At 43.3% G+C, this 236,260-nt stretch overlaps 6 protein-coding genes and 3 long non-coding RNA genes across 31 annotated transcripts in view; 3 read left to right on the plus strand and 6 right to left on the minus strand.

Moving 5' to 3' along the window:
- GASK1A (golgi associated kinase 1A) overlaps window positions 1–21,543 on the minus strand; it is a 23,295-nt gene extending 1,752 nt beyond the window's left edge. The window contains exons 1-5 of one of the 2 annotated variants that reach the window (XM_064415808.1): window positions 21,385–21,543; window positions 10,634–11,458; window positions 7,047–7,169; window positions 6,660–6,763; window positions 1–6,094 (exon numbers count right to left, since the gene is read on the minus strand). The exon at window positions 1–6,094 is cut by the window's left edge and continues 1,752 nt beyond it. In XM_064415808.1, the coding sequence (XP_064271878.1) occupies window positions 5,884–6,094; window positions 6,660–6,763; window positions 7,047–7,169; window positions 10,634–11,458; window positions 21,385–21,387 (1,266 nt within the window). In that variant the 5' untranslated portion in view covers window positions 21,388–21,543 and the 3' untranslated portion in view covers window positions 1–5,883. Of the gene's footprint in view, window positions 6,095–6,659; window positions 6,764–7,046; window positions 7,170–10,633; window positions 11,666–21,384 lie in introns of those variants that run through there. The other variant, XM_064415815.1, reaches the window with a different exon arrangement.
- An 11,821-nt stretch (window positions 21,544–33,364) lies between these two features.
- Window positions 33,365–37,569, minus strand: RPL14 (ribosomal protein L14). The gene is made up of 6 exons (XM_064415816.1): window positions 37,463–37,569; window positions 36,703–36,804; window positions 36,048–36,142; window positions 34,574–34,673; window positions 34,159–34,212; window positions 33,365–33,623 (listed from the first exon to the last, which is right to left on the minus strand). Exons 1-6 carry the CDS (start codon window positions 37,463–37,465, stop codon window positions 33,441–33,443), a joined length of 537 nt encoding a protein of 178 aa, XP_064271886.1. The 5' UTR covers window positions 37,466–37,569; the 3' UTR covers window positions 33,365–33,440.
- Window positions 37,570–39,153: 1,584 nt separating this feature from the next.
- On the minus strand, window positions 39,154–77,702 carry ENTPD3 (ectonucleoside triphosphate diphosphohydrolase 3). Of its 17 annotated transcripts, none has more exons than XM_064415834.1 (12): window positions 77,588–77,702; window positions 63,012–63,101; window positions 60,103–60,216; window positions 59,546–59,594; window positions 51,581–51,698; window positions 48,665–48,815; window positions 47,728–47,887; window positions 45,416–45,646; window positions 44,708–44,980; window positions 44,504–44,614; window positions 43,864–44,001; window positions 39,154–41,698 (listed from the first exon to the last, which is right to left on the minus strand). In XM_064415834.1, the coding sequence occupies exons 2-12, from the start codon at window positions 63,029–63,031 to the stop codon at window positions 41,465–41,467; spliced, it is 1,599 nt and encodes a 532-aa protein (XP_064271904.1). In that variant the 5' UTR covers window positions 63,032–63,101; window positions 77,588–77,702; the 3' UTR covers window positions 39,154–41,464. The 17 variants fall into 17 exon arrangements, with proteins under 17 accessions (XP_064271904.1, XP_064271905.1, XP_064271899.1 ...); XM_064415835.1 differs by lacking the exon at window positions 77,588–77,702 and adding an exon at window positions 72,091–72,186; XM_064415829.1 differs by lacking the exons at window positions 63,012–63,101; window positions 77,588–77,702 and adding exons at window positions 56,431–56,551; window positions 60,328–60,641.
- Window positions 77,703–85,505: 7,803 nt separating this feature from the next.
- GGCT (gamma-glutamylcyclotransferase) lies at window positions 85,506–95,654 on the plus strand. The gene is made up of 4 exons (XM_064415841.1): window positions 85,506–85,877; window positions 88,999–89,144; window positions 92,130–92,265; window positions 94,152–95,654. The coding sequence occupies exons 1-4, from the start codon at window positions 85,521–85,523 to the stop codon at window positions 94,299–94,301; spliced, it is 789 nt and encodes a 262-aa protein (XP_064271911.1). The 5' UTR covers window positions 85,506–85,520; the 3' UTR covers window positions 94,302–95,654.
- A 589-nt stretch (window positions 95,655–96,243) lies between these two features.
- Window positions 96,244–121,910, plus strand: NOD1 (nucleotide binding oligomerization domain containing 1). 4 transcript variants are annotated; one of them, XM_064415837.1, is made up of 12 exons: window positions 96,244–96,319; window positions 103,086–103,424; window positions 105,263–105,437; window positions 106,632–108,435; window positions 110,470–110,553; window positions 111,557–111,640; window positions 113,197–113,280; window positions 114,883–114,966; window positions 117,028–117,111; window positions 117,724–117,807; window positions 119,855–119,938; window positions 121,352–121,910. In XM_064415837.1, the coding sequence occupies exons 2-12, from the start codon at window positions 103,209–103,211 to the stop codon at window positions 121,422–121,424; spliced, it is 2,856 nt and encodes a 951-aa protein (XP_064271907.1). In that variant the 5' UTR covers window positions 96,244–96,319; window positions 103,086–103,208; the 3' UTR covers window positions 121,425–121,910. The 4 variants fall into 4 exon arrangements, 2 of the variants coding, with proteins under 2 accessions (XP_064271907.1, XP_064271908.1); XM_064415838.1 differs by lacking the exon at window positions 96,244–96,319 and adding an exon at window positions 96,329–96,417; XR_010360039.1 differs by lacking the exon at window positions 121,352–121,910 and having other exon boundaries at window positions 117,559–117,807; window positions 119,855–119,920.
- LOC135298146 (uncharacterized) lies at window positions 96,380–126,228 on the minus strand. Its single transcript, XR_010360140.1, has 3 exons — window positions 123,636–126,228; window positions 113,368–113,540; window positions 96,380–96,936 (listed from the first exon to the last, which is right to left on the minus strand). It is a non-coding gene; the product is annotated as an uncharacterized LOC135298146 (long non-coding RNA).
- Window positions 126,229–126,439: 211 nt separating this feature from the next.
- On the plus strand, window positions 126,440–135,556 carry LOC135298131 (uncharacterized). Of its 2 annotated transcripts, XR_010360130.1 has the most exons (3): window positions 126,475–128,997; window positions 129,323–129,426; window positions 129,570–135,556. It is a non-coding gene; the product is annotated as an uncharacterized LOC135298131 (long non-coding RNA). The 2 variants fall into 2 exon arrangements; XR_010360124.1 differs by having other exon boundaries at window positions 126,440–129,426.
- On the minus strand, window positions 135,072–188,602 carry ZNRF2 (zinc and ring finger 2). Of its 2 annotated transcripts, XM_064415843.1 has the most exons (5): window positions 187,681–188,580; window positions 157,182–157,277; window positions 137,469–137,574; window positions 136,674–136,751; window positions 135,072–135,554 (listed from the first exon to the last, which is right to left on the minus strand). In XM_064415843.1, exons 1-4 carry the CDS (start codon window positions 188,159–188,161, stop codon window positions 136,694–136,696), a joined length of 741 nt encoding a protein of 246 aa, XP_064271913.1. In that variant the 5' UTR covers window positions 188,162–188,580; the 3' UTR covers window positions 135,072–135,554; window positions 136,674–136,693. The 2 variants fall into 2 exon arrangements, 1 of the variants encoding a protein (XP_064271913.1); XR_010360078.1 differs by lacking the exon at window positions 135,072–135,554 and having other exon boundaries at window positions 157,171–157,277; window positions 187,681–188,602.
- A 756-nt stretch (window positions 188,603–189,358) lies between these two features.
- Window positions 189,359–197,269, minus strand: LOC135298153 (uncharacterized). Its single transcript, XR_010360153.1, has 3 exons — window positions 194,336–197,269; window positions 191,738–191,840; window positions 189,359–191,226 (listed from the first exon to the last, which is right to left on the minus strand). It is a non-coding gene; the product is annotated as an uncharacterized LOC135298153 (long non-coding RNA).
- Window positions 197,270–236,260: the final 38,991 nt, after the last annotated feature.

Consider the following 236,260-nt stretch of genomic DNA (forward strand, 5'->3'; position numbering starts at 1 on the left):
TATAATCACCAATTCCCTGCTCCCGGACTATTTACTGTTGGCAAGGAGCAGAGCTGGCAGACCCTGGTGAACTGAACAAAAGCCATTAAAAAAGATTTGTCCCAGTTGTGGCAAATCTCAGCCTCCTGGTATCTTGTTGGCACCTAGATGTGCTTCCTAGAAGCCAAATCTGCAGCTCAGCTTATTAGATCCCTTCCCCCCCCCAAGATTTAACTCAGAGGAGCCAGAACTTGTTTCAGGGAAAGTCAAGGCAATAAACCTCCAATTGTTTATGTACATAAAGAGCCCTGGGATATAACACCCTTTGCTTATTCCAAGCTTTCCCAGATGCCCAAAATGGGAAATTAAAAACAAATACATGAAAAATACAGCAATATTTACAGTGTAGCCTGCACCACTCTATCCACTCACCTCATCCTCAATAAAAACTACATCCCTGCTTAGACATGGCCAAAAATTAAATCCAAGGGAGCAAAATTCACTCAAAAAGCAGGACTGGAAGAGGTGGTACCATACCTACTCAAGCAGAGAGCCTGCCCAGCAATGCCATGGAGTCAGCATCTCTAGTGATGCTGGATGTGGCCCCTGGGAATAAAAACTGGCTCATCTCAGAAGAGGAGGAAATGTGAGGCAGGTCTTGCAGTCAGGAGTGAAGTGAAAACCCAGAGAAATTCCCAAGAACCCCATGGTGATAATCTGGCGGTGGAAAACTACTCCTCTTTGGGAGAGGCTGTTCCCATCTGTGGCTTGCCTTGCTTACAAACCAGAGGATTTCAAAGCATGGTTGGATTTGTGTTATCTGCCACTTGGATGCACACAGCTCTAGGAGATGTATCCTTTTAAAATCCATCCCAGAGAGAGCTGGCCCATTCAAAATGTCCTGAACTTTATGAGTTCTCTGGAACAGAGACAATCCTACCAAAGCAGCAGCTATCCAAAACAGCTCTAGGGAAAAACTCCTGGACTTGACCACCATTTGAGATCTTCAATCCAAAAATCCTGTGGCTGCTGTGCACCTGGGTCCACATTTAGGTCCACAGTAGGGTGGGAAGAGCCCTGGTGCTGTGGCATTTCCTTCTTCAAGCAGCTGCTTGCTCTGTCTTGCTCTCAACATGGAGCAACACTCTGCTTCCATAAATCTAGATTTTTGTGGGAAAGAGAGAAATGGGAAGGGGGGGTGGGGAAAGTGATGCTGGTGAAGAGATATAAAGAACAGCTGGGCAGATTAGGCTGCAAAGGAATTAGGGACTTAATGATGCTTTAGCAGCTTGAAATCTGCCAGTCCAGGGATGAGACTTTTAAGACGCTCTTGGCAAGCCCTGGGAAAAGACAGCCTGTGGAGCCAATGCCACCTGCTGGAGACAGCCCTCGGACACCACGACTCATGGCACCAGTTAAACTCATGGTTTTTAGCTGTCACTGTACCCAAAATCCCCCTTCTGAAGCTTGAAAACCTGAGCCCATGTCTGGCAGGGCAGAGACCTCAGGAACCCACAAACACAGCCCCTCTTCCATCCCCAGGAATGTTTAGTTTCTCCCAGGTTCCCTGTCTCCTTTCTTCCATTTGCCTTATCTGGCAGGTAATTATCCTTTCAGCAGTAATTGCTGCAGGAGCCATATGGGATCCATAAGCTGCTAATGCTGGGGGATTTTTTGCAAATAATCATAAGACCTGTACATCATTGTTGCTGATATTGGCATGATTATCCCTGGTGTAAAAAGCAGCCAAAATAAGTTGCAGAAATGGTTGCATCGGCACAGACGTGAAGAAAAAGTTATCGTTTCTGAAATCTTAAGGGGTTTTAATTGAGAGGAAATTGTATGAGTTACAGAATAAACCCAAACCTAAAGGGAGGGGAGGAGGAGGGAGGTGAAGCTTCAGTGTGGACACCATCCCACTGGGATTTGGGAAGCAGCTGCCGACAATGCGGCAGATCCGGGGGGGCTCAGCACTTCCCTGTGTGTGTACATGGTGCTTATCTAATAAGCCATTTCTTGAGCTCCAGTGATACTGCTACTTATATAATAAATTTAATGATCTTCACTTTACTGGCCATTAATCTGCTTCTTTTCCTGACAATTTTATACTCTTTTGATAAACTGTTTGTCTAACCGCATGGAAGAAACAATGTCAAGAGCTGTACCTTAGGCGTTCGCCCAGCTAATGAAGAAAATCCATCACAAGGAGAGTTTATCTATTGCTTTTCTGGATGTAAATAAAACATCAGGCTAATTTACTTCCATTAATCTCAAAGACCGTTGCTACAACAATAATCCTATGTCAGAGCAGGCTTTTTCCCCCCTTTTTCACATAAATATTTAAGTAAGTACTGAAAGAATAAATAAATTGCTTTCTAAAAGCCAGATTATTTTTATATACAGAGATTTAACAATGAATTTGGATTTACTTGCTAGCTCGTGCCTTTCAGGCAGCAGTGAGCCCACGCTTCCCCCGTGCAGCACGGGGATGCTCGGGTGGGTTTAGCAGAGCACCCTGTGGGGTCTCTGGGTGCCACCTGTGACAACCCACCCTTAAGGGGAAGGAAGCACAAGGGTGGCTCATCACCTCACCCCCAAGTGCCACCCCACTGGTGTCACCCTGGCCGCTGGGTGGGTTCAGTGAGTGCTGGGGCTGCTCTGCGAGGTCCATATGGGGCTGCAGAAAAGGCTACTTAGTGTCCTGTGTCCAGCTCAAGAAATGGCCCTTAAGTGCAGCAAACGGGCATTTAGTTTACAGAGGGTGAGGCCAGCAAAGCCCTGGATCAGGCTGCTGGGGGGGTCAGGGATCACCAGCTCTGGGGGCCAAGATCAGGCTGAAGAGGAGCAGCGACACGATGCGTGTTTGCGCGTGTGGGTGCGTGTGCTCGGCGGGCTGGAGCCAATGTGGTCCTGCCTGCCCACCCCCAGCCCTATTTTCTGCCAGCTGAGAGGTTGTGCACAGCCAGAGAGCTGTGAAACACGGATTGTGTCACTTGGATCACTGTGGAATGAAGCAGTTCCCTCTCGCTGGAGCTCTGTGGAGGTCCGTGCCCGTGCTCCCAAATGCTGTTCTTGGAGCACATTCCAAGGTGCCACGGGTGAGCAGCAGGGTGCCACAGGGATCCCCCCTGCTCTTGTCTCTCCACTGGCTTTTCCCTTAGCTGCTGCTGCCTTCTTAAAGACAAAGCCATCCTGCATCCACCTTTTTTTGTGACCCCCACCCCAACACGATCTGTGATGACGTGCAGTAAAATTCAGTAAAACAGCGTCCCTGCTCAGATGAAATCTAGTTTGTCAAGCATGGCCCCACAGGAATATTTCCATCTATAAAGTAGTCACAACCATAACAGTAAGTTTGTCATAGGAAATATGACACGCTGATAGCTAGAGCAAACTGAACCCAACACGACAGGGTAAAGGCTGATGCAAGCAGGACACAGGATCCCTCTGAACAACCATGGCTGCAGTTCAGAGCCTGTGCTGGTTACATAGGCAAGCCCATGGAAAAAATGGACTAATTAAAGAAGATTAATGATCAGTCTCAGCAAGATCTTGGCTTTTGCTGCTCTCATTTATCCATACATGGCTCTTTGCTAAATCACGAGGGATTTTTATTCACATGTATAACTGCTTACAGATGTTCCCACATGTGTTTAGCCAGCAAACTCACATTACAGCTAAAGAAATGCAAAAAAACCCCACTGCCTTGGGCAATGTTAAGGTAGAGCAGATGCAACCAGAGGCAAGGCAAAAGCTCTGGTCCAGCTCAGCAATGTCCACAGCTTTGGCCACTGTGCAGAGCCCCACCTGTCTCTTCATTCTCGCTGAGAACTTGGCTCACATGGGATGAAAACCTCTCCTTTGAAGAAATTTCTCACTTCAGTGAGATAAAGCAAGACTCTGACTTATGCTGTACATCATAACTAATGCTCATGGTTTCTCTCAGAATATTTTTTGGATTTAATTTTGTTGCATTTAGTATCCTTTACTCCTACACAGCCATGCCTGGGTATGGCTTTTCATAGAACCCAGGATGAGTTATTTCGTTCTCTTTCAAGCTCACAAGCTAAGCTCACCTCCCAGTAATAAATCCTCATGATTCAGGCTTTAGCAGGGTTTCCATGACCGTCATCCATCTCATGGCACAGCAAATAGGGTGATAATTCATGGGGTGGAGAGAGTGCTGGGGGAAAGGCCCTCCCTGGCTAATTGGAGGGCAGGACTCCAGGAACAAGCTGATGGCACTTTGGATGCTGCTGTGCCTGTGATGCTGAGTGCTGATGCTTCCTGAGAGCACTTGTGCCTGCTTGTTGATTCATGTCACCCACGTCTCGCTTCACCCTCTCCTCAGCAAGAGGGAAAAGGGGAGAAAAAGTAATTGTCTGTGCTTATCAGCATGGATGTTAGAGCAGCCCCTTGCAGGCTCTCAAACAGACATAGTGCTGAGCAGGATGGAGCAGGAAGGTATCCATACCCAGCTTTTCCTCTCCCACTGCATGGGTGGCTGTGCTCTCCAAAGCTATTGCAATGGGGCAGCTGTACCGTGGTGCAGCTGGGTGCCAATGCCAGTCTCACTAAGACTTTCCAAAGGCTTGAACTGGAGTTGGAGTGCCTGAAGCAATGGATGCTCTGCCTGTAACACTGGAGAAATGGAGGCCTTTAAAAAGTCTTCTGGTGGCAAATCATAAACCCACAGGCCAGGAACTGACTGCTCCAAGCAAACACGGACTGCATGCCTCAGCTGGGAAGCACACTGCAGGCAATGATTGAGCCCATCCCTGCATCTCTTCCTCCTGTTCATTCTGATTTTGAATTATCTCTCTGCCCAGACACTTGAGGACCTGCCTAGCTGGGATGCTGCTGTGCTTCATCAGCATGGGCTGCTGGGAAAGAGCCTGAGGGGTGACAGGAACAGGATGGGCTCCGCCGGAGGTGCCAGCATGCTCAGGAAGCATTTTACACTCGACTACCTTCTGCTAAAATAGCTTGGCATTTTTGTTAAAACATATTTCTGCAAGCCTGGGGAAGAGTTACATGCAGTCATACCCAGGAGAGCAGCCAGGAGTGCTTTTCAGAAGTGGGGTAGTTTTGCCTTTAATCCCCTGACAGTGAAGGCAAAGAGCAAACGAGAAATTTAAATCTTCAAATCTGACATTGAGAGCATTGTCAGAGCCCAGACCCACCAAGGCACATGCATGGACCATGGCACATGGCACACAGCACCTGGTTCTCACTGGGGATGGTACCATGGGCTTTGTGAGGGCAGCTGCTGCCCCGTGCTGCTGAGCTTCAAGGTCCTGCCTAGTCTCAGCTTCAGGCAGTGGCTCACGCTCACTCGCAGGCACACATCACCTCTTCTGCAGGGGGAAAGGCAGAGCTCAGCTCTAGTGTCTTGTCTTTGTTTAGTCCACATAGAAAGCTCCCCACTGCTTTCCCCCTGCCTCTCTGTCTGGCATGTTTTGGAAATAGTGAAGGCATCATCAAAAAGCTATGGAAAGGCTGCCAGTGACTTCTTCCACTGTTTCTTTAACTCTTTCCAGAGTCCCTGTGAGCTGTTCAACTGTCCAGTTGAACTCCAGTTTCTACAGTTGCTCTGCGTGTGTTTGTGTGCGTGTGATTAAAGGCACCCAAAAAACCTCACGGATGTGCCCTCCCTTTGAAAATCCGTGCTGAGACCATAACTTGATGACTGTTGCTTTTCTCAAGCAGCTGTGGCTTGTCTTAGGAGACATCTCCTCCCCGTCCTTCCTACTCCCTGTGGTTCCATCTGCTACTCCAGGTCATCCTACAAGGTGAGGGGGAAACACCTTGTGGAGAGCCCAGCACCAGCACGGAGCCTCACAAGGTCCATGAGGTACATCCACGGCTGCTGGGATGTGCACTTTGATGCAGCCGGAGGTCGGTTCAGCGTGGCGAGTCCCCAAACACCGTCAGGTTGTGCTCCTGGATGTGGCGGAGCAGGATTTGTGCCCTCCTGTCAATGGTCTGGAGCAGGGGTCTCAGCCCCTCGGCGCCCCCCTGGCTCTCCCAGAGCTCCCGGTCCAGGCGCAGGGATTGCAGCAGCAGGCTCTGCAATCTGCCTGAGCGCAGCGTGGCCACCGCCGCCGCTGGGAAGCTGCAGGGGGGAGCAGAAGAGACAGGGAGGGAAGGGGTTATCCAGGGAAGGCTGAGCAGGGAGGGAGAGAGCAGCAGAGCCACTATGCTTCAAGAGGAAATGCTCCTCTACCCAGAGGAATGCAGGACAAGGAGCCTTCTGCTTAAAACTCTACCCATGGTGAGCATGCAGGATAGCTCCATCAGACACTGACCCAAACAAATTCCAAATCAAGAGGCCTCTAGCATGCCAAAATGCCTCATGGGCAATGGCGCAAGAAATGCTGAAATACCTGATTATTCATTATTTTTGTGCAGCTGCCAATTAGAGAGGGGAAATAGGCTTTGGAGCCTGCCATCAGCCACCCAGAGCAGAATAAAGAGTTACTTTCAGGGCAGGGGGACGTGGGATGTTTTTGAGAGCCTAGCCACCCACCCTGTTCTGGGGACATCCAGAACATCCATCTCCATCCAGAGGGATGCCCCATCAGGGAGGCCAGAAGCAGCAAGAAGGTGAGCACACACAGGGCTGCTGGACATCCCCTGAGCACCAGCTCAGCCCTTGCTCAGCACGTGCACATTCCTACCTGTCTATGCCTTGCAGGAGCCTGAAGTTGAGCTTCTCCTCAGGGTGCTGTGGCCTGCCCGCGTTGTCGATGAACACCAGGCGGGACGGCGCGCTCCTCCGGACCTGCCAGCAGGATGGCAAGGAGAAGTTCACTCACTGCAGAGACACCAGCGTGGGGCTTAGGCTGCTTTTTAATGCAGTGAGAAAGCCTGAGAGTCTTTGGGGGAACGCAGATGCCAACGTCTTTGTCCCTCCATGCCTGAGCATACCTCCCAGGTATGGGATGCAGGGACCCAGCATCACCATGGGACCTACATTCCCTTTGCTACCATCTCAGCCCTGCAAGTGCCTCCCGGGCACCTCCATGTTATCCCCAGAGCAGCCCGTGGACAGCAGGGAGCCATACCAGGATGTGGACCAGGACCAGCTCTGCTGGATTCCGGCACTTCTCGTGGAGCATCTCCTCCACGCAGGGCTCAGAGGGATCAGGCTGAAACCCACAGCAGTAGCGGTCCAGGCGGTCATGAACCTGCAGGAGACATTTGGGGACCTTAACAGGGACATGTGCCTGGGATGGGGAGGTCCTGTTGTGAGCTGTTCTTGTACAGAGGAAAATGAAACGTTTCTAGGGATCCTCAGGAGACGTGCAATGGAAAAGCTGCGCACACTGGTGAGTGAGAGGAAATGGAAGCACACGTGCAGAACCCCTTTGGCATGAACAAGGTGATGAGAAAGGTGATGGTGACAGGCTTTTCTGATGGAGTTCAGACACCTGGTACCTACACATTCTGTATCTGCACAAACTGAAGGGGTTGTGCTTCCAACTGAAATGAAGGGAAGACGTACACAATGATGAATGAATTTAAAAAACCAACAAAGCAACCAAGGAAACCTAGAGTCTGAAACCTCAAAAATAATTTATTTTTCCAAGTTCTGGTGCTCTGTATGATGGTTTCATCTGGTTCCTGTCACATATGTAACCTTTCCTCCATCTCTACGGTAACCTGAGCAGCTCTCAATGGAAAGATGAATGGAAAAGTATTGGCAAGGGAAAAAGCAGCCTGTGCATACACAGAGCATGCCTGACATTTAAGTTGGGCCACGGTAACTTGTTTCAGTTACATTTGTGTTTAATCATTTGCAGGTGCTGCTAAGGCTTCATGGTGTCCAGGCTGTCAAACCTCCTACTTCCCATCCCAGTTCCCTGCAGAAATCCTGGAGCTGCTTGACAACTTCGTGCTTCAACCACACCCTTGGAGGAATGAAGGGCTTTTAAAAGATATAAATCTCTGCCAGACCTGGCCTCAGTATTTATGGAGCTTCCTCAGCTGTGTCAGAAGCAGCTGGTACATCCTCCGGGGTGATTTGTAGAGCAGACAGGACCTTGGCTGTCAACAGACCTCCCCATGGCTGTGTGCTGACATGACCCTGTAGGGGAGCTGCCTCACCTCCTCCCAATCTCAAAGCCTGTTTATAAAAAACCATCACGTATGTTCCTTTAAATATATATGAATATATATAAAAATATATATAAAATACAAAATAAATATGTTTTCTCTGGTTGCAGCATGAAAATGCCTGACTCGCAGATTTGCTCTGCATTGCTGGTGCCAGCCCAGGAGTCAGGGCTCGGGGTACAGAGAGGCTCCTGGAGCACTGGGAGGGCTGGAGCAGGACTCCGGTGATCCAGAAGGGATCTACATGTGACAAGAAGACAGCAGCCGAGTGACCCACAGAGGCTGCCTATTCCCCTTGCCCTGGTAATTAGCACCAGTTACCAATTACAGGCTGTGCTTTGACACAGAGCTCACTCTGAAGCCAAACACTGACCAAGCACTGGAGAAGATGCTGCAGGGAAACACAAATTGTGATCTCCATGGCCATTCCATTCATAACCCTTTGAGAAGATGGATTAGTCCCACACCAGAGCCTCTTAAACCTCTCTGTTTTCTGAGGTTTAATGAAGAACTCAGGTCAGTATTTCTCCACTGGGAGACACTCCAGTGAAAAAATGCTCTAGCATCTTGTCACAAAACACATGGAAACAGGAGAAAATATCACATTTCCTCCTCGCATCTCCTCGGCCTGCCTACAGGAGAGCTCAGCAGGCCAGTTTCTCTCACCTGCTATGTTGTTTTGCAGGCTGCACAGAAGGTGAAGACAACCTGAGAGAACTTACAGAGACATTAAATAGGCTCAGCGCTCCGCTCGCCCACCCACGAGCACCTGTGAAACCAAGGTGGATCGGTGCTGAACGCGCAGAGGTGTGAGGTGAAGGCAGATCTGGTGTCCAAGTGGAGCCCCAGGAGAGGGACCAGATGGCTGTGGAGATGCTGAGAGTGCCCTGACATGCTGACAGGCCCTTCCTCCCCTGGCCCTCCCCTGATTTTTTGGTATTCATTTCTTCTTTCCAGAGCCTAAACAGCTGTAATTCATGGGAATTTTGGTGTTATTGCTGGAACACAAATACATGAGTCACACTTTCTCCCATTGAAGCTCAAACATTACTGGAAGCTCACCTTCAGCCCCTCTTATGCCCATCCTGGGGCATCCCCTTGCATCTGATAGATTTTTCCAGTTATGATTCAGCCTGGAATGGCTTCCCCTAGGGAAATTTTCCTTGCTCTCCCCCTGGCTGGGAAGAGGGTGTCCCAGGGCAGGGATGTGGCTCAGAGCTGATTTGGTTTTGGCCGTCTTTAAGTGCAGGACAAAGCCATCAGCAGCTGTCCCTTTTCCACCAGGCTTGGCATTTTGCCCCCACTAAAACTTTGCACATAGTGGGGGGTTTCCCTTATGGCAAATACCAAGAGAAATTAACACAGAAGCCAAATTTTAAGGGAAATTGAAGAAGACTACCAAGATTTCAATGCCAAGGTACAACAGGGCTCAAATCTCACCAACTTCTCCTTCCCCAGCAAGGGTGGGAGATGCTAAAGCCATTTCTGAAATATGCTACTCCACTTCTATAATATCCTCTTTACCTTTATGTGACTTGTTCTGCATGGGGGGGATTCCATTATAATTACTGAGGAGAACCTGTGGATTGCCCTTGAATTTATCATTGCACTGCTTCAGCCCTTGAGGAGGAACTCTCCTTAGAACTAGATACTTTCTCCTGCAGTCTCAGCCTTTCCACTGCACTCAGCGGTATTTTGGCCTGGGGAAGGGAAGGGGATTGGTTAATCTTCTCATTTCTCTGGTTGTTTCAGCTAAAATATTTTCAAGCCCAGCCAGAACAGCTCCACCTCTGCCAGCCATACTTGTAAAAAAAGAGAAATAATAAGGAAAACCTTTTTTTTTAGTAGTTTGGGGTTTTTTTCTTTCCTCCCTTTTCCTTTTTTTTTTTTGGTATTAATACTTGTCCTTTCAGGCAGTTTTCTCTTGTCTGACAACCAGCCCCAAGCTGCCTAAACAGGCTTTCTTTTTCTCCACAGAAATCACTTTTGCCTCCTCACAGCTGCCCTCCAAGACCTGATAACTCTCTGGGATACTGTTGTAATCCCTTGTAGCAGCAGGGTGTGATTTTCCAGACAGAAGATTAAGTGCTATTAACGCCGAGGAGGAGGAGGAAGGCAGCACTGTCCAAGGCACAGCTCCTTATTTCCAATGCTAGCAGCACATCCCCGAGTTTGGATGTGATGGGGCTGCTGCAAGACATGCTGCTTATCCCTAGGGATGCCCTTAAGGATGTCTCTAGGGATGTCCCAAGCCTCTGCCAGCACAAAATGAACAGCAGAAAGCTTGCCCACGCGAGGATAGACTCACCACAACCAGCCTGTGAGTCCCACACATGGACCATACTCAGGCCAAAGTGCTTCTGCATGAAGTTCTGCTGCTCCGCATCATCTGAAGAGTGAAAAGACATCCCAAGGAACCACACCTGATTTGACCCCCCAGAGCAGGAGACCATGGTCAGACAATACATGTGCAGGTACAGGGGAACCCAGGTGCCACAGCTGATGGGACAGGTGGCCTCAATCACCACAGCCCTACCTGGAGAAGAAAGTCAAAGAGGGCCAGGCGGCTCCACTCGCTGTGTGGGATGCTGGAGCAGGGAGCATCCCTGGCCACCTGCATCGGTCTGTGGGGCTGCAGCATCTCCTGGTACTGCAGCCACCCGAGGGCACAGGAGTTCTGGTCATTGTTGGCATCCTCCAGGTGCTGGAGGTCAGGAGCCCACCAGATGACGGGGCGCAGGGCGCCGTCAGTGTAGCTGTAGGGCAGGAGGCGGCTGCTGAAGCGCCGGGCCACGGCGGGCAGGCTGCGGTTCAGCCCCAGCACCCTGTCCAGGTGGAAGGCCAGCACCTCGTACAGGTCCCCAGGGCGCTTGATGAGCCCACAGCGCCCATCCTGGCAGTCTCCTTCCGGGCTGGCTGCCAAGACATCCTCCTTGGCGTCTCCCTTGGCGTCCCCCACGGCACGCAGCCTCACCCGCAGGATTTGCCCGTGGGCAGGGACACGGCTTTTGGAGACCACCTGCCCGCTGGACAGCAGCCACATCTTCTGGAGGTCGTCAGCAGAGAGCCAAGGGGGAGTGTCCCTCTCCAGCCCCCTGTGCCTCCTGCCCCGGCCAGGGGCCTGCTCCTGCTGCGGGTGAGCGCGGGGCATGGGGAGCCTTCTCCTGTGGGCTTGTCCTGCAGACACAGGGGCAGCCGCCTCCCTCGGGGGCCCTGGGGGGGACGAGGCCGGCAGCGGGAGCAGGGAGTGCTCCGGGGCTGGGGGCAGGTGGAGGAGAGCCAGCAGGGCCAGGGCCAGCAGCACCCCGACAGCTGCTGGGGCTGGGGGCTTCATGCCCATCCTTCGCCATGGGCGCTGGGCCTGTGGGGACAGAAAGGAGGAATGACGATGGAGTGTCACTGCAGGCAGGGCTTACTTCAGGGAAGCAGCCCCTCTGCTTGTGTGATCCCTGCAAGAGGTGTTCCACTGTGGCAGCAGGGCCATGGATTTGTGCCAGGATTTGTGCCAGAAATTGGCTGCAGTCCCTTCAGAAGCAAATCAGAGCCAGAGCCCACTCCCCACTCAGAGGCTGCCATATCTGCAGCACTGAGGTACAGGATGACCTTATGGGCAATGAATTTTTCATGGTCAAATATTTCGCTTTAAAGACCCAAGAAATGGGGAAAAAAAAAAAAAAAAAAAAAAAAACACCAGAGCAAATTCCTGTCTAGATGTGGACACTTTCCAGTTCCTAAGAGGTTTTAATTTTCAGACCCTACTCTGGGTAACATCACTGGTTCCTCTTCTGGTAGCACACTGAACCCATAATTTGGATATCTCAATGTGTGCTGAGACAAGACCTCTGGAGTTCTGGGGAGAACTTACAGCACCTTCCTGTCCCTAAAGGGGCCCACATGAGAGCTGGAGAGGAATTTTTTACAAGGATGTGGAGTGACAGGACAAGGGAAAAGGACTTTAAACTGAAAGAGAGGTTCAGATTAGACATTAGGAAAAAATTCTTAACTGTGAGAGTGTTGAGGCACTGGAACAGGTTGCTCAGATAAGCTGTGGAGGCCCCATCCCTGGCAGATGGCAGACATTCTCCAAGCCAATCCAGTCCCTGGACCATGCTGCACCCATGCCTCATTCACTCGGGTTTGGGCAGCCTCACACACTTCAGGAGGCAGGAGCCACAAAAAGCACCTTGGCACCATTTCTCTGCTTTCAACAGGCATTTCCAAGCAGCTCAAACCCACATTGGAGTCAAGGCAATGGTCAAGTGGATACATTTTTTTCCAATTATTTATTTTGGAAGCACAAGCATATCCATGGCAGACACAGCAGGACAATATATTGCCAAAGAAGGGATAAGAGACTGTTTATAAGAGGAAAAGCTTGAAAAAAAAAAAAGAGCTAAAAAGCTGGGGAGGTGAGAGCCAGCAGCCAGAATTACTTCCAGAAAACAGCTGGGCAAGCAAAAGCATTTCAGCTGTGGGGCTTTTAGGACCACAGGCTCCCACTGACCACAGGGACCCACCACCAGCACAACTCCTGCCCCATGAGCAGCTGCCCCAGGCAACCCCAGTGCATGAGCTTATGAGCTGACACAGCAACATCCTAAAATCCATCAGGCTTCATGTCCTCAGCTTGGGGGGACTGCTTCAGACAGCCCCCTGGTGAGGAGCCACATCCCTTGAAAGATACTGCATCAGCTGAGGGGGGCAAGAGCAGGCACCAAATCGCTGGCCCCAACCACTGCTTCCTGCCATGGCTCCCTTTCAAGGACTGAGCAGATTTAATGCAGTTTATAAGAGCTATTGATGGTGCACTTGGAGTGATTCAGCTTTATAGCTCTCACTTAATTGCTTCTCTCCCAGAAACACAATGTAGCGCAGCAAAATATAAATGCTCTTTTTCAGACAGGGTTTACAGCAGTCTCTGCCAGGAACCAGGGGCTGCCTGGTACAGGTCTTTGGGACCTGCCAGGGGACCTCTGCTTTATCCCAGAGTGGAAAGGACCTAGGCTAGGGTGAGACTGTCCAGAGAGGGATGTCCTGTCCTAGATCACCAGCAGGGTTATTCAAGGCTTGGCATTAACTGTCCCAGGCACCAAACTACATGGCTAAATCATTGTCTTAGGTGCCTCTCTGGGGAGGAGATGAGTGTGAGCACCCCTAAGCACCCTGAGGGGCAGCAGGACTTCTGTCAAGAGGCTGGTTGTGATCCCAGCTCTATCCCAGCTGAATGGGATAATGATTTGCTGTGGAATCACAGCCAATGCCAAGTGAGACAAGCAACACCCAAGCTCAGCTTCTCAAAACCTTCATGTCCCAGATTTCAAGCAAATTCTGCAGAGTGCAGACACACTTTCTTTCCCAAACACCTGCAATCCATGTCTGGCCTCCCAAACAAGAGTTTAGGGGAGGTGCAAGTCTAAATCCTAGTTTAACCATAGTAAAATAACTCTGTGGCATACAAAGGGCTGATCCTGGTATCCTGATATCCACACTCCTTTCTAATCATCACTGGAAGTGCCTCACAGTCTGTTCCTCTGGCCTCAAAGTATGCTGAATTAACAGCAGTGATATCTATGGCATCGATCCCAAAGGACAGGGCTAACTGTAAATCTCAGTATTCCCTTCTGCATCGAGCCAAGTCGTCCCTTCCCAATCTGTGCTTTCTTGGGCATGTTTTTCCAGCACCTCCCCTGTCCCACCCTTCTTGAGAGACACAGCCCATCCCACTCTCACCAAAAACCCTGTAACCCTTTTCTTCAGCACGGAGGATTTTCAGGGTGATTGTTTTTGTTATCAGCTGATAATAACCCTCTGGTTGCTTATACCATCTCTGGGTATCTAAAAAGCCTGTCTGCCAAAACTTCCAGTATCCTGGGGGGAGAATTCATGTGGGAGCCACATGGAGAACCTTCAAAGCACTGCAGGAAAAATCCATTTTAACCCACAGCCAGAGAACAGAGTATGCCAAATGGATGGCAATGATTGCTGGGTTTTTAATGTCAAGTCAGTTTAGAGTCCAAGTGGTTAAGGAATCATTATTGTCCGAACCCACTTTGTCTTCCTTGTCAGTGAGCTCGGGTTTGGGCACCACAAGTTGGAGCCCCACTGCTCTCCCACCCTGAACTCAAAACCCTGGGCTGTGAAGTTGGGCAAGGGCCAGCACAGGCTCCCTCCCCCAGCACCACTCAGGATTTCCCTGCCACATCAACAACAAAAAGAAACAAAAAAGGCGCAAGTGCAGTCTCTCTATTATTTCTGGTGGTTGATATTGCAAATTTAATAATAACCTGGGTGATAAAACATTGCAGAAATAATACTGTATTTACAAGCCCTGGGTAAATAGTTTTCCAAAGAGCCTTTCTCTGAGCCCATGCTGTAAAAAAATGCTGCAGTTTAAGCTGTGGCTTCGATTCAACCCGAAATGCAAACCATACGTACAGCTCTGCTTTGCCAGGCTGACATACTGACAGTACAGCATGTCTTTGCCAGAAATTAGGTCCTTTTCCCAGCAGGCAAAATCCATAAAAAGGCTTAAGAGAGGTACTACTTGTTCCAGGATGCCAATAAGTAAATAGTATATATTCTCACTTATCAGAGAGACATACAGCACAGCCCAGGCTCTAAAGGCACAGTGGAGAGCTGTGCAGCTTAGATGCTAGGAGATAAAACTTTCTAAGTCTAGTTGGGGCTGAGGTGGGGGAGGGTTATCCTTGACATTGTATTCCCAGGACACTTGAACCTTGGCAGAATTTGAAGCAGAGAAGCCTGTTTCCAATTTCTTTTCAAAGTGCATCAAATTGGCTTTGTTGAGCTTGAAAGAAAAGAAAAACAAACCCCAAACTTCATTATCCAAGAATGTAAGAAACAGCCCTGAGACTAGAAAGACGACACGGAAATACGTGGCTGTTGAAAACTGGATTGATTCCTGCTTTCCTCTGGCATTCAAAAGAGTCCTCCTGCCCCTGCACAGGCACTGCAAGATGCCTTCAGCAGTAAATCCCAGTGTCCCAAAGAGGTGCCCGAAGGAGCCAGGGTGGCTCAGCCATGGCCATGTCACTCTTGGCCACCTGCCTGCCCTAGATTCCCAAGCTCAGAGGACTTTGCCAAAGGTGACCTGCGGATGAGCAGGTTGAAGGCAGGCCCGTGCATTTATCTGGGTGCACACTGGGTGTGCTCTACACAGGGGGTGCAGCACGCAGGGCTCTGCTCGCCCTCCCGGCCCCGCGCTCGCTGCCCGCCCAGTGAACCGCAAAACCGCCTGGGCAGCAGGAGGTGCAGCCTGCCGTGACCAGTTTTAACAAAGGCTGCTTGAAAAACAAGTGGGAAAGCTCGTCTGCCTGCCCCCCACCTCTGGGAATGCCTCCAGAGCCTTGCACCCACACATGGTGCTTGCGGCAGCTCCCGGTGCAATGGGAGAGCGGGCACGTCAATCTGACCTGGGATTGGAGCAGCCTCTTCCTCTTCATATTGTGCAGGAGGTTTTCTTGTTTGTTAAGGGCATGGCATGTGGGCTGGAGACCTGTAACCATGCAGAGGAAGGACATGGAAGCAAGACAAAACCTCTTCATCCCTGGAGTGACTCCGGGCAAGTCTGAGCAGAAGGAAATGCTTGGCAGGGTCCGTGGCCCATCATTCAAGTGCACAATTGCCTTCCTATATTATCCTGCCCAGGGAAGACAGATGGCTGGCAGAGTGGGAATTTAAAGACAGCTATTAAATGATGATTGCCAGTCCCAAAGGTAGCTCTGGCTTAGAGTGGCTCCCCAGGAGGGCAGGTCTGCCGTGCTCCTCTAGCACATGGGGACAGCTCCACCAACACTCACCTGCACCCACATCCCCACGGGGCATGAAGAATAAGAGCCCTTCATTTGGCCTCATGATCCATCACTGTGGCTGCAATTCCTAGCAGACCCACACCAGCTTTGTGTCTGGGCTTTTTCCCCCAGAGATGAAGGTGTTTTTTCCATCAGAAATGCCTTTCCAGAGGGGAGAACCATGACCTCACTACAATTTGGCACTCTGCAGACACCCTGAAGATCATCTGGCTTGGCTCCAGGACAGGGATGTGGCAGGTAGGCCATGCCTGTCTGCTCAAGGTGCTCTTCCAGCCCCTCTTCCACACAAGTGGCTTGGGAAGCTCAAGCCAGGCACTGGGAAGGTGGGAGAGGGGACTGCTCCCATAAAGCCTGTGAAACAGAGTCACAGCAAACATTGGGTCAGCTGAAGCTGGGGAGATGGAAATGTGACACATCACCACATGGTGCTGGGTCCTTCCCTGCAGAGTCAGCAAAGTCCTCAGAGCTGACACACAAACCTCCCCACCAACATGTCCAAAACCAAACCAGAAAATGACCGAGTTAAATTGCCTGGGATGAAACCTTAAAACATGCTGTCCTTGCTAAATTTTGGACAGTCTGCAAAGCTTCTGGGATCATTTATAGCCTAAGTGCAAGACAAGCGTGCTTTGCACTAGCAGAGGGCAGCACTCTGGCAGCAGCATAACTGGATCAGACAGTGTTGGCCCTGTTCAGGCTGGGCACTGACTTCAAAGGGATGGTGCCAACACACCACCTTTAACTTCCCAAATAATGTTGCTTTCACAGTTATCACTATGGCCTTGGGGCAGCAAATTACAAAAACCTGGAAACCTTCAAGCTCCACAGCCTCTCTCTAGTAATAACCTGGCGTGTCCTTGGCTCCAGGCCCTGCACCAGCTCCTCGAGCTTTTTGCTTCCCAGGGATGAAATGTCCTCTTTCTTGCTCTAAACCTCCCACCCAGAGTGACTATTTCCAATTTTTGGGAGGCTCCTTGACCTGGAGGTTCTTCTCTGCACAGCCATAGGCTAAGCACAGCCCCTTCTCACACATCCATCATCCACAGGACCATTTTGAACAAAATCTTCAGCCACAGCTGCAAACTGCTCTGTTTAACGGTGCTATTCCCCTTGCACCTTCTGCTCCCAGTTGAGTTATGCACCAAAGAAGTACAGCAGAAACACAGGCTTGTAAACTCCTCGCCCTCTCCAGGAGCAGCTTACAAGAGTGGCAAGGCTCCCAGCATCCCAAATTTCCTGCTCAGTATCTCTGAAAAAGGAAGACCTGGAGCAGGAGACAGAGGACACCACACCATGGGGTGCAGCTGAGGTCAGGACTGCTGCCTGGGGGGACTCAGAGGGGACACACACCTTGTCCTGTACCTGGTGTGGACTAAAGCTCTGCAGGGTACCAGCAGGGACTTGCTTGTCCTGTGATGACATTTTCCTTACCCCAAAATCATGTGATTTTCACTGAGCAAAAGGAAAGATTCATAATTCTCCTCACTCCCACTGTGTAAATCTCAGCTTGCAGACAGTTAAGACTCAGCTCTGTGTGGGATGGACAGGGAGTTTGTCATCCTGGTGAAATGTACAGTGAAGTGCAGGTCCACTCTGGTTTAATCCCAGAAGTCACCACAAAGCACCACAAAAATAAACAGTCTCCAGGATGCCACACTTCTTCTGCTTAAAGTAAGCAAACTAAAAGCTTTCACATGCCTTATCTTTCTCCTGTTTAAGTTCAGAGTCAGGGCTTTTACTGCAGACTCTTGCACTTAGTTGGATCTTCTACTTCTTGGAGACACATCTCCCAGGAGATTGATGGAAATCTTTCAGAGCCTGTCACTGAGATGCACACGTCTGCTGTCATTTGCATGTGCAAACATCTCCCTTACTTTTCACCATTAAAGGTGATATCAACCTGCACCCAAATCATCCAGATCACCGAGGACCTGAAACAGCATCCCGTGCTCACAGGGGACAGTGAGGACTTGGGCAGCCCTGAATGCACGACTGTCCTACTATCCTCAGGGGACAAGGGAGGTCCTCTTCACCTTCCCTCCTCTCCCTCTGCTCATTGCCCTAGCCCTCACACTTACATGAGAGCAGCACAACCTAGAAATTCCTGGCAGGGACGTCAAGGAGGGAAAGCAGCAGTTTTGGGAGGCTGTTGCTCCCTCACTCCACCACTGCTGTGCAAGCTCCTGCCAGGTTTCCCTTTTCCCCCTCCCCTCGTCCCAGTTTCCCGGCCAGCCTGTTGCACTCAGCTCTGTAAGTTTTCAGAGCAGCTTTCCCATCTGCCTGCTGAAGCAGTGAGCAGGGGGCCCCTTCCCCAGTGAAACAGATGTGGCTTGCCTTTGTGCAACATCTGTGCCTCATGCCCTGCTCCTCTGGAACAGTCTTGCCTTTGTTTCTGAGGGCTTGTACGGGGGATGCTTTGGAGGAGGGCAGCAGCCCCGGGCCCGTGGGCTGGACTCCTTCCCTTCAAGTCCCACACACAAATAGCCTCCAACCCTGAGTTTCTTCTGGAGAAGAAGAACGTGCTTTGTTCCTGTGGCATTCTGGAGCTGACAGTCCTGCTCCTCAGCAGGTTCCAGCCACAGACCATAGCTTAGCAGCTGACTCCTTTGGGATGTCCAAACCCAGGGACGTAAGAACTGCAATCTGGGAGCCATGGACCCTCTTCTTCACAACTCCCCTCAGCCCAGTAACTTCTCTTGCTGCATCTCTGGGCTGCTCACCAGCTCTGGTTTGGCATCCCCAGAGGGGCTGTGCTGCTGCAGCTCCTCTGCACATAACAGAGGCAAAGAGCAGAGGTGCTGGAAAGCCACGTCCCTCTTGCAATGTGTTCTGGGCTGTATTTAATATGGGGAGGAATACATTACAATAAAATCACATTTTATTTCCTCCTCCTCTTGATGAGTTTGTCAATCCTGCTTGTGAATGCCTGGAATGCTGCTAAAACTCTCACACATTTTGGCATTCGGTTTGGTTTTATTTATTTTATCGGGGTCATGTTTTTTCTATATTTTGAGGAGGAGGGATTTTGATAAATTTATTTTCAGTTCTCTTTTCTATCTGGTGGACAGCACCAGGGAACAAGAATGCCTGCTTGGTGCCCAGTGGGGGCTCACAAAAGCCTCCTTGGGGTGTTGGCAAGGAGTAGCACTGGATTCCCTTGTTGGAGTTTCAGTGGAAGTTGCCCAAGTCAGACAGTTGGGTTTCCCTGAGTTCACTGTCAGCTTTTTCCCCTTCCTGGAGAGCAGGAAAGTGCATTCGTGGGATTCCAAAGGGGAGGGAGAAGGAGGAGGACAGCGGGGCCTTTCAGCCCTGTGGGCTTTCTTCAAAACAGTATTGTTCATACCAGCCCTGGCCTCAGCTGCAGAAAGGCAACTCTATTTTCCTCCTGTTAAACCATTACATCTAAAAGAGAAAAAAAGGGGAAGAAAACTGCTTGCCATTTGGCTCTGAGTGCTGCCTGTGTCCCGCAGACCCCATCCTGACCAAAGCCTGCTGGCAGCCACTCCCAGCCTGCTTCTTCTCCTAGCAAAACCCATGGGGTGAGCAAGCAGAGCAAACCAGGTATGAGCATTGGTGCAGCCAGGCTCACAGGAAAGGGGCTTTTCCTTCAGGGCAAGGCAAGTAGCTGCAGGTGGAGTGGAGTTACTGAGCATTGGAAAAGAAGGAGTAATTGAGGCTTTTGGAATCTATGCCAGAGGATTAACAGTGTAATCAGCCCCTCATATTTAGAGTGCCTCATCCTAGGCAAACAACAGCAACTGGAAACTACTCTCTGGCAGATTCTGAAGCCAGAAGAAAGAAGATGTTTCTGTGACGCAGTCACCCCCAGCCCTCTCTGCTGTGGCAGGTCGGGCTGCAAGCATGTTCTCCATACCAACACAGGAGCTCACAGCTGGCATCCCCCTGCCTTTCTGCAAGTGGGGCACCCTCCTGGCGATTTTGAAAGGAGTCAAAAACCATCTCGAGCATTTTGTTTGGGGTTTTGCTGCACATGAAGCAACAAGATGATCAGCTGGGGCATAGCCTGGATTTATTCCTCATGACCACCACTGCCCTGCCTACAGGTGCTCAGAGCAAACCCAGATTACAGGTAAAATCAAAGCAGTCAATGCAGGAGCTCACAAAGGGGAAGGACTGCAGAAGCAGACCTTCCTTTGCCAAGGCAAAATGGAAATCCTGGCAAAAAGTGAATATCCCATTCTCACATGAGAGACCACACCAGGTACCTGGCTTTGAAAGGCTGTACAGGCTTTGAAAGCCTTCATAGTGAAGGCTTGTGCAGAAAAATGTTAGTGCAGACAAAAGGCTGGGGAGAGTTGCCTTGCTTTTCCCTTTGACAGGGAGGAGTTATCTCCAAACCCAAATGGGTGACATGAGCCCCAGCCTTGTAATTTTTTTCCTGCTGCTGAAGTTCATTAATTAAGAAACCCAAAGCACCCTATGCAAACTGAAGGATGGAAAGCCTAAAGCATGGCAGTAGCGTTCCCTGGACACAGACACACACACTCCAGTGAAGGCTGGCACAGCAGCACTGCCCCCAGAGATGCTCTGAGTCATCAGCACACTCCTGAGCACATAAAAATGCCTCAGTGACACAAATGACCAGTTTCTGGCAGCAGCACCAGGCCTCTCCTCAGCTCATCCATCACAGGTTTGCAATCCCTGCCCAACACAAGCTTGGCAAGGGCTGAGGTGGTGAAGCAGGGACAGAGCCCCCGGCACATGCAAACTCCCTGCATGACACCCCCGTGTCCCTGGTGGGGCAGGGGTCATGGGGCACGGGGGATCATCCCAGCTCAGCTGACGTGTGCTTGCTCAGATGGGTCTGCCAAGGGAGGCTCCAAACTGGAGCACTACAACTAGATGACATGAAACACCACCCTAAGGTTTGGAACAAGCTACAGATGTGGATAAACCTTCTGACGCTGGGGAAGCACAACATTTCTTGGGAGGGAGGTGAAGTTTCCCCATGCCAAACTGGCGGATTTTGTGGCTTTTTGATGAAAGTGCTGTGCTTTGTCAGGACCCAGCAGAAAGCACAAGCGGCTCGCCGTGATCCCTGCCTGCGCTTGGCTGCCTGCAGCAGTGCCACCTGGCCACTAAAAGAGGAGGCTTTTGGCTGAGGGAGTGTCCTCACCTCCGTGGCTGACAGCAGGGCTTTACCCACGGCAGCCCCAGGCACTGCCCTCGGGGGCATCCCGACAATCTGCTCGGTCCATCCCCAGAGCATTCCTGCAATCTGCTCGCTCCATCCTAGCGCTTTTAAGGGCAGAGCAGAGCTGTAGCGCTCCCCGCCCCGCTTGGCTCACCCTGCTCTGACCCTGCGAGCGGCCCGGCACAAGCTGCCCCCAGGATGGAGACACCCGGGATGTACCTCGCTGTACCTCGCATCCCAAGGGGCAAACCCAGCGCTGCTCCCCACCATCAGCTCAGCAAGGAAACCCCTAAATCCTACCATGTCTCACAGCAGCAGCTCCTCATGTGCTTCTCTGGGCGGCACGGCACACGGTCACCTCCTCAGCCGGGTGCCGGCCGCCTGTAGCACTTCCACACGACACCAGGAACCCACACAGAACACACAAAAAAAATTAAAAATAGCAGTAAAAAAAATTTAAAAATTAAAAAAAATATCCAGCAACTAATGAGCCCGCTTCCCGTCCCCAGGCCATCGATGACAGCCGGGGGCTGTCACCCAGGGGTGCCCTCAGGGGTCCCCGCTGCCAGCCCGCCTTGCAGGGGCTGCGGGGCTCTGTCACCGCACGCCGCCGCTTCCCCCCGGGCAGCAGGACACCCTTCAAACTTCGGCTGTGAGTTTTCAAACTCTGCCTCATCCCGGACCCACCTCCCTGTGAGGAGGGGAGTGGAGAGGCTGGGAAGGGGGGAACGGGCATTTGAAAGTCTCTTTTTCACAATAAAAGCCCTTCTTGCTGCTTTTTTGCTGCCTTTTTTTTTCTTTTTTTTCCAATACCAAGGGCAAATTTGAGCCAGAAGGAGATGAAGACACACGTGCTCCTCCCAAGCCCGTTGGCTCCCAGTGACCCCAGTGCCAGCCAAGCACAGGGACCAGTAGAGCTCCAGGGGCCACACAGACCCCAGAGCCAGGAAAGCAAACAGAGGTCTGCACGTGAATGCCCAAAAACCTGCTCTTTGCAGGTCTTTTTTTAGCATTTCTTTGCCTTTCAGTAATGGTCCAGCAAAAAGCTGTGCCACATCAGTGCCCGGAGTGGACACAGACCTGGGAGAAGATTTATTTTCTGCCTAAAAGGAGCCAGGAGAGGGGCACAGGGGCAGAGGATGCTCCCACACCCACCAGTGCAGACTGCAGCTTGCTGAGTGCCACCAGCACCTGCTGTGGGGTGAATCCCAGGTGCCTTTCCTCAGGCCTCTGGGAGAAGAGGCTCTGGAGGAATTGCTTTGGGAAGCAGTGTGTTTCAAGAGCCCTCCATGACCAGGCAGGATACATAGGCAGCTGCCAGTCTGCAAAGCATTTCTTTTTCATAAAACCACAACAATCCCCAAACAGCCCAGCTTGGAGACAGGAGGACACCCTCTGTCTCAGCTGTGGGGGCTTTCCAGCTCCCCGACATGTGCAACTACCTCCTCCAGGAAACCATAAAACAAACCAGATTGATCAGCATTGTTCTTTACTGATATTTGTGTTTTTAAAAAAATCTGATAAAGGCACAGTACAGGCTGTTGTGAGCTACAATGAAGATATGGTGGGAGAGGAGAGGAGAGGAGAGGAGAGGAGAGGAGAGGAGAGGAGAGGAGAGGAGAGGAGAGGAGAGGAGAGGAGAGGAGAGGAGAGGAGAGGAGAGGAGAGGAGAGGAGAGGAGAGGAGAGGAGAGGAGAGGAGAGGAGAGGAGAGGAGAGGAGAGGAGAGGAGAGGAGAGGAGAGGAGAGGAGAGGAGAGGAGAGGAGAGGAGAGGAGAGGAGAGGAGAGGAGAGGAGAGGAGAGGAGAGGAGAGGAGAGGAGAGGAGAGGAGAGGAGAGGCCCCACTCCATGCCATCCTTGGGCATGAGGAAGGGGTGCAGAAACCAAGCCCTGCATCCCCTCCTTGCTGCCACCACCAAGGTCATTGACCCCTTCTGTCCCGGACACTGCAGCGTTGAACATCCTGAAACACATCCCTTGAGGTCTGTTGCCTGGGGGCAGATAATAACCTAATCCTTCTGATACAATTAGCAATATGAAATAATTAGCAATAACCTACTGTTGGCCTTGGCACAAAGATGGCCTGTCCGAAGACAGAGCGAGTGCCAGGGAAGGGATCTGCAGGGCCCCAGAGGCTGAACCCTGTGCATCACACCTCATTTCGGAAGCGTTTGCTTTCATCTCCCTTTCTTCATTTTGAAATGATTCCATTTATATGCAATTTTCTGTCAAAATGATTCCTGTCGGTGCGGCGGCACCGCAAACCTTGAGTGACAGGCCGAGCGCTCCGGCTGCTCCCTCTGGATTGCCTCTCCCCACAAATAACCCCTTAAAATGCACGCCTGACAGCTGAGGAGTTTGACATCAGAAACAGGCTTGGGTGGCTGCTGTGGCAGACTGGCTTAAGTGATCGGTGGCCAAACCAGTAAGGTAAATCTAGTGGGCCTTGAAACAAATATCATGATATTTCAAAAAATTTATTTCCCCCTTCCTTCCCCTGCTTTTTAATGACATTCTCTGTGCAAAAATCAGATTTAGAAAGCAGACTAAGAAGCAAGTGCATTGTAAACCAGTTTCCTGAGGACTCCCCAAATGCATAGAACTGTCACTACCCTGTACCTGAGCCAGGTAGTCCTAAGTCCCCCAGCACATCCCCAGATCCCGTAAGTAGCATCCCTGCTACTGCATTCTGGAAAATTAGTGAGTATGTGAACAGTGGAAGTTGCTTTTCTTCTCTTCTTTTTCTTTTCTATCCCCTGACCACCTCTCCTCACATTGTCACAGACATTCCTACTCACCCACACGGAGATTTCCCTGACGTTTCCCTGACTTTAGCTGAAGCCAATCTTTCAATCAGACAGACACCACCTCTGCAGGATGAGAGACAATCCCCACTCCAAGAAACTCCCAAGAGATGTGGGCAGCAAAGGGAGTCAGAGGAGAGCAGGGAGGTGGGACTGCACCCAGCTTGCAAGCAAAATGTGAGTCCCCAAAACAACCACGTCTCTCACCAGGTGCTCAGGCCAGGGGACCTGCGATTTCCAGTACCAAAGGTCTCCCGAGCCTGATCCTTCTGACCTTGTTCTTAGGCAGGAGGAAAAGCTGCTCTGTCCCCATTGCAAGGCACAGGACAGCAGTGTGGGGGGCTCTGTTTGCTGGTAACTCCTGTCAGATCCAGCTTAGCCAGGAGCAAGTTACAGGAAACAGGAGAGCTGAGACCTTTCCCTAGGGTTCTCTGAGCAGGCCAAAATCCAAGGAAACCGATGGAGAGCAAAGAAGGCCATGGGTGCTATTGCACCCAGAGCAGCACCTCTGTGTTCCCCCAAATGACTCCACTGTAGGCACTTGCAAAACCTTCTGGTATAGCCCTGACTCCATTTCATAGACCCTGACTTGCCTTTCTGCTTGCTTGTCCTCATAAAGAAATGCCTGCTGCAGAAGGATGAAAATAGGCTGATTATTTTTCTTCTTTCCCAGAAACACTTTTTTCTTTCCCTTTCTGTCCCAGTGGACCTGCATTCATTTCTCCCTTGGGAACTAAAGACAGGCAGTGGAAAGGGGACAGATTTCAAGAGCTGTCAAGGAACAGACAGCTATTCTGCCTCTCAGAAAGTAAAGCTGAAGGGTTTTTTCTTCCTTTTAGAAAAGTGTGAGGCTCTAATGGGTTTGAGGGGCTATGAATGTGACTTTTCACATCTGCCAAGATAATTATAAGCTTGAATGAATTTCTGAGACCCAAACCCTGCCCAGATAAATCATACCTATCAAGCACTGATTAAAAACAAGCTATTCAGAAAGCCTTCAAATGTGTCTTCCCTTCCCACCCCACTATCTCCTGTATCTGTGGAAATGGTTCTCAATGCTTTACTAAGGAACTGTAGAGGAAACCCTGGTACTTCACCCTTTCTTTGCAGGAGGTGTGAAAGAGATGGGAAATGAAGGCAATAAGGATCAAGCAGAATGGAGAGAAATTTGGGCTCAGACTGGGTCTGGCACTGGGACACAGAAGATGCTGAGAAGCAGGTAAGGTGCAAAACTGAGTTTTGCATCTGGTTTCAAAGCGTGACATGCACCTGTGACCCACTTCCCAGATCAGTATCCCTACAGGGGACAAGCAAGAGTCCTTGACTCAGAGAAAAACCTGGATGTGGGTGATTTCTTTCAGTTCACTGTGTGTGGGAACGACTCGTGCATCTCAGGCTTTCCTCATTGTTCGTATGGAAATAAGCCCACCCAAGTCGTTTATGGAATGCACTGAATTTTCATAAATATGCTGAAGAAGCTGCACACCCCCAATGCAGTAATTAGAGTAAATTAATACTGCTGGGATGCCTTTGTCACCGTTTGTCTGACTCAAGACAAAAGGCAGAGAGGTCACATCCTGAAGGGAGAGTAATCCTTTATAAGCAGTGTTTAAGATGCCAGAGGAAACAATAACATCTGCAGAGGAGCCACACGTTCCCTGAGTACACAGGCTTTATACTTCCCACAAATACCTATTGTATCCTCCTTGTTGTCATGACTCAAACACAAGCATATGGAGGAAGGGACAAAGAGTTATTAAGTCCTTCAGAGGTAATTACTCATTCCTCCAATTTAACGTTTTAGATAAACACTACAAACTCTGAATTGCTTGTCAGAACACAATATTGTTTTTACAGAACATGAGCTGAGTCAAATGAGTTAGGGTTCTTTTTTCATTTTTTAATTTCTAAGGACTATTTTTAAAGCTCTCTGTGTTCAGCCAGAAAAAAAGTCTTACCACCCATGTTCTGTGTCCAAGATATTTGCTGTGTTATTAGACAATGAACTGTTTCCTAGCCTGCTCCTCCAAGAAAATCTGACCCCTTTGCATCACCAAGGGTCTCAGCCTCCATCCCCCACCAGCTTTTGGAAACAATTGAACTTCAGCCCCATGTGAAAGCAGTCACTGACAGTCCAGTGTTGTGGCACCCCAAGTCTACGGGAGATGGTGAACCTTCCAGGTGGCATAACATGGGTGCCCCAAGAGGGCTCCATCCCACTGGGTTCCATTGCTCCCAGCAGCTGGTATAACAACTTGAACTTCAACACTGGCTTTCCATTTGTATTTCACCCCAGACACCTCTGTCCCCTTCAGTCAGTCCTTCCCAAAGAAGGGATACCCCATTTTTTAAGCCTTATCTTTTCTTCCTCTCTTTTTCTCTTTCTACCCCAGCATTCCAATGAGTCTGAAACACCTTTTTTTTTTGGACTGTCACCATGTAAATCAGGAGGTTCAGATCTCTATTATTTAGCATCCCACTAATCCTGCACCATCTGCAATCTTCACTAGCAAATTAATGCGTGTGTGTCTGTGTATCCTTAACTTGATCACTGTTTGAAAATACAGGATGTTGGATGAAGAACAATTCCACCCCACTGCATATAAAAGCTTCAGCACTGATGTCTCATTTTGAGATCTGTTGTTGAGACAGTTTTTCATGGAATATGCAAAGCAGGCCCTGTAAATGATACTGTTTGCAAAATAAAAAGGGCATTTGGTGCTGTGTCCATCGCTTTGGAGGTGCCCAGATGTGCCCTGCCAGCACAGATGCCATGCCCTCCTTGGGAAGGTGATGGGTTTGACTGATGTTAGCTGGCAATTGTTACATTCACAGCTCCTCACTTCTTCTTAACAAAGGCTTGTGCTGATGCCTTGAGAGGCTACCTAGAACAGAGACTAGACAGTGTAAAAGGAATAAAGTAGGCATTTATTAAAAAGGCTTTCAAAGGATACACCTTGGGCAGTACAAGAGCCCAGCCGAGGCTACACCCAAGATGGACAACGGGTCACGAGTTTTTACACTTTTATAAGCTTTCATCCATTTACATATTGGGGTTAATTGTCCAATTACTGGTTCAGGTTATGAAGTCACACCCTCCCAGTTTGCTCTCCTCAATTTGCCCTTGTGGTTCTCAGGTTGGAAAAGGAATGTTTTGTCTAACTAAACTGTGAGGAGGAGTTGCTAACACTTTATATGAAATTCAGAGTTATACTAATGCAGTACAAGATCTGGATAATATGGAAGCTAAAACTTAAGCATCAGTGGCCTTATGGAAGGTGGCCAGGAAAAGTCACTGGAAACTCTGTACCATGACAGAAAAAAATTCCAGAAGAGATGGAAAGTTAGTGCACAAACTACTTGGGCTTGGAGGGGCTAAGAGCTAGTATTGGGGGCTCAGAGAGCTTCATGGCTGATTCCCTTGGCCTCCTGAGCAGGAGTTGTCCAAGCTCATCTTCCTGTGGAGGTGCTTGGGGAGAGAAAAGAAGGCGTGGTGGCAGGCTCATCCCTGCCTGCTCTTGCACCTCACAGACAGGGCCAGGGTGAACACAGGTTCTCCTGCACCATCCAGAGCTCCCTGCATGGCTTAAAACCACAGGCAGCTTCCAGGAAGCCTGAAAGGGAGCACAGACAATGCCAGGTGGGAGCACAGAGCATTGCTGCCTGAGATTCACGTTAGGGGCTACTGGTGCTGCATGCCCTGCCTCCCCACCGAGTGTGACTGTGGCTCCCCCAGACCTTGCCAGAGGTCCATTCCTACTTCTGCATGTGAACAGGCCAGATCCTGGGGGCAGAGACTGCCCTCCTGGGTTTGCTGTGTGCCAGCGTCAGGAGCCCAGGGGACATCAAGCTTAGCATCTGACTTCACTTTCCTCAGAGCATCTCAGCAAACCTCCAGCTCTAACCTGCAGGATCACACAGAAACAAGGGGAAAATGAACACAGACTGATGCATGGAACATTTCCACCCACCACCCCCCCCAAAAACAAGAAGAAAGAGAGAGAGAAAGCAAGACAGAAGCAATCTGTTTCTTTTTCTGGAAGGAGTTATTGGCATATGCCTGGGACCACAAAGACACTCTATTGGCTGTGTACATACCTTTGCAGCAGGGAAAGTCCTCTGTCACTGTGATGCCAGGATGGGGAAAGCGTATGCATTAACACATGGAGCAATCAGGCAGTATTTAATCTGAGAGCTTTGAGCTGTGGCTGCTGAAAATAGGGTCTGACCAACATATGGGCTCATGAATCTTTCCTGACAGCCCTGCAGTTACAGAAGCAAGAAGTGGAGCCTCCTGGTTATAAATTGGTCATGAATAAATTTAGGTTGACAATTAGAAGGTTTCTAATAATCAGAGGATTAGGTTCTGGGAACCTTCAGACAGGAGTGGGCTATGAACCTCTGTCACTCCCAGTAGAGCAGCATAGGAGAAGAGAGACCTGCCCCGCAAAGAGATGGCTTTGTATCACCTGTTAATGGTACAAAGCAATAGTCCTGGAGCTGAATTTCTCGAAAGTTTTGAGTAGAGTGGTCAGAAAGAAAGGTCAGATTGTCAGGGTCCAACTTGTCAGACGTGTTCTCCTTCCAATGACCATGAAGACACCAAATTTCCTGTCTGAGCAGTGACCACCCACGGTTGTTGGCAGTGCCTGTGACCCTGAGCCCTCTCATCCTGTGGCATGACACTGGGACTTCCTTCAGCCCACAATCCCAAATTTTCTATACGATCCTAGAAATTATTTTGCAGCATGGATTGCGTGGATGCTTTCAAGTCTCCTGTTGGAATCATTGTCCTGTGGCACAATTGCCTGCACTGACATTTAAATGCAACTCTCCCTCCCACTCTAGACCTGCTGTACTGCCAGCAGAGACCCGGCATATCCAGTATGAACATCCTTCCTTCCAAGGTCACAGTCAGGTGTCTGGGAGTTGAGGAAGGCTGCTCACATCTGGGATGAGGATCTGCATGCATCACCAACAGCAGCAGCTTGTCAGCCTCTCCCTGGACCTTGAAAAATGCTTCAAGCAACCGGAGCAAAAATGATGCCACTTTCAGCTAGTCAGACTTCATTTATTTCATTATGCCGTGAACTCTGATTTTTTTTTTGCATTATCCACAGAGATTTCTAGGATGAGCTAAGACTCACATGTGCAATGTGAATGAGACAAGCAGTAGAAATAAAATATAAACAAGGAAGAAACCCCTCCCTGTAAAATTATTCAGGGATTCCAGGGAGGAAGAGAAGGAAGAAGGAAAAAGCCCTCAAGCCTATTTTCCATCTCTTCTTTTGAACATTTTTACATAGCACCTGACCGTGACCATAACACAGCTAGCAATGTCCCCTTCTTTTGTAAACAGAAGGCTCAAACAGTGGCAATAAGAAGTCTTGGCTGGTGAGTTATTGTGAAAAGTATTCAGATGTTTTGTTCTCCCACTGTGTGTTTAAGGTAAAGCTCCAGCAGATCTCAAAGATAATATTCTTTCATGCTATTTAAATATGCACACCACTACTTTTGTGAAGTATCTCTCATTTTCATTAGAGCAGAGCTTCCTGGTAAGATCCTGCCACATGAACCTTTACAGGGCTCTGAAACACCACCTGCACTGCAGCCCAAGGCAGATGAGAGGGAAGAGCTCAGCTCTGCTGAGGGCCATGATGAGCAGGTCAGGGCCTCTCCTCACTACGTGTGAGGAACAATTACAGAACTAAATAATCCTGAAAAATACCCTCCAACCAGGGATCACCAGGGAAATGTTATAAACTACTTCTCCTACAACAAGAACTGGGTCAATGCACTTTTGGAAGGAGGGAGTGGCTCTGTGCTGGTGGCAACGACATAATTTTTATGTAGGTGACCAGCACAAATAGTAGGTGACTGCAGGGGGAAGACTTCTCTAATTTGGATGCATATAGTGGTCTGAAAGCTTATGGGGGAGGTGGAGAGTTTGCCAGAAAGACTTTCCTGGAGTCCACTCAGTTTTGTCATCACTGAAAGGAGATGAGGAAAGGATGAACAACTCTTTGTTTATCTACAACAAGAATATAATACAGGGTCAGCTGCACAAAGTGAAGTTTGGGCCACATTCCCACTTAAAGACACCATGAACTGAAAGTTGCACAGTCCCCAGGAATGAAGCTTGTGCAGAGAAAAGGGTGTGGGTACATCACCAGTACCACAGGGCCTGTGTCAAGGTAGGGACAAGGACTGCAGGACAACCAGGGGTGTCATGTTTAAACTGGTAAAAGCTGATCTTTCTGCTTCAGTGAAGGAAATCCCAGTACAAACTCAAAAGTACCTGAGTGTGACAACAGTACATGCAAGTTCAAACTCAAAACAACATTAAAAATTCCCAAATTAAACCCCCAAACAAATCAACCCCCCTCCGTCCCCCCAGAATTATAGAATGGAATAACCAAAAGCTGAAGACCTGAAATCAGTAGACCACACAGTCATCCCTGTAATTTGCTCCACTTACCACTTCCTTGCAAGCTGTATTTACTCATATACCAATAATGCTGTGAATAGAAATTAGCACCCCTTCATGGTGATAAAAGGCAGGCACGTGGAGCTTTCAGAGGCGCTTTAGCAGTGTGCACAGGAGAAAAGCAAAGAAACATTACAGGGCTGGAAACATTTCAGAGGCACTATAATTGAAGCAAGGCAAAATAAATAGAGCTGTAAATTAGACCAGATTTGTCACAAGTCAATCAGTAAATGCAGAGATTTCTCTTTCAGGTCTATTACATCTCAATGAAAAAAACTGAAACACATTCAGATGCCAAACACAGTAACAGACATGCTAGTCAAGAAACAAAAGCATGCATACACAGCATTTTTCAAGGAGAAATATGCATCACCAGCAAATCAGCTGGCACAGAACTGTGGCTGGTTCATGGTAATGACAGATTTTACACCTTCCAACTACACATCATGCCAAGGGGTCCATTCCTGCTCCAGGAATTGCTCACGTCTCCCAGACTTTGCAGCACAGAGATTAGAACTGGGCTTGCCAAGGGCTGGTATTGGTTCAGGAAATACAGCAATTACCTGCTGATCTCAGGGATGGGGTAGATGCCCTGCTCTGCCCCCAGCAAGCCCACCACACATTCTGCATGAAATGATACAAGAAAGCAAACACAGGGACTTCCCTTCAAGCTCTTTCTAAACAGCAGACCCCATTTCTCCATGCTCAGCTCCACTAGGTAAAATAAGAAGCATATCCACAGTCCAGCAAAGTACACCTTAGTCAACTATAAAGGCAAAATGAATTGGCTAAGCACGTCCAGTGCTCTCAAGTGTTTGTGCCATCCGGTGTTTTTGGCACCATTCCTTGCACGGGAAGGCAGCACAATTGCCTGGCCTTAGAGCAACCTTATGAAGAGCTAACGTTGCCATCGTGTGGTAACCTTCAGAAATAAACTGCACTCCTGTAGCTCTTCTCTCCCTTAGCTTCACAAAAAGAAAGAACAATGGACAATGCTCGTGAACTGAAAGGAGGGTGTCTTGCCCACAATACAGATTTCAGAGAGGTTTCATGCGTTGGTGAAAGGAGCACCAGATGCTGCTCACACAGAACACCCAGCCAGAAATGCACAGTGCAGGTACCAAAACCTGATACATTCTCATTGCTCTTTCCTCCTTTTGGCCAAATTGTAAAAAACAGCAGTTTGACAGAAATACTGCCTGTTAGGTGTGGTGTTACAGAGCCCAGCTTTAAGGCACAGAACACACTCTTCCCCAGCAGTGCCTAAATCTTTAATGCCCCACTCTCGTGCCACAGTGCTAGGGCAGACTCAACCCTCTACATGTGTTTTATACCACGACCAGGTCGCTCTCCAGGACAATCCCAGCTCCCAAGGATTACTGCACACCTTGTATCCTGGAAATGTTTCAGCTGCCTCACTAGCTGCCAAGTGTTTGGAATGAAAACACTGGATAAATTGCAATCATAGGCAAAGGTGTTCTGGGGAAGGTAATACCTTTAAAAATGAGTAAATGCTGTAGAAAAAGCATTTCTGAGCTCCTTATGATTGAAGGCACATCTATTTTCTGTACAGGCACTTTGACAATTTTTTCCCCTCAGTCTTATATAACCAAGCTTAACAGTAGTACATAAAAAAATCAAGAACCCTAAGGGACAAATCTTTCACCTTAAAGGACCTCCAGGTAGATAGAATTTTGAAGTTACTTTCAAGTTAAAGAGTTTCAGAGTAGGTGGATTTAATCACTTCAAAATCCAATTTAAAATAAAGGTCTCCAGACACTTGAAAATGGCTTTTAGTCCCAATTTGCATAATTTCTGATTTTTTTCCCTTAGCAGTTCTAGCCCCTTCTATCAACCAAGTGCTTGAACTCTGTATTTCCAAGAGTATATAAATAGCTCGACAACACTGTATACTTCCAAATGTTTGGGTATGCCTAATGCTGGCTGAAATAATGCAGCACTAACCATGTAAACAGTTAAAGCACACATTTTTAGCAATATATGCTCATCAGTGTATTTGACAACACATATTTGAGTATGTATATGAAAATATAAAGGTCTCACAACCTTCATTGTTTAAAATAGATACTTCCTCCTTCAATCTATATTTGACTGAAAAAGTAAATTGCTTTTAAATTACCAGATACCTCAGCCTTTACAAGATTTCTCCAATCAATGTGAACAAAATGTATCTCCTGCCAAGAAACTACAGGAGGAAACACAGGAAATTACATGGATGCTGACTTTGAGATTTGTAAACATTATTTTCCAATGCAGACTAAACTGAGCAGCTCAGTGTTTCAGATGAACTAATTTTTAGGTCATGCTCCCTTTTACTTGACAGTTTTGATTAAATAATGGAAATTATATGCTGCATAGTTTAAGGAATTGGAGTTAATCTCTGGTCTTGACACAAAATCTTACCCTTAAACATTCCAAAAAGCAAACATACTGAAATACATGCCGACAATTTCAGTCTTGTTATTGCATGACAAATTGCTGTAACTGTGCTTACAGGGCAACTATGGTGTTTGACACCTGAAGCATCCAAGTATTCCAGGTCACTGCTTAAAAAGTTGTGAAAGTTTTTTATAAAATAATTTAGTGTCTGAACAGCAGTTCATCAAATCTTTTGAACCCCGACACTGTTGTGGTCTAACCAGAACACATTCTTTCAGCATATGCCTGAATTTATACAGAACTATTAGTGTGATTATTTTCATGTGTTCTGCACTCAAGACTTTGCAAGTAATATTGTACATTCCCAACCAATTCCAAGATCAGACTGCTTTTAAATGTCAGGATCTGACCTACTTCAAATAACTGGAAATGCAATTACCTCAACTGGCATTCCCTACAGAGTACTGGGCACAGCATGGTTTTCAAAAGCATTTCTGCATGTTCCTGGGGAATACTAGAATCCAACACTTGGACATTAAAAAATGAGACAGACAACCACTCTTAGTCAGAAATAAAAACAAATCTATGATTAAAATTGAAATCAAATGTTTGTAATTTTAAAATTAGAACAAGGACACAGAATTATACATAATGAGAAGTTAATTTTATTTCTGTGCCTTCTGTGCCTTGGGTGCTGGTGCCTTCTCTGGCTTCTTAGCCTTGGGTGCCTTCTCTGGCTTTTTGCCCTTTGGTGCCTTCTCTGGCTTCCCTGCCTTCCCAGGCTTCTTGCCTTTTTTAGCAGCCAACCTCTGGAGCTTCTTCATTTCATGCTTGATGATTCTGTTTCTCTGTTAAAAAAAAGAAAATATTTACACCTCATCAGCATGCAAAGAGCAAGAGTTCAAATACTCTGCCTTAATTCAAATTCTAAGCTTTCAGATCCTGCCTCTTTTCATTATCACCTTTCACCATGCATTGTATCTGAAATGTCAAATTCCACCTAAAACTGTCCCAATTTCAAGTGGACATGATCACTCTGGCTGGTAGCTCAGGCATCTCAATATTTCACGTGTAATGATTTTCATTAGAGGGTGAAATACTAACAGCAACCCATCTAGAATATTTGATTTTATCAGCAGGCAATTCCTTCCTCAGCTGTAACCTGGGAGGACGGACACACAGATTATACAAGTTCAAGTCTGACCAACTAGAGAAGAGAAAGTGGTGACATAAAAAAAGCATGGAAAATTCAGGGCATTCACACCCACGGTGTCATCCCATAACCCAAGCCAGCTGGGAAAGTAAACTCCTAACACTGGAGGTGACTCTGAAGTGAAAGCTACAAGCATTAACCCCACGAAGAAGCAGCACTCAGACACTTACCATTTTCTTCGCTTTCATCACCTTGTAGCGATCAAAGTCAGTCATTTTGGCTTTCTGTGTGAAAAGAATCAGTCATGAAACTGATATAAGCAAGTAGTACAACTCAGCATTTCAAAGCATTCCTGAAGTAACTGAGCATCTCCAAATGAGGCTTAGCTGCATTTCTGGAACTAGCTCACAATTTAAGGCCTTTGCACCATCCGTCTTTTCCTGCATCCCATCCATGCAGGAAAAGAGACTGCTATAGAAATAACTGAACAAAACCACATGCACGGTTCAAATACAAGAAGTTTAAACTGGTAATTTAAAAACCTATGCCTTGTCTAGCTTTAATCCTAGCTTGCTATTGGAAATGTGCAGCCTTTAGACTGTACCTACAAAGCATGTACTCCCCCATCCAGTGAAACACTGTTACCTTTTCTCGGGCTTCAATCTTCTTTGCCCATCTTGTTGCTGACCATTTTTCATTTATATTTTCCTTCTCCCAGGCAAGTCGCACACACTTCTGACGAGCGCTGCATTGGAACAGTCACAAAACCATATTCACAGTCTTTATTAATAAAAAGGTTCTTCCTGATGCTGGCCTCCCAAATTTCATTCAAGGGAAGATGACTGCACTACACTTCAGGACAGCTTATTCAAGTCAATGTCACATGGATCTCTGTGGCCTAATTAATGTTCTGTTGAGTAAGTGCTGTGCTAGAACTGACAGAATCACAGAATGGGTCAGGCTGGAAGGAACCACGGGGGTCACCAACTCCAACCTCCCTGCTCAAGCAGGGCCCTCCCCGAGTACATGGCACAGGATTGTGTCCAGGGGGTTCCTGAGTATCTCCAGTGAGGGAGACTGCACCATCTCCCTCTGGGAATCCTGTTCCAGTGCTCAGTCACCTGAGCTCCAGGAGATCCACACCTCTCTTGTGCTGAGGAACCCCAAACTGGATGCAACACTCAGGTGTGGCCTCACCAGAGCAGGATCACCTCCCTCACCCTGCTGGCTGCACTCTTCCCATGGCCCCAGGAGACCACTGGCCCTCCTGGCCACAAGGACGCTGCTGGCTCAGGGACAGCTTGCTGTCCCCCAGGACCCTCAGTCCTTCTCTGCAGAGCTGGTTTCCAGCCAGTCGGCCTCAAGCCTGTACAGGTGCTCGGGATTGTTGTTCCCCACCTGCCCTTGCTGAACTTCCAAAGTTTTCTGTCTCTCCAACCTGCTGAGATCCTTTTGAATGGCAGCACAGCACTCTGGGAAACAGCCACTCCTCCCAGCCTTGTGTCATCAGGGAGCTTGCTGAGGAGGCATCTGTCCCTTCATCCAAGTCACTGACGAGTAAGTTAAACAATACTGAACCCTGGGGGACACCACAGGTGACAAGCCACCAACCAGACCCCGTGCCACTGACCACGGACCTCTGGGATCTGCTCCCAATCCACCTCACTGCTCAAATGAGCAGCTGCTCCTAGCACTGCTTCAGGATCAGAAGCAGCCTTTTCTGATTCTAAATTACAGAAATTCATACATCAACTGAGCTAAAAGAACAGTGAGTTCAGCCTCCTGCAATTCCAGTGTAGTTCTGTAGGCATGGAGCCTATTTAATGCCTGAAGGTGACTTAAGCAGTAGCAAAAGCAAAGTTGCAGCATCATTTACACATTGCTTTTCCCCACACCATCCACCACAGAACTACCTGGGAGATGCCTCAACTGCTGTGAGACTCCTGAACAGCAGCTAGAAGCCAACACTGGCTATGAAAACCTAAACATATTCAACTATGATATCACAGTGTGCCAAATTTTTACTATTTGAACCTTCTACACTTAGCAAGGAACAGTCATCACAGTGACACATCACAGTGGAGGCTTTTTACACAGGTGAAGAAAGATGCCAGCTCACCTGTGTGGGAACTTCAGGACGAAGTCAGTCAGCTGCATGCACTTGAAGGGCATGGCCTGCCTCCTGACACCGCTGCAGGGGCCATCCACCAGTGCCTGCAAAAGGGAAACAAATGTGGGGGGTTTGCAGCAGATACAATAATGTATGAACAGTATCTTGACAACACTCATCCCAAATTGGAACACATATTATGTAGGCAGAAGTGGAGATTGTTAAATCTTGCCTGTAAAATCCAGGCTTTACAGAAAAAAAAATTTTGAAGGCCTGCCTTCAACAAAAAAAAACACTCAAAAAAACAACCTGAATTAAAAAAAAGAAGACAGACAAAACCAAGACATGCACAGGAAGAGACCCCTAGCCCAAATATTCACTTTACACATACATTAATGCTTTTAATTAACAAGTTTAGACTCCAACTGCCATCCCTTGTCCACTCCTACACCAAGGAAACACAGCAGAGCAGGGGATGTATCACTTGCTGACAGGCAAAAGCGTGCTCCTAAAGGTACCAAATACAACAGCTGTTAAATCCTATCCTTCTAAAATTGCTTATTTGAAAACAGAATTACTATTGAAGTCAATACACACAGCCTTAGCACAGAAGCCTGTGTTAAGGCAGAAAGGAGGAAATACAGGGGCAGCACCCACAACTTACCCTATTTTGGTCAATAACATCCACGATGGCCACCAGCTTGCCAGCATGTGGCCCGAAGGAGATGAAGGCAACCCTGCCGATCTCCACGAAGCGCTTGAACACCTGCGAGGGCAGCAATGGACAGAGTCAGGCGAGAACACACCCAAGGCCATTTACAGATTCAAGCCTCTGAGAGCCTTTAAAAGAGCTCCCCCAGAACAGAATGGTTTGGTTGGACAAAGACCTTAAAGATCACCTAGTCCCAGGGCAGGGACATCTTCCACTTCACCAGGTTGCTCAGAGCTCCACCCAGCCAAGTCTTTAAAGCTTCCAGGGATGGGGCATCCATAATTTCTCTGGGCAACCTGTTCCAGTGCTTCAACACCCCCACAGCAAAGAATTTTCTCCTACTATCTGACCTAAACCCAATCTCTTTCGGTTCGAAGCCATTCCCCCCCGCCCCATCACCACACGCTCCCGTAATCAGCCCTACCCCCTCCTCCCTCTAAGTCCCCTCCAGCTCCTGGAAAGCTTTCGAGCAGCACGAAGCCCCCGCGCCCGAGCAGAGCGGCCGCGCTCCGAGCCCGGCCCTGCCCGAGCCCGCGCAGCACGCGGAGCGCGGCCCCGGCCCAGCGCGGGGAGGCGGCCGCGGGCTCCCCGCCGCCGGCGCGGGCGGGAGCGCCGGGGCGGCAGCCGGGGCAGCAGCCGGGAGGCGGCGGGAGCGGGCCGGGCGCGGGCCGGGCGCGGCGGGGCCGGCGGAGCGCGGCATGGCCGCACGTACCATGATGGCGCCGGCAGCAGAGAGGGCGGGGCGGCCCCGCCGGCGCCCGGAAGCCGCCGCGGCGCCGCCGCTGCGCGTGCGCGGGGCGGGGCGGCCGCGGGGACGCGCGCCGTGGCCGCGGCTCCACAGCCGCGGGGACGCGTGCGCATGCGCTGTGGCGGCCGGCGGTGCCCGTGCCCGGTGTGGGAACGCGCGGCCGCCCGAGCTGCTCCCAGAGGGATCAGTCCTTCCCTGACCTCCTGCAGGTCCCGCCCTCCTCCACGGGCGCTGCAGTGAACTGTGCCTCTGCGGGGGCTCCGGCGCCGGCCGTGCTGCGCGGTGTGGGGGACACCGGGAGTGTCTCCAGTCAATGCGCCCGGTGTGAGGGGCGGCACACTTGGTGCCGCTTTCGGCTGCAAGAGTTACATTTCTTCCCAGTGGCCCGTGCTGAACACAGGGCTGACAGTACGGAATGTGTTTGTTGTTGCCGAGCAGGGCTCGCACAGAGCCAAGGCCTTTCCTGCTCTCCGTACTGCCACACGGGCTGGGAATTTGGGAGTGCGTGGGAGGCTGGGAGGAGACACAGCTGGGACAGGTGACCCAGGCTGACCAAAGGGATATTCTGGAGCTTAGGAAATAGCTACTCACTTTTCATAGTTTAGGAAGGTTTATTAGGCCTTATAAAAACAACAGAGGACTGAATAAAGAAAAAAGGTTACAGCACGGGGAGCAAAAGATTTTCCCCGCCATGTGCTCAGCCCCCTCACAATGGAGGTTTTTCCCTTTTTAACCCTTTAACCCCTCCCAAAGTTGTGTCCATCCACCCCTTCTTCACTGTCCAGTGGTGGAAATCTCTTCCTCAAATCCTGACTGGAGGTCAGATGTCGCCATAGTGCCAAGCCAGCTCTCCCAGATGTGCCAGCTCCCATTGTCCCTTAATAACCACGAGAGGGGGTACAACAAAACTATAAATCTATAAACTTTTCTTAACCTATATACGTGATATTTGTCCATTAATTGTGAGAGTCAATCATTGCATTACTCATCTATCACACTCAGTTTATAAAGCAGGGGAAGAAGGAGTAAGCAGGAGAGGTTTGGAGTGGTGGCATTTGTGTCCCCCAGTCACCATGATGTATGATGGAGCCCTGCTCTCCTGGAGGTGGCTGAACAGCAGCCTGCCCATGAGGAACAATGAATTAATTGTTTGGTTTTATTTATTTCTCTGTGTGGGTTTTACTTTCTTAAACTGTCTTTATCTCAGCTCATGAGTTTTCCAGCTCTTAGCCTTCCATTCTTACCCTGATCCTGCTGGTGGGGGAGTGAGTGAGCGGCTGCCTGGGGCTTGGTTGCTGGCTGGGGTGAAATAACCACAACTTTCAAGCCTAATCAGCAGGAAAGGAGAACTTACCAGTGAAACAGGCAGCTTTTATATATATATACACATACACGTACATATATATATATACACATATATACATGTAAAAAAGAAGAGTGTCTTTCTTTCAACCATCAGGATTTTCTTGCTGAGAACATGGCATTCAGGAGATAATGAGTCCTGTCCACTTCAGTACCTGGATCAGTTTTGCAGCTTGCAAATTTCCAGCACCTAGAACAGCATTTCTTCCCTCCCTGTTAACAGTAGCTTTTCTACCAGCATGAAAACTCTGATAAGAGGGGGTGCTACCCTCTAAGACATGCTAAAAATAAAAAGTACACTTGCCTTAACTTTTCACAATTTTACTAATCTTCATAAGCAGGCACTGAAGAGTGTAAAAGGATAAATAACCTCTGGTTTGGGAACATTCCAAAGTGTTGCCAACTTCCCTGTCTCTCCCAGAGATCCTCTCAGTTCTAGACAGCAGGACAGGGATCTGGCCTGTTGATCTGGTTCCAGCTCACACTTGGGGGAGGAGTTGGCTGTGCTGGTTGAAGCTGCTTGGCTGGAAGTTCAACACCCTCAGCTTTCCCACCTGAAACTGCCGGAGAGGTACAGTGGAGCAGGTGGGCATCCTGGTGACACCGAGGGAGACTGAATACATAAGGACAAGAGGGAAGTACTAAAAAAACAAAACAGGTGATTCACAAGGGGAATTTGATTCTTTGAACAGATACTGGGCCTATCCAAGTACATCTGGAAGTCCAAATGGTTCTTGAACAAATTTATTTGCTCTTTAGCTGCCAGCTCTGCAGAGACTAACTTCCAAGTGTGTTCCATTTGTGTAAAACCACATCTGAATGGCCCTGCCACTCAAAAGCAAATGTTTTGTAGGGCAAGTAAATATTCCAGAATACAATTTTCCACCGAAATTTGGCAACTAAAGAAAACCTTTTAATGCTCTTATCCAGCTGTCTATGTTTTTTCACCATAACTGCAGTTACAGATCCATCACACAAAATATCTCATGCCAGCCTCTGTAATGTCCATGCACTCTGAAGTAAATTTTACACTTTATCAGATATAGCTTTGGTGCCACAGAGCTCTTCATCATCTTACGATGCCTTTTACCTTATTGCTACTCCAGTAAGACTGACAAGACATAGCAGTATATCAATAGAGAAAGAACAAAGCCCTATTGATCCGCTTGAAAAATCACTTTTTTCTTTTTTTTCATTTAAAAAGATATTTAGCTCGCTTCAAATCATCTGTCAGCCTATTAAAAAAAATCACAAAAGAAAACAAAACCCCAACCCCACAACCAAACAGAAGTAAGAAGGTGATACAGAAACAAAAGACTGAAATTAAAAACATTATTTATGGGTAAATAATGCTAGGAACAGATGAAGCAGAGAGAGTCCTATGATGTAAGTGAGCGTGAGGTTTGGTGAAGAATGGCTGGGCTTTCAAGGAAGCCAGCATTTGTTGCACTTTCTGGAGAGCTCTGGATCAGAATGTTGGACAGCAGCATCTGCCAGGGGGATCAGTGCTGCTGCAAGACAGTGCAGAGGCTGACCAGGGCACCCGTGACTGCAGCTCCAGCAGTACATTCCTGGACCCACTCAGAAAGAGGTGTTTTGCTGGCCTGGAGACTGGCTCCTGTTCCTCTTGGCCTTGAAAGAGGGGCTTAACATGTTAATGGATGGTTCAGGTCTGAGACTCTGTCCAGACAGCTGAAATAATGCATATGTATCAAATCAGTACAGACTGCCACTGCCTGAGACCAACAACGTGTGGGGTGTGCAGGTCAGGGTTTCAGTGTGAAAAACTACAAAAAGCGTTTCTGTGAAAGTTAGAAAAGGACACTGAAAACTCTAGTGTCTTCTGAAGGCAACTATGAGAGATTTAAATTTAGGTTCAGTTACTAAAGTGTGAAAGCATTTCGTTCCACCTCCAAAGCAAGTCTTATGTACCAGACCAGAGGTGTTTTTGGGTCTCTATGGTACCAAAATATCTAGCTCTGTTTAGAGACAGGCTCAAAAGTCCTGAGAGGTGTTGACAGTTTATTACACCTTCTTGTGATGGGGATCAATCCATTTGGAACTGCAATAAAAACAATTCTATCACAGCTCTTCCTTTCACTTCTTGTCATTATCCAGTGCTTGTTCTAGTTTCAGAAATTAGATTACTTCAGGGCTTTTAGTGTCAGCACTGCACACAAGGACAGCTACCGTGTTCCCACCTCCCACAGTTGCTATTGGCTTGTTTAATTTTGTCTTAAACAACTGCCACTGTGATCAAATCCATCACTTCTTGAGCTCAGCAGTTAGCACAGAGTTAATGAACCAAAAAAATAATACATACCTGTCAGGAAAATGCAAGTAATCCCTTATAAAGCAAAGTGACATACATGCCCATGTTTTCTCTGCTGCGCAGTGGACAAATTAGGTTTACAGAAACAATTACCAAAATATTTCAAAAGCACTCCAATTCACCATATCACAGATCCCTTTGTGCCTCTCCTCTATTTATGCTTCTGGTCCAGAAGTCATTTTTGCTCTCTTTATTTTTGAAAAATGGGGGGCAAAACAAAGTTCTGCTGAGTTGCACTGTAACATTTTTGTTTGGTGTCCAGCCAAGCTCATTCATTCTGGAATAAACACGTGTTCAACGCGAGGGACGTCCTTCCGATGGTGCGACACGACGCACAAGTAGACGAGGAAGAGGAGACACAGCAGCGCCGTGGCTGTGAGGAACACCAGGAGCCCAGCAAACAGAGGGGGTTTCAGAGGTAGCTGGATCAGCTTCCCTTCTGCTGGAATCATGTTTGTGAGGCTTAGCATGTAACCGAGTGACCACGCTATGCTGCTGTTACCAACCTGAAATGAAGAGAGAAGAGTCCTATTCCCATGGAATTTTCACTCAAAGAGAACAGACTCCAAGAGCTCAACTGCTGTTAATGGCAACTGTCCTTTAAATTAGCAAGGAGAAACCTTTAGTGGAATATAGAAAGACGATGCAGAACCATTTCAAATTACTCTTTTTCTGTAGCTCCGGACGATGGTAATAAAATTATTCACTGGGCTAAAGAAGCAAGACAGGTATTGGAGGGGTGCAGAGATGTGTGGTGTATATGCCGGCAGCCAGTTATGCAATTTTCTGTGCAAGAAACACATTTTAAACAAACAAATAAAAAAACCCCATGACTACTATGCCAATTCCTAAAATTAGCCCCTCACCTTCACCAAATCCCAGGATGTCATTTGAGTTGACGCAAACAAAAAAACCCACCAGGAGTCTCACCAACATGGACAAAGAGGAAGTCAGGATAAAGTCCCCAAAGCAGGAACTCTATTTATCATCTTTTGTTCCATGTTTGTTTTTGTGCCTGCAAATGAACCAAAACTAGGCTCTTCCATTTAAAAAATAAACATAAATTAAAAACTACTTCAAAATGGATGAAATAACAGCCAAGGGAGTATTTGTGTTTGCTCCACGATCCTCCTGTTTTGCTGCCTTTCCCCACTTCTAGTCTGACCAACAGAGTTTACCAGTTTTCCACTGTCCTTTTCATTAAGTCATCATCCTGGCACTTGATAAGCACAGGGTCAAAAGGTAAAGTGTCCTCTGTCTTCCTTTCTTCATGAGGTTTAAAACTTACAATTTTTGCAAATCATCTAGCTCTGGATCTCACCCAGAAGTTAGCATTAGGTTGTGTTCAGCTTTCATTGGTTGTATTCAGTAATTAAAAGGAAATATACACTCCTAGCAAAAAACCCACCCTCCAGTCATAATAAGATTGTGCTGTTATCTCTAGGGTAGCTTAGCTGATCAGCCAACATTAGATCTTACTATTTTAGTAGGGGCAGATCTAATAAAGAGGATGTAGTTTTGCCTTTTGAAGTTTCATGATTACCCTAGTGTAAAATCCAAGCAACAATTTCAAATAAGCCTTTTGGGGTTTTGTTTTCCTCAGTATTTTTATAGTCTTGGCTAAATACAAGAAAATGTTGCTGTTTCTGGCTGCCCCTATCTGCTGGGGACAATACAATATCTATTTAAATATCAAGACAAATCCACATCCCGTCCCCCTGCCCAGTGGAGATTAAGATCTCAAAGTAAACTCTATGCTGTTTTCCTAGTGGAACAGCTCAACTTTGGACACTCCTCCAGAGCTGCTAATGATTGTCCACCAGAGGTCAAAATAAGGCAAGAAAATGCTACGTGATTCCTCAGTGCATGAGTAATAGGTATGACTGTTCAGAAAACATTACTTTTGATTTCTCATTCACAGCTTGCCAGCATCCCCTGCATCTAAGGGGATTTCAGAATACACCATGAAGATCTACAGCCTATTCTTTTGTTGGCTTTGCATGCAAAGGCTGAAGCATTTCCAAACTATATGGACATTAGGAGACAGCCTGGGATAGGGTTTTAGAGTAAGGCTTTGTGCAGTAGCAAAGAGGAAAATAAATGCATCAATGACACAGATATTATGAGCCTTCTCTCTCTGTCAACTGAAAGGCAATAGCCCATCAAAATACATTCTTATTCCAGAGAGCCAGATTATGGCACAGATGGATGAGCTGGGTGAGGATGAAAACTGTCCTCGTTGCTTCATCACCACTCAGTGACTCCAAATTGCTTTGCCAGTTCCTCCAAGGCTCTGCCAGGAGACAGAAAAGCAGAGTTCTGCTCTCCAGCTCAGCAGGGTTTCCTCAAACTGACCTTGACTGGTGAGGTGTTTTAGGCAGATCACTGCCTGGAGCAAAATACTGTGGAAATGTTTAAAACATGAGTGTTTGATCTTTTCTTAAAGCTCTTTAAAATTTTTGTAGCATCTCCAAATAATGCTGAGCCCCCTGAAAACAGGCTGAGATTTATCCTGAGGTTTGAAAAGTGGCTTTGTTTTATGCCAAACATTTGACAGTCATTTACCAAGGCTGTTTACAACCATTCTGTTTTTGCAGGCTGCTGCATCCTCTGTTTCCTTCTCAAGCTCATTGGATTAAAATGACAGTAATAGAAAATTATTATTACTCACCTCCTTTTGGAAATGTATCTGTGGCCAAGTTTCTGAATTGAAGTTGTAACCATGTACAAGCAAGTAATAAATGAAATTGGCTGAGAAACAGTAGGATCTAGCATATATTTCTTCAAATTTAGGCAGCATAAACTGGAGCTGAAAAGGGTTTTTTTAAAAAAAAAGTTAATTATGGAAAAAGCAAATGCTTTGGGTTTTGTAACTAGAGAATATTTGCATTCTAATTAGAAGTTAGTAACATTTTTCAGAAATACCAAGTAAAGGTGTAGACAACTAGATACAGGGATTCAGAAAGACTCTAAAAGTGCTATAGCTTATGCAGTAAACAATGAAAATAAATATAAACCTGCACATTGAAGATTGATGATGTTATGGTTTCTAAAATTTCCATGTCATCTCTACAGTGTGGTTAGAACTTGAAATGAAATTTTGAAACCTATTCCAAGTGTTAAGCATGACAGAAATACTATCTGGTTTGAAGCACAGTGGAAAAACAAATGCTGGGTTGATACAGACCTTCTAAAAGGTTCTGAACACGTAGCTGGTCCATATTATTTTTATATCCCTCTTTTAGAGGTTTAAAATGGAAAAGAAAAATCCCAACAACACCAAAAACAAACCAACCAACCAACCCATTTACCTGTGTCCAGCTCTGTGAACAGAAAAACCACATACTTGAATTGAAGTCATCTAGGGAAAATTGCCCAGATAAATTCAAAGCATTAATTGTATAGTAGAATCCAGAGAAAGCCTATAGAAAAGAAGTGGATGACAGGTTACATTCAGAACTACAGAAATCAAGAACAAGCAAGCTCAGAAAGAAGGACACTATTTGCAAACCTACCACAAAGTTCCCTTTAGGTTTTGGCTGATGTATTCCACTAAATGGGCAGTCCTCTCTGTCTCTGCAAGCAGTGAAGTTAAACAATAAAGAAACCATCTCCTGGCACAGACCTGGGTCTCCTGTTCCATGGAAATTCACAAGCTGGTTTGGGGAGTAATTTGCTGGTCTCAGAGACTGTGTACAAAGGCTGCCAAAGAAGTCCTTCATCGTTAATGCTGTGTTATAATTTTGAGGGTAACAGGGATTATCCACATTGGCACTGGTGTTTGATTTCTGGGGGAAAAAATAATCAAACAAAAACAAACAAGAAAACCCAAACAATAAATACTAGTCAAAAGCAAGAAACCCCTAATTTGGCATGAGCTACAGGACACTTTTAAACTGCAGATATATGTATTTTTGTTCACTGACATGACTGGTCAACACAACACTATAATTCATAGAAACTCCTTTCTCCAGAAGTCGTTGGCAAGATCAGCAAAATATTTACAAGGCCTTTTTGTCAAATGGCACGGAACTCTCACTAATTTTTAACAATTATGAAGCTCTTTATATGAAATCTAAGTGTGTTTGGCCACACCAAAGCACAGCTGAGCTCTTACTGGGGTCTCCAGACTCCAGCAAAGGGAAGAGATCACAAACCTAGACCCTGCTCAGACAATTACTGAACACTTGCAAGAGCAAGATAGCAAAGGGTCTTAAACAGACCTGGAGCAGCAATGCTAAAAGCCTTTTCTCAGCTTCATCTCTGCCATAGCACTGGTAGCTGTGAGTGTAGACATTGTAGTTGTAACCATACAACTTCACTTGCAAGGTGCTGTTGAGGTGCTCCTCGGGGTCCTCGGGGATAAATGAAATTTGAGTGGAAGCTCCTCCAAGGTCCAGTGCACCCATAGTCTCTTTTCCATAAGGATGGGCCCATGTCCTCCAAAGGTTTCTCTACATGTGAAATTAAAAACAAGGCAAATTAGAAATGTCATCTGCTTGTTCTCCCTGCAAGCTTTTCTATTCTTTACTTCTTGAAACTTCCTCCTCCCCCTTCTTTGTCCTACACTCTTTCAAAAAAAAAAAAACAAAAAAAACCAAAAAAACAAAAAACAAAAACAAACAAAAAAAAAAAACCACCAAACCTATGAGGAAAAGGTGCAGATGTTTTTATGTAAGAGGGATCATTTCTCTCTTCTTCAGAGACTGAAATGATCTTGAAATATGGGAGAATGAATGCAGCACAGTGTTCCACTCAATAGGACAGCACAATGACCAAAGAATAGGACTAGCCAGAGCAGTGTCTATCTTAGAATGTAGGGAACTGAAGTTCAGATACCCAGGAGAACTTGAACAAATCTGGATGGAAATGGTATCAAGATTTGCTTATTTCAAGGCGAGAAGAAACATTAAAGGAATAGAATACTAAGAGATCATAGAGAGTGAAAAGAGAGTGAAAATAGAGTAAAGAATGCAAAATAGTCAGATGAAAGCTCCACCAAAGTCAAAAGAACAAGGACTCTTAATCTGCACATTTCCTCCACTGAAACTGCAGTCTGATCCATTCAGATGGCATTTTTCCCTACTAACCAAAATATTTCCCAAATTCTCTATTTGATCTACAAAGTCACAGTGCCAAATATAGATTTTCCATTATTATCTATGTCAATATTTACCCAATGAGCATGATGAAATGAATGCATACACAAGAAGAGAAACTATGTGGTTTATGGGCTAGCAGATACACTCACAATAAAATTCTACAGTGAAAAATTCCCATAAACAATCCCTCACAGAATTTGACTCAGCCTGTTGCCACAAGAAAGGTCAGAATTTCTCTCTTCTACTAGTGATATTCCACATGTATTTCTTCACAGAACTCTCTAGACTAAACTGGTTTCACAGCATCTTGCATCCATTTTTATTAATTTTCCATATGGAATTTGATGTTTGGATGATTAAAATTCATGTGGTAGAAGACTAACACTGCCTTGAACTTCATGATGTCATTTTTGTTGCATGAAATCCACACAACGAGAAAAACTCATACAGAATGTGTGATTCCAATACTTGTTTTCTTAATGTTGTAAGTCAACAGCATATTCACCAGGAGCTAACAAGAAGTAATTCCTTCTTATTTAATGGCCATGATCTGATAGGAACCATTCAGCTAGCAGTACTCAGCAGTACTGGTTGAAATTAATTTCCTTTCTGGTGAGACAATCTGGCAGAAGTGCTGTCAGTGCTGAGGGCAGCACACTCCTGCCCTGAGTGCAGATGAGTGACTGCGGATCGTCTTGGTACAGCTTTTACTCGGAATGAAATCACACCGAGCACCTGTTCCTAAAAAGGGATCTTCCAACACATCTGACTCCCTCTCTGCTCCGAGGCTCCTGCCTGGCCCTATTCCAAGTTTGAGAACGGTGTGTTTATATTGGTGTCACTTGGTCTGCACGGGACAGTTGGTGTCGCAGCCCGCTGCTCGTAGCCTGCAGCTTTCCAGCAGTCTTGGAAGGAGCTGTGTATGAATGATTGCTGGCTCAGCTGAGGCATGTCTGACCATCTTCCGTGCTTCAAACAGTCTTGTCTGCTTAAGACAAGTGAGCCAACACTGCTAAACAATTTGGAGACCCCTAAGCCAGGTAGGTCCTTCACCAGCAGGGCAGCAGGGACAGCAAATAAGCAGAAGAAAAGATCTTTAGTTGGCACCACTGTCAAGACAATCAGCACCTGTCACATTAAATATACCAATGCATTTAAGAGTGATCTAACCTTTTGGTTTTAGGTAAGACACCCAATGTCATTTAGAGAAGAGCTCTTTTTTGTGGATCAACAATTTTACCTTTGCCATATCCCATTCCCATAACAACATATTCTTTATGTTTGCCCTACGGCTGCCACAAAAAGACTCTGCTACAGACTTCAGGGGGAAACAGGGGCTGCAACTATGACACTTTAACAGGCATGTCCTCTCAAACTTCTCATTTGTAAGAGGGAAACAGTGAAAAGAAAATCATGCAGGTTTTTCCACACACCTCTAAGAAATTGCCCATTAAATAGTTGGCCGTTATCCATCCATACACCCCTTCCTCTGGCCCAGTTATGATCTGCGCACCCCTAAATTCAAAAGGTTGTGCTCTGAAGTAGCTTTGAATGCTTGCAAGGACTTCATTGGCTGCCGATTCATTTTGCAACCTAAGCAATTCACAAAACATGAGACACTGAGCATCTGGAAAGGCAATTTCATGTTTATTGTTCACTGGCTAGCAATTCAAGAAAACTACAATCACCTAATAAATGAAATAGACATTATTTGCCTAAAGGAGAAGCCTATGAGAGGGAACAGCCAGTATCCATCACTGTTTCAGCAGGCAACTCCCTCAGTATGTACCAACTTCACTCTACATCATGCAAGTTCATGGGTGGGTTTTTTTCTCCTTGCATATACACATTTATTTTTTTGTGAACTGAGTTTTTATATGACAGCTTCTGGTTAAAACAGTCCTGGAATCTCTCTTCCAGCTCTGTTTAGCCACAGAACAAATATAATAAAGCCAGTTTGTGCCAGGGCTAAAGCCACAGACAGACCCCAAAAGCTGCATCACATCAGATCACATCCACATTCAGAATGCAGTGGCTAGCTTCCATCTGCCTTTGCTGCCCATGGATGTGCACAAACATTATCTGTTTACATAACACTGTATTTTATGACAGATGTGAAAGAGAAAATGAAAATCTTGCCTTCTCCAAAATAAAGCAGGTTTCTTTTCAATGCACTATAACAGAGTGGTTTTATGCAGACACGCTTTCTCTCTCAGAAAAGTTTATTAAATTAAATTGGCTGGGCTCCATTTCCTTTTGAGATGGCCAATTTCCATTTAGGTAAAAATGCATCCAGTTCATTTTTCACGTTCTGTTTTCACAGACTGCTCTGTTAGTATGCATATAGAGTAGTTCAAGTTTCTGCCATACCTCAGCAGTCTCATGCCAGCTGTAGCCCCCAGATAAACAGAAGTGTTTTTATGCAGATGAACTGGTATTCTCTCCTTCACTTTATTCAGACAGTCATCAAGAGGCTTGGCAAGAGCTCCAGGGCTACTCTCATAGCTGGATATGCCAGGGCCTAAAAGAGAACAAGGAGATAGATTTCATCCTGCTTTGCCAACTACAAATTAGCCCAATTAGCAAACAGGTGTTAAGAGAAAGACATTTCCCCCTTGTCCCCCACTGTAACTGCAAACAGGGGTAGGATGGCTGAAAACCAGGAGTGTTTATGGAATGAACAACATGGTGCCTGTGCATTTCATGATACACAGAAATGGCTCTTGAATTCATAGAGGTACAAGTCTGCTCTGGTGCATGAACCACTAAACAGCTTTCCTAATTTCCAAAGCCTTCAAAGAGCAGGAATGAGAGTTACACCATGCTGCATAAGGCATAGCTATTTGAACAATTAACATCAAAGTCCTGCCTTGCTCAACACTCCAAACACCATCAGGATCTTGACTTGTTCAGGCTCAAGTTTGGTGTAAATAAAACATTCCTTACTGAAATTCCCTAGCTGAGGAAGTTGCATGGAGAACAACTGCCAGAACTCCATCTACCTCTGTAACAGCCATGTCTTGCACAACCTGGTCCCAAGCTAAGCTAAAGGTGGCTCTTAGCCACCTTTCTTAATTCTTAATTTAATTTTTTAATTGAAAGAGAAACCATTTAAGTTCAGTCACATTGCATTGACAGAAACAGAAGAAAAAAAATATGTAAGCCTTTACAGACTCCACACTCCAAAACTCCTGTTTTGACTGTGTGAATTTCAACATAAACACTACCATGTCATCATTAGATGTTCACAGTCCTGGTTTTGAAATAAGACTTTCTGAAAGTCTTAAGTCTAGCTCAAACAGGCCTGAAACTGGAAGGAAAGCTGCTCCCAGAGGAAAACAGAGCAGCGACATCTTCAGCAGCTCCATTGCCTCACACTTCTTTGGCTGCAACTTCCCATCTGCCAGTGTTCGGACAGAGCAGGTCACAAGGCAATGACCATGTTCTTCTGGACAACTGCCTGCTCTGCCAATGCTTAGAGCCTTACCAGGACAGATTAACTGCCCTATAAAGGAATTGATTTGGGGCTATAGGGATTTTTGCCCTATACACAAGGGCAGAGGTACTTAATAAAGGCAGAAATGAAGTCATAAAACCACCACAAAACTCACAGAGCAGTTGATCACTTGACCTTCAAGTTCAGTAGGTATGTGAAAATCTGCCTTTTATTGTGCCCAGAGCTATCCCCCAGCTTAAGTGCTTAAGACTATGGTTGGAGGGTCACTGAAGAAACACTGACAGATGTGTTCACCACTGTCACCCACGGCTCAGCTGGGGGCATCTCCCATGAACCAGCCCTCTGTCTCCTCCAGTGCAGAGTTATCCAAGACTAGAAGACTGATCCCTGGAGAGTTTGTACACTCAGGGATGTGGGAATACTTGGCTGGTCATGGCTAAGGCCATGAACCTAGAGAGTTCACAGCAATTTGGACTCCTCTGTTTTGTAATTTATTTGTATTCCCCAGAGGTAAAACAAAATCTAAACCAATTCAAGAAAATTCACATGGCACTGCTGTTTTGTTTTGGGTGGTTTTTTTTTTTTTTTTTTTTTTTTTTTGGGAAGAAGAATAATGCAGTTTCTCTGTGCATTTTTCCCAAACCAGAATTCCTAAAGGCAAACATTCTTAATGAGTCAAGACATGAGTTAGCAGAGTGTACCCCTCCCCTCGGCAGGCTGGCCACCATTCCAGCAGTTTGTAAGAACATTTCATCATTAGAGACATGACAGTGCATTACTTCGGTTCATGTTACACTTGCTTTCCTTTCCTTGCTCTAGAATTCTGAGAATGTCCACACATATGTTTAACACTGAAGATAGAAATGCTGGTGCTGTAAAGAAACCATTGCCTTCTGCTCCCTGTTACTCATGGGCCTCTGTGGCTACATCTCCAGCATCATTTCCAGACACAAAGAGGGATGTAAGACTTTGCAAGATCATGACTGAGACAGAAGGAAACGATTCTCTTTGAACACTGCAGTTATTATCAGAGAACAGAAAACCTGATTTCCCTCCCCTTCCTGCCCATCTGTCTTCAAAAAATGCGTGGCGTTTCCATAACTTTGAAAGCTGAGTCAGACGTCCCTGAAGCTGACTAAGAGTTTCTATGAAGGAATCCACAACCCCCTAACCATACTGGACCGTGATCAGAAGTCAGCCTAGTCTGTCTGTCTGTTTGTCTGTGAGGAATCAATTCAAAACCTCAGACAAAAGACAGGGCAAGTAGCCAGTGGTACCTGTGGGACATCTTCTAGGTGTGCAGAGACACAGGTCTTCCTGAGACAGAGGCCACAGCTACGTATTTGACAAAACAATGACATCCTGTCAGAAATAGTTATGCCAATTTAGCTATTTTACTCATTAGTTTTATTACTACTTTTTAGTTTTGTAATGTGGAGAAGATTAATTAACAACTAACATCCAACAAGAGCTAGATCCCCATTCTTCCAAAACTCTTTTTATTCCAAGCTATTTTAAAATATATATAAGATTTTTATTCTGAAAGAAACGCAAGCACTGAACATTTACAGGTCCTGACTGTCTTGAGATTGAATTCTGTCTGCACCAATCATGCACTGCCATGGAGTAAATCAAATTTTGCTACAATTTCCTTTCTCTGGTGCAATGATTAGAGCAGCTTACTGTATCAGTAGGAAAAGAACTAATGCTGACAGATACAGACATAGTCTTGACAGTCTTCCAAGGAAAGGACAAGAAAGGAAAGGGAAAGGGAAATAAACAGTACAAGCAAGGCTAAAAACAACTAAGGAACTTTCCTTTGAGCTCACCTTTCACATTGCACTTGAAGGTTTGGCTCACTACTCCCGTGTTGTTTTCTTTTTCTGCCGGCCACTCATAGACATAGACTGTAGTCCGAGAGGATCCAGCATCAAGAACTATTCCATACTGGGGATTAAGAAAGATACACTAGATGAAGAAACAAACAATGACAGCTTAAATGCCCATGTGCAGCTGCACTGCACCACTAGACATTTAGAAAATGCATGCACAGTGTATTATTTACAAGAGAGATTAATTTGAGTGTTAGGCGCTTAGGCATGAATCCAACAGCCAAGCACAGAATGAACCTGGCTGCAAACCAAGGAACATGCTACATATCTTCAATAATTAATTCAGTGGGGATGGAGAATGCTCATCTCCTTTCAGCATCATGTTCAAAACCCACACTGACAAATAGATAACACTGTGTTAAGGCCTGATTTTGGAGCACGTTCATTTCCCGTTTATCCCAGTCCATTCCCTGAACACAGAAGGGTTTGATATCTAAGCACAGGCTTTAGATTCAAGGATGCACAAGGGATCCATAAAGCTATGAGCAAAGAGGTAAAGTACCTAACAGTCGACAGTAAGAATGATGTAACAAGTCTGGTTCTTTCCTAATTGCCCCATAAACCTCTCCCTTGGAGTGGTTTACTCCACCCGAGAGCTTGTCTCTGAGAACAGGCTGTGCCAGAGTATGAGACAACACAGAGGGAAAGAGAATCAATGTTACACCATGATTATTTATAAAATAAATGAGAGCTATTTAAATTACTTGCCCCAGGTCCCTTGGACTCTGGGATTAAAGCACAGGTTTCTCCATCCCACCTCACTGCTCACCAGACCAGTCTTTCCCCCTTTCCCATATTTTTATGGCAGGAGAAAACTGTAGTAACTGGGAAGGCAACCTCATAAAGGGAAGAAAAATGCAATTTTTGTATCCTCTTTATGATCCCTGCAAGTATGTTTAGCTCTTCCAAAGTCACCTAATTGGTAGGAGCCACACAGTAAAGGGTTCATTTTTCTGTCAGCTTTTTTCTTTTGAAACAAGCAGATGCCCAGGAGCCTGACAGTATGGAAAAATGAGAGCCTCCATCTGTCTGCAAAGGAGTAAGAGCCCCTGTAGCAGGCTGATAAATTTCATCCCACTGCCTCCCTGGGGAACCAGAAAGTCGACTGGGAAGGATCACTGCTTCAGGTGGCAAACCATTCAGCTTCCACACCTGATTATTCCCAGCTTCTACTGTAACCCTAAAAACTCCTGGCCCTCAAAAAATACCATCAATACCAGTCTAGTCTGTTTCACAGAGGACTGTTAGATAATGAAAATTTCATTTATAGTTATGCAGAAAATATTTACCCTGATCCACTAAAAGATTAAAGGCTCCACAAATACTATCAAACCACTACATCATCAGATTCTGTTTCAGTAACTACTTTAGCAAAACTAATTTGAGTGTATTTCCTCTCCCTGGAAGACATGAGCACCCTGGAGGTACATAACACAGTAATGTTCAATCTGCTTAAGGACTACTAATTAAATATAGTCTCAGTCAACTTAAAGTGCCAAACATAAGCTTTTAACTTGGCTACTTTTAGAGCTAACTATGCCCAAGGAGAGCTGGAAGATAATGGAAGCATTTTTACCTCAGTTAACTGTCGGCTTTTTGAGCTACTTCCTCCTTCCCCTGCATTTCCCAGGCTCCTTCTGTAAGTAAGAGATTCCCATCCCAAAGAGTGGTGGTATACTGATCTGAATCAATGTGTGACTGACAATTTTTAAAATTTTCTTTCTACCTTTCTTCCTCCTCTGTGTTTCCTACACATCCTTAAAAGAGATGCTGATTTCTGAAAAGGTCTCTTGGGCCCATTTCAAGGTGACTCATGAAGCTCCTCAGGACTTGTGTGAGTTCCCTGTGTGCAAACTGGCTCATGCAGCCTCAAAAAGTGGTGATCAGTGACAACACTGCCACATGTTAGGACCAAGATTAATCTTTAATTAAAAAAACAGAAATGACGCAGGATGCTGCATCTTAGGAAGGTGAGAGAATTCTATAAGCCTTGTCTTAGCAGGTTGCCAAAGAAAAACTGTCTGGATTTAAATTTTCTAGGGATGTTAGATTTCTGTCCAAGTTGCATGTTGGATCACCTTTGGCTGCCCTTTAAGGCCAAGCAATGCCTTCCTGCTTTGAAATGCACTGTGAGAGCATTGACAAACCCTTATTCCAGGCTAGCAGCTATTAAAGAACAGAACTACTTTTTCTCCCTTTTCTTCCTTTTTACTTCAACTGTCTGGCTGAGTATTTTCATCATCTCAAAGGCCTGGTGATTCTATAACATCCAAGAACTGCACCATCTACTCAATGGACTAGATTAGTCAGACAAGACAGGGAGACAACATTAACCCAGAAAAGTTTCAGAGTTCTGTTTTCCAGTCCAGAGGAAAAAAGAAAGAAGAAAGGGGGGAAACAAAGTGACTTGAAGGAAAATATTTATTGGAATATGGCTTTGTAGGTCCATCATGTGTAGTAATCCCAACAGATAACCAAGCACAAGCCCCAGGATCAATCACCTTTTCAGCCTGAGTATCATTTCTATAGGAGGACATAGAGATGCACAAACCCTTAAAGCAGGCACAGTTGTGATGGATCACCTGCCTTCTAATCACTGGAAACTGCCAAGAGAGCTAACAAGCTAAACCAGTTACAGGGAAGATGGAGGTCACAAAAGTGGATCTATGCTAGATGCATGCTTCAGTTCAGCTGCATAGGTTTGAACAATTTTAAATCAAGTACAACAGCCACAAACAATGCAAAACACTTCCTAAGAGCCAAAAGAGACATGAAAAATTTAGGTGTTGAAAACTGTACCACCTGGAGGGGCAAATTAAAGAAATACAATAATGAAGTGGGTTTTTTTATCTCTAGGGCTCACAAAACAGCAATGGACCAACAGATTTGATTTTTTTTTTTTTTTACTGATATAAAGGCTTATTTCGTTCGGTGCTATCATCGTTTACAATTGCAGACTTCTCCAGTGAGGAGGACGTTTGTGTTTCCTTCATCCCTCTTGTCACTTCATGGTGTGTACCAGTGAGTCATGAGTCCTTTCAGTGCCCCAGCCTCATGCAATGGGCAGGCCCTTCCTTCACTAATCACTGCCTCAGTCTTCACATAATCCAGCCATCAAGGATCCAAAATATTTGATTTTGCAACAACAGTTAAAAACACCAGTGGCATAGCATATAATTTATCTCTTGTGCCACAATGGATGCTCTCAACATACATCTTGGGAAAGAGCTTTCATGCCACAGGTAACACAAACAATAGTAATAGAAGAACAAGGCCATTTACAAAAAAAAAAAATCTGCTTTCATCATGTTGTCGCCATAATTAATTTTAATCAACCATTAAGTTCAGGACACTGTCATTTCCAGGCTCCATCATATCAGCCAGGCACTGGAGGACTTCACTGGCTTACCAAGGTCCTCCTTCTACCTGTGAATTTCTTGTGAATGTAAATTACTCACTGAGGACAACCCAGTGTCTCAGGAATCCAACTCAGGGCCCTCCATATCACCTGCATTAGCAGGCTTACAGCCCAAACTCAAATCCAAAGCCAAGGCACACCCACCAGAGGAAACAGCAGCCTTCCTACAGAAGCTGCTGTGAAGCTGCTGTGATTCAGGAAGCAAACCTCCCCACTTAAACCAGCCCCAGGTAGTCCAGGTGGTTCCAATGCTTCCTCAAGGAGGAAGGGAAACAGTTTTATCATTCTGGATGTGAAACTGAATTAATGGCAAACACAAGAGATGTGTAGGCTGTCTTTTAGATAGTGGCTTCAGCCTTGTCCAGACTTCAGTTGGGATACATGTCAGTATTGCCCTGCATGAAAATTGGTGGGATGTGAGGCTGCTGCAAGCAGCATTTGGGGCTCGACAGAGCACATACTTGAGGCACTGTGGCCCCATGCACAAGCCCGGCACACACCCCCTGCCACACCACACAAACACATAAAAGGGGCATCAGAATTACAGTTTTATCCCATTGTCTGACTCACACACCACCAAATGATTCAGACAAAGCCAAAGGTGTTTATAATCCCATGAAGTGCAACGAGGCATTAGCCTGGTTATCAGTGTGTGAACTATCCAGTTAAATACACATGCAGATGGAAAGTAGAAGGGACTTCAAAGAAAAATCTGACAAAAGGATCATGGGGAAATAACCAGAACTCTACATGCCAGGCTTCTCAGAGAAGTATTTTCTACAGCTTTTCCTCAGTTGTGCAATCTCTCATTGAAGAACCTGCACAAATGTTCCATAGCAGAAGGCAAAGCCTGACCTTCAGAGTATTTCAGTTTGTGTTTTGCAGTTTGCTCTGCCCCCCTTAAAGAAGTTCGTTTGCTTCCGTTGGTATCCAGCAAGTCCCAACGTGTGGTAAAGGATCAAGTGCATACTTAGAGCCCAAATGCCTTTGAGATACACAGGAGCAATTTAAACTCTGGGTATTTCCCACTTCAAGATTATTTTAAAATTACTTCCAGTCTCTGGCAAAAAAAAAAAAAAAAAAAAAAGGGGTGAGATTTTCTCCCCATTTGGCCTTTCAGTCCTGAAGAAGACATTGTGTGATAGCCACCACAGAGAGGGAATCAAGAAATACTTTTCCTGCTTTGCTACTGACCCTTGACCAATTTTCTTTTTCTCTCAGCTTCAGCTTTCCCATGATGATATGATTAAACATTAATTTATGGCTGTAAGCTCATTTGAATCACCCCATAAAAATGTGTTTAGAAAGGCACACTATTAAATATCAGTTCAAAACATTGTTCTCCTTCCTGAGGTTGCCTAAGACTTACCTTAAGACCTGGGGAGAGGATCTGTTGCTGATTTATCTGAATCACTGCAATAGCAATAACAAGGACTATGCTTAGAAGAAGGAACACTTGGGCAACAACACTCGGGGTTGTGGTGAGCATCCTGAAATGACAAAGTGGGAAGCACTTAGGGAATTTGAAAGGACTTGGCGAGTCTGTCTTAAAGCCTGAAGCCCTGAATCGGTTGAAACTCATAAAATCTAATTTCATCAACTGGATCACGTAGTGGAAATTCTATCTCCTCCTCAAGAACTGCCTGCTGTTTTGCAACCACTAACTTTTTATTGTCTGGAAGGGCTGTGTCTGCATTGCCATGCTAACGATGCCAGATTTCACCCTCAGCCTGCCCGTTCTCCACGATGGTGCCTGTGTGTAGGTGCCTGCTCCCCACCTCCCACGCCTGAGGAAAGGCAAGGTGTGGGCACACGGGCTGGGGCTGGTGCTCACCCAACGCTGCCCTGGGCTCCTGCAACACAGACACAGCCACGGCCAGGCACAGACTTGAGCGAGGCTGCCCCACTGAGGGCAGCTGGGGGCTTCTGCCACAGATGCAAGGTCGGTGTCTACAAGAGATGCAGGCTTCTTCAGCAAGAAAAAAAAAAATAAAAAAGGAGGTTTTGAGAACATTAAATTAGGCGTCTTTCTACTAACTGCTAATGAAATGTGTGTGTGTGTGTGTATTCCTATTATTATCACTCTGCACCGCACATAAAATATAAAGTATACACTTTAACTCAGAGATTTGGCAATGAAAAGTTTCTAAATCTTAAGTAAATCTAACACGGTTATGTTGGACAAACCCCAAGGTGGCATGGAACATGCGTTCTAACAATAAGGCTATTTATATGTTCATATCCTCTAGAAAAGTTTCCTAGAATTCAAATGTGGTTTAGGTTTCCTGGAATTTCCACTCATCCTTTCCCATGTCCCTGACCAGACATCTCCTAACCCCAAGAGATCATTCAGTACCTCTGAATACTGACAAACCACATATCAAAATCCTTGTGCTCCCCAGGGGTTGAGGAGGAAAGAGGCAACTGCAGGGATAGAGCAAGCTTAGAAGTGTCAGAGGAACACAACAAGGAGAACTTGCCTGTCTTTGTTATTCCAGAAACCATTGGTTTTGGCACAGAAAAATCAACGTAGCCTGGCTCGATCTATCCTCAGTCACATCTCCTTATTTTTCCATAGTGATTTTTAAACATACCAGTGCCTGCTCAGGACTGTCCTGCTATTTCAGCAGTCACCAGTGCCAACCTGTGCTGAGGGCAGGAGCTTGAAGGCGCCCTCCAGTCCATGGCCAGAGCACACTGGCTCAGCCCCATTGTACCTGCAACACATGGTCTTGTCCTTGGCTCCAACCAGAGCCCGAGGGCTGAGGGAGAAGGCACAATGAATGCTTCACACAGCTTCCCTTTTCTAAACCCCATGGGCTCTGCAGCCTGGGCACCAACATCTATCTTCACATTCAAAGGAGAAGAAAGAAATTTAGTTTGTTCTGGGATTAGTTCACACTGAGCTTTGCCTATGGCTACTGCTTTCCTTCTTTTTCTTGCTCTTTCTGTTGTGAAAACTACCTCAGATTGGCTTTTGGAAATTCTTTTGACCCATCTTACTTCCAAAACATAATTTTTTACATCCATTAACTCCCATTTCTAAATCCATATGGGATCCTTGTTTACTGCCTATCTACTCTCCCAATACTTTTTTTCTTAGTTTGGTAATAGCATTATCATCTTAATCATCAGGCAGTTGACAGCTACGTTGCTTTACTATCCTGAGGCATTGAAACATCATGTACACAATGCACAAATGATAAAATGAAATCTTTCTTTTACTATTACAAAATATGTTAACACCTGTACTGTAACCTTCAGGACATACTAATAAGAAGTATTTTAATGTCAGGACATACTAATTAGAAGTATTTATACAGATCAATTCCTTTTTGAATGGAGAGAGCAGATTCTTAACTACACATTTATGAATAACCATCTGGATAAAATACTTCAGGGGGACAAAAAGTCATTAGCTTTCAATTGTACATGGATACATCTATATAATATAAAGTGACTGAAAGAGAACTATCTGCTCACAACTTAATAAATACCAGTCACTCCTGGATCAAAGCACTGATGTTCAGTGTTGGAAAAAAAACAAGTCATCATCAAAGAAAAAATGTGCAGGGCAAATGACACTTAGAAAAATCAAAACATTACTAAAAACCAAGCAATAACGACTATTAGACCCTTAACACTTAAGTCTTGAATGATTAAATATTTTTCTGCTCCCATTTCTGGGAGAAAATGGGAAATCTTGGTTTGTTGAATTTCCCATGTGCTTCCCTGGTACTGGGATTTCTCTTCATCAGAGGTGATTTTTCTCTTTTCAGAAATCTTGTTTGAGAGGGAGCATGTAAGGTAAGAGCAGGTCACTTGAGACATTCCTCATTCAATCCTGGCCCATCGGCAATCAGGACAATTTCATCAGAGATAATCTGCAAATCCTGGTTTACACAATAGCCTCTGTATCAAAAGGGCACCTTACACTCTGTGACCCCTTGAAGTCACCACACAGCTGGGACCTTTGCTGCTTTGCCACATAACTGGTTCAGAAGCACAGGGCTGTGTTTACCTGTGGCTACACTCAGATCCAAGTCTCACACACCAGGCAACACAGTCACATTTGCCCATTCAGTGAAATCTGTAGATATACCAGAAAGGATTTCACTCACCCCACAGTTTAAACAGAGTTGTAAGGTAAGGAACTCTTGCTATCATTGTGCACTTGTTGGCAAAAAGACAAATAAAAGGTGTTAACTGAGTATCAAAACCCATTGCCTTCCATTATTAAAACAACATCATCCTGAAGCAAGAACAGCATAAATACATATTTTCCACACCCAGTTAATTACACTGGGCCACACGTGAGCACACTGGAAGGATCACTTTCTTCACCTTACCTGCAAGCAAAAAGAATTTCTGCCTGCAAAGGAAAACACACTCGACTTCTTTATGCCACCAACATTTTAACTAAGTTAAAACTACCCAACTACCCAACTACCTAACTACCCAACCCACTTCTTTTAGGTACTGACCTGTTTGTTCACAGGGTGGGTAAGCATGCACCTTTCTTTACGCTGTAACCTGAGAGATGCAAACGCGTTACCACTTATTTCACAGGAGGTCCACAGGTGAATGTTTCAAGTGCTGTGGGGGGGAAAAAACAACAACAACAACGAAACAACCAAAAACAATAACAACAAAAAACCATAAAACTCTGAAACAAACAAAAAAACCACCCCATAAAATAAATCCCATAGCACTAAACCCCAACCTCCACAGCACTTCAAACGCCATGGTGAAAACCCGCGAGGAGGTTTCACACGCCTCCCTTCGGAGGAGAAATTAAGTAAAAACAAGCACATGGACACAAAATTGCGGGTGAAGCTTTCCCCCATCTCACTGCCGTCCCGGATGAGAAAGCTTCACACCATGAGCGTGATTTGCGAGAAAACACCGAACTGTCCCCCCCAAAATAACCTCGGAGAGGCAGAGCGACAGCCCCGCCGTGTTGCCGGGGCGGCAGCCGCCCAGCCCCTCACCTCAGCCCGGCTCGGTGCGGGCATGCCGGCCCCACCACACCCCAAGGTACCTCCGCAAGCCGGGCTGGCCCGCCCGCTCCGGGATGCGGAGCGCCGGGAGCCGGCGGCACCCTCGGAGCGCCTCTCTCCCGGCGGGAATTGTGGGGAGGCACCGGGCTCTGCTCCTGTACTTGCAAATAGATGGGAAACAAACAGACGAAAAACCAACTTGCAGGTTAAAAAGAAAATAAATAAATAAATAAATAAATAAATAAATGAAATCCGGGTGGACGGACCGAAGCGGAGGGAGGAGCTCTGCGGCGAGCGGGCGCAGCCGGGGCGTCCCCGCAGCGGGAGATGCGGCGGGGCTGGGAGGGCACGGAGATCGATTCCCCCGGGGCACGGAGATCGATCCCCCCGGGGCACGGCCGTGCCTCCCTGCCGTCCCTCCTGCGGCGGATCCCCGCGGCAGGGTCCCCTAAACCGCGCTCCTCAGTTCCCTCCCAGAGCGAGGGCAGAAAGGGGCTTGTCGAGAGCTGGGTGGAAGAATCCCTGCGTCTTCTAAAAGGAACAGGTGCTTTCTCGGGAGGGCGTTTCTCAGACCCCAGAAATCAGCAGTGCCTCCGCTTTTAGGGCTACCTTTCCATCCAGGCACCACCTATTTTGTAGTTTTGCTGGAGTTCTTGCCAAAGCCAGGCTGCTCGGTGGGCTTAGCACATTCCCAGAAGCAGCGTCACAGATCCTGCCCTGTCCAACCTGTGTGACCAAGTACAGCCAAGGGTCATCCTGCAGCCTGCAGGATGGGTTTGCCAGGGACACGAGTTCTGGAATCACAGTGAGGCTCTTCAGCTGCTTTGCCACCATTTGCTCTTTGTTCTAGGATTCAGAGTCACGTAATGTAAAAACCCAAATGCACCTCTTTGATTCTTTTTCTCACAAAGATCTTGAAGAACTGCAGCATCTTTGATTTTTGGATAAAGGAGAACAAGAAACCAGCTGCAGCCTTGTGAACCATCTGTGAGCATCTTTTTATAATCTACTCATTTTGGGAGTGGAGGCAATTTTCTCTTTTTGATGACAACACATTATTAAAGCTGATTTAATTATGATCTTGGGAGATCAGTTCAGTTATTTCTAGCACATGAAGACAAAGCCCTTCATCCCTCCTGATTGCCTGACTGTTGCATGTAATTTATTTCTTTTGTATTGCTTCATTCATGTGGCACATTTTTCTTCTCCCATCCAAATGTATTTAAGGCCCTTGGTCCAACTGACTGCATTGGTAAGTCACCTGAGTCTGCTCAGGTGACCATTTTTAAAATGACAAGTGAGCTGGATTGCTTACCCCACAGAAAACTTACTATTTTTATACAATCAAAAATGAATTTTGAAATAGAAAGTAAAATGTCAACCAGTCCTACACCAGTGACTAAAATTTAATGTTTGGAAAGACAGCAGACCCTCCCTTCTATGTCATCTACTTCTATAAAAACAGACACACAAGATTTTCTTTCTGCACCATTTCCAAGAGCTGGGCTGTTGCACAAGCTGCTCTTCTTGTGACTATTATAGCCACGCTAAAATCACAATAGCAGCATAAGTGATATGGGCTAAAAAATCCCACAGCAGGGTCCTGGTTCAAAGTCCAGGACCCTGCTCCAAAGTCAGATGGAGCACACACAAGATTCCTCTCCAGGCACGCCCAGTGGCTGTGTTTCATTGGTTCTTCATCTTCAAACCTTAGATCCACAACTTTATCTTTTTGTTTTCCTAAGCCTTCTTTGGCTTTTCTTCAGTTTCTTCCTCAGCCTGGTCCACCCTGATCCTCCATCCCTTCCTCACTCCCGAGGCATAGATTAAGCTGGGTGCCATCTCCCCAGCCTGCAGCACACTCATCTCTCCTCTCCATCATTTTCTTTGCTGCAGCACCTTTTCCTTCTCCCCCTTCAAATATCCTTGTTCAAATGCACTTAGTGTAACTAACTGTATTGATTTGTTTTGCTTGGACAGAATTTACCCCAGGTGTCCATTTAAAAATGACAAATGAGCTGGATTGCCAAGAGTCTCAAGAAAAAATTGATTGCTTTTGCTGCCATTGAGCATGAATATGCGGAGTAAAAATACAATGACTGATATTGGCAGATTCTTATATGAATACCAGTGTCTATGATCAATAGCAAGTCTCTAGAAATTAAAACATTATGGATATGGATAAAGTATTTGTTACAGACACATTTCTGCAATGCATTTTTGGTATATCATGTTTACACAGGACCCACAGCAGATGCTGCCCCATTTCCCTATGGAGTGACAGCAGCAACATCAGGAGAGGGCATGGATGACTACACATCCCAAGACACCATGGAACTGCATCTGTTCCTTGTGTAATGCTGGAATATCAAGAGGCCTCAAAATATCCTTTGATGAGACAGCAAAGGGTGAAATGGGGAGAAATCTTTACGTAAAAAATGGAGGCAAGAATCCATTGGTGGCTGCAAGAAGAGAAGTTTGCTTTCCTGCATGGTAGTTTGCCATTTCATGGGAATAAGACCCATCCCTCATTTCTGTGCATTCTTGGCAAGGTTCAGTAAACAAGGAAGGTTTCTCCTCTTCACCTTATGCTTTTTGCACCATTTGCATTTCTTTTTGTACAGCCTTTTCCACCATTTGCTTTGTCAACAGGTTGGTGTGACGCCCTTCCACTCAGCTCATCACTTCCATCAATCTTCCTGGATACTTTCCTCCTGGGAGTTTTCCTCAGTGTTGACAAAGAGCCTTCATTCACAATTTCTGCTCCCAAAGACTTCCTACCTTCATGTTCACCTCTTCAGCTCAGGATCAACTGTGACAAATGGCAATGCAGGCAGAGCTGTCTAAAGAATTTGGAACCCTCTGGGCCAGCATGAGTCAGGACATTAAAATTAGGCCTTTTTTGTAACTAACATGTAATCCCAAGGCAAAAAGCACTTCTTTTACTTACATATCATGCATCCAAAGCATTGTAACAAAGCTGGTGAAGGGTCTGGAGCAAGTCCTGTGAGGAGCAGCTGAGGGAGCTGGGTTGTTTAGCCTGGAGAAAAAGAGGGCGAGACCTTATCACTCTCTAGAACTACCTGAAAGAAGGGTGTAGCCAGGTGGGGGTTGGTCTCTTCTCCCAGGGAACAAGTGATAGGACAAGAGGAAATGATCTCAAGCTGTGCCAGGGCAGGTTTAGATATGAGAGCAGGAAAAATTCCTTCATTGAAAGGGCTGTCAAGCAGTCGAACAGGCTGCACAGGGAAGTGGTTGAGTCACCATCCCTGGGGGTATTTAAAAAACCTGTAGATGTGGTGCTTAGGGACATGGTTTAGTGGTGGATGTGGCAGTGCTGGGTTAACAGTAGGACTCAATGATATTAAAGGTCTTTCCAACCTGAGTGATTCTATGATTATAGCAGCATACTGTGTGAATTGTCAAATTTAGGAAGATAGCTCTCCAGGCTTTCAAGCAGGGCAGTCACAGACCACATGTGGGCTATACAATTAGAAAAATGTTAGATGTGATTCTTTTCAGAAACCACGAATGCAGGTTTTTGGGTTTTTTTTGTTTTATGCCATTGCAAAACTGATTCTTAATAGTCTTAAAGCATCTGGTGCCCTACAGTTTTCGATCATTACAGACAAACACCACCACCACACTCTCATAAAGACCCACGTAAAGTAAATTCATAACTATGGCATGAAAAATTCAGTTTGTGTAGAGCTCCTACATTCTCATGCATTGCTCATGAGATATTCTCATTGTTTTGAGTAATGGCTGGATACAGACATTGCCTTGTCTCTTTCAGCATTTCACTGATAGCTTCTTTGAAATACCTTAGACAGCTGTTTGTTGGTTTATGCTTTTATTCCTTTACTGGAGCACTAAAGCTAATGATGCATGTTAGATTTAGTTTCTGAATCTTCTGCCTTATACATATGACTCTGTATTGTGGTAACACTTTTCTGGTCCACATCATCTTGGGAGGCCTTGAAACAAATAAAAATTTCATTCTGAGGCTGAAACAAAATATTTTCTAATTTATATATTTCCCTTTCTGAGGGTTTACACCTTTATACCCTTGCCTCTCTTGTCCTAAGAATCAAGAGCTGCTTCAATCAATCAAAAACCCTCAGGAACAGGCTTCATCACATGGTTATGAGCCAGCACAAGTTGTAGGCACGTAATTAGGGCAGCAGATTGCTGGGGCAGCAGAAAAAGGCCTTTTGTCTGGTTTGCTATGCCCGAGTTTCAGCAAGCCAAACGAGATGAGAGAGTGTGTGCCAGCCCTGCTGTGCTGCTGCTGAAAGGATTGGTGCTTTCCAGGAGTAACAGTGGCTGCTCCCATTCCTTTCCTCCCTGCCCCTCAGCTGCAAGCCAAGCTCATGGAGCTTTTCAGCAAACTCGTCCTGTTTCTTTTTAGCCATGCCTGCGAATTGATATGTTGTGTCCCGACTTATATGTCCCATTGTCATAAAACCAGACACAGGAATCTGACCAAGAAACACCATTCTCTTGCAAGAAATTCACTACTGGACTCAAAGACATGCACCACCTCCAGTGAATGGGGATAAATTACAGAAACTACTCCTTAGGATTTAATCCTTTAAAAATTGTTGCGTGAAAAGCTGCTCAAAATCACAGAAGATTTCTGAGCAGTTGACAACTCTAAATGAATGTTTCACTTTCCATGGCTCAGAAGTAATTGCTGACAAATTGCTGGTTCAGGAGAAGAGATTCTCACCCTATATTTTCAAAAAGTATGAAGCAGTCCTTGCAGCAACATTTCTGTCATGTTTTTGTGCTCTTCCAGGAATGGATCAAATCAGCTGAATAATTCTAAAATTCCTACATAAAATCCTTTCCTTTGCAACTCCATACAGGTCAGGTTATCTGTGGATGAAAAGAAGTTCTATTACAGCTCTTTCCAAGTTCAGCTGCCAGTACTGTTATTCATTTGTTGCTTTGTTCCCCCAACTCTGAGCTAATATAACAAGTTATTTTTTCACTTTCTATTCACCAACATTAAACTGAAGTTGTCTGGGACCCTTCACAGGCTCAGGAATGCAACTGTAGCCATTAAAGTCAGGTGTACAGAACAAGAAGCCTGTGTGAGAAAACAATCAGCACACAGAAGAGTAGAATGATCCCTATAATAGTGATTCTAGCAACCATTCCTAATTTGCAGACTCACCCTTGTGTAGTTCCTGCTCGAAAACAGCCTGCACTAAGCAGCTTGTTTGTTCAGCTCACTAGCTGAACAAATATAGAGACACTTAATTAAATGCCTGGTGTGATTCCAACAGATTGAAAAGCTTTTTCTTATCCAGTATGGGGGAAGAGAACATCTTGCTAAATGGAGTGCAAGGCTAGGTTTGGTGGAGGGCATAAAGTGCACCTTGATTGGGATGTTCCTACAGCCTTGACTGTGTTTCAATATTCACTTTTGCAGCCATAAGTACAATATAATCTCTCGAGTTCATGGTAGTAATAGCAAATAATGCACCTGACATGAAAAATGCATCCAGTTTTTTGTATATCTGTGAATTTTCCTTTTTTTTTTCATTCTTTTTCTCTCCATTCTGGTGCCCTGGATGTTTATGACCTGCAGAAGGGCACATCCTACACACCATTTTAGCATTGACTAATGGCTTTGTGAATCTTCCAGGGAGTGCCTCAGGCAGGTTTGTGCCTTGATTCAGCCCTGGGTGAAAGTGAATGCCAGAAACAATCTAACATCTACATGATAGAGGTCCTGCCTGCAACTCCAGTCTGTTAGGGTGGTCCTGAGCAGTCAGCCCTGCCTGCCAGGATTTGTTGTGCATGCACAGTAAAGCCAGACATGTTTAAGGCAGCTGCTGTGTTGGCCAGCCCTTCGTGAGAGTCCTGTCTCTGTCAAACAATGTTACTTGCTTGGCCATATCAGTCCTATAAGCACAAAATAAGGAGGGTGATAATTTCATATGGATGCTTTGAAAGTTGGTGTTAATTTGCTCAGGTGTTTTTTTCTTTGCCTCAGGTTTCCTAATGGTATCCTGTCCCACCATTCTTCCTCCAAAGCCAAATACACTGTTTGGCCCCTCTGCATGGCAGCCATCCTGCACCCTCCTACCTGTCTTGCTTTCCTCCTAGCTCAAACCTCTTCAGCTCTTCCCACTGGTTTTAGTGTTCTGGTTTTCCTCCTCGAACAACTCACACATGTAAACCTCTCTCCAAAGTGTTCCAAAGTGGTAGCAGATTCCTTTAAATAAATTCAGGACCTAAAAAATCCTCCTCTAAAAAAGCATATACATACACTGAATAATCTGTGCCAACAGACAGGGCACCCTTCTCTGTTCTTCCCCTAGTCATGGTCTGTCCAGAGAGGTCTCTGAGGGAGGGATTATCTCTGAAGTGGCAGAGGCATGGTGCCAAGAATTGTGGAGCCCTCATTTGGCCATTGTACAGGATAGAAATGTGACAAAATGCATTAATCACCCTAAACCTGAAAAGGGGCTTCATGAAACCACACATGCCTTTAGTCCAGCGGGCTTTGATTAAGATCCACGAGCACAAAAGCTGACCTCCCTGGGGTCACTTCACATCACTGCAAACAATTATCACCCACAGGAAAACAAATCACTTCTCTACAGTTTCCAATCTATTTAATTTGCCAAGAACAGATTAGCTTCATTATATATACACTTTTTACACAAATCTGTATATGCAAGGTTTTACATGTGAGAGGCTGATGGACAGGCATTTTCATTCTGACTTCTATCTGCTGAGCAAGGTTAGCTGTATTTTGGGAGTGTGTCTCTGCATAGTTTAATACTGTATTTTTCAGTTTGCTTCTCTTTCTTCACACAGTAATTTAACCCCACTTTCCAAGAGTAATACAAAAGAACCAACAGATGTTCAACACCAGACAGAAGGTGGATGTGCCTTCTTTTTAAGCATCAGTAGGAGCAGATGTTGATGAAAAGGCTGTTGAGACTGGGCTACCACAAGTGGATAATCCTCTGAAATACCCTCTCAATTGCTGCTATCTCAGGCCTCAGAGACTCCTTGAGCCAGATGTTATAGCTGGTCTAATAGCACCTCATGGACCTCTCTGCCTTTGAATGTATTTGATGGCTTTTTGAGCAAATGCTCATGCAGCAGGAGAATCCACAAGGTGCCTGTCTGTTTCTTAAAGGTTCAAATGGAGCTTGAATGCCAGAAAGGATCTGGTTTAAACAGCTTGGCTTTCTCAGCAAGCTCTAGACTTGCATGGAGAAACATGTCCAAAAGTTTCTTTTTTTAAATTATCTGAGACTTGCTTAATTCTTTAAAAAATGTAGATGCTTATCCTGTTGTATAACTGTTAGGGCTTTTTTAGGATGTATTTATGTTTGCCTACTGCTTATGATAGGGTTATTACTTTTAGTGCAGAGATGAAAAATTAAACCATGAATTGCTGTAATGTCAGTGCTTTAAATTCTTAAGTTTGTTTGTGAAAGCCCAAGAAAGACTAGAAAAGTCTGTGCACTAATAATTTGATATTGAACTTTAAACCCCCCTCATGGATTATCTGAAGGAGCCTGGTCAGAGAACACTGGACTCCAACAACATCACAGAAAAAGTCTCAGTGTGCTTATGTGGCCTTTGTTGTGCATGAAATGTCTTTTTATGGGGTGTATACAGCAGCAAAAAGAGCTTAATTGGATTGTGATGGGCTACAGAGGATTTTTGCTGGCTCCCTGCACAAGCTGGATTTCATCAGTACTAAACTGTCTCATAATCAGCTTGATTACGTGGATCACTTTTACAGCCATACCTGGGCAGAGCTTTCTCACCCAAACATGAATTTCAAACTTCACATCTTTTTAGGAGTCTGACTGTCAGCACTCACCCTGGGCCTGATCTGTGACCCACATGCAGGTCCCTCTGACCACTCCTTCTAGCAGACTTTAATTCACACGAGGTATAACTTTGTGAGACTTTTGGTCAATAAAACACACGAGAAAACCGTGTGAATTAGGGGCTCCCAGGGTCAGAATCTGACAACCAACAAGAGTTAAAGTCTCAGCCTGAGAAACATAACATAAGCCTGAGAAACACTCTGGGAAACATAAGACTCATGTTTGCATTAAATTATATACATTTGCATGACTCTGCACAGACTTTTAGAACAACCTGATCTTATGAGGAAATTGCATCTGTTCCTGAATACAGTTATAAGAAAAATCTAGCAAGAGAACTAGACTGTTAGTGCCACCTCACCCTAGTAACAAACCAAAAAATAAAGTGAAAGAAAGTTCAAACATTCAAGCAAACCCACAATGTTTCCATTCTGGTCTCCTTCAGAAAAGTGGCTTGCTGCTGTCACCTGGGAAGGGTGAAATATTAAGAAACATGACACTTACTGCTGTCATGTGTGCCCACAGTGATCATCCACTTTTATGCCAGTATTCACCAAAGGTGACAGACTGGAAACTAAGGGGCTGCTCAAATGAGAAGTGCTCTCCTGAACTGCCAGATTCCGACTGAAATACATTGAGTCAGACTCAGAGGCAGCTTGCAGAAATGAGGCCAGTGGCAGCTCTCCATTGCTGACACAATCTGCACGTTTATTGAAGAAGCAAGTGGGAATAGAAGTAGTACAGCATGCCCAGGGCAAAGAAAAGCATGTTTGTGCTCAGCACAGCAGACAGATCACCAAATAATTGTTCTGTGAAGATCTGACCTCTGTACTGCTGCCAAGGGCATGGAAACATGGTATTATGAGAAGCAGCTCTCATTAAGCACCTCATATTTCTATAAGATGAAAATGACAGAAAATGCACAGCAAATTTGTTGCTGTCAGTTATTTCAGCTCTTTTCACTCCACTTCCCAACACCTATCTTATCCCTTTTACCTAGAGACATCCCAACACACTTTCCAAGTCACTAGCAATTTTGCCTCATTTAGATATGGGTAAATGAAACAGAAAACCCTGACATGAAGGAATGTAATATTTTCTAAAACTTCTGTTAGAGTTGTTCACAGTTACCCCTGTTTTCCAGAGCAAATGCAGTCAATTTCTAGGAACTGACAGCCCACTGACAAACTGGTCTGTTGAGTCCATGGGATATTAATTCTTTTGAAGCTGAATTCTCTATTGATTCAACTCCACTGATTTTATTGAATTCTGTAGTCACAGATTTTACAAAGCTCAACTTCACAGACAAAATTCTCCCATTCTTTGCAGATTTTTTTTCATACACAGAAGGTAACAGTGTGAACTAATGAGCTTATGCAACAAATTCATATAACTCTTTTTCTCTACTGATAATTAAAGTTGCTTCTGGATACATTCTGTCCCTAAGGCTGGAAATGAGACACAAAAGAAGAGTCTCATGTATTCGCCTTTTCACTCATAGTAAAATGACATTGGGGTCGCTTCATAAAATGAAAATTTCATTACTGACTACTGACTCTGCTTTCTGCAGAGACTTTTAAAATCCTCATCACTTAAAAGTATTTTTAAAAATCAGTCTGCTGCTAGGACGTGAAAATTTGTCAACAGGATTGGCATTTTTTCATCAAAATTTTAATTCCAAATCAAAAATATCCTTTACAGCAAAAATGACATTAAATCAGCCCACAGACACAACGGTGAAAATGCAAGAATGGGCTGAGTTCAACAGGAAAGACCAAAAGTGCTCCCTCAGCCCTCCCCTCACAATGGTTAATTGCCTGTTGGTCCCAACATTGTTGTGGGAAGTGGAAAGTGTCCATGTCAGTCCTCACTGAAAGAGACAATAACTGGGTCTGGGTCTCTCCTGCCATGGAAGAGAGCTTTTAACAGGCATTATTTTTTGGCAAAAATTATAAAACATCTGCCAGCTGCTTAGCTTCAAAGGGTGAATTTCCTTTGCCTGTTCCTCAAAAATACCTTGATACCCATTTGGGGGAAAGGAGGACAAGCTGTCCATCCTGAGTGGAACAAGGTAGTTCTCAGTGACACAAAGTTAGGCTCTTCCCTCCTGGACACAAACAGGAACTAAGACTTACTCCTCTGTATTTTCCTCCCTGTTTTCTGTGGCTGTCATTTCTGAGGAAGATGTCATGGAGTTGCCTGTTTGGAGGCACTTCTCAGTTTCCATGCACAATCTAGAGAGCCACAGGGACTATCTGATGGCTGTGCTCTTCATCACGAGTTAAATGTGTGGGAGACACCTATTTTCTCTCCTAGGTCTGGACTTCTACCCTTAACCATCGACTGAGTAAGGACAGCAAAGGTTCCACCACAGTATCTTGTCTCTGGATACAGGTAGCAAGGAAATAGCTATGGCAAAACCTCATTTCCTTTCCAGGGTTTGTGGTCAAGGCTCTTGGGTTAGACTGGTTTTGCCAGCTAATCCCACCCTGAAAGGCAATAAAACGTGGTCTGCACAAAGAGGAAAAAACACCTATTTTAAAAAAAGTGAACAAGATTTTGTCTCCCGAAAAATACAAACATTTCTTCCCAGGGTCTCTTTATGAATACATTAGCTTTATATCTAGACCTGCACTATGAGACTACGTGCAGCCAAGACAGAGCTGTGCCTCTGTGAACACCTGGGGGACCAGTAATTTCACAGTCTTCATGATTCAGAAGAAGAGTTTTTAAATGGTAGCTCCAGCTTGCTTAGAATGCAGCCAAGCTATGCACAACACTGCCTGCACAGTGACCTGCCAGGCTGGGGATGGAAATGGGGGGAGAAAAAAGGTTAATGCATCCAAGGGGGGAAGAACAAACACAGGTAGGATGATGAGCTAAGATAAGAAGCACAACGATTTTGCTTTTTTCCAGGTAGTTTCCTTGCTGGCTTTAGAGTGTTATTTAGACTGAGGTGTTTGGATCAGTTTGAAAAAAACCTAAATTTCTTCATTTATTCCCAACAGGTGAAAGATCTGCCACATCTTGCATTGAACCTCTGGTGGGCTCTAATTCACCTGGTGAAACCTGCTCTCAGATGCATGAATACTGAGAAACTCATGAGACCATATTCAGATACAAAAAGGATCCCAGAACATTTTCCCACAGCTCTTGGAAGCTTCTGTTAACTTCATGCCAGTGGCACTTTAAAATATAAAACCTACCCCTTCTAGGAAGAAAGAGAAGATTTGAATCAGAGCAGGGCCTGTTACACAATACAACATTGCATTAGCACAGAGACAACTACTTAAGGTTTGGCAGCTTGTGATTAATGCCAAGCTTAGTCCACCTCCCAGGAAGATATTTTCCAATTGATTTCTATGGGTTTTGACTAAGGCCCATATGCTGTGGATTGTTACTCTCATCCTAGGCTCTCAGAAACAGTAAACAAATAGGAATGAACTTAGAAGGGGAAGAAGGGTCACAGTTTTTCCCTATTTTGCACTGACCGATTCTATGGGACTAGGTAACTTCCTGATATCCTTTAATTTGAGGGGTTTTTTACAGTTTTGAGAGTAGCACTGTGACACATTTGAAACATCCATTCTCTCATACCCAACTGGTTTAATAACCATAATAACCTTGTTCCACTAAGGTGCAGTAAAAATATATAAAAGCTGCAATTTCTCTGATTGCACACCCCTACTGTGAAAATAGCGAAAAGACCAAAGTCTTCTGTAGAAAAAGAAAAAAAAGAAAAGCAACTAAATTTTAAATTTTCTGTATTGCTGCTGCTCACTGAAATTTCCTTCTGACAGCAGTTCAATGGTAACAGAATTGAGCAATATGCTCCACAGGAAAAGATAACAAAGAATCGATGTCTAAACAATTTCAGGGTCATCTCTAAATTTGATGTCCAGCAGATTAGTTTATATCATAATGGTTCCTCGGTCCTATTTTAAGCATCTTAGAGAAGGACACTTTGTAACACAGTTAAAATGTGTTCCTTATCAACAGAAATCAATATCCAACAGGGCAGCAATCACCTTTCCCAAATTTTGTTAATGCTCACTATGGGAGCACTCAAAATGTTAATCCCAGGGAACCTACTGCAAAATTGAGCAAGTTTTAAATAATCCATCATGGTAACAATTCATTGAGAGAAAATAAGATTACCTCTTCCTGGGCAGAGTCTGGTTCTTCCTTCCTTCACACAGGCTAACTAGTTCTGGGTGGCTGTGCCTGTTTGACTTGGTCTTGGGACAAGGCAACTCTCAACACCTCTTGGAAATATAAGAGAATAGTTCATATATATCTCATACATATATGCACACATACACACATATTTATTTTTATATATATACATATGTCTATTCTTCACAGACATGTATAAGTATTCCTGTGTGTATCGGGTATCCTCACTTGTGTTTTTGGAGTAGGGCTCCTTGGACAGTGGTGTGCTTGATTCCACGCACGGCACATAAATCTTCATTGTAGTGGCTGGACATATTGACATATTAACAGTACAGCTACAGACACCTTAAATGATGGCCAGTACTGAGAAGCAGATACTGACAAGTTGAGTATTGCACACAGCTCTCTTGGACTGAATCATCTTTGACTTGATTTCATCCTTCATTATACTAATTCTTCTTAACATTTTGCTAAAGTCCACTTTTGCTTCCTTGTGCTTGAAACTTTCTGATCCTTACATTAGTGACCCTCATCAGCTGGTGGATTTTTTAATTGAGAGCAGCTCCAGCTACCTCTGTTATACTCTGCAAATCTAAATTCTAACTTACTCTATTCTCAGGTCCCTGGAGTTCATTCAGTGCACTCCTCTTGCCCAGATATCCTTAAGGGTAGCTGGACCTACAACACCTTAGTGCAGTTGTGTTCCTGCCTTCCAGGACCTTGAATCCCATACAGCAAAACACAATGTCTTTAGCTATTTGAGAAAACCCTTCCTCTCTCTTCCTAATGCACCTGAGTGGGGCACCAGCTGACTGTCAGACAGTTTCCCAGTCTCAGCAAAAGCTAATACAGGAGAGAAAAATGAAGTAAACTGGAAAAGAGGGATCTGGTCTGAGCCAAGCATAAAGAAGCTCACAACAGCTTGAAGAAGAATGGAAGAAATTATCTGCTTTGTTGATGTAACAGAGCAGACACTATTCATCTTGCATGGCCTTTGCACAGCAAACTGCTCACAAGGGGAATGCCTCTCATCCCTTTCCCTCTCTAAACTAGAATAGATGGGGCATTCTCCTGCAAACATTGCAGGAATAAAAATGGGATTCTCCTGTCCTGATCAGCCAAGTACATTTTTATCTGTGGTGGCAGAAAAAAATTAAGTGCTGGAAAAAGTATTGCACAAACTGCAACTTAGGGGGCTTCATAATCACTCTTGTTTATTGCAGATTGTTTTAAAGGATCCTGTGGATCACTGGAATCACTGATGGAATGGGGAATAAAAGGGATGATTGTATCATATGCTTGAGGGATAAAAGGTATATAGATTTAACTACTTGATGTTGCAGGACAGGCACTGAGAAATTTTGTACTGCCTAATTTAGAAACAGACAGACTCCAGTCTTTTTTCTCAGTTGTAAGCGTGATTAAATTCTGAGCTAATTAAACTGCATAGTAATTACCTTGCTTGTTTTAATGTGTCCTCTAAAAATGTACCATTGTATTTGTCATACTGGTGAGTGCTTCTAAAATGCTTCTCTTTTATTCTGCTGCTGCTCAGAGGGAATTCCTGGAGGTTCCAACACTTGCATCCTTTGCTGCTCAGACCCATTTCTGCTGGGAGCCACACGACCCTGGGCAGCAGAGAAGCTGCAAGTACCAGTCAGGAACAGAGAAACTCCCAGAAAACCTGAAGATAAGGAAGTTAGTGACTAAATAAAATTTTCCTGCTGAGTTGGTGAATCTGGAAACAGCAAGAGAAGAATATTGTGTCTGTGAGGAGACAGCTGTGCGTGTCCTGGTGGAAGGTCAGCTTGTGCCTTCGGCTGCCTGGCCCGTGCAGCTGCAGGGCTCATGTGAGGTGTTTGGATGGCTCCACTGGCTGTGCCTGGAGCAGGGTGTAGGAGCAAGAAGGACCATGGCTTGTCCCTGTCCTCCTCCTTGCCATCTTTGGCCCAGCTGATGACCACAGGGCTGGGAGGGCAGAGGGGAAGAATACCAGCCACTTCCAGTGGTCACCCCCTGTCTCCTCTCACAGGGAAGTGAGTAAGAGTGTTTTCACACTCTCCCCTGCTTATATCTTTGTTTGCATTTCCTTTGCGAGTCATCCCACACCAAACCAGCTCTTCCTCGGGCAACACCACCCTGCCTTCAGTGGGAGTTTGAGAGGAAATGGAGTAACAATCCACATTTGGGTTATAGTTGTGAGTAAACAGCTTCATCCTCACAAGAGTTTGGTTATAACCACATTTTCATATTGGCAAGCTATTTAAAGCATAAAAGAAAATGTCTCTCTTCTGCTCAGCTGTGGTATCTTAGGCTGTGTTCCAGCCAAGCAGTGCCTGATAAAAGACTCTGTATTTTTCCATTAATTAAGATGCTTTAATTAACTGGGACAGCTAATTCGAATTAGCTCTAGGAATAGGTATAGCCCTCAAGAGGGAAAAGAACAATGGCTGCAGTTAATTCAGAATAGATGAGGGAAAGCTCTGCTTTAGGAGAGGCATTCAACCCTATAGACCAAGGCATCACTGGATGCACAGCTGGTCATTTAAATACACCCAGCTGGTTGGTGAGGGGGGTTTTTTGGGTTTTGGTTTGTTTGTTTTTTGGGAGTTTTTTTGGTTGTTGTTTTGTTTGTTTATTTTGGTTTGTTTGTTTGTTTTTGCTATTTGCTTGGGGTTTTTGTTTGGGTTTTTGTTTGTTTTTTTTTTTGTTGTTGTGTTTTTGTTTTTTTTTTTGTTGGTTTGGTTTGGTTTGGTATGGTATGGTTTTTTTACAGGCAGTGCTTGTTTCTCCTTTCAGGAGTTACACTCACTGGACTTTTTTCCCCATGATTTGATCACAGCTAGGTTTTTGCGTGGACAAAAAAGATATTTTTGACAACCCTGTATTGCCTTCGTATGACACAAAAACTAGAAAGAGCACCTGGGCTGGCATACTGCATTTCCCCCAACCCTGAGGCATGAGCAGTTCTTTCCATTAATGCCTTTCTTTCACCACACTGAGGGACCTTGTGTGAAAAACCAACACCCTTTTGGTACATACTGGGCTTACCCAGCTTGTTAAAGCAGGGAGCAGGGGTGGAAGATGAGATCAGAAGCCTCTGATGGAGCAGGAGATCCAGGGTTAATTCCACAGATGATTCCTGATTCAGAATGGGCAAAGAGCCTTTCCAAAGAGGCAAGCTGGACTAGGCATGCAGAAAACAATCAGAGGTATTTGCTTTCTTGCTTGCACAAGCACACTTCTCTTGGGAACAGAGATGAGAGGGGAAAACAGTGCAAATTTTGATCAGCCATTGTGATTATTCGAGCAATAGCTTTGCATTTTAAACCCCCCAGCATGTTTATCATTGCAGGAAGAACTTGTTCTGCAGAACAGGTAGGTCTGTCTGCAGGTGCAGACAAATCTGTAGATGAGTGTTGTCTACAATAAAACATGCCACTAGGCTGGCCTGTAGAAGGATTTTGATGCTAGATACTAAAAAGAAAGTGTTCGCTCTAGAGTGAAATGTTCCAGCTAACCAAAAACTGCCACAGCCAGGACAGAGTCCTTATCAGTGGCACAGATGTGCAGATAACAGTGGCCTCCAAGCCCCATGGAAAAACACTATTTTAGAAATAGCAGCAACTTCTCCTCCTTGCACAAACAGCTGCAGTTGGACTTTGTTTTGAAAACAAAAGGCCGCAGCATACTTGCTTTTTCCCCACCCTGACATAAATCCTTCACATCAGATATGATGCAGGATCTCAAGCCAATGACTTGGATTTCTTGAGACTATGATTCTTTTTTTCCCTAGGAAATACCACTTTGAGCTCAACAAACCCATCACCCTGTCCTAACAGAAGCATAGGTTCTGCAGGACACGCGTGTAAAACATAAGACAGCAGATTAAAATATTTTTTTAGGCTTCTGCAGATCAGTTGATCCAGTTTTCTCCAGGGAGCACATCAGAACAAGAACATGAAAATATGTTTGCAAAAGTCTCCATGAGGATAACCACCCTAGATTCAAATTTTGCATTCCCCACTTTTCACCCTGTTCCTATTGACCCTAAATGAGGTACCTCACTCACTACCTGAAGGACCTTAAAGAGCTGGCCAGCACCAACATGAGACTGACAGTTTTCAACAGATTTTCCAGTTCATCATTTTCCCAGAAAACCTGGATTTGTTTGAATGTTTCTTTGCTGATGGGGGGTGGCATTTTTAGCTCCTTTGTTTAAAAATAGTAATCTATTTAAAAAACGTGATTGCTACTAAATACACCAGGAAGGCTCCTTCAAGTAAACAATTAAACAATTACAATGGAAGATATTAAAATAAGGTTTCTGTGATATGATGGGATTGATTTAAGAGGGTTACAGGAAGCTGGAGCCTGCTGTTCTGTGACAAATGATTTCCCTGAGAAAACTCAGTAAGGGAAACATAATCACATAATGGAATTGATCTTGAAATATCACTAGCTCCTGGGTTGGGAAATCAGCAGCCCCCAATGACCTTGTATTTAACATCTTTATTCATGAACTAGGAAGAGAAAAGGTAAACACATAAAGGATAAACCAGTAGACAAGAAGGGCAATGTCAGGCTTGTTTAGCCCATGGGGAACTCAAATGGAAAGAGATCTGATTAGGGAAGTGAATTGGGATGTTACAGGCTACCTCAGAAAACAAGTCTAATGAGTCATTTAAGGGCAGGACAGAATGGAGACCTACAGAAAGATAGAAGCAAGACAAGCAGAAGGCAAAACAGAACTTATTGAAATGAACTGGTGTTACATCAGAAGTACACTTGGCACCCATCTGACCCTAAGAGTTCTAGAAGCCCTTTGCTTCTCAAACACTGCGGCACTCAAACATCTGCCCTGATCACCAAAACAGAAAAATCAAGAGTGAAAGTGCAAACTGTGTTTCCCCACCCCTTCATCTTGAAAAATGTTGCTGCTTATGGCACACCATCACAGGCTGTCCCCTGAAGGCACTGGTAACACCAGTTAGCCTTTGGAACAACTTTCATGGTGACAAGCAAGTAGGAAAATTTACTTCTCTCCATGAAAACCAGTGTACTTAGGGCCCAAGAGACTGGCTGGGGCTCCAGGAGGGATAGATTTCATTCAGGAGTGAACATGAGGACCAGGAAATGCCAGGACCCTGTTCCCTAGGACACAGAAAATTGTGCCCACAAGATGAGCATAACCAGGAAGTCTACATGGTGGAAACCTCAGGCTTGAAATCCATGGCCAAAACTGAAGGGGCAGCTCTTGCACTTCAAGCAACTACAAAATCTTTTACTCAGTGCTAAATAACACCACAGGGTGTTCATCAGGGTGTGGTGTGGAGGAAGCAACACCTTCTCCCATGTAAGGCAAAATGAGGAGATGGTCAAAGAGGCTGCAGCTTTTCAGCTTTCCATCTACATCCCTGCCTCCCTGTGCAAAAGCGCTGCTGGCAAACAAATGTAGACCAGATATAGTGGTACTCACGGTTTTCCAACATCCTCCTTACTGGAGGATGGAGAGAAGCTGCTGTCCGAGCTACGTACAGCCGGTAGGAAAATCCAGAGGCGAACACAATGAGTGATGGCTGCCCGATTTGGCTTTTCCAGCCAACCGTGCCCAGCCTTACAGCCTCCTCATATTCCCCGTGGAGCGAGAGTGGCACCTGGTGGTCACATCGCCCTCGCACTAGCCAGGCGGATCTATTTTTTTTTTTTTTTTTTTTTTTTTTTGAATGCTTGGTAGAGTTAAAATGACAGAGGAGCACTTGGTATAAAGCAGTCGTGAGTAACTAGATCAGTGATAACCGCTGGCTGCAATTCTGCAATTAGTCCTGCAACTCATTATTTTCCAACACCCCTTGTCATTCAAATAGTGCCAATTCTCAACAGTTTTTGCAACACACCCACTGCACAAGCCTCCCTGCCCATTCATAATGCTCCTGTGAGTGGAAAGGAAGGAATGAGGACCTGTTCTAGCCTGCTGAAAACATGTTTTTCTCTTTTTTTTTCTGGTTAAAAAAATTAAAATCAGGGCTTTCTATGCAGGCAGAAATAAAATAAGTCTGTTTCCAATCAGCTACCAAATGCACATCCCTAGAGATGCTCAGGGCCACATGTGCCTTGGAAGAAAATATTGTTATTCTCCTTCTGTCTGTCATTGAGACATTCTGTGCCTCGGCAGGACATGACTTCTGTATATCCCTGCACTCTGCAAACCCTGTGAATAATAGATGTGCTCTGAGGCAGAACTTCTGCCAAGGCTGCTCCTGACATCGTTAACTTGTCTGGAAAGCGGAATTTTTGGTGCAGAAGAGCTCTTTCTGAGAGATGAACAGAAAAACAAGCCCATACAAAGCACTGAACCTAAGAAAACCGGTTTACATTGAATTCAGATCTTGTGGCTGAGTGATTTTTTTATGACTGAAGGGTGAGTGCTTCATTAGAAATCAGATTCAGATGGATTGTCTGTCTCTTTACTTCTGATAAACAAACTCCTGCTGGAAGTTTTTACGTAGCTGCTCCTCCCTCTCTCTCCTGGGCAGTATCTTTGCTAGGACAAAGTAACAGCAGCTTACTCAAACTGCTGCCTCTCCCTCCTTGAGACTTATTTTTCCCCCAGCTGCACCTTTCCTAGAATTCACAGGAACACATGGTACTGGTCTGCAGGCTTGGTAGGAGTTGCCCAATGTGTTCAGCAGTCACCAGGCTGAGCAGTGAAGGATGCACACACTGGTGAGGGCACACAGTGTGACAGCATGAGCTGCACTTCCTTAGGAAAACAGACTACAAGGCCTGGGACTGCATGAAACAAAATCCATCTCTCCATAGCTGTTGTTCTGCAAAGGAATTATAACAGCAAAGATGAGGCAATTATACAGCAAGTGCCACAGCACGGAAGCTGCCAAGACTGGCTTTCCTTTGTGCCAGGGTCACCTTCCCAAGCACCATAACTACACTCAGACAGGGATGTCCACCTGTCTGGCACTGCTCCAGCACAGGCAGCAACCAGAAAAAGGTGACTTTATGTCAACACTGCTATCCATTTTAATGAAAAGTGGGACCTGCAAGTACAGCCTGAGGATGGCTTTTTTAACATGAAAGACACTCAAGGTAAGAGAAATGGTACATGATATATCTTGGATGTATCCCAGAAGGTTCTTCTGGTGAAGAAAACAACAGAGTGCCAGCACCCTTCCCACCAGCAAGTTTTTTCTCCTATTCTGCTCCAGAGGTTGAATCCCTGATGCAAGGGCAGAGGTTGTGGAAGAAAGAGCAAAATTAGAGGAGAAAGGTGGTAGGCAAAGTGCTCCATCACTGGGAACAAGTGCTAAGAACACAGTCATTAAAAGGCAACAATGTAGAAGTGCAACATGAAAAGAGAAACAGCTTTGAGACATAAAGGATTTACTCTTTCTTGTTTCTCCTTGAGATGTGCCCTTAGATAGCAGAGGAGCATTGATCTTCTTGCCTCAATGTCTCCAGAGATACAGAGCTTGCTGCTCTCTTCCCCTCTTGGTTTTGCATTGTATCATCATCATCAAATCATAGAACGGTTTGGGTTGGACAAGACCTAAAATATCCTCTAGTTCCAATCCCCTGCCATGAGTAGGGACACCTTCCTCCACACCAGGTTGCTCCAAGCCCCATCCAACCTGGCATCGAACAATCCTAGGGATGGGGCATCTACAACTTCTCTAAGCAACCTGCTCCAGTGGCTCACCACCCTGGTGGTAAAAAATTTCTTATGAATTTCTAATCTAAACCTAACTCTAACCAAAATCCCCCTCAAAACTAATCTAAATCTAACTCTAACCAAATCTAATCTAAACCTAACTCTAACCAAAATCCCCCCTTACTACACGGCCTTGGTAAAAAGTTTCTCTCCATCTTTCTTGTCAACTCTCTTCAGGTACTGGCAGACCACAATAAGGTCACCCCAGACTGTTCTCATCTCCAGGCTGAACAATCCCAATTCTTTTAGCATTTTCTCATACAAGAGGTGCTCTGTTCCTCTAATCATTTTAGTGGTCCTTCTCTGGTCTTTATCCAACAAGTAAGGAAGGGAGGAAAATACAGCCAACTCCCTAACCCCAGTCAAGTTCTGTGCAACTGAGCTGGACCAGGTCTTGTCACAAAGATTCAAAGATCTGCTTACACAGAGGAGCAGAGCAATGGCAAGCCACAGCGTGAGCTCAAACTGCTGTTGTCCCACCAATGCAATGCTCAGGGTCAACCTCTTTTTCTGACACACAGGGATTTTTCTGGTTTAGCTCATGTCATGCTAAAATGAGTTCAAAACAAATGAAAAAACAGTGCTGCCTTTATTCCACAACAAAAGCATCCACACAGGCCACCAGCCCAGTGGAAGGACTGAATTGGATTTACCAGTAATTGTTACATTTCTGCCCAGAATCACTCAGTGGGGATCTGTACTGTGTTTTGTGAGGTCTGTGCAGAACTAGGAGGAACAGTACAACCAGGGCCTGTGTTGACATCCATGTCACATGCTCCTGCAACTGTTCTAGCACTGCTCTTACAATCAGGGAAATACTACTGCCTTTCTCCGTCCCAACACCTCATAGCTGCCCTCAGAGTTCAAGAATGTTGCTTCTGGGAAGGGATGCGGCTTCTGGGAAGGGATGTGGCTATGAGACACATTCCTGTGTTGTGTCTGGAGCCATGTGATGTCTTCTGCAGGCTGAAGGTTTGCAGCACAGAAATGGTTGCAGACATGGCAGTACAAAAGCAGAAGTATCAACTTTGTGTGAAATACACTTCAGGGTTCAACTGTAAAGCCATAGAGTTAATGCAGGACTGGAAAACACCATCTGGAACTGGCTTTATTTGATAATTTTTCTGTGTTGGAAGAGAATAAAAGGAGAAATAAACAAGAGTGCCCTCAATCTACAGAAGGTAAAAGGACGAGAATAAAGCAAATAAACATTAACCTATAAATAATACTAAGTATTAAAGATAATTTTAAAAAACCAAAACCAGAAGCACATTGTAAAAATAACACTAAATAGCAAAGCTGCCAAAAGACAGCAGGATACAGCCTTTTCATCTGCTGGTCTGCATTTGATAGTCATAACTTTCATGGGAAAAAAGGCTCAAGTACTTGACAGACTTCAGAGAAAACCTGTTTGATATTTGGTGAGAAACAAGTCCCTGCCAGAAGCAGATGGCAATGTGAACTGCTCCTCTGGAAGGAGCAATCACTTCTGTGGTGGGAGAAGATAATGCACCCTGAGACAACAGGACACAGAAACATCACACTGACAAATCCTCTTGACACAGCAAACTAAAAGATTTAATCATGAAGAGATTGAGAAAATCTCCTGTAACCATTTGTATTGTATCAGTAGAGAACTGCTACCATTCAGTAGAGCTTTACAATGAAGGAAGTTAAACACTAGGTCCTAGGGGAAAAAAGACAGATTTGGAATGTACATCCACAAAGGTGATCAGGGTCAACATCTTTTTCTGACACACAGGGATTTTTCTTTTTCCCACTTCTAAGTTGTTCCTACTGTACATTCATACACAAGATAAAAACACTGCATGCCACGTACGGTCTCTGCAACACAATGCAGCATTTTTCCTTTTGAAACCATGTATTTGGGAAGATTTATTAACCAGTTGCTGAAGTCACACATGCACCAGTTGCTACAGTCTACACCTGTAGACCTCAGATAGCACTGACCACACAGTGACATCTCAGAACCACACAGAGTGTGCAGCAGCCAGGGAGAGCTCAGGGCTGCCCCAGGATGGGCCCAGAACTCACACTGGCATTGGGCAGGCAGATACATGCACAGACTCGGCAATTTTAATGGTTCCTTTCCTAAATGTCTGCATTATTTGTGGAAACATGTGAGAACAGAATTGCAAAATGAATGATGCATATTCCTCCTGGTTGACAGTGGGGCCAAGCCACAAGTGCCTTGGGTTAGTGGCTATTTTGTCAAGCAGGGAAGGGAAAGAGGCTGAGTTTCTGCAGGACAGCACGGTCCCCATATTGTAGGGAAGGAACAAGCACAGCAACATCATGACACCTTGTAAAATCATTTGCATTCATTTGCATGAACATGAAATCTCTGTAGACCCCCAGACCTTGCACACTGTATTAAGAAGCTACCACCAGCTGTAACCATCTCGCAGCAAAAAGCTATCATTTCGATGAAATACTAATTGCAGAGCACATCCTACTAGGGCTCCTCAGAGAGGAGTGAAAAGCTGTGGGGAGGACTGCACACGCAGCTCATTTGCATCAGTTGTCCTTATTATTCCTCCAGGTTCTCTTTTCTTTCTTCAATATCAATTATAGCTCATGCTGTGACAACCATGGGGTGTAAAGGGAGTGATGGGGAGGCATGTTGAGTGACTGGCAGACATTTCAGGAGGTTTAACTTACCCTACTGCATCCCATTTTTTTCCCTAATTCCTTTTTTTTTATCTAATTTCCTTTTTCTCTCCCCTAAAACACAGGGCATGCTCAGGAATATATTGCATCTAGGCAAAAGACCTGATGGAAACAAATTCCTGCTTTCTTTGCATAAACAACCCTGTTGATCTCCTCCACAGACAATGCACAAATAGCTGTGGATATCCAGAGCTTTCGCCCATGTTTGGGAAGGTCCCGAACGGGAGGCGTACTCCTGACTGCTTACTCTGCGCGGGTTTTGTAGCAACATGCAAGGGGAAACAATGCTTCCAAATTGTTTGGGGCTTCAAACAGGTCAACACAGGTCTCACGTCAGCTGCTTAGAGATCACCTAGAACTGACTTAACTCAAAAAAAACCCAAAAAACCCCCAGGATTTCATCTAACACACTCCTCTCATGGAGAGTTAATTTTCACCTGAAAAGATCATGAAGCAGCAGAAGTGTGAAATCTGGTAATACCACCAAAGCCTGTCAGGTTTCTACTCAAATTCCTACAGAAAAGATCCTCCTCCCTGTTTTCTGGTTTCCAAGCAAGGTCTGCACATAGTGCCCAAGTATTTCCCTATGCACATACAGCCATTTGGTCATGATTTGGACATACATCAACAGAAAGACTTGCAAAGCCTTCACTCCAGAGCAAATTCACTTCCCTCCCATGCTGTCTTGCCATCAGACTGGCCAGATGGGAAGAAATGGATTTCAGAAGTGCAAATTGATTGAATCTGTTTCAGAAAAAAATAATCACCATAGATCTAAAGTTTACCTAGGTAGTTCAAATAGCACCTGAGTTAGTATCATGTTATGTCTAGACACCATGCATACCAAAACCACACTCCTGGAAATATTGGCTCATGTTTCTTGGTAAGAGAATAAGCTTGGTATTCAGTACAGACTGCAGAAAATGGAAACCTCAAAAGATTTTAATTTGAAAAGGCCTTTTTGAAGGATGGAATACTTGGAATTGCAAGTGGCAGTGTTTTACACTGATTATCTTTCCATAAATGTCAGGGTAATTTTTCTAGCTGCCTTTGCTAACAGAGGTTTTCCGGTGTACAAACCCAGCCATGAGATCAGGGACTCCATCTCATTTGTCAATCATCTGACTTAGCTCATAACATTGAAGTCTTGATTTGAACAGCATGGAAAAGAACAAAAGCACTAGGTGAAAAGCTTCACCCTGTTCAAAATCTACATGCTTTTTGAATGAAAAATCATCACAATTGTTGTTGAAACTCTGAGAGTTGATAAGAAGAATGGCTTTTTCTGAGCAGAATGTCAAAAGTTTCAGTAACTTTAAAAGAGTTACAAAAGGCTGGTTGGGATTTTTTTTAGAAAGTCATTTTGAGATTAAAGAGTAACAATTGTTACATGCTTCACTGCAACTCCTATGTAAGTTTTTTTCTGCTTAGAAAGAAATGTCCACCTCAGCTCACAAGGGACAGCTCATGTACAGCCCAAATGTGTAGTGCAGCAAGCACCCAGGCTGGAAAACCTGTTCACCAGCAGGCTTAGTCCCTTGGGATTTACAGGCTCCTCTGGAAGCTTCCCTTGTGGGATCCCTGCTGTCTCCCAGCCATCCTCTTGACTCTTTCCTTGAGATCAGCAGAAACTTAGATATCTTTGAAACCCCTTGCTTTCTGGTTGAAATTAGGCAACAGTCCAGAAGCTGATGGAAGATGAGAGAGAAACAATTCTCATGGAGTTTGCATGTCCTTAGGGAAAAGGGACTAAAAGCATATACCAGAAGCAGGTTTTCAAAAGACAGTCTTGGCTACTGGTTGTTGTAAGGAGTGAGAGTGAGGGAGTTTTGCTTTATATTCGTGTGACCTGTGTAATCCCTCTCACTTTACAATACTTGGTTCCTACACAAGAAAAATAATCCCTAAAAATAGAAAGGCGCTAGTCAGGAAGGATCAGAATCACTTTTATCACTTTATGTGCTTCGTGATGGATCTGTCTTTGCCAATGCCTGTGTTGGGAAAACTAAAACAGGGACTTGAATGGAGTACTGAACACATAATTGAAGGAAGGAGCTGCTTTCCTTCTACATTGCAGGATGGGGATGTTCCCAGAGAGGCCAGACACTGTGCTGCCAGGGATCCTGTGCTAAATCCTGCAGTAGCTGCCTCTGCTCAGGAAGCCAACTTGCTCTGAGGGCTACTTTACCTGCATTAATGAGTGGTATCTCACCATTAATGATTACACTATTGCTAATTACAGCTTTCCATGGCTGTGTTATACATATCTATATACTGCTTCAGCAGCCAGCAGAAAAGGGCTCCTCCTGTCCCATTCCAGCATTGCTTTTGTCAGGGAAGGAGAGGAGGTGCCTCCATGCATGGGTGTGCAGCTCTGCCTGCCCACACACCAGCATCTTCTCACCTTTTACCTTTGCACATTCCCATCTTACTCTGCTCTGAGCGCTCCCAGATGGGAAAGCTGCTCTACTTTGCTTCTCATGGAATGTATTCACAAATCGTCACTGTTTTTCTCAGAGGCGGCCAGGATGCTCTTTTCCCTTCCAGGGGCTGCAGGCCGTGCTCGCTGACAGCCCCACAGAGGACGCCCCTCAGGAGGCAGCTGAGATGCTGGAACAGGCAGGTTTTCCAGGCGTTAGTGCTGATCCGGCTTTCTCTGAGCTGCTCCTTGCGAGCTGAGGCGGACGTTTTCTTCTACACAGAAAAATCTTACGTAGGGATTATAATGAAGCACGTAGCGATTTAGTGATACTCTTTTGTATCACAATGACATTCTTCTAAAAGAGAGCCAACCGGCTTTCAATAACACTTCTTAAAAAAAGAGTTTTCTCCTAAAACATTGAGTTCTTTTCCCTGCTGTTCAAACCGAGACTTCCATGTTACGAGCTAAGCCAGACGAACGAGGAGACTGAACGCCCGACCTCACGGCTTGTGCCCCTCAGCCCGGCAGCCCTGAGAGCCGCGGGGGCTCCGGCCCAGCGCCGCTCCCGGCTGGATGGACGGACGGACGGACGGATGGATGCCTGGAGGGGCGGAGCGCTGCCCCCGCGTCACGGCCCCGCCGGGCGCCCGCCTGAGGCCTTGCCGGGCTCTGCCTCCGCCGCTCTGCGTCACGGCCCCGCTCCGCGCCGGCTCCCGGGCGGCGGCGGCGGAAGCAGCGGCGAAGGCGAGGCGGGAGGGCGGCGTTGAAGCGGGGCCGGGCCCTGCTGTGCCGTACCGGGCCGGTCTGATGGAGCCGGGCGGCGAGAGCGGCTGCTGGTTCCTGTACTTCGCGTACGGCAGCAACCTGCTGCGGCAGCGGCTGCTGCTGCGCAACCCCTCGGCCGCGCTCTGCGCCCTGGCGCGCCTGCAGGTGCGTGAGGGGGCGGCTGGCGGGGCCGCGGGGGGCTGAGGGAGCCCGACATTCCTGCAGGGAGCCCCAGCGTGCCCCAGGAACCCCGTGTGGCCGCGGCTGCTGCGGTGCGGTGCTGCAGCGCGTCCGTCCCTCCCACGGGGGCGGCCCCTGGCCGGATCAGGCGGGGGTCCTGATCGAGACAGTGGTGCCGGGCTCTGTACCGTGGTGCCCAGTGACAGAACAGGGAGCGATGGATGTAAACTAAAACAGAAGTTTCACCTCTGCATGAGGAGTAACTGCTTTGCGTTGAGGGAGGCAGAGCACTGAACAGGCTGCCCATGGAGCTTGTGGAGTTTCCCTCTCTGGAGACATTCCAAACCCTCCTGGGCGCGTTCCTGTGCCACCTGCTCCAGGTGACCCTGCCTTGGCAGGAGGGGTTGCACAGATGATCTCGGGAGGTCCCTTCCAACCCTGGCTATCCTTCTTGATCCAGGGCCTGCTGCTGGGGCTGCCCACAGCAGGAGGAATGTTTGTGGTAGTCCCACTGCTGCGGGGTTATCTGACAGGACTTAACCTTCCAGGCTGCCAGCCATGACCCATGGTCTGTGTGTAAAGCACTATGGACTTTGAAATGTAAAGCAGCAGGAAATATTCTTTACTGTGAGGGTGGTGAGGCATTGGATCAGGTGGAAGCCCCATCCCAGGTAATGTTCAAGACCAGGTTGGATGGGGCTTTGAGCAAACCAGTCTAGTGGGAGGTGTCCCTGGTACAGGGAGGAGCTCTGCCTGTGCTGTGTGATGGGCAGATGGGAGCTCTCACCCAGCTCTGCACACCTGCAGCTGACACCTTCAGGGCAGTTCTCTCCGTGTCTGGGTTATTAAATACCATTGTATCACCTTGGCTTTAGTGTAGGCTTGGAAACACAAGCCTGTGGTCATTAAAGCTGTTGATGTACAGATCTGTGCAACTGGAAGGATGCTTGGAGGAGCAGAGCATCAATTGACACCACTTAAATATGACTTGAAGGTTCTCTTGGGGTAACTGGCAGGAAATTATCTACGTTAGAGTGTATGAAGAAGTTCCAAAAACTTGCCATTAATAAACTCCCCATAATCAGATACTTGGTGTCTCTTGGGACTCTCAACCTGGCAGCTGAGGCCTGCTGCTCTAAAGCATGAAGAACTTACAGCTACCCCTCCACTGAACGTGCTGAGAGCCCAGTGCCTTGCAGGATCAGACCTTGAAGGCAAGGAGAAAGGCACTAGTAGTGTGTGCTTATCTTTGAATAAAAGCAAGCTTCTTGAGATCGATTTCCAGGTTAGGCAGTAATCTTGCCCCACTGCAGGTTGGCTGCCTTCTCTAGCTGGCCTTTGACCGATTGCTATGTTCCCTGCCGACACCGGGTGGCTTCACTCCCTTGCTTCCAGCTGGAAAATCACTGATGCGAGGAAGTGAGGGACTGCAGGAAGGTTGGAGCTGATTCCGGTTAATTGCTCTATGTTAGTTCCACTTGGGCTTAAAAAAAAGGAGAAACAGTCTGTAAACAGAGTGCTTGGGATCCTAAATGAAAGTAAAAACTTCAGTTTAACTTTAGCTAAACTTCCTTCTAATTTTAATTTTTAAAGCTTTGTTAATCTTCAGCCAAAAGCTATTAAGGAATGGGATGTGTAACAGAAAGGGTATTACACTGGTACTTAGAAGGACCAGAGACCAATTTCTTGACCCAAAAAAGTAGCTGCTGTGTTTTTTCCCATCTTCCCAGCAGTGCCTGATGCAGCTGGGTGTAACTTAGACGTGACTTACATGATGCACATGGTGTAACTTAGAGTTTCCTGCTCCCAGAACCAGAGCGAGCTGTGCTGTTTCTGTGTGATCTCTGTTACTGTTTTTGGGTGATGCCTGATGATTTTTTAAGCTCCTTGCAGTATCCAGTACAGGTCAGGTCCTGAAAGAAAATATAGCTGGAGGAATAAAGTAAAAATTGGTGCTGTTTTTTTCCCCTTCTCTCTCTTTTTTTTTTTTTTTTTTTTTCAAATGAAACTGCAGTGAGAGTAGTTGATTCTATCCAGGTATTTCCTTGGGGTTGCCCTACAAATACTTGTCCTCATCTGTAACTTCAGTCTGTGACTCGACTGGACTTTTGTGCAAACAACTTGGTGCATCTAAGTAAACCTTTTCTAGTGAAATTGGTTAAATAGGGGACATTTTTTGGGGCAGGAAGATGACTCTTTCTAGAGTAAACAGTGTGGCTTTGCCAGACTGCTGTCATTTATGCACACACACACAAACTGATAGGTGTTCTCTGTGTATGCCTCCAACTGCTTTATTTTTTTGCAACCTTTTTCCTGTATCTATCAGGACATATTACAAGAGAGTGATGTGACTCAGAGGGGATATTAATGTGTACATGTGTATGTTTCAAACCAATATCATAGGCTCAAGAGAGTGGTTGTAGGAAATATACAAAGCTGTGGGGCTGCATAGGTTTGAGTTCTATTTTTGTTGTTGTTAAGCAGATATTCTTCCTTAAAGCTTGGTTTGGACTGGGGTGTGATTCCCTTCTGTACTGCTAGGGAAGGATCCACAAATTGGTTAATAAGTAGGAGAGGATATTGAGTATATTGAGTCATGTGAGACATTACATTGATACCATCAATAACCCATTGTTCTCTTTTCCATATATACTGATATTGCTTGTAAGAAAAAGTGATACTTGTTTTCTAAAAGAATGTTTCTACTTGCAAAAACCTGAATAAGCGCACTGAAGGAGACGTATGCCTTGACTTAAAAATACCCAAGAATGTTCCAGGTGGCACAAAACATTGTAAAATGGTATTTTATAATTGGGTATTCTTACTAGTGCATGAGGACAGGACCCAAAGCTCACCATCTTGTAGACTTCCTTACCTTTACTATTTTCCTGGATCCTGCCATAGTAGCATTTAAGTCTTATCACAAAAACCTGCAAAGGATTTGGCACCAGGTAGGTGGCACCAGGTGGCACCTGTCTGTTCTTCCTTCTGTGTCTCCAACTGGCTACATGTACCACTATCCTTTGGCTGCTCCTTTCATGTCAAGAATAGCCAACGGCCCTAATTTCAAGTGGAAATTGATTCTCTGCATTGCTTTCATTTGCAGGATTTTAAGCTCGAGTTTGGCCATCATCAAGGCAGGACGAGTTCTGTCTGGCATGGAGGTACAGCTACCATTGCTCAGAGCCCTGGAGATGAAGTGTGGGGAATAGTGTGGAAAATGAACACTTGCAATCTAAGTTCGCTGGATAAGTAGGTGACTTCACTTTTGCTGTCTTCTACTACTTTCGAGAGCTACTGAAAATTGGCTAATTTTTGGTAAAGAGCTGTGTGGAAGCTATGGTGTTGGAATCAAGAAGATGCTTTTGATTTTAATGTGTGAATTCTATTTCACAGTATGTGTATTGACTTCTGACACTTCTGTGATTAAAACAGCTTTGTCTTCAAGCTAAAGCTACTTTTTCAGGGTATTTTAACAATCTGTGGACCTTGATTTGAAGTCAATAGGTCATGCTTCTTTTATTTTTTTTAACTCTTCTTCCCAATTTTCTGTCTCTCTTAAGATTCTAAAATCTGTATTTGTCCTGTGGTGTTTTTCCTGTTACCTTAGGGACAATTTCCTTTGAGACTGACATCAGTGTCTGTCTGTATACATCTGTAGACTCCAGCTGTAGCAGAAAAGGAAGGGATAAGGACAAGACAGCAGAAGAGAGATCTTTAATGCAGGCAAAGGGACCTTTTGAGGAAGTATTTGACATGTCTTCTCTTCTAAGGATGTACACTTTTGTGAGCTTGGGGAACACCCAAGCAGGGAGTTGGGGTTATAGTTTCCCCCTTTGATTGGGAGAGTCTGCCTGCACCTTTACAATGCATGGTGTAGAATGTTCTACCTGTGCCTGGTAATTAAGAGCCATTCAAGGAACCCTGAGCAAGCTGCTCCCAGGCTGAAGTCTAAAAGACCATCTGGTTAAACAAAGCAAGGAATAGCATGACTTCTTGCAGGGTCTAAGACAGGGCTTAGAATGGAATCCCCAAAACTTTGCCTGCTGCCACGTGCTTGTTGCAGCTTTTGAGATGTGCCTGCACAGCATGGTGCTTCTGGTGCACAAGGATTGTTTGTTCAGAGCAGTTCATCACTGACAATTTCAGTAGAAATCTGGGCTAGTGAAAACAAGGGAGCAGGGCATAATAAACCCAGTGAAAGCACTACTTCAGTACTGTTCTCTTGCCTCTGGTACTGCTGCAATTCCAGTGTGTAAACATATCCTTAAAATCCTGGCAGTGAAACTTGGTTCTAATGTGCTTTTTGGTGCCCGTGGAAGCTGAAATGCAACAAAGTGTTGCCCAAGTTCTGTTAGCACCTTATGGTAATGGCCACTCTTGAGCATTCCTGTCCTGGCTGGGAGTGAGGAGCAAGAGGGCATGGGCATCTACTTGGCATGCTTGTGCTTGGGGACTGCTTCACATGTCCCTGCTTTATTATCTCCTGACTTTACAGTAGCACTTAAACATCCTGCCCCCCTTCTGCTGACCTTTACTTAAAACTCCTGATTTGCCATGCTTTCCTGAAGCATAAACTTCCCAAGTATGATGATCCTGTCTGACAGCATCTGCTTTTGTGTTTCCCCTCCATGGGGACAGTATTTTGTACTTTGACTTTACACACTGTTTACAGTTGACATACTGTGGGATTCCAGATCCCTGGTATTTGTGTGGCAGGGGATAAATTTCAATGCTTGATAAGGTACTAGAGACTCAAGTGCTGTAACACCACCAAAATCTGCAGCATGGACACCAGATTACTTTTTCCCAGTTGCCTCATTGATGCCATGGAGGCAAACTGGAAATGGGATGTGTTCTTGGCTTTCATAGTCATAGTCAACAGCACTCTTCTAAGAATCATTCCTGACCCATTCAGATGAGCTTGCAGTTGCTCCTGCTGAAGGTCTTGGGATCCTTTGGCTGTGTGCAAGCTGATATATTTGTAGGCTCTCTGATATATTTGTAGGAGGGAATGTGTAATTGAGGCTGCATGTAATTAGTTGAAATACTAACAAAACAATGTAATATATAGGAAGCAAATATAGGAGGGGAACCTTTTACTTAGATAGCAGAACTCTTTGGCTTCAAATTCATGGGTTTTGCTGTCTCAGTCACTTTTTTGGGGACTTTTGTCCTCTGTACTTCACAAATCTGTAAATTACAAACTAAATCATGACTTTGCCTCATAGAGTCTAGCAATGGATGTTACTAAGCAGTTTTCTTGCTCTCACACAGCCACGTGACTTATTTTGTAGTCTGCTGGCCTTGTATCTGCAGTTAGCTTCCAGTCTGCACTTGCACTTAACCTAGTTACTTGCCTAGCATGGCCCGCATTCTGTACATTAAATAACTTGAAGTGGTAGCAAGTCTTTGAGAAAAAGATGAGTTGTCAAATTTATATTGGACAAGCAGTGTTAAAACCATGTTATGACTTGTAGCTAAAGTACATCCAAAGTTAATTGTGCTATACAGTCTCTTGTATTGCTTAAACTTTTCATTTACTTCTTACTGTTTCCTCAGATTTTTATTGGTGGCTAAATGCCAGTGGTTGAGGACAATAAGTAGTCTTGGTTTTGAGTCTTTGTTTTTTGAAGCATAGTTTTGCTAATACAAAAAAAAAAAACAAACAAACAAATCTTTTTTTTTGCCAACCTAGCTCATTACTGCTCTGTATATCTTGTGCAAGTTAAAAGGTGTCTTGGATTATTCATTGGAAAGTGCATTGCACAAGTTGTGCAGGTTTCCCCTTATTAAAATGTAACACAATGGACAAGATAAAACTTTGCAATTGCTTCTTTATCTGAGTGGCAGCTAAGGAACATGTGTCTGGCTCATTAATTCTGATAATCTTGCTTGTGTTTCTCTTTCAGACTACCTGTCTTCCACAATAATTAGTTTAGGAGTATTCTCTTTCTGACTTTGCAGGTTAATCACAAGTCATCATTTCTTACAGAGCTGAAATGATAAAAGTGGATGCTGCCTCTTCTCTAAAAACCTATTTTCTTATATGAAACAAGTTGGCACAAAAAGCACTGAAACATGTTTTGCTTCATTTGTTTTTCTTTTGAGTATATTAAAGCATAGACCAGTGGCCTGCTTTGAATTCTGTTATAATAAATCCATATGTTTAATTGCATGGTTGGTTTGAAAGATGGATTGGTTAATTGACATGAAAGGAATATATGTCTTTTACAGGCAAGAGGGAGTTGAGGATGGCATTTATGTGCCAATAGAAGTTAATGTCCACACACAAGCAGGAAAGGTACTGACCTGTCGAAGCTACCAGATGAAGGACTATGTCTCTGGTCCCCCTTCTCCACAGTATAAAAAGGTAGGTGTTGCAGCACTTTAATTTTGGAAGAGTGTACAGAAGTTTATAACGCAGTCCTTCTGTGCTATTTAATAAGTACTTTAATTACAGTGGATGGAAGGCATGACTACTGTAAAGGTATAACAGTCCTTGTGCAATGTACTGCTGTAATGGTGCTCACAGGAGATTGCTAGCTCTTACAGGCCTATTCAATCAGCTTGGGGTTTTTGGTGTAGTTATACCTTACAGGAAGCCCCTATTTAACTCGGGAATTAGCTGTGATTGGCACAAGGATTTCTGGAGGATGCTGTTCACATATATGTGGCAATTCTCTGTTTGAAAAATTAATGTACTCCACTGAAAGGACAGAGGGAAGCTTCTGCGGGGAAAATACAGCACCTGGCTTGTAGTTTCCAGGACGTGGATTTTCCTTACTGTCTCGGGAAGTACTTGCTATCAGGACAGGATGCAGCTGTTGCCTTTCACCAGGCACATCACCAGTACACCACAGGGTGCAGCAGCATTGCAGAGCACTGCAGGGTTCCCCCTTGATGGCTGGTGAGGCAGAAGTGTTTCAACACTCTTGTGCAACACTGACTCTGCAGAGACACATGATCCAGTCACACAGCAGGCCTGACCTGCTTAGCCTGTGAGATCTGGGCAGGCCCAGGCTGGGGTGGTGTGGCTGTGTCTGAGTGCTGCAGCTTCAGTGCTGCTACACAGACATCACTGCAGCTGGCTTCTCCTAGTGAAGTGCAGAAACCAGAGTGCGCTGTTACATCCCAAGTGTGCCACCTTCTCCAAACTGAGGAACTCACTCCTATGAGTTGACTTCCAGGAGCACAGCTAAGACCAACTCCTGTGGGACTGCTGAAGAGAGGGCTTGCTATGAAAGGCCCTTCTTTTCCACAAACCTCTTCCTTGCCAACTCACCTCGTGGCAAGGCAAATCTTCAGGGGTTTTCAGGGAATTAATACATAGTCTGCTGCTGTGTGTCAGCTCTCATTGGTATGCTGAAAGTGCAGACCTCCACTACTGGCAACTTTATCATTCCCTCCTGGTCCTGTCAGGAGCAGTTGTTAGTGCTGTTCTTCTCCTGTGCCCCCAGGTTTTTTTGGGTATTTTTTGTGGTTTTTTTTTTTTTTTGCTTTAAGTTAACCAGGCAGAAGAGCTAAAAAGTTAAAAGATGACTGCATTAGCACACAGTGATTGAACTACATCCATCTACTGTGATGTACTTTTTGTGGCAAAATTCATTCTCTCTAGACACCTCATCCTTGAAATGCATGCTGTTAAATGCATGAAAGCATATTTAGAATGTTCATTTCTATATGCAACCTTGCTGGTGTCTCCTTCAAGCTGTGTTCCTACAACTTCCCCTTCTCCTCTCACTGTCACATCTTTTCTTCTTTCAGTTTATTTTGTGTATGGAAGGAAAGCTGCAGTAACAAACTAAGGAATCTATGCTTTTTCACCGAGTTGTCTGTTTCTGTTATTCCTGTACCCTGTCTAGGTGCTTGTTGTTGTCCTTTGGACAGCTTAGTTTTAAAAACAACTACTTTTAAAATTTTTAGCCAACTTTAGTGTCACACCTGAGTGAGAAGCACCATATATTACTGATCCTGTTTGAAAGAAAGAACGGAATAACTGAATAACAGCTTAATTGGAGAGTCTTGTGTACTTCAGTACCACATCAGAATCTCAGGGGTAGTTAAAAGCCTTTTCAGAGTAATTTTGTTCATGCTGTTCTGGTCTCCCAGAAGCCTTTGGCTAACCTTAGGTGCAAATAGCACTATTTGAAATAAATTCTCTGGGTAACTTAAATGGTTCTTCCTACTCGAGTGATTGTTTGGAGGAGTCTGTCCTTTCTATTACTGAAGGCTTTTTTTTTCCCGTTTTAATTATAGGTTATCTGCATGGGTGCAAAACAGAATGGCTTGCCAGCTGATTATCAGGAGAAATTAGAAGCTATTGAAACTAATAACTATGCAGGACCGGTGCCAATCATGGAAGAGATTGAAGCTGCTATTAAAGCAGAGAAAATAAATTCTGCATAGAATGCCTCTGCATTTGCTTGGCCATTCACCTTGATTTAGATACCTCTCCTCACTGTGCTGATCAGCAGTTGCTTTATTTATCAAGAAAAGATGAGTTTGCTGTGCATCTACAGTAAACCATTAGACATAACTTGCAGTCTGAAGACACATTGACATTGGTAACTTCCTTTTGTATGTATGTCTTGACTACATGCTGTAGTACATGCTGTAAGTACATTGCAGATTTAGAAATTATCTTTCTGTAACTGTCATGCAGTGCTGCATGTAAATTTGTGCTTCATGTCCAGTTTACTCACCTTTTAAAAAGAAAAGGCCATCTTCATGAGTTTTGGCACCTGTTGCCTTCTGAGGAAAAAGGGCTGCAGGATAAGGTCATGTGTTTATTAAAGTTTTATGTATACATAACTACTTTTGTTAGATGCAAAGTAAACTCAAACCTCTAAGTCTAAACATTTTTCTCTGCTACTTCTCTTAGTGGTTTAAAGCCCAACCTATCTGATGCTGTGGAGTTCCTGTTCCTGTTTTATAGTTAACAAAAAAGTAGCATTTTTTAAACTCCTTCCATGTTTTAAAGCTAAGTCCAAAAGGCAGCCTGAGCCTGAAGACAATATTCAGCAAAGCATCTCATTCAAACTATCATAGCTTCCTTCCTTTCCATGTCTTGTGAAAGTCATAGGTAAACTGGTTAGCTATAACCAAGGCATTTTTAAAGAATTCATTTTAGTTTGATATTTCCAAGGGGTTTTTTTAATTACCTTTTTGACTGGCTTGTTTGCCTATCTACGCCTTGGTCCAGTGAAATCAGAGTCTCCTTTGAACCCTAGAATATTTATTCTGTGGGGGTTTTTTTGTCTCTTAAACCCTAAATGAACAGACTTGGCCTCTTGGGGGTTTTTTGTTTGTTTGTTTGTTTTGGTTTTTTTCCTCCCCACAGTTTGACAATCCAATGCAAAACTGGAAGCTTTTGTAACATATGGAGTATTTATTTTCATGGTACTTTGCAACCCCTGCAGTTCATCTGTGGGGGATGAGAAAAAATTGACAACCTGGAAGATGTCAAATCACTGAGATTTGGCTTATCTTCTCTACAGTGTATTTTTTTCTCTTGATGTACAGAGAAGTGTAAGATATAACTGATGTCACTGTGTGACTGCTTAGATAAATTATAAAATAACAGACTGACCATGTCTTCTCTGTATAAAATGTTTTCTATAAACTTCTGCCAGGTATGTGTAGCTGCTGTCCTGATGTAACATGCTTGTTTCCAGAGTTGGGCACGGTGACTGCTGTAAAACATGGTACTTTCCATATTAGCACTGTCTAGTTTGAGTAAATAAAATTGTGATTACCAAACCTCTGCCATGCCTGTTCAGTGAGCACCCCTCAAGAATATCACAGAACCACAGACTGTTAATGTTGGAAGGGACCTCTGGAGCTCATCCAGTCCAACACCCTGTCAAGGCAGGGTCACTTCAAACAGATGACACAGGAACATGTCCGGGTGGGTTTGGAATGTCTCTGGAGGGGAAGACTCCACAACCTCCCTGTGCAGAATGTGTTGCTGATGTAAATAAAAACTGGTGATGTGGGAATGCAGCTGAAGGCTCCATTGACTGTTTGTGTTTTTTATGGATGTAAAGTCAGTAGGGAATACAAAACTATGCATGAAGCACTCCTCTGCATCAGCACCACTTCTTTTGCCTTACCCTTAACTTGCACCTTGGGCTTTTCGACCTTTAAATGTGTGAAGAAAACAGAAATAATACTCTGGCAGTATCCTTGCGCGGGGGAAGCCTGACCGAGGGCAATGATCACTGCCGAGGGACACCCTGGCACCTCTCGGGGGCGAAGGGGTGGGTGCGCAGGGGAATGCGGTGCTGAGGAAAGGCAAGCCTGGGGCCATTCCTGCGCGGGGAGGAGCCGCTTCCCGCTGGGGAGGAGAGTCCGTGTGTGGGGCGGGAGGGGTGAGGGAAGCGCCCGTGGGCTCCTCCCCTGCCCTCCGTCCCTTCGCCGCCGCGGTGAGTGCCGGGGAGGGCCGGGGCGCAGGGCTGGCGGGTTCCAGTGTCTGCTTTCTGTAAAGCAAAGTTTCTGTGGTGCCGCGTGAAAGGCTCGCAAGGTGGGAGGGGAAGGGCTGCGCCGCTCCCGAGCTGGAAACTTCGGGGCTCCGTGGTGTTTCCTCAGCAGGGTCCGTCCCGCCCGGCGGCCGGCGCTGTCTGAGGGGGAGTGGGGAGCGGGGACGGGCAGCAGCGCCCGCAGCTCCGCGGCGCCTTCGTACGAAGCACAGCAGCGCTGCCCGGCGTCAGTGCTGCTCCGGATGCTGGCGAGGACGTGGTGTTCCTGAGGGCTGTTGGGGAAGGGTGGCGAGGTCCCAGGGACCGGGGAGGTGGGAGGGATGCGTGGCTCCGCTCTCGCTGCCCCGAGTGGCCGTGGGCCGCTTGCTTCCCGAAGGCCGCAGCGGAGATCCCAGACACGCGGCACTCGCTCAGGCCCCGGTGCTGTGCCCACCTCAGGCGAAAGAAGCTGGAAGAGAAGGAGGCGGGAGCGGTTCGCAGGGCAGGATGGTGCCCCGTGGCCTGGCCGTGATTCCATCAGTTCCGTGATTCCATCCGCTGCGCTTTCCGTGTAGGAGTCACTGCTGGGTGAATGTGAAAATAGTAAATGGCAGTAGAAGAGCAGTTTCATGTTTATAGACAACAGTGAATTGCCCCCTCCTCCTCTGTCTCTTAACAAAAAAAAAAAAATCCCCAAGGTTTCTCTAGTTGGAGGAAGTTTCTTTGCTTTCTAGTAGTGGCTCCTTATTATTTATTGATCTTTTCCCACCGGGAAGTAGTTACAAGGAAGCCACATAAAGTCTTCCTGACAGGGGCTTAATGCGTCCAAACACTGTATATAAAGTTATATTTCTATACAGAGGAATCTGTTATCATATGTAGGAACAAAACCTGTGAGGGATGTGAATATTTCTGTCAAAGCCTGTGCCTTTTAAAGAAAAGCTTGTCATTTTACCAGATGGAGGCAGAAATAATTTCTTCTGTGTTCTTTTATATCTGTTGCTTTTCAAATAACTAGGGATGCTTACAAAAGCTTATGATACAATCAAAAGAGAGGGAGAGAGGGCAGGGAGGGAAAAGCACTGAGAGAAGCTGATCTCTGGGAGCCCAGAGCGATGCAAGAGCACGAGTTGTAATGGATTTACAGGAACGTGATGTTAACATATGGCTCCCTGGGCATTTATTGACATGTGTAGCATCACTGATGATAGTTAGACATTGTGAAGTGGGGCGTGATGAGTGTGCTTTAATTCACACAAACAGAATAATTTAAGATCTGCACAGGGACTCTGTAGAAGCTCTACCACTGCACCATTTTTGCTATAATAATAAAAGGCTATTTTTTAGTACCTTTGGGAATACATTGCATTGCTTTTCATCAAACATGCAGACTTTTTGTTTAGCACATGTGCCCATTTGCCTCTGATCTCTGCATGTTTTTTACTGTTCTTGAACTAAGTAAAATAGCTGAAGTTCTTTTAAATGTGAGAGCTGCTGTGTGGAAATAGGTGTTTTATTCACTTATTATAGTCAAAGACTGCCGCAGTAGAACACAAAATAAACTACGCTCACATGCTGAGATGGCCAAGGCAAAAAAGGCTCATTTATTTCTCGATATTTATAGAATTCCAAAAGTGACCATGGATTGGAGGATAAAATTGCCACTTCTCCAACCACACTGGTCAAACCAACAGTCCATCAATTCTCTCCTCCTCCAGAAAGGAATGCAAAACAGTCATTATTTACATGAAAAGTGTGTGAGAAACTGCATTACTAAAATGTAAACATTGGAAGGCTTAGAAGAACTTTAGAAGAACAGGGTGACAAAAAACTGCTGTTGCATGCATCACATAAGCTGTGGAAAATCAGTCACTTTTCTGTCTCTCCCAATGATAGCAAAAACTTGAATTTATGCTGGCCTGATAGAGTCCAGATTACCAAGCACACCAAAATGTCCAGTTCTCCTCTTGCTGTAATGACTCTGTAGTAAGTAACTGGCACTGTAAAATAGCTTTTCTCAGGAAACAAATCTGACTTGGAGACACAAAGGCTCTATTTCATGTGAAATGTTTTCATGCAGCCACCTCTGGAAGAGTGATCATGTTTTGAATGCTACGGACAGAAGGCTGTGCTAGTGGGGACTCCACTAGCCCTGGGCTGGCACTCAGGGTTGTGTGCTTCACTGTGGTCCTGCCACAGCTGGCTACTAGGTCCTGTGTAAATCCTGAAGATAATCCAGCTGCTGGCTGCAGGTAACTAGGTAACAGCAGAGGACTTTATTTCACAGGCAATTTAGAGGAACAGTTCTTGTCAGGATAGCAAGACTGCAGAAGAAGTAGTATTGACTGAGTTTGCAGCTCTTCAGAAATATTCTAGATTGGTCTCAAATTAGTTGTTTTAAGGGACAGTTGTTAATTAATTTGCTCCTTGTATTGTCTTTACTGCATCATTCTACACAGTCTCCTTGGGAGCAGCTGACTCAATTCCCTAGCTGACCCAGAAGTTGAAATGTGTTTTAGCTGTTCTGTAAAATCCTTCAGCCACTTCATCTACAATATTTGCCTTTGACAGGACATTGTTGCAATAAACCAGCACATTTTTTGCTGCCAGGGGTCTTGCACACTTGCCTTGTGAACAGGCATCACAGTTTTGTTAGAAGAAAAGAGCTAGGAGATCTGAGTAAAAAGAGGATGTGAGGAGGGCAGGGCCAGGGAAAGTAGAAATGAATATATGCTTGCACAATGCTGAGAGTAGAGGGAACTCGGAGGAAACACGAGATAGAAGTGCCAGTGCCTTCGTGCAGAAGGCATCGGTGCCACTGCAGTTTATTGACATGGGTTGTACAAAACCTTGCTGGAAGTACGATGCTTTTACTGTACCTCTTACTATGACAAATTTCATTTCCCTGTTTCATTTCCTCCTTATTCCTGGCCTGATCCCCATCTTGCTTCCTCTTTTTATTCTCAGTGGCACAGGTTTATGATTGCATTGATTGCCACTCTTGCTCTTGCTTCTCATATTGCTTCAATCCCCATCAACATTTCATTTGGCCAAGACCCTGTCTTCCCTTTCTTGGCTTTTACAGCTGATGGGTAGGTATTCTGGGTTCTTTTTAATTCCTTCTAGTCTGTTTCCTGCCTTCTTCACCTGATGGACTTTGCTGTCCTCAAAATGGCTAACTGCATTTCCTCTCCAACATCATTGGCAGCCTCTTTAGTAAGTAATTGGGTTTTTAATACTTTTCCTCTTAGGAACAAGAAGTCCATTCTGCTCCCAGATAGGAAGCTTTTCTCCATAAGTCTTTCTCCTGTTGTCTCCCCATACCAGACTCCTGCTTCATTTAGGCATCATCTGTCTTGTCTGTCTCCATTCCTCCCCAGGTGTTCTGCTGTTTCAGCTACTCTGTCAAGCTTGCAAGTCTTTCCCTTTTTCTTGCTCATTTCTCCAAATAGATGTGTTCACAAGCTGTTGCTGCTAGAACAGGTGATCTGTTTTGACTGTAACTTGTTGGAGCCTTGAGGTGTCTTTCAGAAAAATGATTTTATTCACTTTTTCCCTTTCAGAAGTGGAAGGCAGTACACTGAGGTGTCTCACATTAATGTGTGTCTCAGTCTTTCCTACCAGATCCCCATGACTGATGCAACATCAGTCACACAAATTGCACTGGAATTGAATCCAGCATCTGGAGGGCCCAAGATAAGGCAAAGAACACTGTATGCACTCTAGTAAGGAAGTGCTTTCAGTGCCTGTTTATAAGCTGCATGAGCTTTTACCTTTAAATATACCAGATGTTTAACCTAGCATTGTAAAACTGACAGATCCTTCCACGAGAGACTTTGCAACCTTGTGTTCCCTCACTGAAAAACTCATATTGAAGCACTATGGAAGCTGGGACTCTGCAGAAAGAGAGGTGATGGGCTTGCAGATAACCTGGAGACCTCATGTTGTCACACACGGGCCTCATGTTTTTAAAAACGCCACTAAACCCACCCCAACTGCAAAAAAAAAAAAAAAAACACCCCAACAACACAAAGAAAGCCCTAGTGAAACATAATCATATATGTCAAATTTCTTCATACAGCTGATACACTTTGCTATGAATATATGTAGCAGGAAGTCTTTCTGTTCCAGCACCATTTAAAGTGTTCAGCTCTTCATCTGGTGTGGATTTTCTTAATCTGTGAATGGTGTAAATTTCCATTTTTTTCTTACTAAAAAGGGCTGATGAAAAATACTAAGTACTCCAGTACTAGATGGTGTGGGGTTTTGCATTAAATTTAGTCTTTTCATTGAAAATATCACTGAGTACATCATCATGCACAGAATTCATATTGCCAGTGCTGATTTTCCTGCTTGGCATTTTTGTTCTTTCTCCTTTCCTCCCTGATGTTTCGCCTCACTTTATATTCCTTTTTGCTTGGTTTCTTGTTTCTCCATTCTCCTGCAGATCACCCTGTGTGAAAGGGAGCATGCTTTGTCCTGCAGCATTTGTATGCACACCTCTTCCAGTAGCAGCCATGGTTTGTACTGACTTGGACGTAGTCAGATGCAGGACAGACATCTTTGGGACCTTCTGGTCATTCCATATCGTGTTCTGTCCTGCTGCTGTATTTCTTCTTTCTTTTCCTATGCTCTTTGTAGATGGAACTGAAGTAGTAAAGAAAATACTTCTATTTGCTTTGTGCGCTTGACAACATGTTGGGTCATTCTTATGGTTTTCTGAATATTTGTCTCAGGTCTTCATACAAATTGCAAGAAAGAAAATGCATTAGAATAATGTGGTCCTGGAACAACCAAAGCAAGCAAGGAATGTTGGGTGGATGCAGTATCTTGAAAGAATAGGTTTAATATTTTAGTTGCGTGTTTTAAGATGATGCTATCTCTTTAAATAAAGCCTACAGATATTTGAGGCTAAATTATGTTTTCAGCATGCTTGGTCTTTATTCACGGAATGAACTTTCTTGAACAAAGAGATGTGCCAGTGTGGCTTCTGGAAAGCTGGGTGACTCAGAAATTAGCCACTTCCTCGGGTGGGTCATCTGAATGGGGTAATGAAAGCGTGATTTGTCTTGAGTAGATGCAGTCACTGAGTGGTGTGGTAAGAAATTCAGATCACTTGGTTACATTCCGTTTGTTGGAAACAGTTTTGCCATTTTGGAAGTTGGCTGTGAGCCGCACAGTTGTGCTGGGGATTTATCAGGTCTCAGCCCTTGGAGAGCCCAGCTCTTAATGCAGTTATCTGCATCCATGTAGGTCAGCAACCGTAAATTGGGACCTACTGGGAAATCTGAGGGGCTAAGCTGGTTTGCCTTGCTGGTTTGAGTGTAGATAGTTAGTATCACTAAAATGCAGTACCATAAACTGTGTCCTTCTCCAGCATCAATCAGGAGAAGCTTCACTGATGCAGACAGCAGCTTCTGATATAGACAACCCACAGAAGTGAGATTGTTCCAGTAGCAGGTCACTTAGAATAATCTGTGAGCTGGCAGGGCTCAGTTATAGCTCGACAGGGGAGCACTGGGAGCATTTGAAGAAGTTTGCCATCACTACAAATGTCTTGGGAAATTGTGAGAATTTTGTAGCAGCAGAGTTGGCACATTTACAGAATTGTTGAAGGGTTTTGTCTTTTGGTTTTGTTAATATGACTATAATCAGAATCTAAGAACATTCTTCCAGATATCCCCTGACCTGCTGAAACAACAGTATGTTTTAACTATTACAGGGCGTTGTCAGTCATTTGTGTTGATCATGGAGATTCTCACTGTCTGTGTGGAGGTGATTCATTTGTGATCTTGGAAAAAAATTAGCTTCTTGCATGGGAAATCGTGTGTGCAAGTTTGTACCTAAATAGTACCTAAATGAACTTAGGTACAGTTACAATGTTGAATTGTAACTACAATATAACTTCATGCCTACTGTATGGTGGGCAAATTAACTACAATTACAAGAAGCCCTGCTTTAGTAATACAATAGAGAGCAGTCTGACCCTCATTCCTCTTGCTTTATGCCTTGTAGAGAAAAATAGGAATAAATGAACATCTATAAAGAGCTCCCAAGAGGTGGTTTGGAGAACAAGGGCATACACTGTGTATATATTTGCCAACAAGGAGAGAGCATTCGTGCTAAAGAGTATGGTTTCAAAATAACCTCCCTCCTGGTGTTCGTGAACCTTGTATCCTTAGAAGTTAAACTCTTTTTCCTAGTTTAGCTAAAACTGCCTCAGAGTTCACAAGGCCTTGCTTTCAGGAACACGTATTATATTTGCAGCACTTCTTACAGTCTCTTGTTGTAACAATGAAAAAGCAGAGTGAATTGCTACTGTAAATTAATTCCTCCTACAAAATTAATTGTTATGAAGTATAATTTCATTCTGTTCATTTCGTTGTCCAGATTATGTTTGGACAGATGCCCTGCTTTGTCTACTGAAACATGAAAAACTAATAAAAAAAATTAAATTATGCATTAGGAATAGGCAGTTAATAAAGCAGATGCAAGTGCTGGTGTTTGAGGCAAGCTAGAGTAAAATACTGGTACAGGAGGGACACTGCCTATTGTAAATATTTTATTTTTCAAAACCTGAACAAATAAATTAAAGTACCTAAGGAAGAAATGTTATTAAGAAGTTGGCCATGGTGCTTCACAGAGTTTGGGAGTATTCTGTGATGTCTAATTGAAGGATGTATGTGCATAGAATAAGGTTTAAACTGAGGTTCTGTACAATTACTTTTTGCAGGCTCAGTGATGTGAAGGACACATTTCCCATTTGCCTGAAGTTAAATCTGAGCTGACCTGTCACTACAAATGGACAGTTTTTCAAAGATGAGGCTTGGTGGAGCAGCTTCTTGGTATCTCAACTATGGAAGGCCAACTTCGTGCTAATGTGGACATTTCTGTGAACAAACCTCCAGGAGCAAGGCCTCAGTCCTTCATTGCTTTGCTGAAGGTTCACCGAGAGCTTCTGGTCGGCAGGATCCGAAACACGCAGTGCTTGATTGATAACTTGATTAAGAACGACTACTTCTCCACTGAGGATGCAGAGATTGTTGTCCAGTTTCCTACTCAAGCAGATAAGGTATAATTGTTTTTTCTCTAGTCGGTGACGCTTTTGGTTACTTTCAGTTTATCACCAGATTTTAAGAGTTCATCCGATAATTTTACATCTAGTGTGTTTTCTAATCCTTGTTGTTTTGGAGTTTTCCCACCCCATTCTTCCTGGATGAGTGTCTCCAGCACATCCCTTTCCAGCTCAGCTGGCACTGCTGGTTATGCCCGTTGGCAGCTGTAGGAATTTAGCAGGGTGATAATTGCTGTTCTGTCCCTCCCAGCTGCAGCTTTGTCCTCTGATAAAGATGTGGCCACATAGTTGTTAGAGTATAGTAAGGAAAATCTGCTTAGGATGCTGTGGGATAGATCATCCTACTTTAGGAGAGGCAGAAATGGAATGTTGTTTTAGAAATCAGTGATTGTTTGTTGTCTGTATAAACACCTTCCTTTCTCTTTAAAGACCTATGTACATTGTAAATGTTTCTGTAGAAAATTGATGTATTCTGGCATATTTGGGGTTTTAATTCATCTTTGGACATCGGTAGCAAGAATTATTTCCTTTCATTAGGAGAAAATTACAGTTTACACAGTTGGTCTTTGCATCCTAGCTTGAAACAGCTGAGGAGATTGTTTCCCAGTCCAACCAATCAGGCAGCTTCAGAGCCCTGTCACAGTTAGGGGCAGGCAAACCATAAAAAATTCAAAGACCTTGGACTTCACCAACAGTGCAGATTTTCATAAAATAATCATTCTTGCTGGCATGTTGAAATGGTAACACAGTGCTCACACTGTGTGTAGGGTCAAAGCTGAATAAATGCACACTGTATGATTATCTCAATTTCTTATTGTTCACCATAATGTGCATAGTTGTTGTACCAAAGCTGAGGGGGAGGCCATGCATCAGGAGTCTATGCAGAGACAGAGAGCAGGCCACAGTAGTGTAAGTGAAGTAGACTCTGTGGGAGCTTCTCTGGAAGGCATAAAACTGCTTTTTAGAGCATACAAATTGTCAGAAAATGCTCCATGTTTGCTGTGCTGCATGTACATCACCCTGATTTAAGTTCACAAGAGACCACAGTCTCTGGAAACTCTTTGTCTGGTTTAGAACTGCATTCTTCATTCATTTCTAGCAAGGGGATCCTGACATTCAAAGTGTGCTTCCAGATGACTGCTCTGTCTTGCAGAGGGTTTTATACTAGCACTGCCTTGTACTGGTGTAGAGATCACCCTCTGCCTTGCCTGTGGAGGTGACACTTTGTGCTGAACTGCCCCAGCCACTGCCTGGTAGCCATTAGTTTTGGTAATGACTGCAGGCAGAGGGGCCATTGTACAAGAGAGCCTGGAGAATTGAGTTGCTGTGTTGGAAGGACAAGTTGTAGGGTTCTGGCTCAGCGTCAAGATCCAGGGAGGGATTCAGCCTCTGGACCTGGCTGGACCCTGAAGTAAATTCAAATGTGACTAGAGTATTTACAAATCAGAGGGTGAATTTAGGGCACTGAGAAACCACCTCTATTTTCATTTTGAACAGCACAGGATTTAAAATACATTATGTAGCCAAGCTGAGGAAATCCTTTGGGTTCCCTGTTGAAGAGTGGTATTTATCCATTTTGTTTCTGGTTAGTGTGATTGAGCTACAAGTTCAGTCCTTAACTTGCAGAACCAACTCTCTCACAGCATTCAAACACAAACGGCAGTTGGGTTTTGTGGTGGTTCCAGTTCTGAGCTGGATTTTGATTTCACCTTTTTGAAGCACCAGTTTTGATTCTGGCCCCCTGCTCCACTCCAGAAAGAATCCTAAAGCAGTTGACAAGTATTACTGTGATAAAATGCTGTGTATCAATGATCTTTCCCGTGGTGTTTCTTCAGGTTCGCAAAATTCTAGACTTGGTTCAAAGCAAGGGAGAAGAAGTTTCGGAATATTTCGTCTATGTCCTGCAGAAAGTCACTGATGCTTACTATGAGCTTCAGCCCTGGCTGGATGAAATAGGTTACAAGCCTTCAGAGAATATTTGTAGTAAACCTGTGGTAAATACAGATCCAGGTAAGGTCATGCATCTCTATCCCTTCCCTGAACTGCCCTGCTGTGTAGGAAGCTCCAACCAAGTGACAGGGGAGTAAAAGTTTAGGCAGGCACAGCCAGGGAAAATTAAAAGGCAAAATTAATTAGCCAAATTATAAGGCACACTGTATAACACAAGGGTGCTGTTGATAAATGACATCCTGTTTTGTTAAACTCAGGCTCTTTCTGCATTTGGTTGTGGGTATGTAACACAATGGCAGAACCACCTTGTGCCATCTGCAGTATTTTCTAGGCCTCTACTACAATTTATTAGCAACACTGTGATGTTTTGGCCATGGGCTAGCCAATATTTCATGATGAGAACAGTCAAGCAATGAGGCAGGTGGCCCAGGGAGGGTGTACAGTCTCCATGGGGGTTTTCAAAATCCAGCTAGACAAAGCCCTGAGTAAGCTCATCTGATGTCAGAAATGATCCCGTTCTCAGCAGGAGGTAGGACTAGACCTGAAGTCCCTTCCAACCAGAATTGTTGTCATCCTAAATGATGACTTTTAGCAGCCCTAAAAATCAGAGTTTAAGTATTGCAGAAATTATTTCCTCTGGAGAGGTTTTTCCATACTACATAAATATAAGAATTACTTTGTCCCCATCTAAAGCAAAGTTTCTGTTGAAAACCACAGGCCAACGTTGTGCAATAACTGAGATTCTCTTGTGGGTTTTTTGTCCTCTTAAAAATATCTTTTGAGGTGCCTGGTACTAGGTTTCTAAAATGCATGGCTTCTGTTTGCAATAATATAAATTACTAAAGAAGTTAGGAAAGAATAACCACCTACCTCATAGAACTGCAGTTAGAATACAAGTACAGTGAAATCAGTGACCAACAAGTACACAAGCCTTTGCAGAGAGTTAAGCAGCCTTTGACAAAGGGTCAAGGCCTTGGCTTTGAGTCTCAGTTGTAGGATAGCAACCCCTTCAACCAATGCAGCATCAGTACTGGCTTTCAGAAAGTAGTGGCTCACATGTGACCTTTCTTTAGCACCTGAATTTCCCAAGTGAGTGATGATGGCAGCACAAATATAATTACTCTTCCAAAGAACCCTTTCCACATTAGAATTATTTTAGTTTATTGCCCCCTCTGAGTTTCCAAAGAGGTGGGTCATTGTATACATAGGTTTTTAAATAATAATCTTTTTAATAATAGTTCACTGTCTTTTTAGTTAGCAGGTATTGCCAGAAACTCAGACATGAACTGGGGCGCGACTCCAAGTTTTTTATGTTGTACGCTCAGAAGGAGGAGATGCTGCTTGAAGAAATCTACTCCAACAGTATTATGGAGCTGGTCAGTTTTACCAATGAGAGTCTTGGCCAGGTGGGTCAATTAGAAGCCCTTTTTGATGATGCAGTTGGGCTAATTAATGAAGATGGAGAGACTATTTATGTCTACGGTGATGCAGGAATCGGAAAATCCATCTTGCTGCAAAAGATACAAAGCCTTTGGGCCAGGAAGGAATTGGACATAGGGGCCAAGTTTTTCTTCCGTTTCCGGTGTAGGATGTTTAGCTGCTTCAAGGAAGATGAAGCCATATGTTTGAAAGACCTGCTCTTCAAATATAATTGCTACCCAGACCAGGACCCCGCAGAAGTGTTCCATCACATCTTGCAGTTCCCTCATACAGTTCTTTTCACTTTTGATGGCTTTGATGAGATCTATTCCAACTTTGATCTCAGCAGCATACCTGAGGTATGCTCACCCAATGAACCCATCCACCCCCTGGCACTGCTCGTAAGCCTTCTCAGAGGAAAGCTTCTTAAGGGATCCAAGAAAATTCTTACTGCCAGGACAGGAACTGAAATCCAAAAAAACATCATTAGGAAGAAAGTGTTGCTCCGCGGTTTCTCCAGGAATAACCTGAAGGAATACACAGGTATGTTTTTCAAAGATGAGCAGCAACGAGCACTGGTATCAAACCAGTTGGAAGCTAACCCAAATCTCTGCAGTTTGTGTTCAGTGCCTTTATTTTGCTGGATTATCTTTAAATGCTTTGAGCACTTCCACTCCATGTTTGACAGCCATGAACTTCCAGACAGTTCTGTTACATTAACAGATGTATTTTTGCTCATGATTGAAGTCCACCTGAACCGATCTGTGAAAACAAGTTTGCTGAAGAGCAATATCAGGAGCCAAGCAGAGATGTTCAAATCAAGAAAGGAAAGTCTTCTAGCTTTGGGTAAAATGGCATACAGAGGGATGGAGAACTCTTCCTTTATCTTTGAGCAGGAGGAAGTCTCATTGGCAAACATCTCTGAAGAAGATTTGCAATTGGGCTTTCTCAGGACAGTTAAAGGTTACAGTGGCTGTGACAGTCAGGCCACTTATGAGTTCTTGCACTTAACCCTTCAGTCTTTTTTCACAGCTTTGTTTTTGGTTATGGAGGAGAAGGTGGGTACCAAGGAGTTACTTGCGTTTTTCAATGAATGTTCTTCCATGGAGACTGCTCAGACTACTTGCCTTCATATCCCCTGGTTGAAGAAACAGCTAGCAGGGGAGGATCCTTTCCAAAATAAAGAGCACTTTAATTTTACCAACATGTTCCTTTGTGGCCTGCTTTCTGGATCCAGGCAAAAGCTCTTCAGACATTTAGTTTCGCCTGCGGTCATTAAGAGGAAGAGAAAAACACTCATCACATACCTTGGGGAGAACATGAAATCCCGCCTGAAAGGCTACACTCGGTCCAGGCTTAAAAGCTACAATCAGGTGCAGGTGCAGCCCAACTTTGTGTGGATGCTGCGGTGCCTGTACGAGACGCAGAGTGAGAAGGTGGGGAGGATGGCCGCCCGCCGCATGCACGCCAACTACATCAAGCTGGCCTACTGCAACGCCTGCTCTGCCGACTGCAGCGCCATTGCCTTTGTTCTGCACCACTTCCAAAAGCACCTGGCTCTGGATTTGGACAACAACAACATCAATGACTATGGAATAAAGCAGCTGCAGCCTTGTTTCAGCAAGCTGGCAGTGATCAGGTAGGGGTCTCTGAATGTAAGCAGGTCCTTGCGTATTCTTCGTTTATTCCACAAACTGGTGGGCTGAAGGAGTCGATCTTGCAAGTGGAGGAAGATGAGGATTAGTGCTGCTGCAAATTAATGTTTCAGATCTTCTGAAATCTTTGTTCATTTAGTCACAGGAGCAGAGATAAGCTGTGAATTTGGAAACCAGAGTGGAAAGAGTGGAAACTTGTCCCTAGAAGAACAGACTGTTCAAACCTGTAGGTTTAGCTCCATCTCAAATTGTTTTGTCTCAGAAGAGGATTTTTATGAGAGAAGGTGCTTAAGGGAAAAAGGAAACATAAGGGCATCCTCCATTGTCTGAAGATTGCCTGAGGCATCTCTGCCCTTGGTCATAGGGGATAAGGGAGGTTCTCCTATTCACAATAACTCTTTATCAGAAGCTTTGAATTTCTTGCTTTTGCATCCTGTCAAAATGTCTGGCTTTCATAGGACAAACACTATCATGTACATCCATGAAAGAATGTAGTTGATGCCTTCAGATGTGGTGTTTCCCCTGAGGTATTTTGCAGGGAAGAGATGGCTTTGTGTGAACAGGGAGAACTAACTCTACCTCTGACATCACAGGCCAGATGGTTTCACCTCCAGCCCTTTGAGCTTGTACCATGTAGCTCTATCTTATTTGTCCAAACATTTAGGTACAGAAAATCAGGAACTTCATATATATTTCTTTTTAAACTCCTTCAGCCTCATGAGAATTTTTTTTAACAACTGGATTTATTCCTCCTGTTTGGCTGTGCCTTGCCTTATTTTCCTCCAGGAATAAATCAAACACAGTGACTTGGTTTTTTTTCCCCAGTTATTTGCAAATTGACTGACCTCCCAGGAGAAAGCAATAAGGAAACTCCTGGGAAAAATGCATAAGTACGTAAGGCAAAGAAGAAAAGGCCAGCCTTTCATTCTTCATGCCTATCATGTGATCATGCCATACACAGTGTGATTGATTAATCCTAACATCATCCCCAGCACCAAAACAGTCTTTTAGGTTGCCCTTTTAGGATCTATGGGTCTTCAAATGTTGAAACTTTTATTTCTAACGAGCAATTTCTGCAGGTCAGGAAGTGTTGTTTCCAATGACTTAACTATCCCTTTCAAAGAAGCAGGCTGTCCTGATCTGTAGAAATTGGCTGATGTCTCCTGTGTGCTGGTGCATTCCAAAGGGACCAGGCTGCTAACTAGCAAAGGCTGGGGAGGCTTTTGGTGATAAGGAAGTCTCAGCAGGAAATCTTCAGCTACGGAGTTTGTCTGCAAACTAAATGTAGCCAAAATGTTTTCATAGGGACAGCTTTACCCAGAAAATGTGATTCATGGCAATTGGAATGCTTCACTTGAACCTGCCCATAAGGGGAAAAAGCTTGAGAAGTTACAAAAAAAAACCCCCAAACCAACAACAAAAACCCCACCCCAAACAACTGTAAGAAGCATTTTTATTCAATGAATGACTGACATTGATTTGTTTCGTGTCTGGCTGGGACAATAAAATTAGAAACATCTAGCAGACCCATGGGAGTGCAGTTCTGTTTTCTGGCCAGGGCTTTTCACAACCTTTATTTGGTGAAGCCTGAATGTGTTGTGACTTTCAAGATGCCTGGCTTTCACTGTGTACTCAGAGAGAAGATTGCAAGACTAGTAGTTTGGACAGCTTGCTTTTGCTAGGGTGTTAAGCAGACTTTCTTCCTGGAATCACAGTAAGCACAGGAGGAGGGTGAGATGTTTATCTGGAGTCTGACTTCCTACATTTCATTGTTCTTGGTTCTGTGGACAGCTTCCAGAGCATTACCTAGGAGATCTGGGGCTTTCTGATTTTTATCAGTTTTGGAATGAGCCACATGAACGTGAGCTCACATTTCCCTTAACAGCTTTTAATATGTGGCATAAGGACCTGTTAAAATATCAGAGGAAAATGCATAGGCCTCCAGTCATTTGTTAACTCACAGGTTATGAATATTTCTAGTATGTATTGATTCAGACTTTTCATTCTCTTCTTTCCAGGCTCAGTGTAAATCAGGTCACAGATCACGGCGTGAGGATCTTGTATGAAGAACTCTCCAAGTACCAAATTGTGTCTTTTTTGGGGTATGTACCCAGCTGTGAGCAAAACACAGCAGTGATACTAGAAAATAAAACTCTAATGTTGTCAGTACTGACACAGCAGAGGTGGGGTGGAAACTACAGTTTAAGAAAGCAGCTTTTTGTGTCAGAAATGATTCTGTGACAGTTCACTGGGACAAGGACCACAGTTTCCTCTCCCATCACACTCTCTCACAGCCTCCTGCTGGCATCAAACCCTTCTGTGGCACAGTGTGGACAGTTACTGAGCTGTGTGAGCTTGCTAATTTTTATACCGAAAGCCTTCTGCTGTGGAAGAGATAGACTGCAAGCAAGAGAGCATGTGTAGTTATAGCCTGATGTTTTCTCCACTGTAAACTGATTTATTTCAACTATGCAAAGCAGATACAGCTTGGTAGAGACTGCTGTCAGGAACATGCAGTTTCAAGTGTCATGTTCATGATACCAATTTTTTTCAAGAGCTTAATTAGTTCTTAATGAAGTTGAAGCTGGAAGGCACGTTAGCTCTGACTTCCTGCTCTTGGTTAAGTAGCTACATAAAAATGACTTTTTGAAAGGTGAACATGAATACCAAGAATAGCTTTTTTCCTCCAGTGCCCTGATGTAAGTACAACTGCTCAGGTATCTGCTCTTCAGTAATATTTGCAAGGGGATTTTATGACTTTTAAAAGACCAAAAGTACATTATGGTGTTTTGTCTCCTGACTTATCTTCTGGCAATATTATTTCTGTACTAGCACAGGAATAAAGGGAAGCTTTGTTTGCTTGTGGAGACCATTTATTTTTAAAAAATTATATAAATATTCATGATTTGCAGTCTGGTCTCCTTATGTTTTATATCTAGCCCATCACAATATGAATTATATATCAAAATAGAAATACAAGCAACTGTGAATATGTACAAAGCTGCACAGAAAAGATAGATTCTATGTGTGAATCATAAAACATTCAGGTTGTAAATATTTAACAGCAGTAATAACCTATTTTTACCAATGTGATTTTTCTTTAAGCTTATACAACAACCAAATCACTGATGTTGGAGCCAAATATGTTGCAAAATTAATTGAAGAGTGTTCAAGCCTGGAATATGTTAAGTATGTTGGACTGTTTTTCCTTTCTACACTATCCTAATTAAGGTTAAGCAGCTTGAAAGGGGAGGAAGAGTAGAAAAAAAGACCAAAATTGTATTTGAAATAAAATATAATTTAGGTTGCAGTTGTGTATTTGTTTTGCAGTAGTTTAGCAGTGGATGGCAGCAGGTGAAACTCTTGAATCCATAGTCTTTTCTGGAATACAGTAGTGAGTTAAAGGAGTGCATGAGATCTGTTCTTTACCTAAATCCAGTCTGAGCACCTGAGCGAGGCTTAAGCAGTGCATGGACCTTGTTGCTGCTTCCAGCAGGCAAATTCTCTTGGATTTAGTACTGAGTTTTTTAGTGTCTGATCTTTTATGGGCCACTGGGGTCAGGCTGTGCTGGTGTCCTTCCTCAACTCTGGAATTCCCCAAATTCACTTGGTGAGTTGTTCCCTTTAATTCCTGGAACTTCCCCAGATAAGAGTGTCTGGCCATGCACATTGGTTGGACATAAAGGTAGATCATTAACCAATGGTTTAATTGTGACCACAGCAGAAACCAGAGGTAGCTGCAGCAATGTCAGCTTTTGGAGGGAATGTAGGAACAGGCAGCCAGGGACTCTTGAGTTCTAGTCCTTGTTCTACCACTGACTTGGTCTGAAACCCCACTCTGGCCATATCCTTCCTACTTGAAATTTTGCAGAATTTTGAAACCCAGGAGCACTTAGTTCTTTCAGTGCTTTAACAGTGCTTTGCTTATTCAATGTAGCTTTCACAAAAAAGGCCTGTTGAAAGATGGTTGCTTTCAGGCTACATAGTAACCCTAGAGACTGTTTTGAGATAGAGTGCACATTCATGTGTCCAAAGTCAGCCAAACAAGACAGTTTTATGTAAATGCAGTGGCTTGGGGGTTGCGGGGTAGGGTTGGGGGTTTGGTCTGTTCTTTAAATCAATCTATATGCAATTATCTCTCCCTTGAACTCCAGCCATTTGATATCCACATAGACCAAAAATAGAAGAGGCCTTGTGTAAAATTCCAGCCGGAGACTGACTGCTGCACTGACCTATGCCACTGCCTAGAGCCTGTGCTTACAACAGAAAGACTTGAAATTATTGCAGTCTGTGCCTGTCAGCTGCAGTCTCCTCTGGAAACACACAGTCAAGAAATATTCTGTTCCCTGTGGCATCATGAAACATGCTGCGTGTAATTCATGAGCTCTGTAGCAATTGCTGAGACTATGAATTATATTAAAAACAAGGGGCCGGGGTCCTTGCCCTGAAGATCAGTTCTTAAAGCTCATTTCTAACATACTGAGCACCAAACCCAAGACTCTACTGCAATACTTCTGATTTGGAGGGCTGACATGTAAAATATGCAAAAGACAACATAAAATTATGTCTTTTAGCCAAAGGTCAAGTGCCTGCAGTGTTTTTCACTCTGGGTTAATCTTTGATAACTGCAGGTAACCTGCAGAGTTAATTAGCCTTAAATACACTTGTGTGGCTTTCTGAACTGGTGTTCTGATAGCTGCACAGTTGTCAGTGATGCCCCTCATCAATTTCTGTACTTTGTGCAGAATAGGAGCAAACAAAATAACGAGCGAAGGAGGGAAGTGCCTTGCCCAGGCCATCCAGAAGAGCCAGACAATGTTTGAAATTGGGTAAGTTCAGTGCTAAAAAGCAGAAGTTAGGGCTTGATCTTGGCCAGGCACCTGTAAATCCTTAGGATTCCTTTTTTTCATGCTTACCTTCTCTCCTCCTTCTATTCCTTCCTTCCTCAACAGCTGCATTAGAACAAACGAGTGTAGAGGCATAGGCACATTTTCCATGGAAAATGAGGGCTGCTTTGTTGTTCCTCAGTTCACACAGTGTTTGGTTTGGGTTTTGGCATCTGTTTTTTTCTTTTTCACTGTTAAAGAACCTTAAAGGAGAAACAAACAAACAAGAGGACTGTATATACAGCTAGCCACTTTCTTTATGGCACCACAACTCCTCTAGAGATACTTGGTTATTTTTAAGTCTGTGGTTTTATGACAATTGGCACTGCATCCAGTTATTGAGTGTCATTGTTACACCTGTCAAACCTTCTGCATCACATGCTGATAAAGTTGTGAGCTGGGAGAATAAAAGGGTGTTCACATCGTCCTTTTCTCTCAGGCTGTCCCTAACTGCAAAGTGCTATTATTGGAGAGAGGTCTTTAGTTACTGCTCTATTTCTCAGGAAAGGTGCTAGGTTTCATTTATTTTATTTATTTTTATCCCTTCTGGCAAATCCCAGTTTCTCTTTTCACTCTACAGGAGAACACATTTCTTAAAATTTAGTACTTGAATACATGGAATTAAATCCTCTGCTTGGCCATTGTGAAAATCACTGTAGCCGTGAAACATGGAGATTGTATTTGTACAATCAGATTTTTGGCCTTTAATTTTGTTGTTCTACAACATTTCACAAATGCAGTGAGCAACCTGCACACTTCCATATAGCTGGGTCTGCTGTGCTGTACTTGCTGTAATTTCAGTGAAAGACTCCTATTTTCTCCTGTGGAGGAAATGATCACTCCAAATGGACTTAGGCTAGCTTGGACAGAAATGTTGAAATAGCAAACTGCCCTGGCTCTGAAGGACAAGGAAATTCTGGGGTATTTACTGGAAGTCCATATGTTTAGATACCACAGAGTTCAATTGATTTTAAAAGAGCTGCCAACTAATTACCCATAAGCTGAGTGTGGCTCTGAGTCATCAAGCCAGGATCCCTGTAAAAAACCCAACAACGCAGACTTCAGCAGAGGTGTTTCCAAACCTCGTAATGCAGGGTGAATTTTCAAAGTGGTTACTCTGCATAGAAAGGATTTGACCAGGTACTCCTAGTTTCTGATCAAATCTCTCCAACTTGTACCATGTTACCTTCTCTCACAAAATAACCCCTTGTGTAATCAAGGATTGTTTTGCCTTTGGAAATATTATTTCTTACCAATGTGCAGCAAGGTGATCCTGAAAGCACTCCTGCTGCAGCAGGCTGTCTCTAGAGCTGCCTCTGTGCTGTGGCCTGAGGGTGCTGGTGTGTCAGCAGAGGTTACTGGTGCCATGTGCAGGCAGTGGAACATACCTGCCTCAGTGGGGAGGGTACCTGCCAGGTTCCTCACAAGCCTGAAAGACTGTGAAGTAATCAGGAAGGAGGGGAGGGGAGAGAAACAGGGAGAATGCATTGCCAAGAGTCAGTAGGGCAGCACAACTGATATCTCATGTTCTCCTCTCTTCACTAGGATGTGGGGTAATCAAGTTGGAGATGAAGGAGCAAAGGCATTTGCAGAGGCCCTGAGGAACCACCCCACGTTAACAAACGTGAGGTAAAACACCGGCAGAGCCAGGCAGCTCGGTGCAGTGCTGGCTTTTCCATCCTGCTGTGAAGCAATGACTCTTCCCACCAAGGGCTGGCTTGGAATGCCATCTGGTATGGCAGCCTTTGCTGTGCAGCCAAGAGGTTCCTGGTGCAATTGAGAGGCCAGACTCTGTCAAAAAGCCCTGTGCAGCCTTTAGGCAAGTTAAAAATACCACATGACTGGCATCCTTTCCTCTGTGTGCACCTCCTCCCCTCATGCTGCACAGAGTTCTGGCATTTGTGAAGGCACATGGTCAGTGGGTGCCATTTTGATCTGGGAGCATTAGCAGGAGGAGGCACCAGCTGTCACAGAATCAGGTTCCCAGTGAGTTCAGTATTAACAGCATCTTTTGAGAAAGAACAGCAGCTCGTACCAAAGTATTTTTCAGGCCATTATGTGAGGGGCTGGGACACTCTTACATTTGGGCTCATCCTGTGCTCCAGTGGAGCTACACCACCACACATTCATTGCTAGTGAAATGTCATCCTCACTGGAGTTGAGGGATGGATCTAAACCAGCCTTCTGGAAGCCATAACACAGGTGAGATTGGAAGCACAGCAGAAACCAGCATGTTAAACAGCCCATTCCCTGCTAAGCTTTCAAATGCTGGCTGGGAGTTTAAGGATTTAAAGATGTTTTGGGAGTCCCTCCACACAGCTGGAGCGCTGGGTTCATGGTGACTCTCTCTATTTGTCTCCCAGTTCCACTGGCCTCCACGGTGAGGGGAGCAGGCAAGGCTCCTTAGTTTCCCCACAAGGTGGCACATGGCACTAGTTTCTTCAGAAATACTCTGGGCGTTTGGAGATCTCTGGAGAGTTTATTGCTGCCACTTCAGATCCAGGGATTTCAGAGCTGGTGCCTTGTCCTCTTTTCTGCAAGCATGTAGTCAAGCTTAAAAATTAAAAGCTGAACAGGTGCAGTGACCTAGATATATTTAAACTTAAAAGCCATCTGAAATAGCCATCTTCCCATAATTGTACAATCCATCCAGACGCATCAGACTTGAAAGAAAACATTTTGAACTTGAATCAGAGCTCAGGGATTCTCAGACAAGAGCAAATATGCTGATGAATGTGTTTGCAGAAATAAAGAGGAGTAACTGTGCTGTCTCGAGCTTGGGTTTGCTGGCACTTGTGCAAGGTGAATCCTCTGCTCTGCAGTGTACTTGCTCTTGGCTTCATTTCTTACCTCCCACTGGCTAACCTTGCTCCATGATTAGAATTCATAGTAAGTACCTGTGGTAGCTTTATGTGAAGACCCAGGGAAGTAAATCCCTACTACATCAGTTTACTTTACTTGCCTTTGTTAGGCCCAGTCATGATGGACTGAGAATATCCAGTTTAAGCTGAAGCTAGGAGGGACTCATGCCAATACATACTGTGCTATTGCTCTACTTGGTTCCCCTTTCTACCTTTTTTGAGGCCTTGCATTATTTTGAGAGGGGAGATGCACTTTGAACTCTGAAAGCCCAGAGCATAATTTTGACTGGATGATTTTGCCAATGTGTGTTCAAAAAATGAAGGGCAGACTAAGAAATATTTATGGTTTGTAGTGAAAAGCATTTACAAGCTCATCTCTCCATACATAACAGAAAGTGTTGTATTTGGAGGAAGAATTAAGTATTTGGATGCCTGAAGGACTTAAAGGACAAAGTGCCCAATTCGTACAGGGATGACAAACACGTGCAAAAACCTGTGTACTGCTAAGCACAGCTCTTTGTCCTTGTTAAGAGCCTCAACTCTGAAAATTACTGAGTGTAACTCTGCTGTCAGTCCCAAGAGCACAACTCACTGACAGCAGAACTTTTGGACTGTTTGATAGACCTGCGCTCAGGCTGCAGACTGTGAACTGCTCTCACTTGTAAAAGTTGTAAAGGGCTCAGTGGTTTGTGAAGTATGTGAGTCTTTGAAACACACAAATGCTGAGCGGTACATCTGGGAAGCAGATCACCCAGGATATTCCCTTGTATTTGGCAGTGGGAGAGCCAGGTGGTGCTGCGTGTCAGACATTTGTATCTTTACTTCACAGTCTCGCATTCAATGGCATCACGACAGAGGGAGGCAAAAGTATTGCTGAAGCCATGCAGCACAACAACTCCGTGAGGATATTCTGGTAATTGACAGTGTGGTCTCTTTCTCCTCTGCTTCCTTTTCCAGAGCTAAATGCTGGTTTATTTCCTCCAATCCCATCACCCTTCCTACTCTCCTTCTCTCCCTGCCCTCATCCCCTCTGCTTTCCCTATCAGCAAGCTGTAATATATCCCTTTGGAAGAATGTGGGCATGAGTAATGGATCAGCAGCATGTGTCCTTTGGGATACATTCCAGTGACCAGTGTCATGCCTCACTCTGCTCCCTCCATTTTGCTTTCCCATCTTCTCTCCTTTCCATCATCTGAAGTCAAGTTCTTTGTCCTCAGTTTTTGCACCTCTTCAGTGTTGTCTGTACCTTTTCCCACTACACCTCATTCACTTTTTAGACACTAAAGCATCATGAGAAAGTATCGCTAGAACATTGCTCAGAGAAATAAAGATCTGATACTCTTGTCTCTTTTACCTCCAGGGCTCCTCTTCAATATCTCTTTGTGTCCAGCCTTTACAAATTGCTCAGGGCAGGAACAGCACATCCCCCTTTGGCTGTCTAAAGCTAAGTCACAGACAAGCTGCAAAAACAGGGGGCTGGAAAATAATGTCAGCATCCTAAGTGAACATTTTCCCTCCCACTTAGGTTGACTAAAAACGAGTTGGATGATGAGGCAGCAATGAGTTTTGCAGAGATGCTGAAGGTCAACAAGAAACTGGTGCATTTATGGTGAGTTACATTCCACAGTGGCACAGGCTCTTTGGCAGTCACTACATTAAAGCTTCACCTTCCAAGTCTATGTAGGTCACAGTAACAGCTTCTGTGCATGGTCTGGATGCAGCTGACTGCTTGTAGACAGTTCTAACGGGAAGTTAATAAAGCTGCTGTCTAGCATTTGGAGCCTGCTTCCATACAGGGAAAAGTTCAAGCTGTTTCTGGTAACTTTCAAACTAATGATTGATTTCATCTCTCGTTAGGGGAACAGTACTGGCCTCAAAATCAAAAGCTTAAAAAAAAAAAAACCCAAACCAAAACCCCAAGCAGACAGCTAGAATAGAATAAGGTTATTACAATTCTTTCTGTTTATTATCATGCTATGAAAGTAACTTTTCAACCAAGAACCTAGGAGACAGAGATTTAGATACATGTCACATTTGCCTGATGCTTTCTTTTCTGATGCAAGACACTCATCTCCAAGACATCAATCCCCAGGAAACCAGGAAACTATTTCTAGCAATCACAGTAAGACTTTTTACACTTCTAAGAAAACGCAGCATTGGCTTTTCTAATCCAGAGGTTGCCATTGGATGGGGTTGAGCAGATGTGAGTTGTAAAAAAATAGCCATCCATTAATTTCAAGTGATCCAGGGGAACATCAGACATGGAGTCCCTTTGTATGCTTTACGAAGACTTGCTGACCACACTCTAGCACACTCCCTGTATTAATCCCAGTTCCAGCCCCTTAGGCACCCATGCTGGTTGTCATGGGTGCCAGGTACTCATAGCCTCTTCTGAAAGCAGCAGAAGCTGTGGTGCCCATCACCCTGAAAATGAAAAGACAGTGGGGGAAGTGCTTGATTTCTTTGTGCACAGCTGCAGATATAATTCACTGATCAGTTTGTGTTGAATTCATAATAAAACTTACTCCAGCCAAAGCAGACATAGTAATCAAGATAAATGTCTTTGTCATGGCTCAGTGTTGTCCAAGGATGTTTTCCAGTGGACAAATTCATATCCTGCTTTGTTGATTGCCCAGTGGATACCTCCAAAAGGTGGTGACCTGTATAGATAGTTGAACTTGAGGCTGAGTTAAATTCTTTTTCCAGTAGCTGAAAGATTCTAGTGGATCCCTTTGCATTTTGATTCCAAATGCAGAAACTCCTTTAATGGGAATGCCTCCCTCCCTCCTTCCCTCCCTCCCTCCGAGATTGTTCAATACACTCCAGTTTTCAGCCTCATACTGAATCCTGAAGGATTCATGCAACCAGTTACATGGAATGGTATAGCTGGGGGGCTCACCATGATAGACTGAAAGGTGAGTATTGAATTAAGCTAGGCTGATGAGTATTTTTATACTCATGCAGATGAGTGGCCTTTGTTCATCTTTAGCGAGTGAGATGGTCTAGTTAAAAGTTACCTACTGCTTCATCAGTTTCACTACTTGAGGATCTTATGTATGGTTTTTTTCCTTCCCTAATCTCAGATGAGACATAAGTTTTAGCTGGTAAATTGGCTTCACTGGAACTTGCACCTGCTCATACCAGAGTCAAAGTCATTGCTTTATCTTCAAAGATCTTGTTGGTCTGATAAGCAAGACTGGAGCATTTGGCAGCTTCTAGATCATAGCTGCTAAAACACTAGGCCTACACAGGGTCTGTATTCAGAATTTTCTGTACATCACTTAAAAATGTCTCACAGTCTTCTTAGTAAGAAAACAGAGCTGAGAGGTTTGTCTGTCTCACTCTAAATACCACAGTCCCATACCACTAGAGAACAGTTCATAGCAGAAATTTGTCAGCTGTGTAATTAAAATTGCTCAGTATCTCCAGAATGCAACCACATACAAGATTAAAAGGAAAATATTAATACTCTGAGCTCTGTTTCTGAAAGTGCACAAGGGGCATTTGACCAATACTGTGTACCATTCTCACAGATAAAATCACAGTCATTTTCTTGTGGCAGACAGCTTTGCTCCTTGCTGTCAGGCTGAGCATAGGTTGTGTATGTGCTGCAAATTAGTTTGCATGTTAGATTGACATGAAATGCTTTTTTTTAGGCTTATCCAGAATCAGATTACAGCCAAAGGGGTGAAGTGCCTCAGCGAAGCTCTCAAGGAGAACACGACTATTCAAGAAATCTGGTAAAGGTCCCTTTCTCTAAGGGTCACTTTGTAAACTTCCTTTCCCTTTAAAACCCTACTGACCTTACTACTTCCCAGCCTAAAAAATTAAGAGCAAGTTTATGTGAGGCAGGGGTTGTAGTTCCAGCTGTGGATTTCAGACAGGTAAAAAGCCACTGTCATTGAAACATTTCCATGTGTGTGTGTTATGAATGTCAGATGGTTTTCTTGGTTCACATATGTCATACCACTGATTTGCAGAATCAGGGCCTGAATTTATAGACCCAGCTTTGCTTGTTGTTTTTATTTTTAAACTTCTGAACATGTTCATGCTTTTCAGGACCTAAATGCCAGGCAAGCAGGAGATAGTCACCTTTAATCAGCATTGCTAGTCTGGTTTGCAGAATTTGTGCTTGGACTTTATTGGGTGGTGCACCAAACATACTGAAAGTGCTAAGCTACAAGGAGATTAACTTTTTGTAGGATTTGTTTGTTTTAGATTAGGTGGGCATCACACAGTCACACGTGTACATTTAAGGCAGAAAGCCAAATACCACATTCCTTCCCTCACCTCAGGGAGCTCAGGAGTCAATAGAACTGAGCTGGTTTTAGCACTGCTGCTTTATTATTGAACATGAAATTTATTTTTAAATATATGTATTTGTTTTAGTGAAAGGACACTGAATTCTTGCTTAGAAAGACAATGACTCACTGTCTGACTGGTGTGTTCCCTGGAGATGTGGAAGTGGTACTTTTTCCAAAAGCCATTGTCAGCTTTCATCTACAGAAGAGGCATCAATTCCCCCTCAGATCATTCTGAATCTTCAGACTGAAATCTGTCTTTTGATTCTGGCCTGAATGTTCAGAGGCATTCATTAACCCAAGCAATTTCATAAATCTGCATGGTTTAATGGATTTTAACATATCTGAGAGCAGCACTTAACCAGGCTGCTCATTTTCAGGGGTGTCAGTATCAATGTAGATTATCTTTACGTAGCCAGAATTGAAAATTTTGCTATTGGTCATTTCATGTTAATAATCCCTGAGTACTTCACAGAATTTTCATCCCATGTTGTCATGGAAGACACAAAATACTCTGGAGACTTAAAATATCTTTAAACCAGCCCACTGCACATTAAGCACTTTTGTCAACTCTGTGCTGCTTGCTGAAATGCAGACAGATGGGTTTCCAGTGCCAAGTTCAGTTACTGGAGCTTAGGTGTGTGTTCAGGTTTTGTTTCTGAGGCGAAGCCTTCTTCCTTGGATGTGCAGTGGGAACAGCAGTGCTGTATCCAGCCTAACACCCATTCCCAGCTGAGAAGCATGCAGCCCACGTGACACTGCAAACCTCTGCACCAAAAATGGTGCACACAGATGATGGGAAATGGTCACTACCTCACTTTCACTCACATCCCTTTTGTTGTACTCCTCCAGCTTGAATGGGAACCTGATAAGCCAAGAAGAGGCCAAAGCTTTTGAAAATGAACAGCGGATCATTTGCTTTTGAATGAGGACTTTCCCATTTTGCCAAGTTGGTGTTAACAAAGGCTACTCCTACACTTGGACTGCAGAGTTTATAAAGGCATCAATCTACAGTGCTCGTGGCAGGAGAGAGATACACAATAAGCTGCCTTTTTATGAACACACTGCACTCCCTCAGTTCCATCCCTTACCCTGCCTGTTATTTTTAATCCTTTTGGTGAGTGGGAAGTTGCCTGGGTAAATAATTAATGTTTGTTTGGTGCTTTGAAGATGAAATGCAAAGTGTTAACAGACTAAATCCACTGGCAGGTGTATGCATTTTGATAACTGAATTTAAATCTATTCTGTACAGTGATGTAAATAATCTCTTAACTTATTTATATACGTAAATAAAGACACACAAGTATACTTATACAAGAAAGGGTGCAAGATGCACAAACTCCACCAGTTCTGAGTATTACCTGCCTCAGAACTGAAAATGAAAATATACACAGCTTTACCAGAAACGGTATCTCTAGTAGTTGCTCGGTGTGCGTGTTTTGAACATGAATTCCTTCTTCCTGCCCAGAAATTAGGTCCCTCTTTCTCCACTGACTACAGGCAGCATTATAGACAGTGCTTTTTTTTGTTGTTGGGTTTTTCTGGATGGGTAGGAAGGGATGCATCAGGCTCAGATTACTTTCAGTAATCTTTTTTTCCCATATCGAAGCCAATCCATTTCCTTTCATGCAACCAGAAGCCCTTAGTGCCATCACTGTAAAACCATAACACGGGCAGTAAACCACTTGTGCTCCAAATTTCCAGAGGGCTGCACAGAAACAGCTGCCTCCTGTTTGCACAGTGTTTGTTCTGGGGAGGGGGTCTGGAGAGAAATGTGAACAATTAATTAGCAGGCTGTTCATTGCCTTGGCTCCTGGCCTGGGCTCCGTGCTGGTGGCACTATACCAATATCACGTTGCCCAGCATCGGTGGGGAGAAAGGACGACTGAAAATCAACTGCATCAAGTAGAAATCCCTTCTCCCAGCAACAGGCAAGCACACAGGAGGATTGAGATTGGCCTGGAAAGCTTTTAGTCTGTGCTTGAATCAGTGGACAGAGCAAGGCAAGGGGATGCAGTAATAATAAGGACCAGCAAGAAAACATTCTCCTCCCACAAATGATTATTTAGGGATTGTAACTGTAGAGGCTTTAAAAGAAATCAGTTAGCAAAGGAGTGGGGTATTTGATTTTTTTTTTTGTGGGAGCTTTATAAACTCAAACTCTACCCCACAGTGTAAGGGGTAGAGTTTGAGTTTATAAACCTAAAATGGGAAAGTGTGAGCCATTTTCCTTCCTTCTCCCATGTTACCACCACCCCCCCCAAACTTTGAGAAACAGTTCTCCGGTTGCTGACTAACCCACAAAACCTTGGTAGGCTGGAAAAGAATCTCCAGTTAAAATGCCAGACCAATGAACCCTCACCTCCCCATCTCCCAGATCTGCCCCACGAAGCAAAGAAAATGCTTGCTTTGTAAGTCAGAGCTTCTCCATTTCCAATGTGGTACCAAACCTTCCCCAGCCCTTAATTCTGTCTACTCCCTTCAGCTCCCTAACACATTTTAAAATACTCACTGGGCTTCTCACAAAACCTACAGTTATAAAGGAAAAAAGGGAAGAAAACCAACTTAGTTATTTTTTAGTGGATTTTCCTCCATGCCTGTGGTATCAACACTGATTTTTCACAGGGAGACAGATGAGGTTTTTCAACCATGCCAGAGGGAACTCAGCTAACTTGAATGATTTCTGCACCTGAGCCATTTGTTTACTGAAGCAAAAGGGCACACAGTTACAGATGAGCTGGATTTCAATTGCCAAAACATCTGCCAAAGCAAAGCCTTTAAAGACTTCTCAGTGACTTTAACAAATCAGAGACTCATGCACCTTGTCAAAGTCTGTTTTGCCAGCCTACTCTGGTGGAACAGAGAAGATACTGGTGCAAGGCAGGGCCTTCAGCAGAGGTGTAATTTGCCTGTGTTTCAGGAAGCGTGCTCCTACTTTGCTCTAATCACAGAATTATTTGCTCATTTACCAGGTAGAAAATACATTTAAAACTACAATTCCTGTCCTTGTTTCACTAACTAAAATAGCTTCCCCCAAACTTTCCAGTACAGTCACATCTGCCTTTTTTTGGGCTAGAGCAGCCTTTGGCATTATTTGTAGCGACAGTCAGCCCCTCTTGCAAATCTTGTTCCATACCTGGCTGTTACAAGCTGGGCATCCTGGGGGTGTTTTCAGGGACAGCAGCATTTATGAGTCTGCAGCAGCTAAATGCAGCCTCAGGCTAAGTGGTGGCCGGATCAAGCCCTGCTCCATGTAGGACAGAGTTTGGCACTGAACAAGATTACAGTGCCAGAGACAGAGCCAGTCACAGCCACTCCTTCCAAAGATGATTTTGGGCAGCAAATGCTTGTTTGGACTGGGCTGAAGGTCTGAGCACAGCTCACTCTGGGTCTAACAAAACCAAGGGGTTTCACAGCATCCCGCTCCCAGAGCAGGGGATCTGCTTCCCAGAGCACATCACAGCTCTGAGAGTCATACTGGGCAAACTGGTTGCTGCTCTGGGAGCAGCCAGACATCCCTTGTTTATCTGCAGAGCATTTCTGGCTAAGGCTCTTCCTGGTCTTACCAGCTTGTTTGTAAGGGGCATTGGAGCAACACTCCTGCAGCTTGCAGGAAGAGCCTTGTTTACTCAGAGACAAGTGTAACTTTTTTCAGACTTGTTTGTAATTTGCTGAAGCCTTCTCTGCACACTGCGTCATGTTTTTCCACTCGTCCACTGTGATAATAAACAGCTTTTTAAAGAACAAGCTGCCTGCAAGTGCTCGGGCTTTGCTGAAGCCCCATCAAGCAGATGCTTGGCTGCATCAAGATGGGACAGTGAGACCCCAACTAATTCTGGCTGCAGACAAAAGAGAGGAGCTGCCACAGCTGGAGAAGGCCTTTCCCAGCTGCCACTGCTCATGAGGGGCCCTTCCAGCAGCAGGTGCCAACCCAGTGAGGGGCAGCGAGGGAAAGCACAGTGGTGCCTCAGGGATGTGCTGCAGCCGTGCTGCACCCCTGGAGTCCTCCTGCCACACTGACTGCAGGAGCTCTTCTGCTCTTCCACCTCCTGCTGCTGGGGGCAGAGACTTTCTGGCTTGAGGTGTCACCACTTGTATTAGGCTGGTGCAAGCTGTGTGTGTTTCCTGTGCCAGATGACACTGCAGCCCTCAAGGAAGCCCTGCTGTGACACAGGGCAGTCCTGCTCCAGTTGAACACTGCCAGGTCCTCGGGAAAGGGTGTTTGTCTGAGCCTGGTGTGGCTCACTTGGTGTCACACGTGTTCCAGGTGCCAGACCGCAGTTTATGACTTGCAGGGTGGTGCCAGGCCATGCATGCTCTTCAGCCACAGCCAGGGCAGGATCCCAATCCCACCGTTCCATGTTGAGGGAGTGGTACTGATGCAGAAAATACAGCGAGACACCTGTCACTGTTGACCGCATTTCAGAGAGACGAGACACACTCTTTTCAGGAGTGAAAAAAGCTTTATTTTTCACATCCCTTTATGTAAAGTTTTACAAACCCTCTTGTGTCTATCTCCTGTTGGTCAGTAACAAGCTGTTACCCCATGGCAATTGGTCAGTCTTGGACAAGGTGTCTACATGAAAGAAAGGGTTGTTTGTGAGATACTGTTTTCATTATTAAAGCTGAGACGGTTGGGATTGTTGAAACAGGAGCAGGAAAACAGACTGTAGAATTCTTTTGCAGGGAAAGAAGTTTTTCACTGCTGCAGGCTTCTGTTTTCATGAAGAGATGTTCGCTTTCTCAAGGCTGTGTCGGGCCAAGTCAGGATCCAGTCTGTGAGGCCTGCTGTTTGTCACCACAGACACCCATGCCTGCTTTTCTGGAGCTTCATTCTACTCCCTTACGTTGTGTCAGCAGACAAAAACAGGAGCCCACAGCAGAGCTGTACAAATGGCCACAGTCAGGCTGCATCAGAGCCAGGTGAACAGCAGCAAGGGATGGGTTTGCTGTGAGGAAGGAGAGGTCCCTGCAGAAAACATTTGGTTTTCAACTGATGGAACGAGTAATCTCAGCACGAAAAAGCTGCAGCTGTACAAAGGCCTCAACTGCTGCTTTGGTAGGTAGAAACAAACCAGCAGGATTGTGCAAGATGGAAATGGAGGCCAGGCTGGGAGCTGCCAGCTGCACTTGGACTCCAGATTTACTCACAGGAGGAGGTTTCTCCTTGCTTGCTGGAGGCTCTCAGCTTCTCTGTGGGATAGGTCAGCCTTCTAAAAACATAACGGAGCTACTGGGGCAAGTCCTTCCTCACTTGCCGGAGTGGGAACAAAAAGTGAGAGGATGCAGGAAATGCCACAGGTGCTGAGGGAGTTCCTCTTCCATCCTGGGAAATTGCTGATGGAATCCCCTGTGAATCTCGACAGGGCTGAGGTCAGCCAGTATTCATTCTTAGTTCCAGAGGTAAATGAGAGCTGATGGCACAAGCTGCAGAGTTTGAAATAGCTGCCTTCAGGTACCACAGGGGGACGTGAAAACAGGGATGATGCTTCAGAGAAAACAGCAGCTTCATCTTCAGGAGCATCAAGGCATGAGAGGTCACAGCAGGTGGGTTGAGGAATAAAAACTGGCCTTACTCAGCCAGGGGCAAAAACTACAGTCATTGCTTTATACTGGGAAAGCAGGAAATGTCCTGTGCCTTTTGCAGACAGGGAGTGTCTGGGTGATGCGCTAGAAAACAGGAGGTTTTGGGCAGTGCTGATGGCACCTCACCCACTCGAGGCCAGCACCTGCAGGGCTCAAGCAACCTTTTAGAGTGGCAGTACCTGAATTCCTGCTACACACAGGGCCTGCAGCTGCTGCTGGCAGGGGGGCTCCCAAGAGCCCCAGGAGGCTGCCGATTGTGCCGTGCTGGTGTGAGAAAGGTGCCATGCTCGCCCATCCCAGCCCCACGCAGGCAGCTGGCCCAGGAGGTGGCTGCTGGTGGCACGGCTGAAGTGCCACTGCCATGGCTGCAGCCCTGGTGCAGAAGTGTCCCCCTTGCTCCCGCGGGGCAGGGAGCCAGGGCTCCAGCTGCAGCCAGGCCCTTGCAAACAACTGGATTATGCCCAGCCTCTCCTGTCTGGGGATTCCCCTTGTACACTGAAGGCAGCAACTTCATCAGCTGCTGAAGCCTCGCAAGCTGGGAGACTCGGACCTCACGGACTGGAGCGAATGAAGCTGTCACGCTTTCATGCTCCCATTACCTGCCAGACACTTTAATCCTGAGTTTAGCAGATGTTAATCCCGGCCCGGGTGACTTGTGAGGAGGAAAGCTGCTCCCTTGGGAATTCACCCGGGTCCGCAGGGGAAGGGAGCAGGGTGGGAGCAGCCGCACGGTGCCCATTCCCCTCAGAGCCCGGTGGCGCTCGGGGAGAGGCCTGGCAGCTTCCTCTTCCTTCTGTTTGAAGCCGGCTTAAAGAAACAACTAGGAGGGAAGGGAGGGGGGAGGTTTTGTTAAAATGTAAACGCGCGTTCAAACAAAGCAATCTGTAAACAGGAAGAAAGGAAAGCAGGGCAGAAGCTCGACACAAAGCATGACTCCGAAGCCAGCGGGCCGAATGCGGAGGCGCGCAGCACCTGCCATTTGCAGCGGCCTCCGATCGGCCTCCTCCTTTACGAGGAGTGAGTCATCTTGCGTCAGCTGAGGATGGGCTTCATGCAATTATTTATTTATGTCCAACCCTCCTCCCTGCCACCATGCATCCCTGATCTCATCCCCCTCAGAAAACAGCTGCTTTATTACGTGAGGGCTGGAAAACTCCATCTCACTTGGCTGTTGCTGAGGCTCCTTGTTTCCCAGTGGCTGGCTGGCAAGGAGACAGCAGGAATGAGCTGCACCGCACCTCACAGGCAGCGTGCTCTGCTTGTTTTGCTTTTTGGACAGCAGCACCCCTCTCTCAGGGTGGGATGGAGCTGGGGGCCTCCTCTAGTGAACAAACATGCCGGGGGATGTTTGCAGACACCAGCAGGCTCCAGCCTGCACGCCCCCAGGCACAGATATTGCTCAGGTGTCATAGCCTCAGAAGGAGAATGAGGCCTTCGAGAACAAGGCACTCAAAAGCCAGGGGAGGAATTTCCCTGCTTAGCTCCTGCTGCTGCAGGGGACTCTTCCCTCCTTCCTGCTCTCTTTGCTGCCAGGTGTGTGTTGTTCTCCTGTTTCTGCTAAAAACAACACAGCATCCAGAAGTGGACATGGACCACTGGCTGTACCAAACAACAGTGTGCGGTAGCAGCGCCAGACACACACACATGTACAGCATCACCATCTATTGCTGGCAGTTCCCAGGAACACCCTGGGGCCAGCACAGCATCCCAGTTCACCCTACAGGACAAGCAACTTGGGGCAGAGGTGGCACATCCCATGTCCCAGCCATAGGGAGGAAAGTAGGATGTGATGCCAACAGATGCCGCTAATTTATCTTTCACACATGAAATCCTGTACCTACTGAACTGGAATGATTTTCAGCAGATTTTTCTGATGCAAAGCCAAACTCTGCTCTAACTAGTTATCAATTGCTTCCATAACACAGCTCAGGACTGAGGAGGAAAACACAGAAATGACTGGCAGTTAAGGAATTCAGGCTTTCCAGAAGGCGACTGGGAGGAGTCGCTGGGGAAGTGGGGAGGGGTGGTAGAAAGAGAGTTACTCTAACAAATGATGGGAACATGTTCCTCACTTATTGCATCCAACTGTTTTTGGGTACAGACTTGAATAATTCATGCATTAGAACTATCATCTCCCACAGAGAGAATTGTGATAGTCCAATTGTCACTGTGCTTCAGCAATGGGTTCAGCTGCTCCCAGCCACACCAAAAAGGCTTATTGCAAAAGTGGAGCAAGGATGTGAGCACAGCCATGGGGGAATCTGTGCCATAAATCTGTGGATCGCATTCCATCAGCCTGCACAAAACACCCTGGCTGGGAGCAGCACCCAAGAAGCATCTCCTGCCTGGAGAGTGAACTCCTTTCATTTTCCCCCACATCCTCCACATAACCTTGGTGAAATGCACTCGGTTTTACTCAGAGCACCCACAGCTCCACTCCCAACTGGTGTAGGGGGAGAGGTGTAAAATCACACCTTCCCCGTAGCAGACTTACCCTGTACACTATCCGAAACCACACGGCTCATCTGCGCTCCTGTCCTCATCTCACTTTACATTCAACACGAGGGCTACAGCTCCCCAGGTGCTGCCAGGCCAGGCAGGAAGGTTTGGAGAGGTAACACAGCCAGCCAGGTCTCTCACACGCACAGCTACCTGCTGCAGGTGACCTGACTTGCAGAGCTGCAGCCACTGCCCCAGGAGAAAGTTTCCAGGCAGCCAGCATCACAATGCTCTGCCTTTGTCAGGATGCTCCACTGGAGAACAATTTAGTGGCTCTGGGCAGAAATTCCCTCCTCCAGCAACATGTCTCTGCAGGAGCCTGTTATAGTAGCCTCCTTCCAGCTGTTTAGGGACAGACCAGAGGGGCTGGGAACAATCCGGGACAAAGAAATCCATGCACTGCCCAGCCACAGGTATGCTGTCAGGGAATCAGTTTTAAAGAGGCAACCATGAAGTGTTTTGGAAGGAAGCTAAAGTGGTATTTGGGTTTGAGGAGACTGAAGGAAAGAACAGCTATTAAGTTACCTTGATCATCTGATGGGGGTTTCCAGACTCCAGGTGATGAGAAAGGACTGTTTGCTACCATCTTTGCCCCATATTCCTTTTTTTTTCCTTTGGAAACCCCCTATGGGTTTCCCTACCTCCTGACCTGGCAGCTCTAATTTATGCTAACCTTGGAGGCCATCATGTCTGCTGAAGTTCTAGAGGATGCATTAACCAGAGACATCTCACCTCCAGCCTCCAGCCACCCCCACAAAAGAGCAGCTGCATCAGCTCTTGTCTGCCGAGACCTTCCCTGGCCAGAGGGATACAAGCCCGTCACATCACTGCTTGTGGGACAGGTGAGGAGTGAGAGGGACTCAGAGGGGCCAGAGGCTGGCCCGGAGGGTTGCACTCCCACCTGCAGACTGCAGACAGGTGAGATGCCAAGCTGCTTTTCCGGCTGTGACTAAACCATGCACTGCTTTTCCTTCCTCTGCTCCAGCTCAGACTGCAGCACAGACATACGGAAGTTCTGTCCCACAGCAATGCGTCTTTCACCAATACTTAAAGAAAAAAAAAAGCACCTGGAAGTGTGAGGAAAACTGTGCTTCAAAAGATTTATTACATATATTTGTACATATTTTACATGAATGGAATGTTAAACATACAACCTAAAAATCAATAAAAAATATTTTCATTCGTGATTATGTACTGGCAAACCACTGAAAAGAGTACCTTAGAACAACTTAAGTCAACTTGCAATCATACTGCTCAATTAAAAAAAAACAAACAAAACAACAAACAAACAAATATATTTTACATTTACATTAGACATTGCAAATTACATTCCGATTTCTGCTCCGGGTAATGAAGGAAGGTATTGTGTCCATTACCACTGCACATACAGGTGGCATTTCAGAAGCTAGCATGGACCTCCCTCTAACTCACTGTGGGCAAGGTTGGCTCTGTAGGAAGAGGCATATAAAAAAAAGAGAGCACACACTCTGCTCCCTACCAGCAGGTATCTGCCAAAGGATGGGAAGAGCCAGAATGAGATTTGTAATCAAGGGATAAAGGTTAACGCTGGATCACCACTCATTCAGTGCCACACTGCAGCTCTTAAAATTTGTTACAAGTAGTTTTTAAGTAATTCACTAAAGCATCCCCTCTACAGCTAAGCCACCTCCCTTCTTCCTTGAAAGTTATAGTGCTTTGGCAATATCAGCTAGGGGAGAATTCTTCACTGTATGGTAACGAATATTCCAGCTCCATCTTAATATATACAAGAGCATAGAATCAAGCTTTGATGTCTCTTCCTCTTAGAATTTCACACCTTGAGAGCTTGTGACCAGTCGTGCTGAGAAGTGTTTACTATGAAATATAACATATCACCATTAAAAGGGACAGATTTGAGGGAAAACAAGAGGAACAGGATTCAGCAACAGATTATGTTCTTGCAACGTCGGGTTACACTTGAAACTCTGCCAAAATCGAGCAAATCCTATTTATCGTTGCAAAATCTTTGCCAAAGCACACCCAAGGGCAAAAGTCTCTCAAACAAACACACATAGATTAAAAGCTGCCAGAAAGATCCGTGAGTGGGCTGGCTGCCTTCTAATTCTTGTACACTGGCAACTTATTAGATCCAAGACAAAACCAAGTCCACCCTTTTTCAGGTGCAGGATATTCCTATGGTGCAGGATATTCCTTTTTCAGGTGCAAGATATTCCTATGATGGTTTACCTGAGCAAGTCTTCAACAACTAATAATGCCCCACAGTGAGGTCATTTTACAGCTTATTCCATCATCAGCTCTGATGTAAAAATTGAGACATGACTTCACAGAACACAAGCAGCTTGGAAAGCCAGCCTATAGTTGTGGAGTAAGATAACCAAATGTAATTTGAGAGTATGGACTGGGTTGGTTTTTCTAACCCCCATCAGGTTAAACCATCTCCAACCTGATTTTTACAAGCAGGTTACTTATGTGGAGAAACAGAAACATGATAGATTTTTCCTTCAGGAAACAAATCCTGGACATAGTTCTGTTATGAATTTCTCACACGGAGCATTTTGAATGACAAAAATTTAAGTGGAAGGAGCTGCATGAAAAAACCCCACATTTGGCTGGATTGTAGGAAATCCATAAGAAGCCTTCTCTTACAGTTACAACCTCTTACATCACTTCTGCTGATGCCAATAGAGAGCCTATTGATATGGGAATATGGCCTAACATATCTCGTCTTCAGCTAGGCAGAGAAGAAATTGATACTAAAAGGACTTGTAAGCTTGGAAGGGTGGAAAGTGAATCATCAAATATAGCACTCATCAAAAAAAGAGATAATCCTCCACTAGTAAAGGTGAGCTGGAAGATCCCATAGTAGCACTTCTGCACTCCCAGGTGTGTGGTAGTCTCTCAGCAGGAAAATCCCAACTGCACAGCAGAATTAGTACCAAATTTGCACACAAATTCTCCTTCAATACAGGAAAGCGGCTAAAAGCCACAAGAAACTCAGAGGGATCACTGCCTGTATCAAAACCAACATGTTTTGCCACCATTTACAAAGAGAGAATAGTAACATTCAAGTGCCAAGTTCCTTGCTTTTGGTGGAACACGGAAGAAATGGAGCAAGTTTCTAAAGCCCTCACGCAGAAAAGGCAGCGCACTAAAGGTGTTCTTAAGCACATCTCGCATATTAGACATATCCCTCCAGAAACACCAAGGATCCACATTTCTGAATAGAAATTATCTTTCCCATATTTACTGAGATTTTAGTTTCCTGGGAGTCTCTTCTACCAGCTCTCTAGTCTTTCAGCAAGGCTTAATTAAAAACCCAGTGCTCCTAAAATTAAGAAGTAGGATAAATGTATAAATCTTGAGATTCAGTCATAAATCCCCTTTACATCATAAGTGGAGATGCAGGAAAAAAACCAAGGTCACAAGTATCCACCTACATTTTTGTACATTGCCTACACATTTTCCATTCCAAAATACCCCAGTACATTTACCCTTGATTATGGCAGCTAACCTGACTACAAATAAGACCATCTGTTTTTGGCTTTATCCCTTCCAAAAATAAAATACCAATAATTTGTGGTGTGCTTGGTATTTTTGCTTTTACATCCCACTCAATTAATTGCTGAATGTACACACTGAAAGAAAATAAGCTACCTCCTTCCAAAGGGAAGCATTATTATAGATATACCGACTTGTAAGAGCCAGAACAAAGGGTGTCCTGTGCTGACAGCAATCTTGACTCCCTTGTTATAGTACGGGGTGTGGTTAAACACAAACCAACTCACAGCCACCTCCACTATGAACTCCAAAACACGAGCTGCTACTGAAGAGACATGGGTATGTTACAAGTTCAGAAAAATCGCACATTTCAAGACAGTGTCAAATCTACTCTTCCCCTGCTGGCAAGCAGCATGTTTATGGCAGACCTGAGTATGGGAATTATTTCACACCCTTACATATTTAGGGAAGATACAGGCCAGATGACAGAAAATACTCTGAAACAGCACAGAATTGGCAATCTCAAGATATTTACAAATAGGCAAAGAAGCATATCGCACCGAAATTGAAGTTATTGCTTCTTGTGGACAAGTGTGGTGTTCCTTGTTTGAGACACAGGACTTGTTTGGTGTTTATTTTTCCCTTCTGAAGCACAATGAGTTGACACCCCTGTGAGGACATTTTCAAAATGAAGGTGTTGTCTGTGACTAAAGCTGTGCATACAGCATGGTCATCACCAGCTGATGGTGACAGAAAGCTTATCTAGGTGAGTTTCCACTGGTGTTTTCAAACCCAAGCATCACTGTCATGCTTCCAGGGTCATTCCAGGCTTGGTCTATGTTACAGGCTTTGATTCAAGAAAACCTCCCATTGTCTTTCAGAAGAGATTTGTGGATGCCAAGAACATCAAACTAAAGCTCGTATCAGTTCCTCAAATAATCCAAGGAATTGCTCCTCTACTGTGCTGATGGAAGCAGCAATGGATCTTGCCTGCAAAAGCATCACCAGTGCAATGACTAGTGACCTCCTTTTCCAACACTGTTCCTAAACATGGGACAATAGCCCTAACTGCTGGGTCTTTAAATCAGCTACTTCCATCTGAATACAGAAGATGAAGGGTTTTGAGGAAACAGTAAGTGAACTACAAGTATGAACTACAAACTCAAGTTGTACACAGATTTATGTTTCTTGTATTTTTGTACTTAACCCTCAAGCCAAAGACTATCTATGACCTCAGAGCACAGGACATCAAAACACTGACCTACCTCCTTTACATGACTACAGGTGAGTTTCTGCAGGCATGAAGCCGACAGTAAACATTAAATCAACGCAAATGGAAAAGTTTTACTTTCAGAAGATATCAGGAGTTTAAAACATTGGGAAAATGGGCCTGCAGGCAACACCACTATTTGAGTATCACAGGTGCTGTAATTCCTCATCCCCTCCCTCCCTCCCCCAAGATAATACAAGGCAACACAAATATTCTCATTGAAAAAGGACTCTGTACAGGGAATGACTGTACATTTGATGTGACTACAGAATTGAGTGTGTGACAAAATGATTCTGCTCCCACTGAAAAAGAGAACTCAACAGGGCCCCATAGCTTACAGGTTCAGCTGAAACCAGTGATGCAAGCCCAAAAGTATAGAAACTGCACTGTCAATTGTGACAATTATCTCATTTGGACTCCTTTAGATTTGCAGCGTAATAAAGGCATTTTACAGAGCAACATTCAGGAGAAAATGTTATCCAGGGAAGAACTGCTCTTCAAGCACGATGGGAGAGTTTAGGAACATGAAGTGCACTTCTTCTCCAGATAGCAGTAGTTGCTCCTATTCTTTGCCCTTTTTGATATAAATCACAGCAGCAACAGAGAGAAATGTGTACTTAAACAGAAGAAACAAACAGAACAAAGAAAAAAACCAAAAACCCAACCAGAATTATTTATGTACAAGAAAAAAAGTCTGACGTGTTGTGCAACTTATTTTAACTATCGAAACTCACTAAGAATACTGTTGCTAATAAATATTCATAAACTCTTCCCTGTGTTGTGAAATTCAGAAACTACTACAATTAATTCTCAATATAAAAAGTATGCTTCTAAACCCTGATATCTGTTCCAGTTCATTGTCTTTAAAAAAAAAAAATCATTTATTTTAACTGTGATACTTTGTGGGAACTAATACATATCCACAGTTTTACTCAGTGTACCCACCCAGAGACATCCTATGTTATGTGGAGCTCTGAAATACCAATATAATACAGTAAAATAATAATAAATTAAACAAATGCAGATGAATTAAAAAAAAAAAAAGAAAGAAAGAAAAAACCCAAACTAAACAAAAAACCACACTGTCAAATGCTGGTCTCCACATGAAGACACCAAGGGTTTAGATGCAATGTACTACAGATCCTGCGACCAAAAAACACATTCAAACAAGGAAACGTGAACTTGCGCATGTTCGAAAAATAAACACAAATCCCACCTCGATGTAATCTCGCCCATGCCTATAAAAACCTCTCCCTATGCCCACACTTGCAGTTATTCATTTACACCTCAGGAGGCAGCCTGGAGATGAGAGTAGTACAATAAAATAATTACCTGAAACATCTTTAAAAAAATACCCGTTAAACAAATTACCTTAACTGGCAGCACTTAAAATTGGTAATTCTTTTCTTTTTCCTATTTTAAAAAAAGTTGCATAGCTGTAAGATTTTGCTTTGCTGCATTTCTTTCTGTAGTTTTGACTCATGAGCAATAAAAGAGACGTTTTAGTTACTTAAATAGCAATACAATGTGCAGATTTCAACAATCTCTATAGCTTGATCAATATAAATTAGTTACCTGTCTTGGTTTGACTCTTTGGACTGCATTGTGACAAAGGTTTAGTTACAAAACGTTGAAATACAGTATTCCTACACAGAGCGGGTTATGTTTTCTGTTCTTGAAAAAAGTGAAGAACGTAAAACAGGGTGTGAATTCAGTAAATTAAGGTCACACTGTTAGATTTTATTTAGTTTGCCATTCACTGTTCTTCAGCCAACGAGAAGGTGACAACGTTCCCACTCCAATCTGGGGCCGTCCCCCTGCAAGGGTCTCAGATAGCACGTATCGAACGTCTCCGCTTCCACTGGAGGCAGTAGGAAACATGTCCAATAACTCGCTTCTTCACAGAACCAGAAGTTAGGCTGAAGTTTGGAACTTTGGCCTTCGATACAAAACAGTGTCAGTAATGTCTCTGGGGAGTCGATTGTTACAGGATGTGCAGCATTTTCAAAATCCCTGTGTGTCCTTTGCATGAGTGTTTGGTATACTGAGCACTACTGTCAAGTAACGGTGTCTGCAATGCTTTCTCCGTGTCACTGTCCATCTTTGCCTTTTTCAGCCACAAAGAACTAAGTCTCAAGCCAGGCACGCTGTGTTCAGCAAGAGAACCTCACATCTCCTATGTTTTCTGATCAGTGGAAGCAGCTGTTGGAAAAGCAGAGGACAAAATACCATTATTTCAGTACAGAAACCATTCAAACAGCATCAGCTCAACTGAGTTTTCCTTCCTCTTTTTTCCTAAGTCCCCAGTTATCATCATCCCTGCTGTGGAAAAAGCAAATAGAATTTAACATGAGGCTGGACAGCCATGAGCATGTACAAAGACAGAGGGTGTTCACGAACAGCATGCAGCCTTCTGCCACAACCAGAGACTGGGGGCAATATAGGAAATGTGTTTGGTTATTAATTTTGGCTAACACTGCCCTGAGATTAAAACAATTATCTCAGTAGGATGAGCTCTTCCTTGAGGTTTTCTTTGCTACCCCTACAACACAGACACATGAAGCAACATGAAACAAATGCACAAATAAATGCTAGTCATTAATATTTCAGATTTTTTTTTAAACTTCCATCAGAACAACAAAACCAAACTCTCAGCTACCAGACAGAATTTCAGATATCTCTGTTTCTCTAAGAATTATGATTGTTGGTGTGCTTCGCAATGCTTAGGGGCAATTATTTAATGTAAGATAAAGTTTCCGAGTCAGTCAACTAAAGAATAAAACTATCCTTTAAACTTTTAACACAGATTGCAGATCTGCAACCATTAACACAAAACATAAGCTGGAAAAATGTGAACTTCTGTGAGATGGGATAGAAACATGTCCACATTTTTTATTTATTTATATGCTTTAAACATTCTGGAATGCATTAACATTAAGATAGTTTTGAAAATACCAAGCTTCAATCTTTTCATGTAATTCCAAAAGCCTTCTGTCAGAAATACATGCCAGTACTCATGTAACAATCCAGAATGACACAACTGTATTATTTTAATTTTGTTTCATTTCTATAGAAAAATACTCTTAGAAAGGTAATGCTAAAGGTTTCTTGACACTGACTTGTCACTTTGCAGTACTAAAACTGGAATGAGCATGCCATGCAAGGGTGTAGAAACCTTATGCTTATATTGCAATATACATCAATCCTTACTGATTAATATTGTAGTTCTGAGACACAGTAGTAAATTCACAATTAAAAAGAAATAGCACAGTTATTTCAGGTAATCAAGATATTTATTGTTGGAACATAAATAAACATTACCTAAAAATATGAATCTTGTCTTAATCTGATGGATGTTCAGGGCAAGATCTATTTACTTCAAACCATTCATCTATGCAGCTGTTGGATACAAGACAAAAAATGGGAACAATTGACATGAATACCAGTAATATTTAGCAGTAGGATATGAATATAAATTGGTTTCTCCATTTCAATGACTAGTAGAATTTTATATTATACAAAGAAGTATATGCATATACACACATCACTGGAAAAATTAGTAACCCCAAACCACAGTAATATTTGGGCATTAAGCACTGTTGAAAACCTAAATTTCTTAAGTGTTACAATTTTCTAAGGAAGCATTTTACAAATTAAAGATTTTATACACAGGTTAATTAGCTACTAACATTATCATCTTGCTTATGTCATTCACTGACATTTTACTTTCTGTAAAGTACAGACACTTATGAAAAAAAATGAAACAGGTTAAAAAACCATTCCCTCCTCTCCCTGCCCAACCCTATTAGCATTTGACAAAACTTAAACCCACATGCCCTAAGATCCTCAGCCATGATACACATTCCTTCCCCATCCAGATGATTTTACAAGAATGAGAAGCCTGTAGCAGGGAAAATTAACTTCAAATACATTTGGTAGAGATGGAGAAAGATGTCATTTGAAAAATATCTTTAAGGCTGCAACTGCTGTTTCTTTGTTAATTTTAAATGCAGAAAAAGCAACTAAGTTTAAGCGCTTCTTTAAGCACCCTTTAAGAAGAGTTACGCCATAAATGCAACCTTGTGGAATCTTACATCCATCCTAAGGAATACTTGCCCTTTATGATATATGCAGAGGCAAGGCAGCCGTGCTATAGTATCTCCTTGCTGCAGCTCTTCCAGGCATATTGCACACTCCCCAGCGTCTTTACTCAGCACATCCTCTGAGGAAAGAGCACAAAGTGAAATGGTTAAGAACCAGAATACTACAAGCAAAATGTTCTTTATTCAGAACATCAAGGACAGCTCTTGAAGAAGGTATTTTGTCCTGCAGAAAGGTAAGGATCAGTGATACATCAGCTGACTGAAGATTCACAATGAAAACCCATGCTCAGTTTTCAACGTGGAAGTTAAGTTCAAGCCTGAATGTAACATTTCTCTGACAAGGCACTGTAGGTAAAAAACTAGGTGAAGTTCTTCCTAGCTTCTAAACACTTAGCCTGTAATTTGATTTTTCTACTCTCCTACTCATCTCTCTTCTATACATCTGGCTTTCTTCCACCAGCCTTGCTAGTAACTCATATTTCACACCTTCAACTTCTCACCACACTAGCATGTTCTACATCCCATCCACCTTTTTCTCAGTGTAAAGTATGAAACTGCCAACTGTAGGAATGTGAGATTTCCATGAAGGAAAGGTCATTGCTGTATAACTCCAATGAGTCCTGGAGACACTAAATTTTTTGCAGCATTACCAAGTCTGAGAACAAAGGAGGAAAAAGTAAATTACTAGGAATGCAAAAGAGTTGGCTTTCACTAAGAAGTTTCTGGGAAAACATATTATTTTTAATAAAAACCTTCTCTCTTGGACACTTCTATTAGCCAGAATGTGGAATGCAGAATTCAGTCAGCACAAACAGAAGATCACACAAGGCCTTCTTTGCAGATTAGAAGTCCCTGTTAGACACAACCTCACACTCCACAGGGCACTCCCAGCTAGAGACCACGCAGCAAACCAACCGGCAGATCAGAAAGGTGCACGCTTGGCAAAGTAAGTCCACATGTTCAAGTTTCCATGGTTTCATGGGAAAAGCTTCCTTTTCATTGCCAAAAAACACCTCAAGTTATTGCTTATGGAGAGTACTTTTTGCAGCTATGACTGAGAAACCAGCAGCTCTATACTGTTCTCTCCTCTGGCTCCATCACCACTGGCATTCCGAACACAAAGAATGACAGACTACTAGAAAGCTATCATGGCAGCAAGAAAGTAAAAGGAAATTAGGTCTACATTGTTTCCATTAAATGACAGTCAGCTGTCTTGCAAGGGCTTGGGTTTCTAAAGCAGTGGTTATTTCAGTCTCCACTACATTCACTGGATATGCTAAAAATCCTGTATAATGCCACGTGTGTAGCACCTTCATGGAGATGTGCAAAATATCTAGCATGCAGTGAACTATTATAAAGAAAAATATTAAAAACAAAAATATAAAAATATACATCCACAACAACAAAGAAAATTTTAAAATGTTTTAAAACATTTTATGCACAGAAAAACTTCTGTTGTTCAATCAGAAACTGTAAAGTTCTCAGAACATTAGAGATACTAGGGAGACAAGGTAATTTAAAACAATAGAAAGTATTTTAAGAACTCTTACCTGTCAACTTGCCCAGAAGAGGGTGCTAAGGATAAATACTTCCTTGAGGTTGGATTTTGGTATTTGGTTGTTTGGGGTTTTTTTAATACAAAGGTATTCTAATATCTGACCAGGAGGCAAAGACTCACCAGACACTGTCTGGCTAGAGAGATATCAATCTTTTTCTGATGCTGTCAGACTTCATCCTCCTAGACCACCTCTTTGCACAACTTTACAAGAACTCCTGTGAGCAGTTCTCACAGTTAGGTGGTAGGAAGCAGCACCATTAATAATTCAAGCATGTATCATACATACAGAGCATATTTTAAAAAGTAACTTTTTTCACGGAGTCCGTTTATCAGATCAGCAGCTGCTACCCAAACCAAAATGGGACTAAGATACCTCTAGTGAATTAAATCCCAGCCTCACTCCCTCAAGCACTCTCAAGAGGGAAGCATTTAGTCAAGCTTTGATAAGAGAAATTGAAAAGCTGTCCGATAAAAACACAGTTCATAAAAGAAAGCATTCCTGTGAACAGCTTTTCGTTCTCTATTGTACATGTCTGGCTTATCCTGCGCTCCCCAGACTGCTCAATGCTTGGGTCTGAACTCCCACTGAGCAATTTAACAAGGTTCTGCACCTTTTGGCTAACATTAGGGCATGATGCCAATTCAAACATTTGTACCTCCCACTAGCCCTGGCGTAAGTGTCTGACACTCCTTTTATTTTCCCTCTAGTATTCCTGTACTCTCCCTCTTGCCAGTACTGGCCCTACTGCACAAGTCCCTGGCAAACAGCTTGCTGCCCTGCCTGGCTTCACCCCAGGCTTTCCAGCTGGGATGAGGCACCAGGCACACACTGGGCTTTGCCCAGTCATGCCAGAGGGAGCTGGTGTGAATGACAGCTGGCACAGACTGGACCTCAGAAACATGGAACAGCTCTGCCATCCCTGCAGGAGAGGTTATGTTAGCAAGTCTCAATGCTCCTCTTCCTCTGGAATAATGAGGAATCAGCATTCCCTGCTTGTCTAAACCTCATGAATCCTACCTAATGCTCTTGTGCGTAAATACTGAAGGTATGAGTGCAAAAAACCAACTGCTGTAAATGTCCATGTGTAACTTGCACGTTACCATACTCCAAACCCATATAATTACCTTATTACTAATTGCACATATAGAGTGATGACAGCAAAACCAATCCTTCACAGACTTATGACACCTTAGATATGACTACCTTTAGACCATTTTAGGTGATTCAGATCATCAATCTCAGACAAAGAAAAAGGAGGGAATAATCTGGTTAGACCTGCATCTGGTCAGAATTTGTTCTGTGCTTGTTTTACACAGCATTCTCCTACACCAACACTGGCTTGTATCAGATAGAAGTCAGTTTAAGAGCCATTTAACAATGACTTTTAAACATATCTGTAACAGAAAATCTGTATATCATTTTGCACAGAACCACTGCAGTCTGAAGAGGTTTTTTGTTTTGATCTTTTCTTGCAGCAGAGTGATTCAGCAAGTACATTTTATTTTCAAATTTTTCCCTTAAAAACATAAACCAACAACAAAACACACAAACTAAAAGAAGGAGCAAAGCAGCTTAAAACTTCATCAATGTTATGATTAAAACATTTATATCAGTGTATTACCTAAACGGAAGTGGGAAGAGGAAATAAGCCACATTTTTCCATTTCACCCACATGTGGGCACATACACAAATACCTCACCCCCACATCCAAGTGCACTGCCCCCAATAGGAGGTAAACACTCCTCCACCTTCCCAGCTACTTGAACAAGTACTCACTAGCCAAAGACTGGTGTCAAAGATGAAATCCTGCAAAAGAGCTTAGTATTTCCCTCCTGAGTCTGCTTTAATGCTTCTTCCTCTTCTCCTGTATCCCTGGTTACTACTGTTTTAACTTTGGATTGTCAGAAATTTTTCCTCCTAAACTTCTGCTTTTATCTTTACTGGATAATAAATTCTATAGCATTTCTGCATTTATAGCAAAATAAGTAGTAGAGGATTAAAAAACAGGCATTCTGGCAATTTTGCACATACTTTACTAATTAATAACTTTTCTTAGAACTTTTGAAAAGACATCTAATAATTATGAAAGCCACTAACTCAGCCATGATTAGGATTATAGGCAATATCTGTGATTAAAGTGTCTTTAAACTGAGGACTGCAAAAGCGTATGCATGCATACCTTCTGGATAAGGTAATTAAAATCTGTGCTGATGTGTTTGGTTTTGCCTTTTAAAACACAGGCAGATATAGCCCCAGGCTCAAGAAACTTGAAGTCACAAATCATGGAGATGTCAATATATTTTGGGAGCTATCAATTTATAGCTGCATTATTTTACTTCTCTCTGGGCATTCACTGGAAACAGAACACTAAGTTAGAAACACCTTGACCCAATTCAGATTGACAACATTTCAAAATGTCTGTATTTTTTCTAAAATTTAAAACCTTAAATGTCCATGGACGCTGCCATCACAGCTAGCTTACTAGTGAAGGACACCACAAAGGTCAACCCTTTCGGGAACACAGCTGAAACTTAATTGAAACACATCTTTTGGACAGTATTTGAACTAAAATTGGTAAAACAACAGCCATTAAAAAATACTGATGAAATTTTATTAAATAGTACATATTACCATGTATTTGTTTTGAAGCTGATGACTAAAAATTGTCTTAGTAAAGTACTAGAGACTGTCTCTGCTTGCTTTTAAATGGAGTATGCAGAGCTCTATACATCTAGAAACCAATATATTTGCTCACATGTAGAGCATGAATTCGTCCATATTGCAGAATTTCCATTTTTACTGCTATCACCTTCGCTGATACCACAAAGAGTCAAGGAGGGCCTACATGTTTCCACACGTACCTTACTATTCAGCAGCCAGGAAGCATGCATGTATGTGATTACACACTTATTTAATGTTACTGACTTCATTTACTAAATCTTTATGGCTTCTGTCACATCTGGTTTTCTTCCTCTCTGTTTCTTTCTGGCCATTTCTTACTATGCTTTCCTCCTCTTCACACTCCTTTTCCCTAAAATATGTTGTTTTTAGACCTGGATTTTCTACCACTCCTTCTGCCCTCCATCATCTCATTTCATTTTCTGCTGCACAGCAGGCACTGGATGAAGGAGGAAGAGAGAAATATTTTTAACTATCTGATAAAAATAATATGGACAGCCTTTTTATATGGGGTTAATGTCCTTGGGTGAAGTGGACACTAGAATGGAAATAAAACCATCATGCACAGGAAGTGGTTCTCTCATGTAGCTCAGTGACTGAGCTTTGCAAACTGGTATTGACTGCAAGCAAAACCTGTCTTTCCCAGTCCATCCTAAGCACTAGGAGAGCCAGCAGATCCTTTGACATTACAGCTGGTTTTCAGTATTCTGGCTGCCACAAGAGAAATACACTTGATTCTCTAGGGATCATTCTTGGATGACCAGGTCAGCCATCCACTGCTGCTCAAAAGCTGAGGCAGAAAGACACTCTGAGGGAAAGACGATTCTTAAGTGCTCAGAGCTCCCAACAGAAGGAGGAACATCATCAGTCATCACTGCAGATGCTTATTTTGCCACTCAGCTTTCACAGCTACAGGGTCAGTCAGCAGACTGAGCAAGGCAGAGCTGGAGCCATTAGCTTAGTTCACCTATGAAGATTGTGCCTTCACAGCCAGAAGTGGAACTTCACTACCCTCAGCAGTGTAGTGGAGAAGCAGTGAGATCCTAACTAGAAAGATTCTTTTTGTGCTAGTATAAGCCACCTCCTCTGGATCAAATTTAAAATGGAAGATACTTAACATAGAATATTTTAACTTGTACCACAGCTAAGCAGTTTTCAGGATTCACAACACCACAAAGTTGAGCATGTGAATTACTTAAATCCAAATTCCCTTCTATGCTGCTGAAAAAACCCAATATCCTTGTGCTAATCAAACAAGCACAGGTGGTAACCCTTTGTGCATGTGGTAATACCTAGAACTTAAGCAAGCCACAAACACCTTCCCAGCGACAATATACAAAAACTAAACCTCTCCAAAGCGAGCTAGCAAGCTGCAACAAATGTGACACTTCATCAGATACTGACAAAGTGCTTGATGAATTGCTGGGTTGGGTGGTGTGGCGATATTTTTCAGCATCTCACTCTTCAGCCCTTGCAATATGGCAGCCCATTACAATTTCCTACTCAAAGTCCAGGTGTTATCTTTGCTTTCCCCATCCCTCTCACATTGCTCAGTGTTGGTCCAGGACTGAGATAGTTATGTACAAACAGATATCCATCATGAAAGACTTCCTGTATACACATTGTCTACGATCTTTGGTGCTCCCTCTTCTTAAAACACAAAAGTAAAGGGGAGAGAGCTTGCAAAACAAAGGGAAAGTCAATCAAGAAAAATATTTGCAGAATCAGCCTAAGTGGCAATACTTGTGTAGCAACACAGGCTGAGATGGAAGGAGATGGCTGCAGAAGTTTCATTGGTTCTTAGTTAACCCACATTTGAAGAACTGGATTTAAATTTTTGTGGGACGTTCTGAGCTTAGTAAATTCTGAGAAATAGCTAGATGCTTCCTGTTCAGACAGATAATCATCGGGTCTATGGTAGAGAAAAAATACTTCTGGTGAGATAAAGACAACAACTGAAACAGTAGTGATAGAAATACATTTAAGTGAGCAGGAGTAAAAAAGTCTGTGTTGTGTAGTCATAGTTTACCTAAATAGAATTGTATCCAGGTAGCTAATTAATAGAGAAGGCAGAAGGATTTGCACACAGAAGAAAACTGAGCTCTTTTGTAGAGAGATTTAGCTTCAGTGACCACAGGGGAAACCTAGCTGGAGCTATATGACACAGGGTGCCAATACAAGTTATGGTTCTGAAAAAACCCCCAAAATTAAATCCCAAGTATAAATAACACAGGTTTGATACAATGTGCAATTAAGGTATCTTGCTTGCAGACAAAGTCAAGTTTGCACCTCAGGGCTCTCAGTGAAAAGCTACGCATTGCAAAAAAGGCCAAGTAGTCAGAGAAATAAAGCTCCTCACTTCCAAGCATCCACATCCACAGCCATTCCTGTGCTATATCAGTGTACCAGCTCTCTCAGTCTATATTTACATTGCTGACAGAAAGTGTTGGGGTGAAATAGGTATTCATACTAGATCAATTCCATTAGCCCAACTGGCCATGAAATGTCTTGTCCTCCCATCATGAGATTAATTGCTAGTGACTATGCCTTTCCACAGTAATTCAAGATTTGCTCTCAATACATTTATCTGATTTTGACTCTAAAATTTATGCTTAAGTCTTTCCAATGTCTGTCCACTGTTTAATCAGTCTGCTTGCAGTTTAAGATGCCTTTGGACATTAAGTAATCTCAAGATAGTTAAATTCTCCTGTTGCACTGACTACAAAGATAAGTTACATTCATCACATTTGTAAGTACCATGAAATTTTAGTCTAGGTTTGGGCCAAAGAGCTGCACCTGTTCACAAATGAACCACAAATAAACAGTTGTGTCCTCCAGAACATAATGTAGAAAGACTTTTTGCCAGCCTCACCCATCTTGTACTAAGTCTCCACTTCAAGTAAACTGACATATATTTGTTTTTTGAATGACCCAAGGGGTACCTTGTTTTTGAAGAGTCTTCTGTAGCATGATGTATTTTATCCTGAGGCTTACCCACTCCTGTCAGAAACATTTGCTTCTGGGAGACAATACTTCTAAATATTGTCTTCTCAGAAGGTGATTGGGTAAAAAAGTCTTGAATGCAGCCATAGCAAACTTGTGCCCCGTGTGAAATCCCACCACGAATGGTGTACCCTAGCACATGCTGGCTGAAACAAAGCTGCTCCTTGCAGCACATGAAATAAGGAAGCTGCCTTCAGGCTGTTTTCTTGGGTTTTCACCAGCATTACATGACCTCTCAGGTTATCGAGTGTTAATCTTGAATGTCAGGAGTTAAAAGCAGCATGTAAAGGGGCAAACCCACAAGAAACAAAACTGCAGCAAAACAAGATACCTTAGGAAACAGCATAAAGAAAGGATCACTTGGGGAACACATCCTCCTCGGCTCCATCAGGGAAGAATGATTTACACTTCTCAAGGCTGAGTTTACCATCAAAAAGGATCTTACACCACAAGTATGCTACAAAAGGAGGAGTGGTTGATTAAATGGCCAGAGGCAACCAGATTGTATTGCTGACAGAGTCTGCTGCATTTAGAGAGGATCCTTTTTTACGGGGAGCTGGAGATAGAATAGAGCTGGGATGAAAGTAACTTGAAAGAAGTAGGCAAGAAAGAACTGAAGTGTGGGATCCACATATGCAGATATTTTATCATTTTTGTTTGTTCAGGAGTAAAACAAAGCAAAATATTAAGTGCTGCTTATGCATACCCACCAATATATACCAGTACTAAGAAACTGCTATGACAGACAAAAAAATCAGCTTAGGTCTATTGAAAACTTGGGACTGCAGTCCAGAAACCCAGTTCAAAGGTGGGTGAACCATATAGTTTCCGCTTAAGAAACAGACAGGGTTACCATGCAAGGTACACTCAAGAAAAATGAGACCTGAATTCCAGCTTGCTTTGCATAGCAGATAACTTCTTTACCAAAGATAAAAAAACACCAAAACCCAAAACCAAACGTATGTAAACCCAAACACACAAAAAAACCCCAACCACTCTACCAACCAACCCAAACAACAAAAAAACCCCAACCCCACCAAGGCATATAACCCCAAGAATATTTATCTATAAAAGCTTCTTCTGGTAGTAAATCACTTGGGTATCTGAGTTAATGATTTAATGAAGAAAAGCTACCACTGTGGTCAGGGGAAGAGTGAAGAATTCCTTCTAAACACTGTGTAGAAACAGGTCTCTTCCCATAACTTCACAGTCAGAAGGAAGATTTCACTCAGATGCAGTAAGTCTGTTAAAATGAGCAACTTTTGCAAATCGAGACTGGATGCTATCACCAACAATGTTCTTAAAAACTTAGCAGGTAAGGCAGAGCACAGATGTGGCAGAGGAAACAACAGAAGATGTCTGTCTGATCGAGCTGAAGGAAAGATCTAAGTTGGATAAGATCTCACAAGTGCAGGATGTTGATGTGGCCATTCAAAAAGATCCCCACTGAGTTTAGGAAATCCCTTTTGCTTTGTCAGCTTTTTTAAGTGACTAAATTTCTTTTATCCCCAATGCAACAGAAGACCTAAAAGATTGCAGAGAAGTGTTTTCCAAATGGCGAGTCTTCAACCGTTCACCACCACTGAAACTACAGCCAGAAGCCAGAGAAATTGCTTTGCAAAGATTTTCAAACAAGATGTTTCATTCTTTGTGGTCTGCAATGAACTAGGAGTGTGACGGGGACACACTGACCTAATGAAATGTGTGAGAGAACTCTCACATGACAGAAGGCAGACAAAACAAGCACATTAGAACACTTCACAGAAGGAAAGGGTAGGGCAGTAAGTGTCCCTGAACAACAGAAGCAGAGAGAGGGAATGAAGAGAAGCAGCTTAGATGAAGTTATCTATCCTATTAGTCTGGGCAATATGGGTTACTTTAATGGTGACTTGTTTTGAAGTTGGATGAAGGATTTGATTCCATGTTTTGTTCATGTTGTGCTTTTCCAGGTTCCTATTCCAGGCTTCCTATAGGTGCCCGAAGCACAATGAGTTTTGCCAAATCTTTTTTCCAGTCTTTTAACATTGGCCAAGTAACTGACTCATTGCAAGCAGAGGAGTTTGGTTTGATCTGATGCAAAATGAGCGCACAGGGAGATGGCATGAAAGATGAAATTATGAGCCTAAGGTAAAACAGGACGGGGGGAGAAAAAGCAGGTGTGTGTGACTAAGACACTATTCTTAGGGAAGATAGGATGCATTACCAAGCAACACACAATGAAAGCACTGGTGCCAAAACCCAGTGTGCATGAAGTCTGGCTTATTAACCCCAGTGCCAGGTGCTAGGCCTAGAAAGTACTTTTCACAGCAGGCTCCAGATCAGCCTCCTCCAGATGAACACAATGTCTGGTGTTAATATGCATACACGGGATAAGGATATAAATCACTGCATAATTTTTACTTGTCTGTCTTTTCTGTTTGCAGCAGACAGACTGCTTTTTACAAGCTATTCCTATTTTAAATGCAATTATCCTTGTGATATAGATGGAATGCAAAACATGTCTGAATGCAAACGTTCTGATAACATCAGATATTGAGTCAGAGTTTTCAAAGTTATCTCAGTTTTTCTACTCTACACTAACCCATTATCCAGGATTATAATTTATTGCAGCAAGCATAGAGATACAGTATTTCTGGTGCTAACAGGTACCTACAGGTTATTACTATCCCAGAGAGATACTGAGTATGTATTGAATTGCAAGGGGATAAAAAAAAAACAAACCCAAACAGCAAAAAAAGAAACCATCAATAAACCTTCCTTTAAATTTTAAAGTAAGTAAAATAAAAACCAAGCAAAATTCCAACAGTACTCAGCAACCATGATCATTCATGAACAATAACACAAAAAGATTAACGTCGAAGATGTGTTTAAAAAAACAAATGTCCCCAAAGACACTTCTCCAGTATTTGTTCCAAGTTATATGCCCATAATCTGGCAGTATATTTCTTCAGTCATTTAAAGTTTTATTTTTCTCCTTGTTTTTTTCAATTTAGAGGCTACCAAAACTACTGAACACAATTATGACATCATTTCAGCTAATAAAGCCATATATTAAAAGAGACTTCCTTGGAACTGGGAGAAGAAAAAGGTAAGTGTTAACCAAACAATTCCTTCCTCCACCTCTTCATTCCAAACAAATAAACATTATTTATGGGCTAAAAATTAACAGTGAATGCTACACTCTTGCTTAGCTACACAGGGGCTATCAAATACCTAACAATACACATTAATAGTACCTAATTAAACTTCACACATGGAAGGAGGGCATGAGGAACATGGTCAAAATTATGGAAATCTGGTAAGGCTTCAAATTACAGATAGCTGGTAGTGCAGGGTTAAAATGGAAGTTGAGGTTTTTATGAGGAAGTTTTAACAAGGTTTCATGAGTGTTAATAGAATTAATCACTAAACACCAGTGAAGTTTCTCATGTTTGAGTTGTGTGTTAGAACTTAACCTTATTTCTGAAGCTGAGCAAAGTTACACAAACTTTGGGGAGCAAAGAGGTTCCCCAGGGAGGATAGAAGAGGCAAGTCTAGTATTTTGTCCTTATGTCAGTAGGTGTTTTACGTCCTGTTCTAGAATCACTGGATTTTGTTAAAAATACTAGAAACTGGTAATCTTTCCCCTGTGTAAGCAGTGATAAGAATCCCCAGTTTAGAAGTGAGAGTACTCTTATCACACTAGCAGTGTTCTCACCCAGCTTGTTTCTGAAGAGTTTGGCTTGTTTTACCACTGGAATCCCCTACAAAAGCTGGACTGACTTCTTTTGTGCATTGAAGGGCTGAGTCTGCAGCTCAGAAGCAAAGGACTAAGTAATCAAAGGGCAGCAGATTTTAAAGTAAGATTTTAATCTGAAGAAAAAAAATAAATTACAAATGACATTTCAGGCAATAGTTTCAAATTGATCTGCCCTTGGGTTAGTTTCTGAGCCAGAAGGAGTAGCTCTTATTCTTTCATACTTCTTTAGAGAGAAAAGAAAAAGAAAAAAAAAAAAAAGGGAGAAAGTCCTGATCTGCAAATAATCTGTATTAGATCAAAACAGTGAGAAATTCAGGGAAAGAAATACCATGAAATTCCTACACAGATCACTCAATCTCAGCAAGATGTACTCTGGTATTTATTTTTTAAGACTGAATGATTTCAAGTAGTATTATTTCAAAATCCAGCAAATGAAATCCATTTTCTATGATTAGAAAAGGGATATTTTCAAGGTTTTGTCTCCACAGGGCAACTAAGAAAAAAAAAAAAAAAAAAAAAAAGGCAGACTGCTGCTAGCAAATGAGTGAAATATTAAGGTTTTAGAGGTATCAGCTTTAAGGACTGCGGAATTACCACAGAAAACCAGCAAAACTAGGAACATTATTTCCCCCTGGAGCGGAGTTCCCAGCAGTCACAAGACTGCAGCAGTTGCAGACGCGATTTATGACATCCTCTGAATGACCTCTGGGAGCTAAAGACCGATTAAGTGCAAGGCAGGGAAGGTAGCTCCTGTCTGCCGGCATCACATGGTGCGGAGTCACGGCCCGGCAGCGGCGGGCAGAGCTGTCCCGGGCCCTGCTGCCATTGTGTAAGCGGGGCACCGCGACACACGGCAGCGCAGCCCGCGGGTCCCCTGCCCGCGGCACCCGCACGTGCTCCTTGCGGCACCGGCTCGCAGGTGCGTCTGTCCTTTTGTAGGACAAGAACTGTCATTTGATTTCAGCAGCGCTGCCAGCGCAACCGCGAGGCAACAGAGGTGTCTGAGGTTAAGGAGTGGCATATAAGCAAAAGAAATCACTCGAGCTATTCAGCACATGAATGATCCCATTTTCTCTGTTTCTTCCAGAAACAAGCAGGCTTGTTCTATAGCTGTCAAAAGCTTTACTGTATTTATCCACTGCTGCATATAAAATATTCCCATGGCACAGGTATGCATTTAAAGAAAGGCAATTCCACTGTATCGAGAAAAAAATGTTGTCCTGCTCTCAAGAACTGAATTAAGTATGAGGTGACATTGAAGCTATTTTGCCATGGCTTTGTCACAGGAAGTTCAGTCTAGCAGATTTAGTCTGGTTGAAGGGGAAAGTATGCAGAAAATACTTCTCCCCAAAGGTATGTTAAAAGAGTAAGTCACATGCACAACAAATTAAGATATTAATAGGCGTGATCTCTGCAGTGTGTCCTTCTCAGCAGGATCCAAGCATGTCCACTTTAGTTCATTACAGTAGAAAGAAAATCCAGCATCATCTATTGAGCATCTCCAACCTGAACCACGAAAGTGAGCTTTACAAATCTATATCCCACATTTCTCTTGCATGAAAAGTAAAACAGTAAGCAATATTGATACTTCAACAACCACCACTACATCTCCACGAGTATATCTTGCAGAGATAAATGGGGCAATGTGCAGTTCTGGGAATTGTTGCTCCAGACATTCAAAGTACTTCCCTGTCAGTTACACTGTGTTCCCATTTGATGAGCTTTCTTCACAGCCACACCAATACAAACACACAGCTTACTTTTCTGGCTCCATGGCAAAGGGTTGACAGTTTGTGGGTGTGGAGGAAAGATAAGAGACTGCAGCTTCTAAAAGTGCTGCAACTCCACACTGTAAGAGACTGACCCAGTTCATCCAGTGACTGAGGCTGGAATGGGGTCACTGAAGCAGGTCCCACCTCCTCCCTTTAGAGGCAGGCACAGGTTGCACAAGTTGAACTAGAGTGTGGTCTTATTCAGTGACATTTATCAGCATTACTCTTCAAGATGAACAACCTCCCTTCCCAACAAACTCAAAATGTAACAGGCTGCTTTTGCAGTGATGCTCTTCTGTGACGTACCAAAAACTGTTGAAGGAGAGGTTTGGGACAGTGGGAAGGAAATACAGCTTTATTGAACAAGGGGAGGAAGAAATTAAGTTTGTTGTGTTCCTCTTGGCACTCTGGTTTGAACAAGTAGCTATCTTTGGCCTAGACTGGTGAACATCAGTAAAAGTCTGCTCTTGTTCAAACATTATCAACAATTCTTAAAGGCAGAAAGTACAAACCAGCCAATATATTTTAATCAAACACTACTTAATACACAATTGCTCTGCCCTCCTCAAATTTAACAATGATTTGCAAGACAAGTTATGAGAAGTCTGGGCCAGCATTATATTAATTCTCAGAAGAACATCTGTGCAAATGTCTGAGATGAAAATTTTATTTACTATAATAATGTTCTACTGTCACCACATTAAAAAAATCTTGACATTAAACAGTTCTTTATATTTTCAAGAACTGCTGAAGAAAACAGTTTTAAAGCATTAGGGAAACTGAATGAACCTCCTACATACTATGGAGGATGTTCATGAGAACACAAGATCAAAAGGAAGAGTAAATACCACTATTTTAACTGCAAGCAGGGGATAAGTGTCTTTTTACATGTTCTGTTAAATTACCTTTTAAAGTATGCTCTTCTGCCTCCCCAGCATCCCTGAGGACAGAGCACAGAACCACCTAGGGCAGAGTAAGAAACTAGAAACCTTTAGCCAGGAATCTTGTTAAACTTTAAAAATTACAGAATCAAGAAATTCTATGGAGAATTTTACACCTTGGATAAAGTGGAATGAAATAACTGATCTGCCTTAGCATTATTTTGTACTGCTCTGCTAGAAGTCTAGTCCTATTAAAGGATGAGGACAAGGAGGAAGGCTTAAGCTTTTCCAGGCAGACTGGCAAGATGCCCTTTTGCAAGGTCTTTCAAGGTATGATCTCAGGAACTCTGGCAGAGAAATTAACTTGAAGTTAATAATCCTTTTCATTCCTGAAGTTTTGAGTGCATCAGTCAAAATAGTTGAGAGCATCAGCCCTGCTGAATCCTCTCCCTTGGTGCACAGAAGTGACCACGCAAATCAAGTCACTGCAGTGGGCAGGACTACCAGAATCATGCATTTTGGTGCTTCAAACATTGGGTTAAGGTGCACTGCTTTTCTTTCCTTCTACTGAGCAATATGAACTCAACAAGTTCTGGCATAAGTATCTTGCCCCAAAGACACTGAAACAGGCAGCAATCAACAAAGTTTGTAACTAATTTAATAATTTAATTGACCTAAAAATTAAGTCAACCCCATTCACAAAGAATGTTTCCAAAATATTTTTATTTAATCCTTTAGGTGACTCGTGCCAGTATTAAAGTCTCTGCTCTTGATCAAAATGCATGTTATGGCCATCATTTCAATGCTGACAACTCCTCTAGAAGGATTATTGCTTACACAGATTCCAGCTCAAGATTCTGCTCGCCTGCAGACCTCAGCATACGACAGTCCCAGCAAGAAATGCTTTCCTCTCAAGACAAAACTTAACACAACACCTCAAACCAATTTAGAACAAAAATCAGTGTGTTTAAATCACAACAAAACCCTGCTTTGCATCCTTGCCCATCTGAATCAATTGCACTGTTGTGGCCCAAGTCAGTTTGAGATCAGCTCAGCTGGTCAGAGCATGGTGCTAATAACACCAAGGTTGTGGGTTCTATCCCTGTGTGATTCATGCACTTAGGAGCTGGACTCAATGATCCTTGTGTGTGCCTTCCAACTCAGAATATCCTGTGATTCTGTGAATTTGGTTAGATGGCATGGGAACATTCCACTATTTGTGCCTGGTGATGCAAACACCCCAGAAAACAAAGTACATTGCCAGAGAGGAAGAGCACATTGAGTTCCACTCCTGTTTTTCCTTCTGGTACACATACCTTCATTTTTAATATTCTGTCTATAACAGTTTTCCACATTGTAATTCTCCATTTCAAAGAAATTGGATAAACTCTTAATATAAAATCATATCTGTAATCCCTGCTATCTGTGATATCGGATCTCCTGCTGTTTTTTAATATAATAAGTCTAAAAAATTCACTTATTGTAACTTAATAGAAAAATTACAAAGTCCTTACTTCAAATAAGGAAAAAAAACCTTCAGCAGTTCATGCACTGGATGTCTCAACATTGTTCCTGTCTGAATTACACTAGTGCAAACTTTTCCCCTTAAAATGAACCTGAGTAAATACGTTGGCCAACAGTCAGACCTGCTGCCACATGTGAATTAAATGCAGAGTAGTCAGAGCAAGAGCAGCACTGATGTCGAAGCAGAACCACCCCTGAGCGAGCGGCTTTGAGGAGACGGGCTTCGAAAGTTTCCAGTAGAACACCATTCCAACAGAAAGTGCTGACTTGATGAAACCCAAAATATTCCACAGGAATGTGCTAATTCAGTCAAAACTTTTGAAAGAGGACAGGCCGGCTCGCCAGGCCAGCCAACCAGTCTAGTGAGCTGACTGGCTCTCCCCAGCCCTCCAGGGTCACTGGCTGCCCCAGCTGGCCAGGTGCCAGCCTGCTCTCCCTGCCCTCCGAGGGGCCCTCTAATGATAATAAAACTAATGGAGTCTTACAAAGTGTGCTGAGAAACAAACAAAAGAATTTAAAAATGAGAACCAGAATTATTTCAGAACCAACTGCAGGGTTTCATCAGAGGATATTGGGTATGTTTATTGCAAAGGATCTAAAGTCACAAGTCTCTCTTGTATCTCCTCAATTTTTTATAAAACATCTTCCAGTGAAAAAAGCTGTGTCAATAATGCAAAAACAGAAGCAATAATTGTATTCAAGATCTAAACTTTACCAGGCACCTGTAATCATCAGCAAGGAGTTTAAGGTAAGTTGCTTCCAAAGCACTGAGGAAATTGACATGAATGCCTGTACCTGACCAAAACACAGGGCTACAATTTAAGCAGCAACACCTTTCACAGAGCAGTTCCTAAGTGGGCTCCCTGCTTGTCACTATGACAAATTTGAACAAGATGGTGCAAGGGGCCTCATTTAACACTCTGGAGAAGCTCAAAGGAATCGGTAGGGCTACACAACATTTTATTAGTCTTTAAAAAAAAATAAAAATAAAAAGACCCTGTCAACTAACAAGTAACCCACTTTCTTCAAAAACTGGCTTTTGGCAACCTGTGGTTAACCAGTGCATGGGACCTACTCTGCCTCCTCAGCAACTCAGCAAGAAACAGCATTTGCTAATTGCTAGGAAAGGTTTTTAAAGACAACATCACCAAACACCACGATGTTTTCTGCACAATACCATTCATTTAACCAGCTTTTGTATAAAAATGCCTAGATATTGGTTCATGTGTGAACACCACAAGTAGTTGAAGGAATGTAGAACAAAGTTCCACAGAAAAAAAGAAAGAGCTCTTTTAAAATGCCTAATTCAGTCAGCAATGAGATCTCTGTTGCAGGCAAGTCACATGATTTTGAAAGAATAAGGCTAATAAAATGTACTGATACATTTATATGAAAATCAGCACAACTTCCAGCATAGAACTGAGACAATTTTGTGACCACTCTTTCAGAAAACACATGTAAATCAGACAGCTGCCCAAGTTTGCAGTTCACTGACCCTTTCAACTGCCAAATGCAATGCACAAAGGTAGCTCAGAGAGCAATTAGAGATTGGCTGGGAGGACTCATTAATTTATTTAAACTTCAAATCACAGCTAAGCAGTCTTGTAACATTTTTCTGGGGGAGACTGTATGCCTCAGATTCATATTTAAAAAGAAAGGTTTGTCTTCTCAGAATGACAAAATACAGTACATACAATTTGCTCCCTGGTGTTTCTTAGAAAGAACAGCTAATACATTTACAGTACCACGAGGAAAGACATCTAGAACAGAACTAGACAGTTCAATCGAACTGCTCAACCTCTAAATATTTCTGCACCTGCAAAGTCTAAGGCTCCCTTTCAACTACTTGCAACACAAAACTCAGAGACAAAAGAATGTGAGTAGAAAAAAGGGAAGAAACGAAAAAAGATATTTTCCCTTCTAGTGATTTTAAGACTGGGAAATATCAGTGACCAGCAAGCAAATGATGCCTGGTTGGCTCTATACTAGTATATACAGCATGAGAAAGTAAAGCATAAAGAGATGCCTTCCCTTTTGGAAGCAGGTATCAAAAGATGACAGCATCTTTTCTTCTCTCAAACAAAACTTGAGATGCCCTTGGCATGTGGCAAAAAGACCAATTCATCACTGATCTCATGATGACAAATAGCAAAACAGACAAGAAAAAAATGCATGCATATAGACATTCATATGCAAGTCTGGGCCTAAAATCATGGCAGCATTAAGTTACCAAACTGTTAGTTAATTTTTTTCATTAGCCTCATTAAAGGAACCACAATTATAACACAAAGTAACAACTGAGCACTGCACAACTCAGAAGCCATATCCTCAATTTCTTCATGCTGCAGTAATTTAAATAGCCAGCTACAGGCTATAATTTCAGACTTAGTCTGTGACTCCAGGAGCTAACCAACTGGAGCCACAAGGATCAATGCACGCTTCTCTGAACGGTCTATGAAAATGAGACCATGCTTCTAAGTATCTCTCCCAAACCAGCCTACCTAATTTGATAGTTTCCTTATTTCACACTTGCATAACCATTTCCTAGAATCAGTTTCTGAGGCTCACTGTACAGCAGACACACTCCTAAGCCAAGAGGTGACATGCTGCTGTTAACTCATGTTGCATTGCCCACAACCGTTTTTGTCATACTGCAGATTATCCAGAGGGGCTTCAGGTGCCACTCACAGGTTTTATTTCTGCTCATTTGCTGACTTAAAAACTGTACAAAGGTAACAAGATGGCCCAAAGGAGCTCCAGCCAGCAGTGTGTAAGCTGAAACAATGCAAGAAGGAAAAAGGAGTCTGAATATGGCACCACTGTGATTCAAACGTCATAAATGATACTGAGATGTTACAGTATGTAATTGCCATATCTTCAAACAAAAGTTGGTCAGCTGAGTGCACTCATATGTACACGTAGGAAGCAGCTGGGGAAAAGGATGTCAGTCAAATTTGTGCACACCCCATCAGATGGATTAGTGCCAGAGCTTGTTCTCTTGTCAGTCTGCCTCCCCTGCTCCACCCTAACTGATCCCAAGTGCATTTTCCTGCCCTGACTGGGGTGACTAGCGTGCTTCTCTTCTCTCCAATGCCCAACATCCCTCAGTACACACCTGATCTTGGAAAATGCTCAGACCTGAATTTAAGAAGGAAAAATAAAGAGAAAAAAAGCCCTTTTTGTTAGATGAAGTCAACCTTCTCAAATATATGTGTGGTAACACCAGGAAGAAAAAAGAAATATTTACTTTTCCTAAGTACTGTGCTTTCCAATGGATTTCACAACTCTAAGCATATGATTTCAAATTATTTTTGCAATTAAGGGCCAGTAATACTGGATAGCATTATGCTACCCAAAAAATAAGATGGGCCCAACCATTCTTCAATACTTGTTTCAATAAAATGGTCCTGTAGAATACCCTAACAGCAAGGTACCTGGAGGGTCAAAGGGCCCATGACATTGCAGGTTATTCATGTAGTAAATAACCTATGTTGGAAAGGACCTCTGGCGGTCTTCTGGTCCAGCCCCTCATTCAAAGCATGACCAAGTTAGACTAAATTGCTCAAGGATGGAGGTTGCACAACCTCTTCAAGTGCTTTGACTCCCCCCCCATTATGTTACACTTCTACTTAACACTGAATCAGATTTTTCCCTGATGTAACTTGTGAGCACCAGCTTTCAGCTTGCTGTTCACCTGCAAAAAATGTCCAGCTCCCTCTCCTCTCTACAATTTCTTTCTAACTGCATTCTATTCTGACATGTGTTGACTGGTGAACAATAATCTCATTGAAGATGCACTGTAAGAATTTCTGCCAAAGCAGGCACTAAAATTTCAGTAAGACTTTCTAATTCCTTGTTTCCTCAAGCCTTTTTGTGTACTCACCACAGAACTGTCAGCCTAAGTCACAGTGATAGAAAGGTTTGATCTCAGAGGCAAAAGTCCTGTTTGCCTTGCATTAAAGCTTGCCTAGAAGGGGAGGTCAGTAGCAGGGACAAAAAACGAGTGCTACTACAGGTGATTCATTTAATATTAGCCAGTTTGATTAAAATAACAAAAACATAACCAGCCTTTATGAAGTATCACATATGGAATCAAGTGAAAAATGACAAGTTCTTTAGTTCCTCCCAGAAAATGTAATTTTCTTGAATAATGTGCAAATGCACAGCATATCAAGTAACAGTCTATTAAAGTCCTCAGGAGACTCGATCAACCCACCTCACTACTTGATGTCATTAGATGAAAGGATGTGTAAGCTACACATATCTCAACTGGACAATGAACACACACTGACCAGTGGCCAAAAAATTGAATAAAGACATTCAAATAAGAATAATTTTATGTTTGCAGGACACAGGGAAAATTATATTGGCATGCAGTATATAAAGATATAAAAATATCAAGTTCTTAGGAATCAGTTAGAAAACAAACTGCAAGAAAAAAAACCAAAAAACAAAAACATAATTTATGAGTCTGCCAAACTAGTCACCAGAACATCCTATTAAGTAAAGAACTATTATCACACCAATGTTTAAAATGAATAAATAATTATCAGCTTACTTCTTTCTTACCATTGTAGGTTATCCTTGGTTTTGTCAAGCACATCACAAGATGTAAATCCATTTCGTCAGAAGATACAAATTTTGAACATACAGGGCACTTGAATCCTATGGAAAATAAAAATATGTAAGTGTGAGCATACTTAACTATGCAGCAAATATAGATACTCAAGCCAAAAAGCTATTCTGCACATATAAAGAAAAAAGAAATCCTGGAGGCTTTTCAGTCTTGACCTGACATTTCTTAATAAGATTCCCTTGATTTCAAAATGGACCATTGTTTCTGGAAATCATTCTATTAACAATTGCAAACATTGTCAGCACCTCTGGAACACAAGCTTTCTCAACAACTTAAGAACAGTTTAGGGCAGGAGCAAGAGGATCATATGACTCTACTAAAACAGAAATTACAAATGTGTAGATGAGAGAGCCGTTAAAATTTGAACTTGAGCAGAAATCCTGAATTAACACGTTCATTTTTACTGGGAATTGTACTGAAACTTTAACCAAGGATCTTGATTTTACATCTCGTCATACAAACTGCAGCATCTTCTACCAGTCTGGGGCCCTGGGAAAATATTAACTCAGGGGTGTTGCCTCACCTACTGAATCACTAATACTTCCTGTAGCACTGAATTTGTTTGACTGCTCTCATCCCAGCCAAACACGACCTTGTTTAGCTTTTGAGGTCACCGCCTCAGGCAACATGGGGTAAAGAATAATTAAGACAGTCTGGATTGTGATGCAACTGCATCACAGCCTATGACAAAAGTGCTTAATACCTTAATTTATATCACTGCCAAAGACAGCAATCTTCCAGTTAAAGGACAAGATCAGCTGGACAACTATAACAATCCACAGAAGAGCCTGATTGATTTTGGTCTGCTGAATAATTAACACACAAGTGAGAGACAAAAAAAACCACCGACACGAATCCTGATGCATAGTAGCTGTTAAAGAGTACACCTGCAGGCAGACTGTCCAACAGGACAACATCCAGCAAAAATACCTAATCTACATCCACTCTCAGCACAAAGGCACAACTTTTTCTCTGATGCTGTGAAGAGTAATGATGCAGGCCTGCATAAAAGGTCACTGCACCTTCCACCAGCATTCCCATCTGGGCCTGCTCCCACATGTTTTAAGTTATTGCCTCTTGCTTTTGTACTTCTAACCTTGGGAGTCCACAATAAACCGAGTCAGTCAAGGATGACAAGCAACTTGATGCTGCACTTTCAAATAACTGATGCCTGACAATTTTCATCTTTACTGTTAATTATTATCCAGATGCAGATCAAGCAACTAACCTGAAGCATTAGCACTTGATACAAGTACTGCACTTTCCTTATCAAGAAAATAATGTATTTCTTATGGGCAGCTCATAGGAAGCAAGTCAAAGAGGACAGCAAGTAACAGCCATAAGGAACTCAGGGCAGCAGCTGAACATGTGCTAGAAACCACTTCCTGAGATAAAGTACAGTTCTGCTTCTTCCAATTTTCAATTTTAGTCATATCTATTTCTTCTTTGCGTCAATCTTACACTTCAGTTTAAACATTGCTCTTCTCTCCTTGATTTTATTCCTCCTCCCCCAACCCACATTTTTACAAATAACAGCTCACTAAGCAAAGCCAAACATGTCTTTTGCAAAAAACTAGCTGAAAGCATTAATTTACTTGTTGAAAGCTTTATCAGTGACCTTTCAGCCACTGTGTGTACCCTCCTTCACGCAGTTGTCCTGGGCTGACTTTATGATGCTGAATTGTATACCCATTTGTCTGTTTAGCTCAGAAATAAGTTTTGCATATTTAAGACTGGTTCTGAGAGCAAAGGTGGGGAGAGAAGAAGTGCAGAGCTTGTTTTCAGAAACTTCATTCACTCCTCCACATTCCTGCTCCTGGACTGTGCTGTCTGCAGAACAGACAGCAAGAGAGAGCTCTCCTTTGCTTTTAGTTAGTTTTTGGCTAGCTGAAGCAGTAAAGTTCCCTGGACTGTGTTTTTTCTTGGAACTGTTCAAATCTCCTCTGGACTGAAGAACCAGAAAAACACCACGAACTCGCTCACACCCGTGTCCCACAAGGCCCAGGGTGCTACCTTCCAGCACCAGAGGGACTGATAACAGACTCAGTGAGCTGTGCTACAGCCCACAAAATGAGGACATTCTGAATTTATTATCTCTTCAGAGCAGCAAGACGTTTAGTTGATTAGTATTGTTCAATTTTTTGTGTTGGTGAATGCTTTGCCTGTTAAATAAACAGGTTTTTTTCCACTTTTCTCCAAGTAAATATTTTCCCGAACCAGTTGGGAGAGAGGCCGCTTGAATCTGCTTTCTACAGGAACCCCCTTAGAGGTTTTCTCCCAAATGTGCCCTAAACCAGGACAGTAGAGTACACCTCAACATGACTAAAACCAAATTAGTATCTCAGTCTTCCCAACACCCAAACCCACCACCCATTACTGTTCTGTTACAAGTTTCTTCAAAAACTGAGGGTAAATTTTCTCTCAATCTTTATCACCCTACTGCTGCTGATTACTAGGTTTTGACTAGACTTAGGACTCACGCATCATTCTCATTTATATGCTTCTATAAGGCATAATTGACAACACAGTTTGATTTGAAAAAGCCTCTAACTTCCTTATGTGCTTCAGACTGAGTCCTGCTGTGACAGAAGGGGGTGTTTGCATGACAGCAAGTTAACTTTTATATTCATGGCTAGTTAAGCACTGAGACAGTCATTAACAAGTTCTCTCTGCTTTCTGGACAGAACTCTTCTAGCTTATTCCCTAGAGTCATGAGCACATGAATTGGGAGTGACAGGGAGCAGGGACAACCACCAACAGGTCCTTAGAACTATTGTTAAAGTTAACAGTGTTAAGAAGGTATGTATCCCAGGAATTCTTGGAAGAAATATTTCAATCCAAATAAAATATTGGGGAGAGCCTGAGTGAACAATAATGATAATTTAATAATAATACTATTTTTACTTAAAACCATGCTTGAAGACAGACAGCTGTGAAAAATCTTTTGGGTTACCCACCTAGAGTATTCAGATGAATATGCTTTTAACACCATGCACCTGCCCTTAAACCTAGTAAATAATCTGTGTTCTAGCAATATAGTAAGTACTTTAGCAATACATTTTGTTGTGGCTTGTCCTGTGTCAGAGGGGATGTGAAGGTAATGGTTAAACAACTACAAACATCCTCCTGACACAGCAAGTCTGGGATACCTGACTGCTGTAGCTTTGCTCCGTGTGCAGAACTGAAGAACCCAAACAACACACTTAACTAAGATCTAAGGAACAACTCAGCTGACTGGAGTAAAAGGTGTGTTTGTGGAAAATAAGGTTTTCCAGTGACCACAGTCAGCTGTATGCCAGACTAGCATAACAGCAGAAAAAGAGCCTTGGGCTCACAACACTTGCTGAAACATTCTTTAAATACTAGTGAAATCCGATTTCTCATTCCTTCACAATGTTCTGCTGCAATCCAGCTCCTGGATTTAGCCATCTTTCCCAAGAGATGCATAGTGTAAATTTTGTGTGAAGGAAATTACCATTTCCAAATTCTTTTAGCAACCGCAAAGAACAATTGACTACAGACAAAATATTTACTTTATTCTAACTGTATTTGAAAAATATAAATAAGCAAACAATCTACACTGTCCACAAGCCAGTTGAAGGTCCTTAAAAAAGCTCATATTTTCCTATCTTTCCTCAAATCAGAAGGCAATAGTTTCATGACCCAATTTACAATTAAGTACTGGGAAAGTACAAAGACTCTATTGTACCCCTGCCCAGCAGGCTAACAACATTTATAGCCTATGTTTGTTTTTACCATCTTCTCAAGGAACAACTCCAATAACTTAAAGAAAATTTCACATGGCTTTAACAATCAGCAACAGGTCAGAAATAACTTCCTCTCTACATGACTTGTTTTACTGGGTTTTGTAGATAATTCACAGACATTTGGACAAAAAGGTGGAAGCAGTTATCAGATGAGGTAACATCACATGAAGTGTCTTCCAAAAACCTATGAAACTCAATCAACTACTTTCTCACTCTCTTTACAAGGGGAACACAACAGATATGGTTCTAGGTAAAAATCCAGCTCATAGGAAGGCATTGATTTCACAGCATCCCTTATTTTTGTCCCAGATAACAACTATCACCTTTGTATTAGTGTTGTCACTGTCAGCACATCACTGCAAAGTTCTTCCTTCTCCCATAGCAGAGAACTCAGGCTGTGACACACCCTAAATCAACTGAAGGACCACCTCTCATCCCATTTCCTACATACAGAAGTACAGCACTAAAGAACTGAGCACCAAAACCAAGCAAGCACACACCTCTAGCTGACTTTTGCAACTGCATCCTTAGGAGGGCAGGGAGCCAAATTCTTACAAGCTCCCACCATCTAGTTTCACAACCCTGACTACAACACTGAAAGTAACACATTACTTAAAACAAAACCAAAATCCTGGGAAAAAAACACAATTACAAGAAACGGAGACAGAACAGAAAGTTGCAGTACAGCTACTAGAAAATCCCAAGGTGACAGAGAAAATCTGAAATAACTAAACCTGTTTAAGTATCAGGACTTATATCAGAGGTGAATTCTGTCTCATTCTCTCTTGAATGTATCACTTTCTTCAAGCTCTGCCATCTTTTGCAAGTGAACTCCAGTTAGCCAAGAAATCCCATCTTCTCTCACATCCATCTACCAAACTCACACTTTTCCTCTCTGGCAGACTTGGGAACTACCCACAGGGACAGGTTGATGGGCGGCCACTCATTCTATTGGCACCAATTTCAATCTCTAAGTGATGCCTTCTTGTGTTTGCCTTGCTTTGCAAACATCAGACTGCTTATGTTTGCATTTCAGTGCACAGCAGAGCAAACAAACATCCAATGAAAAACAAACTCCTGGATTGCTAAGATTTTTACAAAATCTTAGCCGTCATTTATTCTGGAATATCTGCTTTGTGGTACAAAAGGAAAAAAAAATGCTAAGAGCTTCCAGACAACACAGTGAAGAGTGTCACAGAATTGCACATAAAGAAACATGTTAGACTTGCACAGAAGGCTGGATGATCCTTTCAGTCAATATTAAACAGTTGTAGAAAGAAGTAAGCACAAATAAAACCTGCACCAACACAAAAGACCAAATCAGCCTGATCAGAGTAACTTTTCAGCAGAAAACATCAACTGGAACACTGCCAAAGACAAACTAAAAGTAGAAATGGGAGAAGCTGCTCTTTTAAAGTATGCAGCATATTACTATTTTAAGTCTTTGTATGCTTTTCTTTTCAAATAAGATGGATAAATCTACCTTGTTTTGCAGCTAAAGAAGTCGTAAAAGAAATCCTTGCATCCACACACTTTTTCTAAGGTGTATTTGAGAATAAGAAGCCTGACAAATGTTACTTACATATTTACACATAAGTCCTTCGGTACTTCAAAATAGAAGTACAGACAATCTGGAAACACAGCATACAGTAAATGTGATGGTAGGAGGGTGGTATGCAAAATCACTATCACACAAAGAAAGCCTAATAATGCATCATGATGCTAAAAAGGAAACAATACAACACAAAAAAAGAGTTGGTTACTTCTTATGTGTTCAGTAGACATGAACAGTCAGTAACTCTGCTCAGTATAAAACGCATGTAGACACTGGCAAGTGTGCACACTTTATCTTTTTCCCCTAGTCTGAAAACAAACAGGTTACTCTAATGTTTCCTCACAGGCCCTGATGCCTAAACCTTTTATTGCTCTTCTTGTCCTCTGGCCTCTCTCCAATCTTACCATGGTGCACTGCCAAGAACTGGGCAGAGATTTCAGGCTAAGACTTCATAAGTTCTAAGCAGAAATTAATACTTACCTATTACATTGTTCCATTACACTAGGTGTTAGTATATATAGATCTATCTAAGCACAGTGAGATCTCTTTTATGGGTGTATATATAGGTAGCTACATTTTAAACAAATCAAGATATGATTGGCTCATTCCTCTCATATCTCACAACAACCCCTAAATCTTCAGCAGAACTGTAGCTAGCCAGGTCCATTTTTAGTGTTATATTTCTGCTCACATTCATTAACTCTTATCTGTCTTTTTTTTAATCCATTATTGGCACTTTTTAAACTTGTTAAAAAATTATGAATGCAAATTTTGCATAGTGCTTTTAAGTTTAGCATTTTATTTAGCTTTTTCAAATGCCCAGCCTCCAAAAAAGAAGCTGACTGAAAACAAACCCAAAGCCGACTACTGTGGTATTTGATTTGAATTGCTTTCCTAAAGCAGATGTAGCATCTTTTTTCCCCAACTACTTCAGCATCCACCTAGTTTTTCACCTAGACCAAATTCTCTAAGTTGGCTTATAAGAATATACATCAAAACAGCATAAGTATTTTAAAGTCAAAGCATAATGCCTCTGTTTATTCCACTTCTTCCTTTTCTGTTCAATTGTGGAGAAAATGACGACATAAAATTTTAAGGACAGCAGAAAAATAAATGGAAATAATTCAGCTTCTCAGTGAAGTAACAGTCCTGGTCAGGATAAAATTCTATTACTCTCTTCCTCTGTAAACTAATTTGTAAAACTTGAAGAAGTTTAAAAAAAAAAAAAAGAAAAAGAAGCTGTCCAGTAAAGGCATAAAGGCCACATGGTCTATCAGAGCTATATGGTCACAGAATTCTCTCTTCTCCTCAGACAGCTGAAATGGAAAAAGAGAATGAGTAATTCTGTAAGCTCAAAATCACAAAGCTTTGTACACTAAAGCATATTGCTTTAACACAGCTAAGATCTTGCCTGGCAAGTTTAGCCTAGCCATCAAAGAGAATATGAAAATTATTTCACACTAAATTCAAGAACAAAGAACGAACATTTTTAAAGTCTTTAATTTAGAAAGCGAAAGAAAAAAGAGCATTACCAATTCCCAGGGTGCCTTCTACAGGAAAATTTCTAGGTGCTGTAGCTGGCAATAGAAATGGCTACTCAGAGATAGTTTGCCATTTTATGGACATAAGTTTTTTAAGGAAGAAAATGTCTCAGTGAAAAATGACATCTAGTTCTCTACCTTTCATCCTTCCTTCTGTTGTCAATTGTCTAAGCCAGAAGAACACAGCACCATCTGGAAAGACTTCTAGAGATGAAAATAAATAAATAAATACTCCCCCCACTTTGGGAGAGAATATAAAATCAAACAGAAATAAGGAATACCGTACAAACATTCTAAGCTCTGTCTTTTCCAGAAAACTGAGCCACAGTAAGAACAAATAAGCACTTGCTGATTTCAGGTTCATAATCTAGGGGGGTTTTCTTCCCCACTTTAGTGCCATAACACTGAAGTAAACAAATCTGTGAATTCCTTAAGGGAAACAAGGGATTTTCTCTTGTGTTTTCTGATTTAAATGTCCCACAGAACTCAGTGGGAAAGGTGATATATAAAGTGAGGAATAAAAACAAATCTGAACTATTTTAGTTTAGGAGTCCACAGAATAATAAGAAAATATATGTTTGGATAATACTCCATCTCCTAAGCAAAAAGTTATGAATGACAGAATCTTATTACATAACTTCTTCAGCTCCCTTCATCTTGGTAAGTGGGATAGTTAGATCTTCAGTAGCAATCACTGAAAAATAATGCAGTACAGAATGAAGAAGATAAATAGAATAAGACACTTTCTGGCTCATAAACAAAGCCTTTATCAACTACACAATTTCAGGTGTCTAATATCAGTGTAAAAGTATCATGTGATGATTATTATAATTGACAGCTGTACAGTTTTAGAAACTGAATGAACACAACCATTAAGAGAGAGGAAAAAAGTCCAATTTTAATCTATCTTGCAAACCAGAAGATGAATTTACAGGCAGGAAAGACCTGTGGAAAGATTGATATTAACTTTAAATAGACATAAGAACAGCTGCTATTAGAGGAACAGCCTTTTAAGAGTGACATTTCAGATTGATGCGAGCACCCAACAAAGGGAGAAGGAAAGACCTTTTTGGCTCCACCTGTTTTGCAGGGTGAATGTTATCCCCCCAGTCCCATCATCCATAGGGATCTGTAGTCAAGCTAAATGAGAGATTGCTCAAGTCTCTGTTATCCAAAGTCCTACAGTACCTGCACTTTCAAACTGACAAGCACATAAACAGGAACAGTTCAAGTGACTTGTAAGCCATTAATTCAGTCTTTAACTTACTACTTCATTACCCTGCATTTGAAACAAATCACACCCTTCCCATCACAGATCCACACCACAAGTCTCTCAATGGAGCTGAAGTAGCTGAAGACTGACAAGTGTGAATGTAAACTTTGGTTGGGAGCAAGCCTTGGTTTTCATATAAAAAAGGCTCCACCAACACGCTAAACCCAGAAGACTTTAGATTTTGGCTTACAGTGGTTGAGAAGCATTTTCATCTAGCAACCAAAAACTCTCCTTAATAATGAGACTTTGCCCAGAAGAATGTCTTTCACTTCCATTGTATTTCCCCAAGGGAAGGGGAAGGGGAGAGAACCCAAGGAAGCACACTTCTCTTTTTCATGTAGGTGTGATGACTCCCTTCCAAAATCTGACTGAAGAACCAGACAGGAAAGACTCTTCTCTCTTTTCTCTCTCCATCATCAGATCTTTAGCAACAGAGACAAGAGCAAGGTCCCACTCTAGCCTCACCAGCAGGGTAGCATAAGGAGTATGGGAAGAAACTAACCTTATCACCATTTCAGAGGCTTCTGTACACAAGTGGGGCCACTTGCTAGTCAGGTGAAACCTTGTGGAGCTGAGCTGTTGTCTGAGTATGAAGTTCAGCCAGGGTGGACACATTTTTGAGCCCAGCTGACTACCTTCTTCAGAAAGCAAGTAGCCAGAAAGCACAGTCAATGGTTCAGAGCACAAATGTATTTTTTTGACACTCAGCAGGAAAGATCATCCTGGCGATGTTCATCTAGCTCAGTTATGATGACAAAAAACTCACTGCAGGCCAGCTTGGAAGTCTGAAAACTTTTAAGCAAATGAAATGCCTGAAAACTCTTACTTCAGAGATACCCCATATTCCCATTGCTTTTTTCTTCTTAACTCGTCAACATCAGTTCAAAGAGGAAGAATTCTCTCTCATTCCCAGTCTCTCCTGAACCTATACATTTGGTTTTTTCTTTCTTCTTGAATTTTGCTACTCTCTCAATTTTCTCTTACTGCCTGGAGCAACATTTTTCTCAAACACCCAAAAAAGGTCTTTCCACTCATAATTTTGCAATACAAGTGGAGGAAGACAGACAGGACAACTGTGTTGTGCTGTCAGAAGGCATTTCTTCGACAACTGAGTAATTTGGCAGGACAATTGCAAATTTTTAAGTGCAGGGAACCAGTTTTTCTACACTCCCCCGCCCTACTTCACACTGTCAATAAAGTCACTACATTCAAAAACATACCAGGATTAAAGAAAATTTTCCATTAGAAATCACATCATTGGAAAGAGAGTGTAGGAAGAGCTGCTCCAAGATCAGAAGAATCAAGCCCTAGTTTTCCAAAATGCACAGATGTAAATATCTTCAAAACTTGTACTGTACAGCACAACAAATCTGATCAAACTACATGAAGCACGATAACAAGAGAGGAGAGGGTGGCTACACCATGCTGAGAATATATTTAATGATAGCTAAAAGGGAAGAGGTATGATGTGAAAATGGCTGAATAATGGTTGACAAGGATGACTAAACCGAACACGTGAAACAGAGCATCTTGTTGGATGCAGAGAAGTCTTCTGAGCAAACTGGCCAAAATGCATACGAGGTCTTACGAAAAAAAGAAATGGGAGAGACAAAGTAAACACTGCACTTGAAACGCAGCAGACAGGAACAAAGGAGCAAGCCCCAGGAGAAGGCAGCATCTTGGAAGACAGCACAGATAATGATGCTGCTTGAAAGCATGCAGAAGACAAAGTCTCTCGGAGAATCTGAGAACTATTATTCTACTACACAAACAAGGCGATAATGGAGACCTGAGAAAGCACAGCATTTACAGACAATTAGTCTGTTGTCTACAAAGTTTTTACCTAAGTAAGTGAGGGTAAAAAAAAAAAAAAGGGTCCTCACTAAGGCAAAACTTTGTAAAGTCTGATTTAGTCGAAATACTTACCAATAACCTACTTGTTCCTGCAGAAATAGAGGTAGCAGTGACAAAAACAAAAAAAAAAAGGGGAAAACCAATCAATGACAAAAAAGTCAGAGTACAAAATAAAAAGATTACATCTGGGAAGAATATATGTAAGTAAAATGTTAAATTATTATGTGGGATGTTCCCAGGAGTTTATATATTAATTCTAAACAGAATAATGATTCATTTTTGATAGCAACATTAAATTATATACCCAAAGTACTTATTATTACATTTATTACTCAGTATAACAGGAAAATTTTACCTATTACAGTTTCAAGAAAGTCAGGAACAAAGGTTTCAAAGCATATTTGTTTTCTTGTACTTTTCATCTATTTTTTCATCACACAACAATAATTTTTATTACTTAAGCACAACAGCAGATTTTCCTATATTATTATAGTCTGTATTTTCCCCCCTTATCTCTCCACAATAGCACTCCTCCATAGATGACATAATTTATCAATTCAGCAGGGAAATATCTAACCAATGTGCTCATTTACTTTCATTCACTTGAAACTGGTGAGAGTTGAGGAAGAAGGGCTGGTTGGTTGGTTATTTGAATTTGTTAGGGGGAGGTTGTTCTGGGTTTTGAGGATGGTTTTTTGTGTTTTTTGTTTGTTTGGCTTGATTTTTTTCCAGAGTAGAAGCATGGCTTATGAATAAGAACAGAACTTATTAGGAAAGTCTGGCTTAAAAATGCTATTAATTGTCAGAACAAAGGAATTTTCTTTAAGGACTGACTTTTTATTTAAAAGTATGGACATTCACTGCTTATCATAAAACAGCCTTTTATTTTTAAATGGAAAATTCAGCTAAGAGGAATTCACTCTACCTTGACCCATCTATTCTTCCAACTTGGAGAATATTTACCTTAATGTATGGACTATTGACCAGACTGGGGTGTTGGATCATAAGAAGCCATGCATTTAAAATAATTAAAGAGAATATTACAAAAGACAGAGATGTCCAAGGGTTGGTTACAAAACATGTTAATTTCAAAAGTGTACACTGGAATGAGACCATTAAATTCCTCAGTACTAACATAATTTAAGTGTTTAACATGAGCAGCATACAAATTTTGGGAAAATGTGTTGCATTACACCTAGTTTTGCAAAGGTTCCTACATCTAAGACAGAACCTTTTAAGAGCATTTGAGGATGTACCATTGCGAAGAAAGCATCCAAAATGCCTAGTAAGAGGAACAGTAAAGAAGATGCATTATTAGTTCAGAAAAAGAGCTGAAGTCAAAAAGATATAACCCCCCCAAGTATTTATTGTCAGTAAAAAGTGAAGAAAAGCTATTGAGTTCCATGCTTTAAATATCTCAATGACAGATTTGTCTATATTTAGTCTTGCACCTCTATTATGAGAGTACACAGCACCCATAGCATATTCTACAAAATCTGTAAGAACATCCATAAATCCCAAACCAACCAAGATTTCAAATGATGTTACACCACTGCTATCACAGTAACTAAGGCAGAAAATGTAATTCTTGCTTCTTCACGGCTAAGACAACACCATTTGAACAAACTGTTCATATTTTTTGTATCACTCGTATTTTAAACATCCCTAGTAAGGAATGCTACTGAGCATTTCCTTTTTTTTTTTTTTTTTTTGCTGTTTACAACTGCTGCATTGGTCTGTCAGTCAAACTGTTGAGAAAGTTGATTAGTTACACATTTTAAACATCTGCGAGTGGAAGAGAAACATCTTGTTTACATTAACCAGATCATGCTAATAAGATGCACATATGCATGCATACACACACACAGAGCACAGACTCTAAATAAATTTTAACAGGGATCTGCAGTTGGATAAAAATAGATTGAATGATAGTTTAACTTCTCAGCAGTTTGAAAAAATGACACAGTAACTCAAATGTTTTTACTTATCTAATTAGGCCTTTCACGTAGGGTGTTACATGTTTTCATTGCTTTACTCATCCATAAGGCTGCTGAAGGTAAAAGAACCTACACCTACTTAAAGAGGTACAGGTTTTTTTCTTCACTGTTCAAAGAAAATCATGACTTGTCCTCTGATATACATCAGCAATACTCATTAAAAAAAAAAAAGGAGACACTGTCTTGCGTTTAAAAACTCAACTGCAACATGCTAATGAATTATACTTTAATAAGAAAGGTTGTTGAGATTTGTGTTCTTTGTTTTGTTGGTTTTGTTTTTTCTTACAAGACGTTAAGGAGCAATCGTAGTTAGTATTCCTGTTTCAGGAGTGTCTGTATTAGATCAGAATCACAGCATGCCAAGTGTTAAAAATATATTTGTTCACATATATGTATTAGTCCCTCCTCTAAAGAGCTTACACTCCAAAATAGACAAGAACAAGCAGTGGTTACAGTGGGAGCAATGTCTCCATTTTACACTTGAGAAAGGCAGTAAGGAACTAGCCCTACCTTACACAGAAAGTCAAACAAGTCCCCTAAGTCTCTAGTTGTCACCTTATATAAAAATGCATATTTGCCCACAATGACATTGAGACAAGGGTCACAGAAAAAGTAAATCGGTGACATAAATTTGCTCTGCCTTTCTATGCCTTCTTAACCAGCATCTTATCTAATGAGTTAGCAAGCCTTTACCACAGATCCCTGAATCTGCGTAGTGACTGCATAGTTTAAACATAAATAATAGTGTTCATTGAAAAACATTTCATGCTTTGAAAGAATTAAAAAACCCTTTAGAACAGTTGTTGATGGCAGCATAAAAAATGCTGAGTTTTTTATGCCTGAGCTTGAGCCTGCACTCCTCCCAACTTATTTACACGTTCATCCCTTCACCTTCCTTCTCTGCTGTATCAGCCAAGACTGAGAAGATCAAAAGAGAAGCTAGAGGGCAAAGACCAATAAGGGGCATCCAAAGAAACCCTTGCATAACATAACTCCAAAGAAACAGTTAAAAAAACCCCATGCTACAAGAGACAAGCTAATGAAAGAAGTGCCCAAAATGTGTACTGTACACATACTTTACCAGCAAACAACTTACTTACAGAATAAAAACCTTCCATAATACACACCAAATAACCTAACACCTGGGATGTAATTCTCTTCAGAGAGGCACTCATAAATTATTTTTTAGTGCCTCTCACACATTAGACATCTAAAGTCCTGAGGTAGACTATTTAGGACAACTACTACCCCAATGTCAAAACAATTAGAGACACAGATTTACATCTGTTTTCCCCTAGTAGCCTTTCATTCTAGGTTGAAATTTGCAACTTTCCAAAATAGTCTGTGAAAGAAACAATAGTTCTCAAAAGGCACTTTTACCTAATCAAACCATTGCCCAAGCAAGAAAGATTTCACACTGTTAAGTGTTCAGGCACTGATTTGTCACATTGTTAATTCTAACACTTAACATAATTTATAGGCACTTTTCTCTTTCAAATTAAATCTTCTCCTTTATCTAAGAGGAGCATTAGTACCTCAAAAATACTTCTGTTTCAGTAGACAGGAGATGTCTTATGAAATAAAATCCCCATGATAATCTTGAAGTATGAATTTCTCAAACTATTACCACAGTTTTATAAAAGGCTTTCTTATTCTGGATTTTAGGAGAGGTCAAAAGAGCTGTTTCCCACATGGATGCAAGTTTAAATCCACTCCTTTCATTATGGAAGAAGCCCTCAGAAGGCAAGGAAGTCCACTGCACACAGGTGAATGTAAGAGCAGCTGTGATAAATTTCACAGTACAGCCACACACAGAATAGTGAGATTAAGCTAGGTGTAAGTCATGAGCTCTGGTGAAAAGACAGACTTGTTCCAGTTCTTCCATAGCAAATTCTATCTGTATTTAAGAGTTCTGAAAGAGTTCTGAGAAATAAGTCATAGGCACGTAAAGGACAGTCTCTGCCTCCAGGCTTTGTGGGTTATCAAGTAACTTTCTTTAAAACGTCACTTTAACTGCCATTTTTGGGAACACTTACTAAAAGCTCCTAAGGGAAGCTTGGCATTCCTGCCAGTCACCATAAAAACATACTCTTCTCTCTAGAGAAGGTCTTGCCATACCTGTCCTTTACAGCATTTGTATCAAATCAGAGATCGGTAAACAAAGAGATGTGCCACTAAGAGAAACCTATTTTTATTGGATTTTTCCCTTGAAATGAAGCAACACTCAATATGATTCCTGGCTTTGGGCAGTGCAAATGCCACTTAAACCACTGAAATTATGTTTCTTCTTTCCAGAACTGTGCAGACATTGTACCATTTATTCTATTAATCCTGTAGCCTACAACAGCAGTTTCTGGTCTGGAAGAGATCTCTGCAGGGCAGTGGGCATGCCACAGAAAACTAACATCTCTCTAATCCTTCGGGGAGTTTCTCCAGCTCCAGGTTACAAAATGAGTGAATGCTGAACTTGTTCTGTGAACAGAAGACTTCAGCCTGGTACACTCTCTGTCAGGTACTTTGCGAGAACACGGTAGGACGGACTGAAATTCTGCTCCTGGTGTAAAACTGGTGCTTAGTTGAAACTGCATCAGAATTGTCCAGAAACTGGCCTTAGAGGAAAAAATAGATGCAGCTGGCAGGGTTATGTCATATATATGGGAATAGAATTCTTTTATACATGAGAATACATTTTTGGGTAGAAGTCAAAACCAAGAAAATTGCCCTACTTCAGTATTGTGTAAATAGGACAATATTTATTGATATCAGAGATATTAAAAACAACATTGCAAATTAAAATCTTAATTAAGGATGTTCACAGCACTTAACATCTACACAATAACTTCCAGAAGAAAAATAAAAACTCATTTACCAGGTGTCTACCTGCAATAAAATTCATATGGGTTGCGCTAAATCTTGAGACAGACTGATCTTGTTACACTGTCACCTAGTTACTCTAGAGCTTCAGTGACAGCTTCAAGGGGAAACAGGTTATCTAGGCTCAGAAAAACAAAATCAAACGTGTGTCAATTCACCATGTTACTAACCTACAACACAAGTGGGATTACAACTCTTGCAGTACCTCATTGTTGTTCTTGGCCTGGCCTGGTTTATCATCAAGTTGAGGGCAGTGCTATCCACAAAATAACACAGCAAGCCTTCTGGAATCAGTTCCAAATATTAAAAGAATAATACAGTATTCTAATCTATTAGCATTCTGGCAAGAACACACATACACAAATCAGAGTCTTTAAAAACCAATTTAGACAAAAATCCTGATCTCAGATGTATTAATACGGACAGCTACAAAGCTGCCTGATTTTTCATAGGCAAATGGCTTGTACACAAGCAATTTACAAGATACAGGAACATCTTCTAAAGTGCCAGTTATGACAACTTGTATTATCAACTCCTATTCCCTCAGGGACAGTTTTACAGAAAGAAACTGCAACTTAATCAGGAAAAGAAAAACCCTTATAAAACTACTAGTTTTTGTCTTGCACAGGTTATCTGTCAAAAAAGGTTTGAAATTTATTTAATGTATGTGTACATGGTGGGTTCCATCCCCAACCAAGAAAATTCAAATAGCATTTCATTCACTGTCCAATCTCTGTATGTTCCTGTAACTATTCAGGGAATAAAACCTAAGAAATTAGAATACCAGGGAAATAAATTCCAGAGTGCGACTTCAATAAAACCCCAGGACTTATAAATAAAATCATGTTCTATATCATGTCTCAAATGAAGCAGGATTAAAAAGAGGGGGAAAAAATAACATTGAAAGTTAGAATGCAGCCCTGGAAATAACCCAAAAACTTGCCACAGTTCCCATATATATGGAAGGGGTCCAGCATAAACAACCTAACCCTAACCCAACCTAAACAAAGCAAAGTTACCCATAACTTAGGGACAAGTGATTTGGAAATACATCTTTTCCAAGACACTAACAAAACTCTAGTATTCATTTTGTTTAGTGATGGATTTCCATTTTTCAGTTAGAAAATACACTCCAACAACTGAAATAGCAAAACCAGTTGATTTTCTTTTCTTCCTGAAATTCACCTTATCTCTTCCAGTAGGGAGTACAAGAAATGCATGCGGGTTCCTTTTTTATTTGTTTAGTAGCAAACTGAATAAAGCTGCCAATGTTCTTATAGAACCTGGTGTAATGATATAGCAGTATACCAATAGGTCTTCAGCATAAAAAGAAATTCATATTTACTTAAGATTTCCACCCCTAAGGTAAATCCTGCAAGACACTGCTAAAAAGATGACAGCAAGTAGGAGAAAAAAGCACATACTGTCTTAAATAAACTGCACTTAACAATATTTTTAAAAATATTCAAACCACACAGCTCTCTTCAGAGGGGTCGTAAAAAGAACGAAGAAAGGTCACTAAAGTATTTACAAACTTGTTTTCACACAGGAATCAAAGTATTACTGTGTTTTCCATCTGGGCTTTGAAAGCCATTAAGTGAAATTAATTATTCACATTTTGTTCTTTTTCTTCCAAACACAAGATAGATCTTGTCTTGTTACCTCAGCAATACTGAATACAAAGCTATCCCTTTTCAAAAGTAAACATTTCATAATACCACCTTGTAGATTTTATCTTCTTGTCAAGAAGAACTAATATTATTTCTAAAGGTTAATCTTTCAGTGAGCCTCCTACTGCTCAAGGCACTAACTCAAAACATATCAGAGGTTTCTCCAGGTTTTTAAATGTTTAAGTTCAAATACTTTAATTCTCTCTTTTTAAAACACTGTTGTCACAGAGCGTCAAACAATGTGAGAACAGCAAGGATCTGCATAATTTGCTTTTTCTTTTTTACTTCCACATACTGTGAGGAACCAAGCAGGGAAGTCCAGTTGAAACCCCAAGCCTAACAAAACTTTCAGCAGAAAATGAGAACTGGGTCCAGAAAGCCCTTAAACCACGTGAAAAACAAGCAACAGAGATGAAACTAAGAACAAGGAAGCTGCTGGTTTAGCAATGTTTTGGAAAGCTGTGACAAGAAACCTATTTTCTAAAATAAAAGTGAACAAGCAGATAAACTTCTGATTAAAAAAAAAAAAGAAAGAAAGAAAAAAAAAGAAAGAAAATAACTGCAGGCTGTGAGCTAAACATGGAAAGAATGACTAAGAGCCTTCCAGGGAAGTGCACCCGGTACACGAGGGTTCCTGCTCTACTCTCGAGGTTGTCAGAGCTGCTTTCTGCAGCACAGGGCACTGGGGCAAATGAGGGCCTGTCACCAACTCCTGCTCTTTTCGGCAGGATTCAGTGTCCCAGCCCGGGCTCTCTGTGCCGGGGGGCAGGAGCAGTCCCTGCGGTTCCCCTGCGGGCCGCACACGGCCCCGGCTCGGCCTGAGCTGTCCAGGGCGCGGGTGCTGAACGGGCCCGGCCCGGCCGCCACTCGCCTGGGCCGCCGCCTCCTCCTCCTCTCCTCGGCCTGCACACGGCGGCTATTAACCCCACACGAGTTATCCCCGATGACCAGTCTTTTGTTAATCCTGTTATTAAGTGCAGTTAGCCAAATACCACAAGAATGGTACATATTCATAAACGAGGTCTATCTTCTGCAGCCAGGCCAGGGTCAAGCCCTTTAAGTTTTTACTCTCAGCCTTAGGCCGAGATTCATGGCTTAAAGCACAAAGATAAAAACTTTTTTTTTTTTTTTTTTTTTTTTAACCAGGATGATGAGGTTACTTACTTACATGCAAGTATAAGAAAAACCCCTGAAATCCTCCTCTATTTATACAGCACAAGTGCCAATTTGTATAAACAGTCACAATGGTAACTTTCATCTGTGTTATGGAAACAGCTCTTTTACAGCCCAAACAGCTGCTTTTAGTTTTAAAGAATAATTGCTGCTGGCTTTCTTGTTTACACAAGAAGCAGCAGCTTCAAGTTTACTAGCTAACACAAACAGTAACACCAGATAACTCTATACACAAGCCTGTTTTCAATGAATTCCCTTATCAGTCTATCCTCCTGAATCTCACTAGGCAGGCAGCCACTGACAGAAACAAACAACGTATATTTTTAAAGACAGTTACTTTATTGCTAAATGTTGTCACCTTCATTACCACCATTTTTTTGTCAGACACACCTAGCAAATTAGAGCTTTCTACAAGCCAAATTCAAAGTAAGAGGCTATAAAAATCGAGAGGTACTTAGTGCAATAAATGTCCTTTCAGTTACATTTCAAGGCCATATGCATCATTGAAATTGTAGCTAATAGCTAGCAAGAGTCAAGTACAATTAGAAAGGAAAAAAAGATCTCTTCATGATTGTAATGAGAAAAGAACTATCTGTTAGAAAAAAGGCAACAATTGCAAATTTTTGCATTCAAAATGGGAAATCAGTTGCAAAACAGTAAGAGTAATTTTCTTATTAGGAATTTTTCCAACGGTCAAATTAGTTGTCAAAATAAAATACCAAAGAAATTAGATGGTTTTCCACTAAGAAATTAAGAAAGAATAAACATCATCTGCTCAGCATGGACTAAACCCAGCTGATCCCATATTCCAGTGCTGGTAGGAACCCCAAGGTCTCTTCATGTGCTATGAACATGAGAGAGACTTTAGCCCACACATCACACATTAAAATTAAATCTGTCCTTACAAGCCCTTTTGCATAAAGTTTTTGGAGAAAAGTCATTGTATGTATAATAATCTAAATATAATAATGATTTTTTAAATGACGAATTATTTTCCAAAACACACTGTGAAAAAGGAAAAAGCAATGTTTAATTATTGCTTACAACTACAACTGACCGAAACAGCTGGCAAAGTATCTTTCCTCTATACTTACTTCTCTGTGTACAAGTACTTGTGATATTTGTAATCCTCAGTCAGAGGGGTCAATTGCCATAGTATTCACTGACTTCCAGGGTTAGGAAAGCACCATTAAAATTTACTTACAATTTATGAGTTTCTGCAGAGGCCTACAAATCTAACAATTTAAGAACACGAATACTGAGACTGCAGAAAGAACTCCTTCCCCTTCAGCAGAGGAAGAAATCCTTGTCAGTTATAGACGACAATTCCTGACAAATGGGATTATGCCCTTCAAGGTAGATTTGTGAGCAAACAAGAAGTTCTGCAGCAGCAAGACTCACTGACTGGAGTAAAGCTGTCCTCAAAGTGTTTTAGCTGTACCAATAGCTTAAACACATTGTACCTAGTACATTTATCATCATTGCCTGAAGGAGCATGAGGCTTAGTGTGTCAGAGAGAAACTACAGGAGGGAAAATAAAAGAAAAATAAGGTCCTGTCTTGAGGCTTTTCTTCCTTTCCTGTTTCTATCTGAAATTTCACATGTCTGAAATCAAATCACAAGTGTGTAATTTCGTAAATTTACAAATCCTTAAGGCATAAACAGAAAACCAATAGGATTAGAATTTAATATGTTGACATTTAAATTCCAGGCTATAGTGCCTTGTGCTAGATGTACAACCTATTTACATGGTTAGCTCTTTGAGGGAGCAAGTTTAATCAGTTTTAACTCATATGTGGTTCAAAACACTGCTAACAAAAAGCAAAATTTACATCACAATTTTCAAGTTTGGGGAAACGCAAATTAGAAAAATTTGAATTCAAGAAAATACCTATTAATAGATACCCTAAAACAAATAATATAATCAAAATGGCCTCTTCTCTTTGATACAGAACTAATTATCTATTTCAGTAGGTTTCTCTTCAGGGTTATTCCTCCCTTAATAATACTGAGATACAATTGCTAGATAAACGTAGGATATGATAGTAAAAATCCAAATTATACATAATACCCTAAATTATGTCTTTTAAGAAAAGCAAATAAACAAGTCCTAAACTCAAACACTGATCTTTTTAAATGTGAGAATTTTTAGGATCCAGCTAAGTTAGTATTTCTGCATATTTATTTTTGTTTTCAATAGCACTACAGTTATTAATAAAGGTATTGCAAGTAAGATGACTCATCCACACACACAGAAAACAGCAAAAGGGCAGGGAAAAGGAAGGAAAAAGGAGAGACTCTCAATAATGACCCAGAGCTTTAGTGTCACAGGACCATAGCGTAAGAGAATAGAAATAACTGTATCTGTATCCATATCCCCGCATCCCAATTCCCTCTAAGTAAGAATTCCCTCTAAGTAAGAATGCAACAAACACCACCATTCCATTCTTTCTTGCTTACAAGTTTGGCAACCTTGCCAGATGATTCCTTTTGAGGTTAACATTTCCTGAGGTGCTTACATTTTTCACTTGTTTTAATTCTGCATATTTGTGAATAGTGCTGGGCCAGGAACATGTTGAATACAAACATTTGTTTATAAACATATTTCAAAGAATGCTTGCATGCTACAGCTAACAAACTTTTAGGCTGCCATGGGACACAGCTATTTAACAGCCCAGAGATAGTGCAAATCCATGATAGAACAATGATGACAAACAGGAGTCCCTAGAGGTGCATCTTACAACCAGTATTTTTCAGCACTTTGGAAAATACAAGGGTATTGGCAAACTGTAGTTTTGACCACTGGCTAAATAATTCTTTTAAAAACTTGTTAAATATTTGCCCTTTTAACTTGTTTGTTTAAGCACCAAAGCAAAAGATTTCAAGGATCTTTGTTGTGGTCCTTGCTTTTAGAATAATTAACATTAATTTCTGCTATTTCTTACAACTCCTGGCAAAAATTATACTCTGAATAATTTTATCAATGCTAAGTATGCCTTGACTTATATTTGTTGTAACATGGCAGCCTTTTCCTGCAACTCGTTCCTTGGCTAGTCAATCCCTAAAACCGAATCAACAATGGACAGAAATTAAAAATTAGAATGCTTTTGACAACCCTCCATGACCTCAGATTCCATGACCACATAAATCTGTGTGGATAGGAACAATCTCAACATTGCTGTCATCCAAGCTCTCTTCAGAGAGGCTAATTCCAGCTCACTTTTCACAAATTAATGGATTTCCCCAACATATTAAATGGTTTAATGTCAATAAATTACATCATCTAAGCTTACAATGCTTTCAAACATTTCTTCTAAACAAAGCTTTAAAGCAAAACATACAATCATTAAATATATGTAAAAGGCTGGTTGGCTGCACACCTCTAGAGCAGTCACATGTACCAGCCCAACCCACTAGGAGGAACTTTTGCCCTCCAGCTCCAAATGTGTTCATCATTAGAACTTCATCAAATGAATTTGCTCTGACTTCATCAGCTGAACACAATTGTGTGCTTTATGACTGGAGAGGCCAAGCGGAGACACAAAGGGAATAACCTGGGCTGAACACGTCATCCACTCCCGCCCTTGCACAATGTAAAACACATTATTTGCATTAGCTTTCTTATCCCTTTGTTTGCAGCAAAACTAGTCCCACATTTCCAAGGAACATTTCCTCCACTCCCTAGTTCTGTGCTGTCACTGGATCTTGATCTTATCAAGTGCATGAAAACCAGTTTATTTTGGTACACAGTTTATTATTCTAGCAATGGCATTTGTATTTCCTCCAAACCAGAAGCTATTTCAGTACAGTATTTTATGTCAATAATATTTTCAACACTTCATTTTTTTACATCCATGATTATGAAGAAGCTCAGTATCCTGTGTCTTTGAAAACGTTATCACTTACAAAACACACAAATTCACAGATCTGGCACATTGGGATATAAACTAATCCACCAGCCAAGCTACAGCAAATATGCATTACTCTTCAATTAATTTTAACTGTATTTCAGTCTTTAAAAAAGCAAGGCAATGCCTTTACACTTGTCATCTGGTATTTTAATATTAGATATCTAGTATGCAAATGTTAGGACAGCTGAATTAGATATTCAAAGGGTGTTTCTTTGATAGCATGCAGCCCTTTTCCATATGCAAATTTCATGCTGTTTTCATTCATGTGCTGTTTTAGTAGATCATTTCTTTTCAGCCAGCAACAGCTTTATGGCACTACTGCAGGGGCAAAACAGGTATTTTATTTCTTTACACAGCGCTTTAAAATTATACACATAGTTTTACAATTTTGCTTTATTATTTTGGAATTGTAATTTGTTAATAGATTGCTAGAGGTTTGATAAAAAAAAAAAACCAGGTCATCTTTACTCTCCTTTGTACTCAGGCAACCAATCTACTTGCCATTCATTGAGTAATACTCCCAATATAAAAATAAAACGGGTTTCTTTCCAAACTGATCTGACCGCCTCTAACAATTCTGCCTCTAACAACTACACCCACATGCTAAGAGAGTGAAAAAAACCCTAAAACTCAAACACTTAAACCAGCTCTAATCTACAACTGAGTTTGAAAAAAATCACAGCATTGAAAAAATCAGAAGGAAAGTTGCGTAGCTAACCCTGTATTTGGGCACTTCATGCCTGAACTCAGCCATACCACCTTTTAGAAAACTTCAACACAATCAGCTCTGAAGATGAACCATCATTATCCAATCTAAGATATTATAGGAGTCCTGAGCCACTCATACACATGCAAAGTAAGCCTTCCAATATTCAGAACACAGGTGTGTGATTTTAAACTCATTCTTCCCAAAGGACACACACAAGAAAATGGACAGCAAATTCTCAAGTCTGGCCTCTTAGGCTACTTCAGTCATCCTTGCTATGTCGCAAAGACACTGAGAAGGAAGAGAACTGCCTCACAGAGAGAGCAAAGCAGTTAAATGAGCACAGAGAACTACATTTTACTACTGTCATTGTTCTTTACGATCTGAAGATTGTCCACCATTATCTCTCTGACATTTGCTTAATTGATGATGCTCTGATCTATTTGGTAGTAGCCACAGCATTTTCTTAAGGAAAGCAAGATTCTTTTTTCCCAAACTGGAACTTTTATCCATATTCACACTGAAGAATAAAGGAGTGATACTCTTCATTTCACAATAAGTAAAACTTCTGAGAGCTGCAGGAAATCAGGACTCAAAGTAACATGATTTTCAGGGAACTATCTAAGATTCTCGACAGCATGACAATCTAGTTTGTAAGTTTTCTGAAAGACTATTGCCAGATTGGTCCAGATTTCATTAAAAAAAAAAAAAGATTCTCAAAGCACTGCTTATGTGTTCAAGCAATCTGCAGAAAGCACCTCTGAGCAGACTTTTCTTTTGCTGCATATGGAAAAATGCACATCTGTTAATGCATGCTATGACAGTTTTTATTTTAGCAATATAGAACAACTGCATTTAGGTTATACTTGGTACAACTCAGGAAGAACCCATCCTTCAATTCTGTGTCAAATTCAACACTCAAAGACAAATGCATCTATTTTAACAAGACATGGGATCCTCCCGTTTTTGCATTGAGTCCTGTAAGCATCTTAACTATATTTCAACTCAAGAAATTGTATATATACACCTATATTTCAGGGAAAAAAAAAATTGAGGAGAGTCATAACTGAGCTTCATTTTTTTTACCAGAGAATAATCCTTATTATTAACCTTATGGAATATGCTAGCATTGGCATAATAAAAAGACTGTACTTTACTAGTATTGACAGTATTCCATATGCTCAAGTAACCTCCCATATCTAAAAACTCCACCTTCAACTTTTAAAACCATAATGAAAATGCAGTATAAATCAATCTGACATAAGGACTAATTATGGGAGCCTGACTAGGAAGTGTTTTGGAATACCACTAGTTTTAAAAGTAATTTACAGATAAAATTTACTAAATAATTGTTTTATATAAATGACACTTTGTATGGAAAGCCAAACAAATTGTAACAGCTTGCTTCTCCTTGCCATTATTCTTAGGTGAATTTATTCTAAGTTACTAGAAGACACGCAAAGTGCATGCCAGATGAGAACTCTCTATTTATAGCACACTAAGTCAGTCAGCAAACAGAATGTACTAAAAATATCCCCGATGGTATGCAGCACACCCACCCTTTGGGGACTGTGCACAGGCTGTGGTGGTCTGATTTTGAGACAGAGCAGACGAGCAAGAAAACAGCCAGCTAGGTCAGCTCCTGAAGACAACAGAGTGGTAACAGTCAAATCCCACACAACACTCTCGTGTGTTCTGTTTGGCAGGCAGACAGACACCTCGAGCCCTATGAGATTTTCCTGCATGCTTCCTGATCTCTCCAGGTCAATACTATTCAATTTCCATGCAGAAAATAGAAGCATGTCCTGAGTGAAAGAGAGAACCAGCCTCATTTGTCCTATGGCTTACCCTCCTGTTTTTGAAAGCACCAGGGATCTGAAGCCTACCAAACAACAGAGGTCAAAAGCCTCTGGATGCACAATGAGATATCCTCCTCATGAAAGTCACAAGGATCATTTACAAAGGAAAGATGGTCTTGGGAACACAGGCACTTGTTTAGGAAATATCTATCTAGATAGACAACAAAACCCACTCTCCTAGATGCTTAAGATAAGCACTTCTGGTTTTACTCAGGTAGTTGTGGTTTTATACAAATAGTTTACTTTTGATTGAAAAGATGCATGTCTTTAAAGATGCTCCAAAATAGAAACTCAGAGCACCCAAGGATTTCTCACTTTCTTTTCACGGGTTAAACATCTGCAAGAAAAACATGCTCCATTACCACAGTAAATGAACACAATCTGTTGAAATGACCATACACCTCTCCTGAAACTAATTAAGCCATTAATGAGCAGTAGACACACTGCAGAAAAATCTTGAAAGTCATTTCAAATTGGTTGCATGCAAATAGCAAGGAAAACCTACCCCAAAAATTTCACAGCTTTATTCAAAACTTAAAAGTTTCCTGCAAGGCTAAGAGAGCAATTCAAGAATGTTTGCATGATGAAGTTTTCCATAAGCAGCTGGCAAGGACAGGGGAGGAGAGCTTACCCAAACAGATGCATAGGCAATATGTTTTAAAAATAGTTTAGAATGTCCAGCAGTGACAAAAGGCTTTCTTTATGAGACAAAGAAATTACTTGGGAGGTTGTTGGAGACTAGCCTGCAATTATATGACAGACCATGAGGAGAGACACTGTCAGAATATCAGGGTTGCATAGGTATTCAGAAGACATTAAATAAGAGGAAGGCCTTTGTTTGAACTGGCACTGCAAAGGTTCAATCAGGCATTATCACTACCTTGATAGCCAAAAGAAATATTTATATATGCCATTACATTAGGCTGTTTCCTTCAGATGGTTAACTATTTACATTTCTCCCACAGTGCTGCCATTTTTTATTATTTAGCTTCTCCTAAACCCTTTTGTTGACCAAGCAGGAAGAGGGGAACAACGCAGGGGGGGACAACACTTGGAAAAAAAAACAGAGCCTTTCAAAGATCCCCTATCACTCATCTCAGCCTTTACTTCACTGCCCCAAGGTACTCATCATCACAGAGACCTGTTTCCAACTGAAGGAAATGAAAGATGACTCCCAGGGACTTCGTGAGTGCCATCAGAAGACTCAAACAGTTCTTTTAGCTCATTTTGTCCAAACACTTAACATTTGAGACTACCAGCACTCTCTTGACTGAGCTGGAGCAGGTGGCTGGTGGTGTTGGACTTTTTGCTACGTTTTCTTGTCCCTGACTCAGGAGAGTTTACACCTTTGCTGCCAAACCAGGAACTGTGTACTGCCCACTGAATGTACACAGGAACAGAGCAACTCAACTAAACACTGGAACAGTGACATTCTGCAAAGGGACTGGATTCCTCAAACTCATCAGTCAGAACAGACCTTCTAAAGCTCATTATCAATAGACTTATCCTTGGACTGCTCTCCTAGCACAATGGATTTTTCAACCTGTGTTTTACTGAAGGGGATGCTAATGTATTTACAAGTCCCCCATATCTTCAGAGACTGAAAATGTGGCTGTTCTCTCTCTCACTTTGGTGTCAACTCAATGATCTAGCTGAACATATCTATTCCCAGCCCCCACCAGCCCTGTAACAAGGCACACTTCCCAACCTTTCTCCCAGTTCAGGGGGCAAAGACCTCAGAATGCCCCTTTAGCTTGCAAAATGGGAGCAGCACGAAGTCTGAAGTGTTTCAGAGTTTCATAATTTCTCAAAGCAATAGTACTTGTGTCATACTGGAAGAGAAGGGCAAGGAAGTGACCAAAAGACAGTTGAACCTCAAAAATACATCCAAATGTATCATATAACTAAACAGATCTGATGGGAAACAAAACAAGATGTGGCCTTCTAGGCAGTTTGAGAGACATCTAAAAAACTCTTCTGAGAATTCACATCAGTGTTCTACTGTTATCTGCTTCCCACAATCCAACTAGGAATTCAGGTTATAACCTGAGGCTGTCATAAACTTTCATTTATAGAATGAAGAATTCATTCATTACTTGTACTATTAGCACAAACAGATGCTACTACAATATACCTACAAGGTTCTACCCATACTGTGTTATGTACATTCAGTAGCTGGTGACAAATCCTGCACTGTAAAGCATTTAAAAAAGGAAGTCAGGTCATTATTTGGCTTAAAAAGGACCTAACAAACTTCCTTCTCCTAATAAAGTTGAACAGATGCAACCTTATCTCCAAATCATTACTCCCAATCTTGGCATAGGTATGAAGGCTGTTAACAGATTTTAAAAAAAAATAGTGTTGTCAGATACAGCTATCTGTAAAAACATCATATAAAATGGTATGTGGCCATATACAACACAAACTGAGATTCTGTATAATATTTGTACAGTCTCTGCTCAGTCATCTTGAAAGAAGAACTGATGCGAAAATTTTAAAAACTCAGTATATTTGAGTTTCTGCTACCTTCAGCTGAATTTTTATATATTACTCACTAATAGAATCTTAATGACGAAACAAAACAAAACAGAACAAAAGAAAAAAACAGTTTAAAGACATAGTTGTCTCACAATTCCCAAATTTGAACACCAGGATACTTATACTAGGTGTTTTTGCCAAGAATTCTCCCAGTTATGACCACCCAGAAACAGGAACATAAACATGAAGAGGGTTCTAAGGAGCTGTCAACACTTTAAGTGATGGAAGTAACACATCAGCAGTTATCCAAAGCAAAGGCCGTCCCAAAAGTCCATTTTTAGCCGAACCAATTGCATCACTGACAAAAACAAGCTACATTGTAACTACAGTGGTAGCTTTGCTGCAGGGCTGATGAGTATGTAATCTCTAAAAACACAGTGGAAAAAACTAATGTGAATCTGGCCCCATGGTACTCAAGGCCAACTCTTCTACACATAACAGAAGGTAAGAATATTTACTTTGGGGCTGCAGGAGAGGGGGAAGTCCCATTCACTGAGGAACAGAGCAGGGAAACTACTGGTCAAAATTCCCGATAAGTGTTATCACCTTTAAGGAAGCTGGAACTTGGCACTGTGTTGCAAGAAAGCTCTTGAATGTCACGCACAGGTTTGGCCTCTCTGGGAGTGCCGTAAGATCTTATGGAATTTGGGTCTCACTCTACTTAACGCCCTAAGCCTACTGCAGGTGTGCTCACAGCACAAAGTTAAACACACATATACATATATATATATATCTGTATTTCTGTGAGACCAAGGCCCTGATTATTGAGTGAACTCAACTCCCCCCGAGATGAGACCAAGCTACACAGCAGGATTTATTTGCTCCACTGCATGCTGTTCATAAAAGTGCCATAGCCTGAGGTCAGATGGGAACACGAGACCTTCACAGCCAGGAAAGGCTGTCACTACTACAGCTCCTACAGGCAGTAACTGAACAAACTTGCCAATATATTAACATAAGTTTTATATTCTCATTCAAATGGTGCCTTAACAAGCTTAGTATAGATTTAAGCATGTTACATCTGAGGGTTAATATTTATACATTACTTCAGCATGCAAAACAGCTCAGTAAAAGTGACAATAGAATGTAATTCACTGATGGCAAATTAATTACAGTAATTTAACAAATGCAACACCCACGTGGCACTGACTGACGAAGCCAAGCAGTATACCTAAAAACATAAATAGCTGGAGATTTGGTTCAAGTTACAGAAAGTATCCTTGTTCTTCTTTTTTTTTATTTTAATTTTCACAGAATTGCTATGCTAATTTTCACTATTAATTTTGGCAGTTTTCAGGATAAAAAGAAATAATTCAGCTAATTTGCAAGTTACAAAACAAAGGAGGGGACTTCAAGCATGCTCAAGATACACAAGATAAATGCCAGATACCACACCTAGACATGCTTGAGCTAGTTACCATCAGGACAAAAACAATGCTTCAAGTTATTTTTCAGAATGCTGATGCTATTAATGTATGATTTCCAGTTGGGCTACTTTTTCCAACCATGTAGTTATTACAAGGAATCAAGAAAACACAAAGCATGCAACTAGAAAAAGATGGCAACACAGAGTGGGATGTGCAGTAATGTATCATCAACATCACAAAATATTTAAATTGAAAGCAAGAATAATGCTTCCAAGTGAGGCCTTCTTCACAGGTGTTGCAGTATTATGATTAAGCAGTTATTCATCCCACTGAGATAGACTGTCTTTATGTGGTCACAAGATAGCCATGGATCTATTTGCTTCCTCACTAAAAATCTTACTGTATCTTGAAACTTGCCAGTTTTACTCCTAACATATGGCAGTCCTTACTTATTAGTGAGTAGATGAAGACAGTGTATCCCTGCTGGCACTCCTCCTGCACTGGTAAATGCAACAAGCTCTGCATCACTCCAAGGACAAAATACAGTGTAGTACAGTAATTTAAAATTATTACATGCCATTGAAAAGTAAGATCAAATTCAGAGTTATTCTGAAGAGATCTCCCTGCACCTGAATACAGCTTCCTAGGTTATTAATCCTCATCACTTCATTTACATTTAATCCACTCCCTCCTGGCACCAAGGCAAGTTGCAGTACAGTGTTTAAGCACAGAGGGGGGAAAAAAGTTTCACTTTTGAGCAACAATTGGCTACACATTCTAATGATTCCCCTGTGCTTAGCACAAGCTGTGCAATACTCCATGAGAGCACATCCTTTCATCACTAGAAGAAACACATGCACCTTCTTCCCTCTCAAGGTACTCTGATGGTGTAATGAGCATCCTTGAAACAAAGCACTCCTGTCCACCAGCTGGGTACTATGAGAATAGGTATGTTTTCTTTCTTAGAGGAAAATATTTCATTATAAAAGGGTTTGACAGCTTTCTGTTGAGGTTCAACCGCTGGGACAAGACAGTTTTAGAAATAGGAAGTAACAGCTATGGTGTCTTGAGGTCACCACGGCAGAAGCAGCAGGCCATGTGACAGAAACCTCGTGTAGCCTGCGAGGGTCAGGCTGCACACTCTGCTTTGGCTAAAACCGGGGGAATTACAGAAAACGAGAAAGCCAATCTACTACAAATGGTATTCACAAATGGAATAATAAGAATAAAGAAACGTAGAAATTTTACATTAGCCTCTTGTTTTCCCCCCTAAAAAAACCAACCAAACAAAAAAAAACCACAAAAAAAACTTTGGGGTATTAAGTTTATGTAGGTATATATATTTATATATATATATATATATATGTGTGTGTGTATTAAAAATGTCAGTTGAAAAATACAACCATTAAACAATAAAATTTGTGCAGTGTTTGACCTATATGAGCAGCCTTTAGAATGAACAGTACTTAAAGGAGCCAGCAACTCTGAACGCAGCTGGCAACTAACAAGATGATTTCCTTCAAGGTAAACTTCAAGGTAAAAAACACAGGCAGTAAAACGCTCGTCACAGCCCAATTAATCTCGGTAGTGCAAGACAGACAAAAAAAAAAAAAAAAAAAAAAAAGACAACGTGCTCCACCGTTTAATGTGCTTCTGGAAGGGCCTCAGCTTCCTGGTTATTTCAGAGTCTAGCCGAGTGTTCCTCCTGCCTCAAAGCACATGTGCCCATCCTCACGGCTACAGGGTGCTGCAAGCCCGTACTCCAGCGGCACGGACAGCTATCCGGCTCTGCTCATCCCTTAGAGGGTGCATCAACAAAGAAACTTACTTTAACTTCTGTTTTTCCGTACCGACTTTCTGTACAGAGAACCCGAGAACTTAGAAAGAGGAACAAGCCATCAGCCATACAATAATCAGCGCCTAAAGAGGGGTTTGGTCCGATTTTAGAATAAACGGCGGAGACACATGATCCAATTAAATTCTAATTATGTAAGTAGTAGGCAAGAGTATTTACACAGGCACTGATTACAGCTATTAGAGTCTAAAGTCGCCGGCCGAAGAGGCTCCGCTTCCTCCCCGCCGCCGGGCTCGTTTCATTTTTAACCTCCCCGTTCACAGCTCTCCTCACACACAATAGGAGACGCCGGCCCCAGAGCCTCTGGAGGGGGCTCACACAAACCCGGACGCCAGCCTGGAGGAGCCGCAGCTCTCGCCGGAGTGATGATTCATTACCCGTCCCACCTCGGAGCCGGGAAAGACCCTCCACACCCCGTCCCACCGCCCGCAACCCCGGCCCCGCAGCACCGGCACAGGCAGACAATGCCTCCCGCCCCGCCAGTGCCCTTACCTCCGAACAGGTGCGGCGAGAGGTGCGCGGGCAGCGAGCCGATCACCAGCCGGGGCCCGCCGGAGGAGCCGCCGCCGCCGCCGCCCCCCGCGGGCCGCTCCCGGCCGCCCTCCTCCGGGGTGCTGCTGACCGAGTCCTGCGAGCCGTAGGGGCCGCTGCTGTGGGGGATGTTGAAGGCGGACTGCGCCGCCCGGGCCCCGGAGGCCGTGGCTCCCCCTAAGGACCTGCTCCGGGGTGCCGACCCCGCGGCGCTCCCCGCCGCCGCCGCTCCTCCGGCCGCCGCGGCCGCCGCGCCGCCGGCAGCAGCGTGAGGCGCCGCCGCCAGGTGCGCGTAGCGCCCGCCGCCGCCCGCCGAGCGCCCGCCGGTCCCGTTAGCGCCGCCGCCGCCGCTGCTGCTGCTGCTCGAGGAAGGCAGATCCCCGCCCGAGTACGCCCGGGTGCGGCCATTGGCGGCGGTGGGGCTGCTCTGCTTCGCGCCCATGGTCCCGCCGCCGCCTGGCGCTGCCCGGTGCCCTTCGCCGCCTTCCCCGCGGCGCCCGGGGGTGGTGGCAGTCCGGCCCCGGCGGGGGCGATCCGAGGCGCGGGTCGCGCCGGGGAGTGGGGAGAGGGAGCTTCGGGGGAGGGGGACGGGTCGCTCGGTGGGTCGGTGCGGAGAGGGGAGAGCCGCCCGCCGGGATCCGGCTCAGCTGGCGGCCCCGGCGCGGCCGCTGCCGGCGGGTCTGGGGCGCCACCATGAGCTGCTCGGGACGGTGCTGGCTCCCGCCGCGCGGCCGCTCGGCCCCGCCGCCGCTGCTGCTGTGCCCGCCGCCGCCGCGACCGCCAGCGCCATCCTCCTGCTCGTCCGCCGCCGCTGAGCCCTGTGCGGGGCACCGGCGGCAGCAGCGCCGCCGAGGCCGCTCGCTCACCCGCGGCGCGCCGTGCCCGTGCCGAGGAGGCGGGAGGGGGCGGTCGCCCCGGCGCAGCCGCTCCTCTACCGTGTCGCCATGCTGGGGGCGGCACCAGCGGGCGGGATGGGGAGCGGTTACGGCGGGCGGGGGCCGCCGCCTCGGCTGCCCCCCCGCGCCCAGCGGGAGACCGGCCCCCGGCGGCGGCGGCGCAACGGGCCCGGCCCGGCGGCTCGCCCCGCCTCCCGCAAGGTGCGGGACAGCGCCAGGTGAGGCCCGCGTGGCCCCGGCCGCGCTCGCCCGGCAGCAGGGAGAGCTCCCGCGACGGGGCCGCCGGCGGGACAGAGCACGCACAGCACACGAGGGCAGCTCGCTGTCCCCTCGCCCGCGTCCCGCGGGCTGCCCGCCCGCCCGGGCGGCAGAGGAGAGGCAGACCGCCGCCGGCGGAAGGCGAGCGGCCGTGCCCCCGTGTCCGCGCTCCGTCCGAGCCCTGGCAGGTGGAGGAGAGGAGCGGCGGTGCCCTCCCGTGCCCTCCCGCCGCGCCGCCGCTCGGTTCTCCGCCACTGCGGCTCCAGCAAACGCCCGGATGCCCGAGCTCGGCGCCTGGGCCGCGGCTCGGCGGGACAGTGGGGGAAAGGGCCGCTTGCACCCCTTGGGATCTCTCCCGGCTTCTTGGGAATTCAGTTCACTCTCTCCCGGCCGCTTGCACCCCTTGGGATCTCTTCCATCCCTGACTGTTTGCTGCGAGTCTCTGTTCTCCGAGAACCTGGATGTACCAGGAGACGTGTGGACATATCGAGAAGCAGGACTAGAAGGACGAAAATCTCTGACACCTTTGGTTCACAGGTGATACAGGAAAATCCCTGTATACCCTAGTCTCTCACTCAAAGTCACGTTCTTTTACAGGAGGATTAACTAAACTGTAAATTTCATCCCAGTGAATAATACCCCTGTGGATAGCAGGCTCAGTTGCTACACAGTATCATAACAAAACATTCAAGGACATACAAGTGTTTTGTGCCTTGTTTGATACTGAGTGTCACACACATTGAATTTATACAAACGTGATTCCTACAGTCGGTCCTCTGAGGAAACTGCTTGTTTTTGTCTGCTCTAAAATAGACTAGGTCACCATGAAGCAGTGCATCAGGACTCTGCATCATAGTCTCTCAGTAGGGATTCCAGCTACATTCCTTCCTATGTCACAGTAGGACAGTATCCAAGCTATGTTATAATTAATACCATAAAACTGATCCAAACTTTAATTAAAGTACAAAGCATTATGGAGCATTACATTTACACTTGTGGCATCTTTGATGCTCCTTCTCAGATGTGAAAGGCCTCCTGTTCCCTCTCCTTTTGCCATGACTCTTACAACTCCATGTGGCATCAGATTCTGGCATTGCTGCAGCTCACAGCTGGGTCTGCAAGAAGAGGTGCCATGGCTGGGGTGGCACAGGAGGGTACTAGCCCTAACTCTTCCTTCCAACACCACTTTTCTGGATAGCTGAGATTCTGTGAATACTCTGAACCCCATTTAGAGAATGCTGGTGTAAACTGTTTGCCCGTTTCAGCAAGAGGCAGTGATTCCACAGCTGTCTCATGAAGAGTCTTTTGTGTGCTGGGTGCTGGGCAGACAGCTGGGGTCGATAATCTGCCGTCCCAAGCTATGTCATCCCCACTTGTGAATTATAAGCTGCAGTCTCTGCTGGCAGTGGTAGATACTCCAAAGTAGATCAATCATGAGCACTTTCTAGTTCAATTCCCTGCAGGAAGAAAATCAGTGTGGATATGCTGTCTGCTCTGCCACCACTGGTTACTTTTTAAATCCTTGTCCAGCTTCAGCCAAATCTCTCAGAGACATGAACATAGAAAATAAGTGGTTGTGTAGGAGACAGAGATTCTAATGTTCCCACAGAAAGGAAAGCTACTGTAGGAATTCCTATCCTGCTAGATTCCAGGAATCTGCTTGGGCAAAGGATGTTGCAAACATGACTCATAATTTCTGCTGCTCACAGAATGCCTGTGGCATGTTGAGCCCTATTGGAGCAGGGTTACAGGGAGCATGCTCAGAGTTTTATGGAGTTTTTAAAATTTCCACTACTGAGTGTTAGTAGAGCTGTTCAGCTGCTAGAATAAACAGCATATTGAAAATAGTATATTGCTACACAGTATCACAGCACTTTCTATATTTTTTTTTACAGTGGATTTAGGAATTGAGCAGGTATTAAATGCAGATCATATTTGACTGTGAATAATATTTTATTCAATTTAGAATTAAATTATGAAGTGTGTGATGGAAAAAAAAAAGCCCTACAAAAAGACATCCAGTTACTCCGTCTTACAGCCAGAAAGTTACATTTAACAGCATATGATATTTCACAGAAAAAAAAAAAATCACAACAGGACAGCCTGGGTTCCCTTCTCAGAGAGCATGACTGCTCCCTGTGCAATTTGATTTTCTTTTTTTTTTTTTTTTTCTTTTTTTTTTTTTTTTGTTTTTTTTTTTTTTTTGTTTTGCATCTAGGACATATTTGCAGCTCTCTCACTATCAAGTGTGAATCTAAACAAGGCACATCTCTCAAATAGCACCTACATCTTCAGGAAAAAAGCATGCCACGCCTCTGAGCCAGCTTTCTCCCCTCACTTCTTCCTGGTCTCTCTGAAAAATGAATAGAAATTTTTCTAGTCATGAAAATTTGCTTTATACAAGCAACAGTACAGTTAGGTTTTCAAGCTAACATTTCTTCTAACAATGTCTAATGCCTAAATGTCTATTAGCTGTCTAGTCTTGTAGAGGCAAGTATCTGGCACTGTAACCTCCACCCATTTGTTCATTACTACACTCCAGAAGTAGCTTGCCTAAAAACTTTGTAAGTTACAAAAGAAAGTCACTAGTGATGAGAGGAAGCATTGCAGAGAGAAAGTAGAATATCTTGCTACTGACCATACTTCTACAGATTTCAAGAACTCAGTGGAAAAGGAGATAGTTATATAAAAATTAACTTCTATAGGTCTATATGGGTGAATGCTGCTTTTGTTCCTGCAGAAACGTATCTAGGGAATCGTAGTCATACTTAAATAAGCACCACTTCTTCCTTGTCCAGGATAGTGGGAAAAAACTGGTTTAGACAGGCAAATATACTCGCTGTTCTTTGTTATAAGCTGCATACCTCCACTTCAGTTCTGGTTGCACCACTTTGTCTATCAGCACGTGAAAATAATGAACTTGATTCTTGACCAGTTTCCTTGAACATACCAGGTGACAGGTGTGCCCTAAGCATACCAAATTAGGTGTAAATTTATAATGTTGCACATTTTGGAAAATGTTTGTTGATAAATGGAACAGGGGCCTGCATTTTTCTTGACAGTGAGCTATGCAGACAGATAATTTCCCCTCTCCTCTCCTGCCCCCTTCTTTGATGCCTTTTAAAGGGACACTGAAACAAGGATTTAAGCAAGGTTTCATTACTAACAGAAGCATCTGACCCTGAACTAATAAAGCCAGCCAGGGTTTCATTCTGTTCAGAACCAATCAGACGCTCTGTTCTAAAGGAGAAAGCTTTGCAAAGTAATGGCATACCCTCATAACATACAGCTTAATTTTATAATAACTAGTGTGGGCTTCTAAAACCTTCTAAAAAGGTTCAGCCAGCTAGATTTTCTGAGCAGGTACCAGGCTTGAACTGCACATTCTTGTTGGAAGAAATCAATGCAGTTTTTACATTACTGTGTGTTTCACCTGTTTGAAAGAAATAACTCTGCACACCACTTCTGCACAGATAACTGAAAATAGAGACTTCTGATGTGTTTAGTTGCTCACAGGGAAAGCAAAACAGAGCTGTTTTATCCCCCTGAAATAAGACATGTAAAATGCACGTGCCTTAGATCTGTAGCTAGAATAAGCCATCCAGCAGATGAGGCTGTTTTATGTTCACATCTGTACACTGAGGGAAATGGGTCCCATATAATCCCTCTCAATGTGACTACAAACAATACATAAAGCTATTGTAGGAATCCCTTTAGATAGATTTTGGTGTCAGTGATGCTCCAGCTGGTGTCTGGTGTTTTTATAGATGCAGGGGACCCCATTATCCAGATTTAGATTTTTATTTGCATTAAATAACTCTTTACACATATTGATGTTAATCATATGAAGATTTGGGCACATGCTTGCACTGACACATGAAAAACAATTCTGCAACATGTTGAGATCAATCTCCATGGAATAAAAAACACAAGCTGCTTGTCAAACTCAAGGTTTGATTTCTAAAATTGTTTTGTAAATGTATGGTCATGCTCACAAGGTTAAGGAGGTTCACCCTTGCTTCATAAAAATTCCTTTGAAAGCCTTCTATCTTTTGTTTGAAGTTTATGGTTTTCTGCAGGTTCTATCACACTGCAAACAATATGCTGTATTTTGTACTCTAGAGTTGCCCGTAGAGAAAACTGATGTTCACAAAGAAGATAACTTAATCTTGAAAATAAACTGACATTTTGACTGGACTTATTGATTGACCATTGTGTACAGGAAGAAATACTTGGAAATAACATACCTGACAAAATGGCAATTTGTGCTGTGCACTTCATTACCACATGCTGTAAAGTAGTACTTTAGGAAATACACCTCAGTCCAAGATTTCTTATAGGAAAGGGCATTCACCCTAATAGTCACTATGCTGTCCTACACTCCAGTTGTATTATCATAGCCACTGGGTACCTGTGTAGGTAACCAGAGGCAATACCAAATGCTGTCCATATGAAATTACCTTTTTACTATGTGATCAGGCCAGCACTGTTACCAGTTCTGCCATAAACTGTATTAGTTTTACTTATTAAAAAACTGATATAGTTTTAGTTATAGTTGGTGGGGTTTTTGTTGTTATCAGCTTTGCATTAATCACCTCCCTGTGTAGTTTCCTGATCTTTCATGCAGTCACAACCCCACCCCCAACCCTCATTTTTTTACGTGCTTAAGAAACAAGAGAAGACAAATAGCTGCTTAGGCTGTGCCCATTTCTACACTGGAGGAATCTGCACCATTTCATCAATGAAGTGACATCGATGTTTATCTGGGCAAGGCATGACACACACATCTGTGGGCATGCCAGGCCGGGGGATAAAGCTGGCATGTAAAGGTGCCATCCAGCTCATTTTGCTGTTTCTGTGACTTCCGAGAGGGGGTGGAGGACGAACTAACAGATGGGAAGAAGCATATTTACTCTCTCTTGTCTCGTGTCAGTACCCAGCAATGCCAGCTGGGTGTGGATTTGGGAGTTGGGGGAGGACAATTGGATTGATCACCTTAAGCTCCCTTTACTCGGGCAGGGGGAAATAATGGTAGTCTTTCATAATGGTAGTCTTTCGAGGTATATCCCTGAATTACACTAATTTGTTTTTCAGTGCAGGGTGGGACCACAAAACCCTTCTGCACCTAAAGAGGCAGCTGGCTTAACAGAGAGCTCTATCTAGAGCAGTTCATTATAGTTAATAATAAGGAAGACACTTCAAGTCGTGACACAGTGAGAATTACACAGGTAAATCAGTTCTCAGAAGCTGATTGCAGGCAAAGCTCCTTTACAGGATACATCTTGCATTATTGATACAAATTCTTTGAATGCCAGACATCTATAGAAAGAGGGAAGTATATGGAAAATGGTATTACAGAAAAATAACAGTGAAAAATGTAGGAATGAGAGCAGGTGGTAGAGTCATGTGATATTAGACTTGCCAAGTACAATCTGTATTCTCTCAGGTTCTCTATTACCTACCAAATATTTCCTTAACTTCTCAGAGCCCAGAGGAAAAATGTCTCTGTCCTTATTTTTGCACAGTATTTGCTAATATTTTGCATTAATTATTAATTGATATTCTATGCCCCCCCTACTTGCAGTCTGCTGATAAGCCTAATAATGAGAAACAAAACCACATAGGAATGTTAAGCACAGCTGCTTGGGCAGTCACATGTGTCACAGTGACTTTGTGCAGCAGGAGTCAAAGGGACAGCAACAACCACAAAGTGCAGTAAAAGCTAGGCACACTCACGCATGTATCAGGATAATACTTCATTAGCTGATGCTTAGTGAAGAACACAAAGGCATGTAAGTGGATTTTTCTGAAGGCCTAGATCACAGCTACAGCAGTACGGGGTCAGGAGGGTGTCAGAGAGCCCTGTGCTCTCTGCCAGAAACGTTTTCTGCCCCGGCTTCTGTGCAGCACGCCTGCTGGAAACCAAGCATGAGGGTGCTGTAAAAGGCTCCATCTGTCGTGTTGGCTCACAGCCACTCGACAGAAGCCAAAACTCATGAACGCAAGAGATGAGAAATCAGAATTGTGAACCCACTTCCTCCTCTCTCTGCTTTCCCTTTCCCCAGTTTGTACTTCTCCAGGAGCAAGAGGAGCTGTGTCTTGTTCTAGATTGCAGCTTGCAAAATGAGGGGAGACAGGGTTCATCCATGTTCCTCAGCCTTCCCATAGCAAAATAGAGAATGAGGGACTTAAATTTCTTAAAGAAGCAAAATGCTTTCTGAAGAGTGGTAGAAACCAGTCATTTCATCACTTCAGAAAGCCAACATACACTTCCTGGCTGGTTGTTCTGCCCCAAGCTGGTTTCATTTCAATATTCAGAAAATGCCAGGCAAATAGTAAATAAAGTGCACCCTAGAACAGCTCTTGTCACTGCCTGGTGTAGCAAAACACTTCCAGATGATGCAGGATCTTTCTAGGCAGTAGGAAAGCAAAGACTCAACCTTGTCAGTAGGTTCTTGTTGAGATGAGTACACTTAGTTGCAGGATCAACCATCCCCATGGACCACTTGTGCAATGCTTTCTTAGCAGGGTCACAAATTATACAGGTAATTCAGAACCATTTATTTTTCTTTATTATTTTCTAAACAAATCTTTTCCTTTGGACTCATGATAACTCCTGTTTAACTCAGTCATGGTATGATCATAATTTAGATAAGGTGCTTTTACAGCCATATTAATCCAAATCAAGGACAGAAAGCGGTTCTACAATTTCCACATGGAGTTTAAACAGCAAAAAAAGACCTGTTTTGTAGAAAGCATATCATGAGGCTGGAGAGGCTTGGATTCATTCTGGATAGCATTTCTTTGTTGTTAAAGAAAACTTGCAGAGCGGTCTGGTATTGCAAGTCCACACTGACATCTAGTGCTGAAAAAATTGCACTAGCCAGTGAGGAAACAAAGAAGGAAAAAGGTGTTGGGTTAGGAATGAAAAATCTAAAAATATAGCAAAGCATCCCTCCTGCTTTATGAAAATCCCTGGCAGTTTGTGGGTCTGTTCTGTGGGCAGGAGCTGCTCTGTCTCCATGAACTTGGGTGCTGAGGGGGGATCCCTTGGGGAAATTCATGGGATACTGGGTCTGACAGAAAACATAGCTGCCCTGGCTGCACTAGAAAGCTGCTCTTGAGGTCATGAGGAATCTTGAGCTGTGACTTACTTTAAGTTTGTTTTGTAGCCACTGCTACTGTAGGACTTGGTGCAGATCAGCATACCTGATAGAGAACTGCTGCCAGTGGCCCAGTAATCTTGATGCTATAAACAAAGACTTCACAAGATTGAAATGTTCTTACCTTCCAACCTGAGAAGAGAATTTCCTGGCACTTTGGAAAGATTCCCTCTCTAATCTGTTTCTAGGGAAGAGGGGCATTTAAAAAATTTATTTTCCAGTGGCTTTTAGTTATTGATGTTCTCTTACCTCCCACTTCAATACAAAACATTCTCATCATTTTTACGCACACACAAAAATTTGCACTTTACAATTTTTTTTAACTTTACAATAAAGACTGTGCCTTTAAGGGCAAGCAAAGATCGTAAAACAAAATATTTGTGATTTTTTTATTGTCATTTCTACCTTCTGTGGGGAAGTAAAAAGTAATAATAATATACAGAATAATGAATGTTTTTCAGTGTCTTAGCTGCCAACACAGTTACTTCCCTGTCACCAGGGAAATGGTGAGATTAAAACCATGTGCTCTGTGTGCTTCAGAAGTGAAATATGCATGTCAGTGTTGTATAAATCATCAAAGGAGACGAGCAAAAGGACAGATCCAAAGCCACCAAGATCAATGGACTTTTTTTTCCCCCATTAAATCCCATGAGCTTTGGATCAGGTCCTGGCGGATGTCAGAGCTCTGCCAACCCCACAGAGAAATTGTAGTCCAAATGCTGGTGTGCTGTTTGGCGAGCCGCAGCTGTGAGGTTGGCAGATGTATCCTTCCTGGAGAGAATCCTGGTGCTGATGAGCAGGATTTCACAGTGGGACCCAGCACAGGGGAGTTCTTGTTTCTCTGCATGGAGGCAAAGCAGGGCCTCCCCTACCAGGGGCTGCTGTGTGTGAGAGCATCCCATTCCTTCAGACACACACTGAGGCACCCCAGCAGGCTGCATCTCCTGGTACTGCCTGGGGAGCAGCTCTTTCCTCCTCACTCACAGCACAGCAAGAAGCAACTGGCAGGATTTAGCCCTTACTGCCTTGCCAGTGTGAAACCTCAGAAGAAAATGTGACTTTTGTCCTGTGCATAGTACCCTTCCTCCCCTTTTACATAAGTACCCTTCCTCTCCTTATAATCAGAATCAGCCCAGGTGCTCAAACAGAATTTCTTCTGTCAGTTTTTGCAATTTTTTTTTTCCTGGGGAATCATGATACAGAAGTAAGCGTGTTGTCACATCTAGGCTGCATTTTTTTTTTTTTGCCCCTGTATTTTGTAATCAACAACAGTATGCAGATTTTAGAAGGGTTTTCAGACTTTTGCGTCTGGGCTGGACAGATTGGGATGTGCATGGAGGACTGGCAGACCCAATTAGACAGTAAATAGCGTAAGTATCTGTCAAAAAATAAGGCTAAAGCAGGAGAAAGCATGTGGCATCTCTCACTAGATAAGCGAGAATGATTGGCATATTCAGTCAGAAACAGTCATTTTCTGATTTAATGGGGGCTTAAGACGAATTGTCTTGCAGCTGAGACCATGCAAATCAATCATTAAAATGTCAGGCTAGAGTCTGATGTCAGCTAAAATTAATATCAGTAGAATTGCACCAAATTTATCCATCCAAATTTTTAGGATGTGAAAATTGACCCATAATTATTATTAGGAGCAAAAGCATACAAAACTGTATCACATGTCAAGAATTTTCTTGAAATAAAAATAGAATAGTAAAGCCAAGAATGTATAATAGACTAGAGTAGAAAATAAAAACAAGTTAAAAAACAGGAACAGGAAGATGTAAAGAAAAAGGAAAAGGAGAGGAAGGGAACAATGGAAAGAGAAAAGAAAAAAGGGAAAGAGAATGAAAGTCTGAAAGAAATGCCAAGAAAGGAATGCAGTAAATGTCCCTGAGGAAATTTAGAAACATGGGAAAAATTCCAAATGTATATTAATAACATTGAATTAAATCACTTCAACATTTCTGTCATCATGTCACGTTCATATTCATCCTTTCCCTTTTTGCTCCTGAGAAAACCCAAAGGAAACCCATGAAATCTGGTGGCAGCAATTCATCCAAGAAGGTGCCACTATCATTTTAAAGGTGACTAGTTTGCAGAGCATATTTGGTGCAGTGATTGAGCATCCAGTACAAACACAGTCAGCTGACATTCATTCCTAAGCCTTTAGGAACATTCAGAGTGTGTGGAAATCAATGCTTTTTCAGCGTGGTGCTAGGCAATAACAGATCCATTCCCAGCTAAGAGCACTCGCTTGCTTTGTGCAGAGCATGATCTCGTTGAATTTCAAATATTTGCAGGGAGGCAGCAGTTAGGTTGAATGGTATTAATTTAGTATTTGGTGCTTAACATTACATCTCCTGCTTTGTCCTTTGCCTCCTGCTCAGGAGTGGGGTTCAGTGAAGGGAACGCTCCTGTTCATACAGACAGGGTGACCTGGGGCTACCCCACACCCCAGCTCAGAGAGCCTCCATGGGGCCTCCCAGTGACTCAGGACTTCGGCCAGTCCCCAGTCTGGGGTGAAGGAATAACTTTTGTAAAGTAGTAGGTTGGTTTCACAAGCAGCAGCTGCCCAGAAGACAGGAATGACAGAGTTTTGGCAGTGTGCAGACCCATGCAGCAGCAGATCAAGCTGGGGTGGCTGACACGAGTACCAAGCTTGCCTCACCATGCCGCCCTTATCTCAGAGGCTGCCATCCCTGCCTGGAGCTGACAGAAGGACACAGACAGCTTGACATGTTAGAGTAAAGCAAAAAATATGTCAGTCAGGAACAGTGGCAGCTCAGGAGCAGCTGTGTGACCCATCAACACCCTCCCCTGCGAGGCTGGAGAAGGGGTGGGACAGCCCTGCTTTAATCCATTGCCACATACAAGTTAATATCCCAGTGCTTTGGAATTTGGCTGTGAACGGCTTCTAATTCAAGCTGCCTGTCCTCAGCAACAAAGAAAAATGTAAATGCACAGTGACACTTATGCAGTGTGGTATATTAGACAGGGACAACAGGGGAAAAGAATGCCTTAGAAAATACACCAATACACAGTAAAACCCCTAGAACTGAGGAAGCTCAGGAGTATTTTTTTTAGGTCCTTTATTATAATTGGAGTAATTCTCCTTGCCTTCATCTGAAAATGGTTCTTTCCAGAATCCTTTTATACTTCAGACTTCATTTAAATAATATTTGATGATCTGATAGTTTGCTCTGTCTGGCAGTATTACAGAGCACTTTTCAACAGCTGTAACTCACCTGAACTGATGTGCCTCTACTAATAGTGTTCAAACCAGGACTTTGGTTCAGGTCCCTATTTGCAGTGGAGGCTGAAGGAGAAATGTTAATGCAATTCAATTATTATGAAGGGCATTTTGCAAAGGGAAGAGAAAAAGTCAAACTGAATAAGGATGAGCTAAAGGATAAGGATGCTAAAAATTATTTAAAATACATTGTTAAATCAAAAATTATTTACATGAAGGATGTCTTCCCGGTGAAAGAAAACTGGAAAGACAGTATATTTTCCCAGAAGAAAAGGAACAAAACGATAGAGGGTACAATGCTTGAAGAGCAGCAGCATAGGTCAGGAGAAAACTTGTCCTTGTTTTTCAGCTATCTGGCTTAATTATTTGGGCAACTTATAAGTCAGTCTAGTCTCTAGCTGAATCTGTTCCTCCCTTTCTACTCCATACCTCTTTGTCATTTTGTCAGGATAAAACACATTACAAATTGCAAGAAGCTCAAACAGTAAGTAAAAATATGTTAATAAGCACACAAGGTCAATACATTTTGTAGTATATCCTTATGATAAGAAGAGCTTTGGAAACACAGAACTTTTAGGGAACTCATAGTATCCAAGTTATGCAAATGCTAGTCACAAAAAACCCATGCCAGTAATGCTAAGGAGAGCCATGGAGCACAGAACACGCAATAAATATTTCTGCAAAAAATACTTTGTAAGTTCATATACAGGAGGCTATCTCTGAAGAACTTAGTCAGAGAAATACATTGTCATGTAGGGATTGTAACAGCCTGAGAAGCCACTTTTGAATTCACCTGGTGATTTATAGATATGACCTGTACTAGAGGAAAATAGATTAATTTTTTTTTTCTGATCAGCAGCTCACATAAACCAAATGTATTTACTGTCAGTGCTGAAAAATTAATCACAAAATCCCAGAAATCAGATGCTACAGAACCTACTGGGTTCTGCTAATATTGCTGTATGGTACATATTAGGGCTTTCTCAGTTAAGAAATTAACTCTTATTAAAAAGTCTTGTGGGTGTCAAAACAGAAGTAATGAGACAAGAATTAGCTGGGAGTCCAGAGGCAAATGGGGAGGTCTATATAGAACAGCTCCTCAATAAACAGTAGGTGAAAACTCATGAGAAAGCAGGAGGATGCCAAAAGGGAGCAGCTTTGCCTGTGGCCTGAATGGTCTTTCACCCCATTTTAGAGAGGCAGGGTGAAACATTGTCAAGGCTGATCTGTCCCACAGGCAGGCAGTAAAGGATTTGGTCTGTCTCTTTATTAGTTCACTGACTGAGCTGACTGCCAATTCAGACCACGGGTGGAAGTTTAATTATCATCCCTGTTGTTTTCATTAAAATCTGCTGTTCCTTGGTGGTTTATCACTTCAGTTTTTAAGGCCTTTCTGTGTGTGGTTTGGTCACAGAGGTAGCAGAGCTAGATTGATTTAGAAACAGATTTAACCAGACTGGTGCTGAAATTGTGGTTAAACTAACCTGACATACTTATTCACCTCTTTCTGTAACACACCTGCTAAAAAAACTGCCCTTGTATTTACCAGAATTAAACATAACTGGAATTACATCAATAGTCTTCGCAGAAAAATCTCACTAAAACACCTATTTGACAGGCATGTGATTAATCTGGAATCTCTTAATGAGACTACAGTCTGGCTCACGTCCCAGGTGCAGGTCAATTGATCAACATTTGCAAGAAATCCTGAATTAGATTCCAAATTTCGTTTTTCACGGAGCTCAGAAGATCTTTTCCCTATCCTCCTCTTCCAGACTGGGGATATGCCAGTCTCCCATTCTATTGGTTAATAAAGATCTGAAAGCATGGTTGTTACTGAGAGGCTCATATGTGTTTCACATACCAGCAAATATGCTTGAAAAGTGAGAACCTGAAAGGACGTAAAGCAGATTTCTGTAGACAGTATTGCCTTATGCTGGTTTTCAAAGAAACATGGTGGATTTTAAGGGGTTTTTCCCCTTCCATAAATCAAAGAGGTTATAGAAAGGGTGATTCATTCCTGTTCCTCTCCACAGCAGACTGTGCTTTTGAAGGCCTTTCAGAGTACTTGCTAAAAAAAGTGCTTATTACCTACCTGTTCAGGTCTTTAGAGGGCAAGAATATATTATTTTGGAAGACGTAATTATATGGTTACAAATCCAGCATGCTGTGTGGCTGTTGCTGTAGGCAGACATTAAAAAATGCTTCCAGAAAACCTTTTGGTAGTGGCAAGAAAAGAGCTAGAATTGATGAACCAGGTTTTCCCAGGCCCCATTGTTCAGCTCCAGCCCCTCAGGACCTGTCTCCACTCTAGGTGTAATTCAAGTGAGCAGCAGACCCAGCCAGAGCCTGTGCAGGGCTGCACTCACATGCCATCACCCATCTCCATCCTAGTGCCTAGTAAGAGAGGAGGGCAGGAAAACAGAGGTGGAAGACCTGCACAAGCACTTTGGTTATCATTTGTGTTTGGTGTCAGAGCTTCTGTGGGTGTGTCCTACAGTTCTCAGCCTTATACTAAGCCAAGCTATTCTGTCATTTTTTTCCAATGAATCTCAGGCCATGACTGGAAAACCCTCATTTTAAATGGTTTTCTTGCAAAATGGCACTCCCCATATTGCCACTGTGACTGTTGACAGCAGAGGGATTTAGGGTTCTAACCCAGCCTAGTGCAGTGCAAAGGAAAACTTGGATGAGCTGATGTGTATTTGTTGTCACATTTGGGTGTAGCATCCAGCTAGGGCCCTGAGTGGATCCTCAGGGATCACAGAATCACAAAATATGCAGAGTTGGAAGGGACCCACAAGGATCATCAAGTCCAACTCCTGTCCCCGTTCAGGACACCCTAGCAATCCCACCATGTCCCTGGGAGCATTGTCCAAACACTCCTTGATCTCTGGCAGGCTTGGGGACATGACCACTGCTCTGGGGAGTCTGTTCCAGTGTCCAACCAGCCTCTGGAGTGGTTGGTCCGTCAGTACTGACAAGATGTCCACAGAGAGACTGACACCATTTCTCCTGGCAATACTAACTTATCAACATCTGGCTGTGATGGTCCTTTAGCTGTATGAGGGGTTTGACCCCAAAGGCACATGTGGGTCTTCCCATTTTGATCTGTTTTCTGCAAACCTGTAAGGGCACTTGGAGAGTTACAGACTTTGCCTCAATATCTTCTTCCTCCTGAAAGCCCCTGTCCAGAAATGCTGGATTTAAACAGCCCAGGCAAGGAGCTCCCCAGTTTCTGGAGTATGGACAGCTCTTTAATGAACCCCATTTGTGGCCTGACCTCTCTTTGCTGTCAGATCTGTTTTCACTTTTTATTTTGCCCCAAACATGACCCTGATATTTACAATTTCAGAAGTGTAAGTTTAAGTAACTTCAGGAAATTTAGAGATTAACAGTCTTGATGGAGAAGTGTGTAACTTCCAGCAGAGAGGGAACATATCCCAAATGGCCTGAGGAAATCAATCTCTTTCTTCCTTACAATTCCTTGTCTTGAACATGTGATGTCCCATCTCATGTTCATCCAGGAGTGTGTTCTCACCAGACAATACTTTTTTTTCTATATGCTGTTGCCATTCACATATCAATAAAGCTACAGAATTAATATATTCATATAAAATGGACTTTCCACAGTGTTTCTTATATACTATTTTCACTAAGCACGAGGTCAGATTACATTTCACCAAAAGCACTTTAAAACCAGGCTTGGTTTTCAGTTCTTGAACACACGAGTTACCCAGCATCTTCCTCTCCTACCTAAAGCAAACTTTGATAATTGAGAGTCTTCTTGCTCGACACAAACCTCCAAATACCATTTATGTGGGATGACTGGACTCTGAGCCACACATACAAGATGTCTCAGAAATATCACAGAATAATCACAGAATAATGAGGTTGGAAGAGACCTCTGAGATCATTGAGTCCAACCTATGTCTTAAACCTCAATTCCGAATCTAGACTATAGCACCAAGTGCCATGTCCAGCCTTTTTTTAAATACATCCAGAGATGCTGATTCTACCACCTCTCTGGGAAGAGCATTCCAGTACTTTATTATTCTTTCGGTGAAATTTTTTTTCCCAATATCCAACCTATACCTTCCCTGACATAGCTTGAGACTGTGTCCTCTGGTTCTGTCAGTTGCTGCCCGGTGGAAGAGGCCGACCTCCACCTGTCTACAACCTCCCTTCAGGAGGTTGTAGAGAGCAATAAAGTCATCTCTGAGCCTCCTGTTCTCCAGGCTAAACAACCCCAGCTCCTTCAAACGTTCCTCACAGGCCTTGTGTTCCAAGCCCCTCACCAGCATTCAAGCATCTCAACATCCTTCCCAAACTGAGGGCCCAGAACTGGACACAGCACTCAAGGTGTGGCCTCACCAGCACCGAGTACAGGGGAAGAGTGGCCTCCCTGCTCCTGCTGGCCACACAATTCCTAATGCAGGCCGGGATGCCACTGGCCCTCTTGGCCACCAAGGCCACTGCTGGCCCATATTCAACCAGCTGCTACCAGCACCCCCAGGTCCCTTTCCGCCTGGGCACTGTCCAGCCACGCTGTCCCCAGCTTGTGACGTTGTAGGGATCTGTCTCGTACACAGATGTCTCATCCTTCAACATTTAGCCTGAACCAGACACAGCGGGGATCAATCATCTCCTCTCCTCATCTGTCTTCTTGTCACGGCTTGCTGCCCTGCTGGTGGGTCACTAGCCAGACACGTCCACCATGCCCCAGGCAGCGCCCCTATCTCAAGAGACATCTATGAGCCATTTGCAGATCCAAAGCGAACCCCTTTTATCCTATATGGATATGCCTTATCCAGCCTACCCAGGGTGAATTTTAACTGGAGCATAAGCGCTGTGTAATCATTGTTTTGTGTGCTATTTACGCATGCTTTAGAGAGATACCGCCCTCTGCATGGCCGGGGTGTTCCTCCATTTGTATGGTAATGAATGAGGGTGAAGGGAGCCTTTCTGCTCCGCTCCTTGCCAGGCCCTGGTGCCTGTGATAGCAGAGCCCGGCCCCAGCAGCAGCAGGGCCGCTAATGAAGGTGGGGGACAGGAGGACAAAGAGCCCCGCCGTACCTATTCAGGGAGAAATCTGCATCTGAAAGTGCCTGCTGCAATGGGCGCGGTGCCAGACAGCAGGGACGAGGGGGACGCTCTGGAATATAAAGGAGGGCATACTGTTATCTTTCTCAGTCTTCAAGTCACCGGTTATTAGTTAAAAAAAAATAAATTAAAAAATAAAAGAAAACAAAAAGAAAACAAACACAGGGAACGGTTTGATTTGGCAGCTGTGCGATTTACATCCATATCCCAGCAAATGCAACACCTTCCCTCCCACCAACCTGCCTGCTGCTATTCCTCTATTACTGCAAGCATTCTACTCTTCCACATCTCCGCCACCATCTCCCGTAAGAGTCTCTGCCAACAGCTGATGAATGCGCTGGACCTACAGCTGCCCAGGATGCAGCAGCCCAGGCTGTGCCTTCTGAGCACACCGGTGGCTTAAAGCACTCATTTTCGGGGATCACCTTCTTCTGGGGGGTGTGGGCTGTGCAGCTGAGCACAATGCTCACAGCTCAGGTCCCAGCAGTCACCAAAGGCTCAGCAGCCTTTGCTATTCCAGTTGAATGGGGTTTTTTTGCAGTACTGCCTTGGCCCATTCCTACTCCCCTCCCATGGGGAAGGTGCCACATCCTTTCCCACTATGGTCCCTCTAGAAAGCTTCCTCCAAGAGACTTCGGGTCCCAATGTGTAATGGCATCCCCCGCTGAACACAGGTCAAAACATGCAGCCCACATCACAAAAGAGAGGGGAAGCAGATCAGCAGCAGCAGAAGGTTCATCAGTACTCACATTGAAAGGGGACAAAGAGCAGCAGGAGCCCCTATGCCAGGTAGGAATGGCATATCCAGCCAGCACCAGTGGATAGCATAATGCTGCAGCAAAGGCCTGTGGTCTCCCCCCATCTCCCCTTTTGGTGGCTAGGCTGGTTAATAGGCAACAGCCTAGAAAAAAAAAGGATTATATGTGGGCCTAGAGTGAAAGAATTCAACTGGGAAGGACCATCTTCCCCCAGCAACTCATAAATTATGCTGAGCTCTAAACTCGGTGCTCAGCATGGTGGGAGGAGACCTTCAGGCCCCCCAGAGCAAGTTTGATAGCAGTGTGTGAGTGTCATGCCAGGGGACCTGGGCTGAGAACCTGCAATCTGAATCTCAGCTTGCCCAGTGCCAGAAGCACCCCAGCTGAGCCTCATCCAGGATTCATCTGCAAAGACTAAGAAAGGGAAGGAGCAGTGATTGACATGGTAATACAGCATCTCCCATGCAAAACTGCCCTCAACCCCCTCTAGCATTTTCATAACCAAATACACACCTTGTTTTGCACTGCAAAGAGCATGGGAATGAAATGTGATAATGAGATGTAATGAGATGCATGTGTGAGACAAGCTGTGGACAGGCAGTGAACATAACAAGAGACATGTACATGTGCACATACGGGAGAAGTGGCAGATTTCTTATAATCTGGCAACAATAACCATGACAATAACTGAATTCTTTTTTTATTTTCCATCCTCCATGCACTTTTGTGTCTCTCGAGAAAAGAAGCAAATGACCAAATTGTAAATGGTCATTTGCAATGAGAAAATGACCAAGAGCAAATAAGGCTTTCTATTCAGATTCTTATAACTAAGGTTCAGTGAGCCCTATCAAAAATGTCCACTAATATCCACTTGTAATATCAGGCAAATTTATTTCATCTGTCTTCCTGCCCCTTGTAGTCTGTATTTTTTTCTTTATTAAAAAGAAGAATGCTGCATGGAAAGTCTACAAGAATGCATTTTACAGAGAACATTGGAAAAATATCAATTCAGAATTCCCTTTTCATAATCTATGGCACACCCAGTGCTAAAAGCTACTTCCACTTTATCAGGAATCAGAACAAATGTTAGACCTGCCTCTGTTTTTTACACTTGCAAAATTAATACCAGTAAGCTTCATCTCAGAAAGGACTTTGAGAGATTGGCAGATATTTTCAAATGATAAATAATAGGGGGGAAACAATGCTGTCTGGACAGTGTACCAGCTGAAAAAGAGGCAATATTGGTTCACAAAACTCTTTTCTAACTATTGACATACTGCAACTACTCAGCATGATAGGCAAAATAAAAGTTACAATCTATCCACATCCTCCTCTTTTTGGATTGCCCCAGTACTAATTTCAGCAGAGGAGCCTTCTGGACTGAAATCCTCTGGCCTTTCTACTTAAAGGGACTCACAGGCTGCACAAAACGTTGCAGGTTTTCTGATTTTTTTTGCAGTAATACTTCTGTCCTTCTGCCTTTTTGTGAGGCCAGGGATCCACAGCAACAGCCCTTTAGCTGAAAGCCTGTTGAAAACTGAATCAACAGTAGCAGATGCAGAAACAGATTTCCCTTGGGAAATAATGTCAAGTCAGTCTGACAGCTGTAGTGGCAAGTACTAGCAATGCTCATTGCCCTTGTAAATCTTGGGGATAAACACCCCTAACATAACTGCTGGTGGAGCCTGAGTGGGGGGCTGGTGTTGTAGTACACAGTGTACATTCCTGCGCTCTCATCGTGCGAAAATGGCAATGAATGATCATTTCTATTGGGCAAGGTGTAGCTGCCTGTGCTGTGCCACGGAGCTCAAGGGCAGGCAGTGCTGGGCTGGGTGCAGAGGCTTCTACGTGAACGTGTCATGATGGTCTGCATTCATTGATGCTTTTACTCCCTTGTATTTGTTGCTATTCAGGTAAATGCTTCCTCTTATTGAAGCAGAAATTGTTTATGCATAGCACAGTGCCAAGAGCTGTGCAAACATTAAAATGTGGATATGATTAATTCCTGCTGATGGAAGCAAACCCATGGCATAAGAGAAGGAAATTATTCTGATTCTTTCCACCATGGCTTAGATGTCTTTATAACAGGCTTGAGGGATTTCTAGTCTGGCTTTGCTCCCTATTGGAAAGAACATTCCCCTGCTGCAGCCTTGCAGGAGAAGTTGGGCTGGCTGCACACCCTCTTCTGGGCTGAGACGTGCTTGTCTCAGGACAATGAAGACTACCTCAAGGCAAATTTTTTTCTTTCAGCCAATCTCCTGGATACCATCTTTTTGCCCTTTTTGCCTTAGAGGACAAGGAAATTACTGATGGGACATCAACAACGAAGGGAAATTCATTGGTGAAACCAGCAACCTGCTTTTCATTGTTACTTTTTACTCATGCCTGGATCATCTTGCAGTGGTTTCTATGACAACAGAAAAATTATTTCCTAACATAAATCAAGTTTGTCAGACTTTTATTTGTGCATTGCACTTGCTGAAGGCTAGAAAAGCAATTCTGAGACCGAAAGCAGACAAAGTGATTGGCTCTGAAAATGGAGCTACCAAGGATCTAAAATAGAAAAGATTCCTTGTTTTCCTAGGGAAATTTCCTCTTATTAATACATTGTTGTTGTTGTTCTTTTAAATTTTGAGAAAGAAAAGCATGGGAATAGTGAATATCAGAAGTAATACACATATATTTTAAATGCAGACACTTTGGGACAAATCAATTGTCCTTCTAAGAAAAGAAGTGTGAATATTTGGTACAGAAACAACACAGGAAAAAGAAGAAAAGAGAAGGTTCATAGAGATCCTTTTTAGAAAATGTAAAGGGGTTTCTGAAAATCACATTCTGTGCTTGCTTGATGCACAGGTAGTGATAATAGTTATTGCTAACCTGGTCCCCAGAATGCAAGACCATAATTTTACCTTTTACTTTCACCTTGTTTCTCATCTTGTCCTCTGGCATCTTTTTGTTAACCCCTAAAAGTATAGTTACCATTGGCAGATTGCAGTGACTGTTTTGCAGGCAGTTCATCCCTATGCCATGTGTTTCTGCTGCACAGCAATTAGCCTTTTAAAATAGTTTGAATTTTTTTACAGACCTGAGTGATGAATGGTAGCACTCCATATCTTTTTAATCTAGAATGATCATTATTTTAAGTTATGGCAAAACCCTTCCAGAAGCTTAGTGCAGTTTGTAGTATTGATATAAGCTGTTGGTTCTAGGCAGTGGGTTACTCTGATAATCTAAAATTGGTGGTTAACAGGCTGCTTCAGTTGAGCTGTCTCTGACCAAGAGGGTACCCCGTTCATCCTGTGGAAGAGAGCAAGCTCCACCCCTGGATACAGAGAATGGGCTACAGTATGAGTATGGACAAGCATCTTGCCTTCTGTCCATAGCACAGCTCCTGTCTGTCTCAAAGAGAGCTTTGAGAATGAACAAAGGCAAAGCCTCACCTTTTGCTGCAGAAGGTAGTGGATTGTTTATTATCCCTTCCCTCTTTTAGTATTTGATTCAGCAAAACTCAGTAGGAGGGATTTCTCTTCCCTTCCTTCCTTTCTCTCTTTCTGCTCTATTTCCTTCTTGGCATCTCTCCTTTCTTTATCCTTCTTCTTCCAGCAATTCCAAACCCAGCCTCAACCGCATCTTGGCTTCATTTCTATTCCTCTCCATCTGCTAAAATGTATTCATGTATTATGTATCAAATGTTGACATTTATAATGTTGTCAATAAGGTTTTGAGTCAAAGCCTGAATAGAAACAAGCTAATTGGGCAGCATTTGTACCTCATCAGTATAATTTCAGACTATTTTTGGACTGAAGAAAGGAAACACTGCACAGTTTCGACCTACTAGGAAGATTTCCTGAACAACCCTGATAGATAAGAGCAATTTTTGTACTTTAGTGGAAGCATAGATGCCAAACAATATGGTGGTCCCCTATGGTTAACTCATGAATCAAGGTGACCCAGCGTCTCAAGAATCCTGTATCAAAGTAAATATATGCCCAAGCAGTAAAGTGAATGTGCAGTCCTTTTGGAACATCCACATCCACATGTGCATGACTGGGAGTGAGGCAGTGTTCTTAAAGCTGCAATTCCACAGCACTTTAGTATATGACCTAAAGTGGAATTGCCCTCCTCCTTTTCTTACATGTTCTCTCCATTCTTCTCTTCTCTTCTCTTCTCTTCTCTTCTCTTCTCTTCTCTTCTCTTTTCTCTTCTCTTCTCTTCTCTTCTCTTCTCTTCTCTTCTCTTCTCTTCTCTTCTCTTCTCTTCTCTTCTCTTCTCTTCTCTTCTCTTCTCTTCTCTTTTTTCTTCTCTCCTCTCTTCACTCTCCCAGTTAAGGGGGAAAAAGGAACAAATAATTACTGAGGTGTGCAGAGGGGAAAAGAAGCATTTTCTTCCAGTATAGCTCTCCACCTCACTGCAGGATTAGGTACAGGTTTTGCCAGTGTGAGGGAGAGGTGAAAAATCCAATCAGTGTGATGGGGCAGAGGGGCAGGTAGTCAAGAAGTAACAGCAACCTTGGTCAGCTTAGACTCTGACAGAACAGCAGATTCAAGTGGGGATTTTGAAAATCTCAGGCATGACTTAGCTGTATCTCATGTAAAAGCACAAGAGGTGTGTACAACTTGCTTCAGAAGCATTGTGGCATTAGGGATGCTTAAATTTACAGCCCTGTTTTCCATCTCTTGTCTGTTTCTGATGTATTGATTGCTACTCTTCCTCCAATCTGTTTGCTATGCATCACACTTTGATTTTAGGAGAGATTTCAGACAGCTCTGGATATCTTGATAAGACAAATTTCTCCTGCTCTATAGATTTATTTGATTTATGTTTACGGGATGCCCGTATCTGACTGTTTGGATATGAACTCCATATACACCAGAATAATTTGATTGCAAGTTCCATAGGTCTTACAATTACAAGATGCTACAATCAGATGGAGGCAAAATATGAAATAGGATCAGGCACAGCACAAGTCAATGCTTATTTTTCCCAATATAAGATTTTTTTTCTATTTCACTGAATAAAAGGTTCAGCACTTGGAAGAAATGGAACAAAATATGATAGAAATCCTTAGATGAGATTTCCTCTTGGCAAAAAACAACTGAAACAAACCGAAATTCAGCTTCTCCATTAACATGATGAAACAAAGTAAGAACTGGGCAAGGTAGACTAACAAGTATGTGGCTGAATCTGGAAGGAACAGAGGTGAAAAGAGGTTATAAGTGAGAGGAGAAAAAATAATTATTTTGTGTATGCTTCACTTAGTCAAAGCCTGCACAAATGCCCAGCTAAGTGGACTGTGTCCCCTTTACTCTCTGATCTTGGTCTGCAAATGATTCATGGCATTCACTGATCCACTACACCAGCTTGCCAGTCAGTTGTTAGGGAATCACAGTTTCTTTTTTGCATTCCATCCTTGCTTTTACTTAATTCAGTTAATCTCTCAGTGGTGTATTTGCAAGAAAGAAGCAGCAATGAAATGCAGAAGAGCTCTCTCTCTGTGCATGGCCCTTCTGCCACCCTGCCTTTGTGTTTAAATGTTTTTTCTTGTGTTTGGTTCTTACTGCTCCTGGTTTTTTTAAATATAACTAATTTTCTATAATCATTTCACAAACACAGACTCAACCAAAGGACACCCTCCAGGGCAGAAAAAGTTCTGCTTTATTTGCCCTTAGAGGTCACCTCCCTGAATATTATATTCACAATTTATTTTAAAATTGCTGTTTATCCATTCTAAGTGCTTCAACCCATACATAATGTCCTAAAAAAAAAGACCTAGCCTTGAAACATTCTGAGGACCACCCAAGAATTGCTGAGTACTTCCCACTTCCATGAGAACTGAGGGCTCAAAGTAACCCCCTGTGCTGTGCCTCGACTCTTCTGTCAGAACAGGACTGTGAGGCTTCACCCTGATGCTTCTGCTTCCCACCTTTCCTGTCTGCTAAGCATCAGCTGGCAGGTACCAACCAGTACCTGTGGTTGCATTTCTTCAGGTGTGTCTCAAAGAGAGAAGAGTTCAGCAGCATTTTTTCATACCTAGAACAACCTCTTGTAGCTATCCAGTCAAAGGAAATTAAATGTGGGAATACTTGCAGGAAAATTCCAAATTCCACCCCTCAGTAGGTGAGCACAAGCCTTTTTGGGAGAACATGCTCTGTATCAATCACAGAGTTTACAGTTTAAATTTGTCATTCTGGAGTATGTGATGTCCATGACTTTTCATCCACTGCAGGATGATCCTGGGCCATCACAGGACGACATCTGTCTGTCCTAAAATAAAACCTTCTTCTCTCAGGAGGTGAATTCCAAAATGGAGCCAACCTACTTGTGATTTACAAGAAGTAGTGTATTATTTAGTTTCCCTTTATTATTTATTGTCACCAGGACCCATTAAAGCTGTGAAGCTGCACAAATATTTGCCAAACTGGAGCTGTATTCTTTTTTAACTCATAGTGCACCCAGCAACACAATCCAGTATCTCATAATAGACACCTGAGGGTATTGTCAGGGGAAAAACCTGATGTTGTGGAGTGATTTCAAAAGGAACCAGAAGTGTTCAGTCATGAAGTTAATATTTGGCAAAGGAAAAGTGATGGTTTGTAGAGAACACAAAATATATTTTCAGAGGATAGTGAATGGAGAAGGATGTAAGAAAGCCATGCCAGATGGCAGAACCAACAAATGAGAAAATAAACTGTACCACTCACTGGAATTTTACATGGCAATACATCATCTAATGGGCTGTAATCTCAGCTAGATAGGCTGGAATAACTCCATTAAAATCAATGAACTCAGCAAGTCCAGCTGGGGACATGAAAAAAGACATGTCTTTAGCAAATCTTTTTGTTCAAGCCACACTTTGGTGCTCTCTATACTGTTTGTTTTCCTCTTGTAACACACTAAGGGCCAAATTCATTTTCCTAGGTTGCACAGCACCCCACCCTATCAGCATCCTTGCTGCTCCTGTCAGAACCAGCACATGGAGAAGTGCAGCAGATTGGAGCAAGATGCCCGTGTGGGCAATGGTAACAAATGGTAGCCAGACAGGAGCAGGCTGGAGCCCCAGAGCAGCCCTTGGAGCTGGCCTGTCCTCGCCAGGGCTGGCAGGGCCAGGGGTGCTTGGGCAGGCAGCGCTCCCAGGGAGATGTTACACCTCATCTCCTCTGCAGACCAGCTGCTTCTGCTGCTCCATTGTTTCCAGAGGAGCCAGGAACAGGCAATTATAGACCTGCACACACGCTGGCCAATCTGTTGTCCCATTATGTCCCTTGATCTGCCCTCTCTGTGTCTAATGGAGTAGTGAAGTCAGACATGGGGCACTTTGCATTCAAAGCACGTGAGCAATTTTAAAGGAAGCAAAGCTTTTGACAGAGAAAAACTTTGAGGGAGCTAAGAATTTTGTTTTATGGCTTGTAAAACAAATACTTCTGATGAAATGACCTACTCACATGCAACAGACAACTTGCAGAAAAACACCAACGCTAAGCACAAAGCAGTTTGAAGAGAAACAGGTCTCCTGAGAGTTTGTGCAGGTTTTGTTTATCTTTTCCTTTGGCAGCATGGGTGCAGGAGAGGAAAACCACCTGATTTGTTTTTCCTTCCAACTTTCTTTCCCAGACCTCTGCAAGTCAGAACCCACCTTAGACAAAATTCTGGAGCAAAGATGAGCTACATCAGACCTCCAGGTAAATAGATACCTTGGCTTAGAAAGCTCAGTGTTCTCAAAATGAGTCACTCTTGTTATTCCCTCCCTCAGATGGCAAATGACATTTATTGAGATTTTCTCTCTATCTTTTACCCATCAACAAATGACCTTTAGCTGTGTGGGCAACACCAAATAAATATGACCCTGTCATATTATGGGTTAAGAGGAAAAGCCTAGAAAAAAAGCCAGGATTGACGTAAGTACACTGCCAAGCAGCCCATGTATCCATCAATTAATCTCAGGTAGGCCTCCTGAGATGTTTATCAAGTTAAATACACAGTTCTTTTCCCTTTTTTCCCATTTTTCCTGTTGCCTCTGGATTGGCTCCCTATTCAGAATAGTTGTGTTGGTAATTAGGAGTACTTTGGAACCACATGCTGGCTCCTCTGGCTGACTTTTCCAGAGCTGTTCCATTCCTGACCACAGCAATACAGGAGCAAAGCATTGTGAATTGAAGCTTAATGAGTCCATTATTCAACTCCTCTCTAGATGCAAGATGTCCTAATTTATGAACAATGTGGAACAGTTGCTGAGTTTTTTTGGCATAGTGAGGGCCTCTCTCTGGTCCTCCTCACTATGATTATAACCGTAAGAACACAAATATTAAGGACCTGTTAGTTTTCCAACACTTTTCTACAACACCCTCAGAAGTCACCAGGGGCATCTGTTTTCCAATGAGAAGTCACTTATTGCTGTCAGTAGGGAACCAATGAATTGTCTCTCTGACTTGGCAGTGGAAAGACACACAGGAATAACTTCAAAAGCAATTTTAGGTATTTTTCCTGTACTTTTTAGGGCAGTATAGATGTATGTCCTAAATGTTCTCTTCAGGTTAACTGTGCCTGTTTGTGCTGGAATGGCTAAAGCAGTACAGCTGGTGGGCACAAAGAGTTATTAACCTTGGAGAGAACACAGAAGAGCCTCTGATGGCAAGCTGTATCCTGAACCTCCTGCCACCTGCCTGTGCCTGCTGCACCAGAAGGAACCTGGAGAGAAGGATGGAAAGCATCTGGGTTTCAGTAAGTCCTTTTTCTGTCACTGTGGGAGTCCTTTTTCAGAGTCTGTAGGGAAGAATAGTCTTGAGCTAGCTGCTCCTTCCTCACTCCGGAGGTACCTGGGGACCTCACCAAAACTGGGAAGTTTGAGGGGAAACTGTGGTTCAAGTGATTTTGAAAAGCTCTGGGCAAGGAAGCCTCTTTTGCAATGTACTCTCTTTTCTCTACATGTGCATTTATTTTGTGGTACAGACTGGAATTATAAATCTTAGTCAGAAAGGTAGTCTTCTGAATGAAACTCAGTCCTGAGACTAAGGAGGAAAAGGCTGGCATCCTCCGCTTAGTCAATGGTTATCTTCCAAAAGCCTTTCAGGCCACCAAGCTTACACTCCTTTTTTAGGATGTGATAATTGCCCCCAGTGGTGGGTAGGGCTCCACAGGCTATAGAAATAAACTCTGTCAAGGTTTGTGTAGATGCTTGGTATCTAGAAGACTAAATTTGGGTAAAATGTTCTCCTACATGATAAGATTTTATTAGTACTCTGGACTTGATCACCACGGATTGCACCCAGCTTGGTCACTGTAACCCCTCATTTGGTATTGCAGCCTCCGTTTCTTGGGCATTGCCTTTCTCCAGTTACATTGTAAGACACCTAACGTTGGCCATTTTGGATTACAGGAGTCAAAATCTGTCTTTCCTTTCTCTCTTTCAAATGACCAGGGCTGTCAAACCTTCTGCTGGAGATAGCATTTTAACCCCAGAATAGTTTTCATTTCTTATTTAAACATATATTTCTTTGCCTCTGCTCAAGCTGCCAGTATGTTAGCTTTTGGCAACCATGACAGGAAAAGAACTGTGTAGGACTAGAAGAGGTTGCTGTGCCACAAGAGAAGTCATGAATGACTCAGGGACAAGTCAAGCTCCTTGGAGGTAACTGGATTCACCAATTCTGCTGGAACATGGTAAGACAGGGATGGGTGTTTCCAGCATTTACAGCCAGATTTGCAATATATATTTAGTTGCATGACACCCAGGCTTCATTTGCCACTGAGAGATACCCTGTCTATGTCAATATTATTTGTGAGTTTAATCTTTATAGCCTAATTTTCAAAGGATAGCTGTCTCCTCCAGCCCCAGTGACTAAAATTGTACTTTGGGGGATTTGCTTCCTGTGAATTCTTAAATAACTGTTCTATTGATTACACAAGGGGGAAATATGGCTGCTGTATATAAGAGCTGTGGAATTGGACTCTTGAGGGTTAAGATTCTCCTGGCTATGATCATCTTCCCTGTTTGGTCAGCTCCAACAAATTGAAGGCAAGCACAACATCAGGACACAGTACACATTACGTTTCTGACACGCTGCATCTTGCTGTACTGTCTCTTCTTAAATCAGAACCTGCTTTCACTCTTATAATTTAATAGAGCATGATATGAAGCCTTGAACAGAATGCATTTCTTTAAAACTTGACTAAAAATAGCTTTCCTTCCACAGTGAGCTCATGTTTTTTTGCTTTGTTTTATGGTCAGTTGACTTCCATTTCACACATGCACATATTTTATGAAGTGGATTCATACAAATGAGATCTCTGAATTATTAATTTACTTTGTGATTTATTTTAGTAGTTTCCTTATATGAGTTCTCAGAAAAAGAGTTGGTTGTTATGTAAATGGACATTTTGCAGACATAGGACCTCTTCTTGTACATAAACATAGTCAAGTATATACTTTTAAACATTTCATTTGGAAAGCAGTAGAGTTAGTGGCTGCTGAGGAAGAGTTTAATTTAAATACTTTTGTCACCTTTGGGCTTTGTTAATCTCCGTGACTGTAGGTTTGCAAAATAAAATGTATACATTTGTTTACCAGACATAACATAAGGGCCTGCACTAAGAAAAACTGGGTTCTGTTCCTACTGATTTAGGTACCTGGACTGAAGCTGTGGGAAAAACTCTTTTTTGTTTTTTTCCAGCCATCTAAGACAAGAGGGCTTCAAGGCCTAACTACATTATCTTCTGCTTCCCAAGGTTTTCTGTTAACTCTGGGAAATGGACATCTGCTGGGAACTCTCTGTATAATTCCTGGTCAGATGGTTGGCCCCTTCATGCTCCACTTATGTCTTAAATCCCTTTTCTGTGTACAGTGCAACTGGGTTTCTTGTCCTGGCATGGATTGTCCATTTTTATCACTACACTTTGCAGCACAAAACCTGGGCATTCTTGTAGGCAAATGGTCATGATAAAGTAAAAGTACTGCTTTAAAGAGAGCTGTATCTCTCCAGAGTTTCTCTGCCATATCTGTCAAAAACCAAGTTGCTTAAGGAGGGTGAGAAGGGAATTTGCATTCCCAAAGTTCAATCAAAGAAAAAAAGCCCTGCTCATGCTGCCTCGTTAGCTTGGCATTGGTTTGTGGACCAAGTACCAGCAGGGCCCATGCTTGTTCAGGGGAGCTGTGACTGATTATCAATAATGATGGGCCTGATTACTCCTAAAACCTGAGGAGACCTGCAAGGGGATTAACACTGGAGGACAGAAAATGCTCTTGGCACAAATTATCTCATTAGAATATTTATTGGTGTAAAGAAGACAAATTCCAAGGTGTCAGTTATATTCCAAGGAAAACCCCTTTGTGACAGGATGCTTCAAGAGCACAAGACTTTTAACATATTTACTCTGTTAAGGATATTCAGGACATTCAATGCTTTAAATGTGGTGGTGAAAACAAATAAGGAGATTTGGAAAAAAATAAAAGAAAAGGAGAAGTAGGAGCCAAGCTTAGATTTCATGTATGTTAGAAGCTGTGCCTATTGACTCAGAAACCTGTAACATCAGTTAAAGGGATTCTGAGCTTGTTTGCAGAAGGATACACTTTCAACATACTTGCAAAAATCTGAAATATTAGAGTGACATTAAGATCACTTTATTACACCTCACCATGGAAGGAAATAAAAAGGAAAAGAAAAAAAAAAGAGGAACTAAATCAAATCATGGTGTTCTGTATAATTTAGCAGGGTAACCAAAAGGACATCTGACAAGTGGCAGAAGTTCAGCCATGGATTTCTTTGTCTCTTAATCAATAGGAAAACAATGGGAAGAGATGTTCTCTTACACTGATGCACAGTAGCTCATTTTTTGTACTTTGCACTTGAAAGGAGACCTGATACTGGTGAACCTGATCTCCAAAGACACCTCCACAGAGGGTAAAAGCACAGAGAACTTAAAAACTCTAACTCCTGCAAGACAATTGAGATGCCTGATTTCATCTCACGGTGATGAGCCAGTCTGTCAGCACTATAATCAGCAGTATGAAAGTGCCAAAACAAGTGTCTCTGGGAAGCCATCCCTCATCATGGACATAGTCAGAGATACCTCAGCAAGTAGGAACATTCCAGCTGACTCAACAGCTTGAAGCTTCCTTGAAGTTCCAGCAGGGACTTCAGAAGGTAAAGTCCTGGGTATGCTGAATTTCTGCTAAAAGCATGCTTCTACTTTAAAGGAAAACTCTATGGAAAACTAACACAAGAGCTGGGTTTCATAGGAGCATCCCACTAAACACTGAGAAAATGGTATGGAGCACCATGACTGAACACTAGAATTGTCAGTGTTACAACCCTGTCCCTTGGTCCATCAAAGTACCAGTCTGGCAGGGCATACTTTAGGCAGCCTGAAAGGAAACTTCAAACAGCCTGTAGCTTCCATTAATGTGTATTTTAACCTATTTCTCCCAGCATCTCTGAAGTCCCTCCCAAGCCAGTGGTCTTTCGTGTGTCCCATCCCATCATTGTTCTCCCCTCGCTCCCAGCTGCCTAAAGTAACGCTCTTTCTTTTCTGACACCTCTTTCCTGTGGAGTCTGAGGGATGGGAAATTCTGCTCCTTCTCTGTAAATCCCCCATTTACTGTGAGAAAGACATTATCAAATTTACTATCAGCGAAGTATTGCCTGGTTCAGGTGATTCCTGAAGACTATGGGAGGTGACAGTTTAGAGAACAGCCATAGCTCTATTACCATACCTGGATTATATCTTTTTTCTGCTCCAACAGGCAGCAGGAATGTGACACAAATGTTCTCCTTTCAGTGTCGTTAAATTGTGGCCAAGAATGCTACAACTGCAAGTTCATCAGCTTAATCAATATTAACAGTAATCATAATTAAATTTCTTCAGGTTAAATGGGAAATGTTTTCATTTCAGATGAAGACTTTCAACCAGCACTTCAACCATGAAGCAGGTGTCTGCTGGTTACTCATCATTTTGTCATGTTTTAATTCTCGTTTATAACTGGATTGTATTTTTTTGAAAAGAAAAAGCCTCAGAATATAATCTGAGGTATAATATAATATATACCACCACCTCTTGGTGGTGAATATTTTGTTGTATGGCTCATGATATTGGAATGTACCTATATCCTACCTGAACAGAAAAACGATTTCCAGTTCCTCATCAACCATTAATAATGTTGTTAACCAACACCCAAGTATCATAAACTGTGCTGATTTTTACTTCTTGCAGACTGCAGATCCCCATTACTTGAGGGAAAAAAGGGGGTTATGTAGGTGACTGTCTCCATTAATTAAGCTATTCAAATCCAATTAGCTTTTCCTAGAGGGTACTTTATCTCATTACAGTTCTCTTAAACAATAAAACAAACAAGCAGAAACTACAAACCCAATCTTGCTGCTCCCCATGTCACGATCAGTTAATGTCCTGCTCACCAGAAAGTGAACAGTGATGCTAACACGTCTAGTCAGGCCTGCTGTTGCCTTCATCTTAGATGGGGAACAACTCTGATGTTCATTAGAGACACTTATCACTGTCACAAGAGAATGGCAAGTCATACCACAGCAGCAGTGGCCCACCACGGTCCTCATATTCCAGCAGCAAGACGCTTTTGGATGTAATTTGCCTTTGTAGGCAATCACAAGCCTGGCTGCTGCATTTAAAGGTGAGGCCAAAGTTCTGTCCTTGACTCAAAAGGCACTGCCTCTATGGTGAGAGCGTAGCACGTGTGAGGATTCCCAGGACTAAGGCTCAACATCGTTGTTTCTCACACAGGATTTCACCCAGTCATACGGAAGTGAAATGCTACCACACACCAAGTTGTTTTGCCATCTGGACACTGCAGGAAGCATTTTGCTTCTCGTAAACAGAGTGAGATCATCTTTCCCCATTAGCTAGGTCACTGACTGGCTAGCTATCATGCCGTGTTATAACATGCACACTCCAATGCCTGATCACTTCAGACCAACAGCCTCCAAAATACAAAAATAAGGACAGATCCATAATTTCACATTTCCTTGCTGAAAGATGCCCCAAACTCATATTCAGTGCTACTTGGCAGTGTGAATGAGCACTATTCAGGTCATTTACTCAGCAGTGACAGTGATTGGCAGCTCTAAGAGAAATACCCAGATGTTCCTGTTCATTTCTTGCCACCTTGCAGGAGTCTGGCAGCTGATTGTAATCCAAGAGAGGACTCATAAAACCAGAAGGAGAGGGTAATAAAGGCCAGATATGCTGGGAAGCCCATGAGAACAGGGAACGAGCTGCTCTGTCAGTGACTCAGAAGCAACCTCCTCCCTTAAGAGTAATTTTATGGTTTTTTTGTTAGAGGGCAGAATTTGAATTAGTGAGAGACTTGATGGATATAAGTAATAATATTTCTACTTGGGAACTTGCATAGTCAAGAAAAACAATCTAAACAATCTGTGAGTGCTCATAAAAATAGATAGTCCCTGAACTAAAACAATTAAGGACTTGGCAAGTTGGATCTCTAAACCCTTTCACCCACAGTAGGTGCAATTGCTGGCATGCAGGTGGAACACAGAAGTTGCCAGGGATGGAGCAAACTGTGAGTTGGTTTCAAGATTGAACATCATCAACAAGCCTGAGAGCGAGAAAATAAATATGACAAAGTAGTTTTAAATTAGAGGATTTCAAAACACTTGTCATTGATATCAAAAAGGACAATTTGGCACACAACTCCTTTCTTCCTCTGGTCTTTGAGGCAAAGTCTTTGTGTCCGCAGTGTTGTTTTGTACCAACTGCATGTGTTGACCCTTTCTTTTGGCCAGCCCTTCTTCCACAAGTGGTGAAATTGCAAACTATATGGATAAACAGCAACTTGCTCTCTGTAATCCTAGTTTCCTTCAGTACACGGACTCAGAAGGAATGGCATCACAGACCTTGTTACTTTATCAGATGACCTGGGTGGAAGCTGGGAGTGCTGTGAAGGGCATAGCTGGAGGCAAATGAGGGGAAACAGGACAAAAATCTGTAGGAATTCAATATCTATTTGTTCTGCTTCTGACAGAGCAATGTGTTTGCACAAGACAACACTTGCAGCAAACTTCAGGACCAGGGTCTGCTTTGTAATGCTGGTGAGCCCTAATAGCAGAATCTCCCTGTGATGTTTGAATGCTTAAAAAGGTTTTGTTTCAGAAACTAGAGGAGGTATTACAAGCATTATTATGATTAATGGATGTCATTATACTGCCCATTTCCTAGATGTGTTGTAGCTAATTTTAGCCAACATGCATCAACCCTTTGTGCATTCACAGAATCATTGGATGTGACAACACACCAGTCTAAAGAATGTGCAGAGCTACAAGATTGGGGCATGAATTTTAGATGCCTGAGACAGTCTCAGTGTCAATGACATGTCCATGCAACACATATCCAGAAACCCAGTACGGGCAGCATTTGGGGGAGCTGAGTTGGGCAACTGTACAGAGCCCAAAATAACCGTCCGGGGAGGAGAGCAGAAATAACATGCATCAGACATGCAGTCATTTTTGGCTGAGCCCTGAATCCTTCATCCATTCCAAAGACAACTTTGTAGATGACTAAATGACAGGTTTGCTTTTGGAATGCAGCATGATCTGCTGATTTGAAGGGATGGTGCCACAATTGATAAACTTGACAACCCCTATTTAGCTGGCCCCTCAGGGAGATTGTGACCCTGGGGGAAGGTGGTCTTTGTCCATACTTAAGATTAGCTTGAGCTCCTGGGTGATGCTACAGAGGTTGCCTCCTAAGCATGTGATGGTGTTACAGTCACCAACAAACAGGAGTTTCTGGATGATCTCTTCAGTGACCCTTGCAGTTGGGTCTCAGCTGCTGTGAATGAACCACTGACCACTGTCACCGTTTGTCACAGTCTGAGGAGAACAAGGCCTGCTGACTGAAGACAAGGGGTTGAAAAAGGGAAAAGCTACTTGGTCCTGTCTTAATTCTGAAAACCGGCTGCCTTGCTGACATTTGTGTTCCTACACCATACTCGTGTGTCTGCTGGCATGGTTCTTGCAGATCCTCAGACTAAAATTAACCACTACAGCCACCGACTGTTATGCCTCTGTGTGGGAATTCAGCACATCACTCCGGACGTCCAGAGCTACCGAGACAACCCTTGGGGGGCTTGGAAGTCCTGGAATGTTGCCAAAAGTGTCTGGTGGCTTGACTTTGACCCTTCTAAAGAAGTGTCACCTGTGTGTGAGGAGATGAGAGAATTTCAAGTTTGAATGGTGAAGGGATGATATTCACTGGGTGAAACATAGATTTTAAAGCACTGTACAGGGGGGTTTTGAGCATTGTACAGGGGGGTTTGGAATCCTGTACATGGGGGTCAGGGGCTCTAAGATGGAGGGATTTGGGCGTGCCTTGTCCTTCTTCTTTCTTCTCCTTGGCATCCATGTTCGGGATGATGTTGGCACGTGTGGATTGGTTCATGGTGAGGGTGCACTTGTTAACAAGGGTGAAAAGTATTGGAAATTAAAGGTAAATATTGTATACGTAGTTTTCACTATAAAAGACACAACTGCCCCGTAGGCGGGAGAGAGTGCCCTTGGCTGTCTTGCTGATCAGACCTCGGCTGGGCAGACAAAAAAACTTTGTAGATAAGAAATATTAAACACAACTGAAGACCGAAAACTCAAGAGTCCAGACTCGTTCTTCAAAGCGCAGCCTGCCCAGAACCACCTTTTCCCGTGTCGGGGCAGAGACAAGTAACAGCGGACCCCGACACCTCTGAATGATTGCATAATGTAAGCCACAGGGTGAATGAGGGTGAACCCACAACCTTGCCTCTGCTAAACTGATCCAGGTGGTCATTCCTGTAAGGTAGAAGCATAGCAGGAGAGATCTGAGTGGATGGCAACTTTCTTCTCTAGCTGGTGTACACTGATGTTAGAAAGCAATCAGACACAAGATTCCTCATCAAGTCCCCAGTTAGGGTCACATACCATAAGGTGCTGAGCAGTCTGTCTCTTGTTCTTTATCTAACTCCAGGTTTTGCATCAGTAATGTTCCCAAGTCAAGGTGGAAGTCATCTCATCTGACATCAGGAGTCTCCATCTGAGCTGGCCTTTCTCATGGGTGAAGTAGGTGCTTGTAGGCATGAGTCATCTGCCCTCTCTGAAATGTCTGCATTGGGGTGAGATGACTCACACTCTTCCCATTTACTACAAAGGAAGCTCAAACCCCAAGCTCAGTTAACACCTCAAGATATTGACTAGCAGAGCACTATTCTTAATATCTTGAGGTATGTCAGTGGCCCAGTCATGGCCTGTCCTTTCTAAATAACACAAAGTATTTGCCCTGACAATGACGTATCTAATTCACGCCTACTTAAGTGGGTTCTCTCAAACTAGAAATAGCCCAGTTTCAAATAAAGTGTAAATATAGTGGAAATACCTCCTGTCCCTGGCTTCTATATAGCCAGCTGATAGCCAGCTATATTTTGCTGAAGTTTTACAGTCACATCTTCCTGTTATCTTTTAAATTATATTTCTCCATCCACCTTCTAGTCCCTACGAGCTACTACTAAGAGACCAAACAAAACACGCAAAGAGTGGACACAGCAAAGAGAGAAGCTAAGACATACAACTAATTCTGCCAGCTGTGTGAAAAGAAGTGATTCTCCAAAGGGTTTTTCACTCCTGTCTCTTTTCTTAAAAAAAAAATAAAAAAAATAGTAGTTTTGACAGCAATAGAGACTTCTCCAATAGAGTGATCTTAGTGGGCAGTGTCTATTTAAATTAAATTTTTCTAATCAAATAGCTAACTTCATCAAGCAGCCAAAATCAATGCTTTGTATTAGACACGGACCCAAACTCATTAAGGCTTTATTATTCAAGCATGCACCTCCCTTCAGCTTTTATCTCCCCTCAAGGGTTTTCATAGTAAAGCAGGCTTTTTTTTTTTTTTTTAATTAGCCCTTCTGCCCTGGAGTCTTCTATTTGATTTTCCAGTATCCAGGGAAGTATTGTTTTTTTTAACTACTCAATCCTTGAATAGAAAATTTTGCCTCTTAGTTCTACGTTATCAGTGATAATAAAGCTTCGTGGAAGACATTTTGATAATGCAGAGACAGAAGTGCACAAAGGCAAAGCGACACTTCAAAGGAGCATTAGCTCTGATATTGCAATCTCATTTATCTGCCTCGCTCCTAAAGGACAAGTTAGCAATTGGCGAGGGTGCAGTTCGCACGCACACATGAAGTGGCATGAAAGGCCTTTTGCTTCAGCAGAGCTGCCTGATCCCAGTGCCCTTGAGCGTGTGGAGCTTTATGAATGCTGTTGTTGTATTTTTATTTTTCCTCGACTTTCTTTATTGTTATATGGAGAACAAACTGCTTGCTTAGCTGTTTCTGCATGCCTTGTGTGGGACCCAGAAATGGTTGTATAAGGATTGTGGTTGTTGTACAAGGTGTAAGCTGAAGGTTTGCTGCTTTCCCATGTATGCTGAACAGCCTGTGGCTGCTCACCAGCCCACAACTATCCACCCAGGTACAGGCCCCAGTGTCAAGCATGCTGTCCCTTTGCTGCTTAACCGTGGTGTATCTCATTGACAGGATAACCAATGCACACATAGCAGGGCATTATTAGTCAATGTTTGTGTATTAATGGGGATGAGTATATGCCTTATCCACTGCAAATACACATACACCTATTCAGGAACTATAATTGTATTAATAAGGGCATTAGAGCATGTTGTCCAAGGGAATCCTCAAAGCTCAATCCACATACTGGACCAGATTGCTGTCAGTGACAGGTGAATCTGTAGGGTGGGTACCGCCCTGTAGGAGCACCAGTGAACCTGCAGCTGCTCACAGGGGCTTATCCCAGCGTGCTGTCATCAAGACAAAAGGGCTCATCTGCTGTAGCAGCCAGGGCTCCCAGAAGACAAAGAGGTCTAAAACTGCCGTCACCTTTTCTATTATTTCCATTCTTTACACAATAACTCACTGTGTGCCAGCCTTGAGTGCCAAGGCAGACATTGCACATCTGTGGCACAAAACAACCTGGTGCTGAGCTGGGTCAGACAGACATTCTGGCAGGTAGCTAATGCATCTGTCTCCTTCCCTTTACCAAAGGCTTAAACTTACTTCTGTTCCTAACAACTGCCAAAGTCTCTATACCCTGCTAAAAAACTGGGATGTCAAAACTGAGAACAAGAAGCAAAACCTTTCAGCAAGAGACAAGCTCAGGAGCTAGTGTGCCTAGGAACAAGGTATTTGGTGAAGTTTTAGCTCAGTTATTTTCAAACTAACCATCATCACATGAAGAAAATTCCATGTGAACTGGTGGCAAATTATTTTCCAAAGCATGAGACAGTAACTTCAAAAGGAAACTGTTCTACTCCTATAGTGAAAAAAATGTCTGCAAGCAGCCATTTAAATGTCTATGCAAATTAATTCATTCAGTGATCATTTTGCTCCTGCAAATGAGTTTATCCATATTGTCCCAAAATCCCCAAGGCCTGGGGAATTTAAAGTTGTGCACTGTTTTTGGGAAAACCACAATAATAGCAGATGAAAAATGGAATTTATTGAAATAGTGTCAAAGAACTGAAATTGGCCTGAAATGGCTGTCAGGCTGAAAATGTTTGCCTCACTTTCTTGGCCCAATCAGCTCATTTTCAAAGCTAATTGCTTCTTAGTGTAAGCTTGTCAGAAGCAATCCCCAGCCCAGCACAGAGGGCTCTGAATTGTGCATTAATTTTCATACGTTCTCTGTATGTTTTCATATTTAAATTGGATTGCCACAGAATTCCCGATCCATCCTGCCAGGACTTTCCCAACAAAAGAAGACTTAAGGCAGAGCTGAGCACCACCCTACTCCCCACATGGGCTTGGAGATAGAGTTTTCTTCATTCTGCATCACCAGCACGGGAGATAATTTCCCCTATGGTTGCGCACACTTCTCTGCCTCGCATTCCTGCAGGATCCACACATGAAGGGAGAGGGCTGGCAGCACAAGCAGGTGGCTGCCTTTGCAGTGCCTCATGTGTGCTTATTTCTCTTTGTTCTTCTATATTTTTGTTCGCAATTTTTCTGTGGGTGTCACTTTAGCAGTGGATTTTGGCATGTTGCCTCATCTGAACAGGTGTGATTTTGGTGAGCACAGTGAGCCAAGCCAGATTAGCTCATGCGCTTCTGGAAAGTTCTGTACTGTCCTGGGCAGTAACTGGAAGTCTCCAGAGTGGAGTGTCCCTGGTGCTTGTTCTAGCCTGTGATGGGGATTCCCAGGCCCTCTGACTTGACACCTTACCTGCATGTAAAAGCACTTTTAACCCTGGTCAAATCCAGACAAAGCTACTTCTTGTCATAAATCACAGATCCTTGGTAACTTAAGGAGCCCATGGGGACACAGGTTTCATCAATGTGTGACCCAAGGATTTCATGTGCTCTGTGTTCAGGAGGTGGCTGGCTGGAAAACTGAAGAAATATGAAGAATATTTTAAAATATGTGCTATGAATAGCATTTTTAATACAGATAATTTGCTTGGAACATTGCTAGTTGACTAGGAAAAGGGAAGCTTCTCTTTTTAACCACACCATGATTAAGACCATGCAAAATATACCAGCTATGCTTGGTATTAAAAACAAATACTTAGCACTTAGGAACTCTTTAGATCATTAGCATATCTAAAAGTACCTCAGGAAATAGGATTGCCTTTAGTATCCACCTAGTCTACTCTTCTGCTCCATGATAGAATAAATTAGGTTGTAAACCAGATTTTTGACATTTTTTTCTAGTCTGCTCTTAGAAACTTTTAGTGACAAAGACTCAATAAGCAACCAGGCAATCTCCCCCAGTGTCTCCAATGCCTAGAGTTAGGAAACTTAATTTTCTGGTCTAAGTCTCCCTTGCTGAAATTTAAGTTCACTTTTCCTTGTCCTGTCTGTGGTGGAAAGATTATTCCCTGCCCATCAGCAACAGCATGTTTGAGGGCTGCAGTCCTCCTTCTAAATCTTCTGTTTTCCTTTCTGGTCTTCCTGAGCACTGCCCATTTGTACAGTCTTTTCTTATAGGTAGTGTTATTTAGACACTCCTACTCCCCTGGGTCATTGCTTTCCTTTGAATACTGAGATATATCAAGTGCTTTTGTTTTGGTGTGCTGGTAGATGCCAAATACAGGTCTCCAGCAGAGCTGTGGTGCTCCCAGTGTCTTATGGATAACACTTACCCCAGTGAATTGAGTGTCTCCCACACATTTTCACCACAGTGTGTTACCATCCATGCATGTTAAATTGGAAACTGTCACCTTTAGGTCTTGCTGCAGAGCTCCGGGTGGCTAGGAACACCAAGAACCACAGAAGTAAAATGGCTCGAGCAGCCCCCTCCAGATCAGAGGCAGGCGTGGGAACAGGCGAGAAGAGGTGGTTTTAGAGAAGTGCCTGATAAGCAGGGAAAGAACAGAACGTGGGAATGCAAGTGTCAAGGGTTCACTGGAAAGCCCTCATCATAGTTGCAGCCAGTTCCCAAACCACTCTCCTGCATTCCAGCCCATTCCAGAGCTTTCTCTGTTTGCTGCAGACAAACCAAAGCAGTTAATCTAGCACTCTCAGCCTTAAAGAGGTCCACGAGGTGGTGAAGGCCATGCAATATCACGCTGAGATACACAGCTGGAGTCCTGCATGAGTGTTATTGTGCTGTGCCAGAGCACGGTTCAAAGTGAAACCAGCCAGCAAGGCAAACACTCTGAGGGGCTGTAAGGGTGTGCCAGGCTCACCCGCAGTCCCTGCAGCACTGAGCCACGTCTGGGCCAAGCACAGCCCCCTCCCCCTCTACTGACACAGCAAGGGTCAGGGGCTGCAGTGCTGCACTCAGACAGGCCACAGCACAGAGTGGTGACAGCATCAGAGGGGGTCAGAGCGCAGGAAGGATGACTGATGCAAGCAAGAGTGGCAGGGTGAGGATGAGAAAACAGAACCTGGAAAGCTCTGAGCATATTATGCTCTCTTGTTACCAGTTTTCATTTGCATTGAGAAGGCAGCTTTTTTTCTAATCATCACCAGCACAGAGCTGACTATTTTCTGACTATTTGGAGTGGTCCAGTCAGGTAAGATGTTCTCATTGAAAGCTATGTTGCTTGGAAATGAGAAAATCTGTGTTTGAAGAAAGCTACCTTTTTGTTTTTCCTTGATGCCCTATTGTTTGTCAGGCACTAACAATGCTCAATGCCATGTGCACAGCATCCATGCCTGGAAGGAAGGCGTACTCTGGTGAAGAGTGGCACAAGGCTGTCATCCTGGCTGCAGAGAAACAAAAGCTCCAGGAGGCACTGCTGTCAGGAGCAGAGGGGACACAGAGCCTCGCAGCTGTCACCCTCCGAGTGAAGCTCCCTATTCACTCACCTCCTGCCATCCATGCTCACTGGGGCTCCAGATGTTCCCCCCTCCCTCTACTTGTCACTCATGAGCCCCCAGAAATGATAATTCCATACCCTCTCCCCTGCAGCATGAACAAGAAGCTCTGTTCTGAACTCAGTTTAGTAGGAAGGCTCACAGCAATAATTAGAAAATATTCAGGATTTGGTTGGGGTTTTGTTGTCTGTCTTGTTGTGGGTCTGCAGCAATGAGCCAGCTCCTGTGCCCCCAGCATAATTATTTATGAATGTTCCACAGAGACCGGCTCCTGTCAAGAAGTGATTAAGCCAAATGCTCACTGGCTGCACCACTTGGCTGTTGTGGCAGTCATCCTCACTGATCACTGGCAGAACAGGATACTGTCCTTATTAAAATAGACTTCCTAATTGCCTCCTCTGGGAAGGAAAGAGTTCCAAATCCTCATCTGCTTGGAAAGCAGCAGACCCAAAATCCCTGTTTATATCTCTATAAAAATACATGCATAGGTGTTCACATGACTGCAGTCATTGCATACACACTGGCATGTGCACACAGGCATCTGAGAAAGGTGATAATGACAACTTGAGATCTCCTGCATTGTGTGAGGCAGTGGGCAGCTGATGTGGTGGAAGGTGGGTCTCAGCAGGCATCACAGAGAAGATAGCTCAGTACAGCTGTAAGGAGAGAGAGCCCAGTAGCTGGGTCCCTTCACACTGGCCCCTGATGGATCATCCATGCCTTGCTGCCCCCTTTGCTACACCACTGTGTCACAGAACTTCTCCAGTTTGTGGTCCCACAGGCCAGCAGCAAGGAGAGAGGAGTGAGGCTTATCAATCTGTATTTACAATATTTTGTAGTATTTGCACTCTAAAAAAAGCAGGAGCACAGCTTACCCCATGTCTTTGAGCACTGCTATCAGCACTTGGTCCACTGACTCATATTTCTGCAGAGTGCTGAGACTGGTGAGTGGTGTGGCCAACTCAAACCTACATCCCCTATCAGTCATATATCCTAGACACCTGATGTGGTGTGATCAGTGCCCTGATGAGGATATGAGAGGATAAGGATGGATGAGGAGGAGACACTGACCCAGGGACTTGTCTTTTGTTGTGCACTAAGTGCTAACACCAGAAGTTTCAGTACGTGATGGAGATGTGTGTTTTCTCATATGAACTGTGAATTTTGTTTCCCTGACAGGTCTCACCTGTATTTCAATGCAGCTCCCATTCAGATGGTTATATGCCACTTCCCCTCTGCTACTAAAAAGAAATTAGGCTAAAAGAAAAGGGGAAGAAGGTCACTAAAGCCATTTCTGTTCCCCAAATATTTGTTCTTCCACAAATACTAGCTGAGTGAAATTTTGGGCATCCACATCCTGTGTTAAGTAACATACTCCAGCACTAGAGTACATTTTGGTGAAGAACTTAATTGAACCTGCCTTTTGCTAGTTTTATTTAGCAGCCCCCACTACTGGAGGAGAAAGTAAAAACCTTTTGCCTCTTCTCCGTGGTCACATCACTTATGACTTCACAGACCTTTAGGATCTTCCCTCTGCATTTTCTCTTTAACAAGGAAAAGAGTCCCAGAAACATTTATCAATGTTAAGTTTTGTCTGCCATTTTATTGCCCGTTCCCCTTGCAATTCCTTGCACTTGGTTTTGATTTTATTACACCTATTAATTCATTTTCCTACATCTATTAACTTGAACTTTCACAGATGAAGAATGGGTATATCCTGGAGCCATGGCTCACGTACATCACAAGTGAGAGTCCTTCTGCTGTATTGGAAAGGCTCTTCAAAGTAGGCAGCCTTGGATCTGATTTATGATGTCTCCAAGGAGAGCTTAATTTGTAACTCCTGAACAGAAATTCCTAAAGATTTCAGAAGCAGTTATAGCCCCATTCTGCTGGCTGAGCCTCGTGTTTTGAAACAGAGAGGACCCACTCCTGGTAGCCAATGCCCTTGGGAGAGGTGCAGGGCATTGACTGACATAACTGGATATATGTTCTACTCTGCTACAGTGCAAGGATAGAGCTTGGTGAGACATGCAGGGTCTTGTTTTAACCCAGTTTTCAGAGGGAAGAGGCAGCTTGCTGCTCTGCTACAGTCTGTGGTTTTTAAAAGCCTTAAAACACTAGTAGCAAAGGGCAGCTGTCCATGGGTTAGATACAAAAAGAACTTCTTTTGACCCGGAATGAAGCTCCTCTCTTCCTAGTTTCACAGCATCATGTGCCACCAGAGCAAAAGGATTTGTAAAAGCCTATAAATAAAACGTTAAAAAATAAAAAAGGGGCAGCTGCAGTTCCACAAGCATCTGCTTCTCTCTGCCATATACACTTCTCTTACGTGCCCAAAAGAGGGGTGAGGTGAATGAGGTAAATGCTGAGCTGTGAATTCCTGAGCCACCCAGCCTGTTACTAATTACCATGATTAAATATTGACACAGTGACTGCACACAGGGCTCCCAGGCAGAGATCAGTACCCCTCTGTGGCAGCAGCAGAGAAATCCAGACAAAGAAATAGTTCCCCAAGCACTTATACTGCAAGACTCCATCCTACAATTATAATTCCCTGGGGTCTGGCAGCATGTGTGAGAGCTTGCAGAGCTCTAGCAAGAGGCAGGTGGGGGTCAGGAGGTTTCTGACCCCAGATCATTGCCTTTGGGACTCTCTTTGCTGCAGTCTCCAGCAGCTGGGTAGGGTGAGCAGGATGAGGCAGCACAGAGGGATCTGCTTCCCTGCAGCAAACACAGGCTGCTACTCAGAAGAATAATAGGGCCCTGCTGCTCTGGCTGCCAACCCCAGGGCATTCTCAGGGAAGCTCCCAGACTGACCTCGCAGTCTCGCTTGGCTGCATCCCTGTACGCCTGCCCAGGCTGGCAAGGCTGGTAATTGCATCCCCCCACAAGCTCCCTCAAGAACCTTATGCCTTGTCCTTTCATGGGTCCCAGTCAGAGATCAGGACAAAAGCTTGTGAACCTGCACTTGAGATTGCTCCTATTCAGGAAAATGTCTAATCATAAGTCTAAGAGTTTCCTGCACAGGGATGCACAAATACACCCAAACCAGGAAGATTTTGCCCTAGAGACACTCATACCAGAACACAGAAGCCTCTGGAGGCCATAGCTCCTTCTCTCTCCTCTTCTTCCCCAACACTTCTGGTTAACGTGCTGGGCTGTGTGCCAGGGGAGCAGATGTCCTACAGCATGGTTTTTACTCCCATATCATAGCCGTCTCCAGCACTGATTTTGACCATGGTCATTTTTTAATACAGCAGCTGACTTGGCCACAAGTGAAAAATAAAATATGATCCCTTGCAATTGCAAACTGCCCAAAGCCATCTGAGCTCCTTCTCCTCTGGGAACAAGAAGCAGTGTCTGTGAAGCTCCTCTGTATCCAGTGCATCCATTAGCCCAAACTCCATTCCTTCTTCTTTAGATTTTCCCTCTTCATCTCTTCAAATCATACTAGGCAGCTGCAGAAGCCAGGATGAATTTGTGCCAGGTTAGTACTTGTAAAGCAGCAGAATAGTAAGTTTTTCAGCTTGACCCTCCTCCAGTGCTAAGGTTTTTAATGAATGCTGCCTGTTGCTTGTGTTAAGAAAAATCACTTCCAAGTCTGAAGCTCTAAGGAGCATTTGCTTTGTGGCTGAGGTTTCTTATCCTGATGCCAGACAGAAAAGTATATTTTATTTCAAAAGTGATGATGGACAGAGGTAGCTTCTGAGATTATATTTGCAGGGAAGCAACTAAGACACAGCTTGTATATTGATACAAAATGTTGCAAGGCACCAATTTCCCCATTCCCCCGGTTTCACACTGCAGCATCCAGCAGCTTTGCCCCTGTAGGGTGAAGGGCTGCAGCTGCTGCAGCTGCCATGAGGCTGGAAGGGACCACCCTGCATCCAGCTTCCCTTCTTGCTCTCCCAGGAGCGGTGAGGATGGGGGGAAAGAGGGAGGAAGTTATGCTGAAGCTTCTTTCCCCATGGAGTGTCAAAAGCTGCAAAGACAGATGGAGGCAAGGGGCCAGAGAGGGGACTAAGGTACTCACTTTGGTGGCTGTTTATCAGCTTTCAATGTATCTCCTCCTGAGGATAGCTCATGTTCAGAGCCGATGGCAGCCCTGAAAACACTCACAGAAGCTACTTATTTGGGATGGGGAGAGGAAGAGAAGACAGGACACAATGTATTTATTATCAATCCCAGACATAAACAACAAACTGTTAATTACCAGACTGTAGCACATACAGGGGTAGCATACATGGTTTATGCTTGAAACTGTTGTTTAAAGAAAATATCAAGAATGGTATTCCTTTGGCTTCTGGTTTGCCTGTACTGAGCATGTTGCTTGGTACTTTTGTACAAGCCTGGTACATTTCCAGTTAACCAGAACTTAGCTGGGAAGAAGCCTGAGCCATCTCCCAGGTTTGCAGATGGGCTGGGAGAGGGGTCAGGGAAGCTCAGTTTTGTTCCACTCAACCTCACATTTTTCCCCTCTCTTCAGGGAAGATTCTGGGGCTGAGGAGGTCATTCTAACCCAGGTGTAGGTCCCACACATCTGGCTGATTTAATTGGTTTTTAGCAGCTGAGAGCTGCTCAGTGTCCAGCAGTAGGAGAAGCGCTTATCCAGTGGGAATGAAGGGAAGGGTGATGTGGGAATTTGTAGAGAAGGAAACACACTTTGTCCTGATTTCTCCAGGTACTTTTGTAAACTTGAGACGAGTGAAAGAAGCTTCAATTCTGTTCTTCCACTTTTGATGATACTTTAATTGTCCTTAATTAACACAGTTGTGCATTTTAGTACTTGGGCACTCGTGGTTTAGGTGTAACTTCAACCAGCACTTGAGGATTGGGATGAACATCATGGTCCTTAGCCAAACAGCTGTAAAGCACGTACACAAGAAGTGACACACCACCATCTCAGGCAGTCATTTGACTCACATTGCTTTCATCTGTAAGCTTCTTTTCTTGCTATTCCTCACCCCTGAAGAATCCCCACTTGTTACTCCATTGTCTTCTGATTTGGGGCCAAAAGGTGAACCAGCCTGGGTTAACAATAACTTCATCTGTATGGAGGTTGTTTTCAACACAAATCCAGTCTTCAGTCACTTCATTATGTGTCCTGACAAATAGTCTCACTGACACAACCGAGAGAGCAGGGCTGGAGAGGAATGAGTGGGCAAATGCAGAATGAAGTCTCACTTGAGCAATTCCTCCTCCAGAAGTGTGCATGCCATCCAGGTGCTATTTCCTGCTCATGCTGCTGCTGCTACACATGCAGGGGCTGCCTATTGCTCACACTCTTCAGATCCTGTGTGGGCAGCGCAGTGGTAAATGCACTCTAAATATGAGTATCAGCAACTGCTTTACATCTACTGCAGAGCTGAATGTGTTATGGAGAAGGAAGAAGTTCAAGTGGTAGTCTCAAGTTTTGCTGCTGTTGGTTCCTCAGTGACTCTTCCCTCGTTTCCATCTTTTCTAGCTCTACTTCCATTTCATACATTAAAACACATAACAAAGAATTTCTATCCTTATTTATACAAATTTTTAGCCAAACTTTAGGTATTGAAATAGCATGGGCTTAAGTATAATTGGTCTGAATTTTCTGATTCAATTAATCCAGATTTTACTCCCTTCTTGAGAACAACTAAATACGTGGTGGTAACTTATACCTCTACAAATCAAGTACTTATTGTCCACCTACATTTTTTCAGCCTTCTTTCAAATCACTTTGTCTCCTGCTTTTCAAATGCTTAAGTTCAGCCTGTAAAAGTTGTTCATGGGTTGGCACAGAGTGTGAGCTGAGACAAATGTTTTCCCAGGCTATCTGTCACTTCAAAAGCCATCAGTCCAAAAAAAAACCCAGAAGCTGATTTTACATTAAGGCATCCATTATCAGGTCCTATAAATACATTGTAGTAGAGACTTCTATAGGTTGTTAAGAGGTAGCTTTGTTTTTATGGCACCCATTGAATAAAACCAGGGAAAATTAATTTCCTGTTTTGAAATAAGTCTCAATTTTATCATAGGGAAAACTACATTACAAAGCTGACTGCAATTTAATGTACACAGCTTTCCTATTTAGCCATTAAGCAGATTATTCTCTGCTGGATGGATGTGTCTTTCCTTTTAATGTTAATGATAGTCCCACATATGCCATGACAGAATAAATGTCAAACTATGTGAAGTATTTAATCCGTAAAGGGAAATGGAGTAAATCCTTCAAGCAATGTAGGATTCTGCCAGCAAAGTGATGGGAGCCTGTGAAGGATAGAGAGAGCTTCTAGCAGAGCTGAAATGTAGGGATGTTGTTTTGCCAGCTTTGGCAGCAAAGACAACTGAAGATGTTCCCATCCATCCTGTTGCGTTCCCTGTCCCCTTGTGCTGTCATCCCTTGTTCCCTGAGTTGAAGCAACTGTAAAAATGAGCTGCTAACAGGCCTGAGGTTTAAATCACCCCTTCAGAAGAAACCAGAAACCAGGTTGCCCTTGTTGGTTTAACCCAGCTCATTTCACAGTTCTGCAGACAGCTGTACCAGAGGCACTGGGAGCAGCAAACAGTGGCCAGAGTCCAGGAACAAGCAATTAGGGAAGGGCTGGGGAGAAAACTTCCTACGCTGGCGTAGGAGGGAGCTGGCAAGCTGAAGGATGTGGAGTTATGCCAGGGTGCCTGCCTTGGCACACAGAGCATAGCTGTGCCACCTCTGCACAGGAACATTGGCTCACGGAGCTGTGGCTCACCCAGCTGATGACTCCAGCAGGGTTTGGTCAGCACGAGGCTCCTCACCTGAGCCTTTGCCCAGGCTCTGAAGTGGACTGTCCAGTTCTTCTGGATCACAGCCAGGTTATTCAAGGTCCATCCCTGTTGTCTGCCCTCTGAGGCACCTCTAGAAGTCAGGGACACATGCCAGAGCAGTATGACAGGGGGCTCCATGACCCAGAAAATCCTGAAGATGAATAGAAAAGGCAACACCAAAACATCCTTTGGAGCTCTCTATGCAGCCATAAAGCAATTGTTTAGATAGACAAAAAGATCAGGAGCTGGATGAAAACCGGCTCTAAGATTCACTGATTAAGCTGAAGAGGAAACTGGGATTTCACTCTTTTAGTAAACCACAGAGCTATGTCAGTAAAATCAGCTTTAATTGTGTATTTTCAAACAGATTTTACAACTTAACAAATTTATCAATAAACAAACCCAGTGTCATCCTTAATATCTTGAGTGCTAACTTGCCAGGAGGTCAGAGCCACTGCAGAGGAACTAAATTGGTCCTGCCTAGTCTATTCCCATAGACTGAAAATCCAGTGGGTGTCCCCAGTAACAGCCTACCTGCAGACTGGGGATATTTTAATTCCCTGCACTTTGTCACAAAACATGTATCTCTTTAAGAAATAAAGAAGATTCTTGCCTTTGGAGTTGAGATACTTAGAGGTCTTTTCCAACTTTAGTGATTCTATGATTCCATGATTTCTGAGGTAACGCACATGGTGTTAATGCAAGATTCTATCACATGGAGTTGAAGGAAAGCAGTCAATCACAGCAGAGGAGGGGAATGAAATCAGACTTTTGTCATCAAACAGAGAACAGGTCATCAGATCAAGTTGTTTCCTCCCCACATAGGGTTTTCTTCCATGGATGAGTCAGTCCAGACTCACATGGAGTCTCTCATATGGTACCAACAGGATATGAAAGAGAAAATAGCCAGGAGGGTCCACACTGCAGATCTGGCAGGTCAGCCTCTGCAAGCCCTGTTTGCCACCCCACCTCCTCCTGCCCTCCAAGACTGATGGGGTCTTTGCAAAGTCCTGATGTGTTGTTGTGGTCAAGACAGCTCCACATGCAAGGCTGCTGCTCACTGGTTGCTGACAATGGCTCCTGCCCATGCATTTGACCTGCTCTTCTGGCTGGCTGTGGTTTGGTGAGCCACATCCCTGCTCCCACATTCCCTGCTCTGCACACCATTTGCTGTAGTAGTATCAGCAACAGCAGACAGGAGCAGGGAAGAGGACAGAGCACCTTTCAAAGGATACTTGAAAGAAATGCCCACCTTAGCTAGGAGGGGCTGTGCTGTTCATCAGAAAGGCTGTAAACTGTAACCTGTTTTGGGGCGACAGTGGAGGTGTCAGTAGAGATGTAACTCTGAGCAAGGTTATCCATTCAGAAGCACCTGCCCACCATCTCCATTGCCAGGACAGCTAATATGAACATTGGTTATTTCATCAGTCTTCTCCTTCTTGGAAGCTCTACTCCTCTGCCATCACAGCTAATGAATCATTTTTATGAGATATTTGGAATGAAGATTGAGACTATTTAAGTACCACTGCCGGAAAAGAGTGCATGCATTCTGAGAAATGACAGGTAGGTGACAGGCACTGACTGGAAGGTTCACCATGGCAAGCAGTAGCTGCAAAGGCAAAGGAGAGCAGGGGCTCAGGGACGTGCAAGACCTCATGAGCTGCCTATCAGACGTGCAGGCTTCAGTGGCAGCAGTCAGAAGCATGCTAATCACTTCTGTGTAATTTGCTTGCATGTCTAAATGTCTGATACGCAACAAGTGTCAGGCCACTGCAGATGACTGAATGGCTAAACTTGGTCACTTTGCTTTGATTGTAGTAACTCTTAGCATCATCATCCCATTAAGCAACCTGTAGGCTTGGGCAGGTCCCTTTTCCATGGGTAAGGCTTGCCATACAGTGTACAAACAGCTCTGCTGCAGGGCCAGTGGGAGGGAGGAGACTTTATTAGGAAGGAAAACTTCACTTTTATTGTTCTGAAAGGACAGTTGGTGGTGAA

This window comes from Passer domesticus, chromosome 1 (genome assembly GCF_036417665.1).
Source record: "Passer domesticus isolate bPasDom1 chromosome 1, bPasDom1.hap1, whole genome shotgun sequence".
Classification (NCBI taxonomy): domain Eukaryota; kingdom Metazoa; phylum Chordata; class Aves; order Passeriformes; family Passeridae; genus Passer; species Passer domesticus.

Bases quoted from the DNA above. Each gene is read 5' to 3' on its own strand.
- RPL14 (XM_064415816.1), bottom strand. The intron at 36,143-36,702 runs GTAAGTTGTGGG...TCCCTTTTGCAG, and splicing joins ATGTTATTGACCAAAATAGG to GCACTGGTGGATGGCCCCTG. The intron at 34,674-36,047 runs GTGAGCTGGCAT...GTTCCAATGCAG, and splicing joins GTCCTGAAGTTCCCACACAG to CGCTCGTCAGAAGTGTGTGC.
- ENTPD3 (XM_064415817.1), bottom strand. From the start codon at position 60,895: ATGGTGGCAAAGCAGCTGAAGAGCCTCACTGTGATTCCAGAACTCGTG. The intron at 44,981-45,415 runs GTCTGTTTAAGA...TTTTTCCCCCAG, and splicing joins TTTTAGCATTGCTGCTCCAG to AAATCAAACACCAGTGCCAA. The intron at 44,615-44,707 runs GTAGGTTTGCAA...TCTTTTCTATAG, and splicing joins AACCTAAAGGGAACTTTGTG to GCTTTCTCTGGATTCTACTA.
- GGCT (XM_064415841.1), top strand. From the start codon at position 85,521: ATGGACGGACGGACGGACGGATGGATGCCTGGAGGGGCGGAGCGCTGC. The intron at 89,145-92,129 runs GTAGGTGACTTC...TGTCTTTTACAG, and splicing joins AATCTAAGTTCGCTGGATAA to GCAAGAGGGAGTTGAGGATG. The intron at 92,266-94,151 runs GTAGGTGTTGCA...TTTTAATTATAG, and splicing joins CTTCTCCACAGTATAAAAAG to GTTATCTGCATGGGTGCAAA.
- NOD1 (XM_064415837.1), top strand. From the start codon at position 103,209: ATGGAAGGCCAACTTCGTGCTAATGTGGACATTTCTGTGAACAAACCT. The intron at 114,967-117,027 runs GTAAAACACCGG...TTTACTTCACAG, and splicing joins CCCACGTTAACAAACGTGAG to TCTCGCATTCAATGGCATCA. The intron at 117,112-117,723 runs GTAATTGACAGT...CCTCCCACTTAG, and splicing joins AACTCCGTGAGGATATTCTG to GTTGACTAAAAACGAGTTGG.
- ZNRF2 (XM_064415843.1), bottom strand. From the start codon at position 188,161: ATGGGCGCGAAGCAGAGCAGCCCCACCGCCGCCAATGGCCGCACCCGG. The intron at 157,278-187,680 runs GTAAGGGCACTG...TATTTTCCATAG, and splicing joins CTCGCCGCACCTGTTCGGAG to GATTCAAGTGCCCTGTATGT. The intron at 137,575-157,181 runs GTAAGAAAGAAG...CTCTTTCCTCAG, and splicing joins ACCAAGGATAACCTACAATG to AGGATGTGCTGAGTAAAGAC.